We start from the raw sequence: 238,913 nt of genomic DNA, 5'->3' as shown, positions 1-238,913 counted from the left end.
TTTAGCCATTGATCGTAAACATGTGTGAACACGGGCATTGTCCTGATGAAAGAGGATTTTTTTCCTGTTTAAATGAGGCCGTTTTTCTTCAATTTCGTTTTTTAGCTGGTCCAATAAAGATGCATAATAATTCCCTGTTATTGTTTTTCCTTTTTCCAAATAGTCAACGAAAATAATTCCACGTGCATCCCAAAATACAGTAGCCATAACCTTACCAGCTGATTTTACGGTTTTCGCCTTCTTTGGACATGGTTCGCCTTTCGCAATCCACTGCTTTGACTGTTCTTTCGTCTCGGGAGTATAGTGGTGTATCCATGTTTCATCTACAGTCACAAAGCGACGAAAAAATTCATCCGGATTGCGTTGCATGAGCGACAACAGGGCTTTAGAGGCCACCACCCTATTGCGTTTATTGTCGACTGTGAGCAAACGCGGCACCCATCTTGCAGAAACTTTTTTCATGCCCAATTTGTCATGTAAAATAGAAATGACGCTACCTTTTGAGATCCCTGTAACCTCAATTATCTCACTCAACTTTAATCTTCGGTCACTTAACACCATATCGTGGATTTTATTGATCATTTCTGGTGTAGTCACCTCTACAGGACGTCCTGAGCGTGGTTCATCCTTTGTTGATGTACGACCACGTTTAAATTCATTTAACCAGTTATAAATAGTTGCAAGTGAAGGAGCAGATATGCCGTGAACTAAATCCAACTCATTTTTTATTTCCTTTGCTGTTAACCCTTTTATATTAAAATGTTTAATAACAGCTCTAAACTCAATTTTCTCCATTTTTGTAAACAAGCAATTTTTTTTTTTAAATGTACGAAAATAAAAAACAACAACCCGACCAATCTGATTGAAACTTCGCAGCATACTGAATCGGTAGTGCCGCTGCATGAAAACAAACCGCTTACAGTACTAGTCGCGCCACCTGTCGGCTTTTCTAAGGACTTATTGACCCACCCTCGTATATTACGTTGTATATGTACAACTCGGAAGAAAATTAGTGCGATCCTTGTGCTATGCTTCGTCTTCAAATGATTTTCAAGATAACCTTTTTGCCCCCCAAAACATTCAAATTGCCCCCCGGTGGGGCGTACACCCCACGTTAGGAATCACTGATTTAGACTTATCAACATATTCACGCCATACACGGAAATATAATTCCATCGAAGCCATCGAGTGAAGCCAGCTAATTCATCTGGTAATATTGTTAATTTTAAAAATTGTCGACAGCGTTTTGTATTTTGATGTTAAAGAAAACCTTCTATAGAGATGGAGCCTAAACATATTATGTAAGTGATGCAAAAAAAGAACTCTAGTCTACTAACTTTCATACAAACTTTGAAGAGATAAGGGAGCAGTTCAATGAGATTGCATAGAAAAATGACACTTATGTCAAACCGGAACCACAGATGGCTTCATCTGATAGAAAAAGGTGTCTATATCTTTGGTGTGGCCCCACTTATTTTTATAACCAAGCACCGTCATCGCAATTTAAATATTTATATTGATCATATTTAATAAGTATCAGAATAAAATATTTATTAAATAGGTATGTAAGGGATCATAATATAAAATTGTAAGAACTTTGAACTGAAAGAAAACACAGGATATTTTTTTTTCTTTATTGATACAAAATTACACTTAATATAATATTATCACCGGTTTTCAATGAAATACATGCCGAAATAAAAAAAAACTGACAATAATGTATTTTTACTAATAATCTGTTACTTTAACAAATATTATATTCAATTATAATATTAAATTTGTACAAGGAACATCCATTTGACTAAACAAGTATAGTAAAGTACCTACCTAGGTACTAACAACTGTAGTAGGCGCTCGGTAATCTGGCCTTCACCAATCTCATGTCAAATAGTCCGGCATTTTGCAACTCACCTATCTTGCTCTATAATCCGGCAGGTTTCACATTAAACTGCCGGATTACAGAACGGAGAGCCGTTCACTCGGCAGTTTGGTGCCCGACCTTGACAGATTATTTATTATTTGCTATAGAAATCCAATAATCCGGCATTTCCGACAATCCGGCAAAGGTGAAAAAATATGGGTGCCGGATTACCGAGCGCCTACTGTATGTAAATATTTTGAGTGAACTTTCTCTTTGGAGCTCTTTTCCATAGATGAGGAAAGCCATCTTCCAAATCATGCCCGTCCAATAAAACTGATTCTTTGGAGTGATAACCTGTGATAATGTTTGTATCTCACGAGTTTGCATGAGATTGAGACAAAATATCACTGCAAGAAGAGTATCATGTCTCACATGAGATTTTGATGGTTCGTACTTATATTATGACTGAGGGTTTAAACATTCATTAGATATCTATAGCAAAACAGCAAACCTCTACAACATTTATTTTATTACTGACAGTATTACAAATAATATTACGTAAATAGTAAATACGACAATTAATACAATATGTAAGTAATAAACTTATGTAATGACACTTACCTTCAGAATTCATATCTTTATCCAATAGGTAAGGTGACATAAGTTAAAACTCAAATCAATTAAAATTTTAATTTTTTTTCGTTTGCCATACATTTAATAAATTTATCTCTACTGCAAAATATAAGCATGAAAGGTAAAATAATAAAATGCAAGCAAGGCATTTTTATGACACAATGAAATAAAGCAGAGGTTTGAAAATAGATGCAGATCATTTACAGCATAATTTATGGGGCTATTGGTTTAAAAGTCAAAACTGCCATAGAATAAAATGACCTAAGTAAGACACATTAAAATCATTAAAAACCGTATTTAAAGTTAATCAACAAAAACAAAAATTTTCATTGATAAATGTAACCAACTTTGCAACCAACCTCCGATGAAATACATTTTACTAGCAGTAAGAGATGGATTTAATAGTTACTGAAATGACATACGACGGAAAAGAGAACAAAAATCATGAAGAACATCAACAAAAAAGTGGAGGTAACCGATATTGAAACCAATAGCCTCATAAATCAACCGCTGGAACATTTTTTCACAGATATATTGTAGAAAGGTGTACTAATGCCATTTAAATTTACCATCCTTTAGACTTCAGGAACAATTACCTCGCTACCATAGTTTCATATCAGTAACTGCACCTAGATAACATTTCGATTTTGTTTTTCACATATAACGGAAAATGTTTTATTTTCATTCATTTAGTGCTAACACCGCGAGACTGGCGAGTTTGGAGTAGTTGGCCATTAGATATAATTAACATGTTATTTAAATGTGGTAGTTAAAAGGTCAGCAGTGGTTGTTAGTCTTGGCTTTAGATGTGCATCTATTATTACGATTATAGTTTCGTTTTTAAAACTATTGGCAATATCTAACAAGTAATTAACATGTTTCTTTCTCAATAGGTGACGATTAGAAAAATTATGACAATGTGAAATACAACAAAATAAATAGAAATTAGCGGTGAAAACACAAGAACAACAAAGCGATCATAAAAATTGTGGAATGTCAGCAACAATCATACCATTCCTGAGAATTTCAAATTATTCGAGATGCAGAAGCAGAATATTATAGTACAAAATATGTGTTATCATTATAATTATAATTGTATAATTTGGCTTCCATTTAGTATTTATTGACAATAAAAACATCAAAAGTATAATTGTATTATATTTAAGAAGTTTCCTGATGATGTCTGAAATCAGACTTTACTAGCATAGCCTTATTTTTAATATCAGTCCATTTAGTGAGGAACGCTTGACTAAACGTGTCCGTTTCCAATTCATGCGAATCAAATAGCTCCAGCCGCTGCAGTGTGTTGTAAAGTGACAGCACAGGAAACAGAACGTCCTCAACGGCCGCCATGAAAACATTGGATTTGTTGAAAGGCTCTTCGCACAGCACCAGGATGACTTTGAAAAGTGCCAAAATTATTTTAGAGTCCGCGGGGAATTCAAACACGGGCCATCCGACACGTATCCAATTTTTCAAGCACTAAAACCAAAATAAATAAATGATCATCGGTAGGTAACTAAAAAGTAAATCTCCATATTCGTTCCTAAGTAGAGCATATGAGCCTCCACGAGGTTTTTAATGAGGAATAGTTGTCAGCTATTTGACCAACCTACTGGCTCTTTGCACTGGATCAAACACAGATTGAAAATGGTTCCTAATCGGGAGAGCGTCCATCTCTGAAGCCATGAATCGCAGGTTAGCTCTCGTAGATGGGCAACATAAAAGTAGTATTACCAACACGATAATATATTGCCAATTCCAGCGGTTGTATAACAAGTAAGGTTTGAATAAAACACAACAGGGTTACCCAATCGTAGAGGACTTGCTTCATTAGTTACAATTACAAAAAGCAAAAAAATATATTCATTATTTGCTTTTCTTGGAGGGAAGATTATTTCATAATAGGTACATGAAAAATGGTTACCTGTAGACATTGCAAAACAATTCTATTATCAAGAGTATTATTCAGACATATTTCTAGGTTGTCTATGATTACTTTGAAAAGCTTAATTTTCCATCTAATGGCGCAGATTCCAGCGAGAGTTATAACAGTCGGCAGATATTTAAAATAGATGGCTTTTCTTTTCAAATCTGACTCCATATATACTTCATCCAACATATTGTCGAGTATATCATCACACTTGGACCACTGAAAAATAAATATACATATCCACATTAGTAAAATAATTCAACATCAAAATATAGTACTACTATAATGAATACTTGAAATTTGCCCAAATTATTACAGTGAAATGTTTGGCTAGGAAATTGCGATCGATCACTAATACTGAGGACGGTGAAGACTAGATGAAGCTAAAGGAGCAATAAATCTTTCTAGAAGTGGATCGACCTTGGCTGATAATCATGGGAGTCAATATAGACTCTGTAATGACTAGTTATAATATTAATTATAAAATAGATCAAACTCATCAATGGATAGACAATCAACGGATTCACATAATGCCAAATCATGGCAGATGTGGGCGACAGTGGGGAAGGGTGGAGGTAAGTTGTTAACATCAGCCATAAATAGTGCACACTAAACTTTGTTAGTCATACGTATATGTTCTCATTGAAATAAGGCTACAATTTACAGATGGTGTTGGTTAGTTTTTAAAATTCAATTGAACCCTGCGAAACCAAACCATAATAGATAATAGTCAAAAAATACTCGTCTATATATAAAATATCTAAAATTATGCAATTAAATCATACATAACTTTGGATATTTTAAAAATAGAATAATATTTTTTATCTATTATAGTTTGGTTTACGCAGGGCTTAATGAATTTAAAAAAATGAACCCACAATATGTGTAATATGTATTCTTAATCCAACGGAAACAAATAAGTATGAATGAAAAAGTGTGTACAATTTTGTTTGGTTTAGGCAGGGTTTAATCGATTTTTAAAAACCAGCCAACACAAACTATAAATTGTAGTCTTAGTTCAATAAAAACAAATATGTATGACTTATAAAGTTTAATGTGCACTATTTATGACGGATAGCCTACCTCCACCCTTTGCTACTGGTGGGCGACCTAGACATAATAGGCTGACTGGAAACGAACATTAAAAATTCCTTTGAGAAGCTGGCAGGGGCATGCGAATCAGAAAAAGTTGACCTTAAAATAAACACCTCAAAGATCAAATATAATATTGATACCGCCACGTTTATACGTGTATGGAGGACCCCTTAAGGGCAAAGTACGAGCGAAGCTATGGATGCCACATTCATGTTTCTTATAGTCCGCCAAGCCAAAGTCCTTCTATCGCCGTTCTATGCATATCTAAGATGTTTTGTATTAATTAACTATAAATGTTGTTTCTTTTGGGCTCAATTCTTTGAAATCGCTGTAACTTTCAACTACCTGGCAAAAAGGTGACTTGGACGACCCTTAAGGTAAAACCCAGGCAAAGGCCAAGCATTCTGCTGCGGGCAAGAACGATAGAGAGGGGTGGACGTTCAGGGGTAGATTGAAAGGGACAGCGATAAAGCCAAAAAAGGAGACCTGGCCGCGGCACGCGGTAGGTGTCCAGGCTGGCGGGGCAGTAAGCCCGAGCCTCCGACTCGCGACGGACTTTGTGTCCCGCTGAAAATCAACTTCGCGAAGAATATAATTTGTTGATTGTGTACCTACCTTTTAAAAACGATTTCTGTATCGACAGGAATCGATCAAGTAAGCCCGAGCCTCCGATGCGCGACGGACTTCGTGTCCCGTTGACTCTTAAATTTTAATTGACACAGCCTATGGCGCCCATCATTAATAAATTTAGGGCTGTTGAAAAATTATAAACCGTGTAAAACTTAATATTGTGTATCTGTGTGTTGTGTACGTACCTTTTTTTTGTGAACTATAAGTTAAAAATAAAACTTTGTGCTACGAACAATGTGTGTTTCATTGTGAAGATCCACCATAATCAACTGTCAAGGCCTAACCTTACACTGAACGTGCTCTACCCAAACACAAAACCCAGCTTCAATTGACCGCCCTAAACAATTTAAATCACTGAGCTAGTCAAAGGGTGGAAGCTGGTCGTGTGACTCACACGAATCGACCGACAGCACGCTAACCAGGGCGTAATTGACGCTCGGTCGACCGGAGAGTCAAGCGCGGAGTTCGGATCGGGCTGTGCGGCCCCGACTCCCCTCCCTACCCGGACTTCCGGGGTGTCAATATGATATCCTCCAAAGTCATAAACCCGATCTGAGAGCAGCCTCATGGAAGTAATATAGCCATTCTGAATGACTCCTTCGAGAAAACTAACTACTTTACATATCGTATATTGTCACGGCTAACAATGATATGGAAACAGAAATCAGAAACAGATAGCTGACAAGTGTTACTTTGGAATCCGTAAACAACTGAAATCCTATCCTGAAGTGCTATCTCGGAACACAAAAGTGCATATTATACAAAAATCGGCTTGAGGTCAGTCCTCACATATAAATGAGAATGTTGGGTGGGTCATCAGCGATAAGCCTGAAAATGGTGTCGATCTTCGCACGAAAGATCCTGAGAATGATATTTGGTGCAAAGAACGCAAAGATGCAGTGTGGTGCATACGTCATTGAAATTTATTGACTGAAATGAGCTGGTCATAATCAACAAATGGACCTGGGCTGACTGGTTCGGAAAGTTTTTGATGCAAAACCATCTGGGCGGAGACTCAAATCGTGGTGGTCAGATGGCATGGCCCACGATGCACGAGCTGCCGAACGAATCCTGGATTGGAAGTGGATTGCGGATAGACTGGGCTAGCGAAGACGATTTGAAGAAACCGGGGGTCACCCCAGACTCTTGCGCCACGAATGATGATGATGATGAAAAGAATATTCGATATCCATCTAGCCAAAATGTATCACGTGTGGCGAGCTAGGTATACACAATCAAGTAATGAATGTGTTGTACGGTGATAGAGAGGTACAGTGTTGTCTCACATGTGAAAGTAGGAGGATTCCATTGGGCAAGTCACATCTCACAGATAGAAGTTACAAACCACTCTTGAGACTGCTCTTCAATACACCAAAAGGAAAAATTGGGTTAGCAGACCTAAACTGAGGCGATTGAGCCATGTAGAAAGGGACAAGACTCACATTGGGTTGTAATTTCGACGACGATCAAAATAATATTTTTTAGAATAGGAAAATTAAAAACAAACCTGTCCTGCCAACGTTTCAGATTTAAAGTACGGTAATATTGAAACTAAACAATCTAATGTCTCATCCAAGATACATTCTTCTCGGTATTGTAGATATTTTGTTAAAGTCTCGTAAACTGCCACTTCGTACCCAGTCCCATCATGTTTATTCCAATCCTGAAACATGTAAAATTCATACAATTTTATTTTCAGCACGATATACTCAATAATTTAAACTTCTTCTCGTGCCATCCTCTATCGTGATAGTAGACCCCTAGTCGACCAACACCAGGGCGATATTTGTTTTATCATCTGTTAGCCGAGACAGTTCGATGGAACTGCACTAATACCAATTACAGAGGTTCTTAAGCTATGAAATACGGCATCGTCTTCTGCTACGTTTACCGTTTATCATTTCGTGGATAATGAGTTGGAGAATACTGTACTTTTGTCTTCTCATAATATCGCCGAAATACTGTAATTTTCTGATTTTGATACTAAGCAAAACATGTTGGTCCTCTCCCATTAGTTTGTCAGTTCAAGCAATTTTGAGGATATATCTATACAGCAACATCTTGAAAGCATCAACTCTTCGTGATATCTCCCAGTTTAACATCCATAACTCCCATACCTTGTAAAAGAATTGGGAGGACAAACGATACGCTCAGGTCTACGTCGCTAAGGAGACATATCATTTTACGATAGTCACTTTCTTTTTTAAACTTTTAAGTTCGCAAAAGTGGAACTGACTTCTCCCATGATCTATGGTGTCACTTGAGCATTAAACGTTAGAATGCAATGAGTGACAGGTCAGACAATAATGGAATCATCTGAAAGCATTTAAAAACAATTTAATGTCATACCAAGTTCTTCAATATGGATGAGCAGCATTTTAATCCTTCTACTTTGTTGTTAATACGATAATCATCAATTTGGATTAGAGTCCCGGGAAATATTAATGGTAGTGGACAGTTGAAGCGATGATTCTGAAATAAGCATTAAGTAATTGTAACAAAAGGTATTAATATTATTCCAATTGTGAAAATTTAAGTGACTGATATGTAAATTTCAAAACATTTCACTGAAATAATTACTTTTTCAGAACGGAAGAAGAAGGAAAGATATTCAAACATGTATTTTCAATTATGTTAAAGGCAAGTCACTCTCAGCAAACACGGGATAAGGCCAATCTAAATGGGAAAAATACTGAAACTTACTATCAAAGACCAAACATAACAAAATCACTTTTCGTGCATATTTAAACTTAATATTGAAGTAAATGATAAACCCACTCTGGAGTAGTGGTTTCTGAAGCCATGGGTTACAGTTTTAGATCTTATGTCTGTTGTTTTTGTCAATGTGTGTGTAATCCAAACTGTGAACCCATTGTATCGAGTCAGTGACGTCCCGTGGGGCTAGGCAGATTGAGCGTCGCTTGGGGGCGGCAGTTACTTGAAGGTAGGCAAATTGAGGAAAATCATTTAGAATACTTATATAGAAATATCTACCTAAACTTAGTAATAACGAAAATATCGTTCCATTAAAAAAATCAGCTCACTGGTTTTATCAGATTCGCGACATCTAGTTTACTTCCGATGCCCTTCGATGTCCTTGGTGACCAGAAATGACATGTGCAAATTTGCGAATGATTAGTCTGATATTTTGTTAGTAATGTATCTATACAATATGTTTCTTAGATATTGGACTCATGTAAGGATGATAAAAATACTGTATAAAAAAATGAGGCGGCATTGTGGCTCTGGCTAGGGGCGGCATTTTATCTTGGGACGTCACTGTATCGAGTGAATAACTAACGACCTCGTAAAAGTCTGTTCATACAAACTTGACTCTGTGAAGGTCCATATCTGATAGTGGAAGTGTAGTAAATGAAAAACATAACTGTTTCAGTTAGGTATGTCAATGAACAAAATTTTCTCACGTGCCTCTGTTGCCATTATTTGATGAATGAATGAATATCTTATTATACTGTATGTACCAATATTGTTCCAAATAACAAACTAACAGGAACATGAACAGTAATAGGAATTCATTAATTACGGCGAATAAGTAAATAAGCTGCGTTTCACTTCAAACACTTATTAAGGGATTTCCCCTTTTCTTTAGATAATATTTGATCCTTTACAGAAAAATATATTCGAATATAGTCTTCAGAAAAGAAGAACTCTAGCTATATTTTTATAGATACATACTACATATAATATATTATGTATGATTTTCATCTATGAAAGTGTTCTGTAACGAAAGAATAATAAACCGATTATTACCTCTATCCAATTATTCGCAATACTTCTGTAGCAGTACATTTCCGCAGGGTACAGTTTCCATTTGTCTTTTGTAAGTTTCAAATACAATTTCTTCAGGCAGATTTGAAAAACGGCATCAAAGTGCTCTGATGATGAAAGATTACACTTTGTATAGTACATTAAATTAATGTGTGTATTTTTTTGAAGCCAGTCAAAAACGAATTTACAATATTTGGTATAACCAACATTGGTCCAAAAATCGTCCGCTCTCATTTCTTCCAGCAGTAGTAGCATTGATGCAATGAAATCATAATTTAAAGAGTTTTCGACTATCTTAGGTTCTATCGTTTTTAATATTTTGTCAAGTTTTTCCAAATCATGGCCGACAGCATTGAAAAAAGGGCGATATCCTTTTTCTAATGGCTCATTGTATTCATCGTAGGGTTTGATTAATCCTGGTAACATGCAGCTTTCGACAATTTTTACAATATCTTTCCATACTTCCGAATTCAGCTGCAATTTTTCTATGTCGCCAATTCTTTCAAGCAATGTTTCCATATTTGCAGTCATTTTATACTTAACGACGTTAAAAAGTCAATAATTTATTGTATTTCAAGACTATTTTCAATTTTGACATTTCGAATTTGACGTTAGACATACGCATAGACAACATTAAGGCCAGCTCTTTGTTCGGACAATAAATTAGTAAAAATAATATAAACAATTTATACTTGTTCCAAAAAATATTACAAAGAACAACTAAAGTATCTAGGCACCTAATACCGTGAACTTGTACAAACCACATGAATTCGGCGGGTGTAAAAAATATTCTTGGTCATTAAAAATAACGATTGGTTATAATGCTCAAATTAATGAAATTGTAATTAAAGAACCTACTTAATTAAAAGTATTTTGTGGAATTCGACTAATTTTTGTTATACTTTAGTGATGCTTATTATTGTCATAAAACAGTTTAATCGGTTCGTGTTTTTTTTCCGTTGGACACCTTTTTTGGGATTTTTTTGTGTAGGGCTATATTGAATTGTGTACAATGTAACTTTGAGCTGTATCAAATAAAATTTTAAGTAGGTACATATATGTGCATTTCGAAACATACAATAAATACGGCGCTGTTTTCGTATTGTATCGATCAATAATTTTTTGAAGTGCGATGGTTTTATTTGCTTTATTTTATAAATTAATATTCTTTTGACAGCGTATAATTTATAGCATTTAGTATACAATATTTATTCCGAGATCAATTATTATGACTGTGCAATTTAAACACCTCGAACATATCCGTTAATTGATACAATAAATTACAAAATAAATAAACTGATACTAAGCCATTATCATTCAAATTCATTTATATTACAATGGGCGACGTATTGAACGGTGGAAAACGACTAATTATCAATAAACTATTGTGAAATATCATTGTTGAAAAGAATCATGGATAGTGGCGGTTTGGGATATTCGTATCACCTTCCATCTGCTGGCTGGAGTGTCAAGATTAGAAATGCACTCTCTCAATTCAGCGATATTTTCAGTGAATTTAATAAATACATTGCGCCTGCTTATCACCATGACAGATGTGAAAGGTATTCAATTTGCTTCCTACTTCATTCTTCGATGAGTTTGAGCGAATGGCTAGCAACCAATATTTGTAAAAGTCTCTTATGATGCGTAACTCCATATATATAATATGAAATCTATAAACCATCATTACAATCTGTTTATAAGTATTAATTAGGAAATTTATACGCTGTACCTACTCAAATAATACAACACTGTCTCTTACCATATCTAATCTGAGGCGGAGCCTGTATATGCCCCCACAGGTATCTCAATAGATTTTCCATAAGGAATGGTCGGTAGTCATTCGCTAGGCCGATTGAGTTTCATGATCTGGATCCAGATGTGTCTGAATTCAAACCCTCAACCCGCTGATGTATTCTGTCCACTAATTTATATAAGCCTATTTATTTTCTCTATTATTCTTCTCTGCAGGTCAGTCCAGATGCGATTATATTCCATGAATAAAGGAGAATTCGTGATGGTCTTCATTGCATTTTTTGCCTGTTTTGGTTTGGGAGTTTTCATAGGATTGGCCGGTAAGTAAATAATGGTTTCCTGGTAGCCATCTCAAAAATATCCTATTAGAAAATTATCTATAGATCTATTTTGGGACCAATTTTGAAAATAATCAGTCTCCTGTTTTCATCTTATTCCAGCGCTCGAAATGGAAAATTTTACGAACCGGAGCGCTCGACAAATTTTCTGAAGATATTTACATATACATTATGAAATCGTATGTGTATTTTATAAAAATAAATGTGTCAGATTTATTATTCTATGGCCTATCTAGCTCAGACGGTCAACATATTTTTTCCACGAGACGGAGCGATAATTTTACAAATTTCACGAGCCGGAACGGCGCTCCGGTGCGTTCCGTTCCATTTCGTGCCCTGTCTTATTCTAACAATTATTATAGCCGTTACATTATAAATTCCTACAAGTGGAAGGATTAAGTTTCGTTTTCTCTGAATAATGGAATGATTTTGATTTCAGGCCCACCAATAACGACAGAATCTATAAAACACGGTACGGCATTATTGGGAAATAAAAGTTCTTTGCCTCGAGGACCGTTCCTCATGAGGAGTCCAGCGCTCGGTACCTATTGCCAACAATTGTGGCTTATTGCCGAGATCAGTATCGAAAATAATGATGGTTAGTATTTCTGACGACACTAAATAAATTTTACAGACAATAAAATATACCTACAGATACCTAAATGATAATTCACACAAAATACTTACCTATACCGTTTTGGTCCACCTACCAAGCCAATATTAGATTTGACAATTGAAATTCTCTTCAATACATAAACAACCTTTAAAAAAGATTTTTTCTATTGGTTATATTTTCTCATGTGTTTTCAGAATTACATAATATGTATGTTCAATAATTATTAGAATGGTACATTCTTAAAATCCTGTTAATTATTCGTTAAATAAAAGAAATAGTTAATTAAAATTATTAGCAAGTTCAAGTAAGTTACAACAGAAAATATTGGAGTGATCCGTGACTTCGGTTAGTAATTAAAGTAATAAATACTTTAATTATTAGAATACAAAAACCGATTGCCTACCGTAACTCAATTTGTAGAGCGCCTATGAGCAGGTATTAAAAAGGCTAATAGTTAAAATTTGTCACAAATAAGCATGGCAGTCATAGCATAGTGGTAATGCACGGGGTGCGATACCCAAGAGACGCAGGTTCGATTCCTGCCGGATGTCTTACTTTTTTCGAAAAATAATTTTTCTATTGGCTATATTTTTTCATGAGTGTTTTCAGATTTATGTATGTTCAATAAACAACCGTGTTTGGTTGCAGATCCACTCATTCTTTTTTTGCACATGAAAAAAAAATATAATATACATCAGTGATGGCGAACCTATGCATGCTATGATTTTACATGGCACGCGAATGTTTTATTTTGAAGAGATTTTATAAAAAAGTTTTACAAATAAATATATAAGTACCTACCTATATAATATTATAAAAATAATGACAACATACCCATGTGTATTTTCTTTGGTTTTTAATATTCTTTTTACCAATAATATTTACCAATCGATGTGCAAATGGAAACGACAAAATTCATGTATAAATTACAGATCGCATTGTGTAAAAATAACAGGCAAATACTCTTCATGAATAAGTATTACGTTTAATGTAAATATATAATTGCATATATCGGTCCTTAGCCTTTAGAGATTTATTATCGGGCAATTAAAAATAAACAATATTCACTCAACAAACCTAATGAAATTTATCGGCAATCATTCAAATATAATAGCTACTTGTTATTTTGCCTCAAACATAGGTAATCGCTAAAAATTGAAAACCGTTCAGGAGAATATATGAAAGAAGCGTGGTTAAAATACTACCATTATCTCTTTCAACATTTTGGAAACAAGAAAAAAATTATTCAAAGAATAAAAGATATGCCTTCAGCTAGAAACACGGCGAATGATAGAATCTCAAGAACTCAACTGTAATTTTTTAATATAATTCTTTAAAACTACCATTTCATTGTTTCCCCATGAAAAACTGCTCGGCACAGCAAACAGTCGAAAAATAATATTTCGGAAATTTTGGCACACGTACGTAAAAAGGTTCGCCAACCCTGATATAGATATTTATTGCCTTACTATTATATCATGGCTACAGATGTCTTAGTAGGAATCTGCAGAACTACAAATCCCCATCTCCTTCACGTACATATTTTTATAATATACACCTGACCCTCGCTTCTGTCCTTTACACTACATATGGCGCCATACAATCGCAATCATAACAGGCATGTTGGTTGTAGATTAGTAGAAATTTAAGTTTGTCAAAAGTGTTAGTCTTGTAAATTTTTTCATATCTTTGTTGATAAAATTTTAGAGGAAATATTTATAAAGAGCTTCGAAGTAAGCGTGTCCATAGCGGGATTAACTGAAGACCACAAACCCATCACAATTATTCACGAGGATGAAGTCAAAAATAGGTGAGTAGTCAAAATTTTTTTTAAATTTTAAAAACGATTCATTTAGTTAGATAATTATTTTACGCTGTTAGAAAAGTTACCGACTTTTTATATTTTAATATAACTAACAGAATGTAATTTTTTCAGAACTAGGCACCTTCGGTGTGAAAAAAAAATATGTGATGAGTTTATTACATTACATCTCGGTTTCTTGGATTATACTCATTATGATTTGGGAGTCAAATTCTACAGCCTCGATAGATTCCATCAACTCTACCATATTAGTGACGTTACATTCTATGTAAGTACTTTCTCATCATTTTACATTCTGATGGATACGTAGATACATCCATATTATTAACTGATTGCGATGCAAAAAAAATACTGTTTGACACCCTTTTGTAGTAAACATAGATTTAACGTAACCTATTTTTAAACAATTAAGCATTTTGAAAGTGTAGGTTGATTAAAATTATTATCATGTCATAGTTGTCATAGAGATAAATAGCGAGCAAGAAATTTTTGTAGCAACAATCTATGAAGTAGTAAAAAGTGAGGATTTGATAGCAATGACAGTAATGAGCGTCGCTGCCTACTATGCACTGTTACCTTTGTTTCTCTCAAAATTTACCAGCTATTATTACAGTTACAACAAAGTATTGATTTTAATTCAAAGTGCTAACTTGTGTCAAAATTTTTAGAAAAAATATTGTTTTGATGTTTTTTTTTCAAAAGTACCTATTACTGCACCTGTATCTACTGTAATACCTTCTACACGTCGTTTTTGTAATTTATTCCTCTGTATCTTAACACATTGGCGGGCACATGTTAGCTAATAAATGTTACTGATATGACACATTGAAATTATTATATTAAGAATGTTTTACTTACTTTTTTTAACTTTGCAATTTAGATATATAGAAATGAGTTAAATGTTAAGATCATACTATCTAATGGAAATATTATTAATACTATCAACCGAAGGTACTTGGTGGAATTTGAATTTAAATTCTTATGGATTAAGTTTTGTACTGTTCCATTTAATAATTTTATAATTAATAGTTAATAAACTAAAGCATGTAGGTACTATGATAAATAATAACTTTATTCTCTTCTTTTAGTTCAAGACATACAATCCTGCATTCACGCAAATAGAAATATGGTTCCGATTCATATTTTTGCTAGGCACATTTTTTGTAACGGTAATTACCAATTAATATATTAATATACAATATCGTAGATTTATAATCCCATTATAATGAATACATGTTAAGACATACTTGTTGTAGACAGTAGACAGTTAAGTTTGTTTTATACAGATTCTTCAGATTTTTGCGTATATGAGTCCAGACCGGCCGGAAGAAGACAGCTAGCGGATTTTCTGTGCAATACGATGCGTCCATCCTGTCTGAGTGTGCATTCCAGAATTATTTCCCTATCTGTAACTTTACAAATTTTTCAGATTAAATATTTCTCATTACAGTGTTGGTTTGCACATACGTTGAGAAAATATGTCGTCCACGATTGGTCGATTGAACAAAAGTGGATTTCAATTCTTTTACCGTTACTGCTTCTATACAACAGTGAGTAAACAATATTATAAACTATAACATTTCTTACACATTTAGACTTATCCCGATATAACATTTTTATTTATGAAGACTCGAATAAGGGAAGTGTAATATTATATACTAGAGATATTATCTAATGATGAAATTATGAAACACGATTAAATCCATACAGGTGAAAATTAGTACCATTAAGAATGTTTTAATTAATTAATACGGATTTCAAAACAATGCCCTGCTCGGTGATGGTTCAAACAGTGCGATGTACTTAGATTAAAAATGTTTTTTGTGCCTAAAAATAAAATAATCGTTAAATATTATTTGATGGTAGATTTACACGATTAGCTGTGCTGTATCGAAAATCAGTAACCGTCCTGACAAAAATAAAGACTATAATATAATACATTTGATTCTCTAGTATGCAGACCACAATCATTCATGTTATTAATTATCCATCCAGCGCACTATCTATGATCATCAGTTTTAATTATTTTAAAAGTAATTTATATTATTTCCTTTAATTATGTTGGGTAAAATGTAATTTTTCAGTAAATTATAATAATTACCTAGGTAATCGTATGTCTTCTATTTCCATCACCGGATGTCTCTGAAAACCGTATTGAATGAAGCCTGTACATCCACATAATAACCCTGCATTTCCATTCATCGTTTACTAAGTCAGTATTAATGTTTCAGATCCAGTTTTCCCAATGACATTCCTCGTGAGCTCTTGGGTACCCGGCTTATTGGATGCCGTGTTGCAAGCGACATTTTTATGCGGCCTACTTATGTTTTGGCTTTGCATGTACCACGGACTGAGACAGGTAATTTTATCGCTTCGATAATTATTTCATCAATCTACTTGCCTATATTATAAACAATTTAAATCTTAAAAAGGTCATTTATCCGTTAACAATATCTGTGTTTCAGAATGAAAGACGGATAATGACATTTTACCTCCCGAAGGTATTGATCGTGGGGATGATTTGGATTTCGGCAATCATCATGGCGACATGGCAAAAGTACAATGAATTACGTGACCCCACGTATGACTATGTCGTTGATACTTCTAACTATTACGTGAGTTATGCATATGTTTAAATAGTCTAAATGGCTCTTATTACTCTTTGAGTGGATTCAAAATGACTGACAATGGGTATTTATTTGTTTCAGACCCTAAAGATTTTCTTCTTTACATTTGGAGGAATATATTTACTTTATCTACTATACTTGATACTGAGAGCGTATACAGACCTTCGCAACATGCCATTCTTTGGTAAATTACTTCCATACTAATCAATCTAGATTTAGAGTATTAAGACTATCGTCAGAAATGGTTTGCGATATTCATTTTATTCGGTTTAGTTTCTCAATTCTGGTGTCGACAGCTGATAGCTTCGGTATCATATAGAAAGCATGTAATTGAAATTAACTGCAATATTTTTGGTGGCCCATATTTTACATAAAACTAATGAAATACATAGTGGCTATTGAGTGTCGAAAGATAACCAAGATAATGTTTGCAAATACGGTACACAAAAGTATTTCAACAGGTACACGGTTCAATGTTTTCAAAATGTACATCCAGAACTCTATCATGAACTATGAAAAAAATCTCACAAAAAGGGTGTACTTAATAATCAAATTCATCACGTCCGACAAATGTCTATCCCGTTAATTTAAATACTGAAATAAATTTTAATGCGAGCGGGCGTAGCATGCTCAAGTGACAAGCTACTTAACACCGAAAACTGATAAGACAAAGTAATTTGAGTCTACCACCGCACTGAGACTAAATATAGTTACACACATGAAACAACTGTGAAGGTCTCGAGAAACGTCATGTCCTAATCTAGATAATAATTAAGCCGATAGTGTGGTGATGAGATAGTTTGAATTATCGCAGACATGCGGTTGAAATGCCTGACCCTGCTGATGCTGACGGTGCTAGGGGTGAGTGTGGCGGTGACGGTGATGCGCTTCGGTGCAGGCGTGCTGGAAGACAACTTCGTGGCGCAGCTGTCCACCCACTACAACAGTTCCGCCCAGTTCATGACCTTCTATGGCCTCCTCAACTTCTATCTGTACACTATGGCGTACGTCTACTCCCCGGCCAACAAACTGCCGCACGGTAAACATAATTTCTTCTAATAAGTGAATGATTTAATGTCATTTGAAACATCCACGCTACTCTTGAGATATTGGAAGAGATACCTTGTCATCTCTTCATTTGGCGATTCTTCTTCACTTTGTCCATAACCGCTATAGGTAATAATATGTTCTATCGTGTTTTCAATCTACGATTGATCTGGCACGAGGAGCCGACAGGTCGAGTAATGGCTAAACAACCTTATCCACATAGGAGCAAACATCGTAATTTACTCACTTAACTAACCCAGTGCTCTTCTCCATTCCATTCTCACTGCATTATGTCTCTATTATTACCTTTAAGAACTTGTTCTTTTCAAACTTTTAAATTCTAAACATCATATTATTGTGAAAGTCTGACTTATTTAACTAATAATTTGCAGTGTAAACATGTTAAATATATACAGATTGAAAAACAATGTCTTCAGACTCGAATATTAAGCATTACATAAAAGATTCGTTATGTTGCAGAGGTTTCAATAACAAAAGACAATCCAGCCTTCTCCATGATAAACGACTCTGACGAGGACGTCATCTACGGCTCTGACGAGGAAAGCCGCCGCCCTCTCAACCGCACACATAATGATGACGACAGTGACTAGTCACCGTCGCCACTAAACTATTGTATTAGTCTCAAGAGATATTTTATATTTTAACTATATTACTGTTAAGTTATAATCAAAATGTCAATGACAATTTAATGTTTCAAAATAAAAATTGAGTTAAGAGGGTTTTCTATATTTTTTTAAATTTTGTCCTACTGAAAAACAAATCACCAAAAACACAATGAAAAGCACATACATAAGTACATATAAGTAAGTTTAATAATAATAAATTAGAACCAGTCGAGGCTGATGAATAGGGAATTTTCAATTTCAATTTGATGTAGTCATTTTCAGTCAATGCCTGCCTGTTACATAGATGTATATGTTGTGAATATGTTGATATGTCTAAAGACATCAATCCTCAAGGTAGCTCTATTTGTACGTTTGACTTTCTTTGGTAAATCAAATTATATATTTTTGGATATTTCTGGACGTTATTGTCAGCATTCGATTATTTCATTATAACATGCTTCCAACTTTCTCGCACGTTACCTATACGGACATATGAAACGCTCGAGTCCAGTCTATAAGTTCTCCGGTTCTTCAAACCATTACCCTCCTACTTAAACATGATCAAGTCCTAACCATTAAGACTAATATTAATCAACATTAATATCTGTAGATAATATTATGCCATATTAAACAAACTCCTTCATCTAAAAATTTTGAGAATAAAAAGACCAATGACCCGAACATATTACCATCACGTCACGTGCTGTTATGTGCGCTCACGCTACAGCAGTGGTTTCCAAACTTTATGTTACTACGCCTCCCTTTTAAAAAAATCTAATCTTGGCGCCTCCCCCCCTTTATTTCATTAAATAATACAGACACCTTTTTAAATAGTCAACAATGTACAAATACAAAAATATGATAAAAAGAACTTTTTATATACAATGTTTTTATTCTGTTGAATTATTATGCTCAATATGCTTAAACTTGTACTTGATATGAAGTAAATAAAAAACAAACAAACAAGTTATCATTTAAGTATATCAATCATCATATGGGTATCACATCGAATTGCAACGCACAGCCACATATTTAATAATCCTGAAATAAAACAGCGACTTTTTTTTACTATTAATAAAATAATGTAAAAGTGCATTAGGAAACTAACCAAGAAATCAGTAAATAGATTTTTGTTTGCTTCAATATATCTGGCGCAGAAATCATTTAAAAGTGTTTCCACATGGCGAACTTATTTTTTTTGTAATTTTGATTTCCAAAGCTCCAATGTTTTATGAATGCTTCACTTTGTCTTTTTTAATCATTGAATGCATTAGTAGTCCTTGCATTGATTTATTCACTATTTTTTTTTAAATTTCAACCAAATAGACAAGTTTAACAACAAAATTATCGTTCCTAAACAAATTTACCTCAAATTTGCCTCAAATTTCAACATGATTTGAATCGACCCTTTTATTCCATTTCACTTCACAATAGTATAGAAGTGAGGTATTATAAAATTAGTCTCCATATTTTCAGACAGGCCCTATAAAACAACTTTTTATAGGACTTATGTACTTTATAACTAACGGCCATTTTATAAATGTGCATTTGCAAACTGCAAACCTGTGGCTACATTAATAATTGTGTTCAACTTTTCGCGCCTCCCAGTTTGGAAATCGCTGCGCTACAGGAAAAAAAGAGTGCAATATCGTTTTTCTGATTTTACTAATTCTCAGTCCCGTAACACATTTTGTACCAAAAATGAATATTGTCCTGTTAGCAAAGTCTACTGCACGCATCACGCTACATCACCAATTGCATGAGTCAGTGAACGTTTCTTTTTGTCTGCATGTTTACAAATTTAAGACTCACGTAAACACCGTGTGCTCTATGTTTTTAATTGTTCGCTATATGGATTTTCTATTAAATTATTATCTATGGTCTCCTGGTTGGGTTCTGTTCAAAATATTATTTATGCATGCAATATCGCAAGTAGTTTTTTTTTTTTTAATTTTTGTCTCCAGATATATTGATAAAATGAAAGACCGAAAATGACATTTTTGGATTGGGTAATCGACAGTGCATTTATCTACCAAGCAAGAAATGTTTATTAAAAAACACATGCAAAAACGGAAATTGCCATATGTGATTAGACTGCCAATAATTGCTTCACCCGAAGCTCTTTGCTTTTTTATTTTATTTATCGATAACTGCGAAAGCGACAACAGTTTCGATCTCCTCTTCCGAATCTGAGGAATACTCGGGTTGGTGCTTTCCATATTTGGATTTATAGAGGTAGCGTTCATTCAAAATATATTGCGGAATGAAGAAACCGTAGACTAAATTTATCAGCATGACAGCACGTGACGTGGTGGTAATGTGTTCATCCCAGAAGTATTAAAATAAACAACCATGTGATATTGTGTTACGATTTTAATATAAATCATGAAATATGTATATAGATACGCAAAGTCTGCATAATATATTTGAGTCTTATCTTTATTACGTAGGTATACACAATAATTTTCATTTTTTTCTAATAATATTCGTATCCATTCTATTTTAACATTTTTTTTATAAATTTTCCAAAGTTTAATATAAATTATAAAATGTAAAACACAGAAATAAATAACTAAGGATAAATATTTGGAGCAGTTATGAAAAGGTAGTAACAAAAGTATTGCCATCATTAAATTATTTTAATAATAATAATAATAATGAATCATTACAAGACCATTATCATATCTGCTCTCTTGTAAAACCTAATTTCATTACAAATTAAAACTAAACTACAAATCACTTTATAATATCATTTTAAATACAAGACCAGATAGAAATATTTACATGTTCAATTATTTCGAAAATAAGAATTAGTCGGAGATCGGGTTACGTATTTATAGATTGCATACATGTTACTTGATTTGCAAAGGCATAAGATGATCCAGATGTTAGAAATCAAACTAATGATTTTCCACATAAAATCGGCTGCAATATATATATCTAAACATAACTTCGATTCCAAAACTATGCAAAAATGGATTGTCTTTTACGTAACTAACTTGAAAAGCATTGCTTATCCTTAAAGCGGCTGTTGTGGCTGCGGTGTTATGCGCCATTTTTCATATATTCATATGTTCGACTGTTATATATTAATGCAGTTCAACATATTATGTACACAGTTGTACAATATTAAAACCATTTTTTAAAATCCTATTCCTGATACAATTGAATATCAAATTACTAACATTCTCACTGTGAGATCTCTGTATAAAAATGAAAAATAAATACAGTCGACTCTAGATTCGCGGGGTCACACAGGAATCTCCCAGACAAATTCGAAACATCGATGAAAATATCCTTAAGAACCCGACATCGACGTACATGTTTCCAGATTACATTCACGCTGACAGGAAATGATTGATTTGTAAAAAAACGTAATAATAGTGGATCCCTCAGCACTTCTCACGAAACACGAAATTTAATTCAAATGCAGAACAGATATTTTACCCATTATATACTGTGAATGTGATTTTGATGTGTGAAAACTATGATTTGTTGGTACATAAAGCCCGGTAAATCGAGAGTCAACTGTATGTGATTAGATTTTGCTTCACTCTAATGTTTTTTAAATAAAATAATGAAAGGTGACGGAGAGTGGAAGACCCATGAAATTATGTTAATATATTGAATATTATTATATCATTAAATGAGAGGAGGCTTCGGACATGCGGCATCATTGAAGAATTTTCGAGAGGTCCTCATACGATCATGATCACAGAGCTGACGAAAGTGAGCGAGCGAGTAAAGAGAAGTGTCATCTATCAATGCTGCATACTTGGGACACATTTTCCCCAATGAACAGGATGATCTATCAGAGGCGTAACACCCGGTGAGGTTTTCTCGCCTTCGCCTTACACATGATAAATTTGTTAAACACTCGGGACGTTTGAGAATTAATGTGAATGATGCAGAACAGAAGGAATTCGGTCGCCGACCTTTCAAAGAAAAATATTTGGGCATCTTACGGTCTTATTATCGTACCAATTTCTTCAATAAATAATTGGTAGCCTACATTTTAACTTTGAGAATATTATAATAATAATTTGGTATATCATCCTTAAAAATAATTACGTCCAATCCAAAATTATATGGTGATATTGATATCCATCTGCACTTTAATGATAAATATATTGTATATGGTTGGTTTAAGTTTTTCATTGGAAATTGAGTTTCTGTTTTTACTATATCATATTACATAAGTATGTAAATAGGTAAAAATTTTCTTTAAATCCATAATGTAGAATGCGTCAAAAATTGTCATTGAAAACAAATTATTTAGATCATTTTAAAGATTCGATTAACTCGGTCGTGATATTACAATTTGACAATAATCGACTTAGACTTAAATAACACTGATACTGATTTACTTAGGAAAACAATATTGAATATTATATAAAGTTATATTTTATATAGATATACTCTGCCTGTCTGTATTTTTTATACTGGCGCCCGTGCGATTTTGCATTACAGATATAAAATGAAGTAAGCAATTGAAAAATGTCACAATCAAAATTGGTAATACGTTTAATGAAGACGGAAGTTAATACAATGAAGTCAAACAATTTGAGAAGAAACAATGCAAAATTATTTCAAATGATACACGAAACTGCATTCTCCAATATGATAATGAAAGCGAACGATGATACATAATATATATAATTTGTACACAGTACAGTTCGCACGGAGCGACGAATAATTTTTTATCCGTCATAACAATAATAGGATATTAACATTTTTCTATAGCATACGTGAAGCATCGCTACGTGAGATACAATTTTTTATTACAATCTTTGATAATTATTTACATGCGTTACTCGCTTTGAGAAAAGTAAAGGCGTTTAGTAAATTAAAAAACTAATCGTTAAATAAGTCAGTCAGGTGTAACTTTGCATACACTATTAACGAGTACTCAAAATTTGCTAGAACAAAACATTTTCGCTCGGTAAATAAGAGACAAAAATGGAAATAGAGAAACATGATTTTCAATAAAAATATTGCATTTAAATTGCAACAGTCCTGGGATAATTACCGTGTTCTGTAATAAATGACAAAATATCTCAGTAATTTTGGACAATCGATGGCATTATAAAAACAAAATAAAACATTATATATAATGTATTACGAAATATAAAAATAAAAAGTCTAGAGTTGTGCAAGAATTAAAATGTATGCAAAAAGAGTAATAATATTTAGATAAGATAGGTATGTATTTAATATAATACGTATATACATATATATAGGTATCTTATTGAGTGTAATGCAAAACATTTTTCCCAAATATTATGACTTAAAATATAGTAGTAGATATATTAAGGGCAAGCTAGTGTGAATTACTAGGAACGCAGCACATTAGGTTCATTTTCTGTAAAGCACACACACACACACACACACACTCCACTCGATGACACAATCTGAGTAGTATGCATCTGAAACATTGACATTGACCAATTGTTTTCAGGATATGGCAAATTTGCGTAAAAAATTTAATACGTTGGTTGGTAGTATTTCCAAATGAAATTGGTTGCTGTAATAATTGTATAGGTACTGTTTTACGATTTCCACTGTTACACCCCCGAATGGTCCCCATTTGGGGATGTCTCTGTGTATCTGGAGAGGCCCGAGTCGGTATCAAATCCAACAAATAGTAATGGCTGATTACGAAAATAAATAGTAATAGAGCCGGCAATGCCGTAGATTACGACCGTTGAAAAATGTTTGCAACGTCGCCGTTTTTCGACAATGCTTCACGTTGAAAGCGAAACACAAGATGGCGGGTAATACGCTGGAAACAGCCGAACAGTAAACACGCACATTTCGTCCTCCGTAAAATAAATTATTAAAAATGTAACTATTATATAATATTAACTTAAATAAACCTCGCCGTTTCTGATCACAATTCCGGTGTGTTATTTGTCCACCTCCAAATCCAGAATTCGGACGAAAAAAAACCACAACGAAGAAAAGTGACAGCGTGCTTGTCACTTTCGAAAATGGAGGGAAATGACACCACACATTATATTCCAAAGATTTAGTATTCTGCATTCAAATCATTTTATAGTGATTTATTACCGATCGGCACGGTTAACATAATAGCATCGAATAATAATTGGCCATATATATACATTACTTGTGTCAATGTGCCACACTAAACACTAGCTACCCCCAACATGTACAGATTATCTACCATAATATGTAAAAAAATAGGCAGAAACATAATAATTATATAAGGTGTCCGACTGCTAAAACCGACAAGTCTACAATTCAATATAAGCGGTGAAGTTTCTTTTTTCTATCATATTTTACTTATTACAAATTAGAACAGTCTGACCCTATGTTTCTATTAGCCGATAAACCCTTTTTTGCGATACATGAAAAAGAAAATTGGACTTATTGGCGAATTTTACAAGGTCATTACTTTATTTCAAATATTATATTGAATTGTACTTTGAATATGCATGCACTTCAATGTTTTGTAAAGATTTTAACCAATGTGCGACTTTTCAGTTTTAGAAATCAGACACTCATAGGTTGCCGTAATGAATATTATTGAGAAATATAATATAAAGAAAGGAAGATAATAAGCTAATATGAGTATGTATAATAAATCATGCTCTCAAATACAAACATTTTCCTCCTAGAATGTATTTTATATTTTCCACAGTATTGAATCAGTTCAAAATGTCTGAGTTGTCCATGTCATGAAAACTATTTGACAATAATCTGATGGATATCATCCTTGAGCATGGAAATTACAATGTCTCCGAAACAGAGGAAATACATTGACAATTTCATATAGGTAGATATATTGAACTCAGAAAATATGACTACAAATTGGTTGGTGTTATGCACTATGAAGGCCGAGGCGGAGTATAGGTCGGCGCGGTCGCCTCCTGAATTATGGGTTGCAGGTTTTAATCCCGTGGCCGGGTCAAATTCACATGTCGTGTTTGGATTCCAGGTATGGATTGAACTGTTACCCAAATGATAATTATTACGAACAATTATCTCGAAAGCTGAAGGCTGACAGAGGACATTTTTTTTCAATATCGAATCAGCTGACGGTTTACACACCGACCGATTCACTCTATAGGCGAAATTGCTATTAGCGCGTAAAAAACTATTCTGAATAAATATCACAAATTATATTGGTACATCAATAGCGGTCGGCATTTATAGATATTTTTTTATTTGGATATGTATTACTTATTGCCATTAAACACGTTAATGCGTAACACAGACACGACACTAACCAATATATTGTCATATCGCATATTGAATCAAAAAAATCACTTTTGGGAATGCTTCTATTGAATTGCCCACTGTATTTTTATGGCGATAAATGGTATTTCAAGATATTATTAATTCATAAATAACATAACATAAAAATGAAGAAAATTTTTCCTAAGCAGGTACATCATACTATATTTCACTGAAATGTTTATCATTCTGTTTTGCAAAACTGGAACTCAATGCAGCATCAACTCTCAAAATTGTATTTCATCGATGTAAGTTAATTGATATCCTCCGCAAAACGCATGTTACTCAACGCATCGATGCACACGGAGATACTGCAACATTGTCTTATTGAAGAAAAAATTATTTAGGCGACAACAAAATTGTTGCAGGATAATTTTTGCATTCGTTTAAATTGCTGCTATCATCCCTACTTTGTTATTTTATCATCTAATACTATTAATAATCAATAATCACAGGCACGGCCCGCCTCGACTACAATGTGTGCAAAATGTGTATTGCCCTCGCAGGGCCAGTAAAAGAACTTTAGTATTAAAATTTTCACAAAGATTTCTTCTTTCCAGCTGACAATGATACAAAATCAACCAAAACTGAAATGCAACTAAGTACAATGGAAAGGAATGCGCCAAACATAAAACGTCTGTTTAATTTTCGTAGTCAATTCGTACTAAATAATATTCTTTACAAATTTAAAATAAAGAAATTTCAGGTACATTTATATGGATTGGGCTGAGTTGCACTGACCACCAATACCGACCCATATTGTGCTTATGTCGTAATACGTTAGGGCCAGTTGCTTAGTCATAATTAACTGCCACATGACATAACTTTAGGTGGTAGTCTGCCAATATTTGATGACAGCGCCATTTATCAGTTAGGTTGATTTAACAGCGACATCTTTGCATTCAGCCCTTAATCAGAATATGGCCGTAAGATCAAAATATGGAACGTTGCGATCTGTGTTCGGTATGGATTGATTGTAAAAGAAAAGAAATTGGCGCTGCATTGATACTCCATCAGACTGTATAACTCTAAAGTTACTCATCCTTTTAGTGGAGAAGGAAATGTTATACGAATGTTATACATATTGATTTTTTTCAAAACACTGGCATATTCTGAAAAACCTTAATTAAGTAACTAATATATTTGATGTCAAGTCACTTTGAAACAATTGTTTTTTCTTCAAATGTTCCCCATCCCCCCAAACTCAACTCTCCGCAGAAAACGGCCATATTTCACGCACAATTAAAACGAGTGAACTGAAAACTATGCTATCTTTTAAAAATCTTATGGTACATAACATGGAAATATGGGATCGTCATCAGTGGTTCTCCCACTTCAAGATGATTTGTGAAATATTCAATGATTTTTCAGTAGGTACATCAGATGTCTTATAAGTTAGTTATATTGCGCAAATCTTCCTTATCCCAAAATGTTCATTTTAATTTGAAAAATTTGAAAAGCAGTCATTCGTTAGAGATCATTTTGACTGTAAATCACAGGTGACTTCTCTGTATTCATGCTGTCAAGAGTTTTCTGGGACTGTCTGACATGTGTCAGTGTTAATTGATTTGTGAAAGATCAATCCGTGCTGCCTGGCTAGAAATATGCCAACCAACTCAGAACAATTCTCTATGTTGTGACATGATCTGACCACCATCAGAGGTGGTGTGGTCGCTGTAGATGTGCATTCGCATGCCAGTCGAATATGTTTTTCAAAATAAAAGTAGTCCAAGTCAACTTTCCAATTGCGATTGGAAGATGAGGGTCTTCCTCGGGACGTGAAAAGAGGAACCCTCTAGGAGACACCAAGGCAGCGGATCTTAATCGATGGATATGACCTGACCGTTGAGATTGTTGTGTAGTTGCTGTAGCGGCTGGAGCTTGAATTTAGAAGAGTCGGGGAAACAAAGTGCGGTGAAGAGATGCGGTGACGCCTCGCCCCATGAGGGTTTTCTTCTAGGCGGGGGGCGGCAGCGGGCCGCCTCCGTGTGCGAGTCCGGCTCGGCCGGCCGTTCCGTCTCGGGTGTGGCCACTAGCGCCATGCTTTGGATGAACACCGAGCCGCCCGCACGCCGGGACCCCGGGGCAGGGACCAGGTTCTCGTCTCCGCCTCCCCTTTCGTCCTCCTCGTCGGAGCACAGGTCAATGACATCACCCTCGGGGAGTGACGCCTCGGGCGGCGGGACGGCTCCCAGGTCAACCGGACCATTGCCCGCCGTGACGGACACAAACTCTATCTCGTTGTCACTACACGAAGAGTCGGCACGGAGCCGCAGGCGCGCCTCCGCCGCCAACCTAATTTGCAAGAGGTACTCGGCAACCTCACGCTCTGTGATGCGGACGAGCGTCACCATTGGCCTCCGACGCCCCAGCCCCAGGTAGAGGAGCTGCGCTCGAAGGTCTAGGACGGGGCGGCCCCGTCGCCCTGGGAACGAATGCTTCCTGAGGCGCCGCCGACCTCTTCTCTTAGGTCCGCGGACAGCACGGGGACGTTCAGGCGGTCTTCGGAGCCACGCGGGGCGCTCCTGCGAGAGCGGGGGTGCTCGACAGTGTCTGTCGGGGATTTCGCGCTGACGGGCGGTGGCGTCTGGTGGGCGCGAGCGATCACCGTAAAGACGCCTCCCGGCCGCTGATGAAAAAGGGAAGCAGTAGACGCGGCCCAGCAGTGTGGCTCGTCGTGCACGCAATGGCGGTCCGGGGGCGATGGGGGGACCCGGACAACCGGGGGGAGGCACCGCCTCAGCGCCGGCGTCGGGAGGGCCTAATCCGAGCGCCCTCATGAAACGGAAGCGGTCCATCTGCGGATCTGGCTCAGGCTCCGGCGGGGCTGGGTCAGGGGAGGGGGGACGCTCAGGGCACACTTTCTCATGGCGGCGCGCCTCATCCAGGCTATGCAGTACCAGGTCACAAGTATCGCACAGATATAGATCCATACGGGCATCCAGCGCATCGGCAGTGGCAGCAGCAGGAGCGGGGGCGGGACGGCGCGGCAGCAGGCACTTGCGGCCACCAGCCTCAGGACGGCGGTCGTAGAAAATGTGCTCATTGCGAAATGTGACGAGCAGCTTGCCTGAACGACGGCTGTGTAGTGAGGTGGTGCGGCAGCCGCAATTGTCAACGTAGCGTAGGGTGGACGGGTGGTGGCGCGATAGCTCTTCAGAGAAGGCCAACAGAAAAAGACTGCTGTGGTGGGCGTAGCAGTCTCGCACCAGCGAGCGCAGACGCTCCGCCCAGTCGGCGGGCGGGCGTGGCGGCGAGGCAAACGGTTCAGAAAAAGGCACGTCGGTAGGCCACCAGCGCGGGCGTCGGATACGGTCGGCTGTATCGTGCCCCCAGGAGCAGTGCAGTAAGAAGGGGACGAAGCGCTCCAGCTCCGGGACGCCCATCGCATCTAGCGAGGCAGGGAAACCACCGACGAACAGCAACGGGAGGTTGGCGATCATTGTGGAGGGATCCGGCCGCGGGTTCGGCTTCTGGGTGGACAAAAATCAATAAACATTCAAAAATCAAATTCATGAGAGATCATGATTAGCCTATAAATTCCCTGCTAATGAATAGTACTTGAAGAAACTTGTCAAATAAGAGATGAAAACGAATCTTGAATCCATCTTGAATACAATCATTTTCTAGGTAAAATTTAAGCATCCTATTATATTCTGGAAGAATAGGCATAATTAACACAATAAATTACAAACATTTTCAACATGAAACAATCATGTTCTACCAAACAATGGCTTAAGCCTCAATTACATTGAGCTTCTTTACGAGCTGTTTATTGGCGAATTTAAAAGCGGGCGTTCCTCGGTAGAGTGTTTACAACCTGCTTATTAGCTTATTCGATGATTACACTGGGCGACTTTATAGGCAGATTGTAAATTCGCCAATAAACAGCTCGTAAAGAAGCTCAATGTAATTGAGGCTTTAGACAGGTTTTAATTGAATTTTAAAAATTAAGAATATTTTTTTATCTGTTATCTATTATGGTTTGCTTTAGGTATGGTTTAATTGAATTTTAAAAACTAACCAATAACATCTGCAAATTGTATTCTTAGTTCAATGAAAATAAATAAGAATGACTGACAAAGTTTAGTGTGCACAATGTAGGTATGTCGGATCTCTAGGTTCCACACTTCACAGCTTAACTGCCTTAACTACACCCTTCACCACTGCAACAAATACCTCAAACCAGACTCATGAAAAAACAAAGTATGCGCTTTTTCATGAAAAATAAAAAACAGGGTAGGTACATGGGGAGACCAAAACACGATGTTACATGTCACATTGTAACGGGATGCTTCCAGCCGACACCTGTAGAGTAAAATTACCCACTCATTGGCGTTACTCCTCTTGACGAGAAGTGCCATCTAATATTCATAACAAGAAAGAAATGACTCCACACACACACACCGACTCTATGGACAAAAGTAAAGACCTCCAGAATTAAGTTCATGAAGAGTTTCATTAAGAGGATGACAGAAGTTAATTGGGTACAAGTTGGTTATGGGGAAGCCAGGCGGGAGTCGCGCTAATTGTCATAGCCGATTTTGGCAGAATTCAAGAATGAAAACCTAATCTAACCTAACAAATAATCCAGTATATCGGCTATTTTCAAAATGTGTTTGCCGCTGGCTTCCCCATAACCGACTTGTACCGTTAATTGTCTCCCAGAAGAGAGTGGCCTCAAAAAATGGGCAGAGAAACAGTCAGTCATATTTGGATAACAGGGACAACAGAGAAACTTTCACCAGGATATGAATTGTCTTTAGGTGTCTGGAAGTAATTGAATAAGCTAAATGTCAGTGTCTCATCATGGAAGACAAACCTGAAAAGGTTAAAAGAAATCCTAATCATGGCGAAGAGCAACAAGAGGTCACATGCCGGTCTGCCCTCTTACTGGGGTTAAATGCGGAAGACAATCGAAAAGCTCCTGAATTCTGAAAAAGAAGATCTAAACTCCGAATGGCATGGAATAAAATTTTTAATGGCATTATTTGAAAAATTCAACATTCACTCATGAACTTTTCTGATGTTCATAATCGAAACTGGATAGGTCAAGGAAGAGATTTTTGAGAATATAAATATTCAAATTCACATTAAAACTATAGGTTAAACCAGATTTATTCATAATATAAGTAATATGTTTATTAAAATTTGTATTTTTTAGGTACCTACTACCTTCTCAACGAAACTGTTGAAGATGAGAATATGCTCCATTAAAATTAAATATTTAGTGGACCACAAGCAAAATTTTTTAAGAAATACCGTTCTAGATGCAAAAATAATCTGCAGGCAGAGAATACACAACTAAAACGCGGTAAAGGGTAAAGGATCGTTTTACGCGAACTGAAGTTTCGTTCTGAAATGTGACATCCTGTATTTATAATACACATGCAAGAACACGTAAGTAACATTTTCTACCCAACGAAAAATATGTGGAAATTGTAATATTGGAAATGAAAGAATACAACTTACTTCACTTCCAATGTAAGACATGTTGTATTAGTATCCTATTATCTACCCATACGCCATCCTTGTACTTGTATGTATGACAAATTATGAGATCCAGGCCAGTTCATGTCGCTTTGTCACTTCGATAAACCATCGCAATATGCATTCTTCAACGAGATATTGATATGATTATTTGGTTTTCAATAATGCCAGCGCAGTTTTTATTCTTACTCAACACTTAAGATCTTTACAATTTTTTGATACTATTCTTATTTTCGATATAACTTTTTTCGCACTCGCAGCTTTTGATCCACTAAATAGAACGAAAACATATATGTAAAGTGTTGCCAACATAACGAGACAAAATGGCGATTGGCGCCATGCAATCCAGCCATCATAATTTATTACCTACTATTGGCGTAATAAAAATGACAGTTTATTTTGCTTTTTGTACAATACAATAATGACATATTTAGGCATAAATATTGATAGAATTAATTTTTCCCGTCACTGAGTGATGTTACATAATCGTATAATTACTTAACGGTTACCTATCTGCAACTTAACAAAAATATTGATGCCGCGAGTCAAATAATTCTACGTATTGGGAGGAGAGACAATAGTACGTCATAATAATTACATAACAACATTATAAATTTAATGTATAACCACGATTCATGGACGACCCAGACAAATCCGCAACATAATCAACTAAATATCTTACCTGTGTTTACAATAATCATAGATACGAGGGTGGGTCAATAATTCCTTAGAAAAAAGCATTAAAACAGTTTTTATTTTTTTATTTTTTTTTTATTTCTCAACATAATCTCCTTGGAGCTCAATACACTTGGTTAGACGTTTCTCAATTTTTTTTAAACCGTCAGAAAAATAAGTTTTCGGAAGGTCCTCAAAATAAGCATTTGTCCGATCGATGACTTCTTCATTTGAAAAAAAACGTCCACTTAGCCATTTTTTTAAGTTTGGGAAAAGGAAAAAGTCACTGGGGGCTAAATCTGGCGAATACGGTGGGTGGTCGACCAATTCGAACTTCAATTCTTCAATTTTAGCCATTGATCGTAAACATGTGTGAACACGGGCATTGTCCTGATGAAAGAGGATTTTTTTCCTGTTTAAATGAGGCCGTTTTTCTTCAATTTCGTTTTTTAGCTGGTCCAATAAAGATGCATAATAATTCCCTGTTATTGTTTTTCCTTTTTCCAAATAGTCAACGAAAATAATTCCACGTGCATCCCAAAATACAGTAGCCATAACCTTACCAGCTGATTTTACGGTTTTCGCCTTCTTTGGACATGGTTCGCCTTTCGCAATCCACTGCTTTGACTGTTCTTTCGTCTCGGGAGTATAGTGGTGTATCCATGTTTCATCTACAGTCACAAAGCGACGAAAAAATTCATCCGGATTGCGTTGCATGAGCGACAACAGGGCTTTAGAGGCCACCACCCTATTGCGTTTATTGTCGACTGTGAGCAAACGCGGCACCCATCTTGCAGAAACTTTTTTCATGCCCAATTTGTCATGTAAAATAGAAATCACGCTACCTTTTGAGATCCCTGTAACCTCAATTATCTCACTCAACTTTAATCTTCGGTCACTTAACACCATATCGTGGATTTTATTGATCATTTCTGGTGTAGTCACCTCTACAGGACGTCCTGAGCGTGGTTCATCCTTTGTTGATGTACGACCACGTTTAAATTCATTTAACCAGTTATAAATAGTTGCAAGTGAAGGAGCAGATATGCCGTGAACTAAATCCAACTCATTTTTTATTTCCTTTGCTGTTAACCCTTTTATATTAAAATGTTTAATAACAGCTCTTAACTCAATTTTCTCCATTTTTGTAAACAAGCAAATTTTTTTTTTAAATGTACGAAAATAAAAAACAACAACCCGACCAATCTGATTGAAACTTCGCAGCATACTGAATCGGTAGTGCCGCTGCATGAAAACAAACCGCTTACAGTACTAGTCGCGCCACCTGTCGGCTTTTCTAAGGACTTATTGACCCACCCTCGTACCTATCTAATTAATTAGTGATAGATCAGTTTTCACTAGGTACCTACTATTTACGATTATTAATTCTAATTTAGGTTGTTCAACTGCCCAGTGATTAACACAAGACCATGTAATATCAAAATAAATAATAATATGTTTGAAATCAAACTAATCTACTCATCTGTATTGCGATCAACCGGGAAAATAATGACGAGTCGTCAATATTACTGGCTAATGGATCGAAACCATTATGTATTATGTCATGGTGCTCCATTGGCACGCCGAATTCGAAACGAAGGTATGCTCTTTAAAACAGTGGCGCACCCAGGATTTAATATTGGGGGGGGGGCCAAGGAGTAGAATGTAAATTAGTCCCATAGACTCTTTTTCTTCTTCACAGCTTAATTTCTCGTTTATCGGTCTTTTGTCTATTGCACTCGGTGTACCTATACCATGGTCCCCACATCTTGATACGGGCCCTCAGGCTAGGATATTTGGCGGCCCCCTACCTACCGCTAAGATTAAATGTAGTCTGAAACACTACATTAACGTTTTTCAAATTGTATTTTAGTTCAAATTAAGGGTACTTATACAGTGAATTATTGGCGATTTTTAGTACATCTACTTTAATAATGGAGCTGTCGAGTATCGACACATAATAATCAAAAACTATATAGCACAATTATATAAGTAATTGAAAATATTCATGACTATGAAGTGTAATAGCGCCGCAGGCGACATTTTTACTATTAAAGATAATTTATGATGTGTGTTTATCTCACTTATCTGGTCAACCCGACACGCCGGGCCCCCCACAGCCCGGGCCCCCAGGCTAGAGCCCTGTCAGCCCTCCCCAGCCATGACGTACACCACTCCGGAATTCGGGTGGACACCGAGAATTTTTTGACAGTTCCCTTAGGTATTGGGTTTCTAAAAAAACCTGACATTAGTGTTTCGAAATTTTTGTGTTAGAAATTAAAATCTAATAAATTTTCTAAAAAGGGTGCTGGAGAATTATTACAAATCATTTTTTTGCCGTGTTTTTATTTGTCTAATCTATTGGCTTTCAATTTCAATGTTTTTGGGGGGGCCAAGGCCCCTTGCCCCCCCCCCCTGGGTGCGCCACTGCTTTAAAATGTCAGTTTCGGTTTCTATGGCGCATGGAGTCATACACGGCAAAATGTCATGTGATACTATATTATTCTATTCGAAACGTTTTTTAGACAATGAAACAAAATAATGTTTAAAATTATTTTTTACATGGGTAACCTTCTTCTATCACCGCAGTGGGATGCGCGTGAGATTTAATATTCACGTTATATTGGATCGCAATTAAATAATAAAATTGTCAGTGGTAGGGCGGTTTTCAGCTGTTCTGCTAGGTCCGGGCTGGAGTGGTGTCAGATAATCCTGAAATAATAAAAACACCATGTGCTTAATTTGGATGTTTTATTGATTAAGATTGGTTCGCATTATCAAGCATTGAAATATTATTAATCATTACAATAATAATATTAGATAAACAAAATCGATACAACATACACTATACCTACCTACATACAACATAAAAATGAACATCTATTTTCTAAAAGTGTTTTGAACCTATTAATTTTATTATTATGGCTAATATTTCAGAATAAAATAAACCTAACCTTATTTTCAATATACCTACTTTACAGTACCCACCTATTTAATTTCCTTTGATTTCTTATTTGAAACATGCATTCAGTCAATCAAAAAGATTAAGTTACTTGTTAATATTCGCTAGAGTCTAGACCAGTATTTCTCAAAGTGGGCGATAACGCCCCCTTATGGGCGCTGGAGGCTTTCAGGGGGGTAGTAGGAGGCTTAAAGAAAATTAGATGGCGTTAAGGAAATCTATAGGGGCGACGGCAGACAAATTCTATTTATAAAAATCTGACGGAATCTAGACACGACACCACCTGACTTGTATTCCCATCGTCGTATTTGTGTGAACGTGGATTTAGTGCTGTAGCAACGTTCATAACTAAAAAGAGAAATCGGCTGCACGCTGAACTTACGGGTGTTTTTAAGTGAATTCGAGCCTGATATTAACAAACTCGTCGAAATGCATCAGATTCATCCTTCACATTAGATAAGCTTTAAATGCAAAGCCTTCTTTTAATGTAATAAAAATACTTCTAAATATGATTCAGTATGAGTTTTATTTCCTCTCCTTGAAACATTCTTTGATCTCAGAAAGAGAATATGGGTCACACTCTATCTATCCTATTCATATAATAATGCATGTTTAAAAATTATATTTGCAATAAATGTTTTTAAGATAGGTACGCAACAGATGGTAATATAAAAAAAGTAATTTAAAAAAATATGGGGGCACTAGATTTTTTTTAAATCTCCAAGTGGGCGGTAGTCGAAATAAGTTTGAGAACCTGTGGTCTAGACTATACATACAACTATATAGGACCATCTCTTTGGTAGTAGGTACCTAAATGTAACAATAATTTATTAGGTAGGTAGGTATATTTTCTTTTCGGTTATCTTACACAGACAAATACCATAAAAAAAACTTTAAATTAACATGCTACCTACTAGTAGGTACACACTGTTAGAGCAATTCCATAAAATCTACTCTCAATCAGTGGTACTTTAGGTACGTGGAGGTCTGTGGTGCGTAATGAATGAATGAATGTGAGGGTGGAAGGAAGTTCCGCAGACAAGTGCAACGTGTCAATAGTACTTAAGTCATAGTTAAGAAAACCTAGAAATGTGTACATCTTAATAACTAATCTTAAAGTGTATTGCAAACCTAAATTTACAACAATATAATCTTTTTACGATCAGTGAACCCGTCCGTGCGAACAGACGTGTAAGCATTTCCCGCAGCCCGAAGGAATGCTTACGTGTCAGGTTTCACCTGTCGTATTACAAGAATTAACAAGTAAATAGTGCATTTCTGCTACTGTGTCGTGAGAAATCCATTATTTAATTGATAACATTTGTGTCATAGTCAAATTTCGCAGACAAAATTCTAGGAAACAATCCACGGTGTGGGAACAAAACAACGGCAATCAACCACGCCGTTTCTGGCATTTCCTTTGTCTTCTTTTTATATAAAAACAAATGTTACAATCCAACAGTATCCTAGTATCTTCAAATCGTTCAAACTAATTACACGCTTCTCGCTTCGACGTAAAATAATTTTCATTGCAAACACAATCTTCGTAAATATTATTTGTAAACTTCTCGTTGTACGATCTGTAATTGAATTTGTATTTTTGTTGTTAAGGGATAATAAATTTGGGCTACTTTATCATGCAATAAATCCTTCTGTCAATTCGTACCCAAGATTGAATCTTTGGTGGTCAACGTCATTCCCTTTACTACAAATGCATGAATGATGCTTGTGAAAAAATCCTGTGCGATAAATCACCATTACAAGGGAATGGGACGATTTGGCACCGCGAACTGGCCTCCGGCGATTGGCCTCCGGTAATTGGCCGCCGGTACAATCGGACGCCGGCCCAATTGGATGCCGACCCAATTGGCCTCCGGGAGGATTGGACACCGCACAGTTGAATTAAATGCGCAAAGGAATACACGTACGTTACGATTTGTTAGAGTAAATAAGCAAGTCAGTTTAATATGCTTCTATCTTCTGAGTAGTTGTACCTTATACATTTCGCGCTTGACACATTTTTAATATAGATTGAGAATAATTAATATGCCTTATGATGTTTATTAAAAGAAAATAATTCTTAATAAGCTTAAACATGTATATTATTATGCATAAATGCGTATTTTAAGATAGTATGAAATTACAAACAAAATATTAAGTAAGTTATCTGCTAAGTATAAAAGTTTCAGTAGTTTGATTGATAAACTACTTAAGTACTGGGTGCCGGACGAAGTCCCGAAGGCCAAAATCCCGAATGCTGAAATCTCGAATGGCCGAAATCCCGAATGGCCGAAATCCCGAAATATAAAAAAATACAAATATCAATAATTGCGCAATTTTTGCAAGAGAGACAAAACCCATTTTTTGTGGAAATATAAAAAAATGTAAAATACAAACATCAATAATTGCGCAATCGCGAATTCCGCAAATTTTGTAAGAGAGACAAATCCCATTTTTTTGCGGAAAATGGGTTTTCCGATTGCGCAATTTTTTTTCAGGAGAGACCTTTTGTAGAACGAATGGATTTTGTGTATCTTGCAAAAATTGCGCAATTATTGTTGTTTGTATTTAACATTTTTTTTATATTTCCACAAAAAATGGGTTTTTGTGTTTCTTGCAAAACTTGCGCAATTTTATTATTGATGTTTGTATTTTTTTATTTTTCGGGATTTCGTCCGGCACCCAGTAATTAAGTAGTTTATCAATCAAACTACTGAAACATATATACTTAGCAGATAACTTACTTAATATTTTGTTTGTAATTTCATACTATCTTAAAATACGCATTTATCCATAATCATATACATGTTTAAGCTTATTAAGAATTATTTTCTTTTAATAAACATCATAAGGCATAATAATTATTCTCAATCTATATTAAAAATTTGTCAAGCGCAAAATGTATAAGGTACAACTACTGAGAAGATAGAAGCATATTAAACTGACTTGCTTATTTACTCCAACAAATCGTAACATACGTCTATTCCTTTGCGCATTTAATTCAACTGTGCGGCGTCCAATTCTCCCGGAGGCCAATTGGGTCGGCGTCGAATTGGGTCGGCGTCCAATTGGGCCGACGTCCGATTGTACCGGCGGCCAATTACCGGAGGCCAATCGCCGGAGGCCAGTTCGCGGTGCCAAATCGTCCTAGACCCCCATTACAATATGTATTACAAATAATTGGTACTTATAAAAAATACAACAATGGTTATATTGTCTGGATTTCATATGCTTCCATATTTTTAACTAATTACACACTAATTTACTAAAATCTCAATACTTTCTAATGAAGCGACCGCATCGTCTACTTTGTGGAAAACCGCTGCTACTAGTGCTACTGCTCTCAAAAGTTGTCATATTTTATCGATTCCTTCATTCGCTGCCCTTATGCAACGCATGGCTTGCCTACCCTAACGGAACATCACTGTAATGACAGTTGTGTTATTTCGTTCTTATATTATGTAGATACGTGAATCGCCAGTAAAGTACCTATGTACCTACCTACGCTACTATAATCTGTATTATTGTCGTGATTAAAATACATAATAATATTAAAAATTACTGCGTAATTTTGGAAATTTAAATTTGAACAGTTATTCGTCAATGACATTGACGTACTTTACAAGCTGTTTGTTGGCAAATTTAAAAGCGGGCGATTCAGCTACTGTGATTGTGATGGTGACACACAAAACTTTCCATTCGCTGAGAAGCCAACAAGCTAGTGACTATGTTGACAGAACGTGGTTCGTTTTTTTACCGGGAGGTCTCTACTACGTAAAGTTGACCGGCTTTCAACTTTTCTCGGAAGATTGTTTACATTCTGCTTGTTAGCTTGTTCGATGATGACACTGGGCGACTTTACAGGCATATTGTAAATTCGCCAACAAGCAGCTCGTAAAGTAGCTCAATGTCATTGATAACCAAATAAATCGCATGATTTTATTTAATTTCATAATATGTACCTACTACGTAATATGTCTTATTTTTGCATAAACGCCCATGGAATTTGAGAAGCGTTAATGTTTAATGAATTAATACATCCATATAATTAGCGTTTATTTGATCAATATACGTAATAAAATTAGGTAATAATATATTCTACTGCGTCATGTCATCTGATATTTTGGCGTACATGACGTCGTGCGCACTAGCGACCGAAACCGGCATTTTAAACATTACACCATACCTTTCTTTGTACAAACGGTGTCCTCACCCGCTACAATGTTGTCAATCGTACTATAGTAAATTTATAGTGTGTTTTGTACTATAAGTTTGGTACGATATTAAAAAGTAATAGTACCTACGTCAAAGATTTTGAATATCTGATAAAATAATGTACTTATTTTTGATTTCATTTCTATATTAAAAATATGTCAAAAGTGCTATAATTTCGTTAATATAATTATATGCTCTATATTTTGATGAGAAATATTGTAATTTTGTAATGGAGGAAAAATAATTGGTGAGCCGAGAAAAAAATGTCCGAAAGAGGTAATCCTCGACTTTGCCTCGCCAGTAGACAATTTTTGCCTGGAAGATAAAAAAAGCGCCGGAATTTCTCAAATTCCCTGTTATTTTTTTGTGAGTAACAAACCAATGCGAATACATAGTCAACCGAAGACAACGCGTACTATAATTCAGTGGCAAAAAAATGGCAACACTGGCCCCGCCACCGTTTTTGACACTGACAGATAGCTGTGACAGCTTCCTGTGTCTGCGTTTAAATAGTAGCTTACGTCGGGACGTCTCGCATAATTCGTCAACCGAACCAAACGAACGGACGTCAGTCGGGAAACTTTCTCCGACCCAATTCCGCACACGTATTTCGCGACGTCAATAGTTTCGAAATGCCGTGTCCTTTTGTCAATTCGCTAACCATCGGTTACGTCAAGAGTCATGGGGGACGGCTGCTGAAGCAGTACGGGCAGCATTGCCCCGCGGTGTCCAGGACGATCGCTACCTTCGACGGGCGCGCCGATGGCTCTGACGCGAGTCGGCCCGCGGGCGGTCGGGCCGCCTCAACGGCCAGTAGGGCCCCGAAGGAAGTCCCCAGGGAGACCCCCGACGATTCTTCCAAGAGGTTTCCCTACGAAGACTTTTTCCGGAATCAGATTGCGCTGAAGAAGGCAGACCACTCGTACAGAGTGTTCAAGAAGGTGAACAGGCTAGCCGCAGAGGGAAAATTCCCGGGGGCCCTGGAGTATTCGTCCGGGGAGCGCCCCATCACCGTGTGGTGCTCCAACGACTACCTGGGGATGTCGTGCCATCCGGAGGTTAAGGCGGCTGCCTCGGAGGCGCTACGGAAATATGGTGCGGGCGCCGGGGGCACCCGGAACATTTCCGGCAACTCCGTCTACCACGAGAAACTGGAGGCGGCCCTGGCACATTTGCACGGCAAGGAGGCCGCCTTGCTCTTCACGTCATGCTATGTGGCCAATGACTCCACACTGTACACTCTTGCCAAAGCCCTGCCCGGCTGCCATGTCTTTTCTGACGAGGGCAATCATGCATCCATGATTCAGGGCATCCGCAACAGCGGCGCCCCGAAGCACATATTTCGCCACAATGACCCGGCGCACCTGGCATCGTTGCTCGGGCAGGTGGCATCCGAGACGCCTAAGATCGTGGCATTCGAAACAGTGCACTCCATGAGTGGGGCCGTCTGCCCGCTGGAGGAGATGAACCGCGTGGCCAAGGAGCGCGGCGCCCTCACCTTTGTGGATGAGGTGCACGCCGTCGGTCTCTACGGGGAGCGCGGTGCCGGCGTCGGCGAAAGGGATGGCCAGGAACTTCACATGGACATTATATCTGGTACCCTAGGGAAGGCTTTCGGCAACATGGGCGGGTACATCGCAGGCTCCTCCCAGCTGGTGGACATGGTCCGTTCATACGCAGCCGGCTTCATCTTCACAACGTCCTTGCCGCCCGCCATCCTGGCGGGGGCGCTGACCGCCGTCCGCTTGCTATCGGGGCCGGAAGGCCGACGCCTGCGGGAAAAGCACCAGGCCAACGTCCACTACATGAAGCGTTCCCTGGCGGAGGCGGGGATCCCTGTGGAGGCTACCCCCAGCCACATCATTCCCATTAAGATCGGAAACCCCGAGATGTCGACGATGATCTCCGATCTGCTGCTGAGGGAGTTCGGTCACTACATCCAGGCCATCAACTATCCGACGGTGGCGCGCGGCGAGGAGAAGCTGCGGCTGGCGCCCACACCGCACCACACGCCGCCAATGATGGATGAATTCATTCGTGACATGCTGATCGTTTGGCGCCGCCTCGGTCTGCCCCTCGCCAAATATCAAACTACAGAGAGATAAAAGAGAAAGATGTGTCTCGACGTCTAACGTCCATCGCCTGTTGAATATTTTCAATTTAATTTTAACGCGCAGCGTAGAGTAATATATTAATCATAATAGCAAATTATAATGTAAAACATTGTCTTCCTGTCGTGATATATGTATATTTTTGTGTTATTTATCAATAAATTTTATTCTAAATGAATGATCATCTTTAATTTATTAACAATGATTATCGTGCGATTTTATTTGAACAACATCATTATTGGTGATCATGGATAATTTTTTGTTAACATTTTACTGTATTCTCTCACCATAATAATCATTCTTATATCTAATAAATAACTAGGACAGCATGTCGTCTGATAATACAAATCTAAGTTTACAAAAATGAGTACCTATCTAATAAATTATGATTAACTATATAAATGAATGAAAAAATATTAGCCTGATTATTTTTTTATAAAGCACATAACAAACCTGTTCGAGGTCAAGGCGTTTTCTGAGAAAGTAGTCATATCTTGGATCAATAAGAAGCCGTAGTTGAAAAAAAAATAGAAAACACAATATTAACAAATCTTATTCAAATTATTTAAAATTGTTGAAATACATTTTTAAACAGAGTGCGTAATTAATTGATTAATTAGCATACTTAATATTGACAGGCAACGCTCTGAAGTATCAAATTATCTTTTTACAATAACAACTATCTAACAGAAATAACACAACCATTATAATTAATTCATGTACATTTTACATTTATTGCATGAAATAATTTGATATACCTAGGAATTTTATTTAATTACATAATATATAAATAATTACAAGATAAAAAGAACTTTTTATGTACGTTTTTAAATTTTCTGTTGAATCATATAAACTTGACTTGACTAGCTTAAACGATCAAAAAAATTTGTATTTGGTAGAAATAATACTGAAATGTCATTTTGACACTCATATTGATTTTCATAGTAACGCACGTATCTATTAATAAAATAGTTGCTAGGCCCCAGACCCCTAGCAACCAATAATAGTGGATTGGATTACGGATTTCTTCCGAAATAACTTTTCATACAAAACAGAATTGACTGAAAATGAATTCAATTCTACTTAAAGATGGCTAAAAGTATTAAAAAAATGCATTGGCATCCTGTTCTGATATATTCTAAAAGTTTCAAATATCTAGCCAGTCGGGAAGTTAAAAATCGATTGCAAGATTTGTACCGGACAAATAAGAATACGACATTAGGTCGTATTCTTATTTGTTGAAAAACGTTGAAAAAATTTGTAAAAACGTTTTAAAATAAAATATTTTATCAAATTCAAAGAAAGACTACTTACTCTGAATGTACTCAGTGGTACCTGAGAGGTGTTTAACTTATGAAAAGTAAGCTTAGCGCCAACAAGTTTGATGAAATAGGTCTGCGCAGAAGTGTACGGCAACACATGCACATGACCGAGAGGAATGGAATCAGCTGCTCAAGGTGGACGCTAGAGGTGAGCTGGAAATACTGTCACCAGTTTGTGTAGTCAAGTATCGGATGAAACTACCCATACTCAGTACGTGTGGCCCAATAAACTTGTTCCAAAAAACTGATGATATCATCGCGAGTCTCACTCGCTAGTTGGTAGACTTTCAATACTATTGACATTAAATGCGCGCCAGCGAGATAGCATTTGAATACAATCATATTTTAATTTATTAGTCTATGCATGCAAATGACATCATCTTGTGTATGCACAATAGGTCATAAATTTTCTGTAGAAGCATATTCCCTCGGGAATGTGGTGAGCTACTATATTATAGTATTCCAAATACTAGTAAGTATTTTGGAACAAATTTTGATACTAAGTATTTTTTTATACCGGTAGTAAGTATACTTAGTCTTCAAAATCGACCAGTTTTCCCACCTCCAGTGGATGCCATCATTCGGCAGTGGATTTATTCAGGCTAATGATACACTTTTAACTCACAAAACTCAAAGAATGAAACCACAGAGAATAAAAATATCATGACATTTATTATCTTCAATGTGAATTAATCAGTCAAGTTGTCTATGTTCATAAATGTCATTTCAGTCCCAATACTTGATGAGTCCATCCCAACCGGCTGTGAGGACTTTGCTGGGCTCATGAGGGTGCCATAGAGCTGATATGCATACTCCATCGTGCGCTTTCCACTTCTTGTACAGCTTCGTCGTCTTCCAGTCCCAGATGTAGCATTTGCCATCTGCATCGCCGGAAACCAAATAACTGAAAAAAATAGATGCCAATGTTAATAATATTGCCATTTACCCAGCTGCCTTAGCCAAAAGGAAATGTTTCAGCGAACTGGCATGCGGGTAGTCCCTGGGGCAAATTCCACCTGGATCAACAATTTTATTTAAGTGATAATTATACATAATTACACAATTTTGTATTCTATTATATAGCTATATCAGTTATCATCCCCTATTATGAAGACTATAATGTGACATTCGAAATACCAACGATCAACTTTATTTTAAAATTATTTGTTTACCTTAGAATAACAATTTACAAAGCCTTTGGTTTTACTTGAACATGGCATACCGGTGCTGTGATAGCAAACAGTTATAATTGCTGTTTTGAACACAATTTTACAGGAGAGCAAAAACAAAGTTTTGAAATCAGTCTGACAAGTTAGTTTATAACATATTTTGAAGAGTCTTATATCAAAATAAGCGATATTAGTATCCTAACAAAAACCTTTAATCATTTTTCTTTTAAAAAAATTGAAATTTTATTGTTATCTTGCATTTTAAGCGGATATATCTTTTTGCCATATCAACAGTTTTTATATTTGATCAGATGCAGATATCTTTTAACATTACTTTGTAACCAATAAAGTTGCAGCTCTAATATTTTGCCACATCAAAGAATGTACAATTTGGAAGAAAACTTAAAAAGTGAAAATCTGCAGTTATAACCGTCTGCCATCACAGTACCGATATACATAAACAATCCTCATAATAATAAAAACAATAAAAAAATAGTAAATAGAGTAGGAAAAAACATTTTAAAGATAAGCTATCATAATAAATTATTATGTAAATAAAAAAATACAAGTCATAAAAAAAGGTAAAACCAGAACTAAATAACTTTAAATATATGGACTTCAATGTCGTTGGATTAGTGGACAGCTGATGTTGGTACATCCAGTTTTGGATGATTTGAGGAAATTGAATTTCAAAATTCGAATTGACAGAAAATCGAGGTGAAATGGACACGATATTATGAATTTGAATAAGACAGCATTTCAAACTATTCAGAGATAAAATTGAGGAACTACATGAATATCAAACCCATCTGACTAATTGGTATTTTCAGGACCATGACATAGGGTGCCGGTGGTGCCGTGACACATAAAAGTTTGAACACCATTGAGTTTAATTCATTGAACTGTTTTTTATTAGAAAAATTATTCATTGTGCATAATGTTATGAAAAATTTTATTTCTATATAAAAGACGTCATTCACAAGGAATTAACCTAAAGATTAAAAAGAAAACAATAATATCGACTGTGGAAAGGCAAAAGGAGTTAATCCACACTAATCAAATTTTACAGGAGGCACAAAAAACGTTTTGATAATGATTTTGGGCCAAAGTCTAAATATAAAATAAACACAAACTTGAAGTGCATGATGATTAATAATTTGGTGTTTTTTTTCCCCCAATCTATAATTAAATAATGAAGTTATTGAAGAAAAACTAATAAAAATGAGGGTTAAGTCATTTTACCTGACTAAAAATTAGGTAGGTATTAACATATTTGGAGTTAGACACATACATTTTACATGCGATTTATGTTATTTCTATAATATATGAACATAAAACAGTGCATAATAATGATATTAGTCTATTACAATGATATTAATCATAAATTAAAGCGAATTGAAAACAATTTCAATTGAGAAGTGTTTTTGACACATGACATAACCTATAAATCGCATGGCGGTGTTTTAAGTGAATTAGCAAATATTGTATTACTTTTCTCAGATATTATGAAATCATCAAATCAATTAATCGATAATCGACAATTAAAACACAATATAAGCCGTAACAGGCCATTTCATACCGATATAGATAGAATTTACAATGGCTCTTCTCGTGTGTGATATAAAAACTTCTAGATGTAATTTTAAACACTAACAGTTCTTGTCGGGATTATTTGTTGCGTCCATATTAACACCACACATTTCAAGAATCATTTTGCTTCGTTCTGTTACCATTTTCACTCAATGCTTTAACTTTAAATGATTTTTTATGAAAAGACTGTCGAAATCCGTGTTAACTGTCAAACGACCGACCGAGAAATGTATGTGGCTTAAGTCTTCCTTCTGGTTCATAACTTACCTGTTCGGCCGGCAGAGTTAAGTAAAACTACCATTTTTTTCATACATTTGCAACGTAAGATGCATAACGCCTTTTTCCTTTCCGTAAAAGATTACTTGAATGACTAATAATGTCATTGATGTGGAATAAATCCTTTTACCTGGACGCAAATTTCAAACGCCCTTCTTTTTTAAAAATTAAAAGCTAAAATTTGATAATATATTGGCATTTTGCAGCTTACATCCTTTAGACAGAACGTGTATTTAGTTGTGTGCAATGCTATTTTTCAATAAAACCTATTTTGCAAAAAGTGAGGGTTAAATCCTTTTGCCTTTCCACAGTCGATATGTTATTTACTTTTTATTGAAAATACCTAGTATATAATAATATTTTAGTAGGTATATTTAAAAAAAATCAAAATCAATTGTAATCTCTAATTTAATTGAGTACATACTTATGCGCATCCATTCTACACACAAGGCTGTTATCGGCGGCTATCGGTAGTTAAGGGTAGTTTATCATATTTATGTATTGAGATATTATAATTGTTACAATAAGTTAGCTGTCTAACAAGGGGTAGTCAACCTTTTTATACCTACCGTTTACGTGTACCTACTTATGTATCTCTGTTAATAGCAAAGTTTCTAGCCACCCACCGGTTCCACAGTAATGGTGATTTATAAAATAGGTAGGGAAGTAGCTTTACTTTATAAAATTTATAAAGCAGAGTTACAGCAAGTTAAAGCACATACTAATAATTACTTACCAAATATTCGATGGCAGACTTTCTCTAAGTTTGGCAGAATAAATCTTTATAAAACCACTTACTGTAGTTAAATCTTTTTTTTTATTTATATTTAGCATACATAGAAGCATGAAGTCTAATGAAATTACATTTAACTAATTAAATTATTAATGAGATCCCTGAGGCTGATGCTGCAAAAAATTCTGGATATCTGGCACAATTTTTTGTGAGGAACAAACTAATGATGCGCAAGCTATTCTGGGACGAGGCTCTTTTGTTTGCGGTTGCACTATTGCGCCATTTAGTTTCACTTACGTAACGTGAACTAAACTTATGCGAGGGCGATACAAATAGTATATTTTCTGAAATTGAAATTATCACGGGGAACTTTATGAAAACACAATGAAAATGTTTTTAAAACCCCTACAGCCCACCATGAAAGCTGGAACGGCCACTAGTGGACGGTAGGGACCAGGTTGACTACCCCTGCTCTAAACTGTCAAAACGGTCTATTTTGCTCTAAAAATTAACACATCCAAGGAGGCTCTTTTGTTTGCGGTCGCACTATTGCGCCATTTAGTTTCACTTACGTAACGTGAACTAAACTTATGCGAGGGCGATACAAATAGTATATTTTCTGAAATTGAAATTATCACGGGGAACTTTATGAAAACACAATGAAAATGTTTTTAAAACCCCTACAGCCCACCATGAAAGCTGGAACGGCCACTAGTGGACGGTAGGGACCAGGTTGACTACCCCTGCTCTAAACTGTCAAAACGGTCTATTTTGCTCTAAAAATTAACACATCCAAGAGAGGCGCAGTTAAAACATAGCACTTTTTGACACGGTTAACTTATTATAACAATTAACCGCTTCAATACATAAATATGATAATCTACGAAATCTATGAAAATTCAGAAGCTTCCAAACATTTTTGATTCATGCATGCAAGCTTGCAACTGCAGGATAATACATGTTCACCCATACATTTTCTTGTTATGGCCGCGATAATACTTACTGTCAACAGTAAATCCATGCGTAAACGGGGGGGTATAAGGCTTGAAAGAGATATTATATATGTCGGTTGGATAATATTGACTTTATAAACAAATGTATTTTTCATAAATATTGCTTACCAGGTTTCATCTTTCGGCACCTTGGGGTTTCATACCCTGCATGTATGTATTTATGTATAACATGAAAATGCCAAAAGTTAAAACCTGGGTCGCTGAAAGCAATCTTTATATAAGCGTTTATATCAGAAGAAAAACGGTATTGATAGTGCCTATTAGATAATTCTTGGTTTTTTTATTTGTGGAAGTAGGAACATGAACATTCTGGTTTTATTTAGGTATACATACCTGAAAACTTTTATTTTTCATTCGTGTTTTTTTAACATTTATGTTTTCTTGTAAAATAAAGCCGTAAATATAAAAAAAAATAAAATATAATTGATGTATTTTTAAAAAAGTGATCTCACGGTGTCATCTTGAAAATAATAATGTAAGTTTGGCACTGTCACTAATATTATTCTAAATAAACAATTTGGTTGCTAGGAGCTACTTGGCAATTCTTGCAACTTGCACGATAATATGTGTTTACATTTGCTTTTTATCGTTACGGTCGTGACAATACATACTGCCACCGGTAAATCTATGCACGTGTAAACGGGCTATAAGATTTCCACTCTGCCTTACCACCATATATACTATTTTGTTCTTCCTTCCTTAATGTTTCGCACACATAAGGGTTTCTACAATATAATATAATGTCATTTCCTAAAGAAGGGAGGGGTTCGGATATGTGATGAAGGGATAGCGGGGGGTTGTAGAAAATGTGATGACGGGGAGGGGTAAAAAAATACTGAAGATTGTATGATGTTATTGATGGATAATCCCTTCTCGTTTGGAAATGGAGTCTATAACGAACCTAAAATGTCATGGGAGGAGAATGAAGATAGTTAGAGCCAATCATAACCAAAGTATATATCGTACGAATTCCTTGGATTGAAAGAGATGAAATCAAAAATGGATTTTTTAAGATTTCGATTCATTTTTTACACTCAGATTGTGTAAACTTTGTATCTTCTTACGATGTTCATTCTATCTGATTCCCCCACATTTGCTTAAGGCTATACCTCAGTTGAGGGATGGTCTAAAAAGATCGTGGCTAGGCGATGCGCGGATTGCGGGTGCAAATGACGCATGCCGAACGAAATATAATTTGTCATTTAAATCCAACAAGCGTCCATTTAATGTTCTGTTTATTGTTCTATTAGTAACAATAATAATATATTCATTGTCATGTTTTCTTTTTAAAGTAAATGGGTAACGTTTTTAGTCATCTTTACACGATTTAAGAATTAATACCCCCCTCGCCATCACGAAACAAATTGACGTATTCACACCTCGACGTTCGCTCTCAGACTGCCAGCGAGTCCAAAATTTCATCGGGCCTATAGTTGAAAATTATTTGCTGTTTCACTGAAGTATCGCCTTAATGGGAAACCGCCACTGGTGGGGTTCCCAATTTTATTTTACAAAACCGATGCCCTTAGATTTATTTCACAGGAACTCTACTGTCAAATAACAAACCGTCAACATGTAAATTATTGAAGGCGGGACAGGAAGATAGACATACGTATATTTAGCATTACAAAAAAATAAATATATTCGATATTATTCTCTCTAGACGAATACATTATGGACATGGACTCCACATTGTGCAGGCAATGTTGTATTATGCTAATATACGTATCACGTAAAATTCTCAACTTTTTGATGCGTGTGACCCCCTCTTGCGATTTTTCTGTGGACCCAAAATAGTTGCTCGGGGGAAAAAAATGAAAAATTGCACCGTTTATTTTAAAATTACAAAATGAGATTTAATTATATTAAAATTATAACATATATTGTTTGAACTACACGTAGGGTTTATATATTCGATTTTTCTAAATGTAATAATTGTTATTCAGTGTCATCCTTGTGACTGATGCAAACTAAAAAGTTATGTCTAGTTGAAATGTTGTCAGCGACAAACGAAAATCACCACTATTTACGACATCAATACTATTACGAGGTATAATATAAATGAGCCCTCCTGCTGCTCCCAGCAGTGGACATCTATTTGCGCATGATTTTGTATCATTTGTTTTTGTGTCACTTCTTGGCGTGTTTTTCTTTTAGTTTAATTTTATTATTAATTGCATTCGTAGTCAAGGCCGACTATCTTCAAGCTGCGACACTTAATTGCAAATTACAATGGTAGCGCTGGTTATTGATTATCTTAGAATGCCTATTTTTCAATATGCAACAATAATCATTTTTACAAACAGCTTACTAGATTGCATTCGAAGTAGGAGCAATAACTAGCACTACCATCGAAGTTTACAATTTCGTGTCACGGCCTAGATATAGTGGGAAATGATTCATACCAAATGGATCTATCATCCAATCTGCGATATTTCTATCTATCAAATCACTTTTTAACACTACAATAGGCCGAGAGGGCCAATGTCAGTAGTGTCTTTTATATAGAATAGAAGTGAAACAAACCCCCAGGCTTTGAGATAATCACATAAATATATTGTATCCTCACCGGGATCGGACCCGGAGCTCTCGGATGAAAGGCCAACGCCTTACGCACCGCATCACAAGAGTAATGAAATTATCTTTAATTGCGATTCCTACATGTGTATGAAATTGTCACTGTCCGATGAGGTAAAATCCATAAGCATTTTAAATGTATACTTCGTGCTAATCAAATTTTATCGATTCAATTATGGACAACGACATGAGTGGCTGGTATGTAATATAAGCACTATGAGCAAAAAACCCACGCCGGTAACTATGCTATTCGATTGCTCGTTTACATAAAATAATTTAGTGCCTAATACGGCACGTGGCAATTGATTTTAATCATGATAAAGGCAGTTGAGAGTTTTTAGAATGTTTCCAATTGTAGATTTTGATAATGGATTTGACATTCAACCCCTGAATAATTTCTTTCGCTATTGCATAACGTCTTTTGAATGTCGTCTACATTATTAGATTGATGGCTTTGTTCAACGTGCAATAAACTTAAAGAAAATTTAAGACTGCCCGTCCGATATATGTGTTGCGGTAGGACCGAAATTTATCACAATTAATGTTTGTAATAAACCAATCTATGTGTTCAGTTATTGTGTAATGCAATCCATATAAATGTCAACTCAATTAATTAACTTATTGCTGTTACGACAGGTCAGAAGATAGAACGATCAAATACTTTTTCCATATTAGTTATTTTCACATTTCACTCACGCAGGATTCCCACCATTTTAGAAACATTTTGATGGGTATTCCACATTCGAAAACACTTTTAGTGCCGAGCCACACCGGGCGACTCTGGTCGGCAGACCAGTCGCCGAGACCAGACCGATGCATGCAGTTATATGGAGCATGCCACACCTGGTCGCCCAGTAATCGCGCAAGCAATAAAGTCGCGCGATCAGTAAAATCTCGTTCGTGCGCTCGGTCTGGTCTCCCGGTCTCTCTGGTCGGGCGATCAGTAGTGATGTATGAAAACATATAGCTATGTATTGAGCGCTGCCACACTAGGCGACCAGTCGCCGGCAGCCACGCCGCATTTTTTGCATAATTGCGTATACATTCATTATTATTATTATTATTGGCTGCTTCTCTGGTCGCCGGCAAGTCGCCCGAGTAAATCGCCCGAAGAGACCAGTCGCGCGACTGGTCTCGAGACCAGAGTCGCCCGGTGTGGCTCGGCTCTTAGTGTCACAAGTGGGAGTCAATAAATTCGAAAAGAATGAGATGGACCTGGAACTCACCGGCTGACTGAAGAGTGAGTATGTAACATTCTTCGCACTGAAATCTCTTAAAGCTATTTTCCAAGAAAAGAAAACTTCGGGTATACATCATGACCATGAATTAGTTCTGTATGGGTGTGAAATCAGGAGCCCAATGAAAATATAAGAAAAGGTAGCATCTGTACTAACATTGAGCTATAACTAGTATATAACTCATATCTTGATGATCCGAAGACTGAGATAAGCCGGTCGTGATATGAGACGCGATGGATTTAGATATCTCCATAAGATTTATGAAGGAACTCCAGTTGTCAATTGGCCCCTAGGCCGCCTGCGGGGGTTAGGAGGACTATATCAAGAGGGGTGCATAGTGGCTGAGTGTGACCGACTGGTGACTGGATGGAGAGCTCGGGATAAAAATTCCTGGAGGATGGGCAGTCAGCCGTATAACTGAATGGACTGTAATCCCAGTCAAGTGAGTAAGTCTAATAGGTAAGGATCTTTGCCATAGATCAGTTCATGGCATGTCATGGCATTTCGGAATAGGAATTCAATGGCACTGTGTAAAGTGCTGTACAAAGGAACAGTAAAGTTGTGAAAATTCCAATGGAGATGCCATGTAAGAATAGACTTAAGATATTGACAAAAAACCTTGGATTCTTTTTCGGTTGATGGAACCCTTGGAGCATTTTGTATAATCTCGGGGAACCCTTGCATGCATGAGCATGACACATATTAAGGATCCAGAGGGGTAAATTACATACTTGCCCAATTATTGCCCAGTAAATGTCAAATTGCTGTCTCTTTCGATCTCTAGCCTCGAATTTGATGTCATTTTATTAACATCTGCATTTCATTATTCATCAAAATTCTGATGTAAATATCCATAACTATTCAATGAATATTAGCGCTGCAGGCAAAAAAATTGTCATTGCCATGGATTTCAAAAGTAGTCCTTAATTTGCTGCCCAGAAATACCGCAAGATCTACTTACTTACACTGAAAGTCACTGGCGGTAGTAAATGATAATTATCCAATAATTTAATATTTGGAACATAAATCAACACTCTAGTCTCTGACTGGAACATTAGTGAAACTCTTTCACAGAAACTCAACGAACAGTCCATAGTAGGTGATGACAATCATCACTGACCACTTTTATTTCCTCACCCATTGTTGCTATAAAATTTGATCTCGTTGACTCTCACAAGGTATGTTCTTTTTTGACGCGATATCTCTAATCAAGTTATTTTTTCAATATACTTTTCACATTTTTTTTTTACCATACCCGATTCTAAAAAAATCATATTGACAATTAAAGCATAAAAAAGCATTGACAGATTTTTAGTATTTACGACCACTTGATCGACCTGTTAGGTCTGAACACATTGAGGAACAACGTGTGAGTTTTTATACCAGGTCTGGAATTTGAGCCCGGAACCCACGACATTACTAGTCGACATGTTACCTGCCCGGCCATTGCGGGCGTTTAAAAATAGACAATGTTGAAGGTTTGCCTTTTTTTATTCAATTACCAAAAAGTTTCTGATATTTCCAACGGAGCCCCTAGCACTGCTCATGGGGGCCTGGGGCTCGACAGAACTCGATTGGGATTACTAAGGATAATTATTAAATTATCTGCATCATTTCGCATTGCAGATATATATGTAGCAAGCTTTACACTAGTGGGTTGTAGTATTTGACAGGGCTTCACTGAGAAACGCTCTGCTATTTATATTTTATTTAAATTAACAATGCGTCCAATTTCGCCAAACACAAAAAATATTACATTTTTTTCAACCATACCAAAAACGTTCAGGAAATGGTATGTAGTGTTGTAATACAATGTAAAGTTTGTATTGCACCTTGTGTTACAGTAGCTCAATCAGTATAACCTATTAACCACCGAGGAGTAGTCTCATGAAAAACATCATTGATGTCCTCATAAATTGTAAATATGTAATATTATCACAATTTTTATTTTTGATTTTGGTGAATAATGGATTCTTAAAAAAAAGATTATTGATTGGACGCAAAAATATACAATGTTAAGTGGCTGTATTTTTCTCTATCGCGTCATACCATTTGGATGCGTAAAATGCCATCTAAGAAGAAAATAATAACCAACTAATCATAGAATTGAAAAATCTTATTAATTTTGAAAAGCGGCAAATATAAAATATACCTGTAGCTGTAATATTATAATAATATTATAATAATATTACATAAACTCATATAATTCAGTTAAAATAATAATAATGAAGTGAATCAATAAAAAAATTATCATACTTCCGATGTTATATACACAATATAATAACCACATAAACAGGTTTGAACCAGTTATTATCAGTTATTGAATAATGAATGCAAATTTATTTTAAATTTATTCAAATGCTGAGTGACAGTCCATTTTCTAGCAGTACAATATGAATATAAGTTTTTCAAGTGTGGATATACAATAAATATTGTGATATTCATTGAAACTGAATAGTCTAATAAGTCATTATGAACAATAGTAATAGATATTGTAATTGTATACTGATTATCACTATGGTCACAAATGTAGGTCAAGAAAAGTAGTCTACAAACATCTTAAAACATTATATTAAAAAAAAGAAAAATTACTATTACTACCGTGTAAATAAATATACTACTGTCAAAATAAGTAATAAAACTATTGTCACTTTGTCTACTTATTATAGCGATGCACAAACCGTGGCCTGAGGGCCGCATGCGGCCCATAATAGTATTTGTTGCGGCCCAAAATAACCAGTACTTCATCACGAAATTTTTCATTGAATGCGACAAAATTCTAATTTCCTACAAACTTAGTTACATCATGCAAATACATATGTACGTAATGCAGCGTAGAGAGTGATTATAGTATCTCATATGTAACTATTAAATTTCAAATAATAAAATGTGTCTTGTAATATTATATGATTATTTTTCAACACTTTTACCCATTGCGGCCTGTGAAAAATTATAAAATGGATAAATTGGCCCTTCTTTCAAATAGGTTGTCAACCACTGGTCTAATATAATTATCCCTGTTTCCTTCATGTTACAATTTTTGTTTAATTCTACAATACTGAGACATTTAAATTGACAGCTGTTTCAAGCTATGAACCCATCTTGAGAATACGAGAAGATACTTACTCATGATTTTAATTAATCTATCGAAGGTAAAATAGGATACAATTTTGGTGTATGGTGTAGGAAATGTTACTTCTACTATATTCTTTTAATTTCCCATGGAATACTTATTAAAAAGCAATGGGTTGTACATTAACCCGAATGGATATAAAACCGTATTCATCAAATCCTTAGATCCGCCTATGCCCGATGCCATGGCTAAACTTCAAATCCATAATGTTTTGAAGATCATGCGAAGGATTGTGCAATATGAAAATAAAAGTTTTTGCCTTACATATGTCACATCAATATGAACACATTCGCACATATTTATGTATTGTGCACAAATATTAAGTAATTTCTTTTATTAATTCAATATTTTTAATATAGTATTCAGTGGTGACCCTTAGAAATCACCTCTATTATTAGTAACTGGTGTTTCCACAGTATCCTGACTATGAAGGAAGCTTGAGAGGCTTGAGAAAATCACAAAGATATATTGCGACCTCGTTGGGAAGCAAACCTGGGAGAAGTGAATGAGGGAGAGTGAAGTGAATGAGAAGTCACTGTCAGAAAGATATGTTAATGTACGAGGGTGGGTCAATAATTCCTTAGAAAAAAGCATTAAAACAGTTTTTATTTTTGTATTTTTTTTTTATTTCTCAACATAATCTCCTTGGAGCTCAATACACTTGGTTAGACGTTTCTCAATTTTTTTTAAACCGTCAGAAAAATAAGTTTTCAGAAGGTCCTCAAAATAAGCATTTGTCCGATCGATGACTTCTTCATTTGAAAAAAAACGTTGTCCACTTAGCCATTTTTTTAAGTTTGGGAAAAGGAAAAAGTCACTGGGGGCTAAATCTGGCGAATACGGTGGGTGGTCGACCAATTCGAACTTCAATTCTTCAATTTTAGCCATTGATCGTAAACATGTGTGAACACGGGCATTGTCCTGATGAAAGAGGATTTTTTTCCTGTTTAAATGAGGCCGTTTTTCTTCAATTTTGTTTTTTAGCTGGTCCAATAAAGATGCATAATAATCCCCTGTTATTGTTTTTCCTTTTTCCAAATAGTCAACGAAAATAATTTCACGTGCATCCCAAAATACAGTAGCCATAACCTTACCAGCTGATTTTACGGTTTTCGCCTTCTTTGGACATGGTTCGCCTTTCGCAATCCACTGCTTTGACTGTTCTTTCGTCTCGGGAGTATAGTGGTGTATCCATGTTTCATCTACAGTCACAAAGCGACGAAAAAATTCATCCGGATTGCGTTGCATGAGCGACAACAGGGCTTTAGAGGCCACCACCCTATTGCGTTTATTGTCGACTGTGAGCAAACGCGGCACCCATCTTGCAGAAATATTTTTCATGCCCAATTTGTCATGTAAAATAGAAATGACGCTACCTTTTGAGATCCCTGTAACCTCAATTATCTCACTCAACTTTAATCTTCGGTCACTTAACACCATATCGTGGATTTTATTGATCATTTCTGGTGTAGTCACCTCTACAGGACGTCCTGAGCGTGGTTCATCCTTTGTTGATGTACGACCACGTTTAAATTCATTTAACCAGTTATAAATAGTTGCAAGTGAAGGAGCAGATATGCCGTGAACTAAATCCAACTCATTTTTTATTTCCTTTGCTGTTAACCCTTTTATATTAAAATGTTTAATAACAGCTCTAAACTCAATTTTCTCCATTTTCCATTTTTCCATTTTCCACAAGCAAATTTTTTTTTTAAATGTACGAGAAACACACAACAACCCGACCAATCTGATTGAAACTTCGCAGCATACTGAATCGGTAGTGCCGCTGCATGAAAACAAACTGCTTACAGTACTAGTCGCGCCACCTGTCGGCTTTTCTAAGGACTTATTGACCCACCCTCGTATAATGGCATTAAATTATTAGGGCTTTTCAATCTAATCTAAAACTCATAATTAAATGCGGTCTGTGAAGTCCATTAACTAATGACCGATCAGAAAGCGGTTTTTCTACATTTTGAATTAATTTTCATTCATTTATTATCAGTTATCACACACCTCTACTTTGGAGACCTCTGGACCGTGCTGTCTATTTTTATACATAACAAGATCATAATCTCATTTGGACACGTACACAGATATGTGGACATAGAAGAAAAACAGGAAAAACCTAAATAAAAACTAGTTATGTCTGTAAATATTATTAATTGTACATGGGTTTTAAGAATTCCCCCTTTTGAAATGTAAATCTTTATATTTTTATTGTATTGTTTTTAAAAAAATTAATTATGTTAATAATAATAGTAGATTGTGGAGTAATTATAAGCATTCTAAGATTGCATTATCTTTTAATTGTGGGTTTTTTAACAGGAAAACCTAAGCATGCCTATATTTTAAAATGAATATGGTATATAATAATATATGAAAGTGTAAATATGTATGGTATCTGAAGCACTTTCTTTATAATGGTTATTTTAGTATTGGTAGGGATTAATACATTATTTACGTAGTCTAGGAAACATCGACTAGTAAAGTGGTACTTTTCAGTATTATAGTCCTGGGCCATATGTAATAAAAATAATACTACGTTAGATTTTGTTGAATGAAGACATTTAATGAATAGATTCCTTATGTGCTCTACAATCGTGGTTAAGCTGTTGTTTTGTTTTGAATTATGGCCAATAGCCTACGTGACGTCCTGAATCCGAGACGGCGGATGCTCCCCAGGAATTAATAAGAAAAATCAATCATACCACTTTTCACAGATGTTCTATGACAATTTTGTGCTGAACCTTTTTTTTATTGTTACTCAAAATTACACAGTTCGGTACATATACCAATTTGTTGCGCGTATAAAAGTGACAATTGTAACAGCACCAGACGGAAGAGCTGGATTCGGGATTTAGGTGATGGCCCCCTCGGAGTCACAGAATATTTCAAGGGGGCCACAGATATATTAAAATTGTATGAAAACTAATTAAATAGAATTCAATACCATTATAACAGAAATATAAATTCATGATAACATATTATAATTAAAATATTTTTGCATACACTGCGTAACTCATCGTCAACATTCAGTAGCAAAAATATTAGGGGGACATTTTTATGACACTCTTAATACTGTAAATTAAAAAAAACAATATTTAAGTGCGTTCATAAAAAATAATATGTTAAGTAAAATAAATCACTCAATATGCTATTACCGCACTGTAAGCACATGTTAAAATAGAAGATGATAGAATATAAGAAGATAAAATAGAAGAAGAAGATGGTTGTACTAAATCAGAAACATTCGCGGGTGTGCGCACAACAACTGACGAAAGTTTCATCGCAATCGGATGATTGGTATAGAAACGCATTAGAATAGAAGAAGATGTTTGTACTAATTCAGAAACCTTCACGGGTGTGCGCACAACACCTGATGAAAGTTTTATCGCAATCGGATGAATGGTATAGGAACGCATACGAACAAAAGAAGACAAAGGAAGATAGAATGAAGAATATGGTTTTTCTAATTTAGAAACCTTCGCGGGTGTGAACACAACAACTCACCAAAGTTTCATCGCAATCGGATGAATGGTATAGGAACGCATACAGGACAGACAGACGGACAGACAAACAAACAAACATTAATTTTTATATATATATGCATGTTTAAGGCATTCTTTCCCAGTCTTGCTCTCTCTTCTCTCGTCATATGTTCATATGTTTTCTCTCATGCCTTACAGATAATTTAAGACAAATATATAATATAAGTTTCACCAAAGGTATGTTTATTAAGCAAAATAAAAGTTGATTGATTGTAGGTTTAGCGGTCAAATTTAAAACAGTAACTTACAGTAAATTATTATCATTATAGAAATAAGTTTCAAACATTGGATTGAGTGTGTCATCATCTCATGATACTAATTAACTCAATACAATTGACATAAAAATTTGGGTTTTTGTGTTCATTAACAAAATTATAGGTAATGGTTTTCTTGATAATTACCTATTAACTGTCTTAACGGTGTTTCACCATCACATATTTCTAGAGAGAAACCTTCGGTTTGAATAAATATCAACATATAGGGTGGGAGAGGTTACTTCGGAGTTAAAGAAACAAAATTAAAACACAATTTCATAGAATACATCTGCGCAGACTATTAATTGTATTAACACGCCAAACCTTTATAGTTGTATAGGCTACTTAATGTATTTGTAAATGTTTTGTCTCTTTTTATGAATTTGGTTATTTTAAATGTCTGCTTTATTTTATATACGTTGAAAATTTTTGGACAAAACCGGTACAATTCTTTAAGGCTATACCTCAGCTGAGACATGGTCTAAAAAGAAAATGACTAGGCGATGCGCGGATTGTGCAAATGACGCGAGCCGAACGAAATATAATTTGTCATAAAAATTCAACATGCGTCCATTTAATGTTATGTTTATTGTTATATTACTAATAATAATAGTATATTCATTGACATGTTTTCTTTAAGTACATACGTAAAGTTTTTTAGTCATCTTTACACGATTTAAGAATATTTTCATCCGACATTCTCGACGATCTCAACTGTCAGTCTCCGATTGGCGAGTACTACGAAATTTCATTCCATATACTGTTCAAAATTATTTTCCGTTTCACTTATGTACGCTCTTAATTTAAAAAAGTTGATTTAGTATAAAAATATGTATTATATTAATGAAGCCATTAAAATTGAACTAAAAGTGTGCAATTTTGGACAAGGAAACAATACATAATAATATGAAATGTTAAGTGAGGTCAGAAGAGATAAGAAATATTTTCACGGACATGGAATTTTAATTGGTCATATTAATTTTGCAAATTATATAAAAAGATAAAGTGTATGTTTTAATTAACGACACTGTAATACTGGGCGATAGAGAGAGATTATGTGTGCTGTTAGTTAATGATATTCCTCATGTAACCTACTTGGAGCAGTGAGAAATCACAATTCCCTAATGAATCAATCAAGTGCGAAACAAGGATGCGTGCCATAGATAGCTTACACGAGCTGAGAGTCATCGACCTACAAAAATTAAATGGCTCTATATCGAGGCCAATATGGTTAGAGTGATGTCTGGCCTTGGGTGATATTTATTATGGTAATTTGTTCACTTGTAGCTAGAATAGCCTAGGCCCTAGGCGCATCTGGTTTCTAATGATTATTAGTTATCTCACACTGTATCATCTTCACTGGATATTAGTAGACAAGCCAAAATTACCAAATTGTAAGGAATGGAATATGTAATAAAATTCTAATCCGTTTTGGAATGATCGTTTTTGATTTTTGATAACTTTGACACGGCAGATAAAGTATAGACCTACTTATATAATTTTAAGTCTTCGACGTCATAGCGCTGACACTGTTACGTCACATGCTCATTGTATGTTGACTTGTCATAGCAGATACTCTTTAACGCTATTGAGAGGAATTAAAGCTTTATTTTATATTTCTCCTCACAATACTACTTACATTCAATATAATAATGCTCTTCATCTGCTTCCGCAAAGGTTAAGGCATTTTAATGTTAATAAAACTTCATGCAATACTAAACACACACTGAATTATAGGCGCGGGGAATGTAGTAGCTGGGGGAGGGTTTTAGTTCCAGAAACGACCGCGGTGATGTAGAAGACTTGATACAGAAGTCGCACTGGGCCTACCTACATCTAATGCCATGACAAAAACAGAGATCCCTGCCGCCAAGAAAGTTCCCCCCCTTCCCCAACAGGGTGTCGTAACTGCACCGCCGCATATCAGTCTATGCTGATCTAGTAGGAACACAATAAACATGCCATTTTGCAATGAAAATGTCTCACCTCATGTCCGGGGAATAGTCCAGACCGCAGGCATAGCCAGCCACCATGTGCCCCGTGAAGGTCTTCTTGCGGTTCATTTTGAATCTGTTGAGGGCGCTGAATACCACCACTTTGTTGTCCATGGACTGGCACGCCAGCCACTTGCCGTTGGGCGACGACCTCACAAACGGCATGGAGTGCATGGTGGGATCAGCTATGTACTTCATGTCCACGGGTATGTCCCTGAAAATAACATCAATCGATAATTACAAATATTTAATCATACGATCAGAAGATATATCTTTATTTGTATGGGTGGATCTTTTGCACATGAGGACACCAATTATGTACAGTAGTGAACATACCACAGAAAAATCCAGATTTGGGAAAATCACATATATTGTGACTAAACTGTGAGACGAATCCCATACACATGGGGTGAGCAGCCAGTGCCTTGCACATTGTACCACGAAGGTAAAAAAGGGTTACTAAGGCTAATGATAAGAATTTTTTTTCAAGTTATTTCGCTTTACAGATTTCATTTGTAGCAAACTTCACATATTATAAATTTTTTCTGAGATTTATTTATCAGGGCTGTACTGAAATTTAAACGCTTTGGATTAGTGTGTTTTTTTCTTTTGACCATATCCGATTCCAAGGTCATATGGGCCTCCAAACAAAAAAATCACGTAAGATTACAAATAACAGTACGTAAATAAGTAACCAAATCAAAATGTTAGACTAGGCTAGGGATGGCGAACCTATGGCATGCGAGATGATTTTGCATGGCACGCGAATGTTTGATTTTGAAGAGAAAAATTATATAAAAAGTGCATTTAAAAAATGTTTTTTTTTATAAAAAACGTTTTACAAATAAATATATGAGTACTTACTTATATATAATATTATAAAATAATGACAGCATAGCTATGCGTATTTTCTTCAGTTTTTCATATTTAGCAATTGATGCGCAAACGGAAATGACGAAATTCATGCATAAATGACAAATAAATAGCATTGTATAAAAAATTGCAGGAAAATCCTTTTCAAGAATAATCATGACGTTTAATGTAAATAAATATACAATTGCATAGGTCAGTCCTTAGGATCGGGGAATGAAAAATAAAAATATTCAATCGACAAACCTTATGAAATTAATTATCGGCAGTTATTGAAATATAACTGCTTGTTATTTTGCGTCAAACATAATCTCTACAAATGGAAAACCGTTCAGTGATGGAGAATATAATATGAAAGTGGTTTAAATGCTTCAACAATCTTCACGGCCTTCGGCCAGAAATACGGTGAAAGATATAAAATCAAGAACTCAATTGCAATTTTTAAACTTTTTTAATAGAATTCTTAAAAACTAAATTTTTAGAAAACTTCAAAAAAAAAATTTCCGCCAAAAACTGCTTGGCACGTTGAGACGTTCGAAAAAAATTATTTGGGAAATTTTGGCATGCGTACATTAAAAGGTTTGCCAACCCTGGACTAGGCCAATATTTTCTGTTGAATTGCAAACATTTCTGCCAACGTATAGGAAAATATTTTTTTCAATGATTACCGATGCATCCATACTAAAATCTTTCTAATGTAACAAGGAAACCAGGCTGGCATTTTGTCCAATACTCCATTACGCCTCTTCTCAAATCTTCTTCATTAAAACTGTTTTCCGTTTAGTTGCACGATTTATTATTTAAGATTGTACAAATTGAAACACGAAGGTTAATAATAACCGTAAAGAATAATATTATAATCTTAAAAATTTAATGGACAGTAAGTATGTACTTACATAACTAATTTTATATTTTATGTAAATTTTTGGGTAGATAGAAAAACATTGTTTTACATATTATTGCACTGAACTACCTTTTTACACGGTTTTTTTACACGATTTCGAAATAACAAAGTGCAAAGCTATCAACTCTGAATGCATGTTGGAGACCAATTTGGCCAGAATGTGTTAAAACATAGTGAATAATTTTTGTTACCTTTGACTTTTTAAAGTATTTTAGTGTATACTTTTTTTACACGTTTTTTTTAACACTGTATCGCGTGGAACGTATCTACCGTGTAAATGAGGAGTTCAGTGTAATATATTTTGACACGTTTTGCCATGGAATGATTATGAGTTAACAATGACCATTAAATTATCACTGTGAATTTAAAATGAATTTACAGTCGACTCTCAATTTACCGGGAGTGGATAGAAAAATCTATTCTCCCGTTCATTCAAAATATCAATAATATTCTTACTCAATTTTAGAGGTGGCATACACAACTCAATGTTAGCCAAATTGTGGGCTGACACTATTTTTACCCGGGTCCTTCAAGTGTACTTCGGCTGAAACTGTTTAAGATGAAGAAGAAAATTTAATTTACCATTCCCAGACTCGAAGACTCTTGTCATCGGAAGTGGTGACGAAGCGTCTGTTCTCATCGACGAATGTAATGGAATTCACGGCACCCAAATGCCGGTCATATTCTTGGACTATCTCGCCGGACCTCGTGTCCCACTGAAAATAATTAAGAACCAAACCATAAGATATATTAACCATCATCACAATAGTTAAAATTCTATAAAGGTCTTAAAAAAGTGATATTTTTATTATTAATAATAATAATTTTTCAACTGAAAAATTTATTTGAATATTTAACATTTATGTTGAATATATTATATAATATACATTAGTCACATAAAACTTACACAGATAATCTTTTTGTCTGAAGTTCCCGCAACGAAGAGATGTTGCTTATCCTCATCCGGATGAAACTTGGCACAATAGGGAATCTTTCTACTCGTGAATTGGGATACGCAATCCCCGGTTTCCGTATCCCATAATTTTATATATCTGTCGTAACCTGTCAAAATAAACAATTTGTCAATATCAGCATAATACCTATGGCACACATTGGGATACAGATTCAGACTTTAAATTTACTTTAGTATTTATTTTTGTATTTCCAATCGAAGGTTTTGGTGGGTTTACTCTTCACATAGAGTCACTCTTCATCAGATAAAGCATACTGCAATATTCAAGGGTGACTAACATAAAATAAAAAGTTAATGACTTTGAAAATTAAATACTCCATTTTAATGAATACAATGATGCAACTCTCATACTGACCGGCAGATAGGAACAGCTTTCCTTCATTGTCAAAATTAATATCACGGACAGCCTGGCGGTGACCATAGTAAGTCCTGACGCATCTTCTTTCTTTGTACACTTCCCATATCTAAAACAAAATATACAAAAACATTCATTTACTGGGAACACATCATAAAACATCAGGAAAACATGAATTCCGGGAATGTAAAAAAACGAGGTTCGACTGTCGCGGTACTACTTTTTATAAATTTATATTTTATGAAAGAAATATTTTATAAAATACAAGCTATTATACTGTAAAAGATTTTATAAAATATTCTTCATAAAAGAAATTTGTCAGAGATCTTTGATCGTCTAATATCGGTCTTACTGATATTCGAAAATCATTAACAGATTCGCAAAAACAAACAAAAACCACAGATATTCTTAATAAATAATGCATTACTAAACAGATTCGCAAAAACAAACAAAAACCACAGATATTCTTAATAAATAATGCATTACTAAACATGTAAAATAATAATCTGCATTACAAATTTGCAGTTTGGATTATCTGTATGCCAATGCTCCTCCTGCCCATCATCAGCCTGAGATATGAAACACCTACATGAATCCGGGAGGTTAACAATATCACTCTCACTCTCACTCGTTGATTGTTATTAAACTACTTATCTCTATTATAATGAATAATATACTAGACATTGATAATAATGCACATATTGAACATTATTGTAAATTGAAGGTTTTGATTAATATTAGTGTTAGAAAATGAATTGTTGAAATAACATTGCAATGACCTTGACTCGGCAGTCCATGCTGGCGGAGAGCATGAGATGCGCAGTCTTGGGAAACCATTTGACGGCTGCTACACCCTTCGTGTGACCTTTCCACGTAAAGATATGCGACTTTGGGAGGAAACACCTCTGTGGCGGGGTCTCGCTGCGCAAGTTCACTCCGACGTCCTGAGGGGGGTTGAGGAATGATCTTCCCTGGTAGTCCACGCTGTCAGAAACTGAAGAAAGGTACATACATCAATTAAACATGAAGATTTGAGATTGCAAAAACTAAGTTTGATTGTTCTCATGATAAGTTTACACCTCGAATTGGCTGCCGACATCTCCAATCGAAATCGAAGAATTTAATTCTCAACGTTATTTCTTCTTTCTTTCGACCATGTCCGATCCTAATAGGATCATATGGGCCTCCACAGAGTAGAGGTTTGTATTAACAGATTTTTGTTTTTTACGAGAAATGGATGTCAGCCACTTGCTCAACCTATTAGGTCCATACCCTGACAGACACAAATTGAAAAACAATTTGTGTACTTGCCAGACCCAGGATTCGAACCTGGGACCCACGGCGTTATAGTCCAACGCTTAAGCCACGCGGCCACCGTGGGTTATTTAATTCTCTTTAATGTCTTAAAAGCTAGAAGAAAACTTTCTCTATATAGATGGAGCCTATGTAATAATATAGGTATATGAAAAGATTAGTAAAACTAATGATAAGATTCACTGCAAGTCATTTGCAGTCACGCTGTAGCTATCATTGGCCTCATCTGTCAAAAACTGCAAGCACAACACAATTTAGATTTAAACAATCACACCTTATTATTTTTCCAAAATTTTATGCATTTCATCTACTTCTACAATATCATTTTTAAACGGATACGTACAAAATAAAAACTAAATTCTGATACTCATAATATATAAATCAAAACTAATTGATGGTTCCACGAGACCTACTCTCAAAAGTTGTATTATTTGCATCAATTCTTTAATATTTTGATTAAATTTTACAGCTGTTATTTTTCAAGGTGTCTTTTATCGGTGCACAGAAAAAAAAATATATTGCTACGAATTCAACTATCTACACTAAAAATGTAAAAGAATTGCCATCAAGTGTTGTAGAAAAACTTCATAAGACTTCGGCTATAGACCAAAATCTTTGCATCCAACTAGAAATGGATTGATGGAATTTGATAAAATATTGAATTAAAAATGCAATCATCATCACAATCATACAAACACCTCTCAAAAACATTTTTATTGCTAATTATTTATAAATTTCAATATAAGACAGATGACAAAGTACCTACTTCCGGAATATAGCAAAATATTTCCAGATATGTATATAACTAATAATTACATTACAGCGTGTAAATTGAATTCATTTCAAATTTAAAAAGCACAGCGATTGCGCAACATATATGTAAAAGAAAACCCTAAATTATCAATTAGGTACATCATAACATTCATTCATGATAATAAAATAGCGGTATTTGTATCATTGTTAACAAATACCAGATCATTATAAATGAACAGTAAAAAAATAAGGCAATCTTGTATATTAATTAGTGAGGAGATAAAATATTAGTAGAACACACTAATTATTACCTAACTGAATTTTAATGAATGATGTTTTGATAATTTTATTTATTACAAACTGAAAGAAATAATAAAAAATATATTGCATTTTACGTCAAGAATTATTATGATAACATAAAAAAAATAATGAGGAAAGGCTTATATAACAACGGAACACAAATATTATTGACATTAAAACAGGGTTATCCATTTGCCAAATAACCAAAGCTTTTCATATAACAACAGTTATAAAATTTTCCACGATTATACACGCTCTTGATAAGACATCTCATTATTAACCAATTATGTTAAATTTTAATTGGCTAACCTGTATAGATAGAAGAGAAAAAAATATCAGAAATGATCCATTCTTTAGAAGTATTACATAATTAATATTAAAAATAATTTCTGACCAAAGCTGTCTATTGCTTTCTGTTAGAGATAGCACACGAATTGGACCACAGATCTTAAATCATATAATATCTGTAGCTGTTCACTATGGCAAACATAACCATTCCTGGTACACGGGTACAAATTATGAGGTTGTAGATTGATTTATAAAGTAATTAGATGTGTTTTGATAATATTCGCATATTTGATAAAAATCTAATTTCTGACCAAAACTGGATTTGAGTTTTAAAAGATAGACTGATGTTAAAATTCACTAACACAGCCTTCTTTTACACATAAGATGCAATCAAATTGTACGACATCATCGGTGCAATAATTTTATATTCAAAATGTTTTATGTCCTTTGTGTGCGGTTGATCATTATCGAGGACTTTCTCTTGCCGCATAATACTGTGTGTGGATTGTTTTACGAGGATCGGTTGCTAGATATTTGCTTCACTCATTGGGTCTATGCCCCGGATCCGCACACACCTATTAATTGGAAATTTTAAAATTTTAACCAGTTTGAATGTGCCACCCGCCCACCAATCCCATTAATATTTTTTTACTGAATAAAAATCTATCTTACTATGTAGTATGGACTTCTCCTCCATGGGTTTATCGTCAACCACCTTTCCACGTTTCTGTCTCTTTGCCAAAATTTCTTCTAAAGCCTCCGCTTCCTCGTCAGACGGTTTTAATACCCTGCAAAATAAAATTAAGCACATCATTAGATTCTATTGACTCCCACATTGTTTGATGAGTCAATATAAAATGAAAGTTAAATAATTTGCAGTTAATAATAAACACCTACATCGGGAGTCTGGGGATTAGGTAGATTATCCTAAATGGGGTAACACCAGTAGCAAAGGGTCGAGGTAGGCTGTTAAGATCCGCCATAAATAGTGCACATTAAAATTTGTGAGTCATACGTATTTGTTTTTATTGAACTAAGACTACAATTTACAGATGGTGTTGGTTAGTTTTTAAAAATCAACTACACCCTGCCTAAACCAAACCATAATAGTTAGGGTATACTTTGGGTGATACGACAAAATTGTGCGCACTTTTTTATTCATACTTATTTGTTTTCGTAGGAATAAGAATACATATTACACATATTGTTGGCTCATTTTTTTTTAATACATTAAGCCCTGCCTAACCAAACTATAATAGATAAAAAATATTATTCTATCTATAAAATATCCAAAGTTATGTATGATCTAATTGCATAGTTTTAGATATTTTATAGATAGACAATAATTTTTTTGATTATTATCTATAATTGCTTGGTTTTTGTAGGTTTTCATTGGATTTTAAAAACTAACGGACACCGTCTGTAAATTGTAGTCTTATTTCAATGAAAACAAATATGTATGACCGACAAAGTTTAGTGTGTACAGTACAGAACAGTGGAATCACCATTAACGGTGAATACCTCAGACACCTGGATTTTGCAGACGACTTTGTTGTCTTTGCAAATAACCCAGGAGACCTTCAGGACAGGATGCAGGAGCATGCAAATGAAAGCCGCAAAGCAGGTTGATAAATGACAAGATAAATGTCTCAAAGACAAAAGTAATGATAAACTGCTTCGCTGAACCATAAGCAATCCTCACCAATGACACTCAAATTGAGTGAGTCAACAACTACGTGTCTCTTGGACAACAAATGTCAATTGACAGTGGTATGTATGAAGAGATTGTTCACAGAACTAAACTGACATGGAGTGCATTTGGGCGCCTGAATATTATCTTCAAAAGTGACCTCCCATTGTATCTTAAGTGTAAAGTGTTCAACCAATGTGTGCTACCAACGCTCACTTATGCATGTGAAACGTGGACTTTTAATGTAAAAGAAATTAAAAATGGAAAGGTGCATGTTGGGTATAAAAGAGGTTAAGCATAGAAAAGTTGTTTATTTTTGTAGTTTTGATAATGGCGTTTCAATAGAAATTGCTATTGAAAAAATATCCTGTAGAATTTAATAATAAATAAATAAATAAATGCTGACTCAATTAAGAAAATATGTAGATTGATTGATAATTCATCGAATAACCTTTTTTCATCAATATATCCTCCCCAAGGTCCTAAGAATCCCTCGATATCTTCTGGATTGTCATTCTTTTTTCTTTTCCTCTTGTCTAAAGGTCTTTGTTTTGATGACTCAAAAACAGTTTTCTTTTCTGGGGGCGGTGCTATTGTTCCTGAAACTAATAATTCAAACAATATTAACAACATTCAATTAATGTATTATATTATAAAAAGTGTAATAGTATACGTTATGACCAGTAGTCGTTATTTTTTGAGGTTTGAGATTTTTTTCAAGTAAGTAGTCAATATAGTCTGGTCACCAACCTACATAAACGTAGCATGACATGGAAATAACGTTGAACAAAGGTTAAGGTTTTTTTGATGATTCTCACTGACTCACAGAACTGAGAAGAGCGGATTGAGCTTGTTGAGGCCTTCATCTAGCAGTGTATTGAAACAGGCTGATGATGATACAAAGAATAAAATATGATTGTTTGCTTTATTTTAGGAATACAAATCAAAATAAACGAGAAGTCAGCTAAATACTAACATTAACTTCTCACATTATGGTAAAATCTTTAAAACTCACCAAAATATGCAAGATACCCTTTTATGTGGATATAACGTTTTTTTGTTTCATCTCAGAATAAAGTTTATGTAGGCATATTACCCTAAAACTGTTTTGGCTATCATTTGTCCAAGGGTGCCAAAGTGGGACCTAGTAATTTTGTAATCGGAGAAAAAACTGAGTCAGAATCAAAAAAACCATAGAAAAAACCAAACTAGACAACTAGGCATCATTAATTACATGTTTCAGTTGTTACTCACTAGTCCATCCATATAATTATTTTTAATAATCAGAAAATTGGTATGGATTTGCATTTGAGAACAAAAAAATGTTTCTAAATAATTGGCAAGAACAAGCCTATATATAAAGTCGAACTTGGTTATTACGAGGAAGATGGGACCGATTGAATTTGCTCGTGATATCAGAGAATAGGTATTTTTATGTCACAAACAAAAAAAGTCGAAAATAAAAAATCTGAAAATCATCGTAAAAATCCCCGAAACAAGCCTTCATAAACTACAAACGAAGTTGTTTATTGTAATGAAAACAACAATTAGACACTTAACTAGTGTCATAAACGTAATCCGTCCCTGGCGGCATCCTGTTCGATCGGATTTTATTGCTCATGGTCGAAATGTTTTTAAACGATCGACACCAACAGTAATTTAGCTCGGTATATCCGATAAGTTGCTCGTTATAACAGTGAATAAATGTATGGAGAAAATCATAAACCAAATGTCAACGAATGTTTCCTCATTACATCCGAGAACTCGCTATGTCCGAGATTGTAATAACCGAGTTCGACTGTATACAGTGCGAAATCTTTACGGTGATAGGCGGCGGCTTGGAGAACTACATCCTCTCTTCTCGCTTTTCAGTACTTTCAATACTATAAAACCATATTATACAAGATACAACACGAGTGTCGCCGCCAGGTCTCACGTTAAAGATTTCGCAGTCTATATAATTATAATATACCAATATATTTTGTGTCAATGTTTCTGAGGTGTTCCATATAATGTAAGTCCAAAAATGAAAGCTACATTCTTTATTCTTGTGTATTATTCATTGAATAAAAAAATAATTTACTTAATTAAAAACTAAATAAAATAATGAACAAATTGTGGTAGGCAATTTTGTGTGGATTTTCGTATTATTAGCAGAAGCTTCGTATTTTCCCGCTAGGTGCCTCTGGTAGGTAAAGACTTTGCCTTAATATGATGTTATGATAATATGGGCTTCCCTCTAGCAGCCACTCTTTCTTCACCAGTGGTCGAACAGTGTATTGAAATTTGACTTAATTAATTATTTACCAATCATTGTGCTTGAAACGGAAGTTTCTCCATCGGCAGTTGGATCTAAGGCATGCCCGTAACTGGTAAAAGTGCGTCTTTGGTTTTCAAACTGAAATTCACTTATGTGTGCTTTCTCAACGAAACCAGACAACATATTCTTCGGAGCTTTCGATTGTTGAGTTTGGAACGGATTCTCTGGACCGAGGACTGGTGCATATAGATCATCATATCTGGGATTATGCTCCAATAATTTCGAGTTTGGGCTGATGACTCTTGAAGCGTTCGGGTCGCTCTGAAAAATTCAGGAAAATGTTTATTGATTTTGTAAAGAAATATTGAAATTGATTTGCAATTTACAACGCTTTTATGAAAGCATTCAGGTGGTGGCAGATCGTTACTCTCTAAAACCGATGGTCATGGGTTTGAATTCCGCATCTGACAAATTCTTAAGTTGTTTTTTCTAGGTACATATTTGGAACGGACTAATTTTGTTTTCACTGTACTAAAGAAACAGTACATTAGGTATATTATATAATTAAGTAATGTTGTTATCAGATACATATTTCAGTTAAATCTCTTAAGTCAATAGAGATACAGTACTCCATATCGTCAAAAAAATACTCATTTTTCAAAAATCACAATAAACGTATGGCTACACAAATTTATACTATGTAAGACAATAAAAAAATTTTATACAATTGTTTATCATGAAAGTTAAACACAATGACAGAAGCTAGCACAATAATGACCAGTAGCAATAAGTAGATTTTTTCAAAAACAATCTTAGGCTAAGGTCTGAGTGGGAAACGTTTTGCGGGGCGTGGCAAGCGGCATGACACAGTGTGTTTGGCGTTCATTGCCCTGGCCTCAGCGCACAGTTCAGCGTGTGAATGGGAAAGTGCGTTATTAAAGTTATAATCATGGGTTCGTACCAATGGATTTTCATGTAACTGATGAAACAACGGTTCGTCTACGGCAGCAAGAGTTCTTTCATCTATTTTCAATTTTCAAACTATATTTGGGAAAACAGAATAAGCCCGACCTGTATAGATTTGTAATTAAATAATGCAAAAAATGTATGAATTTTATTATGAAATAATAATAAAAATCATTATTTACCTTCAATAATGCCATAGTTACTCTATTTTTGTAAAGAGAATGAGAAGACAGCCGTATTTCAGGCATAGATTGTATTTCAGAAATAATTTCTTCAAATGACAACGAAAACAATATGCGCGCACGACTAAAACGCTGTTAAATTTCTATCTGATTTGAAATAAGTGTGCATGCTTTGCCGAACGCAAACATGCACAATCCCATCGACGCTCGGTCATTTTGGACACTTGCACTTCTTTAGCATGTCATTGACAGCTTCTCACTCAGGCCTTATGCTTACTCGAGTGTCCTAACACAATCTACTGAGGAAACAAATGCATACTTATGCTGCGTGCAGTGGGCTTTGTGCTTTAGGTTCTCGTTTGCTTCTGGGTTACAGTAGATCGTGTTATGTTTTAGATCACAATTAGAAGATGCTAATGGACAAATTCGCGCGATCGCAGATCGCCATTGCCTTATTTGGTTCTGTCATGATAACACGAATCGTGTTCACAAACTGGTGCGGTATATATTCATAGTGATTTCTGTATTTGAAAATGTGAATTACGTACGGGCTATTTTACAAGGTTTCTTTTACAATATGAAATACTGTATCTTCACCACTAAGTTATATCATGTATGATATATATAACTTTTAATTTTATATGTACCATTGATGGCAGACATATACAAGAAACATTAATTTTCCATTTACTTGCTCTACCTAATAAAATCATACCAATGTCTCGCTAATCGTATTGAGATAATCACAGATCTTTAACAATCATAAGATCGTATGACTAGGCACCTTAGACACACGCAAACAGATGCAATATGAAATAAACACGATACTTATTAAGTTTTGAGGTTATTGTTGATTTGAGTTGAGGTTATTGTTGATGAGATGTTTGATTTGTATACTATCAAAAAAATTGAACCATAATTTTGTCAATATGACAAAAAGAAGGGAGTTTACCATGGGTAAGACAGCAGGAGCAGCGCATATTTGTAAGGTTCTCGCAATTGATTTGGCAGGATCTATAGCTTTTAAATGCGCTGTCAAATCTTCCATATTTACGGGAGCAAGTTCCTTATCTGAAGAGCTCTCCTCATCGCTAGTAGCGTAGTTCTGTAGGTGCAACATTATTGAAGATAAAATATCACTTTAAATAATAATAAAATATACACAATACGTTCAAAATACGCATTTGAGATTTATTAAGAAGTAAAAATTGGAAAATTCTCAAAATTCGACTTTGACGTTTCGGTTTGTAACAATTAGTCTATGGTTTGAAATGTTTGTATCAATTATTTATAAAATTATTTATGTACAAAATTTTGTCTATGGGTAAAAGTTTCTCGAAGGCATCTCACTCAAAATTAATAATGAAAGGAGTTTTACCTACCATTAAAACTCTTATTATTCTTGTTGACTCTGAAGTCCCTTGAGATGTTGATCGTATTTTTGCCTTGTGTTCGGCTGTGCTGGTCTCTTTTTACCCCCTTTTCTTCTCGATTGTTTATTTCTCTGGTTGCTCATCTTGTTTAGCAGGCTGGCAGGACTGACGCTTCTATCGGAAGCGTCCTTTGTCTCTGCTCATTCAATTTGATATGTCTCAAGGAAACCAGGTAGGTGTTCTCTGGACTTCAGAGTCAACAAGAATAATAAGAGTTTTAATGGTAGGTAAAACTCCTTCATTATTCGCTATTGACTCTGAAGTCCCTTGAGATATCTGTTTGTTATCACCTGGTAAAGCAAGATAGATCCTGCAAGATAGGGTGGATGAAACCTAACATGAGAATTAGGTATAATATATTCCTTTCTTTTAGGCTCAGTGCACCGGGCTGAACAGAGAGGTCAACATATTTTGTTCCCCTGCTGTAGAAGTCTGTGTGTCTATCGGTCTCTGGTAAAATGTTTTAAAAGTAGCTTCTTGGCGCCAATTACCTCTCTGCAGGATATCATCTATGGGGTAATTCTCTAACCAATTTAGAGAGGCGACTGCTGATCGAGTACTGCCTGGTGATTCCTGTACCCCTGCATCAGCGAGTACTGACTTCACCCAATTTCCGATGACTGCTCGAGTCACAGGTTTTGGGGGGCCTCTTGACGAGATAAATAATGTCGGAATATTACCACCCTCTTCTCTTCTCTCATTGGAAACGCAGATAAGTTTTTGTAGCCAAAATACTGGATCGATGTTTTGGCAACTGGAAGCGTTTAATTTCCATCCAAATTGGCGGTGCCTTGATGTGTCTGTCTTGGATCCAAACACTGGCCATAAAATTATATGGTCGCCATTATCGACTAGGCCATTATCCGCTACACTGAGTAGGGTAAGGTCATGAACCCGTCGTCCCGATGCGAGTAATAATAATATAGCTGTTCTGCGTGAAACTTCATATAGGTTGTTATGAGAGACGCTGATAATAATAATTATTTTGTGCTTCTTGGGCCCCTTATTACATAGGTGAAGGGTAATGCGCGGGTGGGAGGGGGCCTACTCAGTAGTGAGCGCATCGAGCGCTTTTTTGGTGGGCTTTATGTCTAAGTCTATAGGCACTCTATCGGCAATGCGATTCTTTTCTCGAATCATTTTAAGCACGACGTTTTTAACATGTCAAACAGTGATGCCAACCGTACTATAATTATAGTACAATACTATAATTTTGATTTCGCGAAAAATGTAAAATACTATAATTTTACACCAAATATACCAAAATACTATATTTTTAAAGAATTCAAGAGGAAAAATGTTCCCGTACTATATATTTTTCAGAAATACTATAATTTTTACGCCTTTGTACTATTATAAATATTATAATAAAAATATTATATTATTTCGGGGTTGTAATTAATATTCACGATGACATTATTCTACCAGCGAAATATCGGACACGCAATCAAATTAAACAATGAGTTCTCTGTTATTAAATAATGGCTTCTCGCCTGTCGAGCGACGACGCTTCCAGAGCGTGATTTTGCTCGCCGCGTTCAATGAATGGACTACGTTGTATTTTCGTTTATTCGTATCGCCGAGAAGCCAAAAAACGATGACTCATGGGGCGGGCGCGCATAATGCGTCATCAAATCCAGTGTGCGCTGGCGTATTTGATTACGTTGTATTTTCGATGATTTACGCGCCACTTGTGAAATTTTGCGCGAGAGCCCCACTTGCTGCGTTAAGTGGGTTTTACGCCTTAGAGCCAAGAAGTTAAAGCAGGGTATGTCGGGGATGATGTCATAATGAGTGTGGGCATGATTAGAAAATCGATGCAGAGAATACCGTAGTCCTAACCGGCAACGGCAACATTGTCTATTTCTTTAAGTATAATATTATCTATGATTTTAGTCAATTTGACACTGACATTTATAATCAAAATCAAATCAAATTTGAAAATTGATTAGTTCCCTCTTGATTTCAACTATCTTCCGAAATGTATAGAAAACACGAAAGTACGTCAGTAAAAATTACCACCTTTTGTAGTATCTTAACGTGTATATATGTTCCATCAATAATATTTCTTCTATCAATCACCAACAACATCTATAATATTGGAAAATACTCATGCGGATATTTACTGGTCGCCTTGTTTATCGGCGAATGCGTCAAGATCGGTTTCGCCTTCACTCAGCCCGAGGCGGCCAACCTTAAAGATGCCAAACAGAACAAATCGAAGAAAACATCAAGATTCAGGCTGAGGGATTTCATGAAATCTCTTTTGATGCTGATGGCATGTGCGACTATATATTTCGTCCTGATAATATTGTTCGGTGCCCCGATTACTACAGCGCACGAAGAGACGCTGATGTTGTCATTATTGTTAACAATTTTAACGATTTTCCCATCTTGCTTTCAAGCCGGTGTGGATTCAACGGTATCACTTCTAGCCGGATTAAAATGGAACCAGAGCGACAAGGTGATGTCAATGTTGCAGCAGAATATTCTGATCACTTTATTCGGAACGTGGTGCGGCGGCATCGTCATCCCGTTGGATTGGGACAGGCCGTGGCAGGTGTGGCCCGTTCCTTGTTGCCTGGGCGCTCTCGCCGGATATTTAGTATCACACGTAGTTACCTTAACCAAGTTGATACCATTCATAGCAAAAAGAATAGCAAAAAAGAACAAGTATTAATAGTGTATGCAAAAATAATTACACATGTAGAGTAGACATTGTTGTATTTCAAGAAAAATGTGTGTGGTGAGCACATAATATGACTGAAGTGAACGTTTTTGTTTTGCTCTTCATTTTCATAATCTTTAATATTGTCGTCGTTAATATAAAATGCCCACTATGCACAGGAATCTTGTCATTACTGTAAACCATCCCATTTTCACTTCCATCCAGGTTCTCTGCATACTATCAAACTATCTCATCAATTACATAGTCTTTATGACATATTTATACATAAAAGATAAAATGGCCAAAGTAGGTAATATGTATTATGGCTAGTGTTTGATGTGTGTGTGTAAAATTAAAGTGTTAAGGGGCTATTTCTTTTTTGTTATCGTTAAAATATCCATGAAATAAGCTATTTATTAGACTCAAAATCAAAGTAATCCACCAAGTCTTGTAGTTTCACGTTAGAAGTGGGTTTTTATTGTAACTTTTTAATTTATGTTAACCAATTAAGGGTTTCTGTTGTTCTTATCGTGCCTTCCCCTAGCGGAGGTCGACCACCATCAGGGTGATCTTTGCCATATCATCTGCTACACTTGACAGTTCAGTGGAGCTGCACTCGTACCAATTACTGGGGTTCCTAAGTCACGAAATGCGGCGTTGTCCTCTGCTACGCTTATCGTTGATCTTTCCTTGGATGACAAGTTGGGGAATGTTCTATTTTTGTCCTTTCATAATGTGGCTTTGATTACTACGCAGAACTTCTTGTTCTTTTCCCATTTGATTGACAACTTCAACATTTGTCACCCAGTCTGAGAAATTTTGAGGATCTGTCTATACAGCCACATCTCGAAAGCCTTAACTCTCCGTGACATTGTTGTTAATGACCATTAATTGCCTTCCAATGCCTTATAATTTTTTGATTGTATTCCTAATTTTCTTTACATGCCAGGAGGTATTAGCATGGTGGTACCCAGTGGCCTGCGAATTAAGAGTGGGAATACACGAGCAACATCGTGTTGCTACTGCCGGCAGTCACGACTCGGAAATCCCCAATTTTTCATACAAAACTCATGCTGGACGCACACGCAGCAACACACTGCTGTCGTGTTCGGCTGCCCGTTTGCTGCCAGCAGCAGCAACACGATGTTGCCCGTATATTCCAGCTCTAAATTTTATAAACATATCTTTTCGTTTGAAATATATTAAAAGTAGGAATATTATATAGTTTTGTATTTCGTCTGACACAGCTCGCCTAACTCTAGTTGAGCATCACTGAATTATTATTTTAATATTCAAAATAATGAGTTTAATAAAAAGTGTGCATTTTTTGAAAGCATAATATATGTAATTACATGTGTTGTAGACAAAACAAAATGGAGGAGAAAGTGTTCAACACTGTGCTAGTTTAACGTAAATATTATGTACCTCAATTCAGTGGCGCACCCAGAATTTAATATTGGGGGGGGCCAAGGAGGAAAATGTAAATTAGTCCCATAGGCTCTTTTTCTTCTTCATATAATTATTTTTACACATTTTCACAATACACGGCGGTATATTTGTAGTTTCTCCTAGTTTTATTAAATTGGAGGCATAACGGCAGTAACCGTTGAGCGTGTCATCAGCGACTGGCGGATTGGAAGTGACTAACAGCGACCATGCTGGACATGTGCGCCTAGTATGCTAAAACATTACTCAAATATTATTGGCTGTGCTACCCGCTTGGTCTAGAGAGCTACAATATTTATGCCGAATTCCACTGAAAAAAAATGTTCTTTTGACTTACACTACGTAGTCGTTCTTTTCGCCGAATGTTTATCGTCGATTTAATATTGAGGTTCCAAAATATTCATTGAAAATGGACAAAAAAAAAGTATTAGTGCATTTAACTTATACATCCTGAAACGGGCCCTCAGGCTAGGATATTTGGCGGCCCCCCTACCTACTGCTAAGATTGAAGGCAGTGTTAAATACTAGATTAATGTTTTTCAAATTGTGTTTTAGTTCAAATTAAGGGTACTTATACAGGGAATTATTGGCGATTTTTAATACATCTACTTTAATAATGGAGCTGTCAAGTATCGACACATAATAATCAGAAAATATATTGCACAATTATATAATCTAAAATGTCCATGGCTATGAAGTATAAGCAGACTTTTTTTTACTATTAAAACTAATTTATGATGTGTTTATCTCACTTATCTGATCACAGCCCGGGCCCCCAGGCTAGAGCCCTGTCAGCCCTGACCCACACCACTCCGGAATTTGGGTGTGCACCGAGATTTTTTTGACAGTTCCGTTAAGGATTGGGTTTTCAAAAAAAACCCGACATTAGTGTTTTGAAATTTTTATATTAGAAATTAAAATCAGTTTTTTGCCATGTTTTTATTTGTCTGCCCAAGGTATAGTTTATTGGCTTTCAATTTCAATGTTTAAAATCATTCTGATAATTTTCATGTTTGGGGGGTGCCAGGGCCCCTTGCCCCCCCCCCCCCCTAGGTGCGCCACTGCCTCAATTATTTATTTATTTATAAATGGCACACGCACTTCATACATATATTAATTATAAGCTGTATATTTACATTTATTTACCTAATTATTTTCTTGTCTTTCCCTTGTATTTCGGTGGTTTTTATTACATATTTTATAGGTGTTTTATTTCAATATGGATTTGATCTCAATACTATATGACCATCTATTTCCGATAAAACAGCTGTGATACGGCTAACTGCATATGTAAAAATTTCCAGACACAACGTATTTGTAAGGTATATTGTACTTTCTCACAAAGACTCAAATCAAGCTAATCTGCACACGTGGTCAGTAGAGTATGGACACACCTTTATGTTATTTCAAATGCCGTTAATATTGGCTACCATCTTTTGTAAATTTAAATTGGGGTATCATCAATACTAACTTTAATTCCTAGACGGCAGCAGGATCTCTCCAAATTTTAGTATAATGCTGGGTTCACACTGGCAACATGTCGCCGGCAATCTCTTTAAATTTTACGATAATTATCGTAAAATTTCTTAAGCAATTATGATAATTATCGTAAAATTTAACGAGGTTGCCGGCGACATATTGCCAGTGTGGACCCGGCATAATATCTTATGTAACTTGGTGATGAAGATAATATTTTAAAAAAAATATAAGAAATATTGGAATATTTTCATGCTTTCCTAGGGTCAGCACTATAAATTCGGTCAGGAATTTTTATGCATACAAATGTTATGATGTAATAGTCAAATTAGCAGCATAATATTATATTCTATGGAATTTTGGAAATTGTTTTATGTGTATGTGTATGTAAAAAAAAAACCAACTGCTTTCATTTCTTAGAAAGTTACCCAAACTTACACCAATGTTCAATTCACTTGAATGCAACAGGCCTGTTGTAAAACCTCAATGATTTGACAGAATAATAGAGATTCTGGGAATTATAGTGAAATTTTCAGGAAAGTGACAATGATATTTATGTTCGCGAAGCGGCAAGCTATATTGTGGATACTATAATCAAGTACAAGTGATACATAGCAGTTTTCAGATGTAACTGCTTTTGATTTGTATGAAAATGATGAGCATTCTATTTCAAACATTAGTGGTCATCTATGTAACCTCCCCCCCCCCTATTGTCACATTTTTGACACCCCCCCAAACATATAACAGAAAAAATTATAAATATTTATCCTTAAATTCCCGATTGACGATATACATACATATTGTTTACTTTGTGACATCACATTTTCTCTGACCCCCCCCTAGAGCGTGACATCATATATGGATGACCCAGAATATGTTCCATAGATATGGTACATAAAATTAAAATCTTATTTTCACAGCAGCCATATATAATTTAAATGTTATGTGATTCAAACACTAATAAACATAAGAAATAGTGTTAATTATTAATGATCATTTGCGCATGAGATCTCATTTACGGGATGTAAAAAACAGTTATGTATAATTTATATCACATATTATTTAACTTGGAAGTTGATTTACTTAACTTGGCCACTGGTATCGGATGAATCCATAATTGAAAGTTTGTAAATCCTGTATTAAAATATTTTTATTCAGCACACAATGTGATCTACAGAATGACCTAAAAGATTTTTATTGATTGAAGATTGGATAGCCTTGACAGATGAAAATGTTATTATTGTTGCATTAGATTGATACTACAGAACCTTATTTTGTTGAAGCAGTAAAGGGGAATTGACTGCCAAAATAGTTTGATCTAAATAAATTCTTTATAAAATTATGCCATGTTGTTTTTATTACCCTCTCTTACCGTCCAACACTCCAGAGGTGGATACTGTCACTATTCTACTGCGGGCGCAAAAACACAACAGATTGAGTGAATGGCTGACTACCATTCCATGTAGTATTTTAAGACAAACAGTGTCTACTGCTGAATGAATGCAGGGATCGATATAATATTATGACATTTGAAAGGAGTCACGATCCTCAACAGTGACGAAAACATCGTACTCACTGCTAATATATTGAAGAAAACCGTGGTGTGCTGTATTAAGGTGAAGCTGAAAAATAATTACAAAGACTGAATAATGGCTAAATTAGCTCAAGTTATTTCTTAACAGAGCACATTTGTGGCATACTTCACACTGATCACACTTCTATTGAGATTTTTACACATGGCCTCCATGGCAAGAAAATCAAAATAGGTGAAAAAAAATTGTTTTCAAACATAGCAACGCCATCGGCCACAAAACAGACAATGATTCATAGAGCGTGTTCGAAAAAAAATAGAAATGGTTTATTTAAAATTTTATTTTTTTACAAAAGTTGTATTAAACATTGTTAACAATACAATACAATAAGAGTATGTCTAATAATATATCCTTAAACACTTACGTAATATGTACATTACAATAACATTTTTTCCCGCTTTTTTTAAAAATCGAAACAGATTATAATATAAAGAAAAATGAAAACATAGTTTGCACACACGCGGCGGATATCGATGCACATCCGACATGTCGCAATAAAAACTTAATTCTAACTAACCGATATTAAATTTGTATGCGTGATTTCTACGGGTCAAAGTATTCGAACGTAGGAAATCAAAATAAAAAGTTAACTTGTAAAGCGTATATTTCAAACTGAGAGATAATAGTTTGTATTCATCTTAAAATATTATTATCATCATTGTGTAAAAATATACCTCTTGTCTGTACACATAAAAAATATTCAATCCCATAATAAAAATAATCAGTTGTAAATATTATAACTACGTAATCGACTTAATATAATTGCACAGACGAGCGCGTGCGCGCATAAACATGTATACGCTAATCTAAATCAACAGTAATCCATTTGTATACATATTTATGAAAGTGACTGCCAAACAATCAAATCGAGTTTTGAAGAAATGAACCAATCCACAAAAGCATGATATCAATCATTGAAATGAGAAAATTTTTTCATATCTTGTGAACATTAGATTTTGTAAAAGAAATACGTCTCGAGTACAGTAATACACAACCCGAGGCCCTCTATTCCATCTATTGCAGCTTACTGAATGAAATATTCGAAAAATAAAACTAAGCGTCTCGCTTTGCCCCCCTAGGCCACTCAGATATTTTCTTAAACCCTGACGGCTAAAATTATTAAACATGGAACATGCTTTGCCTACTGATTCTCTGAATGTTGGTTGTCAAAATTCGAAAGAAAATTTATTTGTCAAAGTAACCGAATCCAAAGGATCCAAACAATAATTTTTTAGTTTTTGAAAATTAAAATTTATGAATTCATAAAGTAATGTTGGTTCTTAACTATGAATAAAGAAATTACCGAATGTTAAATGGTTTTCTTTTATTTTTGCTCCACATAATTGTTAGAAGTAATGGACGTGTGTTAATGATAGCTGAAATAAGTTAAGTAATTTTTAGATTCAATTTTGTTAAAGGAATTGAGGTTGCGGGGCGCGGAACAGACTACATTACCGATGCGCCGTTCGCAACTGACTGAACTCTGAAGTCAACCGCAGCCTGCGCTATTTTCATGACTGTTGTCGCCTGGGTGATGTTTTCGTAACGATTATGCCTGGGTGTTCACGGGTAAAGCATGTTCCATGCTAAAATCTAAATTCCTGGACCAAGTTTCCACTAAAACAATATTATGTTAAATACTTTCATCCTTTAAATATAAATTAAAATTCATTGTGCTTCAACATATTATATTGTCATCGTTGTAGCTTGGTGTGGAGTATATATACCTATGAATATGTCTCTCGATGAGGCCGATCTGTCATTGCAACCGGAGTTGACTTGTAGAACAATCAACGATTAAGAATGAAATATCAAGAGGGCGAAGAACAGTTTCTCAACTTTCTGCATTATGTAACTGAATCTTTGCAAGCAAGCATTTTCTTTATAGAAACTAAAAAAAGCAACATAGATACCATTTGAACAATGATAACCTCAGTGAACTGAACTCGACCTCTGGTGTGCTGACCTTGAGTTCTGTTTCGAATCCTGAAGTATCTGTGTGTACCAATTTAACTTTAAATAATAGTACACCTAGAAATGGGAGATTATATCATTATCCATGACATATGTACCCTGTGCGGCCCGGGAACAATTAGAAAATTGACAGAATGGCTATATTTATGAAAGGTTGTGCATCTCTGTACTATACTCGAATACAATATTATGATTGTACCACAATGTTTCAATTTTCAGAAAACTTCGTTCTGAATGTAAATTGGAGAATTGAGCCATCGAGTCGCAATACCCGGCCTGAAAAATTTATAAAACCGCTTTTAAACGACATTGCGTTGTCAGTAAAGACGGTTGAGAAAATAAAATATAATATATTGACATGTAGGTATGAAATAAAATCCGGTTTTTTTTTTCAGGTAGAAGGTTGTCAGAGCGAATTTTGCAACTTAACGACTCAATCGGGAATAGCTCCTACCAGATCGAGCTTCCCTAGTTTTCTCATGGCTCATTTCTGTACAACTCCGTTCACTATTAGAAATTGACAGCTATTGTTTTAGAATTTTTTTCCAGCCATTGCTTTTGTCATTTTATCTGATAACGGCACCCCTCCGTGTGCCAACTTCCGTTTGACAGCTTTTTTGGCACTCCGCTCAGGGGTATTTGCGGCAGCAGCTTTCTTGGGATGGTCGACCGCTTTTCCTGCAGTCTTGCGCTGGATTGCCGTTTTCAAGGCGGCCTCGTGTTCTTTCTTGTGTTTTTGGAATTGCGAAGCGGTCCTCAGTGAGGTGCCGCATTCAGTGCATTTGAAGGATTTGGGCGGGGTGTGCTCTGTGTCAATGTGTCTTTTCAAAAACACTTCACTGTCGAATGTCTGCCCGCAGTCACATTTATGGCTTTGACGAGCTGAAAGGCAATTTGTGAGATACATCATTACAACATGGGAATTGTGAAGATAATTTGTTACGGATAAAGTAAACAAATATAATTTTATAGCTTCTATTAGTTATTGAATTATATTTAACCCACTGAAGACGATCGGCACCAATTTGACATGAATTTGAATGTTGACAAGTGATTCTGGATGACCACAACCGGTGTCAATTTGGTGCAGCTTTTAAATAGACTACTGTGTTAATTGATGTCTTAAAATTAAAGGTTAGATTTTTTTCACAGATGGAAAAGAAAACTAGCGAACTACACAGGAACACTAAAAACTTATTAGGGATTTTCAGCAAAATTCAATATCTGGTCTGGTTAATTGCGTCTTCATATAGAAATCATGACTAGACATCGGGATAACTGTGTACCACACACTTTAATTAAATATGTGAAAAAATACACATGACTTAAACCAGATATTATAATATAATTTAACATAAAGTAACCTAACTATAATAATAAAGCGACATTTATGGTTGTTGCAAAGACTCATTTCGATGGTGCGCTTTCACATTTCAATTTTGCACAGAACTGCAATCATAATTTATAATTATTGTTATTGCGATTTTCGGTAAATCAGTTGAAATTACGCGGCATACACATATACATGCACTCACCAAATATTACTTTGATGTTCTAACAATAGGTGGCCGTAGACAGTCCAAAATGATCACGCGGGGTACGGTGTTTATCAGTGGTCTGCGAATTTATGGCGTCCAAATGCCCATGTTAAAAATTCCAATAAACATACAAAATCCGTGCACCTGCCAGTGTTTGTGTTCTTAAATTAGATTAATGATTTTACATGACGAAATCAACTGCGATCAGACGTCATTATACGTCACTATATAAATATATTTTTATTTGTGACAGCGGTCCGCAAAACGTTTCTCCTTTTTTCAGCGGTTTGCAGCTGTACACGACATACACACTATTCGTGCTTGCGGATGGTTACGTCATTTCTATTTGTTATTGCGATAAATTCGTTTTTACTCTTCAGAGTATAAAATCTGAATCTATTTGATATTTGAGTTATTGATAAAACTAATCATTACCTCAAAAAGGAATAGTGGTCAAAGTTATGAAGATTATCAAGAAAATTTACTGATAAATATACGTATGTGGGCAAGTGCTGCCAGAAGTTGTGCAATACAATATTTTCAGCCATTGAACAAAATAATTTCTTTTTCAAGTTTTGGGAAATGGAAAATGAAATCGAACATGATGCAAAACACAAAGAAAATGGAGACATTTTGTCTCTATGGCCTTTTGTGAAGCCAGCAAGTGCTGATTGGTAAAATATATATATTGAAATTTATCCCAATAAATGTTGAAAATGGATCTCCTGGTGAAGACATCACTTCAAGACTCTGATTAAAAATTTAGGGTAAAGGATGTTACCGTCAAAATAAGTTATAGGATTATTTTATTTATGGGAAACAGCGTTAATTTTTTTTCCATATATTTTTTATAAACATACCTATCTAATTGTTAAACCAATCATTTTTTTTGTTAATAAACCATGTTCTCAATTACTCAAACTACCTTTATTCATCAGAATTAAATATTTTCGATAATGGGTATTTAACCAACTGAAATGTTAAACTGCCAATATCTCTGAACAACGTTTTTAGGAGAATACTACTTTTCCGCATATGGGCTCAATTGTGTAATAATATTTATACAAAGTGGCTGATATTCTGAAATATATTTCAATAAAATTTTGATTGGTACAATATTTTTTTTTTTTTGACCATGTCCGATCCTAATAGGATCATATGGGCGTCCACAGAGTAGAGGTTTGTATTAACAGATTTTGTTTTTTACGAGAAATGGATGTCAGCCACTTGCTCAACCTATTAGGTCCATACCCTGACTCACACACAAACTGAAAAACAATATGTGTACTTGCCAGACCCAGGATTCGAACCTGAGACCATGTTGACTGAACAATGAATGAGATTGCGCAGTACAGTAATCCGTATCAATGAATGGGCAATACAATTGATTGTTTGGTTGTATGATTAAAGGTTTGTGGAGTATATTGTGCCAACCGAAAATTTGTTGAAATAAAATGAGCAATTTACAGAATATTGATTAGTTTTTAATAATTATTGGAATGTAAAAACACATCACCTACATGAATCTTTGTAATAACTATAAATATACCTAGTTTAATTATAGGTACATATATACTTTATGCTACACTTGGTGGTTTAAGTTGCAACGGTATGTATTCCTTCGTGAAGCGCCCAGTGGTCCTATGGTCCAGTTGACGATACCAATTCGTCCCATTCCCCATTTATGACTGCATTTTATCCTTCACTATCTTCAGGGTATTTATGTATACTACTGTTATTATTATATTCTGCAATACGCTATACCAAAATTATGCAAATGAATATTGATTAGTATTCAGCACCGTGAAATTCAATAAATTGAAACTTCAAATTAAAAAGACACTCCCAGCGCGTAACGATTAAGGTGGCCATTCAATATAATTAGCATGCTATTTAAATGTGGTAATTAAAAAGTAATATTATCTAGTCAGCAGTCAATGTGTTATTAAGGCGCTCCTGGGTAAATTGTGAAGCGGCTCAAGTCTTTAAAATAACTCTTAGAATATTTCTATTTAGCATGAACAATATGAAATGACTCGGTTGACAAACCAAATTGTGCCCTAAAATTGCCACTCTTAATGGCGCAATGGGCAGCACATTTGACTGTTAACATAGCTTGGTGGCAGAGCATTTGACTGCCATACCACTTTTATGTTGCACATTATCCGGATTCACTACTGGCAATATTACTGCAGGGTGCGTAAAACAGTTTTACTTAAAAAAAAAGCCATTGCTTATATGGTGCACTACAAAATATTGAAACATAAGACATGGCAGGTGTTACAGAATCAATAATGATGGTGTATGCAGAAAACCATACAATAATATGAATTAAATAGTATTTACTTTTATGTGTTTTCCTGTGCTCTGCAAGGATTGCTTGAGAATTGAATATCTGCTTACAACATCTCAGTTGCAATTTTTTGGCGCCTGTCGGTAACTTCTTGCCGTCGATAGACTTTCTGCCGCCTATAGATTTTCGTTTGCTCACTGTCAGGGCGGCGGTTTTTTTACTGGCTGGAATATTTTTGACAACCACTTTAGGAGCTTCTTTGGCAAGCCGCTTGAGGGGTCTCCCCGGTGAGGCGGTGGACGTTTTGGCATTCTTCTTTTTGCCACTTTCCTCGGAGGCTACGATGACCTTCTCCTTCTCTTTGGCCTTGGGCGGGAAGGAGTACCTGACAGAGCACTCCTCGAAGATAGTCTCTAGCATCTTGGAGGAAGGGACTCGGAGTCCCGACAGGGCCGAGTCGCTTGTTCTTCTGCTCTTAGCCTTGACGATGGCGGATTTGACGTCGGCCGGGCGGGTTGACCTCCTGTCAGGTTTGGCGAGGGGCGGCTCGCTCAGTCTTTTGGCGCGGGGTTTGGGAACAGGGGCCCTAGCCTCGGACGACAGCCTCTTGGCGGTGCGGTTGAACGCGGGATTGATCTTATATTTTACTTCAGAGTCGTCGTCCGTTTTGTCCTCGGCGGCAGTGTCTCCTCTGCAGACCTTTGGCTCGGTCTCAGGTTTGAGTTTTTTGGGCGGCGATGTTAATTTGGCAATTTTGCTTTTGGTGAGTGGTTTCTTGACGGGTTCAACAGGGATGGGAGCGGGTTCACTCTCAGCCATTTGAGGCTGGACTCGGGCCGGGACAGGGGGGATGTCAACAACTGTCACTGTTTCCACAGATTGCTCCAGGAGACGGGGTACAGAGGTCTGGCTTTCAGTCAACATCTCACCATCAGGCTTCTCATCAGGAATGTCGGGGCGGGCGGCCTTGAGTCGGGCCGCCGCCCTCTTCCGGAGGCATGCGACAGCGTGCTTATTGAGAGAGTTCTCGTTGGGGAAGACCATGTAGCATCTGGCGCACTCGTGGATGATGTCTCTGGTGTTCAAGAAGTCAGGTTCAGGAGCGGGGGCAGTGATAGGGGCGTGGCTCTCGCGGTGCTCTACCATGTGATGTAGCTTACGGTAGGACTTCCCACAGATGCGACAGCTGTTCCCATCGTCACTAGCTGAACTGGCCACAGAGAGGCGGAGGTCACGCTCGTCTCCGGGCCGGCCCTTCTTCCCAGGCGAGCAGTGGACATCTCGGTGCTCCACCATGTGATGCCGCTTCCGAAAAGACTTCCCGCAACCGCTACACGTGGTGTCGTCCGGTACAGGGTCGCGAGGGGTTATGGGGTCGGGTGCATCCACAGCGTGCAGTTCTCGGTGCTCCACCAGGTGGTGCAATTTCCGGAAGGACTTGTCGCAGGCATCACAGCGGAAACCCGCTTCCGGTTCGCTCTTAGTGCTGGCAGCAGAAGTTCGGCGAGACTTCACCTCCCCACCCCCACTACAAGCGTGCACCTCGCGGTGTTCCACCAAGTGGTGCAGCTTGCGGAAGCCCTTTTGACAAGTGTCACATTTAAGAATTGCTTCAGGCTCCGGTTCTGCTTTTGCTTTAAGTGACGGTGCAAGAGCGGCCACCTTGGGCTTTTCGGTAGGCGGTGCTGTCACGTCTGGGCTATGCTTACGGCGGTGGTAAACCATGTGAGCATACTGGCGGAATGCCTTGCCGCATATCTCACAGGTGATGGAGGCGTCAGCGGGAGGCTTGGTCTTCAGAATCTTAGTGAGTCGACTCATGGGGGAGAGAACTGATGCAGCGCTCGCATCCTTCAGTTTTCTTCCGCCGCCCACCATTTTTTCCCGGGGAAGCCTCAATAGACGGGGTTTGGCTGTTTCTTGAGTGCCGACGTTCTCGGGGTCCGCTTCGGGTGGGAGGCATTCGTAACTTTTACTATCGGCCTTTGTCTTCACGTTGTATTCACCTGGCCGTCGCAGGTTTTCTGTGACATGTTTCAAGTCAATGACACGTCTATCAAGAATTATTTCTTTATGATCGATGAACTCGGCGGGGGATGACTTTTCCGGAACAGCGAAGGAATCATCGATGACGATCACTTCAGACAATTTCATTTCGGCCACTTCTTTAATAGAAATGTCTTCGGATGAGTGCTCTTTGACAGGTTTTACGTCTTCAATTTTGATCGCCCCATCTTCATTTTTCAATATCGTAGAGCAAACAGGAGACTCAGCCTTTGGTAGTTCCATTGAAATAGTTTCCTTCGCTGAAACATGATCTTCAGCGTTCTTGTCTTTTACCAATTCAAATTGTGTATTGTCTTCGGGACTGTTTTCCAACTCAGATTTGTCGAAGGGTGAAATTTCTTCTACCCGTTCATCGCGCGCATTCAACGGAGGGGGGGTCAAAGTGGTGTCGGGTGAGAGGGCCGCAGACAACTCGTCACAGAGGATCTTTCTCTTCTTGGGAGACTTGAGGGCTTCCTTGTCTATGGCGCCGTTGCAATGCTTGACGTGCTTCAGGAGTACATTTTCAGTTCGGAAAGTTTTGAAGCACACGGGACAGATGATGGTCTCGTTAATTTTGCCAAACGGAGATATTGAATTGACGCGAGGTGAACTCTTTTCTGAGAGCGAATCATCGACTTTGGGGTCGTCGATTTTGCGGTCAGATTCGGACTCATTGTTGAGTGAACTGACTGCGGTTGGCTGTCCATCGGGTTTGCCGACAACAGCTGGAATCTTTTTGGGTCTTCCTCGTTTTCTTTTGGCTGAGCTGGATGGCGATCCAATCAAGGGGTCGTCCCGTTTGTCAGCATCGGCAGGAGTTGCGACACCTTTAGCTTCAGGCATAAGAGTCTCTTTTGAAATGTTTATATTTTGAGTCAAATTCTCTTTTGATACCATCGAACTGTCAAGATCTGGATCGTCGGGAGCTGTTCGATCGGTAGTCTTCTGGTCACGCATCAGATTTTCTTCAGGACGAAGATCATTTGCCTTTTCAGCAGAGTGACTGTTCATTTTAATGTTAGAATTTATCGATTCATCGTATACTCCGGTGGTGACTTCGGTCAGTATTCCATCTTTTGTTGAAACTATATCTTTTGTAGCACCGCCTTCTTCAGGGATGTCAATGACTTCGGAAGGAGTGCCCATTTCTTTTGGGGGATCTTTTTTATGGACTTTGGGAGATTCTGCATTACCCGGGCGTCCCCTGGGTTTGTACGGGAGTCGGGCAGATTTAGGTCGCTCGGAAGCTTCCTTTTCGGCGGTGTACAAATTTGGAAAGATTATTTCCATGTCAGATCTCGTGACTGGGGTGAAAACCTGTTTTCTGGGCTGGCGAGATTTGCTTTTGGCTGATCGTTCGCTGTTTATGGACTCGTCGGCGGAGCTTGCCGCATCTTCAGCCGAGTGGACAACGGCTTCGAAGTCAGCGGTCGTATCACTCGCTGTGCCAATGTATCGCTGAATACCGATGATGTTGTCGTCCTCCTTGGGAGAGATGCGGGCGGCAAGGAAGGTGGGTGACTTCAGAGGAGAGCCGCCGCAGGACGGAATTCGTTCGGCCGTAGAGAAGACGGGCGACTGGCGTGGGGGTCGAACGACGGGCAGGGAAATTTCCGATCCACCGTCTCTCACGTGCGGCGACACAACGGGTTCTTTCCTTTTATCAGGGACGGGCAGGGGTAATATTTTGTTACTCAACTTCTGCGAGGAAGAGTAGGTTTTGAGGGGGGACGTCTTAGGTTGCGGAGGCGGAGGACGGACAGTGCTCTGTTGACTGTTCCACAGAGTGGAGAACTTCGGTTTCGGCGGATGACCCTTGCCGAATTGGGACAGACCATGATCGTACTTGTTAGATATGGGGGTGGAATGGTCGTTGTGAAATGTCTTCTTGCTTTCTGTGTTTCTGCAATTCTGCAGATAAGTCTTTGCGGGGCCTGGCTTGGCACCGCCGGGGGAAGAATACAGATGAACGACTCTATTATTTGGCACGTCAACGATCTGCGGAGCCGGAATCGTCATATCGATGATGTTTACTTTGTCTTTAGGAGAAATTCGGAAAGGCAAACCGTCATGTAACCCAGTCATTGTGCCCTTCCGAAGACTCTCAGCCGTCGCAACCGCCTTATCACTTTGGTTGCGTTCCGAAAAACTCTCGACACTATCCTCGAAAAGCAGGATGGACTTGTCAGTAATTTTGGATTTGTCATTTCCGGTTAAATTTTTAACAGAATCTCGGTCGCGCCTAGCGGATAGAGATTCATTGTTATTCTCCAGGATGAGGGGCGTTGTCTTGTCTAGGGTATTGCTTGCCACCCTATCTGTTCGCAAAGCCTCAAAACACAGTGCTGCAGTATTTTTTGGAGACTGAACTGGTGCGAAAACTGTCGGGGAAAATGTTTCAGTAGCGTCTCTCTCATTCCGAATTGGTTTTGCAGCCGGGTGCATTTCACTCACAGTCAAGCCGGTGTTAGTATCATCAGAAGGCTTTTGTTTTTGATTTTCACTGTATTTCCCGGGACTTAACCAATGAAGAGATTTGCTCATCGTTCCTGTGTCATCATCTATCATTCCAATGTGGTCAGTCAAAACTGAAAGGTGAATCTCTCTCTTGTCGCTCATTGACGATGCAGATTCATGAGACATACTATCTTTACTATCTTGCTTGACGCTTTTCAAAAATGCAGATTTAGGAGACACAATATCATGTTCGTCGTATTTCAATGATGCAGATTTAGGAGACATACTATCTCTCTTGTCGCATTTCGACAATGCAGATTTAGGAGACATACTATCTCGCTCGTCGTATTTCAATGATGCAGATTTAGGAGACATACTATCTTTCTTGTCGCATTTCGACAATGCAGATTTAGGAGACGTACTATCTTGCATGACGCTTTTCAAAAATGCAGTTTTAGGAGACATACTATCTCTCTTGTCGCATTTCGACAATGCAGATTTAGGAGACATTCTATCTCGCTCGTCGTATTTCAATGATGCAGATTTAGGAGACATACTATCTTTCTTGTCGCATTTCGACAATGCAGATTTAGGAGACGTACTATCTTGCATGACGCTTTTCAAAAATGCAGTTTTAGGAGACATACTATCTTTCTTGTCGCATTTCGACAATGCAGATTTAGGAGACGTACTATCTTGCATGACGCTTTTCAAAAATGCAGTTTTAGGAGACATACTATCCTGCTCGTCACATTTCAATGATGCAGATTTAGGAGACATACTATCTCTCTTGTCGCATTTCAACAATGTAGATTTAGGAGACATACTATCTTGCTCGTCACATTTCAATGATGCAGATTTAGGAGACATACTATCTTGCATGACGCTTTTCAAAAATGCAGATTTAGGAGACACAATATCATGTTTGTCCCATTTCAATGATGCAGATTCTCTCTTGTCGCATTTCGACAATGCAGATTTAGGAGACATACTATCTCTCTTGTCGCATTTCAACAATGCAGAATTAGGAGACATACTATCTTGCTCGTCACATTTCAATGATGCAGATTTAGGAGACATACTATCTTGCTTGTCATTTTTCAACAATGCAGAGTTAGGAGACATACAATCTCGCTTGTCGCATTTCAACAATGCAGACTTAGGAGACACAATATCGTGATTGTCGCATTTCAACGATGTAGCTTTTGGAGACATACTATCTCGCTTGTCGCATTTCGACAATGTTGATTTAGGAGACATACTATCTCGCTTATCGCTTTTCAATGATGCAGATTTAGGAGACATACTGTCTTGCTTGTCATTTTCCAACAATGCAGAGTTAGGAGACATACTATCTAGCTTGTAGCATTTCAATGATGCAGATATAGGAGACATATTATCTTGCTTGTCGCATTTCGACAATGCAGATTTAGAAGACATACTAGGTTGCTTGTCGTATTTAAATGATGCAGATTTAGGAGACATATTATCTTGCTGGTCGTTTTTCAAAAATGTTGAGATAGCAGACACACTATCTCGCCTGTCGCATTTCAATGATGCAGTTGTAGGAAACATACCATCGTGCGTCTCGCTTAAGGACAATGTAGAGTTAGGAGACACGACATCACGCTTGTCGCTTTTCATCACTATGAGTTTCGGACTGTCGATCTCTGCTTTTTCGGTTTTCAATAATCTAGGTTTTGGAGAGACAATTTCTTGTATGTCATTAATTAATATATTTTTATAGGAAGAAACAGTTTCATCTTCGGTTATAATTTCTAATGACGCGATTACGCGGATCGGTTCCGATGTTTCCGTATTATTGATCTCAGTGACATTCGGTAACATAACTGGGGATAATTCAGTGAACGCATTGTCCTTCTTGCACACGTCCGCACTGGATGACTCTTCGGGGGGAGGGAGGCGCTCTGGTAGGCGAACAGAGAGAGAGAGGCAGTCATCAGGGGAGTCGGTCCAGGGCGCGTCGCAGTCACCGGTGACGGGGTGACCACGCGCCACATCATCCTCTTCCGGGTCTTCATCTGACTCCATGCTGGACTGGGATTCCATCTTGGACTTTGAATCCTCCAAGGAATTGTCTTCCACAGGATTTGGAGAAATCTCTTCACCCTGTGATAACGGTGAAATTGATAGTTTTTCAGATTGCACATCAATTTTGTGAATATTTTCCAGTTTGAATTTACTATCGAAACCGAGGAATCGACAGTCCCCGCCTTTCTGTAAGGTTGTTTCTGTACCGATGCTTAGCATTTCAGAGGGTTTACCTCCACTTCCATCTGGATTTGACATTTTAACAGGAGCATTCTCAACTTGTGACATTATTTCGCAGTCCGTTTGAATGTCAGCGATTTTAAATGAAGAATTATCATTCTGGGGGGACACAGACCAATTGACATTGACAACAGGCGAATCTCGGACGGCGCGTGGGGCAATACTGATGTCAGAGCGCAGAATAATAATTTCTTCGTCGGGTTTTACTTCTCGCTTCTCCCCGTCGTCACGGAACACTTTGTCGTTAATTAGATCTATTTTAATCAATTCGGCATCAGATAAAATAGCTTCATCTTTATTTCCCTCTGTTACTAACATATTGAGGCACTTCAAAGTAGCTACGCTCGCATCTTTGGATTCTTTCATATCTGCAAAACGGTCATTATCCATCACCCCAGAAACTTTTTCGGGGGATACATTGGAATCGAATTCAATTACAGACTTCTTGTTTGTCAAAACGACTTCAGAGGAATGTTCTCCGACCTTCGGCTGAAATATATCTTCCGTGAAGGTATTCTCACAAATGAATTTTTGTTTTAAAGGAAGCGCAGATTCAGTCGCAGCGACTGGTGATAATTCAATTTGATCAGAGGTTGCTGTTAAATCTGTGACGGGTTTCATCGTACAATTCAATTTTTCGATGGGGTTTATAGTTTCTTTAAAATCCCCAACAACAATGGAAGACACCTCCGAAACTTCATCAGAATCAGATAGTTCAATAGTCAGCGAATCTAACTCGTCAGCACCTGCAACTTTACAGGTTAACTCGGTATTTTGAGTATCAACCTCAGTCTCCAATTGATTGCTAGGATTTTCTGTTATCTGGTGACGTGGATCATCGAGAAATATGTCCTGAGAATGGGTCACATCTTTGATAATAGCACCCTCGCCCGTTTGAGGCCGATCTATGCCTCCCACCACATTTGTATCACAATCCGTCCTGACGGTAATTTCATGCATGGCCACTTTTTCAATCGAAACGACTTGAGATTCTTCAGGCAATGTTTTGACTGTTACAGAGTTGTCAGATTTGTTGACATCCATTTTGCCGTCTCGGATTTGAATAGCATCAACATCAGCTAATGCAGGTTTACAATCTTCTTCAGGCTTAATTACGGGAATGCTGACGGAAGTGTCTGTTTTAGTATGCAGCATCGGGTCCGAAACCCTTTCGGCTTGACTAATTTTTTCCACATTCTCTGCCAATTCCTGGGTAAAAACAAAACATCACTTTATAAAATAATATGCATTTGCATGAAGAGAATCGCTTCAGTATTTCAAAAACAATTAATTTCAATATTGGTGTACATAACAGTGTACTTCTTTTCCCCCCTGATCCATTGCCACAGATGAGACATTTTATAACAAGATGAGTTTAAATAATCAGTCTTCTCAACAAAATAACATAGCGAATAGATGTCCATCATACTCTACAGTCGACAGTGTACAGCAGTGTTGTTACCTTGTAGGAACAGAGGGCTACCATAGCTACTTATATACATGTGGTGGCTCCCTACACTACCTTTTTGAAAAAGAAACAACCAAAACTGAACAAAACTATGCCACGGGCGACATTTTCGGCGTCGAGTTAAGATTATGAGAACATTAAATGAAAATATGACTCGTTATATATTAATTAATATTGAATCAATTTCCACAAATTTGCTGAACACGAGGGATAATTAGCGCCCGCAAGCTACCTGTTGGACATAACTGCTCTACAGCATGCTAGCATGAGTATTGCATTAATTTTCTGATGTTTCATATTGTCGTATGTCAAATTATGATTGTTGATACTGCAACATGTAGATTTAGAGTCCGTATTCTTTATGCTGGTGTGCGGTTTCCCCCCGCTTCAGCATCTTAACACTGCATTCCCTCTCGTTCCTTTCCATTGAAAACTTGCAACAGTCGAACGTGAAGACACAATGCTTTCTGTCCGCGAGCGACGTGACATGAACGCCAGCATAAAGAATACGGGGTTTAGATTGTATAGACTGTGTTCACTGTATAAGTGATGTGTACAGAAAAAAATCAACCTAATAGGTACAAAGTCCCCATCTTAATTTATACAAAAATGCAAAATGTGTATATTTTAAGAAAAAATTATGAATTAATTCAAATCAGGTTAATAGGAATGCAACTGATAATTTGAAAAACACTCACATTCGATTTGAGCGTTTCCAATTCCTCGCTAGTGACCGCAACTTGATTCACTTGCTCTTCATATACTTCTAGGTTTCCATCTTCATTTTTCCTAAAAAGAAATTATTCACAGTCAATAGATGTTAACTTGTGAAACGTTAAAAGTATCGCGTCACAGTAAAGGAAACCAACATCCATCATGCAGTCAAAAGAGAATTGAAACTTGTATTACTCTCACAAAGCAATAATTTCAATGTAATGCTAATCACATAAATTGACGCTGTGCGTGCAGTCATCGACGTCAACTCCGCCCTGCGTACCACTACAACGTTACATACTTTGCTGCTACAGAAGCGGCAAGTAGGTACATAACTAATACCTCATAGCCCCAATCCCATATCACCCATACGCATGTTGAATTTTTATGACAAATTATATTTCGTTCGGCTCACGTCATTTGCGCAATCCGCGCATCGCCTAGTCACGATCTTTTTAGACCATGCCTCAGCTGATGCCTTAAGCATAGAACATAAAAAATCTGAAAACAATCGTAAAAATCCCCGAAACAAGCATTGCATTCATAAACTACAAAAGTTGTTTATTGTAATGAGCCGCCGGCGCTGGTAGGTACCTACCAACTTCACAAACCTTGGATTTTTTACATGCAATTTCAACCATATGCGTGGATACTTTTTCAATGTTGTCGGCGAAAGCACCAATTAGGTACTTAGACACTAACTAGTGTCATAAACGTAATCTGATCCCGGCGGCATCTGTCTGACTTCCCGGTCAGATTTTATTGCTTAGGGTCGAAAATGTTGATTTTAAACAATCGACACATTAATAGGTTTGCTCGGTATGCCCGAGAAGTAACTTGTTATAAAAGTGATTAATGTATGGAGAAAATCATAAACTAAAATGTCAACGAATGTTTCCTCATTACATCCGAAATCTAGCTATTTCCGTGATCGTAATAACCAAGTTCGACTGTACCATAAATTGTGTTCGATTATGTTTTGTAATTCCGCTGCAAAATGTCCCAAGATGGATATCCCATTCTATCACTGAGTGGACAAATGAACAGGAATGAAGACTCACCCGACATGTAAGTATTTGATGACAGGATTGTTGGTCTCGTTGAGCGTGATCTGCATGGCAGTGAGGTCTCCATCGGCATTCTTGTAGATGTAAACGCCGTCGCCGATGTGAACCGCGTCTACGTTCTTCTCGTCGATCACCAGCACCACCTGGCTGCTGCCCTCGGGGAGATTTCCCCGCAGGAGGGCACTGTAAGTATCCGTCTTGGCTTCCGATTCGTCCGCCTCCTGTCCGGTCTCTACTGATGCGGCATCAGCGTGACTGGGGCCATCCTCTTTATCGATCGCGACGGGATCCGTCAGTTTAACATACGGCGCTTCTGTCGAGATCCCTTCATCTTTCGACATGGAATCGGACATCGCATCCCGGCAACTGTTTTCTCCTTCGAGTTCGGGAGGAACGCGGGGCACGCCTTCTGTACGTTCGTCAGATGCGTCGGGCCGGGGGTCATCGTCGATGACCAGGTCATGCTCGTCCACGGAATTTTCGCAATCGTCGAATATATCGACACCGCCGGAGAGGATGTTGGCGGCGTCTATGCGCTCGTGGACGTGCAGCTCGTTCACGGTCACGGCGCTCACGCCTGACAGGCTTTTCAGGAGATTCTCTGACTCAGAATTCCGCTCGACGTCCGCAATCGACGCATCGTCTCGGTGAGATTTTACACTCGCGACGGAGCTGTCTTCGATCATCGAGAAATATTTGGAACCGCCGTCTTCGTCGGCCGTCTGGTAATTCACCGTCTCGTCTCGGACGCTCCCGGAAGTCTCGATGACGCTCAACTCTAAGGAGCTGGAGTCACCGTCGTCCTTCGGCGGGACGCCTTCCGCGCTATCGGTTTCCATAGTAGAGTAGTGGCGCCCCTCGCGTCACATCCCAGCGTTCGCGTAGATATACAGATGAGCGCCGTCGCCTGAAAGTGAGATAGATAATGTGCATGCAGTCCCTGTCCCTTGCTATGGCAATATATTGAGACAATATTAAACCGAAAACCAATACCGTATCAGTATCACATTCGATAAAATACAATGCGATTCTTCCAACAGTTCTTTGGCGGATCGTTCAATTGTTTAATTGAAGAACCTGCATTTATTTTTGCGGCGGGTTCAGGTTCAGGCGAAGCGGACGCATCGCTCTCGTGTCCTAAATACGGGAATTGACCTGCATGCGTGACAAACGTTAATTGCGTAATTATTATCGGAAAAGACGGCGCCGAATTTTGTCCCCGAGCGGGAGGACCTCTGCGCGCATCCGAAACTGTTATCCTGAACACAACAAATTAGCAAAACATTAAATGAATGTCAATGACAGATACGGCCGCGGAAGAGCGCAACGATGTGCATTCCGTAGAGCGGTACCGTTAAAAGCGTATGCCTTGCCTACCTGAGCAGAGTGATGCGCCACACAAGACGCTACACAAACACCCGCCGGTTAATTATTCGTATCGATAGAGTAGCGTAGATTACGTTGTCGAATATAGAAAAATAACTGCAGCGATAAACGGAAAATGGATGCCAATGGACGCAAGTGTAAGTTTTCAATTTTTGGTCATTCGTGTTTGCCAACAAGCTAAAAAAACAAATCGCTAAAAATGCACAGTTGCCGCACTTCTATAAGATTATTTTATTTTTTTAAAGTTTCCTATGATACTAGGTAAATAATCATAATTATTATTACTACATATTGTATTGACTTATTATTGATATTTAATTAGAAAAAAAATGTATTTACATATTTTAATCTAACTGTTATAATAAAATTTTATTATTATAAATTATTTTTCAGTTATTTTAGAAACTTGCAAAAAATCAATAATTATGATTGTCTTTATTTTGAAAATAACTTAATGCAATTTTTGAATTTAATCTACCTATGATAGAATAAAAAAATATTTTATCGATAAATATTTGGATAAGTCAGCGCTCCATTGGCGAGCCAAAAGTCCGAGGACAATAAATCGCCGATTTGTATATGTTCTGCTACTGATCAACGAACGGATAAAAAAGTCGAGCTGTCAAAAGTCAAAAGTTGCGATTATCGTAATGCCGGCGCTCCATTGGCACGCAAGTCAGACGATTTACAGTCTTCGGACTTTTTTTTCGCGTGGAGCACCCCAGGTCTGCGGACTTTTTAATCCGCAGACCAGGCTCGTTGGATTTCAAACATGTTTGATATTTTACCTCCGAGTTGCCAGACTTCGTCCGTCGATCGCAATGCAAATTCGATTTGATATTAATACGCAATCATTCGGACCGCAAAAAAATCTGTAATTGTTTTAAACATTTTCATTGATTTATTTGTTAATTTACACATTATAAAATGAGAGATTTACCAATTATTTTTTTATTTGTATTTATGAAATTCATAAAAGAAAACGTAAATCTTGTGTTGTTTTCACTGCTATATTATTTTACGCAAGTCTACATATAAATAACACAAAATTATAGGGTTATCAGAAGACATTACGATAATCGCAATTTTTGACTTTTGACAGCTCGACTTTTTTATTCGTTCATTGATCAGTAGCAGGGCATAGACAAATCGGACGATTTATTGTCCACGGACTTTTGGCTCGCCAATGGAGCGCTGGCATAATGTCTTTCGATAATCCTATAATTTTGTGTTATTTATATGTAAACTTGCATAAAATAATAAAGCAGTGAAAACAACACATTCGAACTGAAAAAAATCTGTAATTATTTTAAATATTTTCATTGATTAATTTGTTAACTTACACATTAGAAAATGAGAGATTTATCAATTATTTTTTTATTTGTATTTATGAAATTCATAAAAGAAAACGTAAAACTTGTGTTGTTTTCACTGCTATATTATTTTATGCAAGTCTACATATAAATAACACAAAATTATAGGATTATCGGAAAACATTACGATAATCGCAACTTTTGACTTTTGACAGCTCGACTTTTTTATTCGTTCGTTGATCAGTAGCAGAGAATAGAAAATCGGACGATTTATTGTCCTCGGACTTTTGGCTCGTCAATGGAGCGCTGGCATTTGAAATCCAACGAGCCTGGTCTGCGGATTAAAAAGTCCGCAGGGTGCTCCACGCGAAAAAGAAGTCCGAAGACTGTAAATCGTCTGATTTACGTGCCAATGGAGCGCCGGCAATAGAGAAGATCGAAAGACGCCAAGGGTTGTAGCGCTATAAATGGTAAATTGATAATGTCGTAATAATATTATCACATAATATATTTTAAAATAAATTTCATAAAGATTTTTCACGAATACGCGACATATTATTATATCCATAATACATGATATAGGGATAGGATAAATTAAAAGTGATATATACAATCGATAACATAGAGCCATATTCCATAGTATGGCAGTGGCAGTAAGTTAATTTTTCATCTTTCATACTTCTAGTGCTGCCAATCGTAATATAGTTATAGTACAATAATATTATTTAGATCCGATTATAAGGCAAAATTGCACTATAGCTATATACGCCAAATATGTAAACCATACTATAGTTTTGAAGGACGCAAGTCCTAAAATTTAATAATGTTTCTTTAGTATAATTTAACCTATTCATTCGCAACCGAAAACAATGCGTACTATAATTTCTTTGACCGTGTACTGCCCAAGCGACACCGTACTATAATTATTATAGTATTCGTACTATAATTTGGCCCGTGTACTATGTACGATATAAAACAGGTATAGTACGCCTGAAATACTATAATTTTGAATATCGGAAAAATATGTAAAAAGTACTAAAATTTCGATATTTCTGTTCGATAAACTGGTGAAAAGTACTATAATTTTGCAATAAATAAGAAGATTTGAAGAACTTGGATAAAAAACTCGGAGAACGTAAAAAGTCCCTTGACTTTGGTTTAAAATGAAATATCTTGAATTCTTCGTATAGCATTTTTGGTTGGAAGAGGTACCTAAATAAAAAGGGGTCTCTGAGTTTCTCAAATTCTCTGTAATTTTTTTTCTGAGAAACAAAAAACCGTACTATATTTTTTCCCCAAATACTATAATTTTGGAAGCTCTGTACTATAATTCTACTTTGAAAAGATGACAACACAGGCACTTATTTATGCATAGGCAGCAGTATTGCTAACCGTACTATAATTATAGTACAATACTATAATTTTGATTTCGCGAAAAATGTAAAATACTATAATTTTACCCCAAATATGCCAAATTTCTTTAATTTTAAAGGATTCAATGCAAAAAATGTTCCTGTACTATATTTTTTACAGAAATACTATAATTTTTACGCGTTTGTCCTATGATCAGCACAGAAAAATATGGCAACACTGATAGGCAGTCTTGGGCAGACTATTGCCGCTACTACTGCTTTGCTAACCATAGATATTAGTCTATGCCATAGATAATATACATAAGCTGCTAACGGAGTATAATATTGTTTTGGTTATTTCATTTTATATAAAAATAATAATGAGGTAGCACTAGTATACATACTGAACTATGGTAATATTTCATTATAAAATAAAGTAATATTTTGTAGCCAATTGGCGTATAATGGAGTTCGTAATTGAATATTTTTGTTAAATTTGACAGAACAACGATATTGCCCAATCAGCTGGCGATGACAGGTCTATAGAAACGGACGCGATTACTGCTGACGAAATCAATGAACTGGATTATCAGAACACCAATATCGGAATCGAAAAATATGAGTAAGAAATTTACAAACTTCTTATTTGAAATTTGTAATTTAACAAGTTTTAGGTTGTGTATTTTAAACGTTCACAATTATTCTCCAACATATAAATAACATAAAAAGTAGACAAGGCTAAAACAGCTTTATTGAATTTTACTGATTTTTTGACACATAACTGTTTATTTTCTGCTTTTTGAGAAAGTTGAAAATTTAGATTTTTGAATGCTGATATTTTTGACGTTCTGTTTGGTTGCGGAGTCTTGTGACCACTCAATGGATGTTCCTATTTACCGCGTTGACTTATTTGAATCCGTGGTGACATTAAATGGACTCGAATCTGATAGTATTGTGTAAAAATTTGTTAAAATACTTATCTAAAATCTCTGATATCAGGTAGCGTATAATCCATTAGACTTCGCCTGGAATCTAACACCGGGACAACCATGGATCGGTAAATGCTATTTCTCATGTATTATTCAATATTTCTTTACTGCAATTAATTGAATTCGCCGGTTGTGCGAATATTCCCCATTGCTTATTTCATTGCGTTTAAAAGTTGTCTATATTGTCGATGTTTATAGTTCCATAAAATGTTCGTACTTCAATCACAGCAAATTGTAATAACGTGAAGCGAGGGACGTAGTAAGTATAATCTATATAATATAAATAATAAAAGACCTCAGTGTGTGATATTAATCTATGGAAGTAAACTTACATACTCTAAAAAACTAACGTGACAGTTAATGACAGCGGCCGGTGTTAGCATTTTTCGGTCCTAAGAGGTGTTTTAATAAAACAGGGCATCGGAATTTTTCGAATTATCCGTTATGTTTATGTGACAAACAAAAAAAAAACTTACATTTCCAACACGTCCTATAATTTTTGCCGAAATGCTATAATGTCTTGGACCGCGTACTATAATTCGATCACAAAAAGATAGCTGTATTCCAAAATGGCGACTGACAGATAAAGACGACGGAGAACCAGTAAAAAGCACCCATGATTTTCCTTTATTTGATTTATGACTTAAAAGCGAATAAAACAATAATTGGTCAAGTGATTTCAGAAAAGAGCATAAGCAGTTTGGTGCGGGGATCGAGGAGGTACGCAGACGGGCTGTGACGGGAGCCCTGCGGACCTCTCGCCTGAGAAGTCTCGCATGGGCCATACTATTAGAAACCGTCTCGCCAGACTCCAATAAATGGCTGGAACAGTACGTATCTAAGTTTACTGTTTGGCAAAGATGTTCATGCTAACTCACCGGTGACGAGCCAAAGGAAAAGTCGTGTAAATGATATTGTAATATTACATTTTTTGGATGGTTTATTTATAAAATAGAAACACTTCCGGTTTTAGTATTTAGTTAGGGTTCACAGAGATTCATCAATTATAATAAATAGCGAATACTTCAAACGGTACACGAAAATAGATTAAAACAAGATAAGATGACTCGCTCGACCCAATAGGCGCGTACTGACTGAGCGAGCAGCCTCGCGAGGCAAATGCTCGTCAGTCAGTACGTGACTCGCTCGATGCAAATAGTCGTGCCGCCTTGCCCGAGGATTGCTGCGGCTGAGCCAAAACTTGTTGGTACTTGTCGATGCTCAAAAGTGCCTCAATATTGTTGCCGCAACAGGACAATATTACATTGTCAGGACGGTAATATTTTGCCTTGCTCGCTCGCATAATGGATAAATATCAATGTTTGAAGCTAATTCTTCAAATATGCTATTGCCGTGTTCTAATCTACTTTCATATATTTTTTTAACCCAAAACCTTTTAGATTTTTATTTCTTTTTCATTACATGTCGATGAATTAGTAAAAACGCAGTAGCTGCGACAGCAATTCGCACGTGTGGCCTCATCTCGACTTTGCATTATACTAAATTGCTCGGGCAGCTTGTGGCTTGGCCCTGCTGCGTGCGGCAGCCTCGTGTAACGTTAATTTTGTTCCGAGCTGCCTCGCGCGGCAATTGTCTTGAGGTAAATGCCCGAGGCTGTTCGCTCACTCAGTACGCGGCTTATAACCAGACGAACTTCCCAAATAATTAGTTCAGTACAATTTGACATCTAGATAACCACACTTGGTAGTAATGAATGTCGATAGTGTAAGGTGCTTAGTTTCAAAATAGAGGACCTGTATGAACAAAAGGATCAGAGCTAATCAGACAGGCTGAGGTTGTGAGATTGTGAGTAAAAATTACGGATTTAACATGGGGTTAAACCCTAATCTGTCTACATAACGCTTGCGACATCCAATCAATGGGTAGTGCCATCTGTGGGTCTCTTTTCGAAGTGATGCCACTAGACATTGAATTATTTAGATATTTTATAATATAGGTACGTTTAGAAAACGGTTTACTTGTGTTGAATAAAGTAATATTCTACATAATGATTTGAAATATAGAATAAATAAATAAATAAAGCTATAAAAATATGTTCAATATGTTGCATTCTTGTACAGGAAGTCCTTGACTTACGTTATTAATTTGTTCCGAAGATTATCGTGTAAGTCGAAAAATCGTGTATATCGAATAAAACTTGAAATCATGCAGTTTTTTAAATAATGTGTTTGTTTCAAAGGATAAGTGAAAATAAAATGGACCTACATATATTTAAGAAAACAAGCCTCTAATCGTCATTTATTATGATTTTTGCTAGACTCTTGATAAAATTCGTAGCTCCCTCTGCATCTGTGCTAGCAGCCTCACCTGTTACTTTGATGTTGTATACAGTGGCGGCTCGTGGATATTATATCTGGGGGTGCTGCGGTTGATTAAAAATAAATGTTTATTTGGATTATATTTTACTATTAACATCAACATTATTAAAATTAAACATTATATGTTTTTATTTCATTATAAAATTGATTCTTCTGTCTTTTTTCCTCGAAAGAAGATCTATCACCTTTTAGTTGCTCTCGACAGCGGTTGCGCTCAGAGGTGCTATACCTGACAACGTTCGCAACACGAATAATACTGTCAGAGCGGCAGTACCAGACTAGCTCCTAGCTGCGAGCCCCGCTCCCCGCGCCTCCTCGCCAATCGTGCATATTCCATCGAAAATTGTACTGCATAAAATCACGCGATGCGTCACTTTTCTGATATTAGTATCGCGGTGTATGATAAATATTGGATGTATTGGTGCGCGGGCGAGCTTAACACCCTTAAATAATATTGATATTATCATATAATATACATAAATTTATGTATATTATAATATTACATTTTTCTCAATTTGCTTGGGGGTGCTGCAGTTCCGCAGTGCATATGCATGAGCCACCACTGGTTGGATAGCTTATTATGACCTTTAAATTTTTGAAACCGTGGTTTGCAGTGAATGTGTGAGTATCAATACTATCATCATTTTTACACTTTAGGTCTTCAAAAAGACTCAGGGCTTTCTCCTGTAAGAGCTTAAGGCTTATTGGAATTTGTTGTTGCTGCATATCTTCTATCCATATTAACCTTTTCACTGCGTATGGCATGTAAACATGCCATAGACTTTATCTCGTATTTTCGACCAAATTAGAAAGAGACAGTTGTGGATAATATGCTTTAAAAATTAGTTCAAACCTTTAGGTAGACATATCAGGCAACAGATCATAAAAATGTCAAGTAAAACACAAGGAAATATATTTTTGAAAAGAACACTCGTTATTCAGTCATTTGAATCGCGCGCCATTGCGAAGACGGGTGTACTCGATGTGTCACCAGGGTTATCAAAACAAAACATTGGTCATGCATCGAAAAGTGTGCATCGATAATATTTTTATTTACCATTTAATTAATTATTACGATTACGTTAGTGTTATGTATTTTTTCTTAGTGATTTGTGATCTCGATAGAAACATTTTGACGATTCGTTTTTAGTATTTTTTGTCATTATAAATATATGTGAAATAATTATTTTACCCGCCAAAATGTCACTACCACATAATATTATCGAAGAAATAATGCTGGAAAATATTTTATCGACGCACTGCTCTCCAGTGAATTTGTATAGCTTTGTTCATTGTTCCATATTTGATATTTACATTATTATAATGGGTAATAATTTTTATTTTTTATGTGCCACGAAACTGTGTTAGCTCTGTTCACATTCGACAGGCCCTTTGTACAATGAAAAAGCCGACGGCCCCTCATAAATTACAATATAATAGTATTTCAGCAGTGCAGTAATTATTTTTAGAGTTTTATTCTCCAAAACATCCCACGATGACAACATTATTTAATGGCGACGAAAATAAATATAGGTTCGGAATTTGAAACGGTAATAAAATTTGAGTTTACGACTTACTAAATGCGATAACCCACTGATTATTCCTCAAGTGATTTAGTAATATATCTGTCATAGACCATCCCGCAGCTCAACTCAGCCCTGTGTATAACAAATACTAACGCGGCGAATTGCTCGGTAGTATGTGTTGAAACCGTGTATGTGAAGACTGGACGGCTGCCATTTTGAACGCGCGGTCAAAGCTTGGATATTTTTTAGCAACTTCATTTTCTTCGATTTATTTTAGTGAGAATGTCACGAATATAGTTTATTTCTTGGCGCATTTGGAATAACTGATATATAGTTCATCTAGTAATCTATTTTTTAATTTTGGAATCGATCTGTTTTAGCTGTAGTGACCGTTTTAACAGATCAGTTGACTGAAAATAAATTCCCGCGAAAATGGCTCGCAGCGAAAGGGTTAAGAAAAAAAATTCTATTTCTTCTATTAATATTCTTGTTTACTTGGTAATTCTCGTAGATTGCATTGGTACCGATTTTATTACATGATCCATGATTCAAACTTTAATCGACAACGTCAGCTGAATGCAGAACTATTCGAACTCACATTTGAAATATTTTGAAGGAATATTTTTGAAACAGTCTACTTCAGCTATTTATTATTTACTAGCTGACCCGGCAAATGTTGTTCTGCCATATAAATTATTTCTAGTGAATATTTTCGTTGTTAAATAAAAAATACCGAATTTATCGTAAGTGTGTGGGGATGGGATCTATGATAAAAAGAGGAATGGAGCGCTGTAGACAATGACCGCCGATAAAAACAAAAAAACACCAACCATTTATTTTCTCAATTCAAAATGAGTAATGATATTCATAATGAATGAATTACCCGTGGCAGGATCTCGTTGTTTAATGTTTATGCAATATCCGTCTTGTCCCTTCCAGAAAATTAGCGGATATTGGAGAGCATCGTATGAACGGTGTGTGTCAGCGATGAACTCCAGATTATTGTTCCTTCTTCGAATCACGATTTCTCGCGTCGATGTGCGGTCGCCAACTATGATTCCTGCAATGTCGTCAACAACAGGCGCATTGAATCGTCGCACGTGCTCTCCAGCTGGTGTTTTATCAGGATTGATAACAATAGCGTGATTGTCACTTTGCAATTCGTGCATGTGTGCTTTGAAGAATTTCAATAATTCATTGTGCTCAATCAATAGGGTGTCCAGTTCGCCGACGATGCGCCTGGCATTAGGCAAATTGAGGTTATTGTTGTCCTCACCGCCCATGAAGTAGATTTGTAAAAATTTATGTGGTTCGTTTGGCATTGGCAGCAATGAGACTACTTTGTGGTATACTTGGCCTTTGATTTTGAACGTAGAATGGAATTGTTGACCATTTGCCGCAGTATTGTGAACTATTTCTGTTGCTCTGAACGAAGTCATTTGGAAGCATGAATTGAATGTGCAAATGGACTTCAGGAACAGGTTTGTAGGTATCAGGTGGTATCTCAATTTCTGGTAGTTGCACTTTTCCTGATGCGCAACACATCCCGGCTGACTCATGTTTGAATTTGAGCGCATGACAATGGGGACATTCTTTGTCCATAGCACCAATCAGCACTTTCGGATGAGCGGAATATTCAATATCTGACTCGTACTCAAATGCGAGACGAAGGAACGAAGCGGGTGTAAATGCTCGATGTACTTGTTGGCGTTGTCAGTCATTTGCTCTGCGTTTGTTAACTACGAACCGGCGCGCTTAGCTCTGTTCCAATTGTCGTTGTTGATTTCGTTCAGCTCGTGCCTCTTGTGATTGAGATGCACGCAATTGCGACATGCTCACACGCACGTTTTTGTTATCTTGTTGGATTTGTCCGTCTGTTCTTTCTGCTCTACTATTTCGCATGTTTATTGCTTTATTCGTTCGACGGCCCAAATTGCCCCCCTTGCGTCTTGCTGGCATTGTGCACTGTAATACACGCACACAAAAATAGATAAATTAAAATAAATCGTACAAAATTTTGCACGCACTGCGTTGTGATATGCCGAATGAAATGTCAAAATGACGCGATGCTTCTCTTGAATTCTTCTCGGATGTAGCGCCATCTGTCATTCAACAACATAAATAATTTCGTTCTGTTTGAAATACGAACGACGGTTAAATTTGTTCATACAAAAATAATAAAATCGCGATTAAAAAATGGGAGGGTGGGGGTAGGAGGGTGAAAATTTGGGGTTATAGGTATTTTTTGATGCCAAATAATAAAAAAAATACAAAAAAAATGTCACAAAATAAAAGAAAATTTTTTCTGGATAGAGATACCCTAATCACCTAGCGGTATGAAATATACTTGTTGACCTATTCTCATACCTAACAAATATACATAAAAAAATTCATAAAAATCGGTCGAGCCATTTCGGAGGAGTGCGACCACAAACATCGTGACACGAGATTTTTATATATATAGAGATATAGACAAGTGTATGCACCAAATTTTCATCAATAATCCTACTGAAATATGATGCGTACATTTTATCCTTAAAAATAATAAATAATTTCAGTAAGTTGATTCAAAGAACTCTCTCCTAAAAAAAATCAAATGTAATTATTGTTCTAAGGACTTATTATATTCATTGAGCAGGAAGACTATAGTAGTTGTTAATTTGAACAGTTTTATTATTTTTACACGGGATGTATTATGACTTATTGTAGCAGCTTTTTGTTGTTGCTCGATAGGCTACTGAAGGACAGATTTAATCAAACTAGTTAAAAACAGTCATCAGTCATTATCATTTAGAAAATGAACTTCACGTCCACTACAAAGTATGAGAATGTCAATTGGACCCTGCATTTGATACTGTAGTGTTTACAAGGAATTTAAGTACTCTCGTCTTTCTTTTAGAATAAAGAGGAATCGCCAGCAGTACGATGACTTAAAAAAGAGTCTGTCGTGTGATCCACGGTGTTGTAAGCATCCCGAAGACAACCCGCTTTCCCAGACAGATGAGGTAAACAAAGTCTTCTTTTTAACACAATTTTTCCATATGTATAATGCTAGCAAACAGTCACAGTAATATACTATCAAAAATTAACATTCACACAATATGCTGTGCTACGGCCGCCATCTTGGAAAATGGCAGATCATTTTCAGGTTTTCAGCCATATCTCATTATTGGCTAAATATATCGAAAATATTTAAAAATACACAACTTTAATCATAGTATTTTGATCAGAATATAAAAAAATAGATTATGAATTTATTTATTTATATTAACGCTATAAGTTCCGCGAATTTTCGCGAAGTACCTACTCCAATATCCGGTATTTTTTAATGAAAATCAACAAATTTCAAGTCAAAAATTGAATTTAAAAATTATATAACTTTTGAACCTATTGATATATTTCAATAAAATTTTCAGAAAATACTTAAAATATATCAATGCATCAAATTGTGTCATTTATTCAACACTTGTCAACCTCTGGCCCGCATTCTATAAGGTAAAGTATATAATTTGTAAATCTTCGTAAATTATTTATTATATATTATTAGATTAGTTCAATTTGTTAAATATAATGTAAAGGAAACAGCCTATTGATATATAGCAAGCAAATAAAATATTCAAATACTAAATGTTTTACACCGCTATAGAATACGTATCAATCCATTTTTAGCACTAGCTACTCACATCTCTGATTATCAAATAAAATAACAAAGAAAATAAATGTATATTCATTCCCGAATGAACACTTATTACTAATTTATTGGTTTTATGTCCGCTTAGGCCTAGCCGATAACGGTGCAGTGGCAGTGGGTAGTAAACCATTAAAGATAAAATATCAAATATCACGCAATTTCATAGCTAAAAATCGCGTTCAATTTAAAAAAAAAAAGAATGCAGGTTCATAAATGGTTGACTACCACTGAAAAGGGTCGACAATTAAATTTCGAAGTTGAAGTGATGACACTGGAATATAACATTGAGTGTTTATTACCTTTTTTGTTTATGTCTCGTGATTCACCCGCCTAGAAATGCGCTTGTAACTAATTAAAAAAATGGTATTGGTATAAAAAAATACTGAATGGTGTTACGTCCGCCATCTATGTAAAAACCCTGAAATATTTTTTTTCCATCGTGATTTTACTTCTTGCACATGTCATTCAACCATTTGTCGATAGATCTTGCAAGCAAATATTAAATTTCAAATTTATTTTTCACAGTAAAGATATGCATAAGTAAAAATGCCACGTTTGCGTCGCCGGTCCGTAACGTTTGGCTCGCAGAAGAAGTGCGAAAAGTCAGTGGCCGCGGAACGCAAAGTGTTAAGATACTTTTTAATATTAATGTGCATCCCTAGTACTACTTTTAAAAATATGGCTGAATATTTAAAGTCAGCTGCTGTTTTCCAAGATCGCAGTAGCACTTACTGGAAACAGGGGCCATGCATGTGCAAAGCGTCTTCTTTAGGTGGATTACTTACGGTTAAAATATTCATTGTAAAAATAAACCATTTAATAAAAACCAAAAAAATACCATGAAATCCAACTAAATGTTTGAGTGAAGCTACTTGAAGCTTGACCGAGCGGTCTAATGTTTTTGAACTACACTTTTACCATATTGAATTAATGTTAAGTTTGTTTTGATTTCAGAGTATTTGGAACCAGCATTTCCGCGATACAGAATTGCAAACAGTTATTAAATTAGATGTTGTGAGAACTTTTCCTGGGATTGAGTTTTTCAAGCAACCCGAAATACAGGAAGCCATGGTAATCAAAATATTTGCCAACCGATTATACGGATTTCATTATGATGATCAGAGAAGGCACAGAAAGAAGTTCATGAGAAATGTTGATATATTCGAAGATTGGTACAAAAAAAATATTGTAGAAGTAAAAGATTTTTTTTTTGTTTTTCCTATTATCCAAATGTACTATAGTCAGCAGTGGCGAAGGGTGACTTTTGGAAAGAGGTAGGCTGTGGAGTAACCACACCACGCTTGTCAGATATATTTACGGGAAATAAGAAGATAACCCAATATTACTCTTGATGAATAGGTACGCTAAATCGATGAAATTTCTAAAGCTCAATTTATTTTTCTTATAAGGTAGGCTTTAAATAATCGCCTACTATGGAGCCTTCGCCACGTATAGTCAGGATAATTTTGGATTCTACTCTACTTCCAAATGATATATTTATTTATAATATGAGTTAGAGTGCCGTAGTATTCGATATGTTTACTCATATTAAGGCTAAGGCATGGTACATTGTACACGTTCTACTTCCTTGTGTTTATGTTATGTTATTATGGTTTGTGAAAATTCATTTTTTATTATTGATAATGATAAAACAGTAAGTAATAAGAATAAGTAACAAGACAGGCATCTTAACAAGAAACAACATGATATTACCTGCATAGCCATACATGTCATAACTCAACACACACATGCGTTAAGTTTACACATAACCGTGACTTTACTAATGGACCCATATTTTTTTTCTTTAGGTGAATGTGTTGTTTTGTTTTGCTCGTGAAACGCCAACCCTGGTGTACAGACAGGGCATGCATGAGATTCTTGCCCCTCTTTTATTCGTCCTTCAATGTGACCACAGAGCCGCCGAACACACTTCCCTCGGGTATGTCATGCGTATGTCAACAATTGAGATGGTGCTTTTAAATATGAGGTGTCTATTTCCGAAAAAACATCTAACAATCCTTGCATGGTATCTCTTTAGTGGGTCAATTACCCAAACAAAAATTGACATTTTCGGTCCTTAATTTTATGGATGTCCCATTTTTGATTCGATTAGGTTAGAACATTAATTTGATATCTTGAATTAATATTCATGTATTCATGGTAATTCTAAAAGTTTCTACGTGTGCATACGTCAAAGTACTTGCTATATTGCATGCATAGATACTATTATGAACAGAACCTACCGGGAGACCATAGGATTTTCTAATAGATAATAATCTATTAGAAAATCCATAGACCAAACCACTAAAAACAAAGCATGTGGTTTTGATGTGAGTCGAAAATGTGTCAGCAATATGCAGTAAATACAAAAAAAATGTTCACTGACTGCTGCGGTTCATGATGTAGCATGATACGATCTCATTTTTGTTCTGGCCATTTCGGCAGTTTTGACAGAGACTTACAATATTTGTTTTTGGTTCAAAATGTGCTACGGGATAAGAGCATCAGCCTAATAAATAGTAATAAATACCAAGATAAAAGACATTGCACACTTTTTTCCCGTAGTGTGAGTTTACACCGTGAGCACATGTGACAGCGTGTGACTTGATGGTAATGTATTCAGGCTGTTAGTTCATGGGACATCTGTCTATGAAGCTATGAGCTATATATATATACTAGCAAAAAATACATATTGTTTTTCATGGACTCAATGGATTGGAACCCTTTACCGCAAAAAAATAAAGTCTTAATACAATGGCCACTCTGTGGTAGCCCATACGCTTCGCTTGGTAGTGAAAAAGGAAATATATTTTTTTACTTATCTTATAATTCTGTACTTTTATATATTGCAGAGAAGAGCTTACAGAGATAATGGATCCAGATTACCTCGAACATGATAGCTAGTAAGTGAATATTAAATGTAATTGTCGAAAATTTCTTTGCCATTTTTGGGTAATATGATGTTGATTGACATGATGCAATGTTTTGTACAGTATGTGTTAAATTTCGATTTTAATGTATTTGAGTTTTGTACTATTCCATTTGAGTAATTTTTTGCGACCCGAATTTCACCTTTCGGCATCTTCGGCACTATGCGCACTATTTGAATTTTATAAATTGACATTACAAGTCTACGAGTGAATCTGACATTTCGAGGGAACCTTTCTACAAAAGGCGCTAAAGGAAGCCAAAGGAGAACCGGAGTTTGCTAATAAATTGTTTTTTATATAACACATGAAGTAGTAGAATAATAAGAATGTTCACGATGGTCATCCAAATTAATTTGAAGCTTTGGTCCTCATATATGAGCTTTACAAAATGAGGTCATAAAACTATTATCCATAAAGAATAAATTATTGTTTGTTTCAGTATGTTATTCAAGAAAATAATGTCAGGAATAGAATCGTTCTATCGGATAAGTGACCTGCCCCCAGACATCAGAACTTGTACTACGCAAAATACCAACAGCAATTTACATGTATGTTAATACTTATTTTATTCATATTGTTATTGTTACCTTCAGTCGGATTCAAGTTTATTAAATACGGTATTAAGTATTTGTATTCATATGATGACGAGAGAAATAGAAGCACTGGGGGCCATCGCTTTCATTTAATTTGTTTTATGCGTATTATTTGGGTATGCAATGCAGCTTGTTTATATATATGCTAGCTTTGAAAGTCTTTATTGGGGTTTGCTTTATTCTCCCAATTATATCAATGTCGTTTGCATACGCCGGTACGGTAGGTATAGTACTTCTCCACTTACGACCTTTCGCACTTACCATCAAAACCATCCGCACAACAGGAGAGTCCCGTCCAAACTTAAGGTAAAAGTGGTTTATTTATCGCAAGCATACTGCAGCCGAACGATCAAGGAGGTATTGCTAACTTCAAAGTTCATTATTTAAAATCACTTTTGTCAGAGCGAGATCCATTGAGAGAATTTTGGAAAAATTATGATATTTTTCATGCAATGAAGAATATTTCTGAAGGAGGGTCCAATTTAAAGACGACATATACGATGTACGGAACAAATTCTTAAAAAGGTTTAATAACAATATGAACTTTAATACTGAAGAGTAAGTAAAAGAGGTGACTGATTTTATTTTATAATTTGCTCAAAAACTCAATCTGGCTTCATCGACTCGACAGTGACAATATAAATCAACAATGCGGAGGAACTTGCAAATCGATAATTGATTGGGATTAAGGAACGAGTTGTAGAAAAAATGTAAAAGAACTAGATGAACATGAGGAACCGCTCAAAAAAATTGCACTGAAAGAAATGGCTGCTGCAACTTTTAGCCAAATTAATGAGGCAATTAAAATTTTTGAAAATATGAACCCATTGTTCCCCAAAATTGGACATGTTATAAACAAAAAGCAATATCACTGAACTTGATAAATGTCAAGAGTCAGTAGTGATATCAGTTAAGTAGCTATAGTGGAACAACTTAACCTTGAAATTGCGCAGATTGTGATTCTACTGCGCATGAATTTCATAGAGTAAATTTAATTATTGTTACCATTATTGTTTCTGATTGCTCTCACATGAAGACTAATACATCGTTTTCTCTGGTTCAGCGTCGCTCTAACTACAGTCGAACTTGGTTATTATGATCACGGATATAGCGAGATCTCGGATGTAATGAGGAAACATTTGTTGACATTTTAGTTTATCATTTTCTCCATACTCCATTCTCTATTTTCTGCCAAAACTATCTAACATGTTTTTTTATTTTTCGTATGAAATTCGATGTCCATAGTTGCAGAATGGAACGGGCGTCATAAGTCGAGAAGTTACAGTGATTGTACAGACTCATTGTGATTATTATATTCAAATGAAACGTCATGTTATCTGTTGTGTGTTTTTATACAATTAAAGTACCATTAAATTATTTAAAGTGTATAATTAACTCTGTGGCTATTTGGCAGAAGCAGATATGACCATTTAACCTACTTTTCAGGGGAGCAATTTGAATGTTGTGTGTCTTGTGATAAATCCTATGTATTTAATTATGAAAGAAAGTTAATGAAATATTATGACGACATGAACTGAGTTTTAATTACTTATAAGCATTTGTATTTAAATAGTACAGTTTTTCTTAAAAATCACTTTAAAGAACATATCAGGTTTTGGCAAATTCAATATTAAAAATAATGTACCATATCTCACACATATCTAGGTTAGGCATATTATTATTTTAAAGTTACGGGTAGCTTAAAAATAACATCCAAGTTTTAATCGTCTTCGCTGGTTTCAGCATCACCATAATTGGGTACAGAAGAATGCGTTTCAAGTAAATTATAGAAAGTATGATACACGGGATCTATCAAATACATCATGCTAAGTCCTTCTTTTTTTGAGGATTTATTGGGGCAGGTGCCATATGAGTCCTCGATATTATAGGAATATGTGGACGCCATCTAGAATTCCTTAATAACTGCATTGTTCTGAAGGGCTCCTCATTATTCAGAGAGTATTTGAATTTTATATCACCGACTTTTTTTTCATACCCTAGCCACTTTATACTGTGCCAATTGATCTGTTGCCCTTCAACACACTTTAACTTCTTAATGAAAGTGGTTTTCAGTAAGTCTGAATAAGAGAGAAAAGTTTCTGCTGACATTTCCACCACATTAAACGGATGTTTGCCTCGTACAGTTCGTACAAATTGGTACCAGTCTTGTGGGATATTAATGTTAAGTTCAATAGATTTTTTAGCTTTTTCTATGCGGGCATGATCCGTATCGCATTCCATTCTGGTGTGTCCCACTTCCAAGATTTGTGGTCTATAGAATGCACGTGTTCAGATTCACTGACAAAATAAGACAATGCTGAAGAAAAGTTTATGTTTTTGTTTTGCCCTGGACAGGAGTCTGAATAGGCTATTATATTAGTTACTGTTTCTGGAATATTCTGCAAATGCTGTACGAAGCACGATGCTATTTGATCAGAACCCCGACCAGCAATCCCTTCATGCCACATGTAACAGCTTGCGGTATCTGTTTTACAATCTCTAATTGTAAAATTACAAGTCCACAGTTGCCTTTTATAGTAAACTATGTTGGTATTCAGGGAAGGCGTTGGCAGGCCTTGTTGCAAATCAAAAACTAGCATTCGAGTGGACTGACTAGTTTTAGATAACAATTTGTCGTGTTCTTTCTTCTTATGTGATTCATCAGCCTTAGCCAAGTGTTCGTTTTTTTTTTCATTAAGTTCAGCTTTCCTTTCTAAATCATTAGCACACTTAATCTAAATGTTATATGTATCACATACTTTACAAGTATCTATACTAGGACTTTTAAATGTGTAGCCTAGTTCACGAAAAATTGAAGCATATTTAGAATATGTAAAAGGTATTTTCTGTTGAGAAGTCCATTCATTTTTATACATATCATACATCTTTGCAATATTAAGTTGCGGAGATAAATAAAGCTTGCTTGTATGTCTTCGGGAGTAGTGACTTTGGTATTTCGGAAACCTGTTAATATGATTAGTTACTTAAATTTCTTCAATGTTATTTTTATTGTGTGGTTCGTGACGCCCTCTTTGGTCACCATCTATGATTCCTGTTTCCGAGCTGCGTTTTTTCACAATTGCGACATTAATTTTATTTCGGGATACGCCAAAAACATTCTGAAACATCTTCTTGCAAACTTTTTCTGAATTTACTTTATAAATAGCTGTAATCATGCGTTCTTTTACTTGACCACCTTTGCCTCTTCCTTTCCTCTCTATTAATTTGTCATTAATGTTGTCTGCGAGGAATTGGTCAGCCGTGTCTTTACTATTCATTCCCAGAATTTTTGCGAACATATCCTTCTGATTGTAACTAAGCCACTAAGCATGCTAAAACATTTATAACAGCAACAGGACTCTAATGGAATAAACAGCTTTTCAGGTTTAGCCACACCACCACGAGTTTTATACTTTTTGCCGCAGTCTTTCAAGTTCTTCATGTACCTTCTTTTATTCTTGATTTTTTCTTGAGATGAATTCGTGCTTCGAGATGTAGATGTACACGGATTATAAGAGCTGTTAGCAGAATTTCTTCTAATCTGTTGTGCAAGGGGTTCGTCATGCGACGAGGCAAAGTTTTGTTGAGGTTCGGTAATTTGAATATCATGATCTGCTTACGACACAGACAGTACTGCATTTTCGCTGCGCCATGTTGAGGATAGAATATCAGAGTTGTCAATTTCAGTTATTATAAGACATTATAATAAAAAAACTGTTCCTACAAATAACAGTAACTACCAAAACAGCAGCCATATCTTGTTTTGGCAAATAGAATACATTGATTATATTCAATACTTATTATTTTGCCAGAAGCAGATATGGTACCATATCTTGTTTTGGCAAATATGACTTGCTTAATTTTAAACATATCTGAAACTTGTTTCGTTGATTATGAAGTCAGTAGAAGAGATAAGCCATATCTGATTTTGGCAAATAAAAATATAGACATAGAAGAACAAATCTGCATTTAAACCTCAAAACACCAAAAATCGACATATCTGCTTCTGCCAAATAGCCACAGAACTGTAATAGTTATTCAATTTATGTTTTACAGTTTTCATAATTTCACTATTGAAGGTGTGCTCATTAAATAATATTCAGTATATTTCAAGAAAATAGGAATTTTAATAGATGGCAGCACTTTTGTTTGCTAGAAGCAATATTAATTGTCCATGTAACATGTAACAAGTCGAGCATAATTATTTACAGTCTGGCCTTATTATTAAATAAACACATTTGTGAAACAAACCTGAAGTGACCTGCCGATATTGTAAGATTAAATAATCTTCAATCCCAATATTCGGCAGCATTTATATCGGAATATTTGGGAAATTGTAGATAGCGGCAACTATAACTTGCGAGGTGTGGTGGCAATAATATTGCAATGTGACTATTGATATATTGCGAGCTATTAGTTCTCCAAACCGCCGCATCTCATCTTATTGTTGTCAGCACTGTTTATTCTACTTGATGTTTCTTGTGAGATTCATTTGTTTGGCCTTAGTATCTTATTATTTTATTTTATTTCAGGTAAAGCCAATGATTAGGAGATCAGAAAACGATGTGGTCCGACATTTAGCAATCATCAGAGAAACTTTGTTGATTCCGCAAGACCCAGAATTGGCAGAGCACTTGCAGAAGTGCGACATCTCCCTCTCTTTATTCGGAATGTAAGATTTATTAGTATTACTCAGTACATTACAATATTACGATTCAGATTAATGGACATTATTATTATGTAAGTATGTAACGATGGCTGTGTGGCTTAAGCGTCAGCCTATAGCGTCAGCCTATAGCGTCGTGGGTCCCAGGTACGAATCCTGGGTCTGGCAAGTACACATTCTTTTTCAATTTATGTATGAGCCAGAGTATGGACCCAATAGCTTGAGCAAGTGGCTGGCATCCATTTCTCGTAAAAATAAAATCTGTTAATACAAACCTCTACTCTTTGGGGGCCCATATAATGTTATTACTTTGGACAAAATTTGGCATCTTACAAATCACATCACAATCGTAATTAAATCTTATAAAAGCATATGGTTTATAATATATTAATTATTGTTTTCGGTTTTTGATTTGACAGAAGGTGGTTAAGAGTATTATTTGGAAGAGAGTTTCCTTTGCACGACCTGCTGGTGCTGTGGGATGCCATTCTCGCCGAGGGCAATGATTTTTCACTCACGGGATATATCATGGTGGCCATGTTGATTGCAATAAGAACCCCTTGTAAGTTAATCGGTAATTATCTAAATTGCATTGAATGCTTTGATTGAGCAAACTCAACGATTCACACATCTTGCCAATTGTCCCAACTCTTGCTGGTTATGTTCATAATGAAAATTGTGTTGCTGTTGTTAAAAGTGAACCAAAATATATTTATTAGTCTGCTTGGTGGCTATACTAATCAGTCTTTCGTCATATTTTCTTATTTTTAATGTCACTGTAAACTGTTGGAGAATATATTGGAACTAGTAACAATTTGATGAGTGTATTTACTAGGATGATATTTTTGTTTTTATTAGGAATTGTCTGTTGAATTAATTAATAAAATTTGGCAATTATTAAATGTCAACATTATAGTAGTAATTAATATGGTTCGCCATAGACGCCTTTGATGCAATCTCTCTTTACAATCGTCAAGTTTAATTGGGCTGTAAGAGAAATATTTGTATTACGTTCATGGTTCAACGAAAATATCTCCATCAGGCCGAGCGTGGGTCAGTGGGAGTCATCAAGTCGGTGAGGTCTGCTCTTCTGGTCAGAAAATGATGAAATCTTGTAGTCAAAACCTGTATCTGGAAAAAATAAATGTGATTGCTAAAGTAAATTACCAATTTTGCTCCAAGTGAAGCATCTTGATCTCCACACAGTAGAGGTTAATTTTGTTACAAGGTGCGGTTGTTAGCAATTCACCAAACTCATTGGATCCTTTCACTGGATCAAACGCATCTTTAACTAACGACTTCAGATACAGCTACTCTGGCACTAAGCACTGCCATAATGTTTGATATCGTCCAAATTTATGTATGCAATGAAAAATGATTCAATCATTCTTTAAAGTGTGTTGAGCGTTTTGAATGCCATTAAATCATAAAATAGTCGACTGCTGACTCTAGGATCTTTCTAATGGGTAAACAAAACTTAAGTGAAAGTCTCCTCGTCTCCTAAAATGGAAGTTGAAGGATTAGGCATTCTTTCAACTTCCATTCGGACAATAATAGAGCACCTATTTATTATATTTCTAGTGCTGAACAGCGATGCCATGGTCTGCCTGACGCACGTGATGCATTACCCGACCACCATTGACGTGCAGTACATCATCGATCACGCTTTGTACCTGAAGCATCCGAAGCTATATTGCATGCCTGCCGCCAGCCCTTTCTGCTATACAACTCAAATCAACCAATCTATTCCGCAGCCCTCTAAACAGCCAAGAAAAATTACAAAAGCCAAACCTAAAGCAACGTGAGTTTATCAATTTTACTAGTGAATTGAGCACCCTATATGAATATTCTTCCTGTGGTAGACAATAATTATGCAATTCTAAGGCATTATAGACCAGAGGGGAAGTTGCCATATTAGTGGAAGTCATAATCGAATAGAATATTAACACGCTTGGGGTAGCAAAGCTCAAAATTTAATTTAACTATTAACGATATTATGATATACGATTAAGTTATTGATGAATATATGCTGCATAATATGAGATGTGAAATATGAGGTTTTTAAAGTTTATCATCATCATTGGCACCGCCACTCAATGTGGGTCTTGGCTTCCTCTCCTCTGTGTCTTATGCAAGTTCCCTCCAATCGCAGTTTAGATCTCCCGTCCTTAATTTTCCTCTTGGTCTATTGATGAGGACTCTCTTAGGTGGTCAGGTATTTTCTATCCTTGAGACGTGCCTACCCAGCGAAGTCACCCCAATTTCACGTATGAGACAATGGCAGTCGGGGGACGAGTGCCAGTGGCAGTTTTTTTGGCAATAAGTCATTTTAGTTATAATTTGGTTTTATATATTATACGTAATGACATATCTCGGAATTCTAGGCTAGCTCGGATAGTTTGTTTTAGAACTCCCGATAGTACAAACTTTAAATTAAACTGGTTCGATTTAGTAGTCAAGAGTCGGGACAGGTTCAAGTATTTAAATGAATTAAAACAGTTCTTGGTTTTATTTTATTCAATCGGTTACACTTATAGTTCACATAAACAGCGTGTTCACAGTTGAGAACCACGGTACGAACATCAACGTTCTCTTTAACCTCTATCAGTAAAATAGTTCCTTATATGTTGTTATTTATTAGTATTAAACTTATATTAATAATATGGAGTTTTAGTTTGAGAGCCGCTGTTTGTTAATAATATTGCCTTAATTCTATTAACTTAATATTATTTCATATTGGTTGTGTTTATTAATTATTGTATAACTTATTTAAATATTATTATCCGCCAACTGTCACTTTGACAGGAGGCGTTGTTGACTGTTTACTTATTTCTCAAAATTCAAATATGGCCGTATCGGATATTTCGCGCACGTCACAAAATCATGCGGGCTCTGACGTCACTGCACGTATTTGTTTTTTTTATTTTACTTATAACACAACTTTATCACAATATAACCACATTTGTATGTGATATTCCTTTCAACAAGACTTGCGTACCTACGCGGGAATTCACGAACTTAATATCACGTCCCTTGTGGCTATGTATTTCACAAGTTTTATAAACATATGAGCCAAGTTAGCAATTATCCCTTTCTACTATCACTTTTATTCTTTTAAACAAAGTTGTTCTTAATTTTAGTAACTATTGTATAGTTTTATTTTATTTAGCGCGAGTGACTGGCGACTGTCTAGTTTGATAGAGGGACGCCGACTAAAACTTCCACGGGGTTCTCTAAACAGGAAGCTGCATTGTTCTTTCTTACTGACTAAAAGGGCCTTTTTCGATTGTCAGTCATCGGAGAGTTTTTGAATCGCCCAATTACGATGCAGGCCGTTTATTTGAAAAGTAATCGGAGGGTTTTTTTGAATCGCCCAATTACGAGGCAGACCGTTTATTTGAAATTTCCCCCCCCGACTTTGTAAACCTTAATAAGTGATTTACACGATAATATTACTATATTAATAATATTAACCCATGCATCTTGCACATACTTATTATAACTAAACATTTGATACTAAGTACATATTAAACAACCAATTCTTCATTAAAACTTATACCTAACAGATTTTATTTCCTATTACCATACATCTTTTATACAATTTAAGTGACACAAATCAAAAACTAATATCATTCTTCACCTATCACACTATTTCTTTCCCGTTTCATCCCTGTTTCATGTTCCCAGCCTCAAGAACACAAAACATGGGTTCATCCTAAAACAGGAAACAAAAAAAATCCCGCTAAATAACCAAGTGATACGATCATAGGTTTTTTCTACTCCGCTAATTGACTTAGGAGGTCAAGAGCTGCACTTTAGGCCTACGAAACCTTATTTCCGACTTCCCATTTAAGACGGGAAGTTCATGGGTATGTCAGTAACTATACTGTATTCTACATTATTAAAATATAATATATGGATCAATGTTTTTTTTGATGGTGCATATTACATCATTGAAATGAAAGTTATAAACATTTCAATTTAAACAAAAATAACCCATATAAATACTTCTTCTTCTTTCACCCTGTTACGACACCGCATGGGGGCAAAGGGCAAGCACAAGTTTGTGCCACTTCCCTCGATCCATCTCCAACTCTTACGCCTCCCGCCATCCCAGACCTGCAGCGCGTAGATCGCTTTTGTAGCACCGCTGCAGGGTGAGGGAGGGCCGGTCACGACGGCGGAACCCTTGAGGCTGTGCCACAAGGGTACGAAGTGTCGCACTCTTTGGCGGCATCTGGTACACATGTCCCAGCCATGTAAAACGTCTCTTCATGATTACCTCAATCACCGAAGGCTGCTGTATCTGCTCATGAACTCGGGTGTTTGTAACGTGGTCGTACCAATGTACCCCTGAGATTCGGCGGAGACATCGATTCTCAAAGCTCAAAAGCTGAGACCTTTGAAGCTTAGTTAAGATGCCATGTCTCACAGCCATACAGGAACACAGGTAGCACGCACGCCTTGACGTCCATGCGACTCCAAGTTGGCTGAAATCAGACCCCGCCGTACCCATGTAGTTTCCAAGCTCACTAGAAATATAAATACAACCAACCATATTGACAGAGACAATTAAAATAATATCCTGTGTCTTTGATTTTTGGTAGATTTATTGGGACATTTATTTTACTTACCTCCACACATATTATTACGCATACGTTAAGATGATACATCAGTGAAACGTCAAATAATTTTCAACTATAGGCGCGATGAAATTTTGGACTCGCTGGCATTCAGAGAGAGAACATCGAGCTGGGAACACGTCAATTTGTTTCGTGATGGCGACGGGGGTATTAATTCTTAAATCGTGTAAAGATGACTAAAAACGTAACCCATTTACTTGAAAAAGAAAACATGTCAATGAATATATTATTATTGATACTAATAGAACAATAAACAGAACATTAAATGGATGCATGTTGGATTTATATGACAAATTATATTTCGTTCGGCATGCGTCATTTGCACTTGCGACCCGCGCACTAGCCACGATTTTTTTAGACCATGCCTCAACTGAGGTATAGCCTTAAGTGTAAGAGTATTCTTCTTCTTCTCCTTTGGAATTAATTTAGTTAGTAGAAATAAATACATACACTGGCATCACAGTTCGCATATTATAATAAACTGTACAGCTGCTGTGTTGAATTATGTACAAATGATTTTGGAGATGATGATAGTATTTTGTACCTAACACTATATATTTTTTTAATCTAATTCAGGACGTTGAAGGTTGCAGATAAGGAAAATATGTCAGGCATCAAGGTGGCAGGTGCCGCTAATGACAGTGGAATAATTGATGGCTACACTCTTGAGGTGATTATAATATTATCGGACACTCCTATATTCAATCTTTTTTATAATTTATTAGTTCATACGAGACTTGTAAGTGGGTCGATTGTTTGGACCTTGAATCAGTTGAAGTGTGATTTTATGGTGCAGAGGATTCAGATGAAATACGGAGACTTTTTTATTTTAGGCTGTATGGACACTGTTCGTGCTTTTGTCTGACTTTTCGTGTATACTGAAGTTTAAATGTTAAGTGATATCTTAATTTGGCTACTGGTTTTTTCCAACTTATGTGTGGTATAAAATTACTTTTATTAATCTGTATGACAATTATTATCGAATCACACATGAACTATTTTTTTTATTCAAACGAATAATTCACAAGATTTAAGAATGTACTTCACATTCTTTTTATTGAACATACATAATTTCAAAACACTTCTGAGAAATATAATAACCAATAGAAAAATCTTTTTTGCATAGAATCCTGCTAGGTGTCATATTTTTTTCAAAAACGATTTTTTCTATTGGTTATATATTTCTCAGAAGTGTTTTCATATTATGTATGTTTAATCCTAATCAGTGATTTGTTCCCCCAATGTGTAAAACTTACCTGTCTTACTGATTGTGAGGGCAATGTTTGTATTCAACCAAATTTCTTTAAATATTGATACATATACTTTTTTTTTTACGTGAGGTGAGTATAGAAAGATCACTCGGTAGACTAAAATATTGGACGTTTTATCACTGCTTTCTTTAGGGTCAAATTGTGAGTCCATGAGAATGATTCATTGGATAGTCTGTAATATTGCTGAGTTTTTCAGGAACCGGAACTGCTCCGAGATGAATTGTCGCACGCCCACAATGTGATGTCTCTCTGCAGACTGAAACTGGAACAATACGAAGAAGTGTTGCACGGTGCCTTACCTGAAACGTTGCCTCCGTCACATCCCGCCTTTCAGGCGCTAGGCGGTATCAGAGAGGTCATTAATAAACCCTTATTCTATTCAAATAGTCATTATTAATAATTTTATTTACGGTAGTTAACACTATTATTAATTTAATAAAACACAATTTTATAGTGCTAATTCCACCGACCGATTTTGTCCCCCTCAGAGAGACATTGTTAACTAGTAAAGAATATACAAGACATTTATCCCTACCGCGCACGGGTGACAGTTTTTTCACCGTGTCAAAATACATTGCAGTATAAGGAGGTGCGCACACGAAGCGACGTCACAGTTGGGTGACTTTTTAGTTCCTAAATGTCTGTTGTATATTCTTTACTAGTTAACAATGTCCCTCTGAGGGGGACAAAATCAGTCCAATTTTATATTTAATAAAAGTGAAATTAGTACTATAAAGTTGCATTTTATGAAATTAATAGTAATAAATTTTTTACCATAAACACCATAGATGAAAAAAAAAGCTAACACTATTATAAAACATCAGATCTGTCATTAGATATACCATTTTAGATTTTATGGCTATGTATTTTTTCCGATGTATATGTACATGGTGTAAATGACAACTCTGCCATTCTTGCTACTATTGACATGCATATCTCTGATAACTATCTTAGAACTCGTTCGCCCAAGGTGAAGGACTAACACCAACCTGGTAAATATTCCATACCTAAGTAGTTCATGCTTTTTAATTTAATCAGTACATACAATGTAATAAAACTTTCTGACCTGTGGGTCTATTCTATACTGTAAAAATTACAATAAGATGTTTGTAATTGTTACAATAAGTGCTAATACTTTGATACAAACCTACCCTAAGTTTTATAATATTTATCACTTTAGCGGTCGATAAGTATAAAATAGACACACTGAAGAAGATTCAGTATGTGGCTGCAAATATTCCATCCATTTTTTAAGTTGGCCATCGGGAGATGTTGAACAAGATTCCATTTTCTGTTATCGCAATTTTTGTATGTTAAACGATTTGGTATGTTATATATAGATGAAATTTTCCATTTTAGCTGTGCACGCTTTTGAAAAGTCGATATCATATCCCTTCAGATATTGAGCCGGCGTTCGAAGCCAACGAAGTGGGAAGTCTTAACAGTAAATCGCCAGTGCCAACTCAACTGAAGAAGACTAAAGAGATGTCCAAAATACCCGTCGAAAAGCCCAACGCGGTGAATGTTTCCAAGAAAATGTTCGCAGCTAATAAACCTAACTCCATATTTTTACCAAACACCAAGGAAGTGCCTCTTAAAGTGTTCAACCATATAGTCAATTCGAGTAGTGTGCAAACTGAGGGAATCCCCAATCATGATCCGTTGGGTATACGCACAGACTGATGTGTCTAGAAATTCCCATGTGTGCCAAAATTATTGTCGTATTTATTCACCTTAGACATTGAGCATTTCGAACACATGATTCAATCATCATCATCTAACTTAGGGGTTGTATACGGACGACCCCTAAAATCCATACTGTCATTACCCTTAAATTCCATTACCAAATAATTCTCGAGAATTAATGTGTTCAAAAGTAAACATTTTCTTGTAACTAATTACAATTATACACACCATTTTAAGGTAAAGCCGCATATCCACTATGTTCGCGAATCTGCAACTGCTCAAAAGAAGACGTGCTTTGCGAACACGGTCCCTCTGCAATCTTTATAAAAGGCTTTCTCATTTTGGTGAGCCTATTTCTACAGAAACAGGGATAAAGTTGTACCATTGAACCTGAAATCTCAAGACTTAGTGGGCATTACAGAAAATTTATACGATTGTCTTTGTCAAATTTTGGACATCTGGTGGTTACATAGTACCACCAATCCAAGGAAAAGATACTAAAATTCCGAAAGACTATATCGGCTTAAAATAAGCTGGTTTCACCTTAAGATTTTTAACTTTAGTTTTACCAGTTTGCCATATTAAATTTGTTTAAAATTTCGAAGCAAGCAATCAGCAAATTTGTTCCTAAAGTTTGTAAGGCTATTATCTGTGCATTGAAAGACAATATACAGGTGTGTATTAGCATCTTGAGGATTCCACAATATCGGATTATCTCTATATAGTTTGATGTGAGTTAAACATTTTTCTTCCGACCACTCCATTACGAATTGTTAGTCTGTTACACGAACACAGCGTAAGGACATGTTGTGGTTCACTGGCGTCCACGAACGCGCTACGCTCGCAAAAAAACGGTAACGCATTCTGTGGTTCGGGAACTGTACACGCTCAGAGCACGGGAACGTATCCACTAGGAGTGGTCATGGACCGCCGCTGGTTCACGAACATAGTTGATACGTGGCAAGACTAATAAATCACTTAAAATTAGTATTGGACTATATAATTTGTTTCCATATTATGTACATGCCCATTTACGGAATGATACGGGCAACCACTTCTTACACTCATTCTATGAGTTTGATTTTATCCAGTTTTAGTTTTCAAAATCATAGCTTCAGCCTAAATGGAAGCTCATATAATTCTACTGAAGTTTTCAGTACTGAGAGTATTAATTCTTTTGAAATGATAATGTTATTTCACTTACGATGTATTTTTCTACAATTGGATTAATTTAAATATGTACTTATATAAATTACCAAGCTGAGTATAATATGGACTTCCACATAGTGAAGGTTATATTATTAACAGCCCTCTATCACGATGAACGGTTGCTAGTTAATCATCCAACATATTGAATTCTTGCTGAGTATCAAACACACATTAGATAATTGCCAGGTGCGGGATTCGAACTTGCACACACGGCTTCGGAGACAAGAATTCTGGCAGAACTCTTACCGTGGAGACTATTACATATTATGTTTTGCACATATTTACTGGCTAGAAGTTATTGAACTGTAAGTGTCTTCCGATATCAAATTCAAATTAATGATCAGTTCATAAGATATGAATATGAAATCCTTTTGCAATAAGTATTATGTATAGTAAATAATATTATGTAACAATTGATAAGTCGATAATTTTTAAGAGAAACTTGCATTACTTAGTATATTTTAATTATGATTGTTAATTCAGCTGATAGTATGTATCTATAATATTTGTACATTAGAACTGAAGGTCTCATTTGCACAATTTTACAGGGGAGCAGTATGAACATTCGTTTGTCTCCTAAGATCTGAAATCAAAGACAGACATGTACAGCCGTCAAATGTACGATATGATATAGTTATTTAAAAATTATTTTCTTGTTGGGCAAGCATAAATTTTGAAGTCATATTTTTATAATTTGTTTGCCTCAGTACGAAAGAATAATGACATACATTGAAGAAACCACATCCGGTTTTAATCAGGCGTATCATGAGCCCCCATGTTTGGTGTGAAGCACCAGTATTTTTTTATGATTGAAAATGTAGTAGTTACCCAAGACTGAGGTCCCCATGCACTCAAGAGTGCTTTAACTGGATTTACATGACGTTAGGTTAAGAGAGACCATTCGAGAGAGGAGCACGCAGAAACAAAATTAAAAATTGTAGTAAATAATAAAAACGAATGCAAAACTGCCGAACAACGTAAAAGTTCCTCAGATTGACAGTATGAATGATAAAAACAGCTATTACGTTGAAAATCATATTATGATGGCGTTCATTTCATATGGTCATACGTTTGTGTCATTGTTGGATTATAAATTATTTCGTGACTGGTGGGCGGTCGTAACCGTAATATATGAATTTGTTTTAGAGTTTCTCACCTTTTAAATCAAGCAGCACTCAACTCACATGTTTTCAGCATTAACAGAATACGAAATTGTTTGTAAAACTATATAATTAACCTAAAATCGTGAATGATAAAATGTGACTTTCAGCTCTAAGATATAGATAAGTGTAATATATAACTAGTTTATTTTCACTGTCATTGGCGATAAGAGGTTGAACAGTGGTTTTATCCAATTTTCTTACCGCATCCTGAATTCGATAATAAGTTGGAAAAAGTATAAAACTGAATTCACAGAATGTTTCATCAACAGTATGATAGAATTTCAAAATCGCTGCCACCCAATTTTTTCGCATACTGCTGTGTACATAAAGTGTCTGTGATAGTATGTGTAATCATTCCAAAAAGACAAAATTATTATGTATGCCATAACTTAATCCACCATTAAATACACTTTAAGCGGTTTCAACAAAAATACAAGTTATAGAAAGCTTTATTGAAACCGTGTATTGTTATGATATTATAGGTAATTAAAATTAACATATTACAGTTATTATAATAATAAGACGCTGATAAATAAAGTTTAATTATATTATTATTCAAATTGTTTTTTTTCTCTGTCCACGGTAACATGTAATATACTTATCAATATTCGAATAGGAATGGCTGGAGCAACATTCAGTTTGGTGTGGAATGTCTTCGACACTAGACTGTCCTCGATTAAAATCAAATGCCGCCTCCTCAGCGTTTTCATTTTGCTTATTGTAGTGAGTCATGTACCTTAAAAAGACTTACAGCCATCGCATACTGAGCTTTCCAAACAGGTGGATGCGGTAGACACTGGGTGTGCGGTGGGTATGATTATAAAGTGATGAGGAGATAAAAGAATGGATTGTGCAGCCTATCGTCATATCGAAGGAACGTTGGACCTGGCTCGGCCGCGTGCCACGGATGCTTCAAGACCTCAACCTGGCCTTACTTTTCTTCAAGCCAATCGGATTTGTGGAATTTCACTTAATACTCTCAACAGGGAGTATACAGCGGAGCTACGGGATGCTGACATGACCTGATGCTCAACACGGATCCTCTGTTTCATTTCAACAATCCTCTTCGTGATATCGCCTTTCTCACTTCGGTACCGAGATTGAACGGCAGCGTTTCATCCTCGACCCTATATCACAACATATTTTTTTTTAAATTAAATTATTTTTTATTTACTTAACGGCCCACATGCGTATTTGCTTTTAGTTTTTAGTCTTATTTATTATTAAGGTCAACGAATAGGACCAATAAAATTAGGGATTGCAATACCAGTATTTCAAAATCGGTATCCCAATATTTTTCGATACCAAAATACCTGTTTTAAAAATCAGACAATACCGATATATTTGGTATTGAAAGTGGAAGTAAAATGTATTTATTAATATGAAAGGTTTAATAGGACTGTATTTTTTGTCTGCTTTATTTCTGTTGCCCTTCGACATCCTTATATATGTTACGCCGAATGTGCGAAATTGACTATTACATGAAATGGGCAAAATTTTGCCTAAATCATGAAAAATGCAAGCCCGTTGCCTTATTCATGAATTAGACAAAATATCTGGCGAGTGCGTGAATTTGGCAGTAATTTTTCTGCCTAGTTCATGCATTGGACAAATTAGATAGTAGCGCTACGGTGGTATTTTTTGCAACTAAATGTGTCAAATGCTCATGCATCGGTCAAAATGTACGTATATTATCTATGGTCAAAATAGAAGTGTCGCGCTCCGGTGGTGTTTTTTGCAATCAAACTAACCAGATGTGTCAAATGTCGTTGATTATAATATAAAAATATACCAATCAATAACTACAATGACGTTCATATCCATTTACTATGCGCAAAAAAAATCTAGAATTATAATATGATAAAGAATTTTATTGTATTTTCGCGATTTGCTTCGTGCTTGGGTATCACTCGTGCAATGGTCGATTGTATGTTTGTGATAGTTCGTTGACACTTGTTAGCTAACCTCAAAATGGACATTCAGTTGAATAATTCAGAATTACAAAACCTAACCTAACCTAATAATAATAATATTATGTCCAATTGTAACTAATAAAACCATCCGTATTAAATTTACTTTTTCTACTGTCACGTTAACAGTTTAAGAATTCCATACCCTGGTGAATTCACGTACTCGGCAGAAAATTTACCTAATTCATGAATAAGGCAACATGCTTGACTATTACATGAATTAGCCAAAATTTTGCCTATTTCATGAAATAGTCAATTTTGCACATTCGGCGTAACATATAATTTTTTTTTTTTTTTACATAGACTATGTTCATAATTATGATATTATGTTTGTCACAAGTTAATGCGCATATTAATTAGGTATTAAAATAATGTATGAAACCATTGTTTTTTATCAATGACATATTAAATGGACAACTCACTTCATACCGGCGCGCACGAGAAATTGTGCATGCAAGTCATTCACAGATGTAGAGGTAGATGTCACGTGACCATATGACGTATCCATTTCCATTATGCGATACAAGCTTCGAGAATTTATAGTAATATAACCTTTATTGTAAGGGCGTATTAGTGTCATGACTCATTGCGTTAGAAACAGATTCTCGGTTACTTACGACTTCTCGGAGATTAGACGCAAGTGAGCCCAGCGCATCACAGGCGACTGTCCAATGGTTTCTGTCATTCAATTGCATTGAATAAACGTTATCTTAAAATGGCATTTTATAAATAATACTAACACATGAAAAGTGATATCCCATCTTTCTTGGAGTGTTTAGTAGATTTTTTTTACAATTTTTAACTAGGCACATTGGCATTTTGTAACACAATAATAACGGTGGAGTCGAAACCTGACAGTCAGAAAGACAGCAGTCAGGAGACCCAGCGGTGTCGCCAGACCGCTTGCAAGCAGAATGTTCATTTGAGCGTAGGATACCGATATTAAAATATGAATTTCGCCATCCGGCAGACCCGACACAAAGTGAGTGTCATTTTATTTTCTAGATGCTTCGTCCATATTAATGTCATTGTTTTTTATACTTTATTTTATGTTAGGTATTTTGAAAGAAATATAACAAAAAGTATCTTTGTAATTGAATACGAAAACTGATTTAATGAAGCCTCTTAATAATAAACAAATAAGTAACTAAATAGATACCAATACAATTATTATGATTGGTGTATTTTTTTTATTTTAGTACTTTTCACACAATTTTATAAGGCGCCATGATCAATTTCGTCATGCTTTTATCAAATTGGTTTATTAACAAACAAATAATAATAATCGTGTTGCCTATTTTGGCATTCCACTAATAGATAATAGACAATTTATTGATATTAAAAATATAATATTGAAAGTGTTTTGACAACCCTACCCTAAGCGGAATAACCCCAAAACTTCATGTCGCTCTTCGGTACAAGTCCGCCTGGTCTTTAAAATTCAATTTATTTAAATACAGCTATGCATTCTAATTGCCAACATATAATGAAATGGAGAGTAAAAATATCAATATCGTACCGTTTGTATTTCTGGTAGATAAATTTAATGATTTTTTGACAGTTGACATAACTGCATAATATGCACACACCATTTACAAAAGTAAAGTTATATATTAACTAACGTAAAGTTATAGAATGTTTAAAAGGTACAATGTGACTAACTGACAATTGAGAATATGGTTATAAACAAATACTTATTTTGTCTACCCGAGTGTGAAAATAAGTAGTGGCTAGCTAACTAGGCAGAATTATAACTTGGAAGGCGGAATAACCCCATTCGATATAGCAATCCCAAGGACCAATCACAAAAGTATTTGTACAAAATTAATCAGATTGAATATAGAATATGAAATAATAATTTTTAAGTTTATAAAATTATTTTGAAGGTTGCGAATATTCTCATTCTATACTAAAGATGACATTCGTTTATGAGATGTGATTATAGAAATGTATGGCTATCAAAATTATGAAAAATATTTGTTTATTTCACCACCCACTTTAAATTCCATTTCTACCATGCATACCCTGCACACACATTTGTACACAGTCATTTATATCAGAACAATTTTGATACAACTTTTAAAGAGTTTGTATACAATTTTCAATATTCACCAAACTAATGTATCTTCGTGTTGACTAGGCATGATAGGTGTGAGTTTCTCAGGTTGTTCGAAATTATGTATGTTCATAAGTAAATTTTGCGAAAAATGTTCTTCGGAAATTTGGAATGCAGAAGGTTTTCTATCCTCTTTCGCATATGATGTCGACGACGCTCGGCTCCATAAGCTGAGGATCAATGCAGCGGTTGACAGCAGATCCCAGCACTTCATCCAGGAGGATGTGCACCAAATTCTCGTCCTGCACAAACCTCCACAGGTACAGTTGCAGGTAGTGGATGTCCACTTGCATCTGCTGCAGGCCGTAGCGGCTGTATGTGCGCAGTCGCACGCATTCCAGAAAGGTCTTCAGGCTGATCTTCACAATTCCTGTCATGATGGAGACCTTGGAGGCTTCTGCGGGGCTGAATATCTCGATCTTTTCCGAGAAGAGCTTATTAATGTTTGAGGCTAGGCCGGAGTCCAGCACCCCGTTAGACCAGCCGGCACGGTATGGAAGGCGTGAAGCGGACAGGCTGTGGGTCCGCCTACTGGAGTCACTCGACTGGCGGGTAACACCTGCCGTGCCCGCACCGTACAACTGCTGCGCGTCCTGCTCGGCTCCACCCAGTGCCTCCAGGACTCTCCTGGCGACGGCTCGGACGCCCCGAGGCTCCAGCACCCTCACCCACTCCCGTGATAGTACCGATACCCTGATCATCTGCGATATCTGCAGGCCGATTCGACTCACGTAACCATCCAGGGAGAGCTGCGCCCCCTCGCCGGCCAGCTTGCAGAGCACTGCCTCCCGTCCGTCTCCAGGTCGTAGTGGACCACCTGGTCTGCTCGCCCCTTCCAATGCCGCCTCGGCCTGGGCAAGCAGGCATCGGATTCCGGAATTTTGTAACTCAAAGCATAGCCGGGAGAGGATGAGCAGCAGGCGTGGGGGGGCGCCACCGTTGGCCGAGGGCGGTGCGCAGAATCCTCGGACCACCGTTACCAGGTCGCCGATACTACCTTCAACAAGGTCCGCGCACGCGGCGACGACGCCCTCTGTGCATGCCGGCTTGAATCCGAATGACAGACCACTACGCAGAAACGCGGCCAGGTCCCTGAGGGACGCCTGGATCTTCTCCATTAGGAATACCTGCAGGGAGCCGAGTGTCTCCTTGGGGTCTACGGTGCCCTTGCTTGCGAGGCTCTGTCGGATGCCTGTCAGCCTCTCCCAGAACTGAGTCTTCACACTGTCTCGGTGGCGTCGGCCCTTTGCCGCGATCACGGCGAGGACCGTTTCCATCGCTTCGTCGGCATAGTCGTTTCTGCAGCCACAGTGATTCATCGCCTGCAGCCGTCGGTAAAATTTATCCAGACCTCTCACAATTACCTCCGTTCCGCTCTGAATAGCATTCGACTCGAACTGCAACCTCGCCAGTTCTAAGTATTTCTTCATTATTTTATCCGTATACTCGTTCAAATATTTAGCACTACCGTCAACGTCGTCGTCTGTCTGGAGAAACATTTCAGTGTAAGAGGTCACCACAATGCCGAGGTCCGCCAGCAGCCCCGAGTTTCCTCTCTCCACCCACTCCAATAGGTCTGAGTCAGCGCCTGTCTCCCTCAGACAATTCAAGTGGTGCAGGAGTCTCGGTTCCGAGGAGCAGAGAAACTTCTCATTCAACGCTTCGTCGGAGCCTTGCAGCTTAACCAGTAGACAGACGCTCTCGGCGAGTTGGACGGCCGACGTTTCGGGCGAAGTCAATCTCTCTTTCAATCTCAGAACCAATTCGTTCACTATCTCCTCACACTCTCTCTGTATCCCCTGAAAGGAGGGCTGGCTTCCGTAGCGTTCTAGGACCCTCTGCGCGTGGAGATAGTCGTCGACGGCATCGGCGTATAAACCCTTGGCGAGTGACTCGTTGAGCTGCGTCGGAAGCAAAAAAAGGAATTGCAACCTCCGCAAGAGATGTCTGGTTCCACAGAGGCGGCTCACCGTCGACCTGCTGTCTTTGAGAGATTCCGAAATCTTTTCGCTGAACATCGTGATCCTCACCATGTTGTCGCTGAGCCGTTCCATTTCGGCTTGCATATGTTTAAAGTCGTTTCTCATTTTTCGCACAGTGTCGGTCGCCGAAATGAATTTGTTATAGTTTTCATAAACCAACGTTTGCATTTCCGAGTGCAAATATTGACTTTCGCGGATCACTTCGCCCTCAGTTTCCATAATTTGCTCCAAATTTCCATCCGCCAGCAGCCTTGACAGATAGAGTTCAGAGTTAAAGTTGCTCGCGTCAATGTTTAGATTCTCTTCGCTCGGTCCCGACATGATTGAAATCGCGTACTTTGTAAAACTATTTTTTTCGTTCAAAAGAAAACATAATAGCCTTATTATTATTTACTATAAAAATTACAAACATCATGCTAAGACCGAAACGTCAAAATATCGGTATCATACTAATATCGGTATCATACAGTGTTGCCATATTTTGAAAGTGGAATTATAGTACAGAGCCTCCAAAATTACAGTATTTGGAGATAAAATATAGTACGCGTTGTCATCTGTTGAAAATGAAAATTTTCCCAATTTTTCATAGTCGGCTCGTTTTTATTAGGAAAAATATTTCGTCGCGGGCCGCAGGTTCCCAAATTTTCATGGTCGGCTTGTTTTTTTTAGGAAAAATATTTCGTCGCGGGCCGCAGGTTCCCGATTTTTCGTGGTCGGCTTGTTTTTTTTTGGGAAAAATATTTCGCCGCGAGCCGCAGATTTCCAAATTTTCGAAGACCACTCGATTGCGAAATGGCAAATGCAGAATTATAGTACTTTTATATAAAATTATAGTACGATTTTCAAAATTATAGTATTTTGGGCGTACTATACCTATTTTATATCGTACATAGTACGCGGACCAAAATTATAGTACAAATACTATAATTATAGTACGGTTGGCAACACTGGTATCGTAGCTAATAAGCTCAGTGTTGCCAACTAAAATTTTCAAAATTCAGTGGATTTTTTGATTTTTTCTTCAAAATATCAGTAGATTGACAAAAATGTATGAAATTCAACGATTGTGTTTGGTGAAAGCGTGCATATTGACATAATCTCACAAGTGTCTTTTAAAAAATCATGACATGACATGATTTACCAACTATTTTTTTATTTGTGGATATTTATGAAATTCATAAAAGAAAACGTAAAACTTGTGTTGTTTTCACTGCTATATTATTTTATGCAAGTCTACATATAAATAACACAAAATTATAGGATTATCGGAAGACATTACGATAATCGCAACTTTTGACTTTTGACAGCTCTACTTTTTTATTCGTTCGTTGATCAGTAGCAGAACATGACAAATCGGAAAATTTATTGTCCTCAGACTTTTGGCTCGCCAATGGAGCGCTGGCACCCACCAATTTAATATATTTTACCAAATAGGTTGGACAGTGCTTTAATTTCTTTGATTTAAATGGTTTTGATCTGAACAGTCATTAATCTCTTTGATTTAGACCAGTCTTTCTCAAAATGGGCGATAACGCCCCCTTGTGGGCGTTAGAAGCTTTCAGGGGGGCAGTAGAAGGCTCTAAGAAAATTAGGGGGCATAAAGAATTTAGAGGGGCGACGGCAGACAAATTCTATATATAAAAATCCGACGGAATCTAGACACGACACCACTTGAGATACGATTTACTACTCGAATGCTTGGAGACCCGAATAGACGGTTAAATTAGAGTCGCTTACGCATGTAATAATGTAGATGCTAATATAGGTAAGTAGATAATATAGGATATTAATATAGGTAAGTTAAAAGTAAAAAGGTAATTTAAAAATATGGGGGGCACTAGATTTTTTATAAAATCTCAAAATGGGCGGTGGTCGAAATAAGTTTGAGAGCCTGTGATTTAGACCCATAATCACCAAATTCAATAAATACATTTCGAAATGAAACAGGCAAAATATATAAATAATAAAAAATGGTACAGTTCGGTTATGAGGAATACAGCGGGAAAACACATTTTGAAAATAGCCGATATACTCGATTAACTAGGTATATATCTAGAGCAGCGGTCCCCAACCGGTGGTCTGCGGACCACAGTGGTCTGTGATAGAATTTTGTTGGTTCGCAGAGTAATTTGAATATATTTGCAATTTTCGTATTTATTAAAAAGTTTCAGTATATTCTTATAATATTTTTTTTGAAATTTTAGTTAGCCTTATTACGTCGAATTAAGAAATAAATTTAATAAAGTTTGCTGTTCGGGATAAAATAAAATGCAAATATCGACACACTGATATTATTATTTGTAATTAATTCATGGAAACGGCCGATGTCAGCACACCACTAAAGTAGAAACGCTCGACGCAGGCTGTCCAGAAACTGAAAGGAATTTCTATGTCCGCTAGCACTATGCAACGGAGAATGGAAGACATGGCTGAAGACAGTGGCGCACCCGGGGGGGGGGGGGGGGGGGGCAAGGGGCCTTGCCCCCCCCAAAAACATTGAAATTGAAAGCCAATAGATTAGACAAATAAAAACACGGCAAAAAAATGATTTAAAATTCTCCAGCCCAGCACCCCTAGAAAAAATTCTTAGATTTTAATTTCTAACACAAAAATTTCGAAACACTAATGTCGGGTTGTTTTAGAAACTCAATCTCTAATGGAAATGTCAAAAAATTCTCGGTGTCCACCCGGATTCCGGAGTGGTGTAGGTACACCGAGTGCAATAGACAAAAGTCCGATAAACGAGAAATTAGGCTGTGTTCTGTTGGGTAGGTTTTTTGTACCTATAAGTTAAATGCAATAATACTTTTTTTTCCATTTTCAATTAATATTTTGGAACTTCACTATTAAAAAACCCAAAATCGACGTTAAAAATTCGGCGAAAAGTACGACTACACCCACCACCATGGGTTGACAGGGCTACAGCCTGGGGGCCCGGGATTAATTGGCCCCGGCGTGGCGGCTCGTCTAATTGTGAGATAAGCACACACCAGAAATTTGTTATATTATAAAAAAATCGCATGTGGTGCTATAGATACTATTTCATCAAAATTAACATAAAAAATATGAAGTATGATGAAAATATGATATACGTAACTACATGATAATAATTCACGTGTATCATTTTATATTACAACTATTTTTAGTGTTTCTAGAAAAATAAAAATGGTTATTTATCCAATATCGAAGGGTCGAATGTAACTTGGCTACCACAAGAGGGGGTCGCGACCAGTGGTTCATAGTATGATAACTATCGATAATATGATAATATGAGGTCCGACAAATCAAGAATTCAAGGGAATTATTTAACAATATAGATAAATCCACGGAATACCATTAAATTTGGTAACACTACTGTAGAACATCACATTCCCCTTAACCCTGGTGATAGGTAAGGGGCCCCGCCAAACATTCATGATGTGGGGGCCATGCCCACCACAGTCGGTGATGGTGTAAATTAAAAAAAAAAAAAAACATTTTTTCGGTGGAATTCAGCATAAATATTGTGGCTCTAGACCAGTGGTTCTTAACCGGTGCACCGCTGGGTTGTTGCATGTACACTGCGAAAGTGCCCTGACACCCCCCAAACATGAAAATTATCAGAATGATTTTAACCATTGAAATTGAAAGCCAATAAACCTTTGGGCTTAGACAAATAAAAACACTGGCAAAAAAGTGATTTGTAGTTTTCAAGCACCCTTTTTAGAACAATTTCTTAGATTTTAATTTCTAACACAAAAATTTCGAAACACTAATGTCAGGTTTTTTTAGAAACCCAATCGCTAATGGAACTGTCAAAAAATTCTCGGTGTCCACCCGAATTCCGGAGTGGTGTAAGTCATGGCTGGGGAGGGCTGACAGGGCTCTAGCCTGGGGGCCCGGGATGTGGGGGGCCCGGCGTGTCGGGTTGACCAGATAAGTGAGATAAACACACATCATAAATTAGCTTTAATAGTAAAAAAAGTCGCCTGCGGCGCTATTATACTTCTTGGCCATGAACATTTTCAATTACTTATATAATTGCGCAATATATTTTTTGATTAATATGTGTCGATACTCGACAGCTCCATTATTATAGTGGATGTATTGAAAATCGCCAATAATTCTTATGTATAAGTACCCTTAATTTGAACTAAAACACAATTTGAAAAACGTTAATGTAGTGTTTCACACTGCCTTTAATCGTAGCGGTAGGTAGGGGGCCTGAGCCTGAGGGCCCGTTTCAGGATGTGGGGACCATGGTGTAGGTACACCGAGTGCAATAGACAACGAGAAATTAGGCTGTGAAGAAGAAAAAGAGCCTATGGGACTAATTTACATTCTCCTCCTTGGGCCCCACCCCAATATTAAATCCTGGGTGCGCCACTGGCTGAAGATAATATTGAAAATCAAGTGATCGCACTTGTGATAAATTCTACGTTTTATTTGATTCAACTCGACGAAACAGCAGACATAACTAACAAGGCAATTATTCTTCTTTGTTTTATAAGGTGTGATTGCCAGGGGAATTGAAGGAAGAACTACTCCTCTGTTCGCTATCCTTGCCGGGTAGAACAACCGGCTCTGAAATCTACAATGCAATATAATGGTTATTTCCTTAACACAGTATAGAATGGAACACATGTGTGGGGATATGCACAGATGGTGCCGCAAGCATGACTGAACATCGTTCAGGAGTTGTTGCAAAAGTTAAAGACGTTGGACACCCAGATATCTTGTTTACTCATTGCATTAGGTATACCTACATCGTGAGCAATCACCTATCTCCAGAACTGCACGAAGTATCTACTCTCTGATGTAATTGAAATTGTAAGTACCTAATCGAAATTCGCCACAAAGCGCTCAATTCTCGAATCTTTGAAGCACTTTGTGAAGAAATGGGCATTCAGCATACTCATCTCCTTCTTCACGCCGAGGTGAGATGCATTTTTCATAATGGATACCTATCTGTGTTAATAAGTTTATTTATTATAATTCTTTTATCATTATATTGACATAACAAATTTTTAACAAGCGTGGAAAAAATACGTGGTAGTGGTCCGGGGGATTCAAGATTTTGAGTTTAGTGGTCCGCGAGGTCCAAGAGGTTGGGGACCGCTGATCTAGAGAACATAGCTTATGGATTGTATTCATAATATTATTATAATGAGTAATGGGCATAGGCACTTATGCATTTTTATTTAAAAAAGAAAGCCCAATGTAGTTCCGCCACTGACTTAGCGATACACAGACATTATGGATACCTTACCTACCTACAATAATAAATTTATTCCGTATTTACCGACACATCGATTATTATGAGCAGCTGTTTTATTAAATCTAGTTTATTCTAGTGTACCTATATACCTTCCTAGTCAAGGTTTAAGTCATATTAACTAATGAATTCAATAATAACCACTGTAATTTATTTGATATACCTAGATGTGAAAGACTTGCCAAAGTTCCATAAATATTAATAAATGGGCGATTACAAAGTTTATAGTCAGTCGGCCAATGAGGGTGAAGCATTTTTGAAAACACTTTGATTCGAGAAAATCTAGGTAGATAAGCTACGAGTATTCACAAAATAAATTGTAAATTATTTTGTTGTAGTATCAGCTAGGTGCCTTCGCATCAGCTTCGTGAGTTTTTAACAAAATACATAATATGTAAAATAAATAATATTATTATGTTTGTAATATGTAAGTATATAGGTAGGTAGGTACTACATAATAATATTACAATTTACGGAATTTACCATTAATTTACAGAAAAATTTACAATCCTATTATTATTTCGTTAGAAACTGCATTTGTACATAAAGAGCCTCGCAATAGGTCAAACTAGTTATATAATTAATAAATCATACTAAAATCTTAAAAAGCTGCGTATATCTGGTATATCCATAAATTGAGCATACAATATTACCCAAAACATAATTGCAAATAATATTAAAGCTAAAGGGGCCCATAATATAACCATAACCACTCAAAACAGATACGTACTTGGACAGAATAAACAACAAAATAACTCAATAATAAACATTTTTACTAAAAGGATGGGATTTATGGTACTTATATGTTTTTTTTTATTGCGAGCAGCTAAAAATCAACCGGTCAGCTGAGCCTCCACGTCCCTAAACCTGCCATTGACATTAAGTACTTATAACAAAATTGAATCATATTTTTTATAAATGTTATATGAATTTAAGTTTCATAGCCGGCACTCACATCAGAACTCGCCTCGTTTCCAACATGTCGAATACGATGATGTGACGTCATCGTTATCCACAAAACGAACGCTGCCAAAATGGAGCTCCGCAGATTGGTCGAATGCGACCGTTTCGTTTGAAAAAACATCTGCTGTTACAAATCGACAAGTTTCAATCTTCTCGGGCTTCGAGTCGAAGTCGCAATATACAAACACCTACCAATTGGTCATTCCTATACCGGCTCACCGATCACCGCATTCAAATATCTATCGTATTTATACGTTTCGAAGGCTACGCGCGACTGTCGCTAGGTAGATGTGCGCGGTCTTCACAAGCAACACTGGATCTCAGTTCTCGAAGATTTGTTTGGCACACGGACGAGTTTTGATTTGAGAGCCGAACACAACTACGAAATCTATTTTCAACCGGACATTATCCAAAGGATCAATATTGTACTGGATAGACTGGGTATGCATTTCGGATTAGAATATATTGGAATGGGGTCGACAACTAGAGATGGCCAGGGCACAACCCAGGCGGTTGCGCCACGAATGACAATGGTGATGGGTACCCTATAATGTTATAAAAAAATATGATGTTACATACCTGCATATTTTAGCAAGAAGGACGAGCACTGTTTGAAATGGGAAGGAAGATTTCATAAATCGATTGATAGTTTTTCCGAGAGGGTGCGGTCGATCGTGATTGAAATAATATTATCATCACACAATGAATTTTATTATTTTATGGGATATTAATTCAATCTAATGCATAGTTAGTTACCTACCTTAAGATATTTAAATAGCTATCTACCTATTTAGGTACCTACGTGCCCATTTTAATAACCAATATGGTACTGCTAACCCAATATCCGATGGATCGTATCGTGCATCGGAAATTGCATAATTAAAAATAAATGATAAGTAAGCAACAGAGTAGGCTTGAAAATAAATTTAACTAAGACGAAAGTCATGATCAACTGCTTTACGGGCCAAAAAGAGATCCTCATGAATGGCAGTCAGCTCGACAATCGACATCTACTGGGACAAGTGTCTATCGCCTACAATATTCCTCGGACTTGTGCGACTTCCTTCTATATTTTTGTTGAATCATGGCCATCAACACAGTCAATGACTGTATTGCAGACTTCGATAAAACTATTTTAAATTCGAAATTTGTTAGAACAATTAGTGTGTAGCCCAAAAAGAGGACTTAGTTGAAAAATAAAATGACTGTGTTCCAAAATAACGTACCTACCTATTCAAACTGCCCTTATTGGTAGCAAAGATGTTTTCCAGATTTTCATCCCTTTCAGAAACGTTTTTCAAAAACCATTAATAAAAATGTTTTTCAGTACCTAGGTAATAATTAATTATTAGGTAGGTACTTATTCAAAAAAAAAAATCAATTTCAATTTATTTTTTAACATATTGTGGACATTACAAATTATAAGCTTAAGACGTTCACAACATGACATGAAACATTATTATAAAGAAAAAAGTAAGTAATAAAAACGATAAAAATGATAATATAAAAAGAGAACATGATAATGAACATAGAAAAGAAGTGAAAATACAATTAGAAGTACCTAAACCGAGTTTGCTAAGAAGACCCTATTTTAAGAATTTATAAAATAGCGTCCACCTAAACTCACCTCACGCAAGTGGAATATATCAACACCCGAAGCAATTTGGTTGAACATAGTTATTGCCCTCCCATTTGGAATTACCAGTGGCAGGTTGGTTCTGCATCGAATCTGCAATGAATAGCTGCCGGCTAGACTGTTTTGTGTTAGCGTTTAAATTGGAACGCCTACCTACTAATTGTTATTATAAGTACATATTCTTTTTTGAACCTCATAATTTATGACGCGCATCCCGCGGAGCCTCTAATATGTGACAATTTTTATTTTACACATAATTCAACACTAAAATGGTAGTGGACGGTATTTTCACCGGATTTTTTTCTAAGGGCATCATCACTCATTACATTACTTCAATATAGAATATAATATTATCTACCAAACACTTATTCTTTTTATAAACAAGAAAACATATTGTAATGTATGTGTCAATGTCTCATGCTATCGAGATGGGCCTTAAGCCCATAGCCTCCATAAGCCTTGAAAAGGTAAAAAGCCGTTCGTTATAAAAATTAAATAAATAGTAAATTTGCTTTACTCTCTAAATATTTAAGAGTAATAGAGCAATAATTATGTATTTCCATAAAAACACACCGCCTGAAACCACTGGCTAAACAATTAATGCTGCATTAATATGGAAAGTTAAAACAAATCTGCATAGCTATTTGCGATTTGTCGATTTTATGGGAAGCACTTACTGCCAAATTAATTCAATTGCAAAAATCAATTATTAGTCTGAAATATTAAAAATTATTGCCTGTAAGATAACGGCAAGCAGGCATATTCGGTTTCGCATTCTGCGTTAACAGCAATATAGTAGTGCGCCCACCATGGAGCAGATATTAGCACGATCGACTCACATGGTCGGTGGGTTGTGTTTGAATCCCGGTGAGGGACACATTCACGTGTTAGTTTTCAATCAAAATATTGTGTGCTTGGATTCAGGGCATATTATATTCGTTAATTATAGGCTAACATATTAGAATATCTTTTATTATATTATCTTTCAAAGAATTCGTTTTGAATGTGTTGATTTATCCTCACAGTAGAAATGGAAATGAAAATTACTTTGACCTTAGTTTACGCTTTCAAGGAAAACACATAAACAATTATTAATATTTTATCATTGTTTATGCAACCAATTTATGACTGGGAAGTAGTTACCTATTAAATAAAACTTGAGGGCAAGAGATGCCGAAACTGAGATGGATGAATTGCGCCACAGGGTATGTAAGAATGGTCGGTCAAAGCAACTGAAAAGTATCGACGCTGTCGTCAAGGTTGGAGGAATGGAGGAGGATTTTTGACGATTTTTTTCCGGTTAGATACGTGTTCAAACACGCGCGTTAACATGATCTTACTCCCCAATTCAATTATCGTTTGTCAATTTATGGCTACGGCCGTATGTCCGTATGGCCGGCTTAACCACCGGGAAATGCCAATAGAAATGGCGTATTAAAAAAATACTACCTTATTCTTAGGTCAATAATTATTATAAAACAATCATTATTCGTATGATGTTTTATCACATTTGAATGGTCAAAGACATAACTTATATTCAGTATCTTCAGAATTATCTTCAAATGTGTTAATCGTGCCCATTTTTTGAATAATAAAATGCCTAATTCTTGTCAAATTTGGGATCACAGAGATTATAAATATATTTTTTATAGTAAATATTTCACTATATAATGTTAACATTAATTTTACTAATGGTTTTATAAATGCGTTTAAAAATTAATAAATCTAAAAAATATTAACACCCCCTGCACATGGATGTACTGAAATATGACTATATTCTAAAATATTAGATCGAGAGGTTTAAAAAAATACTATTTTATGTAATAAAAATACTTTATGCAGTCATCAAATGTTTAAAATAAATATAAAGGATAATGAGGCTTCAAAATTATATAAATAGATTATCTACAACGTTTAAGGAATGTCCAGGCTTATGCTCTGAAAATATCATAAAATCTCCATTTTGACCTACGTGGGCCGTTAAGGGAATTACGCTCTCGCATCAATTTTGTATGTTAGGTAGTGGGTATTATGATATACTTACGCACTTTAACTTCTGATGTGTGTTAGATATTATGTTCTCTAACTTTTACTAAACTACTAGATATTGTAGTAATAACAAAATAAACTTTACATAATTTTCACTTCCTTGAAATATTATAACCGATTGAAAAAAATTAGTTTGAAAAAAGTAAGACACCCCGTAGGAATCGAACCTGCATCTCTCGGGTATCACGCCCACGCACATAGACATCATAACCGATTAACTACCTGATACCATCCATATGAATTTCTTGAAGCTAATGGTCGTAATAACATAATATTCTAAGTCAAGCTGCGTCTCTCATATATTAACAAAGTGAGGAGTGGAATCTATGACCATTTCCCGGCCTAACACAATGACTTTTCGTGTATTATATCGTCTCTGGTAGAGGAATCATAAAATAATCTGCGTCTCTCATATTAATGTATACACAACTACCCGTACCACCCGGTCTACTCGGTGTTGGCGTAAACACCTCGTTTTAGGCGATAAAACCAATTAGCTATGGATCGCTCGCGCTGTGAAAATGCAACTTAACAATCAATTTCCTAAACAAACACAAAACAATATTTTATGGTCAGTATCGACCTTACTGCTAAGTTTGACACGTTCTATACTTAGGTGTTTTCTCCCGTCATACGTGTGATGTATCATCGTATGACACAATAAATACTTCCATAATATTAATAATTATGTAAACGCGTGTCGTCGAAAACTTTATAATTAATTCATTTAAATCATGGCATTTCTACTTAACTGTACTCTATATTTTCCGAACAAATCAGTTTCATGCAAACCATTATACACCACTTCTGATACCACCAGCCCTCCCTCTCACAAAATACCACACCCCACTCTTCTTTTGTGGAGGTCCTCATTTTTATATTATGTTTAGGCTCCGTCCACTACGACTACATGACTACACAGAAGAAGGTTTTCGTCGATATCTATGAGCTGAACACACGCGTTTTAGGTTTTAGACACAATTTGATGTCACTTTTGAAGATAGTATTTGCTTCGAAGTGCTCCAGCTGTAAAATTTTCATCACGCAGTCATTAAAATATTATATAGATAACTATATAATAATATATGTATTGTTAGGTAATTAGGTTTAGGCTTTTATATATTATAGTCAGCAGTAGCGAAGGGTGGAGGTAGGCTGTTAAGATCCGACATAAATAGTGCACACTAAAATTTCTCAGGAAAACATATTTGTTTTCATTAAACTGATACTACAATGTGTAGATAGTGTTTTTTGGTTTTTAAAATTCAATTAAGCTCTGCCTCATCCAAGCCATAGTAGATAATAGTCAAAAATGTTCGTTTATCTATAATTTCTTTAATTTTAATATTAATAATAATAATAATTTTAATATCTAAAATTATACCACAAAACTATATATATTGTTAGTTATTTTAGATAGAATCGATAGATAGAAGAATATTTTTTATCTATTATGGTTTGGCTACGCAGGGCTTAATGAATTTAAAAAAAACTAACCAACACTATCTGATATGTATTCTTAATTTAACTAAAACAAATAAGTATGACTGAAAAAGTGTGCATTATTTTTGTCGGATCGCCCACAGCATACATAAACTATTATGGTTTGGGGTAGGTAGGGTTTAATTGATTTTTCAGCACTATCTATAAATTGTAGTATTATTTCAATATATAAAAATGTTTAATGTGCACTATTTATGTCGGATCTTAACAGCCTACCTCCACCCTACGCCACTGATAGTCAATACCTATGTATTATGTATGTAATTATTGAATTTTCGAGTTAATTTATTATTAAGATAAGAAAATGTTAATTTGTCTTCTAATATAAACCAGTGCAAAATTAACAGATATATAATAAGTACCTACCAGCACTAAATGTGAATATTTATGCAATAACTGTCTTCTGTTTTAGTGTGTGAAGGTGCTTGGCATTAGTATGTAAGTGGGATCTTTAATAATGCATTAAATACAAATAATATGGTATAAAAGTGTCAACCGTTTCACTATAAATACGATTAGTGTCGGGACTTTACGACTCGAATCAACAAGACACATAAAAATGGCGCCTCTCTTTTTTTCAGATTCCGCAACCGCTAATTCACATGATTTTCAAAAAAGAAAAACAATAAAATACTCTCAGAAGCCAAACATTCCAAGAGCCAAGCGATGACAGCAATTATACGTCATACTGCTTTACATCTAACGAATTGTTTTCAATTAAAAAAATGAGAAAGGTACCTACCTAACAGGTCAAATTTATACTATTTCCATGTAGGTACCAACTAGCTTTCTTTTCAGCATATCCTATCGAAACAAAGTACCTTATACTATTAGTAGAAACACGGCCGATCATAGTGCGAGGTCCGTTTTTTCCCCCTCGCTTATCAATGTGAATAGTTAACTTGAAAAACTATTTTAAAAAAATCTTCAATATTTTATTGGTAGGTACCGACATACACTATAAGAATTTTCCGGACATTGTGATAACTGATAATTTAACATAAACTATTGTTAACTATTTAAATATATATTCATCACTTATATAATAAGTATTATCAGGCCTTTTATAAAGGTGCCGGAACTCACTACTAAAGAAAATTAAATTAAAATATAATTTAAAGCAACTTTTCCTATGCCACAGAGCGCATAAAAAAATAAACAACTAAAGTTGTAAAAAATAACATTGGAAAAACATCATGATTTGAATAAAAGTATATTATAGTGATTTCCATGGCCACCACATCCTGAAGCGGGCCCCACAGTCCAGGATATTTGGCAGGCCCCCTACCTATCACTAAGGTTAAAGGCAGTGTGTCGCTTTTGGTATTTGAGGTAAAATTAAGGGTATTCAGTTTATCAACAAACATTAACCAAAAATGCAATTACACAACCACATATTTTAAAATGTTAATATGCCTGAAGGAAATTAGCGCCGCAAGCGATTTTTAATGCGATTAGAGCAACTTTGTGATGTGCGTTTATCTCACTTATCTGGTCAATTCCCCAGTTTAGAGCCCTGTCAGCCCCCCCTTTGTGGGGGCCATGGTGATTTCCAAAGTTCAGTCCAAATTTCGTCTGCACATCGTCTCGATTCCTTTTCTTAGTGTTAGAGTTTATGGCCGAACGTCTTCCACTGAGTAACCACCGATCAACGTATTTTGAAGGATCGAAAAGTGTCAAAAGGGTCCGACGACTTTGATGAACAAAGTCCTGAAACTGTTTTGGTCTTTACCGAAGCTCTTATTGGGGTAATAATTAGATTCATTTGCGAAAATTCGAGTTCACATTCACTTGAAGAAATGGTAATAGAATTCAATGGATATATCAAACGCGATAGTTTTTCAGATATATCTTTTTATATGAGATGATTCAGAAAAATTAACTTGTACTAAGTAAGCGCGAATATTGTTTCGTCTAATTGCTTTTGAAACGTTAAAAATACAATGAAAAAAAGGTGCCGGAACGCCGTTCCACCGCGTTACATTAAAAAAAAAACCATGAGTATTATAATAAGTAGATGGATTTGAAAGAGTACCAAATTCAAAGTCTAAGCTCCGAAGTTCTTTCAATACTATAAACCTACTGATCGCTTTTATTCAGCAAAATTGTTTTATGCTGCACGATAGGTAGTAGCTAATTTTAAATGTACAGTTGAAAATATTTCTCTGAGGCGGACGAAACCGGTCCAGACTTACTTATTAAAATTGTAAAGGTACTAAAAACATGCGTTTTATTAAATTCAATCAATAATACATACAATGCATTTTTACCATGAATTGACAGTTAACACAATAAAAGAAAAAATATGTATTTTCAATAGAGTTCCTGAAAATGTTTATTAGAAACACGTTGTTGACGATTTCCCCCCGTGTTTTAAAGTTTTATCCTGCTAAAATATTATATGTAATTGAATTTGACGCAAACTTTAATCTACTTTGTTTTTATCGCACCGGCAGACTTGCAGGTCCAGAAATCGTCTGCCGATCGCCCCCGATCGTGAAATGCCATATTATATAAAAATACAAAGACTTGTCACGCACAGATCCTGGACGGCCGAGAGTGACATGGCTGGATTGTTAGAATGTTAAACCAAATGTACATAGGTAGGTATTTATTTGGAAAGCGACGGCACTAGGTCGTACGGGATGAAAACTATTCTAGAATCTAGACGCCCAACATTAAATTTACTACAACACCAACATTCTCATAATTTTCTGGCCATAATATGATCACCCTGGTAGTAGATAAGGAATACATATATTGCGTGATACTATAATCCAATATTTTTTTGGATTTTTTTAATCATTTACCTAAGTACCTATATAATATAATAATTGTTTTATTTATTTAAAAAAATCTTACCTTAAATTTAAAAAAATGGAATTTCAGAGAATTAGAAGGTACGAGTACCTATATAAGTGCTGAAAAACATTATTTCGACTCGCTGACTAGTTTTAATTATAGACTATCACTTTTAAGCGTGCGAATATTCGAAAGTCATTAAAGAAATGGCTGGCTTCATTGCCAAAGCATTTTCCCGACATAAGCTAATAAAACTAAAAAGCTTATTTTACGGGGGGAAAAATGTCAACAGTATCACTATAATATAGCAATGTTTACTACCTCCCGGAATAGTTTTTATCACTATATATATATTATGCCCACAGTTATTTGGGTTAACAGCTGATTGCTAGACATAATGATAATAAAAGCATATTATATTATGTACTATGCTTATATATATATAGAACACGTATTATATTATTTAATACCATTCTGTATTCACTGAAACCAAGCATAATATGGCAATATGGATTACAATCCCGGACAGAATTTCAATCTCCAGGTTTTCGGATTTGTATTAGACACTTTATTAACCCGAAAAAAAATCACACACAGGTAAAAAAAGGAATGCCAAAAAATATATTATAATCGAGAGATTTTCTTAAATTGAGGTATTATTATTATTGTTGAAATGTTAACATGAAATAATATAATCCCTGATTTTCTATAAAATTATGTAATTAAAAAAATATATTGTTGATGGCCGAGTGGCTTAAGCATAGGCTTATAGTATCGCGAGTTCCGGGTTCGAAACCTGTGTCTGGAAAATAGACATACTGTTTTTCAATGTTTGAGTCAGATTATGGACCTATTAGGTTTTGGCCTATTGGCTAACATCCATTTCTCGTAAAAACAAAAATCCGTTAATACAAACCTCCACTCTCTTGAGGCTCATTATAATCTTATTAGGATCGGACATGGCCAAAAAAAATTGTTTATAAAAATAGCCGACTTAATTTATATAAAAAAATGTTTGTTATTTTCTAGAATTGGACCCCTAGTGAATGCAGCCAAAAGAAAACAATGCACGTGAGTGATGGTCCGTGAAGAGATAAAAGTCGATGAATTCATGAATCGGGATTCCCTCCCTCCTTACTATTCAGGATTCAGGTTAGTAGAAAAAATACTGCAAACAAACGGTTTACAGTCACACTTCAGATCAAGACTCCTCTCAAGGAAAACTGAAATAAAACTTTCCTATAAAAAAACCAACTCACATCAGGTTATATTTAGTTAGCACGATATATATATTCTATACGTCGTTAGGGCCGTCATATTTTTCAAAATGTATTAATATTTGCGTAGCATCAGTATAAAATGATGTTGTGTGTGAGGGACAAGGAGAGGACTCCAATCTCTTTGGCGAGGCATCTTTTTTCGAAAAAACCGCAAATATTTGTATCCGTACCGAAAGAAAAGTATTGACAACAAATAATCGAAATATCTGTACTGTTATACGGCGTACGATAATCCCCACGCCGTATTACACGTAGCAGTGGGGTGACCTCGTTGGACAGGCCATGTCTCAATAGTGGAAGATACCCGACTACTAAAGGGGCTCTTCATCAACATGCCAGAAGGGAAAAGGACGATCGGGAGACGTAATATGCTGCGGTGGTTGAAAGCGATTGCCAAAAATTAACACAATTTGATAAGCGTTTCATGTAAAAATTACTAGTTAATTTCGTCGTAATTAGATAGAACGCCCGTAGCGTCATTGGTAAAGTATATCGGTGCGAATCAAGACCTGAACAAAAACGATGCATGAGTGCGAATGAGAAAGTATTCGGCACCCTTACAATCTCTGCGACACGTGCTAGAGTAAGATAAAAGGTCTACATATGTTTGAGCTAGTTTCCAAAAGTATCGCCATCAAATCGGGGCGAAACGCTTCACATAGCGAGCTCGTGTTGCTAAAATTAATATTTTTTGTGTTAAACATAAAGTCAGTGGTAAATATTTTTAGTTAATTAAGTAGAAAAGATGGTTCTATGTGTTGTCTGAAAATGTGGTAGTCGTACTGATAAGCAACAAGATGGTATTACGTTTCATAGGTAAGTTGATACATGTTCGTGATAATTTATTTGTATTTCATTATATATTTTAATATCAGTGACCTAGTGTTTCTTTAAAATAACTTAAATTATGGATATCTTTATCTAATGGTTGCATTTTGACCGCTTAAAAATACTATATAACGTAAAAAAATAGAAAATTATATTTTAATTCTGAGCGTCTAGTGCGAGCACTTTGGGCGAGCACTAGCGAAATGGTCTATGGTCTCGAACATTTGTAGACGAATGCGTTCGCTCGCCCACAAACCAAACGCAAGGCACGCGGCTTCATTTAGCAATGCAACGGGTGGCGTCTAGATGTATCTATAGTCTAAGGTGCGAATCCAGTGAATACCCAATAAAGGTTCAAGTCTCGTCGGGCGTCGTATTTTTTCGAAAAAGTTTTTTTTTGCATGTACCTACATATCTGAGGTGTTTTCAAATTATGTAGGTATGTTCCATATACCTAAATAATGTTACATTCTCTAATCTTGTGAATTATTCATTGAATAAAAGAAATCGATTATATCACAATATTATCTTACGAATACTAGCTTATTTCCGAGCTCTACATAATATATTACAACGTTTTTCTTAGCTCGTATTCTTATTTGTCCGGTACAAATCTTGCAATCGATGTTTAACTAACTTCCCGACTAGCTAGACATTTGAAACTTTTAGAATATATCAGAACACGATGCCAATGCATTTTTTGAATACTTTTAGCCATCTTTAAGTAGAATTGATTTCATTTTGAGTTAATTCTGTTTTGTATGAAAAGTTATTTCGACACCATTATTGGTTTTAATATATACATGCGTTACTATAGAAATCAATATGACATGTCAAAATGACATTTCAGTATTATTTCTATCAGGTACAAATTTTTTTGATCGTTTAAGCTAGTCAGGTCAAGTTTATATGATTCAACAGAAAATTTAAAAACGTTGCATTTAAAAAGTTCTTTTTATCTTGTAATTTTTTTAATTTATATTTTTATTTTCAGCGAATTAATTTTACTAGGTAGGTACCTAGCAGTGGCGAAGGGTGGAGGTAGGCTATTAAGATCCGACATAAATTAGTGCACGCTAACCTTTTTAGTCATACATACCGCTTTTCATTGAAGTAAGATGACAATTTGCAAATAGTGTTGGTTAGTTCTTAAAAATCTGATTAAAGTCTGATTTAGACCATGGTAATTTACGTACGCATGGCCGATCTGTCAAAAATAGTGCAAACTTTTTCAGTCATACTTATTTGTTTTCGTTAAATTAAGAATGCATATTACAGATGAAATTGGCTAGTTTTATTTTTAAATTCATTAAGCCCTTCCTAATCAAACCAAAACAGATAAAAAAATATTCTTCTATCGATAAAATTTATAAAACTATGTATGATTTAATGGCATAATTTTAGATATTTTATGGATATACAACTATGTTTTGACTATTATCTATTATGGCTTGGTTTACGTAGGGTTTAATTAATTTTTAAAAAAATGACTGACACTATCTGCATATTCTAGTCTTAGTTCTATGAAAACAAATACATACGATTGGAAAAGTTTCGTGTGCACTATTTATGTCGGATCTTAACAGCCTACTTCCACCCTTCGCCAGTGGTACTTATACTACATCGGGTCTTTATAGCCTATTGATGTATTATTACTGTCATACACTAATATACATCTTCAGGACAATCAGGCCGGCTTTCTACCTGAATGAGCATGCGCGGATAAATTCCATAGCCTTCGATGTTTTCTCCGACACATCCATGAGGTGAATAGTGCATTGATCTACTGCTTCGAGGATTACGACAAAGCTTTTGACAGTCCATGCCCGGACGATACTGGAACCATACAAGAGCCCTCCTAAGACTGTTATCCGCATGACAATAGCGAATGCTGTCTCAGAGTTTATGAGTAACATAATGGTTTTGGGTTACGATCGGAATCGAACAGAGTTGCGTCCTCGCTCCACTTCTCTTCGCCGTCCTCTTAGATCTCATACTACGAAAGCCAATACCACTAGACCGAGGCACATCTGTCACCCCGACGGTATGATCTGGAGTAGGTACGCCGATGGTGCTGTCCTATTCGAAAATTTAGTCGAAGGCATTCAACAGACAATCGACAGGCTACATAACAATTCATCTAGGATTAGTTTAAAAATGTCGACTGTTTTAATTACCTGGTGGTGCACATCATAAGAGATAGCACTTCGCAAAGAAAGCTCGGTATACGATCGGGAATGGCCTGATCATCGTTTAACTAGATGAGGGACATCTAAGACTCACAGGTATACTCGCTTGGATTCTACTTTACGTTAACGAGACATGGCACCTTACGAGGGTTCGGAGCAACCGTATACTAAGATTCAAGTTAAAATTGTCATTGCGGTGGATACTGGGTGTGCGCCTTGCATCCTCTCGTATTGTTGAAAGTAGAGAAGTAACGTTGGACCTGGATCCTGAGAGAGTCTCTACCTGGCCTGGCCTTTTCTCAAGCCAATTTAATCACAGCGTTCTAGAAGGTCGCTAAATACCATCCATGGGGTGTATACGGCGGATCTACGGGATGTTGACATGACCTGGGAAGTTTGAATAAGTATACATATACAGATTTTTTCAGTCGAATTAGAACAGAATAAACACTTAAGTGCCTTAATGCTGTCCACACTCCACTGTAATTATTAAGTAAATTTTATTTTGAATACCTCAGCAACATCTTTTTTATCCGTTAAGCTACTGATCCACGTAGACCTCTCACGAATAATTGATAATAATTATGCTATCTGAGGTGTTTCAAATTCAGCTAAAAGTGGCTTCAAACATTAAAATTTAAATCAAGATAATGATATTATTAACATGGCGACATAAGTACTCAAATATTTTTAGAGATGTTTATAAACATGTAAGGTTAGGTAAGTGAGAAAGCAAGTGGGGTTCAGAGAAGGTTATAGCACAATAATTGATCATACTATTATATTGGCTGTCAGGGAAGTTATACAATGATGTTAAAAATATAGACTCATGTTTTACCTGAGTTTTATTGATTATGGAGATTCATTTATTTGATTCTATTAAAAATCCTCAATAATTTAAAGGAATTTCTAGATGCTATATAAATATCCTGAATAACAATATATGTATAGTATTGCAACAGTCAGCGTAAAGCTTCGTAAGCCATCGTGCACGTTTCATATTAGCAAGAGTGTCCGACAAGGCGACACGATCTCACCCAAATTATTCGTCGCTACGCTAAATCTATTCAGTCAACTTGATTGGGAGAAGAGTAGAATCGCCACTAACGGCGGACATCTCAGTCACCTGCGCTTTGCAGATCAGATTGTTGTCTTTGCGAATGACGCAGAAACCTTCAAAACAGGATACAGGTGCTTGCAAATAGAGTTGGGTTTCGGGAATTTCCCGACGGGAATTCTCGAGAATTTTTCGAGATTTTGGATCCCGAATCTCGAGAATTGAAATTTTTAACATTTCGGGAAATCCCGGATCTCGAGAATCTTTTCTCGGGATTCGGCATTTCTTTATTATCAAATATTAATTGAAAAAACGATTTTCATATAGGTATGTAAAAAGTGGACAGAAAATATCAAACGTTCAAAGACTGATCGGGGTATTTACACAATTAAGTCAACGTCGACTCAAAGTGAGCGCAATTTTTCAACATCAGGGAATTTTGTGTGTCAAAAGCGTGCGCGATTGTCAGACGCAGCGATTGACAGTGTGTGTTTTTTGAAATTCTATTTTAATAAGTAATATTTTGAATTATTTTTGTTTTCCTACTTCTATTTGTTTGTCTTCTTACATAAATGAAAAAAAAAACATATTTTTTTGGAATATGTCTCTTTTTACATTGATTTTCGGATTTTTTACAGGTTTTTTTTTTAAATTTTCCGATATCTAGAGAATTCTCTAGAACTCTTTTCTGGAAATCCCGAATCTCGAGATTGAGATTTTCTCGGGAAATACCCAACTCTACTTTCAAATGAAAGCTCTAAAGCGGGTTTAAAGATAAATGTCTCGAAAGACAAAATTAATGAAAAACTGCTTTGATAAACCAAAAGCGACCTCATTAATGGCACTCAAATCGAGCGAGTTGTAGGCAACGTTCCCTCTATTTTTTCTAATGTGTGTGCGGATCATCAACGCATCTGAGCATTTTTTATATTTTGCATTCGAGCTAAACTAAAATCTGGTAAAGGAAGCTTTCTTTTACAATATTTTTGTGAGAGGACTGTGCGGGGGATGAAAACATGTGTGCGGACACATTTTAGTAGGTGTGCGCGCGCACACGCGCACACCTTACAGAGAACATTGGTCGTAGGGCTCTTGGGCAACAAATAAGTCAATTGGCGGGGTGGTATGTATGACGAGTTGTTCGTAGAATCCATTTAGCATGGAGCATTTCAGCACTTGCATAGTATCTTCAAAGGTGACCTACCATTGTGTCTTAAGCGTAAAGTGGTCAACCAATGTACTCGTATGCTATCTGTGCTCATGTACAGTGATGTCCCGAGACAAAATTCAGCCTCTAGGCAGCGCCAAAATTCCGCCCCATTTTTATGCAGTATTTTTTATCATCTTTTCATAACTCCAATATCAAAAAATACTAACTAATACATAACTAACAAAATATATACTAAGCGATATAAATAATATAATATAAGTGTGATGTGTGCGTGTTAGGTGATTTGAGACACGTACTCAAATCACCAGAGTCTGAGGTCCTATTTGGTTGATATTTCTGACACATTTAGTTTGTACCATTTAGCAGTTTGCACATTTTGTTTCCAACCAGTGAGCTGATTTTTTAATGGAAAGATATTGTCGTTCTTACTAAGTATAGGTAGCTATTTATATATATATATATATATACCAAATGATTCTCCTCAATTTGCCGCCCTTCGAATAATTGCCGCCCCCAAGCGACGCTCAACCTGCCTACCCCCACGGGACGTCACTGCTCATGTATGCGTGTGAAACATGGATTCTTAGTGTAAGAGAAATCCAAAAAATGGAAAGCAGTATATTGGGCATATTGCGGAAAGACCTCAAAAGAAATGAATGGTTAAGGAAGCTTATGGTTGAGGGTACGGGATGTGATAGTGGTTGACAGGCAGATGATTTGGAAATGGGCTGAATACGTCGTTCGGCGAATGGACAACCGCTGGACAAGTGCCTACATACAATGGTAGCCAAGGGGCACTAAATGACTACAGCGACGTCCTAAGACCCGCTAGATAGACGAACTCGTAAAGTACGATGGTCGTACGTAGCAGCGACAAACTAAGGACCGAGAGGAGTGGAGGGAGTTGTGGGGCGGTCTTTATCCAATACGAGTAATGGACCAACCCCAGCTGATGATGATAATGACGATAATGATATTACGTATGGTGGATACGTATCAAAGATTTTTAGAATATGTACTTTCAATAAAACTAATTTTACATTCTTAAATTATTAAGCCGTGAATATAAATATTTTTTAATTATTTCATATCAAGGTTTTTTGCATATTTAAGACAGGTGTCATCTAATTAGAGTACAATAAGATTTATGCGTACGCTATATGGATACTATTAACACCTACGATGGCCGCGCGGCGCAAGCATCGGCCTTTAGCGTCGTAGGTCTCAGGTTCGAATTTTGGGTCTGTCAAGTACACGTCATATTGTTTTTCAATTTGTATATGAGTCAGAGTATGAACCTAATAGGTTGAGCATGTGGCTGAAATCCATTTCTCGTAAAAAACCTGTTAATACAAACCTTCAACTCCCATATGATCCTATTAGAATCGGACATGGTTGAAACAATATGGATACTAATTTAATATTATTATATCATGAAAACCCTATATATTATATACAGTTGAAAATGTCCCTTTGAGGCGGACGAAACCGATCCTAATTTATTAGAATAAGCACAAAGAAAAATTGCGTTTTATTAAATTAATCAATAATACAATGCAGTTCCACCTTCTATTGACAGTTAACACAATAAAAGAAATATTATATAGTTTTGGAAATGTCAAGTCGTTATTAAATTAAATAGTTGTGGAACTTACTTTTATTTTATTTTTATGAGTAAATACAGGTGTTTAAAATTAATGATTTCATGCAATAGATGATGTCGACATTGTGGTAATTGTGCCGCAGAGGTGGCCATGACCCCTTATATTTTTTTTTTTTACGAAAACAGTTTTTTCGGCTTTTCGATCCATTAATAGTAAATTGAAAATTTGAAATTTTCATACATTTTGATGCACCATTATCACAAGCTAAGATTATACGAGGTAATATTAGGTTGGGGTAGGTTAGGTTAGGTTTGGTTTGGTCTAAAAAAGAAGTTTTAAAATCTCATGGCCACCTCTGCGGCACATTTACCGACATTGTAATATTTATTTAATAATCTGCCATTCATAATGAATTCCGGAAGATATCGATTATTATTATTTAAGTTATAGACATGGTTGCATTTTCCGCCCTAGGTAGTGGGGCGATACCGCGACGGTGCGAAAAAATTGCGATCTGCAGGCGTCCGCAATTCCCCACCCATCGTCGATCGGAGAGGTCTAACACTCTCACATAAACACGTACCCTGTGTACTTATTTATTTATTAATAAAATAAAATATTCATCATTTCAAGTATTGCCAGTAGTGAAAAACAATTGAATATTTTAATGTGTGATTTAAGTGGTACATAGTTATTTTATACATTTTCTGAAATATCCGCGAAGGTTTTCCGGCCTAAGCCTCTTTTAATGTGAAAAGTTGAAAAACAAATTTGTTTTCAAAATGAGGACTGTCATTTTAAGTGCTATTCTGTTAACAATTCTGGCGATAGCAGGTAATTCCAGTTGCATGAGAAATTAAATATAACTCTTTATCTTAATGTAAAACGATTATATTATTTGTTGTTTCAAAAAATGATAATAATATCTACATGTTGATAGCTGTATGACGTATGTAATCAAACCATAACGTAGTACTCTAAAAAATCCTATGGAATATTTACTACAAATCGGTAGGGTATGAACTTTGTCTAAAAATAATTATGTAAACATATCTTTATAAATGACACTATATATTATTATTATGTAAAGACGATGAATCTATTGTAACTCATCATCATTTGCTTGTTTATTGAAAATTGTTAGTAATATCACATTCCTATAATATACCTACTTATCTAATTTTAAATATAAATAATTTTTGGAACATACTTTAGGCCACACAGGTACCCTGTATATTTAGTTGACTTATATTCGATTTATAATATAATTAGAAAGTATAAATTACTTAGTAAAACATAAATTAACTAACAAAGTTAGGTAGTAAAAGTACTGTGTTATTTTAATATTCTTCCCAAACATCTCAATAAATACTCACAAGTAATTTAAACCGAGCTTAATTAAAAGATAACATGATAAAACAGTAGTAACATTATTATTGTAAAATAATAAATAATAACAATGAAAAGTTATTTATAGGAAAATTATTACCAGTTCGTACACGAATACGTTTTAAGGCCGTTTCAGTCGTAACGGAATTAATTTTCCATTATAAATGACTTTTCTTGAGTCTAGTGGTCATTCAAAGTGAATGTGAACGCAAAATCTATACATGTCTCTACATACTAATATTATCAATTATTATTATTAACTTCGTAGACACTGAGAATATACGTGTAAGAAATAATATGTATAAAACTACTATTGTTAAGTTATTTGCTACTATGTTTTTAAACGAAGTTTATACGATGTTTAACGACATTTTCCTATTTGTATTCTTCGAATATGTTTGCCAATTTCATAAGTAATAAAATAAGAATTCTTATTATACAGTGCTATACGAAACAGTTCGTCTGATTGTATTGCAGATTTCTTTTTGAAAATATATACTTAGCATTATTTAAAAATTATTTCATAGAGTTAATGGATAATATCTTTACAACCACGTCTAACTTTGTTGTTGAGGTAATTACGATCAGTATCGGTCATGCGAAATTATCTAGCTTTTACTGCATATTTATCTAATCTTCGTAAATGTCAATACAATATACTGTATTCATCGCGTGTATCTGTTAGAAAAGCCCGATCTCCCAGGTTGTAAAGATAGTGAAAAAAACACGCTCATTTAAAATGTGTAAATTTATAATATTGTATATTATGCGGACATTACGTCTCGTATGAATTATTTTTGGTGAAAAATATGCATTATAAGAGTGATGTATGGGCGACTTAATTTATTGAGGACAGCCAGCGGTGTGAATTTAAGAGTCGTAATCCATAAATCGCCGTTCGTGCAATCTTTCAAGTACTTGCCAAGTGTTGCACTACTGTCACAGAAATAAACGACTCGCTCGGCGGTCAAAAGAAATTTCTATGTCATTACCAGCAAACAAACAGGCGGCTGAAAAATTGCGACAAGAAAATACATACACCATTAATATGTTTTTTAAGCATAGATTGATGCGAATCTTGTATTGCTCTAATTCAGTAAGAAGTCATGCCTACTTGCAATTAATTCAATTTATATTATTAAATTTATTCCCGTGATCAAAATTGAGCTATATTTACTTCCACTATTTCAGTGTAATAAATTTCATCAAGGTTATCTTCCAATGAGAGAGCGTTCAGTTGACGATGCCTACCTTAGGTACGCGTTTATGACAAATTAATTGTTTACTTACTTTCTTTATTTGTGCCATATCCACTACTGGATCTCGGCAAATATTTTGGCTATCTTTATCAGTCGTAATTCATTATCCATCAGTTTTCCGGTGCCTTCTGGAATATACTTATCCGTAGTAAATACAAAACACTTAATATACTCTGTATACAACGTAAATTCAATTATTTGCGCAAGTACTTCACTTCATCACTCCATGCTTATAGTACTTGTAGGATAAGCACACAGTCGCGCCACTTCCCTAAGATAATATAATACTATTGTAGATCGCTCTTGTTGCATGGGTGCTGGTTGAGAGAGGGTCAGTAACGATGGTGAAATCCGTTATTCATAGAAATTAAATTAAAATTTAATATATTGACGAACACATTGATATTATTGATAGTGTACTCTTTTGAGACTTTTACTCTAATCTGTTAATCATATTTCATTGGGAGCAACGCGTTGTATTTATGACAGATGGGGCTCTGGGTAGAATACCGCTGATTGGCGATAATTTACACGTTACCCTTTTTTATTTAATAATATGTGTATTTGAACATGGTCGATAGGCTTGAGTTGTCAATGGCTATTAACCAATCACCGTAAAAGCCTGCTAACACGTTGAAACGCTATGGGAAACACTATATTTTTTCTAACCTATAGACGAAAATGTTTATGACGTAACCTATGAAAAATCTCCTACACATTTGTGTGACCGCTTCTATATTATGAAGGTTGCCAATCATTGTTTTAAATTCTGTCCAATTCATAGTGGCTCTGAAAAGTGACTCGATGTTTTAGTTGAATCTCCGACTCACTGACTCAGATTCTTCAGTCAAGAAATGATAAATGTGTCATGGGACATACATGGTGGAGCTCAGTGGCGCACCCAGGATTTAATATGGGGGGGGGCAAGGAGGAGAATGTAAATTAGTCGCATAGACTCTTTTTCTTCTTCACAGTTTAATTTCTCGTTTATCGGTCTTTCGTCTATTGCACTCGGTGTACCTATACCATGGTTCCCACATCCTGAAACGGGCCCTCAGGCTAGGATATTTGGCAGGCCCCCTACCTACCGCTAAGATTAAATGCAGTGTGAAACACTACATTAACGTTTTTCAAAATGTGTTTTAGTTCAAATTAAGGGTACGTATACAGTGAATTATTGGCGATTTTTAATACATCTACTTTAATAATGGAGCTGTCGACTATCGACACATAATAATCAGAAAATATATTGCACAATTATATAAGTAATTGAAAATGTTCATGGCCATGAAGTGTAATAGCGCCGCAGGTGACTTTTTTACTATTAATGTTAATTTATGATGTGTGTTTATCTTACTTATCTGGTCAACCCAGCACGCCGGGCCCCCTACAGCCCGGGCCCCCAGGCTAGAGCCCTGTCAGTCCTTGCCAGTCATGACCTACACCACTCCGGAATTCGGGTGGACACCGAGAATTTTTTGACAGTTCCCTTAGGTATTGGGTTTCTAAAAAAACCTTAAAAAAACATTAAAATCTAAGAATTTTTTCTAGAAAGGTTGCTGGAGAATTATTACAAATCATTTTTTGCCGTGTTTTATTGGCTTTCGATGTCAATGTTTAAAATCATTCTGATAATTTTCATGTTTGGGGGGTGCCAGGGCCCCTTGCCCCCCCCTGGGTGCGCCACTGGTGTACACCACTCCGGAATTCGGGTGGACACCGAGAATTTTTTGACATTTCCATTAGAGATTGAGTTTCTAAAAAAATCCGACATTTGTGTTTCGAAATTTTTGTGTTAGAAACTAAAATCTAAGAAATTTTTCTAAAGAGGGTGCTGGAGAATTTCAAATCATTTTTTTGCCGTGTTTTTATTTGTCTAATCTATTGGCTTTCAATTTCAATGTTTTTGGGGGGGGGGCAAGGCCCCTTGCCCCCCCCTGGGTGCGCCACTGGTGGAGCTACTAGAAATTAATTAAGTAGGAATCAAGCACGCCATTCACAACTTTCACGGGCGTTTATCTTTCGTTACGCCAGGATATAAGCCTGAACGTGTGTGGACTATGGCTCCCACATCCTGAAGTGGGCCCCCAGGCCAGGATCTTTGGCGTCTCTCCTACCTATCAGTCAGTCTGACGCTCTACAGTGGCGTTTTCTAAATGGTGTTCCAAGTGAATAAAAATTCAGTGTATTTATAGCGATTTTTAACACATCCAATATGGAGTTACGTTAAAGTGCCCACCACCACCCGTCACATTTGCACAGCCGTGGATATGCACGGCCGCTTTCTATGACGCTTTAAAGGTGTCTGAAAGAAGTGATTTTAAGTGCTCATTCCGTCCCGAGACGGAGCCGCACGGGACTGATGCTGCAAACATGCACCGTAGTGCTTAAATAAGAAAGTTAAGAAAGGTTTTTTTTTGTTTTTTGGACTGGCTCTGCTGTCCCCTGACGTTAAGCGCTTTGTGTACCCGCATACTGAGTGTCACGAATTGAAATGGATGAGTCTACAGAAGAGTCGGGACTATCCCGCTCCCCATACGACGCTGAAAATTTCTCGAATGCCGCAAAGTTGGCCTCGGTTGCTATCAGATGTCCATGACCAATTGGGCCCATGTGAGGACGGACCCTGGCAAACAGCTCCGCTCGTTCGAGTTCCATAAGCGGGCAATCCCAGAGGATGTGTTCAACATCTTTGTGGTCATGCCCGCAGGTACAACCCGGCCCATTTACTATCAAGCCAAACTCGTGAAGTCTGGCTGCGAAGTTGCCATGGCCGTCAAGCATCAACACATAATTACAAAAATTGGATCGCACAACCATATTGTTTAAAATGGTAATAATCCTGAAGTAAAATACCGCTGCTGGCAACTTTTGTATTAGTATAGCATATTTAAAATGGGTGTTTATCTTTTTTTTTTTAGTAAGTTGGTATTATTAATAAACATGTCCTTGCTTTTTTGTACAAGGTGGTTGTTAGTAATTTTGAACAATCACAAACACCCAGGCTTTGAGAAAAACACAATTGTGTCCTCACTGGGAATCGAACCCAGAACTCTCTGGTGGAAGGCCATCGCCTTACACACTGCACCACGAGAGCCGCCGGGTGTTTATCTTAATTATGTGGTGAATCCGCCACGCCGACCCCCCCTGAACCCGGGCCCCTAGGCTAGAGCCTTGTCAGCCCTCCTCTTGTGGGGGCCATGGTGTGGACACATGGCAGGTGGAGGAGGAAAACCATGCAGACAAGATATGCGTCATTGGTCTTCATGTGTTCCACTACCGTATGATTGTTTCAGTGCAATATATTTGTGATTTCAAAGTATGCATGATGTTGAATGACGAATTGGATTTTTCGTTTCCTGAAAGTTGTCAAGGTTCCTGAATTAAAAAAAAAGATTATTTATAGTACTTAAGCATTACATTGTTGTGTATTACTTGTTACCGTAATAATACATATGACGATAATATATAATCTTATAAGTATTTTGATGATCACTTTAGTTTGTCGTTCATTAATTATATTTTTCAAGTTCGCGAAAATCGCAATCGTTAAATTTAATTAGTTACTTACATAATAAAAAATGAACGATACAAAATTACATTTACATTTTTTTTGTGTTTGTCATTCTCGCATTCCTTCACATAAATTTCAAGATTAAATAAAAATACTCTGAATAATAAATATCACGGCATATAAATTATATTATAATAATGAAACGAGATGCAGGTGCAGCCTACGCCAATTATATTTTTCCAAAAAGATGAAATTGTTTATTATTTTATTTAAAAGCCTTTAATTCAGTATCAGAATTTATAATCCATAAACAATACACATTACAAATAATGTGCTGTCGATGAATTGTCTACATTACGTAATTTCGATGTTAATTCAGTGTAATAATATCTTTTAAAAAATGTTTCCAATAGTTATCTCTCTGCAAGTGGAAATGAGTATGGTAGATATATCTATTTATAAAAAAAAACAAGTTCAATTAAATATATTAGCTAATACATTTCATTTGTTCTGTTTTATTGTCGATGATTAGAATATTCGTATTGCAGTTTCATCCTCAGTAAATTATTTTTTAACATATGCACCTACAACATGGCCCCCACATCTTGAAGCGGGTCGCCAGGCTAGGATCTTTGACGTAGCCCCCCTACTTATCACAAAGGTTAAAGGCACTGTGACGCTTTACAGTAGCTTTTTCCAAATGGTGTTAGGTAATTAAGGGTTTGCAGTATATTTTTTTAGCGATTTTTTGTATTCTTTGAAATCCGCTTGAAGTATGGAGTTATCGACACACAATTAAGAGTATCAAAAATTTCGTCACTCAGCCACATGTCTTTAAATGTTAATTTATTATTGAAGTAACTTTTTTACTATCTATCTATCGAAAGCCACTAGTCGAGTTTTCATTATTAGGGCATTGTTGTGGTTGAATAAAATAAAGCGAATCTTATACGTTCGGGTTCCAGTGGCGTATCTCCTCATTGCAAAGCATTGGGATCTAAACGTCAAAGGGGGCTTTAAATCTGTCCGATAGTAAATTGTTAATGAAATTTCTAATTCATAATATTATATTATTAAAAAAAAAATAAAAAACAAATCACGCGGAAAACTAAACATGCGCAATGAATTCGTGAAAGACCTTGAATAAATTTCATAATTTTTCATTTTCATTTCAAAACATTTTATTTGAAAATATCAATCATATTACAATCTTTATTTTCAAATTGGTATCTAAATACTATGCATTCATAATATGAACCCGAGGACGAATAAAATATTTAAAATCATACTTAGAAATTGACAGATGCTTCAAATACACTATAAATAATAAATAAGAAAGTGATATGCATATTGTGTGTACGATTGAAAAAGAATGATTTTGCACGCTTATTGGATGTAATTTTTATGAAACAATTTGAAAAATATTATAACTATGGGAATGTGGCAAAGATTCCGATGGAGTTGTGGACAGAAGGTCTCTGGGTAAAAATAACATTGTGGTTTTTCTATCGGTGTCCGGAAATTTGTACGTGTGCAGTTCGCTGTATCATACTTCACCGTGAAATGCTGTATAAGACCGTCCAACCTTTTTGGGTCATATAGTACCTACTGAGATCAAATTCATGTCTAAATAAAACACGGTTCTTGTCGGTTTACAGGAAGTCAGCGGCAAACAAATGTTGAAAATAGTCGATATACTGGATTATTATTTAGGTTAAGTTAAGGTAGGTTAGGTTAGGTTTTCATTCTTGAAATAATGAATTTTGCCAAAATCGGCTATGAAAATTGAATTAATGTTCAAATTGAATCTCATACAATTGGAGACCGTATATTATACGGTCATCTCTTTCCGATAGAAAGCTCATGGCGAACTGTGCTACGGTGAAATGATTTACGTACAATTTACATGTAACCTTTTCTATAAACATATATTGTGAAGATCAAGATTTCAATGAAGATTTTATTTTGGATGGTGGTAAACTATTAGTACCTAAACGAAATTATTAACACTTGTTTGTACACTGTGTGTAAAATAGTAAACAGTAACACGGTTTGGGATTATTCGGCTTGACCAAAAATTTCAGACAAACTAAATTTAATATGTTCAGTTTATCTTAAATAATATTTATGTATTTATATATTCTGGATTAATCATTCGTATGTCGATATTGCGCGGCGCAAGTAGTTTGTAAACAAAAAAATCGGTGCGTGTACTTTAAGTACGAGCATCAGAAGTTATACTTCTTAGGCGTAACAAAACAAAACTTGTGATGACCTAGATTCTTCGACTAGCTCTTAATTATCTTGTTTAATTACACACTCAAGAAAAAGGGCCGCTTATTAGAGTGCCGTTGGTTTTTTTTCTATAAACTTTGACTTATATTACTTAATTATGTAATTATTTCTCGTTGTTTTTATTTTTAAAGTAACAACTGTCACTCTGACGTTTAATCGTTTGTTTACGCAAAGAATTGCAAATGGCCGATAATATTATATTCGTTGCCTAGGCAACGGAACATTTCTACTATCAAACTTGCGTTTGTATACAGCTGACTGATTCGCAGGTAACTTCATAGTATCGCGCACTTTCGTAACGGCGTGCGCGCGCGCAGCTCTCAATTCATCTCTCTACCAAACGCCCCAAAAGAAGTATAACTTTAAAAAATAGTTAGAATTTTATTATTGATAGAATAATTTAGTACTAACATAGTTGTCGCCCGTTTCCCGCATTAATACTCGTACTTAGATTACATAATACATAGATCTGCACTGGTTTCGGTAATCACAATATTATGTTAAAAGTGTAGGTAAGCGACATTTTTAGTAACGAGTCCTCGGCCTGTATGTTATGTTGGTATGTTGCCAGCGTAATGTAAGATTTAACCCGTACCTCTGTTTTACCTTCATCATATGTATATACAAGACTAAAAAGATTTGAAGTAAACACTAATTAATTTTAAAACCTGTTATTGTATTTGTACTGTTTGAAAGATGCTAAAATAATTATCAACATATAAGTTGCCTACCAGATGCATACAAAAATAATTGTTTTAAATGTAGTTACTTCAGGGGTCTCACCTGGTTTTGGATCGATCGCATATTCACTAGCGAACACAGAGAAAGCGATCATTCAATATGAAAAAGTAATTCACAAAAATACATTAGGTACTAGATAAAGAGTCAAAACTCAACTCGCTACCGCCATTTTTAATGTGGAATTTTATGTTCCGACATTTCCTTAATACCGTACTGTACGACAATGATGTTTGCACTGCTCTTAAAAGGTGATATAAAATTCATTGTTTCTCAAAGTTTTTTTGTTTCACCGTCCCCTTTTCAAATATATTTTTCTAACCTTCCCGCCATGCGAAAATTCTATCGCTGCCTTAAGTTAAAAATTCAACGGTAAGTGTAAAAGCAGTAAAACTAAAATAATAACCACATAATGAGGCTGCTGTTGTGCTATCAATTTGTGTTTTGTACTAATTGCAATTCCGATTCAAAACATTCACGTAGGTCAAAATGGAGATTTTATGGTATTTTCAGAGCATAAGCCTGGACATTCCTTAAACGTTGTAGATAATCTATTTATATAATTTTGAAGCCTTATTACCCTTTATATTTATTTTAAACATTTGATGACTGCATAAAGTATTTTTATTACATAAAATAGTATCTATTCTTTTAAACCTCTCGCTCTAATGTTTAATAATATAGTCATATTTCAGTACATTCATGTGCAGCGGTGTTCAGATTTTTTAAGTTTATTAATTTTTAAACGCATTTATGAAACCATTAGTAAAATTAATATTGGCATTATTATAGTGAAATATTTACGATAAAAATTATATTTTGTAATCTCTGTGATCCCAAATTTGACAAGAATTAAGCATTTTATTATTCAAAAAATGGGCAAGATTAACACATTTGAAGATAATTCTAAAGATACTGATTATAAGTTATGATTAAACGTGTTAACAGTTTTAAATACCTGGGGGTGCACATCACGGCTAGGTTAATTTATTTAATTCGAAAGAACGATTTATAGTATTTAATCAACAATATTTTTCGTTTATTAATATTTCCTATATAATATGGCTATAGCTCGATCATTATGTGATCAAGGAAAATCCTATATTAAAGACACACAAGAAACTTCTAACGAGTGCGTTCGAAAATAAGCTTGCAGATAACGTTTTAAGAAAGTTACATATTGGAAAGGGCGAAAGACATTTGGATTATAAAATGGACTCAAAACATTCAAAAAATTATTTTTTCCTGCTTTAAAATAATGCAAAGAAATATTTATAACTTTAAATTTCTTACATAAAAGAAACCATTTTATATCGTGCATTTGACAGCACTCGATTTGGTCACCGTGGAGGAATTCGGATGATTTTGCGACTTTTGATTGCGTGGGCTTATGCGGATTTGATTAATTTATTTATGTCGAAATAGTAATTTATCAAAATTATATTTTTTGATTATCAATATTTTGCATCGGACACGCTGTTGGGAACTCCTGTGATGAATGTAAGAATGCAAGCGGTTGGGGAAATTGAGTAATGTACCTCTTCTCAGACATTAAACAACTTTTTAAATCTGCAGAAAATGCTTTCTTTATAATTTCGATAATAATTATTCGCAAAGAAATAAATCTTGTATCGCAGCTTAGCTGCCAATACAAGGTTGTTCAATAAATCTATAATGCGATTAATAAATCAGCACGTTATGCAAAAAAACTACAAAAAATTCAATGGTTAGGTACCTATGTGCTTACACAACATTGTAATACACTTGTCTTTAGAATAAAACAAATTATTTGTTTATTTAATTAAATTAAGGTACATCTGTAATACGAGTAGCCTAGAAGTAAAGCTCACGTTCTTCAAAAATCAAGTTTTGACATTGCTGAAAACCACTAGAAATAATTAACATATTTTAATGAGAGAGATTGTCAATTTACATTGAAATAAGTATATAATATATTCGGTCGATAGTATTAATATTATAAGTAAGGAAGCAAACGAGAGTATGCAACGTAATTAAATAGGAATGCTAAAATCCTTAAATGGAGATGGGCCGGACACATGGACACACTTGGAACACTCGCGATGGCTGGTGGACGAATGAGTTAATACAGTGATACCATAGGGAAGGGATGGCGAACCTTTTTGAGATGTGGGTCAAATTTTGTTAATTATTTTTTTTAGTACTAGCTCATGGGTTACTAAGTCACATATTTAAAAATACATCCATAATAGAAAATAGCGCTGCAGGCGACTTTTTTATTAGTGAATATTTGTGGTGTGTTTATCTCACTTAACTAGTCGACGAGTCATGTCGGGCCTCCAGGCTTAGAGCCCTATCAGCCCCCCGTTGTGAGGGCTATTTGTACCCTTCCGAATACTAAAGAACATAAAGAAATGATAATAGTATTTGTTGATATAAGAATAATGTATTATTTAAGTAAGAAACTTCATTTACCGATTGTTTAAAATAAGTGTGTAGAATAAAATAAATAAACGCCAGTTTATCATTACAATCGCTTTACTTAACTTGGTAACTATCCACTTGGATACCAATTCATTTATTTAAGAATGTTCATTTAATCTGATGAATCCGGTCCTGAATTTTGATAAAATTGTTTACATCGCAAATTACACACACAGTCGTTTTATTCTTTTCAATCACACCATATTTATCAAACCATTCTGTTTGATATGGTCTGGAACTTGTATCCTTAGTTTTTATTTTTAACCCGCTGATATAGTACAGGGCTACAATTAAAAAATGTGTATTTAGAACACAATAAATTGACAAGAAATTCCTTATTAATGTCCTTGATATACATACATATGTAAATGAGAAACTTTAATAATAAAAAAAATAATAATGTTGAATTATTAAACACTTCTACACGCGTACGATAAGGCTGCCATTTAGTCCAGACTGGTACATCTCCCTGTTCTACGATGCAACGAATATGTATGCGTGTCAAGTTTCTGAGGCATACACGCTTCGCGACAAAAGGAAGAAACACAACCTTTGACGACCATGTACCTCATCCACAGATGCAGTGATACGATAGAAAATTAGCTAGCCAATGTCCACTTGGAAATATTTTTTTATAAATTTGAGATCAGATATATTATACACTTTATGTTTTTGATATTTTTGATTGTCTGTTCTCTCTTTTATGACATACAAAATAAGTTTATAAAAATCAACGCGTGGGTCATTTAAAAAGCCTGTGTGGGTCAGTGGCTGACCCGCGGGTCATAGGTTCGCCATCCTTGCCCTAGGGCAAAAGTCGGCAAACCGAGGCTCGCGAGCCGCATGCGGCGCTTCGGGTATTCGCGTGCGGCTCTTTGCCAAATTCCTAATTCACAATTTTTACAAAAACTTTTGCAAAATTCTCAATTTTTATTGTTTGTCATTGATTTGTACACTTATTATATTATTATATAATGATATTACCGCGAGCCTAATTTTTCCTCCGTGATGGTTGATGCAAAAAGGTTTGATTGCTGTGGTTTTAAATCCGCCAATTCCAAAAGTTGACAAATTAAATTTTTCTCCATTTGATATTGACACGAGCACTTTTGAAATACAATTGTATTGGTGGATTTAACAAGCAAAGATTTATGGATCTCCAAATTTGTAGGTCTTGCCACCAAAATTGAGGATTTGGAGAGAGAAAAGTGTAATTCAATTTCTGAGTGGAGTTTACAAGTGGAGCACTCTAAAAGATCTACATAAGGTAGATACTACGTTTTTAAATATATGTGATAACTTTCCGAACTCATATTCGAGTCTACATAATATGTATGTGAACAATCATTTTCAATCATGAACATAAATAGCATTTAGAGAAGCCAAATAAACGATGAGAATTTGGAGTCTGCGCCTGAAATTAAAAACTACAAGTTACATGCCAAACATACAGAAACTCTCCAAAGAAATGCAAGGGAGGTCATTGTTCACATTAGTTTTAAGGAATGCGTGAAAATTGTATGTAATTCATATTCTGTAAAATATATATTTATATATATAAATACATATATATATATACGTTAGTTTTATTCGTGAAATCTTCTTCACTTAATAAATAAACAATTATAAACTGTAATTAATTCATTTAAATAAATCATACTCGTAATTATAAAAATATACGTATGGGTCCCGATTTTTTTTTAACCGTTGTGCCACTCATATTTGGCTCCTTTGGTCCAAGAGTTTGCCGACCCCTGCCCTAGGGCATAGAGTTATAGGTAAGACTACTGAAAGCCTGCCCCCTCTTACGTTGGATTGTTGGAACATTAATATTCAATGGAAATACGTGATAGTGAAGAATAAGGAGACAAAAGTGGCGAGAGATTGAGGAGGCTTTCATCCAACAGTGGATTGAAATTTTGTGTCATATCACGGCGTGTTTAACATAAAAATGACAATATCGCCGAACGTGAGTGTTTATTCTATTCTATGCAATTATGGTATACTGATAAACATGTGAAAATAAATTCATATTTTGCTTGCGTAATAATCGTTATGCAGTATGATGAAAATCTGTGTTTTGTTTTGACGTTATAAAAAGAAAACATTATTTTAAACACCGTTAACAATTTTCTTTTACGCCAATTTCACGCCGACTGACATGATATTCCAGAATTTGAATTGCAACTGACATTTGCAAACATGTTCGCGCCGAAATGTTAAAAAAATGTACACCCACCATTGCTCTCATTATATTTACATTCTGAAGTTTTTCCTATTTTTAAACCAGTCACAATCCGCAATATTATTATTCAACGCTGTGAACGTGAAAGTGTAAATAGTTTTCACTTGTGTTTTTTGGAATTGCGTAACTCATTGGGATGGGACGGCACTGATTTAAGAAATGATTTTCTATTTCAACAGGATGGATTTTATAATAATAACGATAAAGTTGTAGTGTGTTTAAATTGGTCACCATATCACTATAGGTATATAATAATATTATGTATTTTGTTGCATTCGCTTATAAACAAGTTGATGGCCTATTTAGACGTTTGGTTCTAATGTCCTTATGAAATACTGTTTACTGATTTTTGTAATTACTCATTTATATATTTAAATAAGTATGATATTGTTTATAAACTTGTTTTATGCTTGTAACTGCTAGAAACATAATATCTTCAATGTATATTGTATCTACGCGTGATAATAGTATAATCATTAGCCGTAGTCCCATTTTTTCAGCTTCACTCTCAGTTATTTTGATTTTGTATGTAATTGATGTTGATTTTGATATGGTATGTAAAGTCAAATAGTCATTCTCGGTTGTTGATTAAAAAATGAAGTTTTCTTGAATATTTTCGGGTTGAATCCAATCGTTACAATTTTTCATACGTTGTCTCTATAGTCTCCCTGAATTAATAGGTCACGTCATATCTTCAATTTTTCGAAGCATATTATATGAACAGCATCGGCTACGTTAGCAATCTCTAGTTTTTGAATGTTTTTTTAGGTTTACAAACCTTAAAATAGAGTTATACCTATATGTATTAAAAAAATATGTTAAATCGTAAATGAGCGAATCACCTGCTGTTCTCTGGTAATATACTTTAAATATATATATCAATGTCAAAAAGCATCTATCCTGAATCACCTTTCTCAAATATTAACACAATGACTAAGGGATTTGGTAGGTGAGATGCAGAATGATATTACTGTAATGTCATAATGATGATCTAGCGCTAGGTTATGTCATGTGGGTATTTTTTTTTTATAGAAATGGAAGGAATACTACTCGTATTATCATTTACCCTTTTCTATCACATATATGGATAGATGACGCAATGAAAGAAATGTCAGCGGCAGGTTAGTATCAATCTCCTGTTCAACTGACATATTGTATCGATTTGCTTTCATATCGTTAGTGGATTCTCAATCGTTGGCCATTTTCATTTATATTTTCTGAAAGAAAATTTACAATACGTGAGACAATATTGTGAAACGAATTAAAGTGTGTCGGTATGTACTACATAATTATACAAGTTCAATGCTTATACGGAAATAGTGTAGAAAGTATTTTTAAAAATTATGATTTTAAATTCGTACATATTTGAATCATTAAATTTTCTGGTTTCAAATATCTACATTTACCCTTTCTGAAGTGGGCGTGTCGTGTATAATTAAGTGGATGACAATATTATTAAAATGCGAAGTAAACTTTAAGGGGGGACATGCTCGTCGAAGGTCAAAATTGAGTTTTTATTGTATTTTCAAACCATGATCCTGGACACTCCTTAAACGTTGTAGATAATCTATTTATATAATTTTGAAGCCTTATTATCCTTTATAGTTATTTTAAACATTTGATGACTGCATGAAGCATTTTTGTTACATAAAATAGTATTCTTTTAAACCTCTCGCTCTAATGTTTTAGAATATAGTCATATTTCAGTACATAACTGTGCAGTGGTGTTAAGATTTTTTACATTTATTAATTTTTAAACGCATTTATAAAACCATTAGTATAATTTATTACGAGATAATTTTTGTAAAATATTCACGATAAAAAATTATATTGCTAATCTCTGTGATCCCAAATTTGACAAGAATTAGGCATTTTATTATTCAAAAAATCGGCAAGATTAACACATTTGAAGATAATTCTAAAGATACTTATTATAAGCTATGTCTTTGACCATTCAAGTGTGATAAAAATCTTATGAATAATGATTGCTTTATAATAATTATTGACCTAAGAATAAGGTAGTGTTTTTTTGAAATACGCCATTTCTTTTGTCATTCCCCAGTGGTTAAGCTACAACATACGGCCGTAGCCATAAAATGACAAACTATAATTAAAGTAGGAAGTAAAATTATGTTAACGCGCGTGTTTGAACATGTACCTAACCGATTTTTTTTAAATTTTTTTTTAAACGGTACATGTTCAAACACGCGCGTTAATATCATTTTACTTCCTACTTTAATTATAGTTTGTCAATTTATGGCTACGGCCGTATGTTGTAGCTTAACCACTGGGGAATGACAAAAGAAATGGCGTATTTCAAAAAAACACTACCTTATTCTTAGGTCAATAATTATTATAAAGCAATCATTATTCATAAGATGTTTATCACACTTGAATGGTCAAAGATATAGCTTATAATAAATATCTTTAGAATCATCTTCAAATGTGTTAATCTTGCCGATTTTTTGAATAATAAAATGCCTAATTCTTGTCAAATTTGGGATCACAGAGATTAGCAATATAATTTTTTATCGTGAATATTTTACAAAAATTATCTCGTAATAAATTATGCTAATGGTTTAATAAATGCGTTTAAAAATTAATAAACGTAAAAAATCTTAACACCACTGCACAGTTATGTACCGAAATATGACTATATTCTAAAATATTAGAGCGAGAGGTTTAAAAGAATACTATTTTATGTAACAAAAATACTTCATGCAGTCATCAAATGTTTAAAATAACTATAAAGGATAATAAGGCTTCAAAATTCTATAAATAGATCATCTACAACGTTTAAGGAGTGTCCAGGATCATGGTTTGAAAATACAATAAAAACTCAATTTTGACCTTCGACGAGCATGTCCCCCCTTAACTGACGTGCTGAGCGGGTGTCGAGCTTTTTTTACCATTGTTTAACATGCGAAGACACATTACTTGTCCGTAGATGTACGTGATTAGACGGTCACTAAATTTTGAGATGAGGGTTATGAAAATATGTGCACAGGCTTTTTTATCTTTAAGAACTCAACAGGGTTCATAGACTGACCGTAAAACCTTAAAATATCACACTTTATTCATGGCTTTCTAGTGACGGTGGTTTACGATTACTCCGAAATACTGCAGAATCAGCTGTCTTCATTTCTGCCCGTTTAGTCGTCTTTCAGTAATAAATTTCACCTTGATACTACATTCACTTACTTTCTCAGCCTCTTTTCCTGGTACCTACATTGCCTATAAATATAGCCTTGTTCAACTCCTGGAATATCGATGGATTGGTTAAGTATTCCGCAAGGCCGTCTTAATAGCAACTGCATGGGGTGGGAAATGCAGTGTACTGGGGTCCTACCGGTCCTACGAATTTTCAACATAAAAGGATAAATTTAATGTCATTACTAGGGAATCCAATCCCGAGCCAAAATTTGGATCCCGGGGTTTCGGGATTACAATTTGAGAATCCCGGGATCCCGGGACTGGTCCTTGGGACCGGGATTGTCAATTTTTCCATAGTTAATATAATTTTTTTTTATATATACAAATAACGTAATCGTTATAATAAAATCGGTCAAAAATAAATCTAGTATAATTTATACTATTTAAGATTTTTATTGTACATTTTTTTATAGTTTATTGTTTAATCTTGGAAATACATAGGTTTAATGGAGTAAATAATATTGTAATATAAATAATTATGAGAAAGTAAAACAGTTTTATTTATTTATAAAAAATATAACAAATAAAGTATAATTTCAATTAAAATAAAAAATAACATATTGTGTTGACAAAATTAAAGATTTAAGTAATTAAAACATTATTCTGAATAATATGCCCGAAGTATTCTCCAGAATAGCATTTTTTAGTAGTGCGCAATGGTTTACTTTCTATAAAAAGAAGACAGCTTAGGTGTACGAGTAAATGGCTGAAACGTCTAACTAAATGTTTCTTGATTTGTTTATTCTCAAATTCACTCTACGGATGTTACCTGCATCGTATATAATATTATGTAAAAAAATAATTTATGTTAAACTATTTACAAATCTAAACGATTTACATTTATAAAATTTCGTAAAATCAATTTTGTGTTTAGTGTTTACATATTATATTATATGAGATTGCTATATTTATTATAAATAGATTTAAAATAGTAAAGCAAATCATGGTTTATGGCCTTTCCGCTTCATAAATCTAATTAGTCGGCCAAATATGAAACTGCCGCAAAACGTGTGGAATTACTTTGTTAAAAGTGCGAAGTATTGTTTTTTCCAATCATTATCATTTTTATTAATTTATGTGTATGGATTAATGTGTATGTGGATGTATGTGTGTGTATGTATGTGTATTGGAATTCCTAGTCATATTTCTACAGCTATTGAACTATCGATAAATATAAACTAAAAACTAAAAAAAATGTAATATATAGAATTTAAGTACAGTTAAATGTGTGTACGGGTTCAAATTTATTATAAAAATTCATAATGATATAGTTCATCTGATATGATCTGATATATCTTCAATAATTTAGAAATTTGATGATACAAATGCCTATGTCTATATTTACATTTTCTGCCACAAACATGGACATTTTCCACAATCTAGGAACACCGTCTAGTTTCACGATTGTAACAATATTCTTTATTTTTAAAGAAAAATAAATGCTAAGTACATTTATTATTTGAACCCGGGCCATTCAAGAAAAATCTAGTATTTGCCTAGTCTACCAAGATAACTTTCGTGGACATTGAATATGCGATCCCTACAATCATGGAGTCTCTGGCTACTGTCCAGTGTGCCATGCCTATAATCGACGTTCCTTCCTTTTTTAGCTCTTAGTGCGAAACTATAAAGTGAAATAACTTTATAAGGTCTGTCAACATCACTGATACTGTAGAAAAATAGTAAAATAATGAAAACTCATGCATTTAATTGGCCATACATAATTTGTAAACATCACAGATACATGTATATAATATGTCAGGTGACGTCAAGCGGGACAATTGTCATTCTCAACCCATATGAATATTATTCGTTATAAATAATAATTATTTATTGGCCCATTATATAATTTCTTTAATATGTAAATACTAATAGTTAATTTCATCGTAGTTATATAGAAGGCACACGGCTCAAGGTAAATTACATTGGCGCGAATCCAGTGGATGCGGGTTCTGTCCCGCAGGGCGTCGTATTTTTTCAAAGATTTTTATAGTGGCTATAGATATATATATCTGAGATATTTTCAAATTATGTATACTCAATAAATAATGTTACATCCTTAAATCTTATGAATTATACGTTAAATAAAAAAAATAGTTAATTACCTACATATAATAGTTGGATTCGGTGGCGAACATTAATGCAGTATGCCCAGCCATGGAATTTCCATTACAAAAAATACTCATTATAAATTACATTAGCGTCATTGAAATAATGACATTTTCATAAATAAAATGTGTTTTGCATCGAAAAATAAATACATTAACATATTGTGCACCAACATGCACATAGATTTATGAAGTGGTTTATTACACATTCAACCGACGACTGCGACAATCCGGTTATATTGAATACAAATTATATTTTAAAACTATATTAAAACAATATTAATAAATAAAAGAAAATGTTCAGAAAATAACCTCACTAAAATGTATAAGTTAAAAATTCGTTGTAATTACTTCGTAAAATGTAGTGTGTTATGTCATTTTCTTTACGCTTTTTCAGAGAAAATACGGCGACTACCAGAAGCACCTAGCGGAAAAATACGAAGCTTGCGAGTTGAGACAATTTATTGAAAATATACCTACAATTATTAATAAATACGTATCTAAAAACGTTAAATATATATTTTTTTATCTCAAGTCAAAGATAAACTTACAATCAATAAAAAAACGTTATACATTTCGTTAAAGGATTCCATCTTAGTATTGCATGTTATATTATAGTTGTCATTAAAATTTAAGTTATTAAGTTTTTTCTAATGCAGCGAAAATATTTTTGTTAAAATGTTTGTAATTTTGTGGAAATAATATTGTTTATTGTATTTTATATTTGAGGCGGTCAGAGCAGAAGTGGCGTAACCCACAAAAATGTCTAAACGGAGTTAACCATTGGAAGAGGTTTCCTATTACCTCTGGAACCTCTTACAATGGTTAACTCCGTTTAGTCATTTTTGTGAGTTTCGCCACTTCTGCTCTGACCGCCTCATTTATTTTAAAAACATAGATTTTTATGAAAAATAAAAATGTGTATAACTTGAAATCTGGTGTGACGCTGCACCAACGCTAGTGGAATCCATTTTATTGCAGTATTCAACACGATGGCCACGTGGCTTAAGCGTCGGCCTATAGCGTCGTGGGTCCCAGGTTCGAAGCCTGGGTCTGGCAAATACACGTCATATTGTTTTTCAATTTGTGTATGAGTCAGAGTATGGACCTAATAGGTTGAACAAGTGGCTGACATCTATTTCTCATTAAAAAATCTGTTAATACAAACCTCCACTCAGTGGAGGCCCATTAGATCTTATTAGGATCGGACATGGTCAGGGATTCATTCTACGTCTAAATATGCTGATTTATGGATAACTTGTTATAGAATTATGGCATTTAGGATTGTGATTCTAAAATAAAGAGTTTAGATGGAAAAATCATTCATGTGATTATCTAATCGTACTTAGATATTTTATGACTAAGATAATACAATCATCATCATGAGCCTGAATCTATACACTGCTGGATGAAGGTCTCTTCAAGCTGCTTCCACTTCTCTCGGTCTTGCGTATTATTATACGTAATATTATAACGTAAACATATAACTTGCATTATAATATATTTATTATAATATATTGCATATAACAAACATTCCGTATGATGAAATTTATCATAAATTTAAGATTGCCTACGTGAACAGCATTATTGTTTTTTGATTTGCAGATTTCTGTGGGTTACATTAATCTATATGGTTTAGATAATAATAACGGATTGACGTTTAGGGCCCATTGTCTTACTGAGTCCCAGTTCGTTACACACTCTTGCGATGAGGTAGTTTAGTTACTCTGTTGACCTACGAGTAACTACAGGTTATGTTATAGCTAGACTACGCAGTTTATGCAAAGTTAATATTTTGTAGCCTAGTTTCCTGCTTGCCCGTACGATTCGATACAAAACATTGATCTACCTATATCTAAACTGTATTCTTTAATTTACATATTAATATAATATATTTCGAAATATGTGATAAAGTAGTGATTTTATTATACGAACCCAAAACAGGATACATAATCAAGCTAATTGTATTATAATAGGTAGATATCTCTAAAGATTCATAGTACTTTCGCTGACAAGCTTTTAAAATGGTTAAGCAGTGGTATATTTCCATATAAATCGACGCGATAGAATTTTTACGAGGACCGGTGCTACATTTTGAATCTCCTTGAAATGACAAAATATAATTGCCAGCCAGTATTGTGTGCTATCTCATGATAGGTTATTTTCTTATCTGACGATATTCTGATGCGTTACCGGGTTTTGTGAATAATTTGTTCAGTAATCTGCTATAATGGTAAATGATAATATGCAGTGAATAAAAATAAATAATTTAAAATAAGATAAGTACATTTTATTTAAATATTGCACGTTTAAAAACTTCAATTACTTACTGAATAGCTGTTAACATTATTTATTAGCCGTGAAAAATCAAAATAAATATTGATTTCCTTATTAGGTATTAATTGATTACTATATACCTACATTTATGAAATGTACGTAATTTTATTGTCCTTTGCCGTCAATAATTGGTTTAAGATCATCATAAGACACGACATTAAAACTATAATATTTATAATTCAATTCGACATATTGATTCACGAGTTCGAAGCTTGCGTTTGGATCAAATTCATATATTGTTTTTTTTTTCAGTCAATATGACTCGAACCCCACATTTTCACAAATACGTATTGTCATTCATTATGCTACGCGTTGATCTGAGATTTAAGCAATTTCGGAAAATATTGAATGTACTATAATTTGGGCTTTTGTTTTTTTTTGGACAAAAAAAACTTCTTTGTCATATATTTTACCTCATTGCTGAGGATGGTGATCACCGAACATACAGGCGTTTCCAACAATTTCTTTCCACCTAGAGTTATCCTGAGCTGATCTTGTAGCTTCAGTCATTGTTAATTCAGTCGCTTTCTTGATGATGTCGCTCCATTCGGAAGGCTTATCTCTTTCCTTCGACGCCACTAAAGATTACTCTTCTGTCCACAGTGACGTCCCTAGGCAAAGTGCTGCCCTTAGGCAGAATTACAAAGCCTTCCCCTTTCATTTTTAATTTAAAATTGTCTCAAATTCATATTAGATACCGATTTGCCTATCTTATTATTTATTTTCGGCTATCTTAAACAGATAACTACACAAAAAATCTTCAAATTGACAAACACACCATCTACTAAGTAGTATTACAGCATTTCCACGAACCTACTATCAAAAAGCGCTGTTTTTAGGTATCTATGTGGCACTGTTAGGTGTGGAGGCACCCCTGTAAATTTTTTTCCTGTTCGATAAATTGCCATTACAAAATGTATTACACTATACAATATAACAACTATGATGTCAATTTTGTTACGCTTCGATTATTTTTTAAACTAATATGTCGATACTTTCTTCGTCTGATTTATGGAAAACGACCACTAATACTCAACAGTTGTAATATTTGTATTCGTTTATTCGCCGATTTTTATAATGTGTCACCGATAAGCAACGCACGACCTGTCTCGCCACGATACGTCACTGTCTCTCCAGGCTGCTCGGATCTTGCAGTTGGCCGAGAGATATTCTTTACATCTAAAGAAACAAACTAGATACCTATACGATTTTGTTATACCGGATATTTATAATAATATTAAAAACATATATAATTATACACATAATTTTACGATCGTTACTGGTTTTGTCAGGTAATAACGCCAGCTATTGATATAAAAAAATATGTAATATATTTTTGGTATAATCATAAGATGTGGTCGATTCACCGCTATGATAAAGGCCTCTTTGTGCTCCATCTGTTCTTCTCGGTCGCTAGTTATGTTTTGTATATACTGATAATGCCTCCTTACGCAACTAAAATAGGTCCTGACCGTTATTATATTAAATTAATATTTTATATACCTCCACCAAAATTTTAACAATAAAGTGATTAATGTCTCACATGACGTAGGTATCGTTGTATATAAGAAATAAAATGGTATTTATAATATGATTTAAAATGGTAATTATAGAAAAAAACGAACCGTATTTTTGTTTTTCGTTTGCCATTATTTATGCTAATTCAGGTTCCTGTGACATTTTAGCTCAACTTAAAGCCGATCACTCATAACGTGCAAGTTAAGTCGCATTAAGTTTATTCTGAAACGAAATCATTTTTCAAAACGGCACAACAAAAAAGACTGGTCCATCAGATAATAAGCTTTGCAGATTGAATTAGACGGCGACAGATTTATGTAACAATATCAATGATATTTTTTGGCCATGCAACTAATATCTTATGCAAAAAAGAAACATGAAAGATTAAAATATCTTAATTGATTAACGCATAATATTAAAGATAAATAATAACATCATCACGTTATTGAATAACAAAGGACATAACGCAATATCTTGTAGTATATATTAATATGTAATTTATGTGGTACTATCTAATTAGTATTCTATTATAATTACTCATATCGGAAATATACGACTAGGAGCATGGGCCCCACACCCTGAAGCAGGCCCTCAGGCCAAGATCTTTGGTAGGCTTCCCTACCCATCACTCAGATTGAAGGCAGTATGGCGCTCTACGGTAACGTTTTTCAAGTGGTGTTCGACGTAAAATTAAGAGTATTTTTAATATATTTACAACCCACGATGGCCGCGCGATTTAAGCGTCGTACTATAGCGTCGAGGGTCCCAGGTTCGAATCCTGGGTCTGACAAGTACGCATATTGTTTTTCAATTTGTGTATGAGTCAGAGTATGGACCTAATAGGTTGAGAAAGTGGCTGACATCAGTTTCTCGTAAAAACAAAATCTGTTAATACAAACCTCTACTCTGTGGAGGCCCATATGATCTTATTGGGATCGGACATGGTCGAGAAAAGAAGTATATAATATAATTAGCGCAGCGGTCTACTTTTTTTACCAGTAGGGTCAATTTGTGATGTGTGTTTATCTCACTTATCTAGTTGACCCACAACGTCGGGCCTCTCCTGAGCCCGGGCCCGCAGGCTAGAGCCCTGTCCGCTCCACCTTGTGGAGGCCATAACATAAGACAATAGATAAATTTATTGTCTCATGTTATGAAAATGTTCATCGTGGATGGTGCCCCATTAAGTGGACCACCCCAGTGTCATCGAAAGTAAATATTTTGAAATGGAAGGAGACATTGTAACTCTATATGAGTAATAAACATGTTAAAGATTCGTGCAATTAGTGAATTTTGACAGTTGGTACAGATCCAAATAGCTTTCACTAAGTGGCAGAATAATGACACGTACTTACCTGATATCGTGATATCTAAGCATCTGGATGCACAGTGGCGTGGGTGGATCTAATAATTGGGAAAGTTTCAAAAACTATTAAATAGTTAATTTTTGTTATGGAAAAAAGCGATAACTATAATATTAAGTATTTACTACTTATGAATAAGTAATCTCATAATGTATAACTGATTTATAAAAAAATACATATAGATATAATATACCTATAGGTATATTATGTTCACTAAGTTAATTAAATAACTTAAGGGGGGACATGCTCGTCGAAGGTCAAAATTGAGTTTTTATTGTATATTCAAACCATGATCCTGGACACTCCTTAAACGTTGTAGATGATCTATTTATATAATTTTGAAGCCTTATTATCCTTTATAGTTATTTTAAACATTTGATGACTGATTTGATTTTTGAATAATAAAATGCCTAATTCTTGTCAAATTTGGGATCACAGAGATTATCAAAATAATTTTTTATCGTGAATAATTTACAAAAATTATCTCGTAATAAATTATACTAATGGTTTTATAAATGCGTTTAAAAATTAATAAATGTAAAAAATCTTAACACCACTGCACAGTTCTGTACCGAAATATGACTATATTCTAAAACATTAGAGCGAGAGGTTTAAAAGAATACTATTTTATGTAACAAAAAGACTTCATGCAGTCATCAAATGTTTAAAATAACTATAAAGGATAATAAGGCTTCAAAATTATATAAATAGATCATCTACAACGTTTAAGGAGTGTCCAGGATTATGGTTTGAAAATACAATAAAAACTCAATTTTGACCTTCGACGAGCATGTCCCCCCTTAAAAGAAAAAACAGTTTCTGCAAAAAAATACTACTCCCGAGTGGACTTGAACCTTTAATCACTGGGTTTGCGCTAATGTGCTTTAACCAATTCAGTTAAGTACTTAAATTAACTTAACTTCAGCTAATTACGAGGAATTTAAATATTAGTTCTTATATGAAATACCTACTTATCAAATTGTGTTAATTGCTAAAGCACATTGGCGCGAATCTAGTGGTTACATGTTTAAATCCCGTCGGGCGTCATATTTTTTTCAAAAAGATTTTTTATAGTATGTAAATATATATCTGTGGTGTTTCCAAATGATGTATATTCAATATATAAAATATTACATTCTCAAATCTAGTGAATTATTCGTTGAATCAAAGAAATAGTATATAAAATGACTTACGCCTAATTCGGCTTAATTGTAGCCTTATACTATCGTGGGTCCCAGGTTCAAATCCTGGGTCTGGCAAATAAACATTATTTTTCAATTTGTGTTACAAACAAGTGGCTAACATCAATTTCTCGTAAAAAAAACTGTTAATACAACCTCCACCCCGTGGAGGCCCATATGTTCCTCTAAGCCTGAGGATCGAACATGGTGAAGTAGTTCTGATCATGGAAATCTGTATATTAACAATGTTTTCCATCCGCGTCGAAAAACAAAAATACGATATCAGAACATATTAAATGTTCGAAAATGTACGTAATTGTTCGGATTATCTTAGGAATCGGGGGCATCCATTGTTTGTTCTCCCAAGGTGCAGAATTAACCTGCCATTGTAATGCCAATTGGGAGGGTAATAACCATGTTTGATCAAATCGCTTCGGATATTGATATATTCCACTTATTACTGATTAATTTAATAAAACGCAAAAAATTTTAGTACTTATTCCACTTTAACTACTTAATAAATCTGGACCAGTTTCGTCCTCCTCAGAGCGACATTTTCAACTGAATAATATTTAAAACAGGTATTTACCACACCAAATTCAAAAGGCAACACAAATAATCTACCAATACATTGAATTATTCGTCCAACAATACTTTTTCACTAACAATTAAATTAAAATTATTTTTTTTTATATTATTACATTCTTTGAAGACTGGAATAATTGTGGCATGTAAAAGATGCCCCAGTACCGTAAAATAGTCTATATTTATTTTGTTAATGCGTATAATGTAAAAACTTTTGATGGCAGGTGGTTTATTTGCGTTGGCAGACATGTTGACGTGTTTACTTTCACCCCGTATACGAAACATTTCAGATACGCCACTGCGCTGGGGACTGACATATTTTTCAGTATGATGGTGCGGTTTATTTTAATTTTTTTATGACTCTGACGTCATTTTGACTTTCAAAATAAATACAATTACGCGGTAACGACCATGATGTCTCCCGTTGACACTAAACACCGCCAATCACACGGAAAGATTATTATTTTAAATTTTCAGCCATCTGAAAAAAAATGCTTTTCCCGCCAACTAAAACAAAATGTTTTATATTTGCAATTTTGTTATGTAAAGTGAAAGGAGTGAAATGCGCATAGCTTTTACTGTTACTCAATCAATGTCTGCATTCTGCAGGAGGTACATGATTAACGATTGACAGAAAAGAAGACATTATGTTAAAATCGTAAAATGTTATGGAATTTTCCTGTGTATAGTCTGTAGCTAAAAATAGCAGAAATAGTCGAATATAATATCATAACATGCAGTATAAAATAAATAGATTGAGTAGTGGCAGAACAGCCATTTCTAAATCTAAGGATTGTGATGAGCTTTTAAAATTTCGTAGAATTCATAGATATTTAAAAAAAAATAGTGGATTGAAAAAAGTATAAATACCAAATATTTTTCATTGGTGAAAATTGGATAGGAAGGTTATATTTACGAATGATAGAAAACATAAACTTTTCTTCTTCAGTAGACATAGCTCGGGAGGGGCCCGGCAAGGCGAGTCGACCAGGTAAGTGAGATAAACACACATCACAAATTTGCTTGAATGCGGCGCTATTTTCCTTCGATAATGTTATTATTTAAAATTATGTGGTTATACGATAAAAATTTTAATTGTGAATCGATACTCGACAACTCCATAATTCAAATGGATTTATTAAAATATACACATTAATTTTACTGCGTACACCATTTTTAAAATGCTAGTGTAGAGCGTCACACTGCCTTTATCCTTAGCGATAGGTAGGGGGCCCCGCCAAAGATCCTAGCCTGGGGGCCCGCTTCAGCAATACTGGTTCACATTTACATGTTGCTTCGATTCAGAGTGTAGACAGCGGTGTATGTGGTTGTACGAATCCCCAGGCGACAACCACTTCTTTTCTGTAGATACTATTTGATAATTATTTTTTTTATTTTATCATATTTTTGTATTGACTAAAAAAAAAATAGTTGATCAAATATAATATGCTTATTGTTAATCTTAAGTTATTAGGCAAAATAGTTTTCGTCAAAATTGCCACATTTACCAGCTGGTGCTACGATACTAGGACGTTCTTCTCGACGAGAATTCTCGAGAAATCATAAAAACCAATTTCCAATTCTCAAGAAAATAAATATTCTTGACTTCGAGAATTCTTGAATCTAGAGAAAAAAAAGTCAATAAATCACAAACGCTAGTTGAAACAAGTTGAAAAGTGCCTCCAAAGTATTAATTATTGTATTAATTGGATTAGAAAAGACGTCTTTATTGGTAGGTAATGCATACGAAAATTTTGAACGTTTTCTCAGTGGTGATTCAATAATGTCATAAAATATTGTATAGCAGTATTTATTATTAAATAAACAATATTTAACTATGCATACAATTCCATGCTTATTCATAATTTTAAATTTTATGATTTTTAAATTACTAACATTGAATATGTAAATAGTTTTAATGTACTTATACATTTTTGAATTGATAATTTGATTATACCTATCAATATCATATCAAATTTCAGAATATTAACAGCATAATGTCATTGTTTTTTTGAAATCATGAAAAAACATTTTATTTTAGACTGTTTTAATTTTTATTCAAATTACCTGTCACTGCTAATCTCAGGCGTTAAATTAATTTAAAACTTTTAATATCAAATTGGGTATTTATTTTCGATGTTTTTTTTATTTTGTTTCATGTGAACTTGTTCTTATTATTGTTAAAAAATAATGTTAATTTGGATTAGCGAGTTTGTTGGTAGTTTTTGTTTGATTTTTTTCTGATGGGTAAATGTGTAATAATAGCATATGTATATATAATCACATCTTATGCAATTAATAGATAATCAGTCCGGGTTTCAATTATATTGTAATTATTTTTCATCATGTCCGCTTATGGCTCAAGCAGGAATCCTGAATCGTTTTTCACAACGTCATCCCAGCACATCTAGGTACCAGTGGCGAAGGGTGGAGGTAGGCTGTTAAGATCCGTCATAAATAGTGGACACTAAACTTTGTCAGTCATACGTATTTATTTTCATTGACATAAGACTACAATTATAGTTGGTGTTGGTTAGTTTTCAAAAATCAATTAAATAATTAAACCCTGCGAAAACCAAGCTATAATAATCAAAAAATACTCGTTTATCTTAGTAATAGAACTTTAGATCATTTATAGATATAATACTATTTTTATCTATTATAGATTGGCTTAGACAGGGCTTAATGAATTTAAAACCAACGATATGTGTAATATGTATTCTTAATAGAGAAATGGAGAGAATAAGTGATAATGTATGAATGTATGAATGAAAAAGTGTGCACAATTTTGTCGTATCGCCCAAAGTATACCAAAACTATTATGGTTTTGTTTAGGCAGGATTTAATTGATTTTTAAAAACTAACCAACAACATCTGTAAATTGTAGTCTTAGTTCTCTTAGCACTATTTATGTTGGATCTAAACGGCCAACCTCCACTCTTCGCTACTGCTAGGTACCTAGAGGCCTACCGAGTACCGACTAACCTTATTCCTCCTGGATTCTCAACAAGGATAATTCTTTTTAGACGTTTCTCTGGCATGATCTTCCCATAGCAGTGTCGGGAGATGTGTGAGATGGACATTTTCTAATACCGGCATCATTATTGGGTCCAATGCGTAATGGTTCCGGGTTCGCTATGATGGCACAAAACATCCTTGTGATTGTCTCATGTATCGGTATTTCTGTGATTGTAATTTGGTAACTTGACCTGTTATGTTAAAAAGAAGAAAACACAATTTCGAGCGAAATATTTGGCCATAATCTCGGAACGAAACTGGTAGTTTACATTTTTACTTATTTAAGTACTAGTTAGGTTTGGTACTTAATACTAGTTTTAATACTTATTTCATAGCTTTGGGTTTAAAGTTTTTGATGCGTTCATTTCTCTTCATATTGGCGAGTTGTATTAAGGGTTTCGGACTCCACACTTGGGGGCTAATTTTCCAAACCTCGCCATTACTTACTGGTCTATATTTTCAGCAAAATCCACCTTTGGAATGTGTTGATCAGCCTAATTGCTTTTATTAGTTGTCGAGTTTAGTCTATTTTTTAGATTTTAATCGTTACGTACCTACTTGTCATCATTTTACAAGGTACGTGATACTAACATAATATTTGATTTCATGACAAATCTAGAGTTAAAACCGACGTATAGGTTCCAAAAGATAAACGAGGGAAAAGGAATATGCGTTTCCGCCATTTTTAACTTCAGATAAATAATTATTATTGTCTATGCCCAATCGTGATATGTAAGTGATGTGACATTTAATTCCTGTGGGTCTATTCTATGCTTATCGACCGCTAAAGTGATAAAGTGAAAAATATTATCAAACTTAGGGTAGGTTTGTATCAAAATATTAGCACTTATTGTAACAATTACACGTAGCCGGTTTTTATTGTTGCAATAAGTGCTAAATTTTAACAGCACCTATCTTGCTGCTGTTAAAATATCGCACTTATTGCAACAATAAAAACCGGCTTCGTGTAATTGTTACAATAAGTGCTAATATTTTGATACAAACCTACCCTAAGTTTGATACTATTTATCAATTTAGTGTTCGATAAGTATAGAATAGACCCACTGATTTGTAACGTGCATTATACAATAGACATATTTTCAGGCGCCATTTTAATCTTTTACAATGGTTGTTATGTGTTTTTTTGTTATGCATATCGTTAGACAATAATTTATGGTAATTTTGAAACACGAATAATGTTTGCATTGATCTGCAGATAGCGATTATACAGTAGCGAGACTAGACTCGTTAGAGTTGGGGAAATAATTAAGTAGGTAGACTGAAGTAGACAATATTATAATAATATTTCATGTTATTCTATTCACAATGTCTACATCAGATAAGTTATAAAATGAGGTATGACACAGTAAGGCCTACGACCTCAATACACCACCTAGGATAGGGTTGGCGAACCTTTTTACGTACGGGTGCCAAAATTTTCCAAATAATATTTATCAACTGTTTGACGTGCCTAGCAGTTTTTCATGGCGAAAAACATGACAAAATGGTTTTTAAGAATTCTATTAGAAAAGTTTAAAAATTACCATTGAGTTCTTGAGATTCTATCTTTCACCGTGTTTCTAGCCTAGGCATATCTTTTATTTTTTTAATATTTTTTTCCTTGTTTTCAAATGTTCAAAGAGATCTTGGAAGCATTTAAACCTCTATCACTAAACGGTTTTCCATTTTTAGCGATTATATTTGAGGGAAAATAACAAGCCGCTATTATATTTGAATGACTGCCGATAATTAACTTCATAATTTATTATTGTTTGATTTAATAAAAGGCACATTTTTTGTAGTACTTATTCCACATTAATAAATAAATTTGGACCGGTTTCGTCCGCCTCAGAGGGACATTTTCAACTCACTTGTAACTTGTACTACAAAAAAAAGATGCGTTTTATTAAATCAAACAACAATACACTGCATTTCCACCATGAATTGACAGTTAACAAATTAAAAGTAACTTCATAATGTTAAATATTTAAATTTTTAATTCCGCAATCCTAAAGACCGACCTATGCAATAATTATAAATGATTATTCTTGAACGAGTATTTGCCTGCTATTTTCCATACAATGCGATCTGTCATTTATGCATGAATTTCATAATTTCCGTTTGCGCATCGATTATTAAAAATAATATTAAAAGCCTAATAAAATACGCATGGCTATGTCGTCATTATTTTAAATATTATATATAATATTTAGGTAAGTATACTTATATTTATTTAAGTATAAAACGTTGTTTTATATAAAATATTTTTTAAATTGTTATAGGTATTTTTTCTCTCTTCAAAATGAAACATTCGCGTGCCATGCAGAATCATCTCGCGTGTCACTAGTGGCACGCCTGCCATAGCTTCGCCATCCCTGACCTAGGATATGGAATGTCAAGAAACCTTTTGTTGACACGTTATATTATAGTTACTTTTTGATACAATTTATATACATAATGACAATTATTGCGGACGACTCAATGATGTATTACTGATATAACATATTTTTATAAAAGTGAAGCCAATAATAGAAAACAAAATGATACAACAATAGTTAACAAAACATATAATGAATAACAACCGTGAATTAAAAAGAGAAAAATGAAGGGAAAACTTTCCTCAATGAATAAATGCAGGCTAATTGAAGGATTTCAAATTTCTATTTCTGAATGCTCAAATCGACAAAATTCATTCATTCCGTGTGAATTAAATGGTCATCTTTTTCCGAGGATAAAAGGGATAATAAAAATGAGTCGCTTAGAAGAACTGCGTTTCATGATGGTCACGATCCAAAGTCATGATGGAGATACCGAGAAGGGAATGGATAATACTGTTCCAGCGCTCGAAATATAAAATTGTACGAACCGGAGCGCTTGATAATTTTACGATAATATTAACATAATTACCTATTTAATTTTATATGTATTTTATATAAATAAGCGTATTTAATTTTTTTGTTATAATGGTCTATCTAGCTCAGATTGTCAAATATTTTTTTTACAATAACAATAGTTTTGGGAATTTTATAAACCGGAACAGCGCTCCGGTGCGCTCTGGTCCATTTCGAGCCCTGTAGTTCTGAATCTTGATCACTTCACGGAAAGCTTGGGCTTTCAAATAGGTACTAATCTCGACGATATTTAGTATATTATATTATGTACTATATACAATTACACTCTAAAGCCCTAAAGACACATAAATGACCCATATACGTGATTTTTATTATTTGTCAATAATTGGCGAATATTTAAAAAATCACTGGGACCCAAATTGCAAATCTCATATCGTTTAAATACAATTGTTGGGCATCCCTGATATAGACACATATATTTTTTTGACTGTTATCTACCATTGTAATATATTGGTTGCATAATAAGAGAAGACATGATCTCCAACGACAATGTTTCTGGTTATGCGGTGCTAATACAGATCTCAACAAAATAACATTGACATTGGACCTACAAACGTATAATATTATTCTTTACTAATTTAGACGGAAGCCATGGTTATGTAGATCAGGTATATCCAACTTCAAGTACGCTGTAATCTACTATCCAGTATGAAAACTGGCAGTGATCTATCACACTCCCACATTGTCTTTCTTCGACTTGTAATAACGTATTATATTTTGACACTGAGCAGCGCCATCTTTAGATTAATAAAGCCTGAGCATATCTTTTTGCACAAGCAACGAGTGGTCCACTGTTCAGCTGTCAAAATCAGATCCCAGATTGCTTGACGTATTGATTCGCCCTTTCTTATTTCAAATTGGATTATAAAAAAAATACTCAAATCAAATATATTAATAAATTATAAATAATATACATTCCTGTTATTCATCATCTGTCAACGTCAGACTAGTCTTTCACACAAAAACCGGTGGTAATATTGATTTCCAAAAAATATGTAGCATTGATCTAAGCATTACATTATTTTGTAGAAGGTGTGTTAATGCTAGTGTTTTATTTATTATATTATCGTGTACTTATCTATTCAAATCAAACCATTCCATATGTGAACACGACAGACGCGTCAGTAGGAGCACTCTGTAGAAAAATGACAAGTAATGATAGCTGGTCATCCTTAGACAACAATGGAGGGGCGGAAAAAGTAGGACCAGTCGTTGAGCAGTCGTCGGCAATGCACTGAGACATTACAATTTAAGCAACATAAGTTTTCGTTTTCTTTTAGGCACTCATTGCACTGATAAGCATACTGCGCAACGGCAAGGAGAACTATGGCTCGGTGTAAAGCGAGGGGATTCACATAATATATTTCTTTCACTTCTGCGGCAGGCTGTGAATTTATGACGAGATCACTCGGGCTTCCTCATGATTAATTTGAAAACGACTTTCACGTTAGCTGGTATAAGGATATAAACAAAAGAATGGTGAATTCTTTATAGAAGTATTATTGGTACTTAATGTATAATATGCTTTTTATATTTCCGAGATACAATTCCTATGGGTATATGGTGCGATCGATGCGTTAGATATGCCTGATTATAGATTATGAATAATTTTTGTATGGTATGATCATACGATATTTGCCGAAGTTTAATCATCATTGGTAAAGTTCTTCATTCTCGCAGAAGGTTCCTGATTAAAGCCATTAATTGTTGCGTCGTTCTTTGCTACGTTACCATCGATCTTTCCTTGGATCCTTAGGTGTTTTGGAATTGCTATACCATCGTTAACTTACTTCACAAAAAAATATATTTAGCATTGAAGTTAATGGCCCATCCAAACCACACCCGCCCCGCACCAAACCCGGTCTTAATCTGGCGTATCATGGAACCCTACTTTTGGTGTGAAGCATCATTTTTATTTTTATGACTGGGAATGTCTCAGGAGCAGTTACCTAAAACTAAGGTCGCCATGCACTCAAATGTGCTTTGACTGAATTTACATGACTTTAAGTTAAGGTACCGATGGGAGAGATGAGCACATAGAGGCAATATTAATAAATGTGGTAAGTAACAAATTAAAGCTAATACAAAATTGCCGAACATTATAAGTGAAGAGATCTTCACGTTGGCAGTATGATGCCGCAAATTTTCTAAATGCAATAAAATTGGCCTTTATGGCGACCAAGTCGGACGGTCCGATGGACCCAACAGCTGGTTGAACCGACTTGAGCAGCTCTTCCCTTTCCATACACATTTTAGGACATTCCCAGAGGATGTGGTTTGCATCCTGTATTTCTCCGCCACATGGACATATTGAACGGGTAACAAGACCAAGCTCAAAGAGCCTGCCAGCGAAGCCACCATGTCCAGCCAAGAATTGACTGGTGTAATGATCTGGAGTCAAAGCGGTTATCTTCATTCGCCATTTGATATTTGAAAAAAAACATATATGTGTGCCTGCCTTTGGTGGAGGCATCCCATTTTTAGCACATAACAGATTAAATATGGTTTTGTTCGTCTTTTCCAGAGCTATCGGAAGGTTTCGGTTACCACAGTGCAGATCAGCGGCGCTGGAGCCGGCGTCACATAGGATGCGGTGGGAAGATGCAGTCGCCCATCAGCGTGGCGACGCGCCGGGCCATCCCGCTGCGGATGCCCGCCTTGGAGATGATTGGATATCACAACCATCTTCCGGGACCTATCAAACTCCATAATAATGGACATTCTGGTAAATATATTATTACATGATTTTAAATAAGTTACGTACTCAAGTAGTCTTTTTGCGAATAGGTTTTATGCAATATTCATCTTTTTAGATACATGCTATGGATATTAGAGAGTATTAATTTTATCGAAGATACTCACAACCTAACAATTATTTAATATATTACATTGTATAATTAACTATTTCTTTTATTCAACTAATAATTCACAAGATTTAAGAATGTACGATTCTAATTATTGAACGTACAAATTTTTGAAAAACACTTATGAGAAAATATATTATAATCAATAGAAAAATTTGGTTATTAATTTAAGTAGTAGGTACCTACTTTGATTTAATAAACAAAAACCGATGGCCAATAGTAGCTTGATTTTGAAGAACGATGGGCAGGTATTAAAAAGCCAATAGTTAAAGTTTGTCGTCATTAGTATGTTACCTCGTAGCATAGTGGATATAGCGCGGATTAGGGTCTAAACCCAGGAGATGCAGGTTCGATTCCTGCCGGGTGTCTTACTTTTTTCAAAAAGATTTTTTCTATTGGTTAAAATATATTTTCTCAGAAGTGTTTTTCAAAATTATGTATGTTATATTGTATAACTTTATATTGTTATATTGTGGACACCAACTTTTCTCACTATAGCAAACTACTATAGATGCCGTTATGTTTGCCTCAAAAAAACACCGGCATACGGGTAAGCTAATAAAAGGAGCGCCGCTTTTCTTTAAAGGTGCCTTTTGGTATGTGTAGTATGTAGGGTACGTGTCTCATCTAAATTGATGTATATAGGACGCCAGCGTGTGATATGGGCGTTTGTGGTGCTTCCAAAAAACATTAACGTGTAAGGGATCTTATTCTTCTTCCATTCTCAATCATTATACAAATGTATCTAAATATACCAAATTTTGGATTCATTGTTTGTTAGCATACACAATAATTAAAAATTAATTTTATAGGGAAAAGTTTATTTATTTCTAACCATCCCGAGATTGAATTTCTCAAAAATAAAAAAATAATTAATTGTAAGCCTTCTATTAATAATTAATTGGTAATTAGTTCCAAAATTTTTGAAAAATATTGTAGGTTTACCAAGTACAAATCAATATATTATTATTTTTATTATGTATTTGTATTATACATAATAATATAGACATTTTGCAAACGATTAGAGAGAATTTTAGTATTGTCATAAAATACTTGTAGACGTAGATAGGTAATAGGGAGTCGACTGATTCAACAATAATTTTAGAGATTCTACCAGTGTCATTATTTCTAAGGAACGAAAATGCAGACATCTTTCGGGACAAGAGCCGAAAGATGGATGTATATTGATGAAATTGTTCGCAGAATAAAAGAGGGCACTGGAGTGCTTTTAGTTGTCTTTTCAAAATTTATCTCGCATTCTGCTCAAACGCAAAGTGTTCAATCAGTGTATATGTACTTCCCGTAATTACAGATGAAGATGAAGTCATCTTACATTATGTAGGTAGGTACTTAAAAGGATCTATTTCGCTAAGCAAAAAATATAAATAAACGTTTTAATTTTATCTGAAGATTTTCTCAACAACCCATTTTATGCCCTTTACTTTGGCATATGGTTTTTATCTCACTCTTAAAATTACTGCCATACTTACACATTTTATTCAAGTGGCTCTATCTTATATCTGAGTTATATCACATCAAATCGTTGGAATCTGTTTGGTAGATATATTGCCTATAATAAAAAGCTGTTGTTTCAGCACTCTTTGTATTTACCAACTTAAAATTACATTACATAATTTAAGTAACGTAAGCAAAGTGTTGAATTTCAGTGGATTTACAATAGCTGACTATCTGAAAAAGCAAACACTTGAGATGTTCACTCATAAAAAATGGCCTATCTCAATACTAAGGCCATCCTCCCACGGCGCAACTGAAGTCCGACGGTACTGAAACTAAAATTCCAGCCAGTATCTAGCTAATGTATTTCAATGGCGGCTCGCTGACGGCGAGACTGGAATCTCTCAGCTTCAAAACGGTCGCGAAGAGACGCGACATGCTAGTCGCGCGGTCTCTGAAGTTTCCAGTCACCGTAAAACAGTGGTACCAACATCATTAGATTTCGGTGAAAAATCATATTTTCTTACCAAAATTGGTTAAATATTAATCGGAAAATTAAAATAACCTTATGTAAACGCTGCAGCGCGCGTGTTGTCAGTTTTTGTACAACACAGCTGATAGTCCAGTTTGACAGTTTGAGGTTATGTGATTATTATTTCAACTGGGTTTCAGTAGCGCCGTGTGCGAAGCATCACATTGGTCAGTTTATGAGTTCCTTCACAAACCAGTTCCATCAGATTTCAGTTGCGCCGTGGGAGGATGGCCTAAGTTAAACACGAAAAATATGACCCCACCATTTTTTTGGATGGATTCATTCAATAGCAGACAGAGTAATTTCCAATAAAATATTTCTTGATCAATTTTCGTGTGAGTTTTTTAATCTTGAGGGAATGCGCCAAGTGTGATAGTTTTTAAGCGTCCATAAAGTTGCAACCAATATGCAATAGTAAATATTGGTACATTGGTAGCGATCATTTAGTTACACTCAGTGTTGCTAACCGTCATTCACAAAGTAGCAAAGAAGCTAGATGGCCAGGGCCGGATTAATGAAAATTTAAAGCTGTTTGTGATATCAGAGAACGCTAGATTTAATGCCATTCGCTAAATCCGTATTTGGCAAGCGCATATTCAAAATGCTGGATCTAACAAGAAACAGACCTTGAAATTACCGGAGCGCAGTTCTGGTTCATGAAATCCCAGGTTTTCGCTTTCTCTTAGAAAACATAAGTTGACTTTTTAAGCTAAATAGGCTATATAATACAAAATCTAATACACGTTTTTTCATAAAATATACAAAATTACACAAATATGTTAATATTTTCGGAAAATTATCGAGCGCTCCGGTTCGAAAAAAACTCCATTTCGACTACTGGAAAGAAAAACGCTAAGTTAGCAATGCTCGCTGTTTTGTATTGAATATTGTAGTGAAGAATTACTAATCGACGTTACGGATCACCCCACCCGAGAGATGCAGGTTCGATTCCTGTTGGGTGTCTTACTTTAAAAAAAAGTTTAAAAATCGTGAACAGCAATGGCCCCAAGTTTGAGCCCTGAGGCACACCAGAAAATGTTTCAAATGTCTGTGACTGATAGAGGCCATACGATACGTATTGTTGGCGATTCTTAAAATATGAATGAATAACCCGAGAAATCGACCAGACAATTCAATTAGTTGGAGTTTTTCCATCAGAATATCGTGATCGACTCTCTCACATGCTTTGGAGAAATCATTGTAAGAACAGTCAACCAGGCTGCCTCTATCGAGTGCTGACAACACGTAATCAGTAAATACCACCAGGTTTGTTTCCGTTGAAAATCTAAATGATTCGAGCCCGGGATCCACGACATTACAGGCTGACACTATTTTATGTGTTCATTAAATATTAATTTACAAAACGAGAAAAGACAAGGTATCATGATAACATACAAAGATCATGATTTCCTACAAAGTCTATAAATTATCCAGGTTAAGCTCGCAAAGATACCCCAAATTTTTCATTTTCGACCTTCATCTTGGCCCTTGAGTTCCCATTTCTTCCTCCAGCTTGCACAGTTGGACTCACATAATTGCAGAATGCAAGCATTATGTCTAAGTGGACCAAAGCGCTGGCGAAGAACGGGAACGTCGAGATGTTTTATTGTGACTATAATAATGTTGTATGGAAAAAAGAAGAAGAATAGTACCAACATGAAATTTCTTCAACAGTATTGTTTTGTGGTATTTTTAGAAGACTTCGATACGTACCTAAATCTGTCAGATAAAGATGATTTACTAACACTTATATATCTACTCACACCTCCATAATTGGGTTATGTTATAAATCCAATTGGATGACATGACGCACTTTGGTCATAGGTACGTCAAAAGCACTATGTTTTCAACTGTCTTATCAATGTTATAAAATGGGTAAATAAATAAATTAAATCTGACATGAAGCCGAAACAAGAAAAAGGAAATCTGGGTAATAATGTAAGTTGACAGCGACGTGTTGACAATATACAAGGTAATAGTGCAATATGTAGGTGGCTACTGGCTACTGGTTTCTGACCATGAAAAGTTATTGCATTCGAGTAGTGGGTATATAATATATATGATTTATTACTGTACACCCCCAAATTGTTTGTATATTTATCAACTTCATAGAAATAGTATCAATTCCCGAGCGGTATTAGGTGTGTAGTATAGGGGGGAGGTCCGGGGCAATTCAAACATATTATCTAGAAAACAATCATTTCAGTTTTAATAATACAGGGTTAACAAATTAAGGTCAGAATTCGGTAGAATCATCGCCCGACTGAAGGCTGTATTCTCAAGTTGATTAATTTATTTGAAGAAACTGGTTGTATTTTGGATTGCCTGACACCTGTACCTACATATTCGTCCAATCATTTCACATGAAAACATTGCTTACTGTATGCGAAAGTGTGACCGAAGAGCCAGGGAAATGTCGATTACAAGAAGATTGCAGCCTTTAATACGGCTCTTTGTATCGTAAGACCTCCATCCGTACTAGATTCAGCTCACACAAGAACTGAAGCCAAGTATTCACGGGCAACGATGATGATTTTTCAAGGAAAATCATTTTCAATGTTGAGGCAGATTTTTACCTCAATGGTTTCGTTGAGGCGAGAAAACATGCTGTGGAATTTACCGTTTCGTGCGTGCGGTTTTTATGGTGGAGTCGTCATCGAGTCGTATTTCTTCGAAAATTATGAAAGAGCGACTGTTACAGTCAATGAAGTTCGCTATAGGCAAATGATAACTGACTTTTTATGGCCCGAATTGTAAGATTTTGATTTAGATTTGGGGACACATGCTATATAGCTCGCGAAATACTGACTATATACTGTGTAAAAAACAAATATCTACCAGAACCACACTTAATTTGAAACAACCAGAAAAATAGATATTTTTAAAAATCTAAAAAAATAATACCGAATCGGAATTGAGTCCACATCTATCGCAATTCTAGCGGTGAGCTTTACCGAATCCTTTCAACGATCGTTAATTATTTCGTTATTTATTAAATAACTGCGGCAAAATTTCATTTTAAAGAATTTCGGGTATGTTTAAATGCCCATCACAACAGACTCGATACGTTTGGCCATGTTTAAATTAGCGATATAAATACTCGCATGTGTGTTGATATAAAGGCCTCGGAATGAAAAGCGATTTCCAAACTGGGAGGCGCAGAGTGTTGCTTAGGGAGGCGCGAAAAGTTCAACACAATTCATTTAAAACCAGAATCCACATTTTCATACAGTGAAAGTGACGTGACAAATATTTATTTGAATAATATGTAGATGTTGAATTTATTTAAAATTGAAGATTAATGTAGCCACAGGTTTGCAGTTTGCGAATGTATAGTTTATAAAACGGCCGCTAGTTATAAACTATTCTAAAAAACCGTCATATAAAAGGTTGTTTGCAAATCTGTCTGAAAATATGGAGACAAGTTTTACAATACCAGAATCAACTATAATTGTTTATATTCAATAACAATAGTAGATTCCATCAAAGATTTCGTTTGACCAAGCACATAGACACAATGACGTCTTTAGGTAAAGTGCCGCCCTAATGCAGAATAAAATAATGCAACCCCTTCCATTAATATTCTAAAATTGTACGGCTAATTTAGTTAATACTGCATATCGAAGGGTTGCCAGAGTAAACGTTTTATAACTTTGCACTTTTTTGCACTCTTTACTATACTGATAAGCCTCTTTGCATAATTACCTCGCATAAAATTAGATCAAATGATATTTACTTGTATTAATATAATATATTATTTACTAATAAATAAATAGACAAACAATACATGTAAAAAAAATATTTTTAGAACATTTTAAATCATTTTCATCCTAGAGCTGGAGTGCAAAGTTATGAAGCATATACTCTATCAGGGAACTCTGAATGTGGACATTGGCGACTAAAGTAGAAAGCCGATACATTCACAACGACTGGTACTACTTTTTCCGCCCCTCTCGTTCTTGTCTATGGATGACCTGTCATTGTTCTATAGAGTGCTCATACTGACGCGTCTGTCGTGTTCACACAGGGAATGGTTTGATTTGAATAGATAAGTTACATGATAAATAATACACTAGCATTAACACACCTTCTATAAATGTAATGCATAGATCAATGCTACATATTTTTTGGAAATCGATATTACCAACGGTTTTTGTGTGAAATACTAGTCTGACTTTGACCTGGTGATGAATAACAGGAATGTATATTATTTATAAATAACACTGATAGTTAATATATTTTGATTTGAGATTATTGTATAATTCAATTTGAAACGAGAAAGGGCGAATCAATATGTCAAGCAATCTGGGATCTGATTTTGACAGCTAAACAGTGGACCGCTCGTTGCTTGTGCAAAAAGATATGCTCAGGCTTTATTAATCTAAAGACGGTGCTGGTGTGGAGTAACAGGCAACAGATCGCGAGTGTGGAAGAATATGAGATAAAATTAAACACGACGTGCCAAGAATGTCACACGTCAAATACTGACAACTGCTCTCGGTGTATGCATTGACGCTCATTCAATATTGGTATATTGAAGGTTGCAACACACACTATTGCACGTCTATAATGTTTGGTTCATTTTCGTAGGACACTCACACATTCAAAAACCTGCTTCAAAATGTAATGTATTGGGGAATAGACTATCGGAATGATATTTATTAATCTATTCTGTGATATGAACTATGTATCATCATCGGCCGGGGTCAATCCACTGCTAGATGAAGGCCTCCCCAAGCTTCTTCCAACTCTCTCGGTCCTGTGTCGTTTGCTGCCACGTATTTCCGCCGAACTTTACCAGTTCGTCAATCCAGCGGCTTTTAGGGCGATCCTGTGGCCGTTTCGTGCCCCTTGGGTACCACTGGATGACGGCGTTTGTCCAGCGGCCGTGCAATGTGCCCCGCCCATCTCCATTTCAGCTGTTTGGCAACGTCTATTACATCGCGTACTCCTGTATACTTCCTAACACATTCGTTTCTCTTACGGTACTTTCGCGTGATGCCCAACATACACCTCTCCATGCCTCGCTGTGCGACTCTTAGCCTTTGGACATCTCTCGTATTGAGGGTCCACGTCTCGCAGCAATACGTGAGCACGGATAGCACACATTAGTTGAACACCCTACGCTTAAGACATAATGGTAGGTCACTCTTGAAGATACTATTCATCCGGTTACAGTCCGTCGTTACAGACGTCCGAAAGCACTCCATACTAGCTTTGTTCTGCGAGCAATTTCATCGTGCATGCTTCCGTCTATGGACAGCTGCTATCCTAGATAGACGTAGCTGCTGACTTGTTCGAGTTGGGTGCCATTAATAGAGATAATAGCAGGGTCCGAAAAACAGTTCCTCATCACTTTTGTCTTTGAGACGTTTATCTTTAGGCCGACCGTTTGACTGACATCCGCGAGTTCTTGCATTCTACCTTGCAACTCTTTTGGGTCTTGTGAAAGTATAACAATATCATCTGCAAAGCGCAGGTGATTGAGGTGCTCCCCATTAATTGGAACACCTTTCTCCTCCCAATCGAGTTTCCTAAATAAGTCCTCAAGAGTAGCGGTGAATAGTCTAGGTGAAATGGTATCACCTTGGCGGACACCTTTGTTAATGGGGAATTTACACGAACGTTTGTGGAGTTTCACGCATGCTGTGGCATCACTGTATATACTGTTCAATATGTTTATGTAGCGTCTGGAAATTCCTTGGTTGCTAAGGATCTATTTTTCAAGATCCCTTTTTATGTAAAACAGACGCTGTTTCCGTAAATATGCAGTTTTAATAAATAGATTTGCAAGAGAACGTGGAAGTAAAAAAACATCTTACGAGTATCATGATAAGATTTTAATTGAATTCTACAAAGGACTTTTACTTGAGGTATATCCAAATATAGTTAAAAACGCTTCTTTATTTGGAAGTACCTATATTTGTGAAAAAACATTTTCTACAATGAGCATTAATAAATCAAACTTAAGATCAAAATTAACAGACAACCATATCGCATCTATTTTGCGTATTCACACCACAAAATTTGAGCTTAGATTACAGTATTTAGTTTCAAACAAACAAAAATATTGCAAAAATCGGTGTGTGTACTTATGTACGCGCGTTGGAAGTTATTCTTCTTTGGCGTCTAAACAAAAACAAAACTTGGGTACGAAAATAGCCGATAATCTAAAGCCTAAAATCGAAAAATACACTCTGATCTGTTTTCCTAAACGCGCCAATATAAGTATAACTTCAAAAAAAAAGCATCGCCTGGGTTGTATGAGTGCCTAGACATTTTCCAGTGCTTTTATAAGAATGTAGACTAAAGTAAATAGTATCATGACACCTACTTTTGTATTTCATAAACCATCATCTACTACCTACACTATACAGGGATTTTATAAGAACCTAATGGGCATTTTCGCCAAAGTTTGTACATGTTTGAAATTTGGGTAATATTATTTTTTCACTCAAATTAACCATTTTTATATAGCTAGCAGATTCCTTGTTCTATTGCTGAATTGGTGATAGCAATTTTTCAGCAAAATATTGATTAATACAATATTTATATCATTTTTATTATGAAATTGGGCATAATAAGTTTCCGTTCCGTGACTACGAAACTTAGCTTTTAAAACATGAATGAAACACTTTTTATCACTTAAAAGAGCTCTATTAGATTAAAAAAACCATACACTTCAAAATAAAACTACAAATAGTCAAAAAATATTATTGAATTTTAATTCTTGGGCACATTTCGTTCCCCTCCGTTACCCTATGTCTATAATGGCAGAGCATTTTTCCTTTAGTATTTGAAAAAACCAATCAATGTTCGTTCTGCTATTTTTTTAAAGACAATAATCACTTTTACTAAATTTTATTGGAAAAATAAATAAGTTTCGTTATTTAATAATCAAATGAAAAATAGTTAACGTTCAACTTTTTTGGGGACATTTTCGGAATGGAACGAAATGGTAACGGAGTGTAATTTGTAAAGCTTAAGTTACATGTTACCATAAAAACAAATTTTTGTTTTATGAAATTTATTTGAATTTTTTGATAGACAGATAAATATTCAACGTGCGTCAAAATAACAAAACAAATCAAACTTAATCACTAAAATAGACATATTTTATAATAAATTTCACAATACTTGTAAAATAAGGTAGGTAATAATTTTGACACACTATACATTACCATAACTTTATTTGGCATTTATATTATTTGTAACTCAGATAAAAAATATTTTTAAGCAAATTAACAATATATGAAAAAAAAAATCAGCAAGGGATTCAGACGCGAGTTCCTAGCGCGGCACGGAGTATATAACTTTTACGAAAATAATTATAGTCAAACTCGGTTATTACGATCTCGGACATAGCGAGATCTCGGATGTAATAACGAAACATTTGTTGACAATTGGTTTATGATTTTCGCCATACATTTAATTTTTTCACTGTTATAACGAGCAACTTATCGGATATACCGAGCTAAAATACTGTTAATGTGTCGACCGTTTTAAAACATTTCGACCCTAAGCAATAAAATCCGATTGGACAGGATGCCGCCGGGGTCGGATTACGTTTATGACACTAGTAAAGTGTCTAAGTACCTACCTTATTGGTGTTTCACCGACAATAATAAAAAAGTATCCACGCATATGGTTGAAAAATCCAAGGTTTGTGAAGTCCGTAGGTACCTACCAGCGTTAATTACAATAAACAACTTCTTTTGTAGTTTATGAATGCCATGCTCGTTTCGGGGATTATTACGATGGTTTCCAAATTTTTTATTTTCGACTTTTTGTGTAATGTGACATGCTCATTTAAAAATACCTATTCTCTGATATAACGAGTAACGCTTATAACAAGCAAATTCAGTCGGTCCCATCTTCCTCGTAATAACCAAGTTCGACTGTATGTTGTCTTGAAATTTACTTGTATTCATCAACATAAAATGTAGCTATACAGATTGATTGTAATCAAGACGTACTTTTCTGACATTTCGCGAATACCTACAGTTCCAGGTATTAAATCTAATAGGGTACACATTTCTGTTAAACGTGACAAAAAAATACTTTTTCATACATTTTTATAAATTTCTATGCCTAAAATGTATGGAGAAGTTTTAAAATTTTGGTGGCGTATAACAGAAAGAGTATGACAGAGCCAGTGCCTGTCTCGCAATTATTTCAGTCTGGTGTTTTTTCTTTTCCTTCTGTTGTTTTTTTTTATCTCCATACTTTTATGTGCGCTATTTTTGCGTATTCAGACATATCACATACTTTTTTAATCTTTATTATATTATTATATTATAGTCAGGTTATTTTCTATATTTTTTAATGAAAATATTTTTGTTTTTCATACGAACAGACAAAATAAAATTTTTTATAATCTATGAAGAACTAAACACACACTGTAAACCCAACTTTATGCATGCCATTTCGTTACTTTTACATTCCACATATACGTTACCACCAATATAGTTTCGGAATGGAAGTAACGGATTCTGTTTCAGAAGTGTTTGAAGCCAAAATTTAGCTTAGTTTTATTGTTAAACCTGCTATATGTTTTATTATATCTGTAGTATGAAAGATAAGCTCCATGTGTGTAGTATGTGAAATAGAAATATGTGTTTTCTTACCTTATAAATCGTGGTAACAGTAGTGGAACTTCTTAAATGACCAACCCAGAAAGCAACCTGTTCCGATAGCGGTACCGACACACACCAACAATTTAAAGTGTACATGGCGATCAGTGTTATACAAAAATGTTGCTACATTAAAAAAAAACATATTTATAGTGAAAATTTTTCGCCTTCATGCTAAAATCGTGGTAACGGAATGTGGAGTTCCACTTTTTCAAATATCCTGGGACACACTTTAAACGTGATTTTTTTTCAATATTGGTACAAATTTACGAAAAAACTATATATTTTCCAAAAATATATAATGTAAGCTGTTGAAAACACTACGAATTTAATTTTACACACTCAAAATTAATGACGAAATCAGACTTTGTTTATTTGAATTTATGGGTGGGACATGGTAAAAACGCACTACCTTTCGATCTAAATAATCAATTAAAAATATATACAGGTCAGATAGTTGTATTTAACTGATTGAATAGAGTAAATTAATAAATTTGCATGTTAAAAGTACATAACTTTCCAACATTTTATAATATAATAACTATGAAAAAATCAATCAAAGTCATGGGACATGCCAAAAACGCAATGTACAAACTTTGGCGAAAATGCCCTAATACATTCGCCTAGTATGAAAATATCTTTATTCATTATTTAAATTTAGTGAGAATGCGAAAATTCTAAAAGAAATTACCATGGTAACTATTAAACAATAATCAAAAACGAATTGTCTTTATTTGATTATAAAGCAATATATACCTACATAAGTTTATGAGTGCCTAATACATTTATTCCAGTGCATCGATAATATTTGAAAAATAGAACATTATGAGGATTTTATATTTTGTTCACAAACAATCCACCTTATCTATATTATGAAAGCCTATTACATTTTTTTAAAATATGGAATATCAATATTATTTTTAGCATAGTAATAAATAGGTGATAATTGTAGAAGGCTTTGTCATTTCTTCATAAACAATTTACCTGCAGGATCTTATGCGAGCCTAATATATATTTTTTTTAAAAATGCGATATGTATATTATTTTAAGCTAGGTGAAAATTCTAGAAGAAATTGTTATTTTTTTAAAACAATCTACCTGCAGGGTTCTATGCGAGCCTGATACATTTTTTTCAAAATATGCGATATGAATATTATTTTAAGATAGGTGAAAATTTTAGAAGACATTGCCATTTTTTTAAAAACAATCTACCTGCAGGGTTCTATGCGAGCCTGATACATTTTTTTCAAAATATGCGATATGAATATTATTTTAAGATAGGTGAAAATTTTAGAAGACATTGCCATTTTTTTAAAAACAATCTACCTGCAGGGTTCTATGCGAGCCTGATACATTTTTTTCAAAATATGCGATATGAATACTATTTTAAGATAGGTGAAAATTTTAGAAGGCATTGCCATTTTTTTAAAAACAATCTACCTGCAGGGTTCTATGCGAGCCTGATACATTTTTTTCAAAATATGCGATATGAATATTATTTTAAGATAGGTGAAAATTTTAGAAGACATTGACATTTCTTCATAAACAATCTACCTGCAGGATCTTATGCGAGCCTAATACATTTTTTTTGAGAGATGAAGAGAGCAGTAAATCTAAGGTGCTTTCTTCAATAAAAACTTTTATATTTTATTATTAGACACATGGGTTGTCAGATATGCATTGTTGGGAAAAAATATACCTACCTAGCTCGATGCATTTCCAAGAACAAAATTTTAACTTGGCTAATTGTGGCACCCATTTTTCATATCAACATATTATTATGTAGGAACAATAATCAGGGTTTTTCAACCAGTAAAATCATTGTTTAATAGAAATTGAACCGGAACGCCATATGAAATATTCTGATGAGGCTTGAGAATTTTACGAGACATCTTGCTATCTTCTAGGATTCCACGAGAAGGAACGGTATATTCGAGGATTCCACGAGACGGAACGGTATTCTCGAGAAATTCACGAACCGGAACGGCGCTCCAGGGCGTTCTGCCCCATTCCGAGCGCTGATCGGAAACAGATGGTCGTATAGCATTGAGATTAGATTAATGTATAAATAAAACACTAATAACTAAAAAATAGGTTAGTAATAAAAATCACCAGTAGAGAGAAGAAAATAGGTAAGTAAATGAGATATACAATCATACTGTATAATATTATATTTATCTAGAATTGTGAATGATTCAAAAGTAGGTTAGTAAGTAGGTGCTCGTATGTATCAAATATCTATTAATGACAACGTTGTAACTTGTAACCAGATATTCCATGTCAAAAATTATTGTCAAGTGTAATATGTTGATTGTTAAATCTGATAAAATTGGACCATTACAGTCTGCTAACAATCGTGGCATTTCCAACATACATTCAACTTATTTCATGGTGAAATGCTCCACGAACAACGCGTCATTTTTTTTTATCTCAATGCTATACGGCCATTTCCCCCAATGCAACAGTTCACGGTGATCTGCATACGTATAATGCACGTGCCACCATAAGTCAGTGGCGAAGGGTCGAGGTAGGCTGTTAAGATCTACCATAAATAGTGCACACTAAACTTTGTCAGTCATACGTATTTGTTTTCATTGAAATAATACTTTAATTAATTACAGATGGTGTTGGTTAGTTATTAAAACTTAATTAAACCCTTTAAACTTTGGCCCTGGCACCCCCCAAACATGAAAATTATCAGGATGGTTTTAAACATTGAAATTGAAAGCCAATAAACTATACCTTTGGGCTTAGACAAATAAAAACACGGCAAAAAAATGGTTTGTAATAATTCTCCGGCACCCTTTTTAGAAAAATTTCTTAGATCTTAATTTCTAACACAACAATTTCGATACACTAAAAATGTCAGGTTTTTTTAGAAACCCAATCCCTAACGGAGCTGTCAAAAAATTCTCAGTGTCCACCCGAATTCCGGAGTGGTGTAGGTCATTGCTGGGGAGGGCTGACAGGGCTCTAGCCTGGGGGCCCGGGCTGTGGGGGGCCCGGCTAGTCGGGTTGACCAGATAACACATCATAAATTAGCTTTAATAGTAAAAAAGTCGAACACTTTCAATTACTTATATAATTGTGCAATATATTTTTTGATTATTATATGTCGATACTCGACAGCTCCATTATTAAAGTAGATGTATTAAAAATCGCCAATAATTCACTGTATAAGTAATTTAATTGTATAATTATAATATAAATTGAACTAAAACACAATTTGAAAAACGTTAATGTAGTGTTTCACACTACCTTTAATCTTAGCGGTAGGTAGGGGGCCCGCTAAATATCCTAGCCTGAGGGCCCGTTTCAGGATGTGGGGATCATGGTAAAGGTACACCGAGTGCAATAGATAAAAGATCGATAAACGAGAAATTAGGCTGTGAAGAAGAAAAAGAGCCTATGGGACTAATTTACATTCTCCTCCTTGGCCCCCCCCCCATATTAAATCCTGGGTGCGCCACTGCAGTACCTCACTTCTACACTATTGTGAAGCGCGCTAACTATCTCGTGAAAAAATAAAGATGATAAAAGGGTCGAATTAATCATGTTGAAATTTGACGCAAGTTTGTTTAGGAACGATAATTTTGTTGTATTTGGTTGAAATTAAAAAAAAATGAGTGAATAAATCAATGCAAGGACCATTAATGCATTCACTGATCTTAAAAGACAAACTGAAGGCATTCATAAAAATTAGGAGCTTTGGAAATCAAAATTACAAAAAAGTTTTAACTTGCACTTTTAACATTATTTTATTAATAGTAAAAAAGTCACCTGCGGGCTGTTCTGTTTCAGGGCTATTAAATATTTTAAATATGTGGTTGAAAAATCCTGATCTCGGGGCCCGCTTCAGGATGTGGGGCCCATGATAGGATCCATTTGTCGATGAACGATGATACATTTGGATTGACTACTATTGAAATTGATTGTGCTGATAAACAAGCACATTCATCGCATGAAAAACAAAAAATAATTTAAAAATGAACATATAAGTAGGTACTTAGTGAAACCTTGTTTATTTTTTTTTCATTGTTGTATTAGTACATTGTTGACTATTTAAAAAGGTGTCTGTATTATTTAATAAAATAAAGGGGGGGGGGAGGCGCCAGGATTATTTTTTTTAAAGGGAGGCGTAGTAACATAAAGTTGGGAAACCACTGGTTTATGGTTTATGTGAATGAAGCGAATTACTAGTAATTCATACCGGATAAATGTATACTAACATAGCTCATGTTGTGGAAACTATGAACAGCGTGTGCAAACGGGTAGGTACAATAATTATTAATTACGTTGGAAGACAATCTTTTTGTATGTGATATTTATTTTTCAGTAACATTATCGGTTCCTAAGCAAGAGAATGGATCCAAACTGCCGTACATTTTCGGCGGCCGGCTGGAGAACGAGTACGAGCTGGAAGGCCTTCATTTCCACTGGGGCGACAAGAACAACCGAGGAAGTGAGCACGTCTTGAACGACATCCGGTACCCGATGGAAATGCACATCATCCACAGGAACCGGAAGTACGCCACGGCCACCGAAGCCTACAAACACCACGATGGACTGACCGTGCTCGCGTTTTTCTATCAGGTTAGTCAATTAAATTGCTATAATTATTAAGATGTTGTATTCGTCATATTGCCAGTCCCTTTATAACCACTGCTACACAATTATGGTAACTCATATTTATACACATACTTACCTATGAACCATATTGTATGAAAGGGGCAGGAGTTACGGAGAAAATGAAGTCATGAGCAACCACTGTCGGGTATGAGAAATGCAAAAAGATAGTGCGGACTAGGGATTCCAATCCCGAGATCCCGAACTATTTTCGATACCTATGAATCCCGGGATTGGTAAACATAATACCGAAACTTTCGGGATTGATTTTTTTTATCAATTTTTATGGAAAATCAAATAAAAACGAAAATGTAACAGAAAAATAACATATAACTACATTAGAAATAAACTGAGTTTGAAGGAAGTTTGATTTATTAGCCATGTGTTGCCAATTCATTATATTTTTTCACATAAATTAATAAAAATGAGAAGGATTGGAAAAAATAATGCTTTGCACTTTTAACAAAGTGATTCCATCATAATCTCATAGGTTTTACGACAGTTTCATATTTGGCTGACTAATTAGATTTATGAAGCGGAAGCATTAAACCTATGTATTTCCAAGATTGAACGTACACAATACTAACAATAAATGTCTTAAATAGTATAAAATATACTAGATTTATTTTTGACCGATTTTATCAACGTTATTTATATATATAAAAAATTAATATTAACTATTGAAAAATGTCAAATTGTAATCCCGAAATCCCGGGATCAAGATTTTGGCTCGGGATTGGATTCTCTAGTGCGGACGCTACGTGGTTCGTAAAGTTTTCTATTTTTAACTCTGCTCCAATTTCCCGGCATTCCCATCCTGCTCTAGTCTTGCTCTATGCTTTATGCCGTCTATCTACCTCATTCTTGGTCTCCGTCTAAGTAGTTTCCTCTGGTGTACATGTACACATCCCGTCTGGTGAAGTCTGGATAAATCAACAAATTATAACTAAAAATAAATTATGTTCAATAATTAGAATGTAACATTCTTAAATCTTGTGAATTATTCGTTGAATAAAAAATAGTAATTAATTAAAAAATACAAGCAAGTTCAAGTAAGCTACAACACTAAAATGTCTTGGATTGATCCGTGACGTCGGTTAGTAATTAAAGTAATACCTACTTTGATTTAAAATACAAAGCCCGATAGCCAATAGTAGCTCAATTATTTAGAAAACGCTTCAGAGAGTATTTTAAGAGCCATTAGCTAAAATTTGTCGTAATTAAGTATGGTACCTTTAGCATAGTGGTCTATGTGCGTGGGCGCGAAACATGAGAAATGCAGGTTCGATTCCTGCGGGGTGTCTTACTTTTTTCAAAAAGATTTTTTTTCTATTGGTTTTTCGGTTTAGTGTTTTCAAAAATTAAGATTGTGAGTGTTGTATTAGATTAGATTTTCCGAATGAACATTTGTATTTCCTCTGGTTATATGGTTAATTTTTTAAAATATAAACCTTATTTCTTGCTCATAAAATTTTTTCCACGTCCAATTCTAATAAGATCTTATTATGGGCCTCCACAGAGTAGAGGTTTTAAATGGATGCTAGCCACTTTCTCAACCTATTAGGTCCGTCCTCTGACTCATACACAAATTGAAAAATAATAATATGTGTACCTATTTACCAGACCCAGGATTCGAACATGAGACCCACGACGTTATAGGTCGACGCTTAAGCCACGCGGCAATCGTGGGCGTCTCAGAATATTAATTTGCTATTAATAATATTAATATAATACTGAAAAATAAACGGAAAAACATTTTGTTTCAACCAATCTCAGGCAAAATTCTGATTGGATTGCGATCCTTAGTAATAGTGCATTTTTGCATTAAAGTACTTGATCTAAAAATAAACAAATGCATATGTATGATTAATTTAAATCAGTGGTATGAAACCTATGACATATGGAATATTTTTTTATGAAATGGTCTAGATTCTGTGGCAAACCTATGACACGCGTACCACATGTCGTTTGTGGGACGCTAAAGAAACTTAGATGAATTGAGTTTTATAAAATAAATTTGCATTTTTAACAAAAAAATATTAGGTAGGTATTCTTCATCACACTTGCAATATTGCGCTTGAGTCCGTCAGACGGTCGTCATTATAATTAATAGTAATATGAACTAGCATTTGGTTTAAATAGTTTGTCACCGGTTTTGGGTGGTCATATTAGGCTCTAATTGTAAATGCATGGCAGTCGCATTTTAGATTTTCACTGGAGCATTTTAGAGTTGTTAAATCGCTTGTCATCAGTTTTTTCACCAGTATGGTATTTTTGGATGGTTATATCTTCTACTTGTAAATTCAGAAATATCGTATTTGTTGCGGTTTCTCCTCGGTTTTTCGAATAAATGTGTGTGTTTAATTGATCAAATCCACTGCTTGTATAAGAACAAACATCGCATTTAATTTAGGTTCTACCAACATGTGTCATATTATTGCATACCTACCTACTGACAAATAGACTAGAGTCTAGATTCGCAAGCCCGGAAATTTTAACGGAACACTTAGCTTATTTTTTTAGATTGATTCCTATGAGTTAACATTTAAAAAAAATGTTATTAAAACACATTATTTATTTAGTAATTACATATTTTTAAATATACAACTATTATATAATATAAACATAAAAATATGAATAAATAAAGCACTTAGGTAATGAATGATAATTTTGAGTCCTTGAATTACATTTCTTCTTGATATCAGGCACAATATTGGTAAGGTGCATTCTAATATCTGGTGTGGCGTCCAGCCTGTTCCTGCACTTTGACTTCGTTGCAGCATACATAGAAAATCCCGCTTCGGATACATAGGTAGTAGAAAATGGAAGTAAAACAATCATGCCCCACACATCCTTAAGCGGGCCCTCAGGCTAGGATCTTTGGCGGGCCCCCTACCTATATCTCATGTTAAAGGTAGTGTGACACATCACATTAATATTTTTCAAATTTTGTTACAGCTCAAATTAAGGGCCCTTATTCAGTGTATTATTAACTATTTTTTTACTTACATTTTAATACATTTACTTTCATCATAGAGTTGTCGAGTATCAATACTTTGTTATCAATACTACAGGTGACTTTTTTTTTTAACTATTAAAGTAAATTTGTGCTGTGTATTTATCTTACTTATCTGATCACCCGCCACGCTGGGCCCACCTAGAGCCCGTGCCCTCAGGCTAAAGCCCTGTCAGCCCCCCCTTGTGGGGGCCATGATAACAATTAATAATAGCTTGTTTAGAAAAATTGGGGTACTCTTCTGACAGACTCGGCCAGAAATCATTTAAAGGCTGATCTTCAAATCAGAGTCACTAATTAAATCAATAAGATTTTAATAGTTACCTGCGCTTAAGCCTACTGGTTTAGCTGTCACGGAAAATTGATTCCGAACCCAGGAATCGTCCTTACTAGTTTTCAGAAAATATTGCAAAAGTGTATAAAACCTTTCCAAATTGTCGCAGAACACCTATTCAGGTTCAGTTAAACACTGGTGTTCCGCGGAACATAGTTTGGGAAACCCTGGTCTAGACTATAAAGCTAACGACGCTTAGTCTAATAATAATAAGTAAACACTAAGAACTAGGGAAAGACAAATGTAACTAGTGAAAACCTTTACCAGGCAGTGGATCCATCTCCGATAATCGTAATGTATTAATATTTACCTTATCTTTCCGTTGAAAGTTCATTTAAAATCACACCTATGTTATTTTTATGACAAAGTGTATGGGAGGTTGCTACGCGAGGTGTCCAATAAGTACAATATATATATATATAGAACTTTAGTGTATGCAGGTTGGCGACCACTGCTTTAAATGATTTTCTCCGGAATTTAAAAACAACATTATCACATTACATATTTACAAAGCATTATGGTATAATGCCATGTCGCAAATCAGTCATAAAATAAAAATGTTGGATGCAAATATTTACTGAGCGGTGCATCTTATCTGCTATAATTGCATGTATTCGCCGTTGTCAGTGGCGTAACTGTAACAATGTTGCATTTTTTATTTTAGGATCCACATGCTCATTTGGTTTTATCCGACACGGTTTCGTACATTATGTGCTTTTACACTATAGTCTGAAAGTTAGAAGGACTCTTTATTTAGCTAGGTATACATTTTTAGTTTTTTCTACTTTCTTGCTACTGTATTGATCTGATGACTTGCCATTGATGATGCCAAATGGGAGGGCAATGATTGTATTCAACAGAATCTCTTCGAATATTGATATACTCATTCCACTTGCGTCGGATGAGTTAAGGTAAACGTTGTTTAATAAAATTACGGTCAACTTTACTGAGCTCATTCGATTTACTTCTTATAATATATATATATATTTATAATTTTACTTGTATTTTTCTTATTATGCTGTTTTCTTAATAATTTTACTTAGGTATTCTCTTTATTTTTCATGTAATTTTGTTAACGTCTATAACTTATATTTTGTAATGTTTCATTCATGCAAATACATCAATACACTTTTTAAACAGACACTGAAAATCTATCCATAAGAAGATTCTTATTCCCAATCACAAGATATTGGATAAAAACCGTCAATATATTTTTTCAAAATGGCTACGAAAAACCATTAGGTAATCGTTGGCCTACTATTACTTACGCATTACACCAATATGTATGTACTGTATATGCGTATTTTGTCGATGTAAACCGTATGTCAATATATGTAAATTAAATTTAACTTTCAGATACAAGACGAAGAAGCGAAGGAGCTGAACCCTCTCGTAAGGAATCTGACGCTGATCGAAGATTTCAACGAAAGCATGATCCTCAATACGACCTTCACGCTGGCCTCCTTATTGCCCGCCAACACTGAAAGGTTCTACACGTACAAGGGGTCGCTGACGACGCCTCCCTGCTCTGAAGCCGTCACGTGGATCCTTTTCCCGGACCTCATCCCGATTTCAGTGTTTCAAGTGAATATAAATTATTATCCTAATAGGTTAAGTTTAACATTGGCAGTTATGATAACATATCAATGCTTCTCAGCCCTTTCGCGTCACGGTATACCATTCAAATTATAAAGTTTACTCCGTGAATATTAACGTGCTCGTACTTAACTACAATTTCTTCAAAGTTAAAACTCTTAATTAAAGTAAGATAAGTTAATCAGATAATAGCCAGTTGTATTTTGTGTAAGTGGGATATAAAGATTTTTCGTATTAGCATAATCCATATTAATATTAGTGGTTTTGAAACATAGTTTTTTTCTGCTGATTTTACCAACCATTCTAATGGAGTTGTACCACATAAACGTTAGTTCAATTAATATTAGTACTACGTATCTCAAAACAATAGAAAATTAGGAAAATAGCATGAGAACAGGCATGTTCCACGACAGATTACAATAAAGTTGTATGGCGGACACTAATTTTTAGTATAATTTTAAAAGTACTTAAACAAAAATACAATTTAAATTATTAAGCATTGAGAAATGGAGAGAATACTTTGGGATGTTGATGTAACACCAGAATAAGTGTATCGATTCAGTCAAGTATTTGAGTTTCGGTTTTCTCAAAATAATATAGGAACTTCTTTTCAAGGATGCTTAGTTATAACAGTGTTATTGGTTAAAGTTCTAATTAAAACAGCGATTAAATAATACAAGATACCCATTTTAGTAACATATTTCCTCCCTCCAAATAAGTGTAGATTTAAATACAGTTACTTTATCAGCAAAACGCAGATGATTGAGGTATTCGCCGTTAATGGCGATTCCACTGTTATCCCAGCCAAATCGCCTAAATAGATCATCCAGAGTAGCGGTGAATAATATGGGTGAGATCGTGTCGCCTTGTCGGACGCCCTTGCTATTAGGAAACCTGCAAGACGGCTTATGAAGCTGTACACTGGCTGTTGCATCACTGTAGATGTTATGAAGGAAGCAGACAAGAGTGCGTCACGTGATAGGGGTCGCAAAGCTGAAATGTCAATGAGTTGGACATGTCGCTCGGTGAGTGGCCATCCACTGGATAAATACCGTTATACAGTGGTACATCCTAAACGCCCACAGGGATGCCCTCAACTCGCTGAATATATGAACTCATAAAGTTCGGTGAAAGTACGTGTCAGCGAAGAATTAGGGACCGAGAAGAGTGGATGGAGCTAGGGGAGGCCTTCAACAACCAGTGGATTGACACCAGCTGATGATGATTACTTTATCAGCACATGTTAGTATATTTTCGCTACGTTGGAACACTATTATGGCACCCTCCGAATTGTACCTATTGTTCGCGGGATACTAGTTTGCTGCGGCACACCGGTTTGGCAAGCTGTGCTCTAGAGAAACATCATCGACATGCCAGTCAGATGAATTCATCCAATTTAAGGAATCGAGATAAATATGAGGGTAGGTACCAGCTGTAAAGTCAAATACCTAATAAATACCAAATACCCGTACTGCAGTTATCGTTGACATCACAAATTACAATGGGTTGTTAAATAATTTGAAACGAGAAATGCGATATTAATATTTTTGCGAAACAAGGTGGTTGAACTAAAAATATATAAAAAAGTTTTGTAATATTGTAATGAATATTAATATTGCCTTTATTCAATTTAATGGTGAGTTATAGGTAATAGTATTTTTGTGAAGCCTGTCATATTAACACCTTTATGGATGGATATTATTATGTATGTTGCAATATTTTACAATATTGACTATTATTTAGATATAATCTGACAGCCTTAGGCAGACATCCTAACTAAACAAGTTCTATGAATAGATAAAATGTTGGTTTAAAATAGTCGCGAAGAGTTGCATGTATGTTGTCGCAAAAGGGATTATGATCAATGCTGTTTTTGCGATTGCCGGATATTATATCGCTTTATCCAAAAGTCTGCAAGACTTATTTCACTAAATTCGACATGAAGGGAATTATCTGATATTAATATCAATCAATTCTTCTTGAGCTGTCCCACGTAATATGATCATATTTTAAGGATGTAGCAAAATGGTGTTCTTAGCCAATTGTACTTTTGGTTTTCATTTAAGTTTGGAAAATATAAGTTGAAAAATCGTTGTGATTCGGCAATGTGATCAAGTATAACACTTTTAATTGAAGTCGAGAGTGATATTTCATTGGTGGTAAGAAACTCATTCAAGCATACATCCTTTATTAATACCTTTTGATAATATACAATATCAATTGCAGATAATTATGAATGTAGGCACAATGCACCATTAAACTTCAACATTTTTTTAACGACTATTTACTGTAGGATAAGAGTCATAATAGATTAATATATACATTAGTAAGTTGTTTCCTGTCTTCTTGTAGTGAGCTTTATCTGACAAGACACCTATTTTGTATTGATTTACTGACCATACGGCTAACTAATTCTAAAATTCTATGAATACGACCTACCCTTCACCATGAATTTTGATTACCTACCAAAACATTAATTAGGTGGGTACAGGTAATATTTTTTTTTCGATTGGTCATCTCTCTTGATTCCAATTTATGTCGGATATAATAAAATTTAGACACTTGATGAGTTAAAATATGAATTTCCAGTTGGTTGCCTCAAATAATCATGTGGCAGTCATTGGTACCTAGCTCCATCTATTCTAGCTGATGAATTTTTGGCCTGCCTCTTCTTCTGCGTATGACAGAGCCCTCCTGCGATAGAAATTAAGCATTAACTTTTATTTAGTTACAAGTCGACGTATATGCGTGTTTCATACTTAGACTATAGATACATCGTTTCATATCTTATTTTGACCATTCACTCGTTCGTATTTTGACCACTTCAGACTGTAGTATACTTTACTTCAAGCAAAGTTACCACTGTCGACTGTACCTATCAAGCAATGATGTTGAATTTATATGCATTTTCCAGTGGTGCGACAAAGGCGGGCATATTATGTCATACCTACCTAGATTTTCTTTTTGTTTCGTATCTCTGTAAGGCCATGTTCTACGTTTCCAATGCTATGAACGCCTTTTTCAGGGTAGAATCTGACATGGCAATGCCACGGTGCTATCGATGTCATCGGCGTACGTCAAACGAGTAGCTCTGCAAGTTTAGTAGGTGCTTACTTACATAATAATATTATTATTGTATCGCTGCTGCGGACAATCTATATCCCGTATCGCCTATTCCAGTGCTATATTATTAAAGAACAAGTATGCCAGGGTGTCACCTTGCCGAAGACCATTCAGTATTACGTATGTACCTAATGCAATTTATTGCAATCCGGCGATTAAACTCTAGAGAATATACCTATTCGATCAAATGTAGTTTATAAATTACGTTGTGTATGAATGGATCTGTAGGTACTTAATTGTAAGACCGACACAATCCCATGTTTTTTATTGTAAAAAAGAAACATTGTGGGTACCTACGTATCATTCACCTTGGATATAGGTACATTGTTAATAATATTAGATGATCAATTATTAAGGAATTTAATCATAAGACATAACTGTAAAACGAATTATTGTCGATAATTTTCAAGAAAAAAATCGCTGGTGAGATGTTATGTAGCTATTATTTATTAATTTAAGAATGTCTGGGTACAAGACATATTATTCGGAAAAACAGAAATATCAAAATATATTCAAGTATTGTAAAATGTGCATACAACCAATAAGTATTACAGTCAAGTACCTTACCATTTTATCGTGTCGAAGTTAGTAAAAAAGAAAATGTATGCCAAGTCTTTGTGTTTAGTGGAATCGATATGAGAAGGAAGCACAATATTGATTGCAACTGAGTTTCTCTTAGGTATGCTTACATACCGCAGTCTGCAATTTTATTTAGAAGAGATCTTTATTTAGCTACGTATTTTTTTCGACTTATACGAGGCATAAATGAGAACTCTGATATTCTGGACAGTGTCCCTGATAACTATCTTAGAAATAGAGAGCATCAGTTGATTATTCTCCCAAGGTGCAGAACCAACCTGCCACTGGTAATGCCAATTGGGAAGGCGATAACTATGTTCAACCAAATTGCTTCGGGTGTTGATATATTCCACTTGCGTGAGGGTGAGCTTAGGTGGACGCTATTTTATAAATTCTTAAAATATGGTCTGCTTAGCAAACTCGGTGTACCTACTTCTATAGATGTATAATTATTATTGTATTTTCACTGCTTTTGTATGTTTATATTATGGTCTCTTTTTTAGATTTTCATTTGTATTACTTCTTCTTTATACCAATGTTTCATGTCATGTTGTGAACGTCTTCAACTTATAATTTGTAATGTCCACAATTTGTTAAAAAAAATTGAAATTGAAAATGACGCGTCTTCTTGGCGTTATAGTCTAAATTATTGTTTATCAAACATCAGTACCTACAGTGTTTCCAGATCGTGGGAAATATGAAGAGTAGAAAGCGGAAAGAAAGCGGGACCGGGGGGAGACGGGATTCATCCTGAATTCCCCAAGTACGGCTTGAGCGCAAACCTGCACCATGTGTTTCTTCTGATGACAAAGGCGTGAGAAGAAGAGCGCTGTCCAAGAGACTGGGTGAACGGTGAAATCATCACACTTCACAAAAAAGGTGAAAGGAGGCATTACGCTACTCAGTGTTCCGGGAAAGATTTTGGCAAACATCGTCTTGATGAGAATAAGGGACCCAATAATGCACGTCCTCAGGAAAAAAACCAGGCCGGGTTTCTACCTCCTGGTCGAGCGTGTGCAGACCAAATCCACAACATTCGATGTCTTCTCCAGCAGAGCCATGAGCTGAACAGTCCGATGGCTTGCTCCTTAGTGGACTATGAGAAGGCTTTCGACAGTCCGCACCGCCCCTACCTCTGGAGGATACTGGGAGCATACGCATAGCATTGCCATATGCCTGCACGAGAATAGCGAATGCCGTGTCAGAATTGGAGACACTGTCACGGAATGGTTCGGGGTCACGACCGGAGCCAGACAGGGTTGTGTCCTTGCACCGTTTCTCTTCATCATCCTCTTTGACTTCATACTACGGAGGTCAATACCACCCGACCGAGGCATACCTGTTACCCCCACGGTGAAGCTATGCGACCTGGAATACGCCGATGATGCTGTCCTATTCGACAACTCAATCGAGGGCATTCAAGAGCCAATCGACAGGTTGCATAACAACACATCTCGCGGTGGTTTTAAAATCAACGCGAAGAAAACCAACGTTTTGTGTAATAGCACCTGTCCTGATCCAGATTTCCCTCTGGTTAGTGACGGACAAAACATCGAGATCGTTGACAGCTTCAAGTAGCTGGGGGTACACATCACGGGAGATGGCATTTTGCAGAAAGAGCTCGCTATCCGAATGGGAATGGCTGGAGCAACATTCAACTCGATGCGGAATGTCTGGGACTCACGATTATACTTGGTCAAAACCAAATGCCGCCTATTCGACGCTTGCATTCTGATGGTGCTGCCGTACGGTAGTGAATCATGGCACCTTACGAAGGCTCAAGGAAACCGTATACTGAGCTTCGAAAACAGATGTTTGCGACGGATACTGGGTGTGTGGTGGGACTTTAGAAGCAACGAGGAGATAAGAGAACTCACCAAGCAGCCTCTCATTCACGTTGAGAGTGAAGAGGCGACGTTGGACCTGGCTCGGCCACGTGCTGTGGATGCCAGAAGAGAACCTCAACCTGACTTGCCTGTTCTTCAAGCCAACCGGATTCCGGCGTCCTGGAAGCCTTAAATACTATCTTAGAGTGTATACGGTAGAGCTACGGGATGCTGGTTTGACCTGGAACGAAGCAAGAAGACTGGCGAGCGACAGGGATTCTTGGAGGCGCCGCGTGCTTCATCCATCATGAAATGACCAAGTTATGGGGGAATGATTCTTCTCATGATTACGTTAAAACCCACCCGTCACCCAAAAATATTGTTATCATGTCACCTGCTTATACTGATTAGAAAATCGTCTGCAGCGCAATTATCTTAAGTGTTTATTATATATAAAATGAGTTTTCAATAATTATTGTTTATCGATCGTTTGGCACTTTCATATGGTTATAGCACAGTTCTATGATTTTTATACTAACAATTATTGAGGATCCTTGAATTTGTAAAACAATTAGGATAATATTAGTTATCAATCCATATTATTTTAATATGTAGTAATCGGGCATGAGTGAATTTAGAATTTATAGGTACAATTAATTTTAAGAGGGCGCATTTTTTGTTACTGCCCCGAGTGTAAGATACCTTGCTACGTCCCAGAAAGCAGACAGATAAAACCAAGTACCTAATCAATGTTGCGAATCCTAGAAATGAGAAAACTCAAATGCTTTCAAATTATGTAGGTATGTTCAATAAAAGAATGTTACATTCTTAAATCTTGTGGATTATTTATTGAATGGAAAAAATAGTTTATTAAATTAGTTATAACAAAAATTTGGAGTGACCAATGATCGATTAGTGATTAAGGTAATTTAATACTTTGACTTGAAATACAATTGCCAATAATTAATGTAATTTAGTAAGGGCTTCAAAGTATTGTAAAAACAACTAGTTAACTTCGTCGCAATTATATAGGAGGCATATAGCTTAGCGGTCAGAGCACATATGCGCGAATCTCGGGGGGCGCTGGTTCGAACCTGCTGGGTGTCGTAATTTTTCTTAAAAGATTTTTTCTAGTGGTTATAAATTTCTCAGAAGTGTTTTCAAATTATGTGTTTCCAAACAAACAGTGCAATTTTATATAGGTATTATTATTAATTTGATAAATTTATTTATTAAAAAAAACAGAATCATAGCATTACAGTAAATTGGATAATGCGCCATAATACATACCTAGTAAAATGCAATTATAAAACGTAAACAGTAGATACTATCTACCTACATACATGTCACAGTGACCCAATAATAATCAAATTAATATTCAAACAAATGGTATCATGGCTAATACTGATTAGGATCAATGCTAGTAGAATAATCAATAGCCTTACATAAACAAGAGAAATAACATAATTATTTTGTCAATATTATTGCATACAAAGAGAATAATATTTTCCTAAATCACACTAGGTAGGTACTGTAACAATTATCACTGTGCCCATAAACTCTAGGATGGTATGTAGTTACCTAACTAGAGTTCTCCGGTTACTCTCTACCATGTATCTATTACCTATTAACCCCAAAAGAGCCCATAGCTTCAGGCACTCCGTCTTTCCTTAGGCTTGGATATGGTCATTCTTCTCAAAGGAGTTGTGCCTACAGCATACTTACAGACAATATGACCAGCCGATCGGAGACATTGAATCTTGATACAATTACGGTGTCTGGATCACCATGTAGTGATATAGTTTATGTACCAACGAAATGTAAGTAATGTGTGGTAACGGCTGCCCTTTAGATATTCACCCAGCCGAATACTTTCCAAAAATCTAAAAAACGGCCATATGTAAAACGTAGTGTAGTCAATCTGGAACAGATCCTATATTTCTTACTAATTGAACTGGTGTTTACGTGGTAGCACCATTATTGGAAAAGTATTGAAAAAAAGTGTTTTTTGTTAATTCTAGAATATTTGAGTTATTTATGTTTAGTTTGCATACAATAGTAGTACATAGTAGAATAAAGTATTACACATTTTACACTGGTACTTACTAATTATAATATTTGGAAAAATGAGTTTTTAGTAATTGAATGCGCAAATTCACCATAGTAGGTGAATATTTTTTTGGAATGGCTGCGATTTAGGATTTTGCATGGGGCCAGGTCTGACTATAATACTGCCAAATATTTATTATTAAAATGGCAACACGCTCTCCTTGCAATGTAAATTTAAAACAATCGTACATTAACAATAATTGCAAATGCTCTCATACCATTCAATCAATTTTGGTTTGTGTTTGCATAGATAATCTCGAGGTACTTATTATGTACAATCGTAGGTACAAAATGTAATTATTTGACAGCTGTTAGTTTTGTTTCAATTTTTAGCCACCTGCGTGCGTGCGTAAGCCTTTATACAAGAGTCATTAACCACAATATCAAAAAATCCGCTGACTAGCTCATCACTTCCCTTTTTTCCAGATGGAAAAGTTCCGTCAACTGTCAGGTAGTTCTGATGCGATGCTGGTGGACAACTTCAGGCGCCTTCAGCCGCTGTACAATCGAAGAATATTTGTGAGGACCGTCACTGGGAACTCCGCCAAATACATCAAGTTCAACAACATCCACTACTCCAAGTGGGACTGGCTAGGCCCCAATTCCATTGAAGAGGAGATTGATGACAGTGAGAATGAAGTGGAAGATCGAAGTGACGATTGATATTACTACAATGTGATTTAAAACTGTATTTACGGACAATATTTACATAGTGTAGTATTTTTTAATAATGTATTTAATAGTCTTTCGCCAGAACTATAAGCAAATACTAGGCTTGTTGAAATACTCACATTCACAATGAGCATACTATGCATGATTTGTAGAGACTTGAAAGATATTTTATCAAGATATTATTAAGATATCTTTTATAATTCTGGCCTAAGACTATGCAGAAAACTTTTATTTATGTCAAATTTTTATGGAGCTATTTTTTATTTTACAATTTAGTTTTTGATTTACATTTTACACAAAACCATTTCTACAAAAACATAATACCTATACTTACTGAATTTTGGTATTGCAAATGCAACACTATGTTTGTAACTGTAACTTATAAATTATACATATATCATATATTATAATATACAATACAAGTCTGTTGAAGAAGTATCTGACTTTCGGCTGGGAAAAGTACAATTATACACATGGATATCTGAATCCCTACACCCCTTCAAAATAGTCTCCTTCACTTCTCTCAGCGGTTCCACTATGATTGGAAGCTCTTCTGGAACGCCTCTTTGAGAATGGAGTACAGCTGGGCTATTGTCTTCTGCATGTTTTCTCATGATTCAAATCGAGTACCATTCAACAGAATTTTCAGCATGGAGAACAGCCAAAAGGAGTCATGTTGGGAGAGTAAAGAGTCTGTCGACCCACCGTCGAGGCCTGTGTTGGGTAAAGAAAGTCTAAATAAGATGTATTAGTGGCTTCAGCATGAATTTTGCGGAGATTCTCCGCTTCATTGAATCCTCATTCAAAATGAAATATACCGAACAGGTGTTTGTCCCCACCTCGTCTGGTGATACAACGGTTCTGTATGACTATGTCTGCATATGGAAGATGACTATATTATCATTTTGGCCTGTTGAGGACCTGCCAGAATATGAGTCGCTCTTCACTGACGTGCAGTCATTTTTGAATGAGTTGTACCACTTTTTATTTTGGCATCAGCGCCAAAAGCCTGCTGAATCTTTCGAAGGGGTTTTGGTCGAGTATCGCCAAGCTTGATACAATACTACTGCTCAAATCATTTCAACATTTTGAAAACTCGATGGACGCTGATATACACTCAATACGGACAAAGAATTTTGCACATACGCATGAAGGCACCTTCCATCTACCAAATGGAGCTCTCCCGTACTTCATTTGTTTACGTAAGAAAAACATGTCAGATAGTTTTTGAGCGGCCTTCGGAATATAGATATAAGATTAGTTCTGTTTGTATTATTGTTGTATCGATTTGTGTCGTGTATTGCTAATTTATTGTAGTAGGTATGTACTAGAATAATATGTACTATTATTCGAGGTATTCTTGAATCTTGAATCAAGTCAATCAGTCATGTTTCAATTAGTTTATAAGAATATTAAATATTATTAATAATATAATTAGGTATTCTACATGCATACTTAAAGTAATAAAACATTTTAAATCTATTGAAGATTTATCTATATTATTTCTTGACGATTGAATTGAGTTATGTTATGGTATAAATATGGTAAAAAAGAGATTTTTAAATATTTAAAAAAATTAAGTATGTCATGTATTAAATTTAATAATGATAATAGTGAGTTATAACTGCCATATAATGATATTTAGTTCTACGGTTGCTTTATAATATTAAGTCATGAATGTTGAATATAATCAATTTTAAGTCAAATAATATTTTTAGATGTACCTATCCATGTAATTAATAATGGTTTAAGGAAATCACTGGATTATGAAAAAATACACTGCAATAATTTAACATGACTAATAAAAGTTATATATAAAAATATTGCATTTTTATTATGTAGGGTAAATAACTAATTGTATGACTTCTATATTATTTTTTTTAGAATTATTAATAACCATGTCCTTGCTTTTTCGTACAAGGTGTTGTTAATAATTTTGAACAATCACAAACACCCAGACTTTGAGAAAAACACATAAATATTGTGTCCTTAACGGGAATCGAACCCAGAACTCTCCGGTGGAATGCCAGCGCCTTACGCACTGCACCATGAGAGCCACCTATGACTTCTATATTCCGGCTGACACATCAGGAATGCTGTACATAGGAAAGAAAATTACACAGTGAGAGAGGATCTGCTGTAAGTGGGGGATGGGGGTGATTTTCAGTCTTCTTACAAATTTTTTCATACTTTGCAAAACACTCCATTATTTTAAGGAACCACCACAAAATATAATGTTTACATATAATTTAATTGATAACGGTTTTTTCAGTGTGTAATGTGAATGACAGCAACCCAATTTTCATTTGTTTTGTTCATCTGTTATGTCATCATTTGGAACTGCGCAAAAGACAGCAACCAATATTATATTTTATTAATCGAATTGCTGTTTGGTGGTGTACATGGTAGAATTCTATTATATGATATTTAAGTTATTTATATTGACAGCTGTTTCAGGCTATGAACCTATTGTGAGAATGACTAACATTACTAATTATCAAAATTTTAAACTGAGCACCTGTAATTCAACAGGCATTCTTCGGCCATTTCGGCCCCTTAGTTGGAGCATATGGACACCACGAGGCGCCTCCAAGAATCCTTGTCGCTCGCCAGTCTTCTTGCATCATTCCAGGTCAAACCAGGATCCCATAGCTCCGCTGTATACACTCTATAGGTGGTATTTAGCAGCCTACCAGGACGCCGGAATCCAGTTGGCTTGAAGAACAGGCAAGCCAGGTTGAAATTCTCTTCTGGCATCTGGAGCACGTGGCCAAGCCAGGTCCAACGTCGCCTCTTCACTCTCAGTGTGATGAAAGGCTACTTGGTGCATTCTCTTATCTCCTCGTTGCTCCTAAAGTCATACCACTGCACACTCAGTATCCGTTGCAAACATCTGTTTTAGAAGCTCAGTGTACGGTTGCTCTGAGACTTTGTAAAGGTGCTATGATTCGCTATCATAAAGCAGCGCCATCAGAATGCAAGCGTCGAATAGGCGACATTTGGTTTTGAGTACATCCGTTAGTCCCAGACACTCCGCATTGAGTTGAATGTTGCTCCAGCCGTTCCCATTCAGATAGCTCTCTCTCTCTCTGCAAAATGTCATCTCCCGTGATGTGCACCCCTAGGTATTTAAAGCTGTTGACGCTCTTGATGTTTTGTCCCTAGCTAATCAGAGGAAAATCTGGACTAGGACAGGCACACCAGACATACGCCGTGTTAATCGTTATTTATCTTATCTTTCGTTATTTATTTTACTAAAAAGATTTTGTTCTACGAACGTCCAATTTGGGGGTCAAAACAGTTTTAGAGAGGACTATTATTACATTAGTTAACATGAATATGATATTATTATCAAGGAATTATTTTATATTGAAATTGTTAATTTGTTAAAAGTACATAGGTACATTAAATGGACAGTTTTACACATCTATATTATTTAAGATTTAAGATGGAACCACAGCCTATAAAGGGCATTTTGCGGGAGAATATGAAGTATGCATTTTAACATTAAAGGAAAAATATATTTGAATTCAAAGATAAATTCACACGTGCGTTCGTTGAAGAATCAATGGTTTTCAAATTTAATATAAAATAGGTACATTCACTAAAACTCTGAATACAAAATGTTTTTATGAACTTTGTGAAAATTTATTGAAAAATAACCATAAAATACTATGTGATAATAAAATAAGACCCTTTAATGAAACTATATTTTATAATATATATTTTTTTGAATTGTAAGATTTTGACATAAAAAATATATATTTTTAAACACATACTCATTAAATAAAAACATTTTATTTTGATATCCATAAATAAGGTATTTTACAACCAATATGTCAAGACTGCGTTTTCATAGTGCCCAAAGTAGAGTAAAAGACAGAAGTGAGGTTGGTGATAAAGATACATAGATGATACAGAGTGAAGGAATTGTAGTTCTACTCATCACTGCAAATCATATAATCGTACGTCTTTAGCTACATTATTATTGAGAAAAAACTTTAAATATGTTTAACATTTTATTTAGATATTTACAAGGAAAACTGTTAACATTTCATAGGCTACATACTAAATATTGAATTTATCACAATAATCAAAAAAATAATATTGTTATTACTATTATCAATAAGATTTTGCAATAATATAATGTAGTGGAATGAATAGTACTCCTACAGTAAATGAATAATGATATTCATATACGTATGTTAAAATAAATGATCGATAAATAGGCAATATAATCGAATGTTTAAACTTTAAGAACACGTTTTTAACGCAAAATTTATGCAAATTTTGTGGCATTTATATGACCTGCAAGTAGTTCACATCGTGAACAACAATAATCTGAATATGTACATACAATTAACGCACAATCTAATACTAATTACACTGAACAATATGCATAGAACATTTATGGTAACTGAAGCAGAGTAATATTTCGCTTATCATATTTTAACATCATTTAACGAACGAGGTCCTCTGGATTGAACATGCCCTGGAAAATAAAACAAAAAGGGTGTTTTAGGTTTTTACAATGCATTTTTAGCTTCTTAATAGTTTTTACAAAATGTAACCGGTTATATTTCATGTTAATTAAACAAAAAAAAAGTTGTAAAAGGATAAGTGTCTGAATTTCAGGTTGGTACACATTGACATTCTTTCATAGAGGAATGATTGAGATCTTAGATCAGTGCATAGTTTATTTAATTTGTAATTTCCCTTTTCTATGCAAAGCTAGTGTTTTTACAAGTGTCGAGCGGCTGAAGATAGAACACTAACATATCATCAGTGTTTTGTAAAAAGGGTGAATCAACCATTTTGGCGAAATCGAGATTTTAATGAAAATACAATAAGTACCCCACAAACTTTGTTGTGTAAAAACGGCGAATTTTCATCTCCCCAAAAATTACTTAAAAACGATGATCGACTAAAATTAAATTAATTAAAATTACGAAATAAAAAGCAAATGTGACATATTAGGCCTTTTAAAATATTATATAATAATACCTATTGTTATGACAGTATTCTTTCTAAGCTTTATTATAAGCTTGTTAGATATTTATAATCATCTACAGGTAAAAAACAAATAAATGTCAAAAGTTAAAAATCCTCCTCCTGTAAAGTAGCATTTTGGTTAATTCGCCCTTTTTACAAAACACCGATGATATTTTGTTGATACACGATAGTGGCTTGTATTTTTTATTTATTGAAGCACTTAGCGTCACTTATCATAATAAAACAGGCGTGATCGCTTAATTCATGTAAAACTTCAATAATATTTACTTTAATTTCATGCAAAAAATCCAGTACAATTTAAATAGAGATGATTCAGTCACATGATAAATTTATGAACACGGTTGAGGGAAACAAATTTGGTTAATGGCTTTCATTGTTATTCTGCTTATATATATTCAGTTATTACTTTATGTAATCAAGAAGTAGATAGGTACCTAATAGAATTATTTGTATTTTTTACCGAGACAGCAATGAAAAGTAAGGTAAATTACCACTTCCAATCTGATGTATACCATACGGGTCATAACAAAATGAAGGTTATTTTAACCAAAATTATATTTAAAGGAATGATTGCCAGTCATCTATCCAAATCATTGTATCCACGCTCTGACTGGAACGCGCAATACACAGATATAGATGTAGGTATATGTTTAGTTCACTACGGATGTTGATCTTGAATATTCCATGCATGCTTTGTTATCGTGCAATGTAATTTTGTATTTTAAATAGCACTTCAACACAAAATAAAAATACCTTTTCAAGTAAATAACAATATTCTGTTGGCATTATTATAAGTGGGATTTAGAATAGGTACTACCATTGAGAAAACCGCCGCATTGGCCGTGATCACTTGCCAGGAGAGACTAACTATAAATAAATATAATATTTATTTACCCTGGCTCTGCGAAGAATTGAGTCTTTGCTGGCGTCGTACGGGTGGTCCTTGGATGGGATCTCTAGAATGGAGGGGACGGGCTGTGTGTGGCCGTCGATGACATGGCGGATCAGCTCCGCCACGTTCTGGTTGATCAAGATGATGTCGATGTCATCACGCTTGATGAACCGCTTGAAGCAGTCTTCGATTTCACTCACCGCCGTATCTGTACCAAATAATTATACCGATGGTAAGCAGTCACGACATTTGGTTGTGCTGAGTATTATTTTACTAGTCTAACAGTTTTATAAGATTCAAGATGAGCGGCATGTTCACATTGACAGTTCACTCAAACAGTGTAAACAGAACAACAAACTAAAACAGAGCTCATGCAGATTCCTTGTGCACACGGCCCTGTGAGACTATTGTGATCAATGAAGACTGTGACTACTTCTTGAGCTTTTTCAGAAGAGCCAGACGTCTTTTAACATTAATTGAATGTCGGTAGGCAGTCGAGTAAAAAATAGTTAGCTCCCGAGGTAAAATCAAATACAACTGTTCAATATCCGGTGAGTCCAAAACAATTCTGGATGTATGGTAATCCTATATTAATTAATATGCAACATAAAAATACATTTTTCTGATGTGAAAATAGTTTTGTGAAGTTTTTCATATGCATATTAAGTATCTACTTATATATTTAAAAAGAATGCAATAAAAAATTCTATCAACATAGATACTATAGCATAGCCAGATCTATTAAGTGTCATTACTACTTTTAAATACGTACATTTACATAATTGTTCCAGAATTTTCTAAAAAACTCAATAAAACAATTGTGTATTTTGGAACTACTCCAGTAGCCACCTAAAACCAATGGGAGGTACCTATATTGACACAAGAATCGATGCCAATCTTTTTGTATGCTTACGTTTAAATTTTAAAACTTACTCTTGTCCACGACCATGAAATTGGGGTGCCTGTTCTTATTTATCTCGCCGATACCCCCCAAAAGGAAACCGACACAAGTGTCCTGGAAAAAAAGATTATACTTTTATTAAAATGTAACCATCATAATGCCACCACTAAGTAATAGTTTTTTTGACCAACAAATAAATAAATTATATGCACAAAAATAATGACAAACCTCATCACCAATCACACTTATCAATTTTCCTTTTACAGCTGAGTGTAGTGCCATTTTTACGAATTATTTTGTTTTTTCAGAATTTTAAAGATCGAAAGGCGACTGTTCTGTCATAAGACTTGTCAGCTGACTTTAAAGTGTTGCTATATCAAAAATACGCCTTCAAAAATAATTCTGTACCTCAGAGGCAGACGGATGCATATCCAAATACCCAATTGTGCAGGAGAGCCAAAAAACAATTTTTATTTTTAACGAATACTCATAACTTCTAAGAAAATATACATAGAATGATCATTATTTTTTTTATTCTACTTCAATTAAAGTACTTCTGGAATATGTAAGAAAGGAATAAACATAATACAGTTTTATATCTAAAAAAAATTAAATAAAAACGTAGTGTGGATTCGCATCCTTCTGCCTCTAAAGATATTTTGTTAATGTGGATTTGTATCTTGTTTACCTAGCCAAAATAAAACAATTTGTAAGTTAAAAAAATTTATAGATATAAATATAACAAAGCAAAACACATTTTTTTAAAAAAATTTATTATGTCATCATCATCATCACCAGTCTGAATCTATTCACTGCTGGATGAAGGCCTCGCTAATCTCCAAGCTGATTCCACTTCTCTCGTTCCTGTGCGTTGCGTTGCCAAGTTTTTCCGCAGAACTTTATCATTTCATCGATCCAGCGGCCTCTAGGTTTACCTTGCGGATGTTTTTTACGTTTTGGATCCCACTGGATGACTAAATTTGTCCAACGATTGTCCTTTCTTCGAGCCATGTTCCAGCCCATTTCCATTTGAGGTTTTTAGCAAACTCTATCACATCATTAATCCTTGTCTGTTCCCTTATCCACTCATTCCTCTTTTTGTCCTTTTGCGTTATGCCCAGCATGCACCTTTCCATACCACGTTGTGCTACTCTAAGTTTCTAGATCTTTCTTTTACTTAGGCTCAATGTTTCACACGCATGTGGTTACGGGAAGTACACACTGGTTGAACACTTTGCACTTTAGGCATTTTCGAAGAAATTATTCAGGCGACCAAAAACACTTCAGCCTAGCTTTACTCTGCGAACAATTTCATCAGATATACATCCATCTATAGACACTTATTGTGCCAGATAGATGTAGTTTTTCACCTGTTCGAGCTGAATGCCATTGATGAGGATCTCTTTTTGACCCGCAAAGCAGTTGAACATGACTTTCTTCTTTGATACATTTATTTTCAAGCCTACTTTGTTGCTTACTCCAGCGAGTTACTGCATTCTGCTTTGGAGGCCTTCTGAGTCTTGCAAACTACTATTTATTATTATCGGCAAAGTGTAGATGACTCACGTATTCTCCATTTATGGGGACCCGTGTCATTTCAGTCAAGTTGTCTAAATAAGTCTTCAAATGTAGCTGTATATAGTTTAGGTGAGATTGTATCACCTTGTCGGACTCCTTTGCTGATAGGAAATGCGCGATGGTTTATGGAGATGTTGTTGCGCTACTGTATATATTATTGAAAATATTTATATAGCGCCCGGGGATTCCTTGATTTCTGAGTGCATCGAGTGTTGAAAATTTCTTTATGGAATCGAATGCTTTCTCATAGTCTATAAAACCCATGGATAGCGGCAGCTTGTATTCCTGTTACCGCTCTGATTTCTCTGATGACTTGGATAATATGGTCCATAGTGCTGTATCCTCCTCTAAAGATCGTTCTCCTGGCTAGTTCTCGTCTAGTACATATTGCAGACGGTTTGAAAGAATTTTATCTTAGTGGATTATTCGATTTGCATCCTTCTGCTTCTAAGGTGGGTATGGCATTTGCATCTTTATGCTATGCATATCTTGGACTAGGACTTTCATCTCTCTGCCACTAATGGATAAAGCCTTTGGCATGACGATTCTTAAAAAAACTCATTTTCCCCAAAAACGGAGTTGCATCCGTCTGCCTCTGAGGTACAGATATTAACAGGCCACAGGCAATAAAATTAAAAAAAAAACAAACGAAAACAGATTTTATTTTTATTATTAAATTTACAAATCAAAATAAATTAAATGTCGTCGGTTAAAGAGTATTTCTTTTGTTCAGAAAAAAAAATATTATTTAAAAATTTAAATGTGTAATGCTTTTGGCAATACATAATTGGAAACATTGATTTTTAAAACTTGTAACAAATTATTCATTGCCGCCTGCATTTTGACATTGACAGCTGACAGCTCGGTAATAGAAGTTTAAAATCATTGGTAAGTTTTTAATTTATTTCAATAGCATAATATCCAATAATTACAATGATTTTTATGACTACATATGGATGATGACAATCAAAGTATGAAATAGTTTTGCTATTAAACATACATACCAGTTTTTATATTCTTTTCGCGATAACTTAATATTCTCCTAAAAAAATAGCGATCTTTGGAATCTCTCGTTATCAAAATAAATAGCATTGTTATCAGTCACTACTTATATTAAAATTACTTGGCTTAACTTAGAGACAATGGTTTTTCTATGTGTTATCAACTCATTGAATGAGTACATCTAACCTAGTAGCGATAGCAAACCTTTGTTACATATTTTTATAGTAGGTACCTACTTATATAGGTATGAAATTATGAATAAATAAAACTCATATATAATTTTCTTCAATCAGTTTCGTTTGTCAGTGTTAAAAATAATTCGGCTCCATTTACCTAAATGGTTTTGTTACTGTTGAGGTTGTTATAATACCATTAAGATATTACCTATGTCAGTATTTCGTAAACCTCTGCAAGGTCCTAAGGGTAACTGATACTATATTAATTTAAAACATATTTATACATAGCATTAACTATTCGATGCATGTAAGCAAGCACCTGTGCGGTAGTGTCAGCATTCATGCACCTGTTATTAATGACTGACTAGTACCTACACTCAAGCATAACCAGTGAGGTGAACCACATATCATAAAAACTTAATCATTAATAATCGCATGTTGTATGGAGTGAGTAGTGTCAGTAGATACCTACATCTTATACATGAGATTAATTATTTATTATGGTGATATAATTTCTTTGTTTTCACTGTTTGTTTGGTTTGTGACATTTTTATTTTGCCCAGAAATATTGTTAGTAAAAACATAAATATTTATTCACTGTTTATTTGTGTGCGAAAGGAAACGGGAGATTTCATATATTCAATAGTCAATGCAATTCCATTGAATTAGTAAATTTCACACAAAAACATGGAAGTTCCCATATTATAATGCTGTCTAAAATACAATCTTCTCTTGGCTCTCCTGAAAATTAGTGATAGTAGACTTATCTCCCTTTGCCTTTCGCACACAGATATATATCGGAGCATCAATGCAGTTGTTTAGTTAATCTTTAATGTACAATTATTTGTTATTTAAGCACAAACACCTGCAATGGACACTGTTAAAAGCTCAGCACTAGCCGTAAAAAATTCGATAAATGGCGTCTTCACAAACAAAGAGCCGTGGCAAATTGTTTCTATCACCGCAACATCAGTCTTCGTTTCCGTTTGGTTGTGGGATTTTATTTTTGAAGGCGACGGTGAGTTTACAAATTTTTATTAAAAATACTTGAAATAATCGATAAAAATAGAAACTATTAAGTACAATACGTATGTTCATAATTTTGACCAATAATTATATTACTTTTATAATTTCTTGCAGGAGGTTTTTATTAATATTTTTTGATTTATTAATTGAACTGGCATTTGAGTGGTAGAACTCCACTGTAATGGTTTTAAAACAATTTTTTTTTGTAATTCTATGATATTTGAGTTATTTATGTTAACAGCTATTTCGTGCTATAAACCCATCTTCAGATTGATCATGAGATAACTTCATTTAGAATATGATTGATAATACATTACCAATATTATGTAATAATCAAATTTTATGAAAAAATTAAAGAGAATAATAATTGTTGTAATAATTTATTTCTCTATAAAATACATAATTTTGAAAATAACTACATATTTTGTTAAAAATTGTATTGTCCTTAAAAACCTAATGTCTGATACTCTGATATACATGAACACTTACTAGACAAATTTTAAAATCTTCGTTTCAGGTGGTGTAAAAAAATGTAGGAAAATATTTTTCAAGTGCCTTAGGAAAATACCGTCCGTGCGGCGGAGGATTGAGAATGAAATGGCAAAAGTGGAGTCGGATTTCACTAAGAGTATTACAAAACGCTTTGTGGGTATAGACTGCGTTACATTCATGCCGGAAGACGGCCTATCCAAAGCGAGAGTCATCGAAGAAGTTAACAAGCATTTAAAGCTAGGTAAAGACTATATTCTCATCTCCCTTACCTTCCTTACCTGGAAGTTTGCCAACACCTTTGTGTTTTATATATTAATATTAATAGTGTTTAACATGTCAGATAGCACTTTTCCTCATACAGATAATATGAGTGATATAATACATATCATGGATGTGAATAATGAATATCATGGATGCAATTCCTGAAATGATTTTCATGCAAACCGTAATATGTATATTATGTAAAAAAAGCATATTATTATGGTTATTTTTGTGATTTCTTAGAAATAAATCCCAAACCCACTTTTTTCATGTGGAGCTTTTGTAAAACCTCCATAATTTTAAAGGAAAATTCAATGTTGGGAAAATAGCAATAGAAATAATAGGTATGTATTCGGTCAATTTTTGTCAAGTTATTTTATTGGATACACATTTCAATTTATTTATTTATTTTTAGCATATTGTGTACATTAAAAATTATAAGTTTAAGACGTTCACAACATGACATGAAACATTATTATAAAGTAGAAAAAAAATATAAAAAGAGAACATAATATAATCATACAAAAGCAGTGACAATACAATTATACATCTAAGAGGTTCAAAGAAGTACACCGAGTTGGTTAAGGAGGCCCTATTTTAAGAATTTATAAAATAGCGTCCACCTAACACACCCTCTTGCAAGTGGAATATATCAACACCCGAAGCAATTTGGATCAACATAGTTATCGCCCTCCCAATTGGCATTACCAGTGGCAGGTTGGTTCTGCACCTTGGGAGAATAAACAACTGACGCTCTATTTAGAGCAACTATTTCTAAGATAGTTATCACTGTTATCAGGGACACACAGGTTAACACTGCCTGGAATGGCAGAGTTTTCATTTATTCCTCGTATAAGTCTGTATACATGCTGTTGAATACAATATTCGGGGACGAGTAATTAACTGAACTGGTGTTTACGTGTTAGAATTCCATTATGATGGTTTTGAAACAAAGTTATTTTTGTTAATTCTACTTTAATTGAGTCATTTACGTTGACAGCTGTTTGTGGATATAAACCCATATTCGGAATGGTCTACAATAACTGAAGTTCAAGATTCAGATAACCTGTTTCGAATCTCAGACTGTTATGTTATAGTGAGGGGTATATATATTAATATCTTAATATCTGTTACTCCTCTCTTCTTGTTTACAACAGTGGCGTAGTCATCCTCTAATTTAAGTATTAATATTTTTACTATATTTTGATCCATTAGCATTACATATTTAGTTAAAACTGGGGTGATGTTTTGCTTGTTAAATGACTATGATATACCATGGTTCACTATTGTATTGTTTTAAGATATTATGGCAAACATCAATATTCTTGAATGACAAACCATATTCTGTAATATTATAGCTAATTTGAACACGTTTGGTCGTAACAGTATTCTTGATGTGATATAATCAAAATGGTCCATTGCAGGAGATTATGAGTGGCGAACTGGCAAAGTGTCAGGGGCTGTGTACTGTCTGGATGATACGCTCCGAGAGCTCACAACTGAAGTCTACGGCCTCTCTTCCTATACCAATCCTCTGCATGTCGATGTCTTTCCGGGCGTTAATAAAATGGAGGCGGAAGTCGTCAAGATGGCTGCAAATCTGTTCAACGGTGGACCTGATGCCTGCGGCACGGTAACAATCAAACAATCAAACTATCTTTAATAAATATTCCCAATTATTCACAATACTCTTAGATCCTCAATAAGCCATGTACAACCTAACCATTTAGTGCCGAGTCTGCCGTCTATTAAGTGACTAAATTTCATTGATTACGATTCCAGATGACGACAGGAGGCACGGAGTCCATTCTGATGGCTTGCAAGGCGTATAGAGACCGAGCGAGAGATTTGGGCATCACCAGACCCGAGATGGTCGTTCCCGCTACTGCTCATTCCGCTTTTGATAAAGCGGCGCAGTATCTCGGAATCATTGTCAGAGTAGTTCCCATAGATCCTCAAACATGCATGGTTGACATCAAAGCAATGCGAAGAGCAATCAACTCTCAAACTTGCATGGTGAGCTTGTTTCTGTTAAATAGTTGTGTGATTTGTACAGTGATCCTATTTTATGCAGATTTGCGAAAATGTACGAAATTCCTGTATTTCGAAGAATGCTTCTGTGTAGCAAAAGTCTAATGAATAAAATAATATTTGATCCTTTTGAAACATAGATATATATTTTTTCGAATGTTTGGTTAGTTTTCAAATGTTAAGAGGTTTTTTATAAACAATGTAAAATGAAATATAAAATGTTTTGACAAAAGACTCCGCTAATCGTGTATTTTAATATCTACTATATCATAGTCATATTGAACAATCTGTTTAATCTATCGAACTACATGTTCAGTTACTTGTTTATTGAGTATTTTTGAGACTATTTTTCATTCTGATCGTTTTCACAATGGCTGTAACAATAATAACAATACATGATTTTGGTCGAATTGCACATTATTAGTATGCTCAACATAGGACACGATTGATAGATTCCATCTGTTGGGGATTTCGGATCTTTTTCCTATCTTTCGAAAACAATAAATGTTGAAATGTTACAGAATGTGAGTTTCTTTTTATCTAGATCCTAAAAATGCTTAACGCTCAAGATTACAGCAGATTATCCTCTTACGTCAAATTAAAAAAAATAAATACATTTTGTTATTTTGATTGATTACTAAATGATAATTATTTTCTAGGTAGGTACTATTTTTTTTGAACAATATAAAAATGTAGCTAACCATAGAGTAAGCTGTGATCGAAAAATCTTGTCTTGAGAATAAGAGGTAAAATTAACCGGAAGACCTAAAATAAAAAGGTCTCACCTTTTAATCTACATAATTGGAATTTCTTAAATTTCCCCCTTAAAATTTTATTTGGTCATAAGAGCTAAAAAAATCATTTCAATGAAAAAAAATTTCAGCAAGAGGTTATTTCGTAATAATGATGATTTCTCGAGAATGTCGAAGAATATCAAGAAATCAAATTTCTTGAAAGAAGAAAATTCTTGATTTAGAAAATTTTCTCTTCTCGAGAAATAAAAAATGTCGAGAAATCTCAAGCTTATAGTGAAAGACAATATATTGTTTTAAAAGATGCGAATCTCACTCAGTTCATGCCTCATGGAATGAGAGACAGTTCTAGTCAGTACATCATGGCGTAATACAACAATAGTACCTAATTTTCTCAATGCGAAGCCATTGGTTTTGTTGATCTTTTTTTTATCACTAATTTTCTGTCATCATCACTTCAAACAGCGAATATAGTGGGGTTCGTGAACTCGTCTAGACAATTGGTGGCGACTGCTAACAATAATACAACATTGTAGCTCATAAATCTTTGCAAATCGGGCTGGCAAATGTCTTGATTCAAAATTTATACCAATGCTTTTTTCATATAGTGAAGTCCGGTTGATCCCAATTAAGGAGTGGGGGGATAACATTTCAAACAAACATTCAAATCTACACGTGAATTGATGAAATGATGTGTAAATAGAGATATCAATGTACCTACTGTCTAATTTAATATAAAGTATTATTTTACCGAGTTTCTGCATTGTTACACTAATTTACAATAATTACATTAATTTATTTCAGCTTGTGGGCTCAGCGCCGAATTTCCCGTATGGAACAATGGATGATATCAAGGCGATATCTGAACTCGGCGAGAAGTACAAAGTACCCGTCCACGTGGATGCCTGTCTCGGAGGATTCTTGATCGCCTTCATGTCGTTTGCCGGTTTCAACCCGCCGCCATTCGATTTTCGGTTGAAAGGTGTCACCAGCATATCTGCTGACACACACAAGGTGACAAATACATTCACAATAGCTAAAAAAATTTATTACGCATAAGTTTTGACTCTAGTTTGGCCGTCAGCTGACACGATACTCAGCTTGTGCAACACATCGCTAGGGTTAGTTAACAACCGGATGTTTTCAGTGATAATTTCTTACCCCCGTGAACAGCTGACAAGCGGACTGTCTGCGGGACGCATTAGCTGGAGTGACACACCTCGTTCCCGGTTGACGGTTGATACCTTACCTCATCTTATTATTTCCACAGCAGTACCGTACGACACCATAATCATTTTGTTATGTTTTGCAGTATGGTTTCTCCCCGAAAGGTTCATCGGTGATATTGTATCGAGCACGGAGTTATCGTCATTATCAGTACACAGTCACCACGGATTGGCCGGGCGGTGTATATGGCTCGCCCACAGTAAACGGTTCGTATAGCATAATATGTATGATAATTCAGTCTTTAAATATGTACTTACGAAATAAAAATACAAATTGATTTTCACCTATGTTCAAAATGTTTGTTATAAATTTCAGATGTATTTATTGTTTTGTTTCATATTTTCACAATTAGTAAAGTTATTAATTTTATGGTATTAATCTATTGGTAGATTACTGCAATAACTTTGTCTATTTGTTTAATACCATAAAATAGAAGAAAGAAGAAGAAGAAAATAAAATAATAAGTAGCGGTTGATACAACTGAATTCTGCAAAAATTCATCTAGTGTATTCACAGTCTTTATTTTCATCGTAACATGGTAGAATTAATTTGTTATCTGTGATTGAAAATTCTTGACAGTTAATCTACAAAACATAAAGCATGATAAAATACCTACCAATATTCCGCAAGCTTCCATTTCTAATCTGCGGTATTTTCTTGGTCTGTTCAAAAATGATTTACAATATTTATTATAAAATAATAGATAATATTTCATGTCCATATAATTATGATGATATGATAAATGGCGATGATAATGATTGATAATGGAAGAAACAATAGGAACTTGTGAAATGTCCTCATTTTATGGTAATACAGGCCGGTTTCATCAGCATTGTACCTAAATGTCATCTACGCAAAAATTCTCTAAACAGTACCAATTTGCTGATTTTTCCACTGTTCAATTGTGCATTTATCAGTGCATTTACTGTCCCAATTAAGTGGAATATTGTTTCAATTAAATTACTGTTAGTTTCTTGGTTTCATTCCCGATCCTTGAAACTTGGCCCAAGTAAGCGGCTGCCCCAATTAACCGCTGACCCAATTAAGCGGAATCGTCTGTATCTCAAAAAGGCAGAATACAGAGGTTACCGAGTTTGAATCAAGTAGCCTTAAATGAAACGTTAAAATGTAAATATCTCTGTTGTCCTAAAACAGACTCGGCCATCCAATAAAATTTTTATTAGTTATTCAGCTTCTTTTTTAATAAATTCATCAAAAGCACTGATTGATTCCTTTGAAGATTATTTTCACAGGTATTGTGTTTATGAAAATAATTTTCTGTTAATTTTTAAAATGGTTTTATCAGGATCGAGAGCTGGTGGCGTAATAGCCGCGTGCTGGGCGACCATGCGATACTTTGGCAAGACGCGGTACATCGAAATGACTAAAAGCATCATCACCACGGCTCGGTACATCGAAGAGAAGTATGCCATCGTTAAGCAACTCATTTGACGTGTTCATTAAATTAAAAATAAAATCTTTCATTGTAGCTTTAAATTTTATTCTAGGTTGCGTCAAGTGCCGGGGGTTTATGTGTTCGGCACCCCGGCTACCTCAGTTATCGGTATTGGCTCAAAAGTTTTCGACGTTTTGCGATTGTCAGATGCGCTGCACAAGCTGGGATGGAGTCTTAACGTCTTACAGTTTCCCTCAGGGTAAGCTGACGCCCTAACAATGAATCTAATGATGTGGCATCAAATTTACCCAATCCTTAATGTATTTATATATCAAGCGCATATAAGACCAAAACGAGTTATGAATGAATAGTGAAACGTATAAATTAAATAACGAAGAATAATTATTAAATGAGATTGCATTTATTTGGTAGAATTTATTGAAAATTGTTCAAAAATTGTGTATATCTTAAATCAATGTATAAATTAATATAAACTTAATATTACCCTATTCTAAAAATATGACCAAATAGATAAATGTTAAATGACTCGTATGCCCATTTTATACAGGGAATAATTTATTCAAAATGAAAGAATCTAGATAATATATTTAGATGAATATAATATTGTTTCGGTGAATCGATAAAATACACGACATTGTGTGAAACCATGATTTATTTTATCAATATCATTGGTGTGTATTTTATGTTAGTTTATTTCTAATAAAAACAACTACATAATAATTAATAGAGTAAAATTATTCATGTATCAATATCATTCAAGTATACTCTACTCAAAACTAATTTAAACGCTACCCCTATGTATGTACTTATGTAGGCACTTATCTCCACGAACCTAACCTCCACAGTTTGTGACGCTTGACACAAACTTAACGTATATGGACACGTCCGTTGACAGTTTGAAAGATTTAAATGGGGCAGTTTGAACTGATGGGTACACTAATGTACAGTTATTGCCCATGGTAGGCTCAACCTGGAGATCGAACTCGCTGTGTATGCCCAGCTAATATTAAAAGAGCTCTACTGAAAAGTTATGATTCTGCAGTTCCGACTTTATTCGTAAGAGGTGTTGAAAATATTTCCATCTCGAAATGTTTATTTGTATAATTTTTTTAATACATAATACAGAAGTACATATATTTTTACAGTTAGAATATTTTTATTGATGTCATAAATTTATCAAAAGGCATCTTTCTGGTCGAAAAGCAAAAATCTGTATAATGATGTATGGGTGTACATACTATCTATGTTCTTTTCAGAGAAGTTAGAATTATGGATTATTGTTTGGTTTTTATATGTTAAGGGAGACAAAACTCTAAGCCTCGGTTCAGACACGCGGCATCCGCGCAGAGTCAATTTGTACTAGCTTCCATATATTCGTTCACACTTGTCCGCGGCGGAGCTAGTACAAATTGACTCTGCGTGGTTAAAACCGTGTGGTCCAATCCGCGCGGATTGGACCGTGTCTGAACCGAGGCTAAAACTGATTAAGTATCTTAGTTTCACGAAAAATGTTTCTTGATCAATGAATGTTCCTATATTGTTCTGTTTTTATCTATTGCATTATTCATTCTTGGCTTTGTATATTTTTACATTAATAATTATCTTGTCCAATGTTAAATATTTTATTTTGATTTTTGAAGTTTTTCAATATATTATTACAAGATGTTATATAATGTTCCCATTTTGCACAGAATACACATATGTGTGACGATGCTTCATACAAAGCCCGGCCTAGCGGACCAGTTTATCCAAGATGTCATAAGTCAAGCAGCCGCCATCATGGAAAATCCTGGAAAGCCCGTAGAAGGAAAGGTAATAATATAGCATACAATTTCCTTCCTTCCAATGGGGCTGTAGCCCAGATTGAACCCTGGTCTCCTTCACCTCCCTCTGTCTCCCGTAGTTTACATCTAGTCGTGCACATCGAGCACCTCCAAAGCAACCCCCCTCACTCCAATGATCCAGCAGATTACCTTTCAGTTTCCACCTGATTGTTCGATGGGGATTATTTTTGAAATTCGTATGTTTGGTATATGGTGTACATGTCCTGCATACCTAGTTGCAGCAGTAGTTTAATATGTATGGAAAACCATAGTGCATTCATTGTAAATGTTGTACATCTCTTAAATTTTAACTATAACAATTCTATTAATATAACATAGTTTTTAGTAATAATATTATTGCTGTTGATGGAAGACTAAAATATTGGTCATATGGGAAAATCATTCGAGCTGTCGTAAAAACATTATTCCTTTTTTTGATGAATTTGTATTTTTTTCATTGTCGAACAGATGGCGATATATGGTGTCGCACAGTCTATCGCCGACCGCTCGTTAGTTGGTGAAATTACGAAGCACTTCATCGATTCCATGTACTACGTGCCACAAAATGAAACTAATCATATTAATAAGAAATAAAAACAGCTCTTAGCTGGGCCATAATTAATAAACACTAAGACCTTTTGATATTTCTATACATATATTTTATATCACCTATTTGTTGATAGATTTTCTATAGCTGTGTATGTATTTGTCAATTTAATGTATTCGTATATAACTTTTGTTGATAAATAATGTACGTAGATAAAAATTATATGAGTTAAAATACGGGCACTCAAGATGGACGAGTGGTAAAGCAGTAGCAAAGGGTGGAGGTAGGCTGTTAAGATCCGCCATAAATAGTGCACATTAAACTTTGTTAGTCATACGTATTTGTTTTTATTGAACTAAGACTACAGTTTGATAATAGTTATGGTATATTTTGGCCGATATGAAAAAATTGTACACTCTTTTTCATTCATACTTATTGTTTTCGTTGGATTAAGAATAGATATTACACATATTGTTGTTTCATTTTTTTAAATTCATTAAGCCCTGCCTAACCAAACTATAATAGATAAAATATATTATTCTATCTATAAAATAGCCAATGTTATGTATGATTTAATTGCATAATTTTAGATATTTCATAGATAGACGAGTATTTTTTGATTATTATGTATTATGGCTTGGTTTTCGCAGGGCTTAATTGAATTTAAAAAATTAACCAAAACCATCTGTAAATTGTAGTCTCAATTTCAATGAAAACAACTACGTATCACTGACAAAGTTAAATGTGTACTATTTATGCCGGATCTTCACAGCCTACCTCCTCCCTTCGCCACTGAGGTAAAGTAACCACCTCTGAAATAGTGGGTTGCAAGTTTGAATCACACGTCTGGCAAATTCATATGTTCTTTATCAATGTGTGTACATCCGGATCCCTAGTGTGGATTTAATTTGTTGAGCAAGAGGCTAACATCCGATCCTCGTAAAAATCTGTTGTATTTCTAAGTGAACGTAGTAATTTTGAAAAATAATTGCTTCCAAAAAAGCTATAACCTTTCCAATGTTTAGCTATTTTTTCATGTGATATGTATCAATATAATATATCATTGTTGATACTGAAATAAGTTGTATGTCAAGATACATCAAGTGTCAAAGAAGCATGAGAAACATGCATTAAATTAAGCTTAAGATTGTAATTGTTAGGGATTGCAATTCCGGGATTCTGAAAACTGGGTTCACGGTATTCATCTATACCAAATTACCTGTAAAAATCCAAAATACCAGTATTTTTGGTATTAAGAAAGCAAAAAGAAATTTAACGTGGCTACTAACTTGTTCAATTAAAGTGTCCTGTGCGCAGCCAGTTTGACGAATGTGCTGCTATGTTCACAATACTCATTGACATTATGACTCTTTTGTATGTTGTGGATACATGTAGAATGTAGATAGATATACAACCTATTTCACTATCAATAGGATAATAATGATTGTCAAATATT

At 35.3% G+C, this 238,913-nt stretch overlaps 12 protein-coding genes across 13 annotated transcripts; 6 read left to right on the top strand and 6 right to left on the bottom strand.

Moving 5' to 3' along the window:
* Nucleotides 1-2,520: 2,520 nt before the first annotated feature.
* LOC147079159 (TELO2-interacting protein 2-like) lies at nucleotides 2,521-10,566 on the bottom strand. Its single transcript, XM_085948978.1, has 5 exons — nucleotides 9,924-10,566; nucleotides 8,502-8,624; nucleotides 7,660-7,815; nucleotides 4,422-4,646; nucleotides 2,521-3,976 (listed from the first exon to the last, which is right to left on the bottom strand). The coding sequence occupies exons 1-5, from the start codon at nucleotides 10,470-10,472 to the stop codon at nucleotides 3,656-3,658; spliced, it is 1,374 nt and encodes a 457-aa protein (XP_085805104.1). The 5' UTR covers nucleotides 10,473-10,566; the 3' UTR covers nucleotides 2,521-3,655.
* A 419-nt stretch (nucleotides 10,567-10,985) lies between these two features.
* LOC147079158 (transmembrane protein 181) lies at nucleotides 10,986-18,888 on the top strand. Its single transcript, XM_085948967.1, has 12 exons — nucleotides 10,986-11,503; nucleotides 11,913-12,016; nucleotides 12,474-12,632; nucleotides 14,358-14,460; nucleotides 14,587-14,740; nucleotides 15,561-15,641; nucleotides 15,923-16,022; nucleotides 16,704-16,831; nucleotides 16,938-17,087; nucleotides 17,181-17,283; nucleotides 17,914-18,138; nucleotides 18,627-18,888. Exons 1-12 carry the CDS (start codon nucleotides 11,355-11,357, stop codon nucleotides 18,755-18,757), a joined length of 1,587 nt encoding a protein of 528 aa, XP_085805093.1. The 5' UTR covers nucleotides 10,986-11,354; the 3' UTR covers nucleotides 18,758-18,888.
* A 6,173-nt stretch (nucleotides 18,889-25,061) lies between these two features.
* Nucleotides 25,062-31,813, bottom strand: ova (ovaries absent). Its single transcript, XM_085953707.1, has 2 exons — nucleotides 31,502-31,813; nucleotides 25,062-29,502 (listed from the first exon to the last, which is right to left on the bottom strand). The coding sequence occupies exons 1-2, from the start codon at nucleotides 31,520-31,522 to the stop codon at nucleotides 27,850-27,852; spliced, it is 1,674 nt and encodes a 557-aa protein (XP_085809833.1). The 5' UTR covers nucleotides 31,523-31,813; the 3' UTR covers nucleotides 25,062-27,849.
* A 7,988-nt stretch (nucleotides 31,814-39,801) lies between these two features.
* Nucleotides 39,802-41,660, top strand: Alas (5-aminolevulinate synthase). The gene has a single exon (XM_085953694.1). It carries the CDS (start codon nucleotides 40,004-40,006, stop codon nucleotides 41,474-41,476), a length of 1,473 nt encoding a protein of 490 aa, XP_085809820.1. The 5' UTR covers nucleotides 39,802-40,003; the 3' UTR covers nucleotides 41,477-41,660.
* A 1,796-nt stretch (nucleotides 41,661-43,456) lies between these two features.
* On the bottom strand, nucleotides 43,457-72,450 carry LOC147079155 (pre-mRNA-processing factor 17). Its single transcript, XM_085953682.1, has 10 exons — nucleotides 72,140-72,450; nucleotides 70,087-70,360; nucleotides 68,231-68,384; nucleotides 66,762-66,877; nucleotides 64,214-64,428; nucleotides 63,435-63,543; nucleotides 63,014-63,168; nucleotides 62,689-62,822; nucleotides 60,325-60,546; nucleotides 43,457-43,708 (listed from the first exon to the last, which is right to left on the bottom strand). Exons 1-10 carry the CDS (start codon nucleotides 72,305-72,307, stop codon nucleotides 43,531-43,533), a joined length of 1,725 nt encoding a protein of 574 aa, XP_085809808.1. The 5' UTR covers nucleotides 72,308-72,450; the 3' UTR covers nucleotides 43,457-43,530.
* Nucleotides 72,451-74,521: 2,071 nt separating this feature from the next.
* PIG-F (phosphatidylinositol glycan anchor biosynthesis class F) lies at nucleotides 74,522-79,546 on the top strand. Its single transcript, XM_085953671.1, has one exon. It carries the CDS (start codon nucleotides 74,602-74,604, stop codon nucleotides 75,298-75,300), a length of 699 nt encoding a protein of 232 aa, XP_085809797.1. The 5' UTR covers nucleotides 74,522-74,601; the 3' UTR covers nucleotides 75,301-79,546.
* Nucleotides 79,547-80,066: 520 nt separating this feature from the next.
* LOC147079153 (uncharacterized) lies at nucleotides 80,067-97,169 on the bottom strand. The gene is made up of 5 exons (XM_085953660.1): nucleotides 97,032-97,169; nucleotides 95,649-96,561; nucleotides 94,572-94,662; nucleotides 85,661-93,614; nucleotides 80,067-82,658 (listed from the first exon to the last, which is right to left on the bottom strand). The coding sequence occupies exons 2-5, from the start codon at nucleotides 96,491-96,493 to the stop codon at nucleotides 82,309-82,311; spliced, it is 9,240 nt and encodes a 3,079-aa protein (XP_085809786.1). The 5' UTR covers nucleotides 96,494-96,561; nucleotides 97,032-97,169; the 3' UTR covers nucleotides 80,067-82,308.
* A 2,841-nt stretch (nucleotides 97,170-100,010) lies between these two features.
* Nucleotides 100,011-125,513, top strand: TBC1D5 (TBC1 domain family member 5). 2 transcript variants are annotated; one of them, XM_085953750.1, is made up of 14 exons: nucleotides 100,011-100,118; nucleotides 100,209-100,327; nucleotides 101,378-101,524; nucleotides 107,459-107,564; nucleotides 109,205-109,321; nucleotides 110,059-110,189; nucleotides 111,103-111,153; nucleotides 111,620-111,728; nucleotides 116,306-116,445; nucleotides 116,859-117,001; nucleotides 118,021-118,240; nucleotides 121,659-121,752; nucleotides 122,550-122,708; nucleotides 123,713-125,513. In XM_085953750.1, exons 1-14 carry the CDS (start codon nucleotides 100,116-100,118, stop codon nucleotides 124,034-124,036), a joined length of 1,863 nt encoding a protein of 620 aa, XP_085809876.1. In that variant the 5' UTR covers nucleotides 100,011-100,115; the 3' UTR covers nucleotides 124,037-125,513. The 2 variants fall into 2 exon arrangements, with proteins under 2 accessions (XP_085809876.1, XP_085809866.1); XM_085953740.1 differs by having other exon boundaries at nucleotides 101,369-101,524.
* Nucleotides 125,514-130,118: 4,605 nt separating this feature from the next.
* Nucleotides 130,119-132,938, bottom strand: Vps51 (vacuolar protein sorting 51). The gene has a single exon (XM_085953729.1). It carries the CDS (start codon nucleotides 132,798-132,800, stop codon nucleotides 130,623-130,625), a length of 2,178 nt encoding a protein of 725 aa, XP_085809855.1. The 5' UTR covers nucleotides 132,801-132,938; the 3' UTR covers nucleotides 130,119-130,622.
* Nucleotides 132,939-155,351: 22,413 nt separating this feature from the next.
* On the top strand, nucleotides 155,352-218,630 carry CAH9 (Carbonic anhydrase 9). Its single transcript, XM_085953789.1, has 5 exons — nucleotides 155,352-155,649; nucleotides 189,479-189,679; nucleotides 204,775-205,031; nucleotides 209,771-209,998; nucleotides 218,074-218,630. Exons 1-5 carry the CDS (start codon nucleotides 155,598-155,600, stop codon nucleotides 218,308-218,310), a joined length of 975 nt encoding a protein of 324 aa, XP_085809915.1. The 5' UTR covers nucleotides 155,352-155,597; the 3' UTR covers nucleotides 218,311-218,630.
* A 3,244-nt stretch (nucleotides 218,631-221,874) lies between these two features.
* Nucleotides 221,875-225,492, bottom strand: Vha14-1 (V-type proton ATPase subunit Vha14-1). Its single transcript, XM_085948955.1, has 4 exons — nucleotides 225,354-225,492; nucleotides 225,158-225,239; nucleotides 224,227-224,432; nucleotides 221,875-222,811 (listed from the first exon to the last, which is right to left on the bottom strand). The coding sequence occupies exons 1-4, from the start codon at nucleotides 225,405-225,407 to the stop codon at nucleotides 222,779-222,781; spliced, it is 375 nt and encodes a 124-aa protein (XP_085805081.1). The 5' UTR covers nucleotides 225,408-225,492; the 3' UTR covers nucleotides 221,875-222,778.
* A 2,028-nt stretch (nucleotides 225,493-227,520) lies between these two features.
* Nucleotides 227,521-238,713, top strand: Sply (Sphingosine-1-phosphate lyase). Its single transcript, XM_085948946.1, has 11 exons — nucleotides 227,521-227,591; nucleotides 228,738-228,899; nucleotides 229,425-229,640; nucleotides 231,085-231,293; nucleotides 231,443-231,676; nucleotides 233,248-233,457; nucleotides 233,756-233,876; nucleotides 234,977-235,094; nucleotides 235,179-235,325; nucleotides 236,779-236,899; nucleotides 237,379-238,713. The coding sequence occupies exons 2-11, from the start codon at nucleotides 228,752-228,754 to the stop codon at nucleotides 237,502-237,504; spliced, it is 1,650 nt and encodes a 549-aa protein (XP_085805072.1). The 5' UTR covers nucleotides 227,521-227,591; nucleotides 228,738-228,751; the 3' UTR covers nucleotides 237,505-238,713.
* Nucleotides 238,714-238,913: the final 200 nt, after the last annotated feature.

This window comes from Rhyacophila brunnea, unplaced genomic scaffold (genome assembly GCF_057557595.1).
Source record: "Rhyacophila brunnea isolate RB1 unplaced genomic scaffold, BYU_Rbru_1.0 scaffold_10, whole genome shotgun sequence".
Taxonomy (NCBI): Eukaryota; Metazoa; Arthropoda; class Insecta; order Trichoptera; family Rhyacophilidae; genus Rhyacophila; species Rhyacophila brunnea.
The sequence above is the reverse complement of the archived record's forward strand: the minus strand, read 5'-3'. Positions and strand labels throughout refer to the sequence as shown.

Bases quoted from the DNA above. Each gene is read 5' to 3' on its own strand.
- LOC147079159 (XM_085948978.1), bottom strand. From the start codon at position 10,472: ATGACTGCAAATATGGAAACATTGCTTGAAAGAATTGGCGACATAGAA. The intron at 8,625-9,923 runs GTAATAATCGGT...TGCTTATTTCAG, and splicing joins TTGCGAATAATTGGATAGAG to AATCATCGCTTCAACTGTCC. The intron at 3,977-4,421 runs GTAACCATTTTT...TTTTGGTTTTAG, and splicing joins TTGTTTTGCAATGTCTACAG to TGCTTGAAAAATTGGATACG.
- LOC147079158 (XM_085948967.1), top strand. From the start codon at position 11,355: ATGGATAGTGGCGGTTTGGGATATTCGTATCACCTTCCATCTGCTGGC. The intron at 11,504-11,912 runs GTATTCAATTTG...TCTTCTCTGCAG, and splicing joins CACCATGACAGATGTGAAAG to GTCAGTCCAGATGCGATTAT. The intron at 12,017-12,473 runs GTAAGTAAATAA...TTTTGATTTCAG, and splicing joins AGTTTTCATAGGATTGGCCG to GCCCACCAATAACGACAGAA.
- ova (XM_085953707.1), bottom strand. From the start codon at position 31,522: ATGTCTTACATTGGAAGTGAA. The intron at 29,503-31,501 runs GTAAGTTGTATT...TTGTCCACCCAG, and splicing joins TGTCTTACATTGGAAGTGAA to AAGCCGAACCCGCGGCCGGA.
- Alas (XM_085953694.1), top strand. From the start codon at position 40,004: ATGCCGTGTCCTTTTGTCAATTCGCTAACCATCGGTTACGTCAAGAGT.
- LOC147079155 (XM_085953682.1), bottom strand. From the start codon at position 72,307: ATGTTGCACCTACAGAACTACGCTACTAGCGATGAGGAGAGCTCTTCA. The intron at 68,385-70,086 runs GTAAATAATTAA...TTGAATTATTAG, and splicing joins CGTTTCAAGCACAATGATTG to TTTCAGGAACAATAGCACCG. The intron at 66,878-68,230 runs GTTATTCGATGA...TTTATTTTGCAG, and splicing joins GGATATATTGATGAAAAAAG to GGTATTAAAACCGTCTGACG.
- PIG-F (XM_085953671.1), top strand. From the start codon at position 74,602: ATGTATAGAAAACACGAAAGTACGTCAGTAAAAATTACCACCTTTTGT.
- LOC147079153 (XM_085953660.1), bottom strand. From the start codon at position 96,493: ATGGAAACCGATAGCGCGGAAGGCGTCCCGCCGAAGGACGACGGTGAC. The intron at 93,615-94,571 runs GTGAGTGTTTTT...GTTTTTACCCAG, and splicing joins TGGAAACGCTCAAATCGAAT to GAATTGGCAGAGAATGTGGA. The intron at 82,659-85,660 runs GTAAATACTATT...ATTGCCTTTCAG, and splicing joins GCACAGGAAAACACATAAAA to CTCGTCAAAGCCATAAATGT.
- TBC1D5 (XM_085953740.1), top strand. The intron at 109,322-110,058 runs GTAATCAAAATA...TTTTTTCTTTAG, and splicing joins CCGAAATACAGGAAGCCATG to GTGAATGTGTTGTTTTGTTT. The intron at 111,154-111,619 runs GTAAGTGAATAT...TGTTTGTTTCAG, and splicing joins TACCTCGAACATGATAGCTA to TATGTTATTCAAGAAAATAA.
- Vps51 (XM_085953729.1), bottom strand. From the start codon at position 132,800: ATGTCGGGACCGAGCGAAGAGAATCTAAACATTGACGCGAGCAACTTT.
- CAH9 (XM_085953789.1), top strand. From the start codon at position 155,598: ATGAGGACTGTCATTTTAAGTGCTATTCTGTTAACAATTCTGGCGATA. The intron at 155,650-189,478 runs GTAATTCCAGTT...CGTCTTTTCCAG, and splicing joins AACAATTCTGGCGATAGCAG to AGCTATCGGAAGGTTTCGGT. The intron at 205,032-209,770 runs GTTAGTCAATTA...TTTAACTTTCAG, and splicing joins TGCTCGCGTTTTTCTATCAG to ATACAAGACGAAGAAGCGAA.
- Vha14-1 (XM_085948955.1), bottom strand. From the start codon at position 225,407: ATGGCACTACACTCAGCTGTAAAAGGAAAATTGATAAGTGTGATTGGT. The intron at 224,433-225,157 runs GTAAGTTTTAAA...TATTTGGTACAG, and splicing joins TTTCATGGTCGTGGACAAGA to ATACGGCGGTGAGTGAAATC. The intron at 222,812-224,226 runs GTAAATAAATAT...TTTATTTTCCAG, and splicing joins CAATTCTTCGCAGAGCCAGG to GGCATGTTCAATCCAGAGGA.
- Sply (XM_085948946.1), top strand. From the start codon at position 228,752: ATGGACACTGTTAAAAGCTCAGCACTAGCCGTAAAAAATTCGATAAAT. The intron at 231,294-231,442 runs GTAACAATCAAA...TTACGATTCCAG, and splicing joins GACCTGATGCCTGCGGCACG to ATGACGACAGGAGGCACGGA. The intron at 236,900-237,378 runs GTAATAATATAG...ATTGTCGAACAG, and splicing joins GAAAGCCCGTAGAAGGAAAG to ATGGCGATATATGGTGTCGC.